General features: G+C 54.3%; 14 protein-coding genes and 1 long non-coding RNA gene across 44 annotated transcripts; 9 read left to right on the top strand and 6 right to left on the bottom strand.

Annotated features, from left to right (window-relative positions):
• Nucleotides 1-39,260: 39,260 nt before the first annotated feature.
• LOC114886850 lies at nt 39,261-43,172 on the top strand. Its single transcript, XR_003791439.1, has 2 exons — nt 39,261-42,543; nt 42,755-43,172. It is a non-coding gene; the product is annotated as an uncharacterized LOC114886850 (long non-coding RNA).
• A 22,687-nt stretch (nt 43,173-65,859) lies between these two features.
• On the top strand, nt 65,860-78,304 carry SCYL1 (SCY1 like pseudokinase 1). Of its 5 annotated transcripts, none has more exons than XM_029208143.1 (18): nt 65,860-66,033; nt 66,386-66,526; nt 66,737-66,859; nt 66,940-67,166; nt 67,616-67,706; nt 67,783-67,938; nt 70,281-70,439; nt 71,725-71,832; nt 72,595-72,708; nt 74,678-74,833; nt 75,413-75,601; nt 75,723-75,798; nt 76,078-76,242; nt 76,474-76,616; nt 77,279-77,350; nt 77,442-77,654; nt 77,747-77,801; nt 77,930-78,191. In XM_029208143.1, exons 1-18 carry the CDS (start codon nt 65,923-65,925, stop codon nt 78,052-78,054), a joined length of 2,424 nt encoding a protein of 807 aa, XP_029063976.1. In that variant the 5' UTR covers nt 65,860-65,922; the 3' UTR covers nt 78,055-78,191. The 5 variants fall into 5 exon arrangements, with proteins under 5 accessions (XP_029063976.1, XP_029063977.1, XP_029063978.1 ...); XM_029208144.1 differs by having other exon boundaries at nt 65,862-66,033; nt 77,282-77,350; nt 77,930-78,304; XM_029208145.1 differs by having other exon boundaries at nt 65,862-66,033; nt 76,525-76,616; nt 77,930-78,304.
• LTBP3 (latent transforming growth factor beta binding protein 3) lies at nt 78,047-95,773 on the bottom strand. Of its 6 annotated transcripts, XM_029208142.1 has the most exons (29): nt 95,594-95,621; nt 94,987-95,069; nt 91,758-92,111; nt 91,433-91,635; nt 91,140-91,245; nt 90,823-90,915; nt 90,526-90,648; nt 89,870-90,028; nt 89,598-89,783; nt 89,035-89,051; nt 88,886-88,958; nt 88,619-88,708; nt 86,675-86,800; nt 86,459-86,590; nt 86,211-86,339; nt 85,849-85,971; nt 85,485-85,607; nt 82,605-82,727; nt 82,237-82,356; nt 81,247-81,375; nt 80,768-80,935; nt 80,496-80,579; nt 80,062-80,190; nt 79,820-79,957; nt 79,578-79,718; nt 79,285-79,446; nt 79,107-79,187; nt 78,894-79,025; nt 78,308-78,727 (listed from the first exon to the last, which is right to left on the bottom strand). In XM_029208142.1, exons 2-29 carry the CDS (start codon nt 95,048-95,050, stop codon nt 78,576-78,578), a joined length of 3,660 nt encoding a protein of 1,219 aa, XP_029063975.1. In that variant the 5' UTR covers nt 95,051-95,069; nt 95,594-95,621; the 3' UTR covers nt 78,308-78,575. The 6 variants fall into 6 exon arrangements, with proteins under 6 accessions (XP_029063969.1, XP_029063974.1, XP_029063975.1 ...); XM_029208136.1 differs by having other exon boundaries at nt 78,047-78,727; nt 91,782-92,111; nt 94,987-95,617; XM_029208139.1 differs by having other exon boundaries at nt 94,987-95,773.
• A 12,700-nt stretch (nt 95,774-108,473) lies between these two features.
• On the top strand, nt 108,474-109,884 carry ZNRD2 (zinc ribbon domain containing 2). Of its 2 annotated transcripts, XM_029209450.1 has the most exons (4): nt 108,474-108,522; nt 108,619-108,770; nt 108,903-108,987; nt 109,384-109,762. In XM_029209450.1, the coding sequence occupies exons 1-4, from the start codon at nt 108,504-108,506 to the stop codon at nt 109,725-109,727; spliced, it is 600 nt and encodes a 199-aa protein (XP_029065283.1). In that variant the 5' UTR covers nt 108,474-108,503; the 3' UTR covers nt 109,728-109,762. The 2 variants fall into 2 exon arrangements, with proteins under 2 accessions (XP_029065283.1, XP_029065282.1); XM_029209449.1 differs by having other exon boundaries at nt 108,504-108,770; nt 109,384-109,884.
• Nucleotides 109,885-110,501: 617 nt separating this feature from the next.
• FAM89B (family with sequence similarity 89 member B) lies at nt 110,502-112,163 on the top strand. Its single transcript, XM_029209451.1, has 2 exons — nt 110,502-110,937; nt 111,333-112,163. Exons 1-2 carry the CDS (start codon nt 110,638-110,640, stop codon nt 111,609-111,611), a joined length of 579 nt encoding a protein of 192 aa, XP_029065284.1. The 5' UTR covers nt 110,502-110,637; the 3' UTR covers nt 111,612-112,163.
• A 1,964-nt stretch (nt 112,164-114,127) lies between these two features.
• EHBP1L1 (EH domain binding protein 1 like 1) lies at nt 114,128-129,953 on the top strand. 5 transcript variants are annotated; one of them, XM_029207993.1, is made up of 20 exons: nt 114,403-114,506; nt 116,930-116,987; nt 117,199-117,294; nt 117,654-117,707; nt 117,787-117,965; nt 118,044-118,186; nt 118,727-118,795; nt 118,883-119,045; nt 119,214-119,958; nt 121,171-121,353; nt 121,812-121,969; nt 122,063-122,111; nt 122,547-123,188; nt 127,365-127,410; nt 127,531-127,586; nt 127,683-127,806; nt 128,095-128,194; nt 129,029-129,102; nt 129,185-129,299; nt 129,434-129,953. In XM_029207993.1, the coding sequence occupies exons 1-20, from the start codon at nt 114,403-114,405 to the stop codon at nt 129,531-129,533; spliced, it is 3,258 nt and encodes a 1,085-aa protein (XP_029063826.1). In that variant the 3' UTR covers nt 129,534-129,953. The 5 variants fall into 5 exon arrangements, with proteins under 5 accessions (XP_029063824.1, XP_029063828.1, XP_029063829.1 ...); XM_029207991.1 differs by having other exon boundaries at nt 114,128-114,506; nt 119,214-121,353; XM_029207995.1 differs by lacking the exon at nt 119,214-119,958 and having other exon boundaries at nt 114,130-114,506; nt 118,883-118,923.
• A 171-nt stretch (nt 129,954-130,124) lies between these two features.
• Nucleotides 130,125-133,188, bottom strand: KCNK7 (potassium two pore domain channel subfamily K member 7). Its single transcript, XM_029207997.1, has 3 exons — nt 132,868-133,188; nt 130,793-131,191; nt 130,125-130,552 (listed from the first exon to the last, which is right to left on the bottom strand). The coding sequence occupies exons 1-3, from the start codon at nt 133,184-133,186 to the stop codon at nt 130,347-130,349; spliced, it is 924 nt and encodes a 307-aa protein (XP_029063830.1). The 5' UTR covers nt 133,187-133,188; the 3' UTR covers nt 130,125-130,346.
• A 1,556-nt stretch (nt 133,189-134,744) lies between these two features.
• MAP3K11 (mitogen-activated protein kinase kinase kinase 11) lies at nt 134,745-150,954 on the bottom strand. The gene is made up of 10 exons (XM_029208628.1): nt 148,937-150,954; nt 144,089-144,269; nt 143,752-143,900; nt 143,470-143,645; nt 143,087-143,330; nt 142,471-142,584; nt 141,651-141,786; nt 141,467-141,558; nt 136,229-136,636; nt 134,745-135,610 (listed from the first exon to the last, which is right to left on the bottom strand). The coding sequence occupies exons 1-10, from the start codon at nt 149,673-149,675 to the stop codon at nt 135,273-135,275; spliced, it is 2,577 nt and encodes an 858-aa protein (XP_029064461.1). The 5' UTR covers nt 149,676-150,954; the 3' UTR covers nt 134,745-135,272.
• A 167-nt stretch (nt 150,955-151,121) lies between these two features.
• Nucleotides 151,122-173,321, top strand: PCNX3 (pecanex 3). Of its 7 annotated transcripts, none has more exons than XM_029207027.1 (35): nt 151,124-152,031; nt 152,403-152,590; nt 152,828-152,927; nt 153,052-153,091; nt 153,193-153,288; nt 153,513-154,640; nt 155,148-155,271; nt 155,354-155,532; nt 155,748-155,838; nt 156,215-156,350; nt 157,609-157,730; nt 158,530-158,683; nt 158,979-159,011; nt 159,288-159,459; nt 159,563-159,673; nt 160,025-160,116; nt 160,278-160,387; nt 160,537-160,642; nt 160,742-160,834; nt 161,004-161,154; nt 162,312-162,456; nt 162,808-162,985; nt 163,735-163,843; nt 164,004-164,133; nt 164,552-164,610; nt 164,711-164,926; nt 165,568-165,821; nt 169,540-169,770; nt 169,937-170,040; nt 170,349-170,496; nt 170,584-170,814; nt 170,889-171,163; nt 172,077-172,210; nt 172,298-172,596; nt 172,673-173,321. In XM_029207027.1, the coding sequence occupies exons 1-35, from the start codon at nt 151,879-151,881 to the stop codon at nt 172,865-172,867; spliced, it is 6,087 nt and encodes a 2,028-aa protein (XP_029062860.1). In that variant the 5' UTR covers nt 151,124-151,878; the 3' UTR covers nt 172,868-173,321. The 7 variants fall into 7 exon arrangements, with proteins under 7 accessions (XP_029062853.1, XP_029062856.1, XP_029062857.1 ...); XM_029207026.1 differs by having other exon boundaries at nt 157,570-157,730; nt 172,673-173,304; XM_029207020.1 differs by having other exon boundaries at nt 151,122-152,031; nt 157,570-157,730; nt 158,979-159,459; nt 172,673-173,304.
• Nucleotides 173,322-173,721: 400 nt separating this feature from the next.
• SIPA1 (signal-induced proliferation-associated 1) lies at nt 173,722-185,809 on the top strand. The gene is made up of 16 exons (XM_029207028.1): nt 173,722-174,066; nt 176,435-177,203; nt 177,849-177,976; nt 178,063-178,239; nt 180,372-180,546; nt 181,272-181,375; nt 181,614-181,771; nt 181,857-182,466; nt 182,789-183,063; nt 184,035-184,253; nt 184,350-184,461; nt 184,557-184,665; nt 184,757-184,858; nt 184,946-185,000; nt 185,211-185,289; nt 185,391-185,809. The coding sequence occupies exons 1-16, from the start codon at nt 173,737-173,739 to the stop codon at nt 185,535-185,537; spliced, it is 3,549 nt and encodes a 1,182-aa protein (XP_029062861.1). The 5' UTR covers nt 173,722-173,736; the 3' UTR covers nt 185,538-185,809.
• A 3,135-nt stretch (nt 185,810-188,944) lies between these two features.
• Nucleotides 188,945-198,422, bottom strand: RELA (RELA proto-oncogene, NF-kB subunit). Of its 2 annotated transcripts, XM_029209003.1 has the most exons (11): nt 198,275-198,422; nt 197,665-197,691; nt 197,411-197,562; nt 197,130-197,278; nt 196,151-196,242; nt 195,664-195,795; nt 194,698-194,802; nt 194,265-194,477; nt 191,298-191,378; nt 191,137-191,211; nt 188,945-190,368 (listed from the first exon to the last, which is right to left on the bottom strand). In XM_029209003.1, exons 1-11 carry the CDS (start codon nt 198,279-198,281, stop codon nt 189,746-189,748), a joined length of 1,656 nt encoding a protein of 551 aa, XP_029064836.1. In that variant the 5' UTR covers nt 198,282-198,422; the 3' UTR covers nt 188,945-189,745. The 2 variants fall into 2 exon arrangements, with proteins under 2 accessions (XP_029064836.1, XP_029064835.1); XM_029209002.1 differs by lacking the exon at nt 198,275-198,422 and having other exon boundaries at nt 188,948-190,368; nt 197,665-197,890.
• A 33,184-nt stretch (nt 198,423-231,606) lies between these two features.
• KAT5 (lysine acetyltransferase 5) lies at nt 231,607-239,189 on the top strand. 5 transcript variants are annotated; one of them, XM_029208928.1, is made up of 14 exons: nt 231,607-231,884; nt 231,984-232,050; nt 232,375-232,443; nt 232,530-232,666; nt 232,957-233,112; nt 233,202-233,276; nt 233,386-233,460; nt 233,811-234,059; nt 234,133-234,222; nt 235,944-236,084; nt 236,165-236,258; nt 238,158-238,317; nt 238,452-238,533; nt 238,627-239,189. In XM_029208928.1, exons 1-14 carry the CDS (start codon nt 231,873-231,875, stop codon nt 238,759-238,761), a joined length of 1,542 nt encoding a protein of 513 aa, XP_029064761.1. In that variant the 5' UTR covers nt 231,607-231,872; the 3' UTR covers nt 238,762-239,189. The 5 variants fall into 5 exon arrangements, with proteins under 5 accessions (XP_029064761.1, XP_029064763.1, XP_029064762.1 ...); XM_029208927.1 differs by having other exon boundaries at nt 231,627-231,884; nt 232,930-233,112; nt 238,627-238,798; XM_029208930.1 differs by lacking the exon at nt 232,957-233,112.
• RNASEH2C (ribonuclease H2 subunit C) lies at nt 236,269-240,510 on the bottom strand. The gene is made up of 5 exons (XM_029208931.1): nt 240,299-240,510; nt 239,913-240,109; nt 239,713-239,832; nt 239,251-239,387; nt 236,269-236,974 (listed from the first exon to the last, which is right to left on the bottom strand). Exons 1-4 carry the CDS (start codon nt 240,468-240,470, stop codon nt 239,361-239,363), a joined length of 516 nt encoding a protein of 171 aa, XP_029064764.1. The 5' UTR covers nt 240,471-240,510; the 3' UTR covers nt 236,269-236,974; nt 239,251-239,360.
• A 2,638-nt stretch (nt 240,511-243,148) lies between these two features.
• AP5B1 (adaptor related protein complex 5 subunit beta 1) lies at nt 243,149-255,840 on the bottom strand. Of its 2 annotated transcripts, none has more exons than XM_029209320.1 (3): nt 255,681-255,840; nt 247,255-247,422; nt 243,149-247,150 (listed from the first exon to the last, which is right to left on the bottom strand). In XM_029209320.1, exons 2-3 carry the CDS (start codon nt 247,402-247,404, stop codon nt 244,667-244,669), a joined length of 2,634 nt encoding a protein of 877 aa, XP_029065153.1. In that variant the 5' UTR covers nt 247,405-247,422; nt 255,681-255,840; the 3' UTR covers nt 243,149-244,666. The 2 variants fall into 2 exon arrangements, with proteins under 2 accessions (XP_029065153.1, XP_029065154.1); XM_029209321.1 differs by lacking the exon at nt 255,681-255,840 and adding an exon at nt 247,816-247,860.
• Nucleotides 255,646-267,024, top strand: OVOL1 (ovo like transcriptional repressor 1). 4 transcript variants are annotated; one of them, XM_029209323.1, is made up of 4 exons: nt 255,646-256,043; nt 262,612-262,829; nt 264,490-264,679; nt 264,867-267,024. In XM_029209323.1, exons 1-4 carry the CDS (start codon nt 255,944-255,946, stop codon nt 265,160-265,162), a joined length of 804 nt encoding a protein of 267 aa, XP_029065156.1. In that variant the 5' UTR covers nt 255,646-255,943; the 3' UTR covers nt 265,163-267,024. The 4 variants fall into 4 exon arrangements, with proteins under 4 accessions (XP_029065156.1, XP_029065157.1, XP_029065158.1 ...); XM_029209324.1 differs by lacking the exon at nt 255,646-256,043 and adding an exon at nt 257,295-257,685; XM_029209325.1 differs by lacking the exon at nt 255,646-256,043 and adding an exon at nt 260,796-261,011.
• The last annotated feature ends 6,270 nt before the right edge of the window (nt 267,025-273,294 follow it).

Here is a 273,294-nt window from a genome sequence, read left to right on the forward strand (position 1 = left end):
ACATTAAATGAAATGCCAAAACAGGCGTCAGGTATCTGTGGTATATTTTAAATGTTCACATTTAACACAAAAATACACTGATGCAGTTTGGAAATGGCAAGAGGAAGGTAGCAAAAATAAGAAAGATGTAAAGATGTGTGTCCCAGGGAGTGTGGCCTTGACCTTCCTCTGGGTGAGGAGGAAGCCGCCTCTACCACCTTATCTTATGCGTAGGACACTGCCTGCTGGAGGCCTCTACCCTCCAGGGCCCCTCAGGGCTGCACCGACTTCCCTCTTCTTTTCTTTTAAATAACTCTTAGTTGAGTTTTCATGTTGTAAAAAGGGTTTATTATTGTAAGGTTTACAAATAAAATTGATATAAACAAAATCCTCAGTAATCTGTTGACAGTTGTTGGCATCTTTGCTTCTAGAGGTTTGTTCCCCTATGCATAGGATATATGCCTTTTTATACAGAAGTGGAATTATACTGTAAATTCTGTTGTGCAACTCTTTTCACTTAATATACAATGAACATCTTTTCCTGGCACTGGAAGCATCTTTTGTAGTGACATAATGTCTATTGTATGCCTCTATCAATTTAATCTCATTTAGATGACATATGAGTTATTTTCCAGTTTTTATTCTCTTAGGAAGTAATGGTGTGATGACCCCTGTAGCTCAAACTTTTATCACATCTGATATTTCTTTGCGATACATGAATACATTTCTACACGCCAATTGCCTATGTCAGACTTCTTAAGACTTTAGGTTCCTATTGCTAAATTGCCCTCCAGGGAGGGATTTTGTAAACTAGCATTCTCACTCTTGAGGTAAACCTAGCTGTCTCCCCTTTTTCTCAGAGTGGGTAGTGTCATACTAAAAACCTTTGCTTCCTGGGTGGATCCAGGCTGCTTTACCAGGGGGTGTGCGCACTGTTAGTGACACTGAATATCTGTGTGTTCATTGGCCACCTGCAGTGTTATTATGTGCGTGCATGTGTGACTTTACACTTCCTAATGGTTCATTTTTCTATCGGTTGTTTTGTAAAAGCACTTACATATTAATACTGCTTCGTATGTTTGATGCAAATATTTTTCCCAGTTTGTATGTTGCCTTTTCATTTGTTTGTTGTGTTTCAAACATACAAAAGTTACAGTTTTTCTGAGGTTGTCACTCTTTATGGTTTCTGTACTCATGTTATGCTTAGATCTCTCCTACCCGGAAAGTATATACATATTAATCTGTATTATTTTGTGACAGTTGTATGGTTTCATTTTTTACATTTAAACATCCAATCCAACCGGAGTTTACTGTGCAGTCTGTTGTGTGTGTGTAGTAGGGGAGGCTTGCTCCCTCCCAGTGCCCACGTCCCTGTGGCCAGATGATGGAGTGGCAGAGAGCGTGCCCTCAGCTGGGAGGCTTGTTGTCACAACGGGACGGTTCACCGAAGACCTGAGGGGCAGGTGGCTGCTGTGTTAACTGCGCCCAGCAGGCAACCCTGGGTGCAGGCGGGGTGCTCAAAAGCAGGTGCAGACAGACAGATGTGGTTCTACTCCTGACTTGGGAGCTTTATGACTGGGAGCACATTACTGAGCCTCGCCGGGCCTGTTTTCCTCACCTGTGAAATGGGGGAAATGGGCGTCTATATTTCAGCCACTCCTCACTGAGCACGTACCGTGATTCCTTCTTGTCCTTCATTGCCCAGCCTCAGATCAATCTGCTTCCTCTGGTTCCCTCTCCTCGTCCTCTAGTTGCCTGCCTTGCTCTGGGCCTTTTATGTAGTGTAATCCGTGTGCGTGTTCTGGACTGTTCTGATATTACACTTAATTTTGTTTGCATCCACATTTCCATATATCAGCAGAGCCCACAAACTCATTGGAAGTGGTTTTTTCTCAGGATTGTTAAATTCTCCCACAGGAATTCCATGGAAGGCTTCTAGAGGTCTGTGAGTGCTCTGAAACTGTGTGTATTTTTCTATGGAAAGCATAAGCTTGCTGAAGGGGGCCATGACCTCAAAAAATATCATTCAGTTGCATCATTTTATCCTATTGTGCTTATGCTCTAGGATGTTGAGCCGGTCTCTTAAGTTGTAAACAGTGTTTTGACAATTTTCGATCGTGCTGCTATGGGCATCTCTGTAAGTTTTGTGAAAATACGTAAATATGTATTGGTACAAGTATATGCATACATTTCTGTTCTCTGGGGTGGCATTGCCTGGTCACTGAGTATGCATGGTTTTCTAACTCTTGCCACAGACTCTCGGATACTCTCCAGAAACCTTACACTTCTCTTGTGAGTTTATCCATTTCCCTTCATAATTGCTAACATCAGGTTTTTCTATGTTATTTATTGCTACTTTCTTAAAAGTGTGGTAAAGTATGCATAACATGAATTTCACCGTCTTAACCATATTCTACTGCCCAGTTCAGTAGTGTTAACTATATTCGCATTGTTGTGAATATAGCCAATCTCCAGAACGTTCTCATCTTGCAGAATTGAAGCTCTGTACCCATTAAACTCCTCATTCATTCCCTTCTCCCCCAGCGCCTGGCCACCACCATTCTACTTCTCTGTTCCTATGAGTGTGACACCGGGTGCCTCATATTAAGTGGAATCACAGTATTTGTCTTTTTGTGACTGGCTTAGTTTACTCCACATAATGTTCTCTAGGCTCATCTATGTTGTAGCATGTGTCAAGATTTTTTTTCCTTTTTAAAAGAGTATTCCATTGTATGTACGTACCGCATCTTGTTTCTCCATTCATCCGTGAACATTTGGGTTGCTTCTGCTTCTAAGTTATTGTGAATCATGCTGTTATGAACATGGGTGTACAGATACCTTTTTGAGACGCTGCTTTCAATTTTTCTGGATACACACCTAGAGGCAGTATTGCTGCATCATGGGGTGTTTCTATTTCTAATTTTGGGGGGAACTGCCATACTCTTCTCCGTAGCAGCTGCACCATTTTACCCTCCCACGGACGGTTTACAAAGTTCCACATCCTCACCAATACTTGCTGTTTTCGTAGCAGCCATGCTGATGGGTGTGAGAGGTCTCTCAGTGTGGTTTTGATTTGCACCTCCCTAGTGATTAGTGGTGTTGAGCATCTTTTCATGTTATTTGGCCATTCGTATATCTTTGGAGAAATGTCTTTTCAAGTCCTTTGCCCATTTAAAAAAATGGTTTATTTTTTTGTTGCCGTTGATTTATGGGAGTTATTTATATATTTTGGATATTAACCCTTTATCAGATATGTGGTTTACAAATATGTTTTTCTGTTCCATAGGTTGCCTTTTCACTGTTGTGTCCTTTGCACAGAAGTTTCTGATTTTGATGTAATTCAATTTATCTATTTTTACTTTTGTTACCTGTGCTTTTGGTGTCACGTCCAAGAAATTGTTGCTAAATCCAATGTTATGAAGTATTTATTGCTACTTTGAAAAGTAGTTTAGTAGTCAGTCTGTACTTCTGTAATTACTGTCTGCTTTACCACCTGATTTACCATCTGCATTCTTCCTCTTGGAGCATTTACCATATAAAATTTCTGTATTGATTTGTATAAAGATCTTGAAGATTTTGCCAGTAGTTGTCAAACTTAATCTCGTTTTTTCCTTTTGTATTTGTGCTCAAAAAGTATCTGTTATACAAAAACTTTTTAAAAATTGTTGTAACGAGTCTAATAATAACAAATGGGGTGTTGGGTTTGCTTCTGCTTACTTTTTCTGTAGTAGCTAAACATGTATGTACTGCCGCATTACGATAAGTGCTTTTCTCCATTTAAGGAGTTATGGATCCAGCCTATCGAGTGTATAATTAATTACACTGATAAAGTTGAACTATCAGACTTTTACTGAGTGAATACTGTCATTGCTCTTTTGTTCCAGGTCTTGTCAATAGCAGCTTCTTGTAATTATCTGCTTGAATCTGGCTCTCAAATTTTTAGTCTCTAGTTTTTGTTGTTTCTAATCAAATGCAATGAATTTTAATGACCGTTACTATTCGTTAGGTTATAAAATCTAGTAACTGGAAGCTATGATACTCCTCTCAAGGCAAGAGTATTCCTTCTCCTTGTTGGAACTTGAGCACACAGAACTGGGTTAATCTTTGGTTCAAGACATAATATGGCTCTCTTTTATTTGGTTCCTTGATGTTTTTAATGTGGCAAGCATTTTTGAATCTTCTGTTCACTGTATAAACAGGACTTTAGACAGTAACTTCCTCTGCTTGTGTGGTCCTGGTCATCTCCCCCATCTCCCTCCCTGCCTCCCTCTAGGCCAAAGTAATCGTCCTCCTCAATGCTAGGTGTATCTTTTACTTGCTTTCTTCTGATATAACTTTGCAAAAAGAAAAAACTTACCTAAATGTGTTTTTTAAACTATAATTTTCATTTCAGTTGTTTCTAATTTTATAGAAAAGGTATTATGTTGTATATAAGCTTATGGAATTATTCTCATTTAATGATTTTAAGATTCATCCTTTACCTTGTGTGTAGTTCATTTGGAGTCTCTATGTGACTCTAACACAATTAATCGATTTTTCCCATTGCTTCTCTTACTCTGGTCAGTGTAATTGGGTAAGCGGTAGGTGGATGCTCTCATGTTATACAGAATGAAAGCCTGACTGACCGGGGCGGCACCACCAATATGCACCGCTGCCCTCACCCTGCCTGCTGCTTTTCCTGCCAGACCTTTTTCTGTATGTTTTTATCCACATCTAATATTCAAAGAACATAGGTGATAAGTGGGAAAATACTGTTTTATACTGTCTATCGTTATCAACGTGCTTTTCTCACTTAGCAGTAGGGCGAGTCACGTGAGTACATGTAGAACCGCCATCATTGTATAAGCTGCTGTGTAGTCTTCCTTCACCTGGACGTCGCACGAGTTATTTAGCCCTTCCGCTGCTGGAGGATATTTACACTCTTTCCAGTCCTTTCGGTTGCTGTGTGATCATCGTCACGCGTGCTCCGTGTGCCCGCACATGAGTGCCCACACGTGAGAGTAGGTATCAAAAAGTGGAATGGCTGGGTCAGACATTTTGCTCCATTCTGCCCTGTCGTCCTCCGGAGTAGGCGTACCTGATCATGAAAGTATCTGTTTGTCCATATCCTCTTGGACACCCTGTATGGCAAGCTTTTAAATTTCTGCCAGTTGCCTTTGATCCGTCATGTATTCACAGTGACCCACTGAGTCTTTGATGGGTACAGGGGACTCTTGGCATCTGTGGACGTAACATCTGTGGGCTTGACGCTGATAGGGGTGCCAGAGTCCAAGGCACATGATCATTTGTGATTTTCTTGAGGTAATTTTTTAAATTGCTCATGTCGTGAGCGTCCCCAGCCAAACGGTCTGTTCCATGTCACACTATGGCTTTGTTCTCCACTTGTCTCTGCATTGCAGCAACTCTCAAAGGGACCAAAACTTTGCAGATTTGGGTAAGTTCATGGCTCATGTTACTATACTATGTACTGTGGTAATGGATGGGACTGTGGAGTGTATGTTTGTGGCAGAATTTATTTTAATCCCTTTATAAATTACTAACCTTGCATTTAAAATTTAAACACTATGGGAAAACAATGTAGAAGATAAAAGCTTCTCTCTAGTTCTTCTCCCAAGAATAATTAGTAATGGCAACTTACTTCATTTATATTCCTTCAGATATTTTCCCTCCATGGACATACAACAGTTTATCCTATTATTATTATGTGCTCTGAAATGGAGACGTACAGTATGTACTGTTCTGCAACTACTTTTTTTCATGACTCTGTAATATTTAATCTTGCACACGTTGGTAGAGTCACTTTAACCATTTTCCTGTTGATGGGCTTTTAAGGTTATCTCTAGGGTTTTCTGGCCATAGCAAACAGTGCTGCAGTGAGCTTCTTATACATACTTCTTCGTGCACATGCTATGCAAGCCCTCAGATCGTGATGCCTGCAGGAAACATGAGCTCCAGACATGCACACCTGCTCCGCACAGCCCCGCACTGCAGCTCTCCCACCCTGGTGCTGTCGGGGCCTGGGGCGCTCAGTCTTGTGAGGTGGGTTGCGAGTTTCTGCTGCCAAAGTAGAATAATGCTGGCCTTCTCCTAATGTGTCGGGGAATTCAGTTGAAACTGCTTGTCCATACCAGGTTTTAGCTTAAGATGGTGTCTGACTTACTTAGCACAAAATAAAAAGACCCAACAAACCTCAAAGTCCACTTCCCAGCCTTCTTCCCCTAAGCACGTTGAAAAACAAACTCTTCTAGGAAAGTAGTTGTGACATTTGCAAAAAGTAGCATTTAATTACGTTATTGTTTGTTTGTTTGGTCTCTTGAAGTCGTTTCACCTGGCATCTCTGTAGGCGTTTCTGGTCCTCGGGAAAGCAGTGCGTTCAGGTGGGGCACAGGCTGCTCCCTCCTGCCTTTCAGCACAGGCTTGGCTGCTAAGTACATGCTCCCTCTCTAAGAGGCCACCACGTGCCAGGAGCACAGGTGTGAACCCGCTCTCTCTGTCACTCACCTCTTAGGATCACGAGGGAACTAGAGGGCACAAGATCTATCCCAGCAGCCTTATTCTCTCCCCTCAGCTTCGGGGGTGATCCGTGCACTGTCCCCCATACCCTTCTGTCGATGAGACAACTGTGTGACCCGCCGTCTGTTTGTCAAATCAAGGCCCTGCCTCTGCCCTGAGCTGACCCCAAGGGCAAAGGCTCTTTTAAGTTGTTTAACTTAAAGGTGTAAAAAATGCTCAAAGTAATACCTGCAAGTGTTAAAGTTCAAACCCTGTAGAAGATACTGTGACGTCTTTCTCTAACCCCTGGCCTCCCTTCCCACAGAGGCAGCTATCGTGGCCAGTTAGTTGCTGGAGTTTCCTTCCAGAGAATTCTTGTACCTGTTTTGCTGTGAGGTCCTGGTATACCACATGCCCTGTCTTGCACTTTGGGTGGTTCAGTTAACAGTGCGTCGAGGAGCCCACTGTGTATCTGTATTCGTGGTCTGCCTTGGCTCTTCAGTGTCTGTGGTAGTGCGTGTTTGAATTATCCATTCCCCTTTTGAGGAACAATTAAGATTGTTTCTAGCAATTTTTGCTGTATATAATGTCTATCCTGAGTATCTGTCTCCATGTGTTTTTATGTACATGGCAACTATGTCTGTGGGGAACGTTTCCTTTGAGGGGAATTCTGGGCCACAGCCCATGTACTTTTCCAAACATGAGGGAGCTACCAGCTTACACTCTAGGGAGGCTGTTCAGGTTGATGGTTCCCTACACCTTGTGTTCTTGAACTAGATTATTTATGTGTATGAAAAGTGAAAGTAGTATTTCATTGTAATTTGATTTGCATTTCTATTGGGATGTGTACTTAGGGATTTTTAAGAGCTCTTAACATATTAAAAAAGTTAACCCTTTGTCATTTGTGCTGCAAATACCCTTTGTCATTGACCTTTAAATTTTATGCTTTAAAATTTTTTGCTGTTCAAGAGTTTTAAACATATTTATACTTATGTTTTCTCTCATGGCTCTGGATTTTATGAGTAGTTCAGAAAGACTAATCCAGCTCAAGATTATTTTTTGTTAAACCTCGTGTTTTGCCCAGTTCTTTTAAGGTGTACGTGGAATGTCTAAGTGGAATCCTGGTCTAGTAACAAGCACCTGACCCTGAACTGCCTTTTTCTCCTGTCCACACCTGATGGACTGTTTACAAAATGTCTCGCTTGCTTTCCTGCTTTGTCAGAGAGATTACACAGACCAGAATTTGCCTTTTCTTTGGCGTCTCAAGGCCGCCATCCACATACCGTCGTCCAGTCCAGCACACGGCTGTGGCTTCAGGGGCTGCTGAGGTGGCCTGTTTGTCCCCTCACTGACTGTCCTCCCCAGCCCGGCCCTTCCTCGGGGTCAGCCCACCCCTCCTGTACTGGGGTCGCGGTGTCTGTACTTAGAGGCGAACCGAAGGTGCCTGGAGGTGAGGCAACAAAGCCTTCCCTTCGTTATTTTACTATTTCACCCGTGTGTCAGTGGTGGCCTCTGTCTCTTCAGAGATGATCCGTATGGGCCTGTTTTTCAACCAAGCACAATTCTGTTTTCTAACCATGATTTTTTCTGATTTACTGTTGGAACTTCACTAGGATGCTTTTTTCTCTGTTTTCTAAGACTGATTTTTTCCTTAAGGGAATTTCTTAACCGTGACATTACTGGCTCAGAGGACTTGGCCAGTGAGAAGGCTTTTGAGTCACGTTGCTAAGTGCCTTCCTCAAAGGCCAGCACAGCTCAGCCTGGCCCTGCCCTGTTTGTTTTTATCTTGGCCGACCGGAAAGTTTAGCAGTGTCTCGGTGTTCTAACGTGCACATTTTGACTCTGTACAGCTGAACGTGCGCTCTTCGTGTTTGCTAGCTGACCCGTGCGTCTGCTTTGTGCTTCACTTTTATTTTCATCGGTTCCTGAGAACTCATTTTTATGTGGAGGGCATTTACCCACAGATACTACGAAATGTTTTGCAAGTTTGTAGTTTACCTTTTAAGTTTACATCTTGGATCTTGCTGATGGTTTCTTGCCGATGGTTTAAAATTTTGTAGCCAAATCTGTCTAATTTTATTATTAGGGTTACGTACTTTGGTGTCATGTCTGGTTCTTTTGTGGTTTCATTTTTGACATTTAACTTTTTACTCCATCTAGAAGTTGTTTTGGTCTACAGTATGAGGTAAGAATCTAATTTAGTTCTTTCAAAATGGTAAACAAATTTTCCCACACTTTTACTGAATTGAAATGATTTGAAATGCTGCTTGTTAATTATGGGCTAAATACTCAAACTGAGTCTGTTTCTAAACTTTTCAGTCTGTTCCACTGGTATGTCTTTCCTCGTGCCAACCCAGTGCTTTAAGTATTTTAGCTTTATAATAACTGCTTTTAATAATATGGTAATACAGCCCCCTGCCATTCTTTTTAAAAGTATTTGGATTTTTATTGGGATTGAATTACATTTATAGATATGTTACTGAGACTGCCCATTTAGGAACTGGTCTCCCTGTTCATTCAGGATAGAATGATTTTCATGTCCCTCAGGAATTTTAGACCTCAAACAATTAAAGCACATTTACAAAGCTTGTTCCTGGAAATGCTGTGTTCTGTATTGTGGTTGAATAAGTTTTTCTATTAAAATTTCTGATTATGGTAGCCTATGGTAAGACTCGTTTTACATATGTATTTTATAAATAAATATGCTGTACTTCATTACCAGAGTCAGTTGAGAGGCAGTAATAGTATCTTGGCTAAGAGTGTAGTCTTTCGAGTCAGATGACCCTGATTTCATGCTGGACCTGCCTCATTTCTGTGTGACCATCTCTCTGCCTCAGTTTCCCCATCTATAAGAGGGGATAATCTTATTATCTACTAAGAAGTGGTTGAGGAGTTCTCTGGCAGTCCAGTGGTTAGGACTCGGTGCTTTTCACTGCTGTGGCCCCGGGTTGAGTCCCTGGTCTGGGAATTAAGATCCTGCAAGCTGAGTGGTGTGGCCCAAAAAAAAAAAAAAGAAAAGTGGGTGGGATAAGGGTTAATGAAGCAATGTAAGCATTGTACTTGGTGCTCTTCAGACATGGAGTGAGCACTGTTCTCTTGAGGTTTCCAAGTAACTAACATCAACTTTTTTAAAATTTAATTTATTATTATTTATTTTTGACTGCATTGGGTCTTCGTTGCTGCGTGTGGGCTTTCTCCATTTGCCGCGAGCGGGGGCTACTCTTTGTTGCCATGTGCAAGCCTCTCACTGCAGTGGCTTCTCTTGTTGTGGAGCACGGGCTCTAGGCACGCAGGCTTCAGTAGGTGTGGCACATGGGCTTCAGTAGTTGTGGCCTGCGGGCTCTAGAGAGCAGGCTCAGTAGTTGTGGCGCACGGGCTTAGTTGCTCCGTGGCATGTGGGATCTTCCCGGACCAGGGCTCGAACCTGTGTCCCCTACATTGGCAGGCGGATTCTTAACCACTGCGCCACCAGGGAAGTCCCAATGATTCTACTTTCCTGATATTGTCCTTTGAAATAAAATAAATTTATATTTTAAAAGTGAGTTGATTTAAGGAAAAAAATAGGACTGCTGAACTCAAAAGTGGCAAAAAAAAAATCTCAAGGTGTTGTGTGAATTAAGGTTTGGGAGAGTGTCTTCTGTGAACCACAGTTGTTTGGAGGCAGAGAAGAGAGTGCAAACCTTAAATCAGAAGCGCATGAGGAGTGCTGTCCCTTTGTGTGTGATGTCAGCTGGCATCACTGCAGACACGCTGGGGTCATTTGTTATTAGATTGTGAGGAAGTTTCTGTTTTATTTTTTAAATTTATTAAAATGTCTTTCCTGAATCTATGGAGATGAGCGTCACGTTTTTGTCCTTTCATCGTCTAATGACTAGTTGGATTGATGGAATATTAAGCCCTCCTGTGACTTCTGAAACAAACCTTTCCGGGACTGGAGCTCTATTTTGTCGACAGAGAAATGAACCAGAGGGTCCACTTTGACTCGGGGCCTTGCCAGGCAGGCAGGTGTCAGGATCTCAGGAGAGGTGGACACAGTCCAGGGCAGCAGCTCTGACCGCTGGTCCCTGTTCCCTGCTCTGCTGCTTATCAGCACATGCCTTTGGCCAAATTCCTTAAATTCTTGAAGCCAGTTTCCTCCGTGGTAAAATGGGGACAAAAACAGTGCTAGCACATCTCTCTCGATCTGTGTGAAGCTGAAATGTGGTGGCGCAGGCTCTGGGAGTGAGTGGGCCTCCACTGTTCCTGCCCCTGTTACGACAGGAACATGTTACGTTTCTGACGGGGCTGGCGGGACCACCGTGGGAATTCAGGATGGGACCCCCGGGGCACCTGAAGGCCTCCTGGCTGTAATTTGGGAAAGAGTTCATTGTCCTTATTTCCTATATGCTTTGCGGTTTCAGTTCTGATGTATAATTTGACCATAGTTATTTAAGAGTATGCTTTAAAATGTCAAAAAAAAAAACTACTTAAAAAGGCAAAAGACTACTGCTTTTTTGAATCAATGTCTCCCTTTCTCCATTGCTTGAAGTGTGATTATTTTCATAAGTGTTCCATGGCAGTCGAGAAGGTATTCTCTGATACGTTCCATATTCTGGATTAGTCCCTTTGCGTGTTTTTTGGTCCAGTCCAAATCCACTGTATCCTTTTGTAGGTGAGAAGTGTGATTACATTCTCAGCACCACTTCTGGTTCTCTCCCCTCCCCCCAAGAGGGCTTGTCAGTTCTGTTCTCTGTCTCGCAGCAGCAGCATTGGAACGTTGAGATTCCGCCTGTGTGGACTGCTTTCTGCTTGGAATTCACTTTGTCTGATACAGGCAGGGCGGACCTGCACCTGCACCCCCCCACCGCCAGCCTGGCCCTGTCTTGTTTGCACTTGACTCACTTGACTGAAGTACCCGTCGAGAGTTATTTTCAACTGAAATTTGAAACTATCTACTTTTACATCTTTCTGCCCATGTATGTGTGTTTATTTTACACGGTTGTGATCGGTAGTTGCTTTGCTTTTTCCACTTCAGGTTATGTTTTGGGCGCGGTTACGCAGCTGAAATCATCCACCCGTTCTGGTTGAGGCCCTCTGGGGCATTCCGGGGTGTGAGCCTGTCACTGCTGCCTTGCAGGCCGAAGCGACCGACAGAGTCACAAACGTCTTGGGGCAAATCCCCTTGTATACCTCATGGCTGCTTCTGGTTTGCATTCCCCACTGGCCAACGGGAAGGGGCAGTTGCTTAGTCCTCCTTGCTCACTGCCCTGTGCCCTCCAGATGGCTCTAAGAAGCCAGCGACACACTTATCTTTGCTCATTGACTATGAGTGTGTGGTGGTTTCTTGAAGCCGTTTAATTTTTACTCTTTTAGCCAGTGCATATTTCCCTATGTAGATAACTCTCTGCGTTTCCCAAGGTAAAAATTGCGAGGGCCTCGTCACTCACATGCTGAAGTGTAATGCTTTGCTCATCTTACAGAGTGTGTTTTGACTACCCCCACTTCTGAGGCCTTTTAATAAGGTCAGAGCTTTGTTGCTTCATCGTCAGGTTGGGACTTAGATGGTCGTGCACATCCCTCTCTCCTGCTGCAATAAGTAAGTGCCCGCCCTTTGTGGTGTGTTTGGGGGACGAAGCTGAAGGGAGGCTGTGAGGGGAGATGGGCTAGAAAGAGGGACAGGGACGTGAGGGAGGTGGGCTGAGGGGGACGGAGGCCGGGCCCACGGGCCTGGCTCTGAGCCCACCTGATGGGCCCCAGACCTTGGGGTCGGGGTGTGTGTGTGAACGGGGCTCCACTCACGTTCCTCAGCCTGGCCTGATTGTTCTGTGTGACCCTGAGCAGGTGTCAGCCCTCTCTGGGCCTCAGCCTCTCATCTGGACCTTGCTGGGAAGAGGCTTCTGAACTCCTCAGGGCTGGCAGGAGGGGTGCAGGAGCGCTCCCGCTGTGAGAGGCCGGGACAGGACTCCTGGACGAGAACTACAGAGCTGGGAGCACGGAGGAGGGTATCCCACTGGACCGTCGTGGGCCCAGGGGAGGCAGAGCCCGGCCCGGAAGCAGTGGGTACTGCGGGCCGTGGGCTGAGAGGGAGGCCTGGGGGCAGGTCCAGGGTGAGCTCCTCTGTAACCTCTCGGGGCCCTGGGGACTGCGACCTGCCCTCCCCAGAACTTCAGACTTCAGACTCCCGCAGAGAGTCGGTGAGAGGAGAGAAGGTGGCGGGGACGTTCCGGCCTCGTTTTCAAGTAACGGCAGTTCCCAGGAGGGGTCCACAGCTGACAGGGATGGAGAGATGGGGGCAGCAGGTGTGGCAGGTGGGCGCGTCTGCATGACCCCATGTGGCCGGGGCACGGCAGACCTGGAGGACCACTGGCATTCAAGCTAGGCCCGAGTGCTCAAGTTTCCCCTAGTTCTCAGAGTTCCTGTTCTAACAAAGAATTTAAGATTTTTGCCTTTAATTATAAAAGTAATTTGCCTAGAGTTAAAAATTTAAGCCATGGAAAAAGTATAAAATGAAAGTAAAATTCCTTCCCCTGCCACCCCATCCCGGCCCTGCTACACAGAGGTGACCTCTCAGTGTCTCAGGATCTTGGAGGTTTCTGTACACATACGCATCTTGTCACTGCTGACACTGTCCTAGAACCAGCAGGACCGTAACTTGCGGTTCAGTCTGCCTGTCTGATTTCATGCGCTCCTGCGGCTGGGCTATGCAGCCAGCACGACAGGAGACGTGTGGCCATGCGGCTGAGGGGCCGTGTGTCCCCCGGCTGTGCCTTTGAAAGGGGCGTCAGGGGAGGGAGGAGTAAGCCTGGGGGGCGGGAGGCACGGAGCCGGCGCAGGTGTTTTTTTTCCTGGACGCGCTGGTGGCTGCGTCCAGGTTTTGCTTTTCACCTTTGAGTCTGTGAGAAAATGAGCAGGAAAAAAGCAAAAGGCACTGGTGGTGGCACGCCTGGTACTGCTGGGCCAGGGTTCAAGTCCCTGCAGTGTCCCTGCTTCCTTCCAGCTCCCTACTCCAGGCACTTCCCACCCCGTCAGGGACATCATCGTCCCCAAGGAGAGAGGTGTCCGGGTGGGGTGCCCATGGCCTCTCTCCCAGGAGCCCTCACCCGCTGGAAGGGGGCCTGGCCGAGATGAGTAGACATGGATGGGGATCTGGGCGCTCAAGGGCTCTTGGGGCTGCAGCCCCGCCCCCCAACCCCTGGGCCACATGTGGCTGGGGGGGATGTGGGAAAGGGAGGACAGCCCGCCTAGAGGCTGTCCTAGAGGCCCCGCCTAGAGGCCACCCTTGTCAGGGTGTGCCCCGCACCCAGCCTTGTCCACCCAGGGCTCCCGGGATCAACTACCGCCCTCCTCTCTGCCTCTGAGGACCAGGAAGGGCTGGGCGGACGAGGTCTAAGAGGAGGAGGCCTGGCTGAACTGGGCAGGTCGTGGAGTGGCCCTGGGGAGCAGAAAGAGAGAGGCCGACAAGCAGGCGCTGGTGCAGGAAGTGTAAGAGGGGCCTGGGTGGCCCTGAGGGTGCTGAGCCTGCACTGTGCAGGTACCTGGGACCTGGAGGAAGGACCGCAGGAGACCCCAGCTCAGGACCCAGCAGGGGCAGCTGTGATCCCAGGCAAGCTGACAGCGGCTGCCTTGTCTCTCAGCCTCTGAGCTTCCTCTGCCCCTCTCCTAGCTGTGGCCGGCCTCCTCCATTCCCCTCTCCCCAGAGGTCAGAGGATCACAAGCCATTTCGCTGGTCCTGATGCTGATAATGTCTGCACCTTGGAACAGGGCTGCTCAGGCTCCAGCCCGTCCCCATGATTCCCCAGGAGCACCTGCCCATCACTGCAATAGTCTTTTCCTTTAACAATCCACATCCCATAAGGAACAGCTGGAAGCAGGAGGGGAGGCGTGCAAAGTTGGCCAGGAGGCAGGGCTCTCAGAGCCCAGTTTGAACACCAGGCCCTGGTAGGTCTTCTCAGCCCAAACTCAAGTCACAGGATGGTACAGGTCCTCCCAGGAGAGCTGGGCTCCCATGGGGTGGAAGGGACACCACACCTGGACAAGCCCTGAGGGAGATGCAGGATGCCAGTCTGAGGGAGGGGAACTAGGAGACAGAAGAGGGCAGCAGCCGGTCAGCCTTGTCAAGAGAACCCCTTAATAAGAGGCGTGGCTTGGGCCTCCTGAATGAGAGCAGTGGCTGCGCTGCCATCAACTGCAGTGCCTGAGCCCCTGGCAAGTTTTGGTGACAGAAAACCACCCTTTGGAGGTGATGTTTCTTGAGGGTGGTGAGAGGAGGCAGTGGAGGCCGTGGTCCCGCGAGCAGACTGTCCCAGCCTGGGTGGTGAAGTCGCGATGTCCACCAAGGTGCCTGTTTATCTGAAGTGCAGCAGCCACAAAGGCAAGAAAGAAGCTGCGGGAATTGCTGTCCTCAGACATGATCAGCCCGCTGGTGGGGGCTGACAGGCTTATGCTCACGCATAAGCAAAGGCACTGAGGCACCGCAGTGCACTACAGAGAGGATCTGACACGTGGCAAAGACAGCAAAGGTCTCTGAGTCCAACCTAGCCTTGTGAGGCTCAGTTTCCCCATCTCTAAAATGCAGTCAGTGATACCTACCTAACAACCTTGCAGGGTTGTTAAGCAAGTCAGGGATAACGTTTATTAGCGTGCACATGGAAGGTATTCAAACATGGTTATGGTGTGAGACATAAAGGAACCCGGGGCTCGGGAAAGGCAGGACCGTGAAGCTGGAAAACTGGGTCGGAGTCGGCTTAGAACAGTTCTCCTTGCAAGGCTGAAGCTGAGGCCATGCGAGCTGCCGAAAGAGTTTAAGCAGGAGAGACGGGGGGTCAGACCCAGGTTTTAGAAGGGTCACCAGCCAGGCCGAGTGGGGAGACGGACCAAAGATCAAAGAGGAAAAAGCCCTTGCAGGAAGAGGGCTGGCTCAGCGTGGGGACAGTGAGGAGGGAGAGGAGGGGAAGGTGCTGGCGTGGGGCTTGGTGTCTGACTGGTACAGACCACGTGGGCAGCTGGAGGCCAATGCCGGCCTCGGTGACCCCTCTTCCATTCTCTGCTGGTTCTTATCCATCCTTTTGATCCTGTGAATCCCAGAACCCCCCTCACCCCCAGCCTTTCCTGCTTCCAGTCCTTGCGAGATTTCATAGTGGAGGCTGAATTTCAGCAGAAGGCATTTTGCTTGGCCATGCAGGGTTTTCTTTTAATGTTTTTTGAAATTTTATTATATCAATAGATACACACACACACACACACACGTATATGTATAACATAAAACTTGTCCTCTAATTTTTTATTTATTTATTTATTTTATTTATTTATTTTTGCTGTAGGCGGGCCTCTCACTGCTGTGGCCTCTCCTGTTGCAGAGCACAGGCTTTGGACACGCAGGCTCAGCGGCCATGGCTCACGGGCCCAGCCGCTCCGCGGCATGTGGGATCTTCCCGGACCGGGGAACAAACCCGTGTCCCCTGCATCGGCAGGCGGACTCTCAACCACTGCGCCACCATGGGAAGCCCTCCTCTAATTTTTTAAATTGAAATATAGGTGATGTACAATGTCAGTTTCAAGTGTGCTATCGATACATAATGATTTGACATTTGCATATATTATGAAAAGATCACCATGATAAGTTTCGTAACCATCAGTCCCCATACAAGGTTATTACAATATTATTGACCATATTCCTTATGCTGTATATTATATCCCCATAATTTATTTGATAATTGGAGGTTTATACTTAATTCACTTCACCTATTTCACCCCCCAGATATTTAATAATTTTTAAGTGTATTATTCAATGGCATTAATTACATTCAACCATCACCACTAATTCCAAAACCCTTTCATCACCCCAAACAGAAACCATATCCATTAAGCAGTTAATCCCATTCCCCCTTCCCTCCAGCTCTAATCTGCTCTATATGAATTTGCCATATTTTTTAATCCATCTATCTATTGACATTTAGGTTGTTGTCGCCTCTTGAACAGTGTGAACAATGCTGCTATCGACATGCACATACAAGCATCTGAGTCCCTAGTTTCAACCCCTTTCAGAAGGAGTGAAATTGCGGGGTCATGTAGCAACTCTATGGTTAACTTTTCGAGGAGCCCCCGCTGTTTCTCCACAGCAGCGCACCATTTTACATTCCCACCAACAGTTTGAGGCTTCCAATTTTTCCACATCCTGACCAACATTTATTTTCCTTTTTTAAAAAGATTATAGCCATCCTAGTAGGTATGAAGTGGTATCTCAGCTTCTTTTTTTTTTTTTTTTTGCTGTACGCGGGCTTCTCACTGTTGTGGCCTCTCCCGTTGCGGAGCACAGGCTCCGGACGCGCAGGCTCAACGGCCATGGCTCACGGGCCCAGCTGTTCCGCGGCATGTGGGATCTTCCCGGACCGGGGCACGAACCCGTGTCCCCTGCATCGGCAGGCGGACTCTCAACCACTGCGCCACCAGGGAAGCCCTCAGCTTCTTATTTTTTAATCTGAAATTTCTGCCATCATTCAGAGACTAGGGGTTTTACTATCCGTAGTGGGATTTGAATCCAGGTCAGTGAGACCCCAAAGCCTGTACTTGATTGCAACCCTCTACTCCCACAGGGGTTCATCTTCAGACCCTGGTAAAGTGTGAAGGCAAAGGGTGGGGAGCTGAAGGCCAGCACCGTCTTACCTGCAGGTTCCCCCTCAGGGCTTGGGTGACTTGTCCCCATCTGCCCAGGAGGGGAAGACAAGAAAAAGGACAGCTTCCTTATAGCTTCACCCAGCCGGAAGAAGGCACCACCTCACCCTGGACTTGAGGTGAGACCAGAGTGGCCATAAAGGAGGACATTCTTGTCCTGGGTCCCCTGGAACTGCTCCCCACCTGCCCTGCATCAGGCATCAGCCCAAGGGCCCTGGGAAATGGGTGGGCACACCATGGCTGGTCTCCCACCCTGGGGCCCTTCCACCCAGGGGCACTGTCCTCCAGGCCCATCTCTGGGCCAGCTCTGTAGGGCCCAACACCACCTGGCTGGGCACAGCGCAGGGGCTGAGCCATACTCACAGGAGATCACGGGGAGAAGGTCCTAGGAGGGAAAGGCCCACCCCCTCCCAGTACCACACCCACTTCCAGAGCTTAAATTTTCCTCCTGCTGGAGCTGGGTTAGGATATATACTCTCACCAGGCAGAAGAGCCAGTGGGCCTGCCCGTGAAGCAGGAGGGAACTGGACACGGGTGCCAGCAGCACCCCTTCTTGGCTGGTCCTGGTGGATCTCTACGAACACCCCTCCCCAAAGGCACCTAGTCACTGACCCCAGCCTGGTCTGCTCTCCTCCACTGTTGATCCCTCTGTGGGTTCCCACCCCCACCCTTTTCAGGGCAGGGCCTGGTCCCAAGGATCAGGCTCAATAGTTGTGGTGCACAGGCTTAGTTGCTCCATGGCATCTGCTTCCCGGACCAGGGATTGAACCCGTGTCCCCTGCATCGGCAGGCAGATTCTTAACCACTGCGCCACCAGGGAAGTCCTGTTTTTTGTCCAGTCCTAATCACTGGACTGCCAGGGAAGTCCCTATGTTCTTTATTATATCCTTTATAATAACGCAGTAAACGTGTTTCCCTGAGTTCTGTGACCCATTCTAGCAAATTATTGAACCTAAGGAGGGGGGTCATGGAAACCCCAACTTACAGCCAATTGGTCAGAAATCTAGGTGACAGCCTAGGACTTGAGATTGACATCCGAAGTGGGCGCAGTCTTATGGGACTAAGCCCTTAACTTGTGGGATCTGGTAACTCCTGGCAGATAGGGCCAGGATTGAATTGAGTTATAGGACACCAGTTGGTGTTGAAGAATCACTTGATGTGTGGAAAACCCTAAAAAACTATTTTTCATTATTGATTTTCCAATCATATGACTAATTGTCCACATTTAAATAAAATTTTTAAAATGAAGTGTCGAACATGAAGTGAAGTGTTGGGTGAGAAAAAAGGAAAACACAGGAGAGTTTTCCCCAGACACAGCCAAATACAGAAAGGCAATAGTGTAGTCATGTAAGATGTTACCATGGGGGAAACTGGGTGAAGGGGACTGACCTCTATTATTTTGGGAACTTCCTGCGTATCTATAATAATTTTATTTCCTGTTCACATAGAATGACAGCCCAAGGTACACGCAGGCTCAGTGGGCATGAGTGGGCTTCTCCTGCACTGTCCTGTCCGCTGGCAGACACTGCCATCCAGCACAGAAGGTCAGGGTCCTGCTGAAGACCTCCTGGTGGCCTCCTTATCACATCTCCCGTGGTCCACAGCCCACATCAGGGCTTTCCCACCACTGGAAGCCAGAAGCTCCCCAGAGTGGCCGGGCTTGAGGAAGCCCTGGTAATTCCAAGGGCTAATTGCAAGGGCTAATTGCAAGGGCTGGTAATTCCAAGGGCTAATTGCAAGGGCTAATTGCAAGGGCTAATTGCAAGGGCTAACCTTGCAGCCTCATCTCCTCCCCACCCCTTATGAGCTGACATTTTGCTTGACACAGGAATGTCCGGGAGCGAGATCCACAGGCTGCAGAGGTTCCTACGACCTGGAAGCAGACCCAGTAGAGGAGTGCATGCTCCAGCACCGACTCCACAACACACCATGAAATGTGTAGAGTCCCTCTAATTGAAAATGCCCAACTCCTGGCAACGCCTGCCCAGGTAACTCTGTCTCCCAATGACATACAGAGGCTAGAAGGGTTCAGGAGCGCAGGAAAAGCTCAGCAGGGCTCATCAGGAAAGAGGAAACACACTAGAACCAGAGATACCATGCAGACACACGAACAGAGCAAGCTGCAGAAAAGCCCGTTAGCCACACACTGGGTCCGCGCGCTGCAAGCCCTCCAGTTACAGAGCGTGGGAAATGAGTCAAGGTCATGCTGTCCCCATCTGTCGTGAGGGCTGAGTTGGGCAGAGAACCTGATTGCTTGCCCTTCCCTCTCTCTTCAGCTCCTGTTTCCTAAACTCACACTGAACTTCAACATCTAGATTTTTGGAGCCTGTCTCTGTCCTTGTCCTCTGTTCCCCCTTTGCATTTCTTCTGGCCTGGTCTGACTCTGTTTTGCTTTGACCTTGACACCAGCTTTTCCCTTCCAGTCTAATGAATCTAGTATTTGGACAACTTTGAAATACCGCCCAATGGTCCCTTCCAGTTGTAGCATTCCACAGCATGAGTAAATCACAGTAAACTGTCAACCTTTTAATCCTTGTTAAACCAGTTTAACAAGCATTTCCTGTTCCTTATGTACAATACAAACCACTTTACCTAAGTGATGTGAGAAGGCTTGTCTGAGAGGAAGCCAACCGGAGGGTAGCAGGGCCTCATGGTGGGGAGCCATGGAGAGAGCTGGGGCCAGCTCTGGGGGAGACGAAGACCACCTTTGCGTTTTTCAATAACATAATACAATAAATATCCTTTTTGCTTAGGTCCTCTTGTGGTGGGGTGGGAGTTTCAGGTGAAACCAAAGGAGGTCTGGTAGACCTTGACCTGGTCCTAGTGCCCTAGTGCTGACTTGCCTTAGCTGTGCAACGACAGGCAACTAATAATGGGATGAGGGCATGTCTCTTGAGGGAAGAAAAAAGACCAGTCCTAGACCCGACCTACTCTGAGGGGCAGGAAATCTGAATTCTAGACTGGCTTCTTTCACTTCCGCACTGAGCCGTCTCTGGGCCTCTGCTTCCCAGTGGCTGTGGAGAGGCTGAGGGGTTGAATGTCCCGCCTCACTCTGGGAGCGGGTGTCTCCTGCCCAGGCTGCCAGCTGTACCACGGGCACCCGCTCCGCCGAGGGCAGTGTGCACTCCTCCACGGCACTCTCAGGGTCAGAACCAGGACTTGTGACTCAGAACAGATATATCCATTGCCAACTGATAAGATGGGAGAGACAGAGGAGGCCGGTGTACCTCCCCTACCAGCTGCCACTGATCTCTACAGCTGCCTGTCCCCAAATGAGTGCCCAGCCCTGGCACAGTGGGAAGGCCCTTCAGGATTCAGACTTCCCCTCCGTGCAGCAAAGAGGGGCTCCTCCGTGGCCCCCACTCTAAGGGGCGCAGGAGGTTCACAGCCTGGACCCTGCTTGTTTCTTGGGCTGGAACTTGAGCCGCAGTCAGGCTCTGGCCACTGCCATGTAGTCTGGCTCCCCCCACCCCGGCCAACAGACACACACCCCGTGCTACTCTCCGTGGGCCTCTGTCTCACCGTTGTCGTGGTTCTGCTATTTAGAAATGATTATCCCCCTCCAGACCAAGTCCCCTGTCTGCAATGATGTCCTGCCCAACCTATCCACCAGCTCATCCTTCCTGGCCTAATTAAAGCACCACCCACTCTCAGAAGCCTCCTCTGAGCTCGTGATGGTGACTGTCTCCCTGACGCAGGTTCTTCCCAGCACCAGGTCCCTCAGCTACAGCGTTTGCAGGCCCACGCACGTCACAGCTATTTATAGATGTCTTCAACTCCCTGGAAGGAGGCTCTGACTCAACCCCCAAAAGCAAGTTCCAGAAATATGCTTAGGAAGGTAAAGAAGCAGCCTGGGAAAAAAACAATGCTGTTGCCATGGGGCGGGGAGGGGGAGGGACACTTTTACTTTTTGCTTCATACATTTCATCACTTATAAAATTTATCAGTATTACAAGGTTGTAAACATTACATTATAACATTACAATGTTATAAAATAACATCTTCAGTAACTTTCTACATAAAATCTCACATATTTCTTTTTCTTTTTTCTTTTTTTCTTTTCCGGTACGCGGGCCTCTTACTGTTGTGGCCTCTCCCGTTGCGTAGCGCAGGCTCCGGATGCGCAGGCTCAGCGGCCATGGCTCACGGGCCCAGCCGCTCCGCGGCATGCGGGATCTTCCCGGACTGGGGAACAAACCCGTGTCCCCTGCGTCGGCAGGCGGACTCTCAACCACTGCGCCACCAGGGAAGCCCTCACATATTTCTTAAATTTATTCCTAGGTATTTTATGGTTTGTGTTGCCACATTAGCACTTAAAAGAATAAGGTAGGTCTTTATGTGCCAAAATAGATCTCTAGCTCTATTTTTGAGAAAAAGCAAGCTGTAAAACAATATCTCCAGTATAATAACTTTTAAAAAAAATTAAGTTATTTATTTATTTATTTTTGGCTGTATTAAGTCTTTGTCATTGGGTCTTTGTTGCTACATGCAGGCTTTCTCTAGTTGCGGCGAGCAGAGGCTACTCTTCGTTGCGGTGCGCAGGCTTCTCACTGCAGTGGCTTCTCTTGTTGCGGAGCACGGGCTCTAGGCGCACGGGCTTCAGCAGTTGTGGTGCGCGGGCTCTAGAGTGCAGCCTCAGTAGTTGTGGCGCACGGGCTTAGTTGCTCTGCGGCATCTGCTTCCCGGACCAGGGCTCGAACCCGTGTCCCCTGTATTGGTAAGCGGATTCTTAACCACTGTGCCACCAGGGAAGTCCCTCCACTATAACACCTTTTATGGAAAAAAATCCCCAGCCACTAAAATGATAGTACATTTGTATATATGTGTATACTATATATACACATAGACCAAATAGTGTGTATATATATTTGTAAACATATACGTATGTATATATGTGTATATGTGTGTGGTGTGTGTATATATATATATATACACACACAGCACATTATTTAATATATCTATGTTTTTGTATAAACATATATAAACTGGAGTATATATATATTCTACACACTGATATATATATCAATTAACAGGATAACAGTAGTCAACTTTAGGACAGGCCTAGGATGGGAAGCGATGGTCCAAGGGACTTTAACAGTGCTGTTTAAATTTTATAACAATAAAGTGTTATTTCTAAATAAATAATAATATAATAAAGACATCACAGGGTGGAATCAGTAAGTCTGAGGTGGGAGAGGCAGTGTTTCAGGTAAGCCCATGAAAACTTCAACAAAGTTTAATTGGCCCTGGCAGCTGAGTCCAATCGGACATCTTGGTGAGACAGTCTCCAGAAGTGTCACAGCATATAATTTTAAAAGCTAAAAGCATGACTCTCAGTATAGGGTATATGTCAAAGATTACTTAGCGCCTTAAGGAAAGTACCAGTATGGTGGAAGAGCTACTTCAAAGAGAACCGGGGAAACAGAAGTATTTAGAGGCACCAAAAAAAAGTGCTGGAATAAGATTGCTGGGTTACATACAAAGTGGCTAATGACCTACAGGGGTCACTATTACCTTGGGGGTCATGCTGTCTACCTGACAGTTATTTACAGCTTATCAATCTTCTTATCACCGAGTTGGGGCTGATAGCCACCCTTTTGCCTTTTCAAATTTCGAAAAATTTTTTCTTAACTGAGGAGTGTTGCTTAACCCCTTCTCCAAATCTTCTCTGCTGATCCCGAGGTTTCGCAGAGCTATTGATCTGAGTTGGGTGGAGAGTGGACTGTCCACACTTGGTGGCAGCGTTCTGAGCTACCCTGGTTCTGGGGCCATTGGTGCTCCTGTCTTGAGGGCTGAGCCGGGCCCCAGGGAGCAGGAATGAGTCTGCTCTCTTCCTAAGGTCAGGGAGCTCTGTGGCAGGACTCTTACTCCCATGTCTTCAAGGAGGCTGCAGGGCTGAGCTGAGACCTAAGGGCAAACTAGATTTCACCAGGATTGGGGACGGCGGTGGCTGGGGTGAGCCAGGAACGCAAGGAGGATAAACCCAGAGGAGGCTGCGTTCACTCAGGGAGGCCTTGGATGGGATAGGACCAAAGACTGGTTTATCACAAGTTTCCTGAAGGCGATGATGTGCGGCTCAGGGCACAACGGAGAGAACGGCGAGAGGCCCTGGCCCGGGGGGAGGCCAGTCATGGGTGCAGGAAAGGGGGAAGTGGAGGAGTCAGAATCAGCAGGAGTTGAGGGCCACGTGAGGAAGCAGGGGATGAAAAGAGAACATCAGGCTGACACAGTGGGGACAGCGGCCCTGCTTCACCCACCTGCATCCCCGGGGCCTTTCCAGACCCCCCAGAATGAGGCCTAGCCACAGGGTCCTTCAACCCCCCTTCGGCCTCACCCCCTGCGGTCCTGCCCAGATCTCATCTCTGTGCCTTCGGGTCAGGGACCACAATACCTGACCCACACTTTGAAAACACCAAGCTAGGGGACTTCCCTGGTGTGGCAGTGGATAAAACTCTACACTCCCAATGCAGGGGGCCCAGGTTCGATCCCTGGTCAGGGAACGAGATCCCACATGCATGCCGCAACCAAGGAGGCCGCCCGCAACTAAGACCCATCACAACCAAATATTAAAAAAAAAAAATCGAGCTGGGCCAATCCGGCAGGAAAAGCAGTTCTCAAAGGCTGACACAAACCCGGGAGTTCCCGCCCAAGGAGCCCCTCCTTTTCGGACGCCGCCCCAGCCTCCGGACATAGGCCACCCACAAGTGACAGACCAGGGAACCGCCCGGGCCGAGACGACCACGCAGTTCCGAGGCGGCCCACCCCGCCCCCGCCTCCCCGAGCCCCGGCGCGCAAGTCATGGGGAGGAGACGGGAGCGGGGAGAGGGAGGGAAGGCGATGGGTTTTGCCGAGCGGCTGTTTACTAGGACAGTCACGTGAGGCGCCTGGCTTACTGAGGCACCAGGAAGGATCTGGCGGGGCGCCAGCCTCCGGGCCTGGCCAACCTGCGGACCGTCTCTCCCGGCCCAGCGGACCCAGTGCGGGGTGGGGTAGGGGGGAGCCCAGGTCCGGTTCTCCTCTTCCCAGCGTCTCTGTCCTGGCCTTACATTTTTGGGAAACCCCAGGAGTTCCAGGCTGGGGAGGGGAATCTGGGGGCAGAAAGGGTATCTAGAAGGAGCCTGGAGTTGTCAGACCACGCCCCTCATAGCTGGGGTGCAGGACAGGTTTGGGGGGTCGTCAGGAGTCAGTGGAGGGAGAAGAGTGTCCCAGGTTTGGAGAAAGGGTGGGGGTAGCATCTTGGGAAGAACACTCTGGGAAAGACCCAGGATCATGCGCCGGAGAGGTGGAGAAGGGGGAATGTGCACCTATACACTCTACCTTCCCACTCACTCCGAGCAGCTTTCAAGCTCTTGCTGTGCCTCAGGGGACTCAGGCCTCGGCCTCTCCCACGTGGCCCTCCTCCCGTCCCATACACCTACAGGGCCAGCAGCCTCCCCTGGCACCCTGCTCCATCCACCGCGTGGCATCAGTCTCTTTCACATCCCAGCCAATGCGCTCTCAGGCCCTACCTTCTGCTCTGCGCACTTGCTTGCCTGTTCGACAGGGGCACTCTTACATGTCTCTGTGCCTTTGCACATGCTGTTCCCTGCACCCGGACTGCCCTGTCCCACAACCCCTCTTCTCTCGCTGGTGAACTCCGGAGCCAGACCCCATACCCACCATATCCAGCTACAGAGTAGTCCCTTCTGGAATGCCTTGTCTAGGAGCGTCTACCACCAGCTCCACTCAGCCCCACTTTTCGGCCTCCCTCAGACCAGGGGCCAAAGCGTGTGCGCGGGGCCTGTCACTTGCAGTGAAAGCGCTTTGAGACTGGGGAACCGCACAGGGCTGAGAGAGTAGTGAGCAGGTCACTCGGCCTCTATGGGAATCAGGTGTCAAGGGACGCTGGGCGGGGTGCAGTGGGGACAGCTTCGGAAGGAAGGAGTGGTGTGGTGCTCCAGGGCTCTCCCAGCCCCAGGTTGGGAGGGGTTGTCCGGAACTGCGTACCATGCTGGTGCCCGCACCCCTCCCTTCCCCTCCTCCCCCAGCCGCCCGGGCGCGGGCGGTGGCCGCGGGCTGAGCTCACTCGGCTGCAGTGACTCGCTAGCTCCAATTGCGGCCCCCGCGGCCCCGCCTCGCCTCCCGGAACCGGAGCCGGCAGAGCACGCTCGCAGCTGCGTCAGCCCCGACGCCTGTCTTCTCCAGCCTGAGCCCCGCGAGCGGTAGACGCAGGGGAGGCCCTCCTCAGGTCTGGGGTTCTAGGAGGCATGACTGCGTGGACCAGGCTGACGGTTGCGGAGGCGCAGAGGGGTCTAGGGTTCAAAGCAGTTAAGCAGACAGTGTCAAGAAGTGTCAGTTGCTTTGTTTGGACTTGACCTCCCCACTCCAGGTTATTCAGAGTTAGCCTCACACCGCCCTGGGATGGAAGGCTCCCCTAGGCCCTCACCACTCCTTAAGGCAGGACCCCAGGCCAGTGGCCATCCAGCAGGTCCTTGGTTCCTCCCAGTAATAAGGAGCTCGCTACTAAGAACGATCTTAACACCCCCTGGCTCATTCATTCATTCAACAGATGTTTACCGGGCACTTACTATGTGGCAGAGACTGGGCACTGGTTTAGATAATGAGGATTTAGCTGTGACAAAACCAAGCCTTTTGGTCAATGTTCCAGGATTCTTCTGAGTGTGTGGATCACTTCCCCCTGGAAGCCCTCCTAGCTCTACCCTCTGAGTTAAGCCCCTCTTCTTTGCTCTAATAGTTCCCAGCCTTCCCCACCACCACCACACCTCCACTTCCTTAACCCAGAGAAGGCAGAGCCTCTTCTGGTTTGGACCTGACCAAGGTGTTTGGTGATGACTGATGCACCAATGCCCAGTGAAAGCTGAATCCTGACCTTTGAGAAATCCCCACGGCTTTCAGCTCTGCCGTCTGGAGCTAGGCGGGTCCGGGGAAAACCTTGCTCCTGCCTTGTGGTACAGCCCCTAGAGCAGGTATCATGGACAAACGTGTGGGGCAGGAAGCCAGGACTCCAGGAGCTGCCCGTCTGAAGTTAAGCCCAAGGGTCAGAAGGCCTGGGGCCCTCACCCACAAAGAAGGACATGGGCATGGTGGTAGTTGAAATCTGGGGGCAGGAAGGCTAGCTGCATGTTTCACACCAAGGGCAGATGGCCATACTGGGAGACTTCCCCATGGTCTGAGGGGAAGGAACCCCCCTCTCCCCACTGGGGAACAGCCCACTTCCCAGAACAACATCTCTGTGACCCTGACTTCCTCTGTCCACTCCTGTTCTTTCTTCTGTCTGGAATCTCCCTATCTCTTCTCAAGGCCAGTTCATTCTCATCCTTCCACTTGCTGCTCAAATGTCACCTTCCTGGTCCACCCTATCTAAAATTCATCCCCTCCTCTGGTTCCCTTTATCCTACCACCTCACCTTCTTCAGAGCACTTACACGGCTGCTATTCACTGGGATTGTTGCCTGGCTTCCTCCACTAGAATACGAGCTCCATGAAGGCAGAAAACTTGCCTTTCACCTGCCTTATTTTTTTTTAATATTTATTTATATATGTGGCTGTACCAGGTCTTAGTTGCAGCATGTGCGATCTAGTTCCCTGGCCGGGGGTTGAACCCAGGCCCCCTGCATTGGGAACACAGAGTCTTAGCCACTGGGCCACCAGGGAAGTCCCTCACCTGCCTTATTTCCACAAGCTGTGCCCTGCGTGGAGGGTGTTTGTTGAATGAATGAAGTTTTGTTCCAGAATCACATAAAGAATGAAGCTAAAAGTCAGGAAAACCAAATCCTGGTCTGCTACTAATTTTTTTTTTTAATAAATTTATTTATTTTTGGCTGCATTGGGTGTTTGTTGCTGCGTGCGGGCTTTCTCTAGTTGCTGAGAGCGGGGGCTACTCTGTGTTGTGGTGCACAGGCTTCTCATTGCGGTGGCTTCTCTTGTTGCGGAGCACGGGCTTTAGGTGCATGGGCTTCAGTAGTTGTGGCACACGGGCTCAGTAGTTGTGGCTCGCAGGCTCTAGAGCACAGGCTCAGTAGCTGTGGCACACGGGCTTAGTTACTCCACGGCATGTGGGATCTTCCCCGACCAGGGCTTGAAGCTGTGTCCCCTGCATTGGCAGGTGGATTCTTAACCACTACGCCACCAGGGAAGTCCCTCTGCTTCTAATTTTTAAATTTATCTCTTTATAGCTACCTTTTACACAAAGGATTGCCGTCAACTTTTAAATATACAGTGAGAGTGAAATAGGTAGGTAGCTAGATAAAAAAATCAGGCAGAGAAAGTTCAGGCAGGTTTAAAAGTAAAGGCCATAGAGTCATTTATCACTGCCAAATTTGTGCCTCCGTTATGGTTTTTAGCTTCCTGGGAGCTAAAGTAAAAGGGAACAGTATTTATTACATGATTCATCTTGTCTGTAAGGAAAAGCATCCCAGTTCCTCAGGGAAAGCAAACTTTTTTGCTGGTAGGTGATGTATAAGACATTTCTCACGTAGGCCTTCATATGGGGATGTGGTGGCTCTTGATAGCAACTCTCCCAACTAAAGGCCTGTGCGCAGAGAACTGCAACATCAGCAGTGAGCAGGATGCCGAGAAGACCTCGGCACGCGCAGCTCTGCAGGGTGAACAAAGGGGTTTTCTGGGGCTCTGGCTAGACCCAGGGGGTGAGGCCTAGAATCAAAGAGGGATGGAGGGACTGAATTCCTTTCAGAGCAGTGTGGCTCCCAGCTTTTGGGTTTACATAGCCAATAATTTTATTTTTAAGTTGGATATTTTCAATACCATCTATAAAATATTCCTGTAAAAAAAAAAAAAAAGGAACCCAAACTGGATCAAGATCTAATCACCTCCTTATAAAAACTGCAGAGGGGGAGAGGGCTTCCCTGGTGGCGCAGTGGTTGAGAGTCCGCCTGCCGATGCAGGGGACATGGGTTCGTGCCCCGGTCCGGGAAGATCCCACATGCCGCGGAGCGGCTGGGCCCGTGAGCCATGGCCGCTGAGCCTGCGCGGCCGGAGCCTGTGCTCCGCAACGGGAGAGGCCACAACAGTGAGAGGCCCGCGTACCTCAAAAAAGAAAAAAAAAGTTGGATATATTGATATAAGGTTAGCCTTTTCTCAATTAGCCAACTTTTCCCAAATAAGAACGTGACAAAAACAACAACAAAAAGAACATGACAACAAAATAGCTACCATCTGCTGTCACCATCATTTCATAAGAAAAAGGACTTTATAACATCAAAGATGCAGTAAGGGCTGCAACTCTGATAAAGGCCAGTCAAAATGGAATGTATTTTGCTTTCTGGAAAAATCACAGCAGACAGTACCGTTGAGCAGTACTGGTGTGTGGGCCCCAGCTTCAAACAATCCTTCCCAAGTCTTGTGTTTTTCAAACACTAGCTGCCAGTCCACCAGGCTTTAAATCTAGACCTTGCCACTTGCTGGCTGTGTGACCTTGGACATTTACCTGACTTCTCAGGGCCTCAGTTTCCACATCTGTAAAATGAGTGGGAGCTGTAATAATGATCCTCACCTTCTAAGGTTGCTGTGAAGATTGAGCTGGTGCGTGGGCGGTACCTGCCGCCTAGACAGTGCTCCGTGTACGGCAGTTGCCTGTATGTTTACCTCCCCTGGGGATGATAAGGTCCACAGAGAGCAGGCAGGCCTTCAACTTAGGTTTATGGAATGTCAGAGCTGGAACGGGCCTTCTGAGATCATCTACAGAGGAATCCTCTTACAGAAAGAGAAAGGGAGTCCTTGGGGGGGGGGGGGCTATGTGAACAGCTGATGGTCCCAGTGACAGAACAGTAAGTGGACTTCAAAGGGGCCCCTGAGTCCTGGGGCTCCGGGCTTTGCTAAACAAGTTGGTAGGGCCCCCAACCCCACCTCATAGGGCCATTCCACTCTACGCTCATGTCAAAGCCGGTCAATTAAAGACACATGGCGAGTGCACAGAGCTTTAGTTTACAGTGAGCCATTGCAAACTTACTCCAGCCCTAGAAGGTAGGGTGTCCTGGAATGAGTATCCCATTTCACAGAAGCCAGGGGTGGATTGGTAACCAAAGCCGTAAGCAGAGGCTCAGAAATTCAAAAGAAGAAGGTTAGGTCAGTATAAAATGGCTGCCACTCCCTCTGCCTTTGGAAAAGTACTTCAACTACAAAGAAGGCAACTACTAACTCCAAGGAGAGCAGAAAGGAAAGCAGTTGCTATGGCAACATCTCTGGCAGCCTATTTTCCATCTTCCTCTGGTTCAAAACAACAGCTTCCAGCAGGTTCTGGCTGGGGGGTAGGGAAGGTCTAACTCCAGCCCAGAAACAGCTCTTGGCCAATCTCCTGCTAGATTTCAGTGGCAAGAGAAGGTGGCAGCCAATGAAGAGGCCTGGAGCTTGTGTCATCGGCCTCTAGCCAGGTTGGAATAAGCAGAAGGCAGGCACACGTGACCGTTTCCATGGTGACCTCAGCAACCCGAATGGTCCTGTTTATGAGCACTGGAAAATTCCACCCAGCCTCTGGCCTGATTTTGTTACCTTCTCTGCCTCCTTCCTGCTCCAAGGCAAGGATGAAGTCACTGCCAATGTTTAACCCCTTCCTAAGATGTGCCTGGCTCCAGTCAGATCTGGGGGTCTGGGAGGCAGCTGCATGCTTAGTATGTGAGGGGGGAGGGAAGGTAGTGACAGACACCATTTACAGGGCACATCATTTGAGCCAGGCACTGTAGTAAGCTCCTGACGGCCTCACAACCTGAGAAGGGGGTACTACACGATTTCATTCCTATTTCCCTGAGGACTAAACTTGATTCAGAGAGGTTAAGTAACTTGCCACCATCACAGGGTACAGCCATTGAGGGAGGAACCAGGCTGAGACCAAGTGTGTGGGACTCTCAAGGCCACTCTCTCCATGACCCCTCTATAAGGGTGGAAGAGTTGAAGAACCAGATGGGGTGGGCGACAGGGACAGGGTGCGGAGGGGGAGAGATCCATGGTCTTCTGGGGAGCTGAGAGAAGGCTGAGTGGAAGAACAAGGAGGAGAGACCTGCTTGGCTCCCGGACACCCACATTGCCAGGCTGGGGCTGACGGCTGGTGGGCAAGGCCAGACAGGCCCCAGGGAAGGCTGTGGCCAGGACCCTGGGCTGAGTCCCCATCATTCATCCTCTCTGGGATCCTGGCTGGGGTGGGGAGAGAAGTCAAGCCTATAACCATTCCTGCCAAACTCCTGCTGGGGAAGTGCCAGCCTGGGCTGGGGATGGATCCTGGGGACCAGCAGCTGGAACCTGGGGTGAGCCTCTTAGCGTCCCCAGCACCAGCTGGAGGTCACACAGGACAGGCTGCGTAGATGCGGAATAAGCTGCGTGCATTGCTGGTCTGAGCCGAGGCGGGGCTGTGGGAAGACTGTGTTTGCAGGGATAAGTGACAACAACAATAAAAGTCATATACCATAGCTCAGGGTAACAACAGGTGAGTCACTGAGCGAAGGGCACGATCACAGGAGTGCTGGTGAGGTCACTGGATGATGACAGCCGCAGGCGACTGTAGGAGGGACGGACCATTCAGCGGGGAGGGCTTCCTGCGAGGGGCCTCGATGTGGCTCCTAAAGAGGGGGCTCCCACTGGCCGGGAGGTTAGCCGTGTCCTTGGGGGATAGGTGGCAGGATATCTCATGAACTAGGGGTCTGAGAGCAAATGAGGCTGGAATAGACGGGACACAGCTGATTGAGGTTTATGGCCCGGGTTCAGGGTGGGGCAGTGGGTGACAAAGATCTGGGAGAACGAGGAAGGGTGACCCTTTGTGACCTGGATGGTTTCTAGCTCCCAGGTCTGTCTCTGCCTTGGGCTCAGCTGAAGCCTTTGCTTTGGCAGAACAGTCATGGAAATTTCCACCCAGGTTCTTTTCCCAGTGCTTTTCTTGTCTCCACCTTCTTCCCAGGCGCTGCTGAATCTAAACTTCTTTGGTTTGTGTGGGCTGCAGCTGAAGAGGCCTGAGGCAGCCTGAGACTGAGTGACACAGAAGGCACTTCTGGCGTGGACACTTCAGAACTTCAGTCATGCTGGGCATTGTGTTGCCATGGGACACGGGGGCTAGCCCCCCAACTGACGGTCCCAGGGGCCCCGGGATTCCTGCACCTGGGGAAGGCAAAGGGGAGGAATGAGAGCTTCTGCCACCATTTCACAATTCTTGAGCCAGGTCACTCTGCTGGGCCTGCTTCCCCGGAGTAAAGAGCAGAGGGGCTGGGAATGCAGGGACCGGAATGAGCTCTGGCCTTAGAGCAACAAGTTACCAAACGGAGCCAAGTGACATCTCTGCGGAGTTCTCACCCTTTGTCCACAGCTGGGACTCACCGCCGGGAGGGTGGCACAGACCCATCTCCAGTCTGTGCAGGAGAGTGAGCCCGAGGCCCCTCTGTCCCCAATTTCAGCCTCCAGCAGTCGCACCCCATCCTCACTGCCGACCAGGCTGCAAACCCTGGAGTTGCCTTAACCCTCCGAAGAGTTAGGGGGACATGTTAATGAACACGTATTCATCCAGGAAAACATAGGCTGTGCTGTGACAGTGAGTAACTGTGGAGTGGTGATACGGGATGACTTTGGAAGTGCTGGGCAGAGAGGCCCTTGGCCCTTTCCCAGGCAGGGTGATGAGAATGAGTGTCATCTGAAGAGTGGGGGAGGTGCATTCCATGCAGATGTGTCATCGAGAGTAAAGAACATGAGTGTGGACTCACAGAGAACAAACTAGTGGTTACCAGTGGGGAGAGGGAAGTGGGGAGGGGCAAGATAGGGGTAGGAAAACAAAGGGTTATTACGGGATTATATGAAATCATGTGTGTTAAACTTTTTTTAATAAATTCATTTGTTTATTCATTTATCTTTGGCTGCATTGGGTCTTCGTTGCTGCACACAGGCTTTCTCTAGTTGCGGCGAGCAGGGGCTACTCTTCGTTGCAGTGCGTGGGCTTCTCATTGCCGTGGCTTCTCTTGTTGTGGAGCATGGGCTCTAGGCACGTGGGCTTCAGTAGTTATGGCTCGCGGGCTCTAGAGTACAGGCTTCAGTAGTTGCGGCTCACGGGCTTAGTTGTTCTGCGGTATGTGGGATCTTCCTGGCCCAGGGATGGAACCTGAGTCCCCTGCATTGGCAGGCGGATTCTTAACTACTGTGCCACCAAGGAAGCCCCGTGAAACTTTTGAAAATTGTAAAACACTATAGAATTTAAAGGACCTTTCTTTTAATAAACATCTATTGAGTGCCTACAAACAAACAAACAAATAAATAAATAAAGATGAACATGAATGCTTAAAAAAAAAAGAAAAGGGGACTTCCCTGGCAGGGTCCAGTGGTTAAGACTCTGCACTTCCACTGCCAGGAGCACAGGTTCCATCCCTGGTCAGGGAACTAAGATCCCGCATGCCGCACAGCATGGCCAAAAGAAAAAAAAAAAAAAAAAAGGAAGAAAGAAAAGAACATGAGTCTGGAAAGGGCTAGGTGCTCAGGAGACAGAGGAAGAGACCAGTGTGGGGAGCCTGGAGAGCCTCAGGCAGACCTCTACCTGTCTTCTTTCTCTTGTGCCATACCACCACCACCACCACCCCCACCACCCCCAAATCCAGGCCTCCACGACCTCTGGCCCGGGCTGTGAAGATGGACTCCAGGGCCCTCCCCTCTGCCGCCTCTCCCAGCTCAGCCACCTTGCAAAGAGCAGCTACACAATGCTTCCCAAAGCCAGGGCCTCTCCCAGCTCAGAAGCCATCCTTCTGTCCAAAGGACAGAGTCCAAACTCCCTCTTCAGGGAACTCCAGTCCTCCCAGACCTCACTCCAGTCTCCGCTGCTTTCTAGTGAGTTCCCATCACCTAAAGAGCTTTCAGGTCTATTCCACCGCAATCACTGCAAGCCTCTACTGTTACATCAGCCCCAGAGAAAGAGCCATAACGCCATGGGCTTCTGTTTCTACCTGGCATGTGCTGAGAAATACGCCTCAGGCAAAGATCCTAGAGCCGGGTGACCTCTACCCCTGTTCCATGAGACTTGTCTCTGTGGGATGTGGGCCACAGCTGGGTTGAGGAAGAATGAACGTGTGTGTGTGTGTGTGTGTGTGTGTGTGTGTGTGTGTGTGTAGGAGGGGGGAAAGGTTTAATGAGCATCATGCTGGGTATGTGGTGCTAACACAAGCATCTGCCCGGGACCTCAGGTGGGTGACTGAACAGATCAGGGTTATAAGACTGTGGATACTGTGGATACGACCCACTGGGAAGCCTCACAGTTCCTTCAGGCTGTTCTGAAAGGTCCACTCACAGGCCCCGCGCAGTGCGGGTGAGACTGGACACAGCACCTCCTGCTTCCCGCGGTGAGGCCTCCAGCAGAGGGGCAGCAAGCCCTGAGTCCTGAGGGTGGGCTCACACCCCTGCGCTCTGGAGGCAGGAGCTCCACGGAGACCCAAGGCAGCCTTCCGGGCCACACCCTTCCCCACCTCTATGGGTCAGTCTGTCCACAAGTTCCGCAGTTTCTTACGCGGTACCGCTCAGTGCGGAGTTTACTCCATCCTGCCGGATGGTCGTGTTTGTGTCACATCTAAAAGCATTTTGTTCCTATCAAAGCACGTCAGCTTGTGCCTCTTCCTCACCACCGCGCTCCGGTACTTACACAGCGCAACACACAGCTGGAAACCTCAGAGAACCACTGAGCTCGCTTTACACAAGTGTCTCTGGACTGGACATTCCAGGATGGGGGACGCATTGTCCTTTCACAGCCCCTCCCGAGCTGGGTTACCAGTCACTCAGTCACTCTGCACTTATGGGGCATCTACTGCATGTGCTCTTTTCACTGTTCTGCCTGGTTTTTTAATTCCAAAAGAGATACTATTCCAATTTAGTCATTTAGTCATGATTCAGTAGGCACATTTTGAGCTCCTAATGTGTGCCAGGCACTAGTGATGCCAAGAGAGACAGCCCGGGCCTCAGTTTCCTCATCTGTCCGAGGGGTTAACAGCAGCACCTCCCTCACAGGGTGGCTGTGAGAACTGAAAAGAGATGGCTCATGGAACGCGTATGGCACAGTGCTCAATAAATGTTACAGAAAATAATGCTGCCACTGGATTTCCTGTCCTGCAGATGCACCAGGCACAATGCAGGGACTGAGGAAAGCGTGGTAGACTCTGTTCTCTGCCGGGGAGGGGGTCAGTAGACCATCTCCACCCCAGGTTAACCAGGACAAGAGGAAAGGCCACAGGGAGGGTGGACGGCCTGGGGAAGGAAGGTCTGGAAATGCTGGGTGAAGCCAGTGAGGGGCCTTGCTGAGCTCTTAAGCTGGGGAGAAAGAGGCTGAGGCAGCTGGTCTGGAGAGCTGCATTCTGCCCCTTGTTGTCATTCTGTCCTCCCACACCCCACAGTGCTACAGCTGGGCTTCCACAGCCAGGCCTTCTGGAAAGATCCACAAACAGGCTGCAGAGCCCAGGGCCAAGGACATTACGTGGCGAATAAACTAAAGAAGGGAACTAGCAGCATGGAGTTCTCGAACTGGGGTTGAGAAATCTCTTTTTCAAGATGCTTTCTCCTGTGTTCTCCCCCAGAAAGAGAATTCTACCAACACAGAATCCTTCTGCTATGTCTTGGAGGAGGGTACACTTAAAAGACGGATGGTCTTCTCAGGAAGACAAGAGGAGAATGTTTCCTTTACTCTTCAGCCTAGAGATGTTCAGTGCCTGAGAGGGAGCGGCCCAGGCTGCCTCTCCCCAACAGCATTTTGGGGAAGGCTGATGACGCCGCTGTTTTTAGTTTCTGTAACTTGTTTTTGCTAGAATTGCCCTCAGCTCTCTGTGAGGTAATGGTGTGTCTGGTGGATTTCAGTGGTTGATTTTTAGACTTTCTCCGAGTACATTTTTAGTTGTCCAAAATCCCCTAGAAAACAATGACTTCTCTTCTGCATAATGGAGCTCTGAGCTGCGTCATCTCTGTGGGTTTTTCCTGCAGTGGGAGTTGGCTGCTGTCTAAGGAGGGAGCTGAGCTTTTGTGCAGTCATTGTTCCAGAGATCAGCTCGGGGAATGTGGGCAGCAGGAGGGGGCTGGGAAATGCAAATTCCTTGAGTCTTTAGAAAACAAGAAAGTTGTTTATTGGGGACTCCCGTTGCCTTTTATTTCTGACCTGCATTTCCAAAACTGTCTCTGGCAATGAAGGATTATCTAAATAGCACAAGGTTAGGTAAAATGCAACAAAAGAGGCCTGGGGGGATGCCAGGTATCGCTGAAGACTCACCCAGACTGGCCTCTGAACCATAGACCGAGAAATGAAGGGCCTCAGAAACTTCTCTTGACTAAGCCTGACTGGCCTTTCTAAAAAGGGAAGGAGGTGGAGCAGATTCTGGCATTCTCTGGAAGTTTCGGGTCTGACGTGATTCAGGAGGGTTAGGTGACAGAAGGTCTGGAGGCCTGATTCTAAATTTTTGCTACTTTAGACCTTTTCAGGGCTCCACCTCCTTGAAGCCAGAGCCAGGAGGCCTAAAATCTTCCATGTTCCCTTCTCATCTCTGTTTACTGCATTTTATAGACTTAGCATCATCACTCCTTCCATCGAATCTCCTCATTTTACACATAAGAAAATGGCCAGTGAGAAGTTATTTGGGTTAGTGCCCAAGGTCACGCGCTGTTTGTCAGGGAAGTGATTGCCAGAAACCAGAACCAAGAGCCCCCTATTTTTAGCCTGGGCTTTTTTGAGGGTGGGGTGTGGGAACATGAGATGACCTACCAGCTGAAATGGATTAGCCCTCCTATACCTGTGCCCTTAGGCCCAAATGAAGACCAGGTTTCAGACTGAGGTAGAGGGGAATACATAGGACATTGAGAGCAGCTGCCTTAGGACGTTATGCAGTTAAAAGGAACATGGATTAGGAAAGGTGCCTTGAAGAAAATTTTGTTTTATGTTAAAGGGAGCCTTAGCTCAAAAGAATTGAGAGAAAGGCTCATAATCAAATGTATTATTTATCTTCTCACCAAAGAACATGGCGATTTTAGGCCATCTTGTTTAAATATATCTTCCAGAAAAAAAGAGACTCACTACATCAAGAAGAGGAGGGAATTAGAATATTTTGGAGACAGCTAGTCAGTTTTGCGAAGCAAAAGCCAAGAGAGATGAAGGCAGTAAACCTTTGGGCCAAAATAGTAAAAAGGGGATTAGTGTCCATAATCTCTAAAATATTTTTTACTTACCAGTTTGGGAAAAAAAGGTAAGAATCTTCTCTCTGGCTTTGGCAAGCCATCTCTCCCACACGAGAGATTCCTGAGTTCTGAGCTTCATTTAAATCTCTTTCCCCAAATTCAGGGAGAATTAGCCAAATACGACGCAGCCATTCTAACAGTATAAGGAAAATGCTACAATCTATGTGTAAGGGAACTGGAAATGACTAGTTAGCTACACCGACAATTATTTAAAGCACTTCAGGGCTCTTAACATTCACTTCGGCGGCTCCAGAATGGGAGAAAGGTCACAGATAAGAGGGGGACCTAGGTCCCCTCCCCGCCCAGCCCTGGAGAAAAGGGCAGTTGAGGAGGCCGACATAAGTACTGGGAGAGAGTGGGGGGAACAAAGGGAGGCACCATGAGGTTGAAATTCGCAGATTCAAGAATAGGTTCTGGTACTAATTATCTGTGTCTGATTTTAGGCAAATCACAAACTCCCCAGGCCCCCAAATCTCCATTTGTAAAATGAGGTGACCCAACTCAGGTTTTCCTCCTTCCAGCGCTAAAATTCTTCTAAAACTTTTCCAGTCCCAGAGCAAACATCAAGACTACGTTTGAAGGGAGCCATCTGCATCTCTGTAATATTCCACTCTTACAGGGAGAGGGAAAGAGTGATTAAACAAGAACAGCTTCACCAGGGTCACTTTAAAGTAGCTGCTCAAACTGGCCCTGCTTTATTGGGGGTGGAGGAGGTGGGAGGGTAGCATAGAAGACAGTACCCTAACTTGCTAGAGCCCCCCAGGCCTGCTCCTTTCACAACCACCGCCATTTATAGGAGCCAGAGGGGTTTTAAAAATACAGACTATGGACTTTTTACAACTCCTATGTCATTATTCAGTTGCCATCCTAACCTGTACCTTGCCAATAAACTCCGTCTTCCCCTCTTGGAATTTACTGCCTAAACACAAGGTATTGCAGAGATTCTAGAATTGAAAACCCTGGAGGTGAGAGGCGGCGAGAGGGTGGGTGTCGCCACCCTGTCCTGGGCTCTAGGCTTGAAACCACCATGTGCCCTGGAACGCTCCACGATCTCATCACCACCACTCCATTCTTTTCAAGGAAAACAACCCCGGCAGCTGCTAGGTCAGTTTCTGAGACCCCTTCCGCTTCGAGCATCCTAGACTAGTAAGATCTGGTGACATACAAACACTCAAGGGATGTTACAATAAACAGAACTAGATGACTACAAGGGGATGACGTGCGAATTTTTAATAAACGGATGACTTTGCGATAATAAGCAATGACAAAGGACGGGGGAAGGGAAGGGAAGGAAAGGCCGACACGGGCTGAGAAGAGAAGGAGGGCAGCAGCCCCTGGAAGGGAAGAGCAACCTAAACGTGGCGAAAGGTTGGAAGGGCGGTCAAACAGCCCCAACCGGCTCAGGGCCAGCTGCCACCCTCCCCCACGCCTTTCTCTTGGACAGGCACCGGCCCTGGGGGCGGGGCGCGCGTGCGCAATGGAACGCTGCGCCAACCGCCACCGCTCCCGGAGGCGGCTGGGACCGGCTGGAGCCGGTTAGAACAGGCGGAACCCGCCCGCGAGCCTACGACTCACAAAGGGAGCCGGCGGCTCACGACCAGCATATCCCTGCGCGAGGCGGGCGTGGGGTGGGGGGTGGGGGTGCGGGTGCGGTGGCCTTCGTGTCGCGCCCCTCCCCCCACTTCCTCAAAGGCCTCAGGCCGCGCCGGCCCGGAAACACACCCCTCCCCCGCCCGGGCAGCCCGAGGGTCCTGGAGGGCCAGCGGCCCCGGCGGGGCGTGCCCAGCCCGCTCGGCCTCTCCTCAGCATTTTCTTGCCGAGACCTCTAGTTGCGTGGAAGCCGGTGTCCGGGAAGTCCCCCCCAACCCCCAAGACTTTTAAAAGTCTCGAGAGTTAAACCGTAGATGACGCAAAATTTGTAAAACAGAAGAACGTGGGAAAGCAAACCCGCAAGTAAAGGTTCACAAAAATTTGAGAACTTGTTCCCTCGCGGAGTGCCTGCCCAAGGTCGCCTTGTCTTTGGAGGTGAAATCACTGACTTTTGTTATTGATACTTTATAAAGAGGACATGTAAACTTGGTTTTGACAACTTTAACGGGAGAGAAGCCTGGAAGCTTAGAAACGCTTCACGTTTGGCAAGAACAAGAAGTTAATCCCGGCTTGATTTAAAATGTCTAAGCAGGCAACCAAAAGTGTAGGGCTCTAGCTGACATTTAGTAAATACAGAATCGACAACAAAAGCATGTAGCATGTCAAGTAACAGGCCCACGCTGATGCCTCGATTTTAGCCTTTGAGATGGGTGGCCAGCACTGTTGCAGAAGACGACAATAAACTGTGGCTGTTGGAGACATTTTCGAGAAGTGGACTTATACATTTAGTAGAATTCTTAAGCAGATAACCTGGACCGATCGGATTTCATGAATAAAAGGGCAAACAGGCCGGTTGCTGTATAAACCTCAGAACCACCTCGCAGGACTTGAGGCCGTTGGGGGAAAAACTGCAACGCTTCGCTTCTAAAATGGCTGCGGTCTGTACTTGTGAGGCTGAAGCTCGGTTACATAATGGAAAGGCAGGCCGTCAGCAAACCTAGTTTAACCTTCCTTCAAAAAGCACTAAGTTGTACCCACTGTACTCCAAGGAAACACGAGAAGTATTTTAAAAGTTGCTAAAACATTCCCAAGTAATGGCTCTGACTTTTTGTAAGCTGGTCTATTTAAATGTGATTTTCATTGTTTTTGCCCAAATTTTCAGCTCAAATCTACTTGTTAATAAGTTTTAAAAATCTGGGTACAGGGCTTGCGATCAAGTTGCACAAACTTAAGAGTCTAGAAAGTCTCGTCAACCAGATAATATTTTTACCCCTCCGGAGGAACTATTTTTGCTTCCCTCACAAAGGCGGCGGAAGGGTATTGAAATTCGGGGGTGTCAGCCGTCCTTCCTCTATAAATATGCCGCAGCGGGCGGGGTGGCAGGTATCGAGGCAGCGAGCGTAGAGGCTGCTGTGAGGGAGGAGGCGCTGCCTGAGGAGACCGCAGATAAGTTTTTCTGCTAAGATAGATAGGATTAGTATAATTCTGTAGGAATTATAAATAGAATACTGAGATACTGCTTTGCATTAAATTCTTAGAGTAACTTTGATAACTTAAGATTATTTTAGGGGAAATATGAAGACTTAAAGAGTAGGTTGGGAAAGGAAGAAAAATAATTTTAGAACATGGCGGAGGTTAGGAGCTGAAACTTCTTCATGGAGTGAAAAAAATAATTTTAAAAAGAATTGCTGAAAGAAATAGGACTGCACAGTACGGAATTTTCTTAAATGAAAGGCAGCCTTTTAGATTAACGTTAAAACGTAGGGTGACATAAACAGAACCTAACCGTCGTTTAAAAAAGTCAAGTTGTAGAGGATTAAAATTCTTTAAAGGCCGTCTTTTAAGAAAATTAACTGAAGGTGATTTAAGAAACATGCCTTCAAATTCATGGCGCAATAAAAATTGCGACATTTGAAGCCTACTTGATTATAAGGGCTTTATTTGCTAAAGCCGACGGAAATAATAATTAGGGATGGTAGGATAAAGATTTTGAGAAAGAAGATAAGAAATTTGAAGTGGAAAACTCGGAAGACAGAAGTACAGGAAGGCGAAGAAAAGACTAGAGAAGATAGGAAAAGTAGAAGATAAAAATATGCCTGTTAGAAGACAGAAAAACTAATTTTAGCCCAGAAGGTAGGAGGCGGAAGAAAAAGTAGACAAAACTAGAAGAGAGAAAGAAGGTTGAACATACGGTCGAGTATTTCAGATAGAAAATGAAAAACAAGCTATTGGACATAAGCATACCAGATAGACGTCAAAAAAAAATTAGAAGATGGGAAAGTTCAAAGCCAAAAAATTGGATAAAGTAAAGGAACAAAAACTAAGGAAAATAATTTTTTATAGTTAAAAGAATTATAAAAGCCCATCAACTTAATTCTGGTGGTGCAGAAGTTAGATTTGAGAAGATGAGGGTTTTTAAACTGCTGTAGGTCAGGACCAACTTAGAAGACTATCCCAAAACTAGAAGGGAAGTCAGTTTAAAATCACAGCAAAAAGCTACTAAAAGGACTGAAGTAATTTAAAAACTAAGAATGTTTTTGGAAGAGTTAAACATTTGAAAGGCTGTAAATACAGTAGCTTAGTTTCCTTTGGAAAATTTAAAGGACTTTGTAACTGAAGGAAATCCAAGAGCAAGAATAACCGTCAAGTTAACATTTTTGCATTGGACTTTGCGCTAAGATGAGTTTTTAAATTCTGAGGACTAGGCGCTAATTAACAGCTGACCTAGGTGCTACACAGAAGTGGATTCAGTGAATCTAGGAAGACAGGAGCCGCAGACAGGATTCCAGGAGCCAGTGTTTGGTGAAACTAGGACTGAGGAGCAAGCGGCAGCTCGTGAATATAGGGAAGAGGAGCCCGGGAGCCAGTGCGATTTGGTGAAGGAAGCTAGGAAGAAGGAAGGAGCCCTAACGATTTGGAGGGGAAGCTAGGAGAGGATCCCAGGAAGGAGGAGGCCAGTGCGATGTGGTGATGAAGCTAGCGTGCGGCTTGGCTTGGCAACCACGCGGAGGAGGCGAGCAGGCGGTGTGGAGGATAGATAGAGGATCCTAGAGCGGCAGCCCAGTGTGCCAGGCCCGCAGGGAGAGCCAGTGGTGTGGTAAAAAAAAATCCGTGAGGTCGTCCGTATCGTGGGTTGTTTTTTTCTCTTTAATTTTTTTTTTTTGTAATTGAGTATGGTAATATCTTTGAATTTCCTAATGGTAATGGGGGAGTTGTGTACCTAAGCATAAAGGGTTTTATGGGGACGTAGGCCGATTTTCGGGTGTCGTAGGTTTCTCTTTTGCAGGCCTATTTTCTCATGCATCTTTTCTGGAGCTTTTGAGGGCAGACTTCCAAGGCCCGGAGGAATGGTAGATGGCAAGTGTTTTTGTTTTTAACCAATATGAGGGAAAACAAATGGATTTGATAGAACGACTTTGAGAGGATTTCAGCAAGTTGTGTAAGCAGGTTTTATATTTAGCTTGGGGTAATGAAGCATTTCAATTTCGTGAATAGAGGACCTATTTTTCTTTCCTCACCCTGTATTCTAAAAGTTTTCTGAATGTGTAGCTTGGGTGTGTAATTCTGGGGGGAAAGTTTTGGGGGGGGGCAAAATATGTTTTGAGTTTTTTTCCCTTTAGGTCTGTCTAGAATTCCAAAGGCAAATGACTCAAGGTAACAGGAAAAAAGAAAATCCAGTATCAGGACTATCAGAACACCACAGGTTTACAGTTTGTAGAAACGAGAGCACAAGCAGCTCTCATTTGAGGTCTGTGGCGGAGCTATCCATTGGAGAAATGGCTGGTAGTTATTCTATTTTTCCACCCCTTAATCAGATACTTTTTAAAGTACGTAACTGGTTATTTTTACTTGAAGTATTTTGGGGAAGAGGGCGGGGGAGAAAATGTTTCTCTGAGATTTTCCACAGATGCTATAGTACTATTGACAAACTGAGGTAGAGAAGGATTGTACTGCTACGCTGTTTGGCGCCAACACCTTCAGGGATTGGAGCAGCTTTTTCCCTGGAAGAGTATCTCTCCCCAGTGAAGCTGAAGGGCACACCAGCACAGTGCAGCTTTGGGTCATATTCAGTCATCTCAGCAGAACTTCAGAAGAGCTTGACTAGGCCAAATGTTGAAGTTAAGTTTTCAAATAATGTAACTTTTAAGATAACTTATTAAAGGGGAGGGGCACATTTTGGCAATTAGTCGGCAGTGGCTTATGGTTGGGATTGGGAGGGTTGGGTTTAGGTAATTGTTTAGTTTATGATTTCAGATAACTCATACCAGAGAACTTAAATACTTAGGATGGAAAACTAAAGAACTCTCAACTTCCAAGGTGGCAAGTAACTCCCAATTTTCTAGTTTCTGTTTTTCCCCAGTGTTTGAATTTGACAGCTGGGAAAGTTCATGAAGATTGACTGGATTTAAAGTGTAGGGCTTGGGGAAGGAAAATGGTGGACTGGGGGTTGGTCTAGCCCACTGGGCTGCCTTAGATTAAAAACTTGGGAATTTTTTAAATGCTTAAGTTGTTTGCATATGGTAGTGTGTGGTTCTCTTTTGGAATTTTTTTCAGGTGGTTTAATAAAACTTAATACTACTGTAGGAGCTTCAGAGCAAAGGAAGTGGCTTAATGATCCTGAAGGGATTTCTTCTGATGGTAGCTTTTATATTATCAAGTAAGATTCTATTTTCAGTTGTATGTAAGCAAGCATATTTTTTTAGTGTAGGAAAAACTTGTGTGTGTGACTGCAAAACAGGATGTTAAGGTATGATTCAAAATTATTGTAAACTGTCTCAAATTTGCATCTAAGTATTTGTAAATTATAACTGATAAGAGGGTGGGCTTTTGTTGATGAGGGAGGGGAAACCCTTTTTTTTTTCCTGTAGACTTTTTTCAGATAACATCTTCTGAGTCATAACCAGCCTGGCAGTATGATGGCCTAGATCGAGAGGGGAACAGCTCCTTGGTGAATGATAAGTAAAGGCAGAAAAGATTATATATCATACCTACATGGGGGAAAAAGCATAACCCTGAGATCCTTAACTACTGATGAACACATTGTCTGCATATGCCAAAAAAAATTAAGCAAATGAAAGTTACCAATTTAAAGTTAATGGAGTCTACCACTTTAAAGTTTGGCTTATCAAGCTGTATCCACAAAAGTAATGATGAGAAATAATGAAATGATGAGAAATACAATGAAGATCAAATGTCCATCTCAATACTGCTTTTACAAAAGCAGAATAAAAAAGCGAAATGAAATGAAAATGCTACACATTAATCCTGGAATAAAAGAAGCTGAAATCATTGAAATGAGTGGGATCAAGTGGATTGAGGAGGAGGCTGTGCTGTTTGCCAATCTTTCGTTTGCCTCAGACAGGTGTCTCATTATCAGAAGAGTTGCTTCATTTCATCTGGGAGCAGAAAACAGCAGGCAGCTGTTAACAGATAAGTTTAACTTGTACCTCTGCAGTATTGCATGATAGGGATAAGTGCTTACCTTTGCTAAGAGCTGTGGAGGTCTTAGGTCCCTTACCTGAGGGATTTTCCTATCCAGCCTTTTAAAATGAGACAGGACTTGGTGTGCCTGTGGGCTTCCATGATGGGTTAGCACACTTCACTCAGAGGCTAGTAATGCCTTAAAGCCTCTTGAGATAAAGGTAATGTGTATAATACTAAGAACATTTGTTTAGCACTGAGTCTCTGAAAAGCCTATTAAAGGGTAGCATAACGTGCTGTTAACCAGAATTCAGATTGTTAATCTTGCTAAAATTTAAATGTTATGATGTGTATTGTGCAGAAAACCGTTAAATTATTCAAAATAAAATACTTTGTAGAGAATGTATGCTTTTAGAAAGCTGTCTCCTTATTTAAATAAAATTGTTTGTCTAGTTAGTGTTGGGCAATCTTGGGGGGATTCTTCTCATCTTTCAGAAACTTTGAACACTCTTTAACGGACAAGATCAGGAGTTGAGCGGAAGAACGAATTTAACTTAAGGCAGGAAAAACAAATTTTATCCTTCGTAAAAGTGATGAGCATTTAATAATTCCAGGCACATGGCAATAGAGGCCCTCTAAATAAGGAATAAATACCTCTTAGACAGGTGGGAGATTATGATCAGGAAAACAGGTAACACCTATGCTGTTTTCAGAAAGTCAGGAGTCCAGTGGTTAAACTAGAGTAATGAGAGATCTTACTGTCCACATTTCCAGTTTGCATGTTAACTTTAAATGCTTAACAGTCGCGTTATCTAGTGGTAGCTGGTGTTTACACTGTTGGCCTTTTATATAGGCACTTGGTGTGGGGGAGGGCATGTGGGTTTTTTAAAGAATTTTCCTTTGCAGAGGCTTCATTTCATCCTTCATGAAGCTGTTCAGGATTTTGACTTGCATATAAGCACTTGGCTCTGCCTTCTGCTCTACTAGTGAGTGTGAGACCTTGCAGTGAGTTTATCAGCATACTCAAGTAAATGTTTCCCCCCTGATTTTGGAGGGAAGGGAGGAGAGGGTGGGGCTTACTTGTTTTAGTTTTTTTTTTGCAGACTACACAGAATGCAGTTGTCTTGATCTCAGGTCTGTCTGTTCTGTTGGCAAGTAATGCAGTACTGTTCTGATCCGCTGCTATTAGAATGCATTGTGAAACAACTGGAGTATGATTAAAAGTTGATAGTGATTGTTGAAGGAAAATCCAGCTGAGTAATAAAAGGCTGAGTGTTGAGGAAATTTCTGCAGCTTTAAGCATTCGTGTTTGTGATTGAAGCAAAGTCCCTTTTGCTGTGCTTTTAGGTAAAATGCTTTTTTGTTCACTTCTGGTAAGGGGGTGGGAGGGCACTGAAGCCTTTAGTCTTTTCCAGATGCAACTTTAAAATCAGTGACAAGAAATAAATTTCAAACGAACAACAGTCGTCACGAAATTTAACTGGCAAGTGGAAATGTTTAACAACAGTTCAGTGGTCTTAGTGCATTGTCTTTGTGCCGGGTTTCTCTCTCCCCTCCCTTGGTCTTAATTCTTATATCCAGGAACATTCAAAACAACAGACGTATGCGAAGGGCCAGAGAAGCCAGACCCAGTAAGGAAAAATAGCTTATTTACTTTTAATAAACAAACCAAACATTGCATTTTAAATGTGGGGATTGGGAACCACTAGTTCTTTCAGATGGTATTCTTCAGACTATAGAAGGAGCTTCCAGTTGAATTCACCAGTGGACAAAATGAGGACAACAGGTGAACAAGCTTTTTCTATATTTACATACCAAGTCAGATCTGTTACGGGTAATTCAGTACTAAATGACCTTCCAGCTTTACGCTGGTGTCAACAGCATGAGCAAGTTGTTTGTTGGCCTGGGGGTGGAGGGGTGAGGTGGGCGCTAAGCCTTTTTTTAAGATTTTTCAGGTAACCCTCACTAAAAGCACCAAAGGCTTAAAGTAGGACAACCACGGAGCCTTCCTGTGGCAAGAGAGACAGCAAAGCGCTATTATACCAAGGTCAATCAGAATGGTGTCGGCCTCTCAACCCCATCTTCTGTTAGGAAATGAGGACTTGCCTCAACGACACCCTTTGCAGACAATGCATTGAGGCTGTCTTTTTGGGGAGTGAAGCATCCAAAGGAATGCTCGAGTACCTTGTATACCCCTGGGCTTGTCCTAACATACAACTCAGCTGTTTTTATAGCAGCTCTTAATAAAGCCCAAACCTCAAGAAGTGATGCTTGAAGGGGAGGGAAAGGGGGAAAGCGGGCAACCACTTTTCCCTAGCTTTTCCAGAAGCCTGTTAAAAAGCAAGGTCTCCCCACAAGTGACTTCTCTGCCACATCGCCAACCCCTGCCTTTGGCCTAGCGCAGACCCTTCACCCCTCACCTCGATGCTGCCGGTAGCTTGGATCCTTGTGGGCATGATCCATAATCGGTCTTAAGGTAATTGGTGCCAAGGTCTTCCGGTGGGTTGCACTACTAGAAATGACCATTAATTTGCCTGCAAATAGTTAATGATATTAAGACCACAACTAAAAAGCTCTAAGATGTTTCAGATGTGTGGCATTATTATCCAGTGATTAAAAGAAACAAACCAGTAAATGGAGAAATAACATTTGAGAACTGTCATGTTGGGTGGGAAGGTATAAACTGAAGTAGACAGGCACTTTAGCAGTTGAGAGGGGCTGTTGGGGGGGGGGGATTGCAAAAATTCTCTGCTAAGACTTTTTCAGGTGAACATAACAGACTTGGCCAAGCTAGCATCTTAGCTGAAGCAGATTCTCCAGTGCTCTTCAGTAGGGTTATTTATAAAGGTTTTTCTTTTCCTGAGAAAACAAAAGGTTTTGTTTTCTCAGGTTTTGCTTTTTGGCCTTTTCCTAGCTTTAAAAAAAAAGCAAAAGATGCTGGTGGTTGGCACTCCTGGTTTCCAGGACGGGGTTCAAGTCCCTGTGGCATCTTTGCTTGACTTTAACTAACTCTGCTCTCAAGACTATGTTTTTCTTCTTTTGCTTCGGGTGCTAGGCTCTAGAGTTAGGGGAGGTGGAAGATAAAAGTAGCTTCAAACTATATGTTTTCATTTGTCAGAAGCCTGAACTGGTTTGTATTTGTATTTACATAGGAACCTAATATAATTGCATTGTCTTTAATTTTCAGGTATTCCTCATGTATCTAGTGTTTGGAGAAGTCTCACTATTGAAAATTTTAATTACATATTAATAAAAATTAAAAAGCTTTTCATTGGTGTGATTCATTTGTGTACAAATCAAACTGGTTTGGGTGGGTGTTTTCGTGGGTGTTCTACCTTGTTCCTGTTTAACTTGTCTAATAAGTTATACTGCAGTATCATGCAGTCTAATCTCCCAAGTAGAGCAGGGACCTGGAGGGGGGAAAGCGGTGCACTGGGTGAGCTGAAGGACCCAGCAACATCCCTACAGAAAAAAATGGACACTTCCTTTAAAGCAGCCTACTTTCTGCTGTTCATCAGTTGGCTCTGAGCTGGGCTGGGATGGAGAAAAACAGCTGGGGGACATGGGGAGGAGCGGTATTACCATTTCTTCTATGAAAGTACTTAAAGCTGGTTAAAAAGCTCTCTGCTGTTCCCGCTGATGTCTTAACTGACTCCGTTTTTTAATCAGTTGTCATTTCCCAAGCTACAAGCTGGTCATGTCACTTGTCCTGTGGAATGGCCTGTAAACCTGCAGATCATCCCTCTTGCTTGTAACTGGAAAACCCTCACGGTCCCACCCATCTTCTAAACCCCTGAGATGTCCTTGCTCCTCCCTGTATTCCCTGAACGAGTAGGAGAGTCTCCTTTCAGGAAACCTGGCCAGTGAAACCCAAGTGTGGGACACAGTTGTGAAGAAGATGCTCACCTAGCACCGGTCTCCCAGCCTGGCTACACCCTCAGCCCAGTGGAGGGGAGGGGCCTCAGCAAACAGCTTTGTCCTACATTACTGAACTCGTTAAGTTGCTCATGTGTTGCGAATGGGGAAGCAAGCTCTGATTGGGTCACTGGCAAGGCAGCAGGGCTGGAATTTGAACCCTGGTCCCCAACACTTGAATTCTCTGTTGCTTTTACTAAAGTGCATGAATGTGCATCAACTGTCCAACTACATAGAAAATAAACAAGGACCTACTGTATAGCACGGGAAACTATATTCAATATCTTGTAATAACCTATAATGGAAAAGAATCTGAAAAATATATATGTAATTATATGTATATTCACCTTGCTGTTCACCTGAAACCCAACGTTGTAAATCAACTATACTTCAATTAAAATAATAAAATCAACTGTCCAGACAGGTCAGCAGCAGACCAGCCCCCAACACAATGGTCCCTGGGCTTAAGTGCCTATTCTGAGTTGATGCCCAGTTTCAGCATCTTTTGGAGAAGTCTCTGTTCTTGCAGAGCTGGAAGACTCCCAGGAAGCGCAAGGACTTCACTGGAGAGCAAAGGAGTAAGAGAGGAGAGGCTGGGGATTCACCAGGGGCTACATGTTTCCTGGTGCTGAGCAGGCTCAAAACTGGCCAGGATTGGAAAATGTCAAGGCCAGGGTCAGCGACAGGAAGGGGCAAAGAAGGAGGCCAGAAGTCATTTCCTCCTTCTGAGCACAAAAAGAGAGAAGGAGGCCACCATAAAATTCCTCTGAAGGTTATGTCCAAGGCAGGGGCCTAGATCTTGATAATATAAACGAACCCCAGGAAAGTCCTTTATTTACTCCTCCAGCTGTACAAAAGACTTTTTCACTCTGGGGTTTTTTTTCTTTTTTTTTGGATTTCATTATTCTGATAATTCCAGTACTGCAGTGGGTGACTAAAACAAACCTGAGTTAAGTGACAGCTCCACCATTTCCCAGCCTCTCCAAACTTGCCCTCAAGTCTCCCAGGCCCAGGGCTAGTTGGTTTGGATTTGGGAAGCAGATTTCTGACTTCAGTAAGGGTGCAACTAGGAAAATGAGAAGACTTGGAGGGAGGGGCAGGGTATTGGGGAAAGTGAGAAGTGGGAGTGTCTAGCAGGGTTTTTTTTTTGGGGGGGGGGCTACGTTCGGTCTTTGTTGATGCGCACGGGCGTTTCTCTAGTTGTGGCGAGCCGGGGCTAGTCTTCGTTGCGGTGCGCGGGCTTCTCATTGTGGTGGCTTCTCTTGTTGTGGAGCAGGGGCTCTAGGCATGCGGGCTTCCGTAGTTGTGGCTCGCGGGCTCTAGAGTGCAGGCTCAGTAGTTGTGGCGCACGGGCTTAGCTGCTCAGCGGCATGTGGGATCTTCCTGGGCCAGGGATTGAATCCGTGTCCCCTGCATTGGCAAGCAGATTCTCAACCACCGCGCCACCAGGGAAGCCCTCTAGCAGGGTTGTTGATTCAGAAGCTCAGAAAATATAGGCGACATAGGTCAGATCCTGGCTCCTGGCTCTGACAAGTCGGCAAATGGAGTGTCACCTGCCCTTTCCAGGACTCTGTTTTTCCTGTTTAAATGGGGATGATGCCCTGTCTGCCTGCTGCAGTGAGAAGAGTAGCCACAGGAGATGCAAATGTATGGAACTGGAAATGAGTAGGCTTTTGACGCCATCTAGTGAACAAATGCAGTATTGCAAACCCTGTCCTTGGAATACTTCATAATACACTTGTTTGTTCAACAAACGTTTATTTTTATTGCTGAGTAGTATTCCATTGCATGGGTATTATGATTTCAGTTACTTCCCATTTTTAGTAATTATGATGCATAGTTTTTAAGAAATTTCCAAGCTATTTCCCCAAGTGGTTGTACCATTTTGCATTCCCACCAACAGTGTATGAGAGTTCCAATTGCTCCATACTCACCATCATTTGGTATGATCATATCTTTATTTTATTTTTAAAAATAAATTTATTTATTTTATTTGTTTTTATTTCTGGCTGTGTTGTGTGTGTCTGTTGCTGTGCACTGGCTTTCTCTAGTTGCGGGGAGCAGGGGTTACTCTTGGTTGCAGTGCACGGACTTCTCATTGCGGTGGCTTATCTTGTTGTGGAGCACGGGCTCTAGGGCTTCAATTGTTGTGGCGTGCGGGCTCAGTAGTTGTGGCTCGCAGGCTATAGAGCTCAGGCTCAGTAGTTGTGGCACATGGGCTTAGTTGCTCCACGGCATGTGGGATCTTCCCGGACCAGGGCTCGAACCCGTGTCCCCTGCATTGGCAGGCGGATTCTTAACCACTGCGCCACCAGGTGATCATATCTTTAAATTTTAGCTATTCTAGTGAATATGTAGTGGTGTCTCATTGTGATTTTAATTTGCATTTCTCTATGACCAGTAGTGCTGAGTATCTTTTCATGTGCTTACTTGCTATTTATATATCTTCTTAGGTGTAGTGTCTATTCAGGTTTTTTTTGGCCAATGTTGTTACTGGGATGTTTATCCTTTTATTGTTGAATTGTAACAGCTTTTTTTTTTTTTTTTTTTTTGCGGTACGCGGGCCTCTCACTGCTGTGGCCTCTCCCGTTGCGGAGCACAGGCTCCGGACGCGCAGACCCAGCGGCCATGGCTCACGGGCCCAGCCGCTCCGCGGCATGTGGGATCTTCCCGGACCGGGGCACGAACCCGTGTCCCCTGCATTGGCAGGCGGACTCTCAACCACTGCGCCACCAGGGAAGTCCAGAAGTTTTAAATCTTGAACAAACCACTGATGTGCACAATAACATGGAGCAATTTCAAAATAATTATGTTGTGAGAAAGAAACCAGTTTTTTTTAAAGTACATACAGGGAATTCCCTGGCGGTCCAGTGGTTAGGACTCTGTGCTTTCACCGCTGAGGGTGCAGGTTCAATCCCTGGTAGGGATTGGGAACTATGGTCCTGCAAGCTGCATGGTGCAGCCAAAAAACAAAAACAAAAAACTACACACTGTCTGGTTCCATTTATGCAAAATTGTCAAAAATAAAAACTAATCTAGGGCTTCCCTGGTGGTGCAGTGGTTGAGAGTCCACCTGCCGATGCAGGGGACACGGGTTCGTGCCCTGGTCCGGGAAGATCCCACATGCCGCGGAGCGGCTGGGCCCGTGAGCCATGGCCGCTGAGCCTGTGCATCCGGAGCCTGTGCTCCGCAACGGGAGCGGCCACAGCAGTGAGAGGCCCACATACCGCAAAAAAAAAAAAAAAAAAAAAACCTAATCTAAAATAACAGCTGACTAGGAGTTACAAAGGGGCACTTGGGGGTGATGATCATGTTCATTGCCTTGATTGTTGGTTTCATGGATGTACACATGTCAACACTCATCAAATTATATACTTCAATTACTTGCAGTTTATTGTACATCGAGAAACTGTAAAATAAAGAATATACACACACATGAACAAGCATCTCTTGCACACTTACTGTGCGCCAAACGCTGGGAAGATGCTGGGGATACAAAGAGAAACAGTGGGCTCTCTTCAGCAGCTCAAGTCTTGAAGCAGAGCCCTACATTCACCTCCCCAAGGCTATGGCGACAGGGTGTCTTCCAGGCCCTTCTCTGCTCCCTGCCCGTCCACCTCCACAGACTGCCTGTTAGGGTTCCTGTGCACACTCTGGCTGTGCCCACCTCACTGGCCTCTATCCAGCCTCTGATACCCACACCCACTTGACCAGCAGTCCCTTCCTTCCCCTACAGGAACCACCCAAACCCCACACACAGCCCCTCCTGTCCCGTCTCTGTCCTTCCCTCGTGCCTTTCCCCCTTGCTGGAATACTCTCTGCCCTCACCCATCTCCAGTGGAAATCCCACTCCTTCAAGGTTCAGCTCAGAAGCTCCCTCAGCCCTTGCCTGGGCCGTCGTGCCTTGAGCCCCCTCCTGCGTGTTCCCCAGCCTCCTGGAACCTGTGTTCTGGTTTCCATCCAAGCCCTGCCTGGGCACTGACCCAGGGTCATGCTCTGGTTCACTCCACTAAAACAGGAGGACCACACCCTCCTGAACAGACATGTGTGTGCACAGCCCTGGTCACAGACCCTGGTGTTGCTACACACTTGCCAACTTTTCACCAGAGCCACTCTTACAAACGTATACCGCTTTTTAGACAGTGATTCCTTTTTTTTTTTTTTTTTTGCGGTACACGGGCCTCTCACTGCTGTGGCCTCTCCCGTTGCGGAGCACAGGCTCCGGACACGCAGGCTCAGCGGCCATGGCTCACGGGCCCAGCCGCTCCGCAGCATGCAGGATCTTCCCGGACCGGAGCACGAACCCGCGTCCCCTGCATCGGCAGGCGGACTCTCAACCACTGCACCGCCAGGGAAGCCCAGTGATTCCTTTTTCAGTACAATTTCTCCCCTTCCCACACCCCTTTTCTTAGTTCCCCGGCAAGGGATCGAACCTGTGCCCCCAGCAGTGGAAGCGCGGAGTACTAACCACTGGACTGCGAGGGAATTCCCCCCCCCCGCTTTCTTTTTTATTTTATTTTTTAAAATTTATTTATTTATTTATTTTTGGCTGCATTGCTGCGCGCAGGCTTTCTTTGGTTGCGGCGAGCAGGGGCTACTTTTCACTGCGGTGCACAGGCTTCTCACTGCAGTGGCTTCTCTTGTTGAGGAGCAAGGGCTCTAGGCACACGGGCTTCAGTAGTTGTGGCACGTGGGCTCAGTAGTTATGGCGCACAGGCTTAGTAGCTCTGTGGCATGTGGGATCTTCCCGGACCAGGGCTCAAACCCGTGTCCCCTGCATTGGCAGGTGGATTCTTAACCACTGTGCCACCAGGAAAGTCCCATCTTTTTTATTTTAATAACCTTTTTATTTTATAATGATTTTAGACTTACAGAAAAGTTGCAAATTGATACAGCAAGTTATAATGACTATTATTTTTTATTTTTTATTTTTTTGGTACGCGGGCCTGTCACTGTTGTGGCCTCTCCCGTTGCGGAGCACAGGCTCCGGACGCACAGGCTCAGAGGCCATGGCTCATTGGCCTAGCCGCTCCGCGGCATGTGGGATCTTCCCAGACCGGGGAACGAACCCGTGTCCCGTGCACCCGCAGGCGGACTCTCAACCACTGTGCCACCAGGGAAGCCCATGACTATTATTTTTTAACCGAGAAATGCACCAGATCAACTCACTATTACATGTGATACTTCAACTTTACGGTTTCAGGCAAAGAAACTCATCACTGAACTCAATGCAACAGTTTGGAACAATCTGGAACAAATGGAATCATGGACCAGATTTAGTAGAAGCCAAAGTGTTTTACTTTGGACAGCAGTCCTGCCAAGCCCGAGAGTGGGCAAAGTGGAAACAGAACAGGTGGCCCTGGCCTCGCAGGCCAAGGTGGGGGGCGTCTGCCTTCACGCGAGTGAAGTGGGAGCTGTCGGAGGGTCTTGAGCAGTGGAGTCCGGTGACCTGCCTTACATTCTGTAAAGATCCCTCTGGTGGATGGAGGACGGGGGGTGCAGGGGAGACCAGTGAGGCAGCTGCTACAGGGGCGCAGCAAGGGAGGCTGGTGGCCTGGCAGCTGGGGGAGGGGCAGCAGAGGTGGTGGTACCAGGTGATTGGAGCCCAGATCACCTGCTGGTGGCCTTCGTGGGACAGGAGAGGAAGCGCTGGGGTGAGCCTGGCTTCTGGCCCGGAAGGGTGGAGTTGCATTTGCTGCCGGGGGAGCCGGAGCCAGTTTGTGGGGGACTGAGAGCTGTCGGAGGGTCCGTTGCCTATCTGGGCTGGGCTCAGGGGATGGTCCCCACTGTGGTGGGGCAATGCAGAGGGCATGTGAAACCCCAGACTCCATGAGATGACCTGGGGTGACTTGCCCTGGCCACACCAGCTGCCCGGCCTTAGACCTCAGCTTCCAAACCCTCCCCGGAAGCCACCCCCGTCCCTAGCCCACCTCAGCGCCTGTGTCCAGGGGTGGGAGCCCCAGAGGCACCACCGGGATTCAGCATCACAGACCTGCAACTGTGACACTGCCAATACCCAGCAAACGGTGTGGCCTCCCTTCCTTTTCCCACCGGGGAGGGAAGCCCATACCCAGCCCTCCTGGCAGCCCAGGTGCCCCCAGAAGGTGGAGTCAAAAGGGAGAGAAGTGAGGTGGTCCTGGCCTCCCCTGAGCCCTGGCCCCTCCCAGCTCCTGCCTGGAGCCTGGAACAATAGCAGAGGGAGTGTAGGGCAGTGGGGGGCCAACAAGCCTGGGAAGGAAGATGTGAGGACGTGGAGCAGGGGGGCAAGGCGGGGCGTGCTCTCACCCCCGCCTGACCTGGGCCACTTGCCCCAGAGAAGTGATTTTGGGGGAGGGAGAGGGGTGGTGGTGGAAGTCGACCGGTTCCCAGGCCAGCCCACCTCAGAGCTGAAATGTTGTCCCTGGGAACCAGACGTTCCTGGGCCCAGGCAACTGACAGACAAACAGGTGGCTCGAGCTGCACCCATTTCTGCCCAGGTGGAGCCAGGCCACTGGGAGACAATGCTGTCCCTTCATCCCTCTGCCTGACCAGACTGTCCCATCCTGCCTCCGCTCGCTCACTCGTAACACTCATCCATGTGCTCCCAGCAGTCACCGGGCTGAGATTTGAATCCAGGAAGCCTGGCACACACCCAACTTACATTCTCAACACACATTCACCAGCCAGCTGTGCCTGGGTCCAGTGACAGAGCAACATGGGCCCTGTACTCAGGGAGCCCACGCCATCAGCCCTGACATGCTCATGAATGCTGGGTGTATTGGCCCTTGTGGTCGGGCCAAGGGCCTCCGGGGCCGGGAGGAGGGTGGGCTTCCTGGAGTAGGAGGCATCTGAGTCGGACCTTGACAAAATGTTGGGACTCACTCATGCGAGGACAGGAGGAAAGTCACCCTAAGGGAGGGAAACAGCGTGAGCCAAGGCAGGAGGCTGGAAGGCTGTTTGTCCATGGGGTTACACCCTCGATTCCGGGAGGTCTCTCTCCCCAGCCTACTCCTGAGCTTTGGGGACACCCCCCCGGGCTCCCCACCCCACTCTCTTCCCCACTAGGGAAGCCCCTGGAGTAAGTTTTAAAATCAGAAAAGAGGGCTTCCTTGGTGGCGCAGTGGTTAAGAATCCGCCTGCCAATGCAGGGGACACGGGTTCGAGCTCTGGTCCGGGAAGATCCCACATGCCGCGGAGCAACTAAGCCCGTGCGCCACAACTACTGAGCCTGCGCTCTAGAGCCTGCGAGCCACAACTACTGAAGCCTGCACATGTAGAGCCCATGCTCCGCAACAAGAGAAGCCACCGCAGTGAGAAGCCCACACACTGCAACAAAGAGTAGCCCCCGCCTGCCTCAACTAGAGAAAGCCCCGCTCGCCACAACTAGAGAAAGCCCGGGCACAGTAACAAAGACCCAACGCAGCCAAAAATAAATAAAAATAAAATAAGTAAATTTATTTTTAAAAAATCGGAAAAGAGTGAGTCCTCCAATTTTGTTCTTTTTCAAGATCGTTTTGGCTACTATGAATCCCTTGCAATTCCGTGTGAATTTTAAAATCAGCTTGTTAATTTCTACAAAGAAGCCAGCTGGAATTCTGATAGGGATTGTGCTCAATCTGTAGATCAATCTGGGGAGTACTGCCATCTTAATAATATTAAGTTTTTGACCCATGAATGTGAGATGCTTTCCCACTGACTTAGATCTACGTTAGTGTTTCAACCATGTTTTTGTAATTTTCAGAGTATAAATTTTGCACTTCTTTAATCAAATTTATTCCCAAATATTTTATTCTTTTGATGCTATTGTAAATGGAATTGTTTTCTTAATTTCATTGCTAATGTATAGGACTTTTTAATATTGATCTTGTATCCTGCAACCTTGCTGAGCTCCTTTATTAATTTTAATAGCTTTTTCATGAACTCCTTAGGATTTTCTGTATAAAATATCATGTCATCTGCAAATAGAGATAGTTTTTTTTTAAAAATTTTTACTGGAGCATGGTTGATTTACAATGTTGTGTTAGTTTCAGGCGTACAGTAAAGAGAATCAGTTATAATATACATATATCCACTCTTCTTTAGATTCTTTTCCCATATAGGCCATTATAGAGTATTGAGTAGAGTTCCCTGTGCTATATAGTAGGTCCTTATTAGTTATATATCTTGTATATAGTAGTGTGTATATGTCAATTCCAATCTTCCGATTTATCTCTACCCCCCCTTACCCCCGGTAACCATAAGTTTGCTTTCTACCTCTGTAAGTTTATTTCTGTTTTGTAGATAAGCTCATTTGTACCTTTTTTTTAGATTCCACATGTAAACACTATCATATGGTATTTGTCTTTCTGGTCTGACTTACTTCACTCAGTATGACAATCTCTAGGTCCACCCATGTTGCTGCAAATGGCATTATTCTGTTCCTATTTTATGGCTGAGTAATATTCCATTGCATATATGTACCACAACTTCTTTATCCATTCTTCTGTTGATGGACATTTAGGTTGCTTCCATGTCAAACAGAGACAGTTTTAATTCTTCCTTTCCAGCCTAGATGCTTTTTGTTTCTTCTTGTCTAATTGCCCTAGCTAGAACCTCCAGTATAATGTTGAATGGAGGTGGTAAGGTGGATATCCTTGTCTTATTCTTGACATTAGGAGAAAAACATCCAGTCTTTCACCATTAAGTATGATGTTAGCTGTGGGTTTTTCATAGCTGCCCTATCAGGTTAAGGATGTTCCATTCTTTTTTTTTTTTTTTAAGATTTTTTGATGTGGACCATTTTTTTTTTCTAAATTTACTTTTTAAAACTTTTCATACTTTTTAATGGCTGAGTATTTATTCCATTATATATATGAATAATAATTATATATAATTTATTCCATTATATATATAATGGATCTTTTAAAAAAATAAATTTATTTATTTATTTTTGGCTGGGTTGGGTCTTTGTTGCTGCGTGTGGGCTTTCTCTACTTGCGGTGAGCCGGGGCAACTCTTCGTGTGGTATGCGTGCTTCTCATTGCGGTGGCTTCTCTTGTTGCAGAGCACAGGCTCGAGGCGCGCGGGCTTCAGCAGTTGTGGCGCACAGGCTCAGTAGTTGTGGCTCAAAGGCTCTAGAGCACAGGCTCCGTAGTTGTGGCGCATGGGCTTAGTTGCTCCACAGCCTGTGGGACCTTCCCGGATCAGGGATAGAAACCATGCCCTCTGCACTGGCAGGCGGATTCTCTTTTTTTTTTCTGGCAGGCGGATTCTTAACCACTGTGCCACCAGGGACGTCCTGATGTGGACCATTTTTAAAGTCTTTATTGAATTTGTTACAATACTGCTTCTGTTTTTATGTTTTGGTTTGTTGGCCCCGAGGTATGTGGGCTTTTACCCCCTGTGTTGGAAGGCAAAGTCTTAACCACTGGACCACCAGGGAAGTCCCAAGGAAGTTCCATTCTATTCCTAGTTTGTTGAGTATTTTTGTCATGAAAGTGTGTTCGATTTTTATCGAATGCTTTTTCTGCATCTATTGAGAGGATCATTTTTTTTTGGTTTGTTTTTTTATTCCATTAATATGGTGCATTACAGTAATTGATTATCAGATGTTAAACCAACTTTTCATTCTTAGGATAAATCCTACTTGATCATGGCATATAATTATATATATAATATATATTTATTATATTATATATATAATATATATATAATATATAATTATATATATAATATATATATAATTATATATATTATATTTATATATAATATATGTTGCTGGATTTGGTTTACTGGTTTGGAGAGTTTTGCATCCATATTCATAAGAGATTTTGGTCTGTAGTTTTCTTGTGATGTTTTTTCCGGTTTGGGTATAGGGTAGTAGTGACTACATAGAATGAGTTGGGAAGTGTTCCCTCTTCTATTTTTTGGAAGCGTTTGTAAAGAATTAACATTCTTTTTAAAATGTTTGGTAGAAGTCACCAGCGAAATCATCTGGGCCTGGACTTTTTTTTTTTTTTTTTTGCGGTACGCGGGCCTCTCACTGTTGTGGCCTCTCCCATTGTGGAGCACAGGCTCCAGACGTGCAGGCTCAGCGGCCGTGGCTCATGGGCCCAGCCTCTCCGCGGCATGTGGGATCTTCCCGGACTGGGGCACGAACCCGTGTCCCCTGCATCGGCAGGCGGACCCTCAACCACTGTGCCACCAGGGAAGCCCTGGACTTTTCTTTGCATGTAGTTTTTTGGGTTTTGTTTGTTTGTTTACTTTTTGGCCACACTGTGCAGCTTGTGGGATCTTAGCTCCCTGACCAGGGATCGAAGCCGCGTCCCCTGCATTGGAAGTATGGAGTCTTAACCACTGGACTACCAGGGAAGTCCCTGGTGTGTAGTTTTTTTTTCTTCCTGTGTGGTGGCTTTTTTATTTATTTATTTTTTGATTGGTTGCTAATTCAATCTCAACTTGTTATAGATCTATTCACATTGTTTCTTTCTTCTTGAGTCAATTTTGGGAGTTTGTATATTTCTAGAAATTTGTCCATTTCATCTAAGTTATCTAGTTTATTGGCATACAATTACTTATAGTGTTCCTTTATAATCCTTTTAATTGCTATGAAGTCATTAGTAAAGTCCCTTCTTTCACCCTGATTCTAGTAATTTGAGTCTTCTCTCATTTATTTTCTCAGTCAACCTAGCTAAAGGTTTGTCAAGTTTACTGATATTTTCAAAGAACTAGATTTTGGTTTCGTTATTTTTTCTCTATTGTTTTTCTATTTCATTAATTTCCACACTTTAAAAAAAATAATTGATTTTTTCCAGTTTTATTGAGAAATAGACTTAATTTTTTAAAGTTTCAGGTGTACAACATAATGATTCAATATTTGTATATATTGCAAAATGATCACCACAATAGTCCAGTTAACATCCATCACCATACATAGTTACAAAACATTATTTTCTTGTAATGAGCACTTTCAAGATCCACTCCCCTAGCTACTTTCAAATATGCAAGACAGTATTAGAAGCTGTAGTCACCATGCTGTACATTAGCTCCCCATGTCTTATTCATTTTATAACTGGAAATTTGTACCTTTCAACCCCCTTCTACCAATTTGCCCACCCCACCCAATTTCCATTCTTAACTTTATTATTTCCTTCCTTCCACTTGCTGCAGGCTTAGTTTTCTCTTCTTTTTCTAGTGTTTTAAGATAGAAGTTTAGGTTATTGATTTGAGATGTTTCTTCTTTTTTAATATAGGCATTTATAGCAATAAATTTCCCTCTAAGCACTGCTTTGGCTGCATCCCATAAGTTTTGGTATGTTTTGTCTTCATTTTTATTTTATTAATTTATTTTTTAGTTTTGGCTGTGTTGGGTCTTTGTTTCTGTGCGAGGGCTTTCTCTAGTTGTGGCAAGTGGGGGCCACTCTTCATCGCGGTGCACGGGCCTCTCACTCTCGCGGCCTCTCTTGTTGCAGAGCACAGGCTCCAGACGCGCAGGCTCAGTAGTTGTGGCTCAAGGGCCTAGTCGCTCTGCGGCATGTGGGATCTTCCCAGACCAGGGCTCGAACCCATGTCCCCTGCATTAGCAGGCAGATTCTCAACTACTGCACCACCAGGGAAGCCCTGTCTTCATTTTTGTTCATCTCAAAATATTTTCTAGTTTCCCTTTTGATTCTTCCTTATTTAGGAGTTTGTTAGTTTTAATTTCCACATATTTAAGTTTCCAAAATTTCTTTCTGTAACTCATTTCTAATTTCATTTGATTGTGTTCAGAGAACACACTTTATTTTTTTTATTTTATTTTTTCAGAGAACACACTTTATATTATTTACATACTTTTAAATTTATCGAGGCTTATTTTTCAGCCTAGCATATACTTTATTCTGAACACTGTGCCATGTATATTTGAGAAGAATATATATTCTGCTGCATTGTATTTCTTTAATTTCAAGGACTCTTGTGATTACACTGGGCCCACCAGGAAAATCTAGCATGATCTATCTTTTTTTTTTTTTTAACATCTTTATTGGGGTATAATTGCTTTACAATGGTGGGTTAGTTTCTGATTTATAGCAAAGTGAATCAGTTATACATATACATATGTTCCCATATCTCTTCCCTCTTGCGTCTCCCTCCCTCCCACCCTCCCTATCCCACCCCTCCAGGCGGTCACAAAACACCGAACCGATATCCCTGTGCCATGCAGCTGCTTCCCACTAGCTATCCACCTTACTAGCATAATCTATCTTAAGGTCAGGTGATTAGTAAGCTTAATTCCATCTACAACCTTAATTCCCCCTTTGTCAAGTAACATATTCACAGGTTTTGAGGATTAGGATATGGACATTTTTAGGGGGTCATTATTCTGCCTGCCACAACAGGCCAGAATCATGAACAGCTTCTTTTTTTAAGGCATTGTATTTACTAAACAAGCAAGCATAAAAACAAAACAAAAACCACAGAACAATTTTTTGAAATGTAATAGTAATGAAGGCAAAGTAACTTTTACCTTAAAGTTATTCTCATACAATTTTGCAGACTTTTAAATTTTTACTTTTTTTTTTTTTTTGACCACATCACGCAGCTTGCAGGATCTTTAGTTCCTCAACCAAGGATTGAACCCCAGCCCATAGCAGTGAAAGCGCCAAGTCCTAACCACTGGACCACCAGGGAATTCCCTAAATGTTTCTTTAATTATCAATTTTTAGACTTAGATTTAATTCTAAAATTAAATTTGGGTAACTGCCACATAAGATCCACCATTGTTTAATAGCAGTTTTTCTGTTTTCATGACTAAATCTCCTAAAATAAGTAGAAAAAACACAACTGATCATTTTATCCTGTGGTAAGTCATCAAGAAACAAAGCATGGACCACTAGCAAGTGGCTTTCAGAATCTTGCAGTGAGTTGAACAAGAAATATTTTCCCCTGAAGTCTTTGGAGCCCTGATAGCTAAACTTAAAGTTTTTATTTTATTGTAGGGAAATATACCTCAACTGGCAAAAGACAGGTGGAGGGGGGATTTTCCAAAGCATTCATACATGCATACATAATATGTACATTTATATTATATATATGTTTTTATAATGAAAAATATATAATTACACACATATAATGAAATTACACATATACATATGTATGTGTGTAAGTATATATATACATATATAGTTTCCTGTTTACAAAAGGAATTCACTTATTGTGAAAACTTCAAACATCACATCAAAGAAATAAATATTATGTTGAACTGTATGAATTTACCAATATTTCGCTATTTTTGACATATAAAGACAGCAATTTCATACTGTTCAATCTAATAATACAGCAAGGAGAACTCCCTGTAATCCCCATGTCCTGGAGGAAACCACTGCCGTTCGGTATGTATTCCTTCACGCTGGAGAGTATGTCTGTGCATATTTATGGTTGGTGGAGTTATTACCACAATGACATAACATGGATAATTTTGCAATCGGCTTTCTAAGCACTTTGTAGAGCAAAGCAAATCCTAGCACTGGTTGTGCTGCTTCCCCTCTACGGAGCCTCAGTTTTCTCACCTGCAAAAGTGAAACTAATGATTCTGTGCCAGTTATTAATTTATTGACTCTCAGCTCCAAATTCATCATGTTTGCCCGCTTTGTGAATATGAATCCGGGCCCTTTAAATAATTTTCCTTTGCCAGATGGCACAATGTTAAATTTTACCAGTAGAGGGCGCTAACAGACACTGCTTGATGAAGGTTTTACTTCCGGGTTTGAAGGCGTTCCTCTCGGCGGGCTTCTGCAGCGCGGCCAATTTCTCGACTCACCTCCCCAGGGCAGCTTTTCTAGCAACGGGTTCCTGCAGTGCAGGTGGCCAGCAGCCCTCAGCCTCCACCCTAGGAGAAGTGGACCGCTTCTAGTGAGTCACTTCCCCATGAACAGCTTTCCCCAGCACCCTAGAGGGTGGTTTTCCAGCAAGTTCCATGGGGTGTGCACAGCACTTGAGCAACTTCTCTACTATCCACTGAGCCCCAGCCATTCCCTCTCCAGCCAAATCTGGATCTCAGACTTGGGGCAGGAGGCGGGCTCTATCTCGGCCCTAGGGTTGGGGGCTGCTCCGTATACTTGTTATTCCTGTATTCTTTAGAGTTCTGTCTCTCTCTCTCTCTCTCTCTCTTTTTTTATACATCTTTTTCTTTTCTTTAAAAAAATTTTTAAAAATTTTTATTTATTTTTATACAGCAGGTTCTTATTCGTTATCTATTTTATACATACTGGTGTATATATGTCAATCCCAATCTCCCAATCTTTTCCTTTTTCTTTTTTTTGTTTTTTCTCTTTTGGCCTCGCCATGGGGCATGCGGGACCTTAGTTCCCTGACCAGGGTTGAAATGCGTGCCCCCTGCAATGGAAGTGCAGAGTCTTAACCACTGGACCACCAGGGAAGTCCCTAGAGTTCTCTGTACTTCTTACTAGCCAATTCCTTGTTATTCCAATCCTGTTACAGTTAATAATTCTTTACATTAGACTTTCCTTGTTCAAATCACTTTGTGGTTTCTCTCTGACTGGCGCAGAGCCCCCATATTGTTATGAAGATCAGACAAGATCCTGTAGGGAGAGCACCTAGCTCAGTGCCTGCCATGCAGGGGGCACTCAGAAAACAGCTGTAGTATCTCTCCCATAATCATCATTTCTCCATGTCAGAACCTGTAGAGAATCCTCTTTCTTACCAACTGTTGTTGTGGTTCCATGGTATGGATGGAATTTTGAATCACTCCATTCCTGATGGACATTTGGATTTTTCTAGTTTTCCATGATTACGAACAGCCCTATGATCCACAGAAGAGATGTCATTTATTGAACACTTGCTGCATCCCATGCACTGAAGCAATTACATATACTAACTCACGAATCCTCACAACATGCCTAGTGTATTAGCTCCTACGGCTGCTCTAACAAATTGCCACAAACTTTGTGGCTTAAAACAACACACATTTATTATCTTACAGTCTGGATGTCAGAAGTCTAAAATGAAGGTGACAGCAGGGCTGTGTCCTTCTGGAGGCTGCAGGGGAGAATCTGTTTCCTTGTCTTTTTCAGCTTCTAGAGGCCACCTGCATTCCTTGGCTCATGACCCCTTCCTCCCATCATTCCACCCTCTTGCTCCCATTGTCCACCTCCTACTACTCACTGTGATCTTCCTGCCTTCCTCTTACAAGGACCCTTGTAACTACGTCAGGCCCATCCAGATAATCCAGGATAATCTCCCCATTTCAAGACCCTTAACTTAATCAAAACAGTAAAGACCCTTTTACTATGTAAGGTAACATATTCACAGGTTCCAGGGATTAGGATGTGGATATCTTTGAGCATACCACACCTATGAACTAGATACTATTATTCCACCCATTTTACAGGTAAGAAAACTGAGGCACAAAGAGAGTAAGTAACTTGCCCAAAGTCACACAGCTCATAAGCAGAGAGCTAGGATACAGGAGGTCTGGCTTGATAATCCAGGCTCTAACAATTACATTGCTTTGTATAAATCTTTGCATACCTGAATGAGGGTTTGTGTAGGATACATTTCTAGAAGTGGAATGACTGGGGGAAACTGCTTAACAGGTAATGCCAACTTGTCCTTCACTACAGCTGTGCCAATTAATTCCCAGCAGCAGTGCCTGAAATCCCAAATTCTTCCTCATCCCAACTCTTGATGCTCTGAGGGCAGAATGTTACGTGAATACAAAGGATTTGTATTCAGAACCAAAGGATTTTTACTGCTTATCAATGTAGGAACTGAAAAATGTTTCTCTTCATGAAATGAGAGGAACATTACTTACCTAATAATAAAAAATTACAGTTGTAATAAAGAGCCATCAGTTTCCTGGAGAAAATAAAATCATTTCATTACCTTAATGTATTGCAAGACTGAAAACACTGGCCTAGCACTGACCGTGATTCCAGCTTCCTTTCCTCACCGAGACTTGTTATCGGAGGCAACACTTCTGAGAGTTTTATTGATATTTTCCACCTCCATGGGTTGTTTTCATCTCCCATGTCATCTCCTGAAGATCTCTGCTTAATAAATCACTTCCATCTTTAAGCCTTTCCAATCACCCTCTCTTCGTCTTGCATCCATGCCACAATTGTTGTTTACAGCTTCCTTTTCAAGGCTTTCCATTTCCCTTCCCAGTGTGCTATTTATATGGGGCCGAATACTTCTACTCACCACAGTGGCAAACACTTACATAGTTACTTTTATAATCTTCATTTTACACATGAGGAAAAGAAGTGAAGTGGCTGGCCCAAGATCTCACAGATATGGGATTCGAACTGAGGCATCTGCCTACAGGTTCTCCTGCTTGACATCCTACTGTATCACCTCTGGAGCAACGGGCCTCCTGATGCACCCGTGAACCCCAGGCCTGCCTGCCCTGGGGCCTCCTAGGGTCATGGCAGGGCTGCAGGGCTGTGTGCGCTCATCCTGGCAGGTGAGGGAAGCAGCCAGCAGCACTCAGGCACTGCCACTTCCTACTGCGTAAGCCTTCAGAGCCTCAGTTTCCTCATCTGTAAGGTGCGAACAACATTGGTCCCCCACATAGGGCAGTGATGAGGAACTGGTATTATCCTCATTTTCTAGTTGATGAAATGGAGGGCTCACAATGTGAGGACAGGCTCAAAGTGAGAACTTGGGAAAGGGATGCTGTTCCTTCCTAGGCTGTTAGCCTCTCTGCGCCAAGCTTTGCTGGAGAAGCAGGGTTACTTAGAGAATCTGGGAGGCAAATCCCTTTCTGGCTCTTCATTTGTAACTATGCTTCCTGGTGTCCTCTGCCCAGTCTGTTTTACCTCCTCGCTGCTCTTCTGTGCACTGGGACTCCAAGATCTCCCCCCAGCCCAGTGGCCCTGCCCTTCCTGCACTGGTTTCCTCTCCAGATGAGGCGCCCTGCATGGCACAGGCCTAACATTTGGCAGGTGCATAGAGAATGTGCCACTAACTAAACACTACCACGTGAACCCTGTGTTCTTAAACCCTCCCCTCCAACTGTGATCTCTACCCCAAAACATCACCCCGCCCCAGCCTGCCATGTTCCATCATTCCACACTCACAAACTCATAGCTCAGCCTTTCGGTAGGGTAAAGTTCCAGACTCTGGGACTTCCCTGGCGGCCCGGGGGTTAAGACTCCACGTTTCCAGTACGGGGGGCACGGGTTCAATCCCTGGTCGGCGAACTAAGATCCCACAGGCCACGTGGTGAGGCCAAAAAGTAAAAAAAAAACAAAAAATCAAACAGTTTCAGACTCTGTATTCTGGCATTCAAGCCCTCTGCTTGCCTCCCTCCCATGACAAGATGCTCCCCACGCTCCAACATTGCAAATTCCATATTCACAGTGTTGTCAGCATCTTCCTAGCGAAGCCGCAGAAGAATCTCTAGTTACTATTTCTATTCGGCCCCGAGCAGCCAACACTGTGTCTGATCCTCCCTCTGAGTGTCCTGCACAGGTACTTGGACAAGAAAAGGGAGACTAAGTCTCCGCTGAGCAGCTGTTTTATGTTAGGTGAGGCACCCCAATTTATAGATGGAGGAACTGAGGCTCCCAGGTAAGGTGAGTTCTCAGAGCTGGTGAGGGGGGCTGGGCTGGGATTCAAACCCAGCTCTACTGACTTTGGCATCCCTGCCCTTGAATCCACTCCCAAAGGCATCCCCACCAGACGTTTCATAATCAGTCCCAGAATCTATCCATGCTCCGTAGGGTGTGGTTGCGGGTCTGTCCCCAACCCTGGGTCCCCTGAGACCTTACCTGCAGAGGAGCCATTGCCAGCCCAGCCGCTTCTGGACAGTGGGCTCTGTCCAGCTGAGGGGCTGGGTCTCCATCAGTATGAATGGCATTTGAGCTTCTGACACCACTTTGCCACAGACAGCCCCTATCTGCACAGGCAACTGGGGGACCTGGAGGAGATTCTGGCCCTGAAGACCAGACAGCCAAGTCTGCTGGGCGCAGGAGAGCAGGGGCCCCTCCTGGCCCCCTGGCTTCTTCTAGACTTGCTGGGCTGTTCCTCCTCTATCCTTCTCCTTTCCTGAGGTCACTGCCTTTTCCCTCCCCCAGGTCCCCTCCCCCATCCCAGGGTTCCTAGACTTTCCCAGGGCCTTTGCTTCACTCTCTGCTCCCCAACCACGCTCATTTTCCGGGGCTCTGCTTCCTTGTGCCTCTCTCCCCTGGTCACTTCCTCATTCCACCAACACGATGCCTCATCGGATCCTGGAGGTGCCCACTGGCTGGTGGGACAGAGAGTCTGGCTTGGGTACAATCGCCCTCCCTAAGCTTTTTCCCCACTGAACACTGCACCCCCTTCATGTCTGTCTGTCGACTTGTCTTCCAGCTGTCTCCCTATCTCTCAGCTTCCTTGCCTCGGTTTCCCCATCCTCAGCCCCTTCTCAAGCTCTAATCCTTATATAACGCTGGGAGGTGGACTCTATTACCACCCACATTTTAGATTTAAGGACACAGAGGCGCTGAGAGTTTGGGTGACCTGCCAGGGCGCCAAACCTGCTAATTGGCGGCTCCCAGCCAGCGCGCTCTATCTAGGCCCGGTGGCCAGCCGAGGGGTGGTCTCCCGGCTCCCCTCCGCCCCTGCTCCGCCCATAGGCTCCGCCCCCACCGACCATAGCCCCGCCCCCGATCCGGCCCCGCCCTCGCCCCGCCCCGCCCCGGCTCGGGCCGCCGGAGGACCAGGAGCTGAGGACCCCGATCCCGCGGCGGCGGCGGGGACGATGTGGTTCTTTGCCCGGGACCCGGTCCGGGATTTCCCGTTTGAGCTCAGCCCGGAACTCCCCGAGGGCGGCCCTCCCGGGCCCTGGGTCCTGCACCGCGGCCGTAAGAAGGTGAGAGCGACCCCGCTCCGCAGGCCGCAGCGGACCTCGGTCTCGCCTAGTCAGCGCCGCCGGCTCCGCCGCGTCGCGCCCGCCTGACGTGGCTGCGGAGCCTCTAGGGCTACGGGCCGGGGGAGGGGGACGGGCAGTGCCGACGTGGCGGGCGGAAGGACCGAGGGACCGACAGGCGGACCCAACCAGGGTTACGTGGGCCCGACTCAGTCCCCAAGGGTTGACTTGGGGAGAGACCAGGCCGGCGGCCCTTCCTTTCCGGCACTGAACCAGCTCCGGGGACCATCTCGGAGGTGGAGTGGTCTACCCAGGACCCGGCCCACACACCTGAGGCCGCTCCGCCCTCCCACAGGCCACAGGCAGCCCGGTGTCCATCTTCGTGTATGACGTGAAGCCCGGCGTCGAAGAGCAGACCCAGGTGGCCAAAGCTGCCTTCAAGCGCCTCAAAACTCTCCGGCACCCCAACATCCTGGCCTACATCGATGGGCTGGAGGTACCTACCTGCTGCTCAGTCTGCCCCGTCTCTGCCCCTCACTTTTTCCCAGTCTCCCACTCCTGGCTTCTGCCTTCCTGCCAGTTTCCAGCCCTTCTGCCCCAGCGCCCCCCAGATTTGACTTCCTCTTCTCCACCCCTCTCCCCATCATGTCTCTCATCTCGCCTTCCTCTCGCCCCATCCCTCCCTGATCCCCCGTGTCCCCTTCAGACAGACAGATGCCTCCACATAGTGACAGAGGCTGTGACCCCGCTGGGAGCGTACCTCAAGGCGCGAGCAGAGGCTGGTGACCTGAGGGAACTGGAGCTCTCCTGGGGGCTACACCAGATTGTGGTGAGGTGGGGGGCAGTGGTGATGAGAGCAGGGATGGGGGGCTGCAGCTACTGGGCTGTGATGGCTCCTTCTGTCCCCAGAAAGCCCTCAGCTTCCTGGTCAACGACTGCAGCCTCATCCACAACAATGTCTGCATGGCCGCTGTGTTCGTGGACCGCGCTGGCGAGTGGAAGCTTGGGGGCCTGGACTACATGTATTCCGCCCAGGGCAATGGCGGGGGACCTCCCCGCAAGGGGATCCCCGAGCTTGAGCAGTACGATCCCCCGGAGTTGGCCGATGGCAGTGGCAGAGCGGTCAGAGAGAAGTGGTGGGTGACTGTGGGGGGGTGGTGGTGGTGGCATGCCCCACCCTGCCCTATTCTGGAAGCCCCTGCAGCCTCAGGACCCCTAGATTAGCTGGTACTCCCCTATCCCCTGCCACCTGACTGAGGAGGAAACTAGGGTCCTCAGGGTGGGGCCCACTCCTTGCTCCCAGGATCCTCAGGGAGGTAGGGCAGGATAAACACAGGCTTTGGGGTCAGGTGGTTCTGAATTTTAAAGTTGTGTGACCTGGGGTGGATGTCCTTGCTCTTCTGAGCCTCAGTTTCCTTATCTGTCAAATGGGGCTAATGAAACGTGCTTCTCGGGGCTGATGGGAGGATTAGCTGAGGAACACAGCCCAGGGTTTGCCATGCAGTGAGTGCCTAGTGCCCAGGGTAGATTGGAGGCCTATGCTGGCAGGTGGCAGGGCCTTGAGCAGCTCTGGTCACTGCCTCAGGTCAGCTGACATGTGGCGCTTGGGCTGCCTCATCTGGGAAGTCTTCAATGGGCCCCTGCCTCGTGCAGCCGCCCTACGAAACCCTGGGAAGGTGAGTGTCTGACCCCACCCGGCCCCTCTCCACCAGCCAGCCAGCCCCTGCCTTGACCCTGACGCTTCTCCCACAGATCCCCAAGTCACTGGTGCCCCATTACTGTGAGCTGGTTGGAGCCAACCCCAAGGTACGTCCCAACCCAGCCCACTTCCTGCAGAACTGCCGGGCACCTGGTGGCTTCATGAACAACCGCTTTGTGGAGACCAACCTCTTCCTGGAAGAGATTCAGGTGAGTCCCCTGCCCCCACCCTGGGCTCTGGCCCTACATTCCACACCCCTGTGTCCCGTCCCCACTTTATAGGCACCCTGACCATTAGACCCCAGGAGACAAGCACAGACTGTGGAGCTAGGCTGTCTGGGTTCAAACCTTGGCTCCAACTGTCATTTATGTGTGACTTATCTTGGCTGAAGTTCAGTCCTAATAACAGCACCTACTTCAAAGGAGCAGGGTGAGGAGTCAGTGAGTTTGACTTGCATAGTGTAGTTCCTGGCACATAGTGGGTGCTTAGTGACTGCTCCTGGCACTCTGTTAACTGGCACTGGCCCTGAATGTTGGGCTGTGGTGTGGGTAGCAGGGTGGGGAGGGAGAGTCAGACCCAGATCCCTGCTCTCAAGGATCTAGTGGGGGGTAAATGGACCAGGCCCCCAGCCTTGGGGACTCTCACTGGGGGAAAGGGACAAAAAACCCATAAATGAGGAAAGCTGTGCTTCCTGGAATGTGGATAAGTGCCGGGAAGGAAAACAGTGAGGGTTGGGTGTTTAGGGAAGGGCTCTCTCAAGGGTGATGTTTGAGCTGTGACCTGAAGGGTGTGAAGGTGGGAGTCATGGGGATGGTAACTGGTGAAGAATGTTCCAGGCAGAAGGAACAGCAAATGGAAAGATGGTAAGGAGGGACCCCTCAGCTTAACCTCATTGAACCTCAGTTTCCATATCTGCCCAGTGAGAATAACTATAGTATCTGCTGACCCATAGCACTGTTGTAGGGAATGAAGGAGGGAGGCTGTACCCTGGACACCCGTTCTGACCCGGCCTTGTGTGGGGCACACAGAGAGGTGACTGAGAATCCGGAATGGGGGAGGAGTGACAGACACTTCCACAGACCTCGATGGTCTGTGGAATCTTGACTCAGATGGGGGCTGGGAGGCCTTCCGAGGATGGGAACATGAGCTGAAGGAGAAGGTGCTGGAAACGCTGAGCCCTGTTGCCTCCTGGGCAGTGTAGGGACAGCAGGAGCTCTGTTACGTGGAGTTCTTCTTCTCACGTGGCTGGCTCTGCCGGGCTGCCCTTCTCTGTAATATGTGCCCCACAGGAAATAGGCTTTCTGGCAGGTCCCGATGAGAGCGTGGGAGGGCAGTGCCCAGTGGCCCCTCTTCCCATCATTGAGCGCAGCGGTGGAGAGATCCCGGCTGTGACTCTCAGTGTGCGACCTTGGATGCGGTTTGGCCTCTCTCTGGGCCTTTGCTCCCCTGAACCCTGTCGTCAGAGCACCAAGCCTGCCTCCCACACTAGATTGAGCTGCTCAAGGGCCAACCAGGTCCTCCCCAACCCCAGTTAGAGATCACCTCTTCTGGCCCAGGCAGCAGCTCTGGCGGTGAGGGTACAGCAGAGAGCACAGGGACTTTGGAAGCGTACAGGACAGGGTTATAATCCATGCCCTACCATTCCTGCCTGGTGACCTTGAGCCTCAGTCTCCTCCTTTGTAAATGGGGGAATGACAGCACTTCTTCACAGCCTGTAGCACAGCAGAGGTGCCACACCACCGGGTCATACCCTTCCTTGACGGCTTCTTAGCTGTGTAACTTTGGACAAGCTCCTTGCCCTCTCTGTGCCTCAGCTTCCTCATTGGATTATTTCATCTGTGTAAAGGTTTTAGCACATAACCTGCCTGGCACGTAGTTTGTGCTCAGGAAGTGTGAGTTGTGCGTATTACAGCCTCGGGGAGGTTAGGAGGACTGAAGGAGACCATCGAGCTGACAGCCTGGCCTGTTCGGGCCCAGTGGGAGGACGAGCTCTGGGGGTAAACTGCACCTCATCCCTGCCTTTCCACAGCCTGCCACGACCTCCACCCACGGAGCTGCAGGTGTGCCCAACCCAGCCAGGCCCAGGGTGCCAGAGTGAGCCCCTTGGCCTCACTAAGCCTGTTTTCTCGTCTGTGCCGTGGGGTTAATGGTACTCACACCTTGTGTTGTCCTGAGGAGCAGAGGCAACGCTGATAAAGGGCTTGATCCCCCTAGTGGCTGCTTTCACAGCAGCAGGCCAGGTGGCAGTGACAATAATGACGGTCACTGAGCGCCTCCAGTGTGCCGGGCAGCTTTCGCGTGCGTTTTCTGGTTGAATCCTCGGCACAGTTCTGTGAGACAGTACAGTTACTACCCCATTTTACAGGCGGGGGAACTCGCCTAAGGTCACACGGCTAATAAATGGGAGAGTTGGGATTTGAACCCAGCCCATCTGGCACCCCAAGCTTAAGTTTACCTTTGGGTTGGAGGTGACCCCCATCCTTGCCCGTGGCTGACAAGACCGTGACCAGGCTGATTTCCCGCTCCCTGCATCCTGTCCATGCTCCCCCAGATCAAAGAGCCAGCCGAGAAGCAAAAGTTCTTCCAAGAGCTGAGCAAGAGCCTAGACTCGTTCCCTGAGGATTTCTGCCGCCACAAGGTGCTGCCCCAGCTGTTGACCGCCTTCGAGTTTGGCAGCGCAGGGGCTGTTGTCCTCACGCCCCTGTTCAAGGTGAGTGGGGCCTGGAGCCTCAGGAACTGTGGGCCTAGAGACTGGCTGAGTAGGTCTGAAGGGCAGAAGAGAGGCCAAGGGCGTGGCCAGCCTCGCTGGTGTCCTGGCAGGGGCAGCCTGGTCAGGGAGATTCAAGCCCACGTGACGGGGAGCTGTTTTTTAATATATGTACTTTTTTTTTTTTTTAATTTTATTTATTTATTTATTTTGGCTGTGTTGGGTCTTTGCTGCTGCGCGCGGGCTCTCTCTAGTTGCGGCGAGCGGGGGCTACTCTTCGTTGCGGTGCGCGGGCTTCTCACTGTGGTGTCTTCTCTTGTTGCAGAGCATGCGCTCTAGGCACACAGGCTTCAGTGGTTGTGGCTCGCGGGCTCTAGAGCGCAGGCTCAGTAGTTGTGGTGCACACGGGCTCTAGAGCGCAGGCTCAGTAGTTGTGGCGCACGGGCTTAGTTGCTCCGCGGTATGTGGGATCCTCCCGGACAGGGCTCGAACCCGTGTCCCCTGTATTGGCAGGCGGATTCTTAACTGCTTCCCACCAGGGAGGTCCGAGGAGGAGCTTTGACATCCAGTGGTTCAGCAAGTCAGGGTCACCTGACCAGCTGTCAGGGAGGTGGTGGGGACTTCTTGTCCCTGGGGAAGGGACACCCTGTGCCTCCAAAATTCTTTTTCCAAACACTCCTTCCTTCAGAGCCTATAGCCCTTCCTCCGTTTCCTCAAGACAGCCTCCCTGGTCTGACCTGGGCACTCTGGTTCCCAGGGCCCAGGGGATCACCTGCTCACCACCTCACTTTCGTTCCTCCTTCCTGACCACTCGGCGCTTAGCTCTCTTGCCTTCTGGGGGCTGGATCCTCTCCCCCTCCTCAGACCCCAGCCCACTGTTACCGGGGCGCCTGCCATTTCCCGCTCGGTGGGAGAACCCTTTCCCCAAAGGAACTTGGCATGCGGGAAGCGGGGAAGACGGCAAGTAAATCTTGTGGAGCTGAGAACCCCCAGAAATTACAGGCAGAATTCTGTGTGCATGTGGTGTCTAGGTGCTTGATTATAGGGAAGGGCACAGAGCTTTTGTGAGCCTCCTAAGAAAGGCCTTGACTCAGAAGGGTTAAGGGCAGCGCTGACTGAGACGTACGGGCAGAGGGGCTGCTGAGGATGTGCCTGTCCCACCCCCCCGCCCTCACCCTGTTCCCACCCTGGGAAATCAGCAGGGAACCTGAGGGAGTTAAATGAGCCCAGTGAAGTCATCTCAGTCCTGTGGACGGAGCTGAGCCCCTCTTCCCGCGCCTTCTCTCAGGTGGGTAAGTTCCTCGGCGCTGTGGAGTATCAGCGGAAGATCATCCCTGTCGTGGTCAAGATGTTCTCATCGACTGACCGGGCCATGCGTATCCGCCTCCTACAACAGGTAGGGGCCACGGCACACCCTGCCTGCTTCCACCCCACCCGGACCCCACCCTGGCTGCACGGGAGGCCCCCTCCTCACCTCCAGCCCCAGGCAGGTAGCTCAAGCCCCTGCGCCGGCTACACAGGGACCCCAGAAACCCCTCCCTGAAACATACACACCAGTGAGGAACCAGCGGGGCTGTGCTCTCAGGAAGTCAAGGTAATCACAGGGCTCATTGGCAGCTTTGGGAATGTCCCGCCCACCCGGGCTGCAGGGCTTAAACGCCTCCCCCTGCGCCGCCCAATCTCCTGGCTCGGTCCCCTCTAGAGTGGGGATAATGTCTCTCTTGCCAACCCCAGGGCAGCTGGGAGCATCATACAGGACTGATGGGATCGAGGGTGGGGGCCACCCGTGCTTCCAGGCAACATTCCCTCTCCGGTGCTCAACACACCAGCCTTCCCCACAGCGCTTCTCTGGGCGGGGTTTGCACTCCTTTTTATAGACAGGCGGTGGAGGCTTTAAGAGGGGGTGTGACCAGTTAGCCTGCTGAGCAGGACCAGAGGCCAGGCCCTCAACCTCCCATTCCCAGGCTCTTCTCAGCACCCTCCTTGCAGCCTCACCAGTCCACATGGGCCTGAGGCCAGATGTGAGGTGGGGGCCTCAGGAGACTCCCCTGGCCAGCCAGTGCCTGCCAGGTGGAGAAACCATGTTAAGGCTGGTCCCATGTCTCTGGTGAGGGGTAGAAGGGCTGACTGCCTTCTCATGCCCCAACCCGGACCACAGATGGAGCAGTTCATCCAGTATCTTGATGAGCCAACAGTCAACACCCAGATCTTTCCCCACGTCGTGCATGGCTTCCTGGATACCAACCCTGCCATCCGGGAGCAGACAGTCAAGGTGGGTGTAACCAGGCCCAGAGGGGCCACCCCTGGTTTTCTGAGGCTTAGAGGGGGCTCATCAGAGGACACACAGGCCTTGGTTTTGGCCTGTGGGTAGAGCAGGTTACAGGAGGGGCAAGCACTGTTCTGCATGTAGGTCCAGGCTGTGGGTACAGCTTGGCAGGTGGTGGGGGCAACAGGATGGGCATGACCAATAGTCCTCCGTTCAGCAGACACTCTTTGTGCCCGGCCCTGTGTCCCGTGCTGGGATGCAGTATGCACAGGCAGACCAAGCTCCCTGCCTTCTTGGAGCTTCTTTTCGAGGAAAGGGGGAGGGGGCTTGGCAGACAATAAACAATTAGAAAAAAGTATATTATGTTAGAAAGCGATGGAGAGTGTGAAGAGTTTGCAGTTCTAAAAACAGTGATCAGGGAAGACCCTGCAGAGGAGATGTTGTTTAAGGAAAAAAGGTGAAAAGGGGTGAAGGAGGAGATTTGGAGGAAATATGTTGCCTGCAGAAGGAACAACATGTGCAAAGGTCCTGAGGCTGGCGTGTACCTGGAGTGTAGGAGTAGCAGCAAGAGGTTCAGCATGGCTGAAGGGGCATGATTGTGGGCAGTGTAGTCTGAGAGGTCATGGTGGGGCCGGGGCCTCGTAGGGCATGGCAGGAACCTGATGCATTCATGGGAGTGAGACAGGAACCCTGCGGGATTGAGCAGAGCACTGACCTCATCTGACCTGTTGCAAAACACTGTGTTGCTGTGTGGAGAACTAACTGTCAGGGCAAGGGTGGAAGCTGGGACACTGTTAAGTGCTATTACAGTGGCCCAAATGAGAGATGACAGTAGCTCAGACCTGAGTGGTAGCAGCAGGTGGAGAGAAGGGGCAGCATTGTGAAGGTTGAGCTGACAGTATTTGGTGATGGGTAGATATGGAGTCAAGGATGGCTCCAAGGTTTCTGGCCTGAGCAACTGGAAGGTTCAGTTGCCATTTACTGAGAAGACTGGGAGGAACAGTTTTTTTGTTTTGTTTCGTTTCGTTTTCTAAAATACTTATTTATTTGGCTGTGTCGGGTCTTAGTTGTAGCATGTGGGATCTTTCGTTGTGGCGCGTGGGCTTCTCTCTAGCTGTGGTGCGCGGGCTCCAGAGTTCACAGGCTCAGTAGTTGTGGCTTTCGGGCTTAGTTGCCCTGTGGCATGTGGGATCTTAGTTCTCTGACCAGTGATGGAACCCGCGTCCCCTGCATTGGAAGGCGGATTCTTAACCACTGGACCACCAGTGAAGTCCCTGGGAGGAACAGTTTTGCGGGAGGAGGTCAGGCCCAGTCTTGGCATGTCTGTTAGCCAGGTGGACATGCACTGGTTATGTGTGTGTGAGGTTTAGGGGAGAAGTCTGGGCTGCAGGTGCGCATCTGGGCACAGTCAGCTAACAAGGGCATTCGAAGCCGTGAGATGGGTGAGCTCGCCTAGGCTGAGGTGTAAAAGATACGAGGCTTGAGGAGTAGCTCTGGGGTGTCTGAACAGTAAGATCTCAGCAAAAGGAGACTGAGAAGCAGCAGTAGGTGAGGTCAGAGAACCAGGAGAGGGCGGTGTCCTGGAAGAACAAGAGACCAAAGTTGCGAGGAGGAGGGAGAATTCGGGGCTGTCAAAGCTGCTGAGGGGTCAAGTTTGGTGAGGATGGAGAATTGGCCTTTGGATTTAGCAACATGGAGATCATTGGTGACCTCAACCCAAGCTAATTGGTAGAGAGTGTATGTGGAGGTGTTTTTGTGAAAGTCTGAACAGAGAGCTGACGGAGAGGGATGGGAGACAGGAGGGCAAAGCAGTGGGGGTCACCTTCCTCAGCATTCTGGGTAGGGGCCAGGACCAGGTTGGGGGTCGGTTGGGGAGGGCTTTGGCGGGCTTTGTCTCCTCAGTGCCCAGGGCCACTGGTGGCCTCCAGAGTATGCCCGCTCCAGCCCACATTTTCCGCCGTCTCCCGCCCTGCAGTCCATGCTGCTCCTGGCCCCGAAGCTGAACGAGACCAACCTCAACGTGGAGCTGATGAAGCACTTCGCGCGGCTGCAGGCTAAGGATGAGCAGGGCCCCATCCGCTGCAACACCACCGTCTGCCTGGGCAAAATCGGCTCCTTCCTCAGTGCCGGTGTGAGTGCCCTGCACAAGTGCCGGGAGCTCTGTCACCGTCACGGGACCACAGCCAGGTCCCCCAGAGCCAGGTCTCCTTGTGTGGGGCCTGTCATCCTCCCAGAGACCTAGGCCCTGGGTGCTCCAGCCCAGTGTCTGAGGGTGGAGTGAGTTGAACCAGGTCACACCGCCAGTAGATGGTGGGTCTGGGAACCAAACCCAGGCCTGCTTGCCTCCACGGCCTTGCATACCCTCCCCTCAGCCAGGGCCTGTGAATGCAGACGCCTGCAGCTCCCAAGCCCTTAAGAGGAATGAATGAGTCGGTCTGCAGTGCAGGTGGGGAGGGAGGCACTGGCCTCAGCCCTGAGGCAGCTGCTGCTCTGGCCCCTGTCACTCTGAGGCATCGTGAGCCCAGTGATTTGGGAGGAGAAGCCAAGATCTAGAGTTTTAAGTAAATTCTCCCCATTTGTTAGTGGTTAACTCACATTTCTTAGACTCTGGAGGCCCCGTGGATGGCATCTGTTCTGGGAAGTAAGGCCTGTCAGTTCTGGGCCCCGTACTGATCCTATACTCAGGAACCCTCTTCCCGCCCCACCCCAGACCAGACACAGGGTCCTCACCTCCGCCTTTAGCCGGGCCACTAAGGACCCGTTTGCACCATCCCGGGTCGCGGGTGTTCTGGGCTTCGCCGCCACCCACAACCTCTACTCAATGAATGATTGCGCCCACAAGATCCTGCCTGTGCTCTGCAGCCTCACCGTGGATCCTGAGAGATCCGTGCGGGACCAGGTAAGGCACAGCTGGGGCTGGGCCCTGGAGCTGGGGCTCTGGGGGATACCTGGGCCCTAGCTGGCCTGGCAGGCTCACGGGAACCTTGGAGGCCCCAGCTCTGCCCCTTGCTACCCCACAGGCCTTCAAGGCCATTCGAAGCTTCCTGTCCAAACTGGAGTCTGTGTCGGAGGACCCCACCCAGCTGGCCGAAGCGGGTGAGTGGCCCACACTCGTGTTCCCTGTGACTCTTGCCACATCCTTAACTGTCACCTGTCATGGCCCCCTTCTACCTCATTGGAGCATCGGAAAGCTGGAAGAACCCTAGAGGACAGACTGTACATCACTCCCCCACCCCCATCTCACAGTTGGGAGAACACAGTACCTGGAGAAGGGGGACGCCCACTGCAGGTTGCTCTGTTTCAGTTCTTGCCCTCCTACCACCCTCCCCATGGAAGCCTGAGGTGTCCATACCTGTCTCTCCTGTCACTGCCCAGAGAAGGACGTCCATGCCGCCTCCAGCCCTGGAATGGGAGGAGCCGCAGCCAGCTGGGCAGGCTGGGCCGTGACAGGGGTCTCCTCACTCACCTCTAAGCTGATCCGTGCACACCCCACGGCTGCCCCAGCTGAGACCAACGTTCCCCAGAGACCCGTGCCTGAGGGTGAGTGTCCCAGATCGGCTGTATCGGTGACTGAGAGGGCTTGGGGTTGCTGGCACCCAGGACCTGTTACTGATCGACTTCCCCCCGGGATGGTGATGGGGACATAGGAGACAGGGTACGGTCTAGTCCCCTTGTGAGCTTCCACTCTACACACCCCCAGCAACCTCGGCCCTGCTCTGAGACCTTCCTGGGGTCCAGTGTGTGGCAACTCAGTGAGCCTCTGCTCCCCAGGACTTCCTGCCCCAGCCCCAACCCCTGTCCCTGCCACACCCACGACCTCAGGCCACTGGGAGACACAAGAGGAGAGCAAGGACGCGGAAGAGGACAGCACTGCTGCCGACAGATGGGATGATGAAGACTGGGGTAGCTTGGAGGTGAGTGGGGCTGAGGAGGCCTACCGGGGGACCCCAGCTTCAAGGTCACAGGCTCCCCTGCCATTCAAGGAACTCATGTGGGCTTGGCTGGAGTCAGACCTGTCCTCACCTGCACAGCATCCTGGGCAAGTAGGTGTCATGGAGCAGCCCTTGCGGGTTAGAGCTGACAGCTGAGCCCCCACTCAACTCCAGAGGCCAGGCTGCTGGTGGTTGGCTCAGCCCACTGACCCTCCTTCCTCTCCTCCACTCCCCGTCCCTCCTATACCTGTTCTAGGGCCCACCCCGCCCTGTGACCAGCAAGGAGAGGTCACTCCCAGGCCTGCAACCAACCAGTCCTCCCTGGGGCTGGGCTCAGCATGGGCTGAGGTTGGAGCGGGGCTGTTCTGAAGGGAATGGGGGCAGAGCTCTGGGTGAGACCCCTGAGGCCACAGGCAGGGGTGTGGAACTCTAGATCTCATTCCCCAGCTTCATGGAGGAGTAACGACAGGCCAGGTTCAGCGTGTCCACTTTACTGAGGGAGACAGGGCCTAAGGAGAAAACGAGAGGGAAGGCAAAAGAAGAAAGGGTGGAGCCCATGGCTGGGCAGGGGCTAGGGGGCTTCCTTGCCCTTTTGGGTGGAGTACAGGGGGCCCTATGGTCATGTTCTCCTCCCCACACTGCAGCAGGAGGCCGAATCTGTGTTGGCCCAGCAGGACAACTGGAGTACTGGGGGCCAAGCCAGCTGGGCTGGGCAGGTGAGCTGGGTGGGACAGGGTACGTGTATGTGGGGTGGGGCCCTGCCCCTCCCTCCCTTTCTCTGGCACTATCTCCTCCTTCTCTTTGCAGACCAGCAACCCTGGCCACAAATCCCAGGAGTCAGACTGGAGCAGCTGGGAAGCCGAGGATGCATGGGAGCAGGGCTGGCAGGAGCCAAGCCCCCCGGAGCCACCCCCTGAGGGCACACGGCTGGCCAGCGAGTATAACTGGGGTGGACCGCAGCCTAGTGACAAAGGCGACCCCTTTGCTGCCCTGTCAGTGCGTCGGGAGGCTGGTGCCCAGGTACTCGGCACCTGTCCAGTGGGAGGGTGCAGGCCTGGGGTGGACCTCAACTGAGAGTAGGCCTCCACTCCAGCCCACGCTTCCCTTTCCAGCCAAGGCGGGACTCGTGGGGTGATGACAACTGGGAGGGCCTGGAGGCCGAGAGCCGTAAGTGCTTCCCCTGGGCTGGCTGGCTGATGGGCTAGGGCTACCCTCCTCTGGGGCAGGCATGGGCTGGGAAGCTGAGACTCAGGTTGTCCTGACGCCGTCAGCCCTCCTCCCCTTCTCGTTCCCAGGACAGGCCAAGGCGGAGCTAGCCCGGAAGAAGCGCGAGGAGCGTAGGCGGGAGATGGAGGCGAAACGCGCTGAGAAAAAGACAGCCAAGGGCCCCATGAAGCTGGGAACCCGGAAGCTGGACTGAACCGCGGGTGTGGGCGCTTCCCAGCCTCGGAGAGCAGGCCCCGCAGATGTATTTATTGTACAAACCCTGGGAGCCCGGCCGGCCTGGCCAGCCACATTTCACATATACATAATCAGAGCCACAATAAATTCTATTTCGCACCCCCTGTGCTGGGCTCAGTCTAGCCCCTCCAAGTAGGCTAGGGTCTGGTGCTGCCCTTCGGAGACTGCGCCCACCACGGACATGAACATCAATTTACTTCGAAAACCCAGAGTAAAGAGGCACGATCTGATTTATCAGTTTCTGGGAAACGCCCTCTGGAAGGAAGGCCGGCAGCGCCAGAGAGACCCAACATCTGCCTATGAACCGGGTGGAGCTGGTATGGGCACCCTTGGAATATGGGGCTCGGGGAAGGGGTCTGCGGGCCCCGAAGGGTCCCTGGGTCCGAGCCCCGAGTCAGGGCACAAGCGAGAGGCGGAGCTCGCCCCAAGTGTCGGTCAGAAACTCCTCGGTGATTGCCGAGGTCCAGACCGAGGGTGGTGTCAGCGGCGGCGCTGGGGCACGCAAGCTCCATGCGGGCGGCTGCGCGCGAAGCCAGCTTTGCAGACGCAGCGGAAGGAACCGCTCGTGTTCACGCAGCGCTCGCTCTTGCATAGTAGCCCGCGCTGGTTCAGCTCTCGGCACTCGTCGATGTCTGGGTGTGGGGGTTAACAGGTGCGGACTTCGCGACGGAGCCGGAGCCGCGCGGCGCGCTGGGCTTCCGGTCCAGGCGGGCTTCTGCAGGGCCCCGCCCCGCCCGCCTGCCGCCCGCCCGCCTCTGGCCCCGCCCCTCCACTGCCCCGCCCCTCGGCCCTGCTCACCGACGCAGCGCGCGCGGGAGGCGTCTAGCTGGAAGCCACCAGGACACTCGCACACTGCGCCGCCCGGCCGAGGCACACAGCGGCCGCTCACGCAGCGGCACTCGTCTGAATCCTCCTCCGAGCTGTCCTCTTCTGCGCCGGGAGAATGCAGACGTCAACACCAATCCCAGCGATGGCCGCGGACCCCGCCTCTGTCCCTCCCTTTACACTCACCTCGCGGAGGCTTTCCCAGCAGCAGGGGACTCGCGTCCCAGAAGGAATTGCTCTCACTTTGCGACGTCGGGCAGTGGGACCCTGAGAGGGCAGGGGGCGGTCAGACGTCTGCGGCGTCGATTCACCCCGGCTCCCGCCCCAAACTCCCTACCGGGCAACCCCTCCCGGGCCGGCTCACCGGCGCCGCGCGGCGGGCACGGGCGGCACTGGGCTCCCCAACCTCGGCCCTGGCGACAGCAGCAGTCGTCGAAGGTGAGGGCGGGACCGGCCAGGGGGCCCGCACACATGCCGTCCTCTCCGCGCTGGCTCCAGCACACGTCCCGCCGCTCCGGGGCACGCTCTGCGGAGGGGGACCCGGCGTCAGGGAGGAGCGCCCTCCCCCGCTCCAACCCACCCTCGGGGGAACCGCGGCTCCGGGTCTCCAGGCGGCGGACAGGGCTCTGGAGAGCCCAAGATGACCCTTGCCCTCACCGGCCGGGCTCTCGGGGAGCTGGCAGTCGCGGCCAGAGGGCCCGGGCACCCAGGGCGGGCGGCACTCGCAGCGGTAGGAGCCCGGCAGGTTGACGCAGCGGCCAGGGCGGCAGGCTGCGGGGTCCTGGCACTCGTCCACGTCTACGGGCAGCGAGGGGATGATGGGTGGGTAGGGGTGGAAGTCACGGCTCGGCTCGGCCAGCCTCCCTCCTGTTTCCCCAGCTGGCCGACCCGAGCCTCACCCATCTCCTCTGGGCTCAGACACTGGCGCTGCGCCGGGCTGTACTCGGCCGGGGGCGTGCAGGCGCAGCGGTAGCCACCGCGCGTGTTCTCACACACTCCATTCCGGCAGTTAGACTCGTCCAAGCACTCGTCCACGTCTGAGGGGAGGAAAAGCGCGAGTGGTAGGAACCGGCCCCGAGTCGGGTGATTGTGCGTGTCTCCCGGCTGCTTTCCCGCGGCCACGGGGGCCGGCTGCACTCACCCACGCATTCCAGGAGGTTCCCGTCGTAGTAGAAGCCTTGCTTGCAATAGCACTCGTAGCCGGGCTGCGTGTTCACGCACTTGCCCTCCTTGCAGATCTCCGCCCCAAACAATATGCATTCGTCGATGTCTGCGGGGTGACAGGCCGTGGGCGCCCTCGCCCTCTACCTGCGGGGCCACTTAGGCCCCGCAGCAGAGAACGTGTGGGTGCGGCTTACGGTGGAAGGGACGAAAACTCTGTACGAGGGGCTTTTCCGAATGCTGACGTAAGAGTGATGGGGCGGGGCTTTGTGGAGGGGCGGGGCAGTCGGTGAGGGAGTGGGCGGGCCTTACCCCAGTACCCGCCACTGACAAGCACTGGCGGGATTGGGGCGGTCCAAACCTCGGCGGGCGGAGCAGGGCATGCCAGGTGGGCGGAGCCGTGTTGGGGCTTACCACGGTGGGTTGGGATGCCATAGTTGACAATGTTGTTGTCCTGGGTGTAGCCCTTCCCGTCCGGGCAAAGGCTGTGGAACTCAGCTACAGCGAGATAGTGGCCGTGGGGAAGGAAGGAGGCAGGATTGAGCGCGTGTGTGCTGGCTGTCGGGCACAGGTCGGAGCTCTCGCCTCATTTCCCACCTACCCAGGGAGGGGCTCTCTCCCCCAGTCCGTTTCCAAATGAAGAAACTGAGGCTCTGAAAAAGGAAAGGGCCTGCCCGGCTCCTGACCTGAGCTGTAGACTGGGCAGGGATAGATCTCGCAGTGGTCTCCCCAGCCAGCCCCCAGGGAGCAGCAGCACTCCTGCTGGGTGACATTGGTGGCCAGTACACTGTCGCAGAACACGGTGTCATCGAAGTTAAGGTAGCACTCCTTCTTGTGGTGGGGCTGCTCCACCTCTGAGGGGAGGGGAGAGCAGCTCAGGTTCCTGCAGAATGTCTTTGCCTGTCCACGCTGCCCACTAACCTCATCCCTCTATTCCCCCACATCCCCTGGCTCCCCTTAGCTGCACTGTGAAAGCCAAGCTCCATCCTCACTGTGGCATTCAGGGCCCTCCTGCGAGGTCTGGCCCCACCGGGCTCTCCCAGGCAAAAAGAGATTTCTTCCTGTTTGCCACATTCCAGAGGGTGGGACCAGGATACAACTCTGAGCCCCAGCTGCAGCTCAAGGGAGTTGTCTAGATTGAGGAGGAAGCCGAGAGGGCACTCACCCTCACAGCCGTGCTGGTCCTGGGTGGGCATGAAGCCTTCATCGCAGATGCAAACGTAGGAGCCCTGCAGGTTCTCACAGGCCCCATGGGGAAGGCACAGACCCGGGTCCTGGCTGCACTCATCTATGTCTTCAGGGAGTGAGGTGAGCAGAAAGAATCACTCAGAGGGAAATGAGCCCCTCTTTGCCCGGGAGTATGCCTCAAGGGCCTCACACAAGATCAGAACCTGAATTTCCACTGTGACTTCAAAGTACACACGACAGGAAATCCACTCGCGTCTGTCTGTGCATGTGGGTAGTTGTGTGCACACTCAATGTATTATTCTTCATAAAACCTAACAGAATGAAGTCCTAACTCTCAGCTCAGCATTTGGGGACTTTCAGTTTGGTCTCCCAATATCTTTAAGTCTCATCACCCTTTACTCTAAACCACCAACACCCTCAGCTCTGTGTTTAGGGCATAGGTGTCTACTCTCCCTTAAAACACAACTAGTTTCTTCCGGATCTCTGTGCTTTGCAAATACTGTTCTTTGGGCCTGGAATACCATCCCATGCTTTTCTCTGCTTAGGGAATCTATTTATGCTTTAGGGAACCCTATTTATGCTTCAAGTTCCAATTCAACTGTTGGAATAAATCACTAGTCCAGACCTCTTTTGGCACCCAGCACCCTGAACTGTAAGAATCAATTTACATGTCAGTCTCCCCCAGCTGGGAGCCCTGGGTCATTGCTCAATATCTAGTATATAGCACAGAACCTGGCAAATATTAGATGCTCAGTAAACTCTTGTTGGATGAATGCATATAGGGGTGATTTGGCACACAGTAATAAGCACCGTTAATTACTGTCATTATCGCTGTTGTTATTTTCAGTGAAAGAGTAGAAGGATGAGTGAGTGGATGGATGGATGGAAAGACAGATCAATAGTGTGTCTAGGAGATTACTGCTGCCTGCCATTGCTCCTCGGGAGCTCTCAGCCAATCCCCCCATACCTTGGCACTTCCGGCCGCCTACCAGCCGATGCCCCTGGGGACAGAGACATCGATAGGAGCCATTGGTGTTGATGCAATCACCCCCAATGCAGGCTGCGGGAAAGTCACACTCATCAATGTCTGTAGGGAATCAAAGAGGGGGAGAATCTCAGGGGCTAAGCCCAATCAAACACAGCCTGAGGCTTCCAAGGCTTCCCAAAGAGCCCTGGGTAGGGCCCACACCCCAGGCCTCATCTTGCATCTGGATGGGGGCTGGCCATGGGAGTGCCTGGCTTGTTTACAGGTAGCCCCTGGGCTTGGGGCCTGGGCAGTGGAGGTCTTGGGATAGGGAGGAACAGGTCAGCCCCCCAGCTCAAGGGCCCCCTCACCCTCACAGTGGCTCCGGTCCCTTGACAGATGGTAGCCAGAGAGGCACTGACACTGGAAGGAGCCTGGCGTGTTGGTGCAGATGCCGTTGTCACACACGTCCCCAGCCTCACACTCATCCACATCTATGGGGCACAGGGGCTGTCAGAGGGCCAGGATGGGATGGTCTTGGGCCTCTGCTACCCTTTTCCCACTCCTGCCCATGGCCTAGAGCACCAGAGCTGAGGTGAGTGGAGCTGGAGAAAAGCATGGGACCCTCACTCTGCTCCTGTGTGGCACACTATGCCCTAACGACCAGACCAGGTGCTGCCAGGAACCCTGGGCACGTATGATTCCAAAGAACTCAGGCCTCCCCATCCTTCATCTGTTCTCACCAAACAATCCCATTCTGCCCTGGGCTTCCTTTTGCCCCAACTGCTCTTACGGCTGCTCTTGCCCTTCTCCCACCTGCCGTGGCTGCCTTCCTTCCCATGTAAATAAGCTCCCCTATATCTTTGGTCTCACAGAATAAACTTGTTCTGCTTGTGCAGTAAAGGGACTTGGCTCTGAGAGCATGCTTCTCTGCAGTCCTTTCTGGTGGAAGCTGGTCGTTGCCCACACCCCAGACCCCTTTCAAACCACACTCTTCCTCTGAGGTGCACTTGGCCCCCACGCCAGCCTCTCTATTGCTGTCAGCACCCACCTTCCTAGCCCCTCTCCCTCTCTCTTCCTCCCCATCCTCGGAGTTTTCAACGTCCATTTGGACAGCCAGGCCCAGCCTCTGACCTTACAGTCCTTCATCCCTCAGTTTCTGTGACCTTCACCTCAATGCCAGCCACTCACTCTCGATACAAGGGGCTGGGATCTGCCCCCTCTTGGACATCTCAGATGCAGCTTCCTTCCCACTGCCTCCGCTGTTCTCAAGCCCCCAACTCTACCTCCTCTAGCAAGGGCCCATGAACACCTCTCCTTCCTCCTCACTGGTCTGGCAAAGTCAGAGCCCCAGCCTGCTTCTCAGGATCCTGGGTGCTGAGCGGAGCTGGAGCCAGCCACCAAGCTGAGCACCCTGGGCCACTCCACTCCCTCTGGCTTCCAGCCCAGCCAGATCCTCAGCATGGCTAGCGCTACCCTCTCCTCCTCCTCTCAAGCCTTGACACTGGAAAGCCCCTAGGTAGCCCCCGTGCTCTTGGGCATTTCCAAACCTCTACTGTGCCCCTCAGCCTACAGCCTACGCCCCACTCTGGTGATCCCAGGTCTCACTCCTCCTCACTTGCTACCTGCATCTTCTGGCCTCCCGTCATGCCACGGAAGCTCCCCTGCCAAGGCCACCAAGGACCTTCTCGTCTCCCCAGCTAGTCCTTATTTTACAAGAAGCTCTCTGTTGCATTTACCTCATCCTCCTCTTCCCTGCATGCCTCCGCTCCCCAGCTTCTCAGCTAGTGCTCCCTGGGCCCTCCCACCACCTCTGCTCCGCCACCTCCTGCTCCGATTCCCCTGCCTTCTACCGACGTGGCAGTATCCACAAGGCTCTGCCAAGGCTCCCCTCACCGGACCCACCATCCTTGACTGCACCCCAAGGCTCCACATGCCCCCAGTTCACACCCCAAGACTCCACAGCTCTCCCCAGTGCCTACCCCGAGGCTCCATACACCCCCAGTGATGCCTCAAGTCTCCACAGCTCCTCCCAGGGCACACCCCCAAGGCTTCACACCCTCCCAGTGACACCCCAAGGATCCACACCCCCACAATACACAGTTCCAGTTGGGTGTGTCTGGCCCAAGGTTTCCAATCAGTATGGCCCACCCTCTGCTGGCATTGCCAGCTGAAAGGCCCACAGGGACCACCCGCTCAACTGTCCAACATGAAACTTAATGTCTTCCTTCTCAAACATGCCCCACCCCAGGGGACCCTATCCCAGTGAGCAGAACCCACTGACTCACCCAAACTGGAAACCTAAGGATCCCTTACTCCCCTCTCTCCTTCACCTTGACATCCAGTTAACAAGCAGCCCAGGTAACGCGTTCTAATATTTCTCTAATATCACATAACCTCATGACCATCCTTAGGCCTCTATTCTCATCAGGTCCACCACTGTCTCTGTCCTGAGTCCCCACCAGACCTCCAGCCACTCTCCACAATGGGCATCAGGGAACTTTCTAAAACAAATGGCCAGTCTTGCCATTCTTCCCCTTAAAATGCTTCAGGTGCCTCCTAATAACCTCAGGGTGAAGCTCAACCTCCTGGGCAGGGCTTAGGTGGGCCCTTCAGGGCGTGGGGACCTGCCCCTCACCGGCCAGCCTCAGCCCCCATCCCCTGCTTACACCTTACATTCCCTGTACACTCCGTGCTGGTGTTTGCCTCTGACTTCGCTGGCGCTGCGCCTGGCATGCTCTTCCCTCTCACCTTTCTTCGCTTGGTTAACTCCTGTTGATCCTTTAAGAGCACTCAGACCTCCCCTTCTCCCAGCCCCGCTGAGGTTTCCCAGGAACACCCAAACTCCATCCAGTCCTACAGCTCTGCGCTCTACAGTTGGTGTCTATTGTTCTCCAGTTTCTCTGAATCCCAGCCCTCAGCCTTCCTCCTGATACATAAGAAACATTAGTGTCGGGGGGACTACTAACATCCCCTTTCTTTTATATCTTTTTTCCCCGCTCAAATTTAAGTAACGTGCTTTGCAAACGCAGCTTCAAGCTTTGCCTCCTAAGATCCTTCCTACGTAGAAATTCTGGTCGCCCCCTCCTCCGCCAGGTCCGCTGACGAAAGTAGTGAGTGGATCAGTGAAGGGGCGGTGTCTGTGAATTAGCTACCTCCTGCCCACCCGTCCGACAGACGGGGTGACCCAGTCCCCAGCTTCGGCGCGTGAATGGGTGGCGGGTGGCAGGGCGGGGAGGGCTGGAGCTCACCCAGGCAACTGCGGCCATCCGGCGCGGGCGCATAGCCCTGGGCGCACGTGCAGCGGAAGGAGCCCGGGAGGTTCTCGCACCAGCCGGGAGAGCAGGGGCTGCCCTCGGCGCACTCGTTCACGTCTGCAGCGGAGAAGGCTCGCCTCGGATTCCGCCCCACCGGATGATGCACTGTGAGGGGGTGGGAGCCCCCTCCGCCCGGGATGGGGGGATTCCTCTACTCCCGGGAAGGACGCCCAGTCTGGAGGTGACTTCCACCGCTATTAGCCCCGCTCCATCACATGGGCGACTCCCGAAGGGCCCCGCCCATTTGCTTTCGAGGCCCCGCCCCCTACCCTACCCCGAACCCACGCCTCGCCCTTACCGCGGCAGGCCCCGCCCCCCTGGCTGCGGTAGCCAGGCAGACAGGCAATGCACTTGAAGCTCCCAGGCTTGTTCTCGCATTTGCCATCTGGGCAGGAGCTAGGGTCTCGGCACTCGTCGATGTCTGCACAGTAGGGAGGAAGACGACTCGTTTGGGGACAACGTGGCCGGCCAGGCGCTCAGCGTCCTCGGCAGGGCCTCCCTTCGTCACAAATCGACAAGGCGAAGCAGGCCCTCTGGGCTCCGGACCGAAACCTCTGAGAGGCCCAGAGCTGGGTTGAGACGGGGGTGAGGCCCTCCGCCCCCACCCCAGGCCAAGGGACCGCTGAGGATCCCCGGCGGTCTGGATGGGGTCTTCCCCACCTTCGCACACGGGCGGTCGAGAGGTTTTGAGCCGGTAACCGGAGTAGCAGTTGCACTTGTAGTGACCGGGAAAGTTGATGCAGAAGCCGCCGTCGCCGCACAGGTGGGGCTTGGCACACTCGTTCAGGTCTGAGCGGGAGGAAGGAGGCGCGAGGGGAGTGCAAGGCGGCGGAGGGGATTACATGCGGTCGGGAGAGCCCCCCGGGTCCACCTAGCCCCAGCGCCACCCCCGGCCCGGCCGTGCTCACCCACGCACGAGCGCCCCCCGGCGCCGACGTGCAGGCGGTAGCCGCGGTTGCAGTGGCAGTTGTAGGAGCCGCCGGTGTTCATGCAGATTCCCCTCCCGGCGCCGCACGGCTCCGCCTCGCACTCGTTCACGTCTGAGAAGGGCGCGCGGGCGGGGAGGCGTCAGAGGTCCGTCGGGAGCCAGGGCCGCCCCCGCGCCACTCACTCGCCACGCTCACCCACGCAGTAGCGGTGCTGCGGATGCGACCGGTAGCCCGGGTTACAATGGCAGGAATAGTCCGAGGGTCCCGGGACGCACTCCCCGTGGCCACAGATGTTCTGGTTCAGTCGGCACTCGTCCGTCTCTGCCGGGGTTGGGGGGTGGGGCGATAGGTCAGGGGTCCAGGCAGGGAGCATTCACTTTCTGCCACGTCCCCAGGGAGGACCTGGATAGCCCATTACTAACGACCCGGATACCTGGGCCGGGCCGCACCCTAAGCTCGGGTGCTCCAATCCTAGGATTCCCTACACCTCCATCACAGATAACCCCAACATCACAACCTCCGGCAGCCCCAAACCATGACCCCAGGTCCCTGACATCCCTATCTCCTCAACTCCAGGAAACCTTGATACTTCTATCCCCACTTATGATACCCTGACCCCAGTAACCTCAATACCTCAAACCCTGCAGCCTCACCCACACAAACATCCTCTAGATCAGTGAACCAACACCCTTTGCCTTAGGGACCTGCCCCCCCCCATTCCAGAACAGTGGTTTTCCTCCCCCTCCCAAGGCAGACAGGAGCTGGTTTCCTGGGAATCCTGGCTCGCACATGGTTGTGCATAAGTGGTCAGATCCAGGAATCCTCCTCACCCTATTTCCTACGATTCCTAGTACTTCGTGCCTCCACCTCTCCCCGTTGTGGTCCCGCCCCTGAGCCCTGCCCCATGCAGCCCAGGCCTTGATGCTGAACTCTACCCTTTCCCAAACACACCTGGCCAGTGGGCTCTTGCAGGCTGTTCTCTTTGAGATGCCTCTCCCTAGGCATCCTTAACACCCCCTCCTCTGAGAAGCCTCAGCATGTGTCTCTTCCTCCACATTCCCACAGCCCCCAGACTGTCCCTGGGTGGTTCCTAGCCTGTGCAGACTTCCAGGGCAGTCACCTTCCACCAGGAGCTCATCTAACCTCCGGTTTTCAACCAGGCTGGTGGCTTCCTTGTGGCTTTGGAGTCCACAGAGACATGGGCTTGAATCTGGCTCAGCTGTGTGACCTGGGACCAGTCCCTGAACCTCCCTTAACCGCAATTTTCTCATCTGGAAAGCGAGGCTAACAGTGCCCACTTCACAGAGTATGAGAAGGGTAAACGGTATTTAGTATGTAAAACTCTTCAGTCAGTGCCTGGCCCAGGGCAACTGTTCAGCCATAGCTAGCAATTATTACGATGCCCAAAACCCTGCAGACACTTCCCACAGCCTTTGGGATCAAACCCAAGCCTCTTAACAAGGCTCCCTGAGCCGGTCCTCCCCTAGTTCAGAAACACTGATCTGTGTGTGTGGTTTCTCCCCGCTCCATGAAACCAGGGTTTCATGTTTCCATGCCTTTGCCCAAACTTCTGCCCAAACTGGAATGTCCTTTTTCCCAACCCGCCCATTTCTTTCCCACTTCTCGTTGTTAATTTCTAACAATCTTTAAAGCCCTGCTCAGAAAGCCTTCTCTCATTGCCACCGTGCATCTTATCACCCCCCACCTCCTCCGCCCAGCCTTCCTTCCTTCTTCTCTATTTTTTTTTCATAGCATTTATGAGACATACCAGATTTAGACTCATTGATCTGTTTGTTGTCTGTCTACTCCACAAGGATAGGGAACTTTTGTCTGTTTTGCTTATTACTGTATCCCCAGCACTTAAACAGTGCCTACACATAGTAGGTGCTCAATAAATAGTTGTAGAATATATGAATAAATGCCTTTGGCCTGGGCTGACCACAATAATACCCCGATCAGTTGAGGGCAGAGTGGGATCTCTGCTGCACACCGAGGCTTCCACAGCGCCCAGCCCAGGGCCTGGCACACAGTAAACCCTGGATGTTTTAGTGCTCGGGAATGATTGAAGGGGGTAAGGGAGGAGGAAAACTGTTAGGGGCGTGGCTTACCTCGGGCGTGGCCTAGGTGGGCGGGTCTTACCTGTGACCTGAGTAGGGGCGATCTCTACCGCACTTCGGGACGGGGGCAAGTCGGGCAGGAACCAGGGTGGCGAGGGCCGGGAGATCAGCTCTGCGGGCAGCAGGGCACGCTCGTCAGCTGGTGAGGAAGCTGGGAGCGCCGCCCCTCTCTCCGCAGGTCACCGGCTGGGAACTTCACACCCAGCTTCACCGCCCCCTGGTGCCTAGACTGTGAACTTCCCTGGCAGTGACAGCCCTTGAGGACTGGTTCCTACGGTGCCCAGCTCACCAGGGTAGGGCCGGGCAGGAGATGTGGTGACAGGCGGGTGGCTCTGCTGCGAGGACTGCTCTTCGATCACTGGCTGCGGGTGACAGCAACATGAGCCCTCTGTGTCTCCTTGGCCTCCCTGCCCCTCCCACCTGGGCTCTCATACTCACTGAGTCTGTGCTCACCCCTAAAAGGGAAGAAGATGGGGCCATTAAGTGTTGGGCTGGGAGAAGGGAGTCAAATCTGGGATTGGCACTTGGGTATTTGTGGTCAGGGTCCCTAAGAGTTCAACGATCATGTCTGGATCAAGCATCAAGGGTTAGATCCTGAGGTCAGGGAGTGTTTCCATCACAGGTCAGTGAAGCAATGGTTGGACAAGGTCCTTGGCTTGGGAGGTTATAGCCAGGGTCAAATCCCTGGGTCAGCGGTCAGAAGGTCAGATCTAGGGGCAGCATTTGAGCTGCATTAGTGCCCTGGTCTGGAAATCAAAGGGGTCCTGGAGTCAGAAGATTGAATCTGGAGGGCAATAAATGGTCAAATTCTGTTGATCAGGGGTTAATTCTGGGGTTAGTTACAACATTGGTTAGGCGTCAGAGTATCAGCTCTGGGGGTCAGTGCTGGTCTGGGACTAGGAGTTAGAGGTTAGACTCAGGTCATATCCGTGGATCAAGGGTCAAGGTGTCAGACCTAGGGGTTCAGCAACTGTCAGGTAACAGGAGGGGTCAGGCCAGACCTCTCTCTTCCTCTGTGTCCTCAGGTGGTGGTGCCCGGCTGGGGCTCTCAGGGAGCTGCTGGGGCTTGGGTGGCCCATCAGGGTGCAGGAAAAGGGAGAAGTCACTTTCGCCCTGAATGGTGAGTGTCTGGTGGGAGGTGAGGATGTGGTACCCCTTCCCAGCTGGACAGATCTCCTTGAAGGCAGCTGCGGCCAGAGCAAGGGGCAGAGAAGTGAGCATTTCCTGGATAGGCACACAGACAGCCCCCCAGCCACAAATGCCCCAGGCTCACCAGTGCCATCAGCTGGGCAGCGCTGGCACCTGGTGCCCCAGGCCTTGCCAACACTGCAGCAGCAGAGTTGGCGGGTGAGGCGCGTGGTCAGCGGGTGCTGGCACTGGTGCTCAGGGCTGACCAGGCGGAAACATAGGCTCTTCTCCTCTGGCTTGTCCGCTGCAGAGGCCAGTGGTGGGCATGGGCATCTGGACCTGAACACTGCCCACATCCCCCTTCCCGTCTGCTCCAGACCTTGCCTCTCTGGCCCAGACAACGCTTAATCCTCATGTGGCCCCTGATCGCACGTGACCCTGAATTCACATGACCCCTGAAACCTGTGTTATTCTGACCTAATGTAACACCTGAAACTTCGGTGACCACTGACCCCATTGACCCCTGATTCTAGCTGCTCTAGACTTTATCCCTCCCACTCATCAAGCCCATGGTCTCATATGACCTTGACTCCATATAATCCCTGACCCCATGCGACCTCTAACCCCAGATCTCATGCAACTCCTGAACCCACTGATCCCTGACCCTATCTGCTCTGGGCCTTGTTTCACCTGCAGTCAACCCTTGACCTCACTCTGACTTCTGTGACCTCTGATCCTTACTGTTTGGAGGCTTAACCTCCCACCCATGCTTTGTGACCTCCAAGGATCCCCCAGTCTCACCAATGCACTGTGTGCGGGAGGGGCCCAAGCTATGGCCAGGTGGGCAGACACAGCGATAGGAGCCAGGGTTGTTGAGGCAGTCACCATGGCGACACATGCCTGGCATCGCGCACTCATTGATGTCTGTGGTAAGTGAGAGTTTGGTCCCTCCAGTCTGGGGCCATAGGGTGACAGCAAGCTGCTCCAAGAACCTCAGGGTTCTGCCCCTGCCCCACCGCCCCCCTTGTCCACCGTAGGACCTCCTCCAGTGACAACGGGCCTACCCCTCCAGCCCACAGAGTCTCCAGCTGGCTGTACCCTGGCAGTGTGTGCTGTTGAGCCTCTTGTAGCCCTGGGGGCAGTCAGTGCCCACCTCCCCACGTACGGGCCCTGGCTTCTGCACCCCTGTGTCTGCAGAGAGAGGAGAGCATGGCAGGAGAGGACCTTGGGGGGCCTGCAGAGAGGGAAGGGAGGGCACTGGAGACAGGCAGGGTGGGACGCTGAGGGGAATTGGGTGGGCAGTGAGAGGCTCAGGCTGCTTGGACTGGAGTCTCCCACTGCAGGGCTGAGAGGGGTGTCGGCGGAACCACCCTGTGAGGAGTGGGAGGGAGGTCTCACTGAGCCGAGGCACTCACACTGCAGCTGGGGGCACTTGTGGCACTTGCTCTGGCCCCAGGCTGTGCCGATGCTTCCACAGCAGTCTTCCTGCTTGGTGAGGCCGGGGAGGGGATTGCTGCCACACTAGGGAGAGGAGTGTGGACAGGGGTTACAGGGTGCCCAGCCCCCACCTGGCCTCCCTCCTGAGGCCCTTTTCCTCCTCCACTCAACCTGCAGGACACCCCCAGTTTTGAGCAATCCGCGTGGGTTGGAACAGGGCAGCCCTGAGAGACTGAAGGGCCGGTCCAGCGGCGACTGTGGATTCACTCACGGGTTGCTTGGGCAGCGTGTCCTGGAAGCAGCGGCCCAGGGGCTTCTGGGTGGGTGGCCGAGGATGCGGGTGCTTGGGGTGCGGCAGCAGGTGCTGGGAGGGGGCCGGGCCCTCGGCGTTGGGCCCTTCGATGCGGTGCACTTGGACGGAGGCCTCGGGCGGGTGGTGGACGCGCACGTTCACCACAGGGGGTGGGGCCTGCACTGGGGGGCGGGGCACAGCGGCTTCAGGGCTGCCCCGCAGGGCAGGTTGGCAGTGTGGAGGTCCTCCAGGGCTGGCTTCCGCCCGGGACCTGCCACCCTACTGCCCACCCGCCTCGGCCTACCAGGGTCTGCCCGTTGCCTGGTACCTTCCGCTGAGATCTGTCCTGGCCCGAGGGGCACCAGGAAGGCTGCATGCTGGGCAGGGGGCCCCTCCCCGGGCCCCGGCGGATCGGCGATCACCTGGACCGCGTAGATGGCGTGCTTGCTGGCCACAGACTCGCCTTCCGGAGCCAGGGGAGGCAGGGCGCCTGTGGACAGGGCCCCAGCCCGACCAAGCCCAGGGCCTGAGCCGCCAGTGCCCCCGCCGGCTCCTCCAGCGGGCACCTGGCAGAAGCGACCGGTGAAGTCCGGGGGACACAGGCACTGGTTTCGGGAGGAGCACTGGCCGCCGTTCATGCAGGGCAGAGGGCACACCACTGGGGAGGAAAGGTGGATCAGGGCCCAGGCAGACCCCTGTCCCAGCCCCCAGGCCCAGTCCCTCACCCACATCCTGTCTCTTCCCCTCCTCCCTGCTTCCTTGGGAAGTTCTGTCCTCCCTGGGAAGCTGGTTTTTGTAACACATCTCACACACACACACACTACCCTGTAAGTCCCCCAACATCCTTATACCCATGGGGCCACTGGAGTCTTAAGTCTTGGACTTAAATCCTAGCTAGGAGGCCATGTGCCAACTGTGTGGCCCTGAGCAACTTACTTCCCCTCTCTGTGCCTCAGTGTCCTCATCTGTAGGACTGGCCTGTCTATTAACTGGGGCAATGCCTGTACAAATGCTTAGCGTAGTGCCCAATACACAGTGGGTCCTTAATAAGTAGTAGCAAATGAGGAGGAGGAGGAGGACGGAATAGCCTTTCCCTCCCTTAGGCCTTTCCTGGAAATCCAATCTCTCTCTGGTGCTTCCTCCTCCTCACCCCTAAATTCTTCCCCTGATTCAGCCCTCTCTGGGCTGTCCCTCCCTCTCTTGGTCTTGCCATCCCAGGGCCCACACCTCACCATTGCCAACTTGAACTATCCCTCTCCGGGACCGCTCTTAAGCACCTCCACCCAGGGGACCCTGTCAGAAATCAGCATCTTGCCTCCCCACCTCCACTTGGCCTTGAACCGCCACTGGGAATCCCCACCTGCCCAGTCACTCATAACTGAGCCTTGATACTCCATCTCTCCTGCTCCCACTCGGGCCAGTTCTGGCCTCTGTAATATCTCATAATCCATCTTCCCTCCTCCCCATGCCCTCTGCCACTCCCCTGCCTGTCAACATCCCAAGCGCCCCCAAAGAAACTTGCTTCAGGCAAAGCTCTGGCACAGTCACACCCCTGCTCACAGCTTGCTTCCTTGCTCTCCGTGGCCCAGAAGGAACCTTCTTTCAGCCCATCCCCCCCTGCTCTTTCCATGTGCACCCTATGCCCCAGGACTCATCTCCCGTCCCCTACAAATGTACCACATCTTCTGCCTCCCTGACTTTAATCATGCCTTTCCCGCCCCCTCAGAGCCTTGTCCCCCATCTCTGCATATTCACATCTTATCCTTCCAGGCTCAGCTCCTCCCCCAGGAAGAGAGCCTTTCCTCAGATCCTACCCACCCTCTGCCTCAGCTCTGGGTGCCAGAGGAGGTGCTGGGGGAATGAATGAAGGAGTGGCTCAGTGAGAGGATGGGATCTCTGTCTTTCTGTCACACACTCATATCTGAAATCCAGCCTTGGGGACCTGAGCTCACACACCAGGCCCAGCCCCTCTCCTGCCTGCCACATAGCTGCCCTCACTTCCCAGGATGGGAAGGTGGGGCTGAGGCTCTCTGGACACCTGAAGGGCCTCAGAGGGATGGCCCACGTGCATGGCCATCGGGGCCTGGCTAAGAGCATCCCAGCCCAGCCCAGCCCATCCTGCCCGGCCTCTTGGGGCCAGTCTCTCAGGGCAGAAGGGGTGTGTCCTGGGCCGGGGGAGGCAGGATCCTCTCCTTCCTGCCTCCCAATGAGTCACCCATAGCGGTGAGGGTGACCTCCCTGTGACACCCGCCCACTGTGGCCTGGGCGCCGAGCCTGGGGGATGTGGGCAGCACGGATGGATGGAGACAGCAGCCTGGGCAGGATGGCCAGGGGGCTTGGGAGGCCGGGCCCACGTATACTCACATGCACAGCCATCTCATCACACACACATGCACAGACTCATTCTGACACCAACACAGGCTTACATAAACACTCCCATAGTGATTGCAGACATGCACCCAAGACAACACAAAGAAACAAGTACTTGATCCCAGTGTGCCACTCCAAAGCCGGGCATACCTCCGTGGGTGTGTCACGTGCAAGCACGCACGTGCACACTCGCACACAGACAGACACACATGCGCGTCTCATGAGAACCCCACATCTGTGGGGTTCCTCAGGTCTGAGTGGGTACATGAGTATAGGAATGTGTAAGAGGGGCTGTTTTGCTGGCGCCATCCTGGGCCTGGCCTAATTACCCTGTCCAGGAGGGCAATTACTGCTGGGACACCTCCCCCAGCCTGGCCCACAGGACCCTGAGGGAGGAGAGCTGAGCCCAGGCCTGGTCCTCTGCAGAGAGATGTTGGGGAAGGGGTGGACTCCAGGTGGAACTGGGAAGTTATCACGGCTTGTTGGGGGGAGACTCTGAGGCAGAGCTGTTAAGATTTATGGGGGAAGCATAGATGGGGCATCAGGAAGAGGAGAGGCTGAGGACCCAAACCAGCCCCTACCTCCAGGCCTGCTCCCCACTTGTTAGGCCTCAACACCCCTCCCCTCTAAGACCTTGCCAGTAACTAATTCCCTCACTCCCAGCCCTGACCTCAGCTCCTCCTCCCAGAGAATGCAGGTGTCTACCACTGGCAGGCCCTACTTCAGACAGTTTTTAAAGACTTTTCCTGTTTCTTCCAGCAAGACTGTTTCTTGGGGGAATACTTATCCCTTCTCTGAGACCTCCTGCCCCCGGCTCACATCCCTCAAAAGCCCCTGCTGCAGGCCCTGGCTCCCTCTCAGGACCCAGCACTTTCCTAGAGGCCTATGTCATCCAGGACCCCAGCATCACCCCACACCTTAGGCCTCAACGCCAACCCAAAGCTGTAAAGTCCAGGCTTCCATGCAGCCCTCCCAACTCTGGCCCCAGCACTCCAGCCTCCCAAGCCCCCTGAAGCCCCTGGGGCCCCAGGCCCTCAGGCTCTGCTCTCTCAACCCACGACCCCCAGGGTCACGTGGCCTACGTGGCTTACGCTGCCATGTACCCCGCATTTGTCCAGGTGCCTGCCTTCCCCGCTCCCCCTGCCCGTGTCCCCGGCCCTCACCCACGCGGAAGCCGGAGCCCGTGAGCGTATCGGTGCTGTGGCCGTTCTCTCCGATGAGCGTCATGTTGGAGCCCTGCTGACAACTGTCCCGACACTGGCCCTTGAGACAGGTTCGCTTGCAGATCACCGGCGCAAAGACCACCTTGAAGCGCTCGCGGGCCAGCGCCCCGCCCCCGCCAGCGCCCCTCTCGCCCGCCGGCCCCCCCTCGGCCCCGCCGCCCGGGCCCAGCAGCAGTAGCAGCAGCAGCAGCAGCAGCAGCGCCAGCAGCCCCGCCGCCCCGGCCCCACGCATCTCAGGGGCCAGGCCGCCAGCAGCCCCACGGGGACCGGGCATCCGGGGCCGCAGAGCCCGGGGGGCGCGCCCGGGCAGGGGCGATGGTCCCGGCGCCCGAGGGGAACAGCAAGCCGGGAGCCCCGGGAGAGGAGTAGAGAGGGCAGCGAGGGAGAGGATGGGAGGAAGCGCGCGGGGAGGGGACAGCAGGCGCGGGCGCGGGCCCAGTGAGAGGCAAAGAGATGGAGGCTGGACTGCGGGGAGCCCAGAAACTTCCACCGCCCCGGGAAGGAGCCCAGCCACGAGCCGGGGCCGACGGCCTGCGGAGGCCCCAACCTGAGGCCGGAGCGAGGAGGCCGGAGCAAGTTGAAGCGGAGAGGAGGAGCGAGGGGAGAGGAAGGCCGGGCGGCCGGCCCGCTCCGCGCCTCCCCCGGCCGGGCTGGGCTCCCGCGGCCGCCGGGAAGCAGGGAGCGCGCGGGGCGGACTCAGGGAGAAGTGAGCAGTTGTTTTCCCTGGCTGGAGCACGGCGCGGCGGCGGCGAGGGGGGCTGGGATGCTGGCCCCGAGCCAGGGAGACAGTTTTTTTCTGTTTAAAGCGTCGTCGCTGCCGCCTGGGGGAGCGAGGGTGTGCGGGCGGGTGGAGGTTGGGGGGCGGTCCCCGCCCCAGATGCCCGCCCCGCCGGAACCCGCCGCCGCCGCCGCGCTGGGCCCGCTCCAGAGAGCCCTCACCTGGGACCGCTGGCCGCCCCGCCGGATTCCTCCGGGCGGGGCTGGAAGGCCCGCGCCCACCTCCGCCCGGCAGCATCAAAGTGGGAAACCGAGGCTGGAGTAGGAAGATGGGCCTTGCCCCAGGGTCGCGCGGATAGCGGGAGCAGGTGGGGCTGGAACCCACGCCCCTCAGCCCTGGCGCAGCCTCCCTTGCACATGTGGGGGTCTCACCACCCCGAAGTCACTTCTTATTAGTACTGGTCCACTCCCCCTGGAGGAGAGGACTCGAGGAGGGGGCACCCCTTAGCCAGGGCCCCAGCGGGGTCCCAGGAAGAAGCCCGCGGGGTCCAGAAAAGGAGCAGATGGAACAAAGCTTGAAATCCAGGTTCCCTGCCAACCCCCCTCTAAATGGCTTCCTGATGCCCACCCTGCCCCCGCCCCTTCGCCTTGTCTGGCCGGGCTGGTGGGGCTGGCTCTGGGCCTCAGACACTCTGGAATCGCCAAGGTCTGAGCTCAGGGCCTGGCCCCCTTCCCAGGCTAACAGCCGGGAGGAGGGGGGTGATGCTTGAGGGCCCCAGGGCTGGGGAGGGGCACAGCAGGGCCCCAGGGCAGGGGTTGGCAGGGGCTGGCGGGGGGCCTTGAGTTTGGTCAGGGCTGGAGAGGAGCCAGGCCTGTCCGCTAGTCTGGAAGGGAGGCCCTTGAGGGCTGCAGTGCCCTGGGGCCCAGACCATATCCCGGGCACCTAGCCAGGAGACCCCAGGATTCGGTCTCTGACTCACAGAATTCAGCAGGGGGTGGGTGTGACCAGGGCGCATCCAGAGTGGGACACAGACAAGTCAGGGTGACACTCTCTCTCCGAGGGGAACGGGGGCTGCAGGCTGACTGAGGGAAAGGGGGTTCAGGGACTTGCCTCCAGGCACACCCGTGCAAGGAACTCATGGTTTTCACTTTGAGGGTGGGCTCATTTGGGGGAACTGAGGGAGACTCTTTGGTGGACCCCTGCCCGAATTGCTCAGTGGGCTCAGACCCTGTTCACATAGACAGGTATTGCAGAGGTAGGATGGGGGCAATCCCATGTCCCCAGTGGGGCTGGGAGGGTGTGTAAGGGCTGCCCGCACACTCCCTCGGGGCTCTGGTCCCACACTGAGGCAGGGGGTAGTACTGAGTGCTCACCACTTGCCACGTGTAGGGCTGAGCATTTTCTAGTCATCTTTCCCCCATGCTCATCTGAACCTGGCCCTTGGAACACAGCATAAACAGACCAGGGTTAGAGTCCTAATCTCTCTGAGTCTCAGTTTTCTCACCTGTAAAATGGGGATCTATTCACTCAACAGACTAGGAACTTTCCGCGTGCTCCTGCTAACAAGTGGAACGAATCTCTGCCCTGCCGGGGCTTCTGTACTAGAGGAGACAGACATCTGACAAATCAATTCATACGTGGCTGAGGCTGGGACAGAGGCCGGTGCTGGGACAGAGACGACTAAGGAGCTGGGAACAAGAGAGGTGGTGGGACCTGGAGGTCCAGGAAGCCCTTCTGACAAAGGGACTTTTTTTTTTTTTTTTTTTGCGGTACGCGGGCCTCTCACTGTTGTGGCCTCTCCTGTTGCAGAGCACAGGCTCCGGACGCGCAGGCTCAGAGGCCATGGCTCACGGGCCCAGCCGCTCCGCGGCATGTGGGATCCTCCCGGACCGTGGCACGAACCCGTGTCCCCTGCATCGGCAGGCGGACTCTCAACCACTGCGCCACCAGGGAAGCCCGAAGGGACTTTTGAGCCAGGAGCTGGAGAAGGAGCAGGAGTTAACAGCCAGGCGGTGGGGAGAGCCTGTAGGACGCCCGAGGAGTCGAGGGGCCTCTGTTGAGGAGACAATTTACACAGGGGCATGCGGGGTGAAGGGTAGGAAAGAGATTCATTTCTTCTAGGAGCTGAGAGAAGGCCAGCGGAGCAACGGGGTGGGGAGGTGGAGAGAGGGCATCCGGAGGCAGAGGCGGGAGGCCACGGTGAGGAATCTGAGTTTTATTTTCATTGCCATGGGGCTGTATCAGAGCAAGGGGGGGTGCTGATGCCATCGTCCCAGGAGAGAGGACTCGGCTTGGACGCAGTGGAGATGTGTTTGGGGAGTGGAATCTAGAGACTAGGTAAAGTGGAGGGTGCACAAGAGGCAGGTGGTGTGAATGGCTCCCAGGTGTTTGGCCTGAGCCCCTGGGTGGGTGAGGAAGGCGGCAGAAGAGAGGGAGACCTGGGGGAGAGTGTGGGGCTCTGTTTGCAACTTGCCAAGTTTGAGATGCTTGTGTCATCCACGTGGAGATGTCTCAATCCAGGGGCCTGGAGCTCAAACAGAATGTCTGCCCTGGAGACACAGACTTGGGGTCCTCCGCCTACAGGGGCATTTATGGCCATGGGAAAGGGTGGGCTCGCCTGGGGAGAGAAGAGGGCCCAAGGCGAACCAGGGAGGTCACGACTCCCAGATGAGAAAGAAGAGGCAGCGTCAGAAGTGACTTAGAAGGAGCAGCTGGAGGGAGCAGAGAGGAAAACCAGGAGTGTGATGCAGGAAGAGCCCAGAGGAGCGATTGGGAGGAGGGCACGGCCAAGGCTGTCTGATGCTGCTGAGAGTGGGATGGGGGGAAGGCAGCCCTTGTTGGGGGGCTGTTGAGGGGACTGAGCCACGGGGAGCCGTGAGGGCAAGCGGCACACAGTGAGTGCTCCATGAGTTTACCTACTGTCGGTGCCAAACTCCTCAGCTCATCAGGAACCCAGCAGTGGGCACCCTCCCGCGGGTGATGAACATTAACCTAAGTCTGCAGCCACCGGAGCTGGAGCCGGAAGGGGGGCTGCCCTGGGGAGCGGCGGCCTTCAGCACAATCCGGTGGGACCTGCCCTCATGCAGCCTGCGGGGAGGGAGCTGCGGAAATAAATATTACCCCCGGTCTCTTCCTGTCCAGCTGGGCCCCCCAGGGGCCGAACCCCAAAGGAAGCCTGTGGGCAGGGGGTGCTGGGGAGGGAACACAGCAGGCAAGGTGAGCCTCGAGGCATGAGGCAGGGCGGACAAGGATGCAGAGTGGATCTGCAGGGCTACTGCGACAGTCCAACGCAGGTAGTGTCCGTGGCCTGTGCAACTTTTCTCTCCGCATCTCCTGTGTCACCACACCCAGCCACCCCATCTTCCTTGAATCGACCAGCATGCCTCCTAGATGTGAGTTCTCCTGCAAGTCCAAGGAGACCATGACCTCTGTGGTCAGTCCAGATCACTTCTGTTGTCTAACGGGTCTCCCCACTGCCATTTCTGCCTGGCCCTGTCCCTCCTCCACCTGGTGCCAGAGTCACCTCTTAAAACCTAATTCCAGGGCTTCCCTGGTGGCGCAGGGGTTAGGAATCCACCTGCCAATGCAGGGGACACGGGTTTGAGCCCTGGTCCGGGAAGATCCCACATGCCGCAGAGCAACTAAGCCCGTGCGCCACAACTACTGAGCCTGCACACCTAGAGCCCGTGCTCCGCAGCAAGAGAAGCCACTGCAATGAGAAACCCGCGCAGCACAACGAAGGGTAGCCCCCGCTCGCTGCAACTAGAGAAAGCCTGCGCGCAGCAACAAAGACCCAATGCAGCCAAAAATAAAAACAAACAAACAAACAACCTCCCCTTAATTCCAGGGACTTCTCTGGTGGGGCAGTGGTTAAGACTCCGCACTCTCAATGCAGGGGGCCTGGGTTCGATCCCTGTTCAGGGAACTAGATTTCACATGCCACAACCAAGGAGCCCACCTGCTGCAACTACGAGCCAGCGCAACCAAATAAATAAATTAATTAATTAATTTTTAAAAAACCAACAAAAACCTAATTCCAACCATGATCCTTCTTGGCTTAAAAAACCTCCAACAATTAATTTAAAAACAAAACAAAACAACAACAACAAAACCGTCCAGCAGCTTCTGTCTGCTCACCTGGGCCTGCAAGGTCCTCGGCGTGGCCTGATCCTTCATGTCTTGGGGTCCTGCCTCCAGAAGGCATTTCTCTAAAACAGCCGTCCCCGGCCCTTTGGGTCACATCCCCGCTTTGTCTCCTGCTGGTCTTCAGCACAGCCTGAAACATTCTTCTTTGTGGGCTTGGTTACTTACGGTGCGTCTCACCGCCCTCTCAGGGAGGTACAACCTTGCCTCCAGATCCTAGTACAGGGCCTGGCAGGCAGAGGGTGCTGAAGTTGGCTGATTGACTGAATGGACTGAGACCACGGAACTCTGAAAGACGGAACAATTAGACTTGCATCATCTGGTGAGTAAGATGTGGGGATTGAACTTAAGCCGGCCTGATCCAAAACCTACACAGTGCTCCTGGGAGGGAGGAATGAGAGGGGTCCCACAAATGTCCTAAAGATAGGAGGGCAATGAAGGGCTTTGCTAGAATGTGGCAAGGAAGAGCCCTGGGACCCCAGCCCCGGGGAATGATCAGACTGCTTAAATGTTAGGGAAGGGTTCCTTTGTGCAGAGGGGTTCTTGAGGCTCAGAGATGGCAAGGGACTTGGCCAAGGTTTCATGGCTGGTTAACGGCAGAGCCAGAACCCAAACCCAGGGCTCCCAATGCCTCCTTAGGGGAACTGGCTGGACGAGGCAGCGGCAGCCTGCGTAAGGGAAGTTTCATTTCAGGAGGCAGCATAACACGGTGGTGGTTTTCTGGCATTCGATCTTCCTGCACCAGCTGTGTGCATTGGGGAAATTCTTCATCTCCCCTAGGCCTCCTTTCCTCATTTTTAGACAACGAAGCAAAGGAGCTGACATTCATGAAGCCTTGTTGGATGCTGGGCACATGGTAAGTCCTCAGTATATGTTAGCTCTTTTCATCATTATCTGGGTCTGGGGTCCACAGTGGGCTGTGGGTGGGAGCTGGCTGCCTGGGGGGAGGGGGAGAATAACATTGAAAGAGGGCTGACCATGCGCCAGGCTCTGTGTCACCTCTCTGAGTTCTGAATGTCTTTGGGAAGCTTCTAGACTCTGAAGAAAGAAATGGCTCTAAGGGTTGTAGGTTCTAAAGATGACGGTTGGAAGTTTCAGAAGCCTGGAGGGGACCATTCTGCCCTGAAGCATGTCTCTCCAAAGACAATTTACTGAAAGTGACTGTCACTGAGCCCCTCTGTTGTGCCCCTGCTGTGATGAAGGGCACTGAGAGATGGGATTGGAAAACACAATGAACCAGTCTTCATGCTTGATCAGTCAGAGAGGATCTTCAGCCCTGCCCCTCGTCTCCACCTTCCAAACCCAGGAAGAGTCCACTGGTGAGAATCCAGCTCTGGACGTGCGCTGACCAGATGGGGTCACAGCCCTGCCACATCCCAGCAGGGTGACTGTGACTAAATCTCTTAACCTGTCCAGGCTTCAGCTTCTCCATCTGCACATTGGGAGACATAACTCACAGACTTGTCCTGAGGATTAAAGGAGATAATTCAAGCTCTTAGTATAGTGCCCGGCCCCAAGAAAAAATACACCAAAAGTTGAGTATTATTATTTTTTTGTTGCTGTTTCTTTTTTTTTTTTTTTTTTGCGGTACGCGGGCCTCTCACTGTTGTGGCCTCTCCCGTTGCGGAGCAACAGGCTCCGGACGCGCAGGCTCAGCGGCCGTGGCTCACGGGCACAGCCGCTCCGCGGCATGTGGGATCTTCCCGGACCGGGGCACGAACCCGTGTCCCCTGCATCGGCAGGCGGACTCTCAACCACTGCGCCACCAGGGAAGCCCGAGTATTATTATTTTTGCTACTGTATCATCTAGTCCTTTCTTGTTTCCCAGAAACGTCAGGTCAATTCACATTGCAGTGAAAGACAAGAAGAAAAGTCGACCCCTTCTGGAGGCCTGTTGCCGTGATGATAAAATAATGCCAGTTACGATTTTCAGAGCCTCGGCTACACAGCATAGGCCACTCGTTGTCATGTGAACCTGACCCACCAGATGAGGCAGTCAAGTGGGACCTGTAACTGAGCTGTGTGTGAATATGCTGCTGTGGGGTGTGCTGTTACTCAGGGACAGGCCTAACTACTGCCACATCCACTGTGCCACAGGTAGGGACAGATGTTGGGCTGGCTCACATGAGGGTAGGGAAGGGTCTCACACTTCCCAAACAGCTAGTCTACCCACCATTACTGGTCTGAATGGGCTTTACCACCAGCACTTCTGAGACCTTCTATGTGCTTGCTCCCTTGTCAAGGACTATGATGGATCTGAGGTTTCTTTGTTTAATTTTTTATATATTTATTTTATTTATTTGGTTGCGCCAGGTCTTAGTTGCAGCAGGCAGGCTCCTTAGTTGTGGCTTGTGGGCTCCTTAGTTGCAGCATGGGAACTCTTAGTTGCAACATGCATGTGGGATCTAGTTCCCCGACCAGCGATCGAACCCGGGCCCCCTGCATTAGGAGTGTGGAGTCTTTTTTTTTTTTTTTAATTTATTTATTTTGGCTGCGTTGGATCTTCGTTGCTGTGCACGGGCTTTCTCAGTTGCGGCAAGCGGGGACTACTCTTCGTTGCGGTGCGCTGACTTCTCATTGCAGTGGCTTCTCTTTGTTGCGGAGCACAGGCTCTAGGCACATAGGCTTCAGTAGTTGAGGCATACGGGCTCAGTAGTTGTGGCGCAGGGGCTTAGCTGCTCCGCGGCATGTGGGATCTTCCTGGACCAGGGCTCGAACCTGTATCCCCTGCATTGACAGGTGGATTCTTAACCACTGCGCCACCAGGGAAGTCCCGGGTCTGAGGTTTTACCTTACTTGCAAACACAAGTGAGCCTGCCACAGGTTCGTGCATGCTGGCAGAAGACAGGAGATTCCTAGGTCAGAGACAAAGGACCATTATTCATGGCACAGTAAATAGCATGATCATCAACATATTAACATCAGTCCTCTTGTCCCCAGGTCCCGTGGGGGTGGCACCAATGACCTAGATAGACTCCTGCACACAGTGGACTGTGGTATGGGAGAGGACGCTAAACTTAAGAACGCAAGTCTTTTCTAATGACTGCCCTTTGCACTGGAGGGAGATTCTGTCTCGATATTCCATGGCTATTCACTGTACCAATATCCTTGAGAAGAGAGTCCAGGACAAAGGCAGTCACTTGCCTCGCTTGCAAAATGCGCAGAAACTCAAGAGATCCCTGGAGAATTGTCTTACAGTAATATCCACCCCTCATTTCTACACTGTCTTGGCTTTGGGCGAATTTTCCCATGAGTTCACCACTCTGTTGGCAAATCTGATCGACAGAGGCTAGGACCAAATCTGTTCAATTTGTGTCATACAGCATTTAATTAAAGCTACTACCAACAGAACTACAAGCAGCAGGATGAAGCCAACTTGCAGTCCTGACCTCATCCATGCCTCCCAGATGAACAAATCCATAAAGCATCATATCTACCTTAGAAAGCCAGGTGGCTCGCTCCTTAGTTCTCTGCATCAACCTTTCCACCTTGGCCCAGAAGGCATTCAGGAGAGCCTCAATTCACTGACCAAGGTTGCTATGGATGATGGATTTCTCCTGTACTTCTTCCTTGCAGACTAGAGTCTGTGCAATCAATATATCTGCTGTACCTGGATTAATGCTTCCAGCCATGAGTAAGAAGGTCCTTTTTCTCTGACCCAGGAGTCTCCTATCTTCTGCCAGCATGCATGAACCTGTGGCAGGCTAATGTGTTAGTTTGCAAGTAGGCTAAAGTCAAGGATAAATTTCAAGTCACTCTGTTTTCTGGAGAGAGACAAGTTAATGTGTGACTTCCACGTCAATCATGCAGTCTCAAGGGTACTAGTGGTGCTTCTGGGAAAAAACATGGCGCCCCCAAGTGGGACTTACATCAGCTAGAGGGGGCCCAGGTTGACAGTGCCTCCCTTCAAGTCCATAGGCCTTAGGGCTTCCAGCCCAATCCAAATAATTAAGTCTAGTCCTTGTTTTTGGAGGGCTTGGCTAAGGGCAGTTAGTCCTGTTTGCCCATGTCACCAGCCAGATGCCATTCATCTACTCCATGGCATGATTGAGTGGTGATAGCTCCAGGATTGGGCCTGGGATCTGTATCTGGAGGTGATGTTGTTGACAGGTATTTTATGTAGGAGGTACAGGAGCTGAGGCTACCCGCTGCTGCTTCCAATCTCTTGGTAAGGTTAAGCAGAATGGCAATCAAATCCAGGTCAGAACTGTCTAGTGGAGCATGGCAGACTCAGCAGTCAGTTAAATTTAAGTCACTTGAAACAGTTTGGGCGAGCTGGACCAAGATGTTGTCCTCAGTGAAGAAGGCTCCAAGTGGTTTGGAAAGACAAAGACTGTAAGTGTCTTTCTTTCCCCCATTTCTCCCAGGGTCTGAGGTGTCCCCTCCCCAAGTGCCAAGGTTGTTATTCTCCCTCCAGTGTCACAAAATCGATGTGTTCTATTCTAGTAGTTAGAACTTCACCTTTTTTCCAATCACCTCCTACTTACACTTTTCATCTGGAAGGGTCAGGTGCAAGAAGGACAAGGACATTTTTATAAAACATACAGGAGCCCACTATGTCCCCCACTCTACATGTAGGCCACTGTTCGGGGACTCAGAGAGAGAGGTGTGCGTGCCAAGCACTCCAGGTATTCTCATGATCTAGGACCGTGTCAGTCAAATAAGAGAATCCAGGTGGTTGAGAATCCCCTAGGCCCCTTTCTGACTGGGCTATCTCCCGGAGTTGCACCAATCAGGCTGACCTGGGGTTGCTGTTAAGGGAAAGAGAGAAGCATTATGTCCAGGAATGGTGAACGTGGAACCCTAAATTTTCAAAACTGGTCTATATAAACCCCACCCCTCTCATCTCAATCATTATGAAGGACATGGCCTAGATGAGATGGTCCCATCCTGGGGACAGCCACATTCAGTTATTGAACTGCTGTACTAAGGTGTGTGGACCAGGAGGGAGAGCCAGAAATCTCTTTGAGCTAATTTTTGAGGAGCTATTTCAGTGCTCAACAGTACCACATGCTTGTGGATGACAGGGAGGATAGAAGGATCACCAAATACCTAGACTATCAGCCCATTGTTGAGTGGCCTGAGATGAAAGGTGCACCATTGTTAGACTTCAATTGGTCCAGAAAGCCAAAAACAATTACACAGATTCGTCTCAAGAACCACAATGGGGTGACCAAAGTTGGCTGATTGGCCTGAAACAGTACCACTGTAACCTGAAAAAGTGTGAGACACCATCCATAGCCCCAGGAAGGAGTCAAAGGTCCCATGCATTCAATCTCTCAGGAGTGGGCGGGGCAATGCCACATACACTGTAGCCTCCTCTTCACAGGACAAACAGATGAACTTTTGACCGGGATCACAAATCTGGCATGGAGTGGTGGCTTCTGCATCGGCAGCATAGAGTCCTTCACTTTGTGCCCACTCTGTGATGGTGGACATGTTGCCATATCTGGTATCATGATGGGTCCAGGCAGAAATGGAGACAATCTGGGCAGTGCAGGCTCGAACAACAGCTTGATTCATGTCGGTCTCATCAGAGAATGGGCCTTTAGCATGGGCATCTGCATAAGTGATCTAGAGAGTTTGATCAGCCACGATTTGTTTCCAGTTAGCTGAGAACATTGCCGTCCAAAGCCCTCTATTAGGCGGCAGGGTCCTGACATTATCTATCTCACATTTGGGGACTCCTTGACTCAGCAACCACAGCAACATTGCTTTCCAGCTGGAGCGGCAAGGTTCACACCCTTTGGCTGACCTGGGCTTGAGTTGGTCAGTCTTGCTAATGGTTTGGCAATTTTGTTGATCTTCTAAAGAACTAACTTTAAGGTGAGTTGATTTTCTCTAATCTATTCTAGTCTTCCTTCTGCTTGCTTTGGGTTTAGTTTGCTCTTTTTTCTAGTTTCTTAAGGTGGAAGATTAGGTTACTGAATCGAGACTTTTTTTTTTCTTTTAAATATAAGAATATACAACTATAAATTGCCCTCTAAGCACTGCTTTGGCTGTATCTCATAAGTTTTGTTATGCTGTGTTTTCATTAATCTCCAAGCAGTTTCTAATTTCCCATGTGTTTTCTTCTATGACCCATTAGTTATTTAAGAGGGTGTTGTCTAATTTCCACATATTTGTGAATTTCCCAAATTTTCTTCTTTTACTGATTGCTAATTTCATTCCACTGTGATCTGAGAACATACTTTGTATTATTTCAACCCTTTTAAGTGTATTGAGACTTGCTTTATGGTCTAACATATGGTCTGTCCTGGAGCATGTATATTTGAGAAGAATATGACCTGCTGTTTTTGGGTGGAGCGTTCTATAGATGTCTGTCAGGACTTGGGCTTGACTTGCACAGCCGTGACTTTTATTAAAAGGAGACTACCTTGATAGAGGGTATTTCTGTCCCCCTGTCATAATAATGTCTCATTTTCGCCTTGTTTTAACAGAAGGGCTAGGAGTGTTTTCTAGGGCAGTGGAGCTGATCACAAGAATTTATCTAGATTTCTTTGGGGCACCTGTAGCAGTACTGTAAACCTAAAGTAAGACAATAGGAGCCCAAAGAGTAATAAATGCCTCATCTATGGTTTCCTATGGGAGTTTGTCTCAAGGAAATTTCCCGGAAGAGGGATAAAGCTCCCTTATAGCAGCCAAGACCCATTAGGGGGGAAAAGCTGAGACCTTTTACTGTCATCTCAGAATAGATATAAGATTCGCATGATAGCCTGTAGAAAGGGCTGAGCTGTAAGATGACCCAGCTGTTGCCATTCTTCCTTACCAAGCATCACATGCCCTGCCCCTCCTCTCCCAAGTGAGCCAGCAAAGTTCTAATGATTCATCTATTTTTTTGTCCATAGCAGTAATGAATTTCCCTCCATTCATGTTTAATATGTGTGTGCATCTCTGTAAATACTGCCTGAAAGGAGGTGGAAACTTCTGTACTCCCAGAATGAGTCTTTTTCTTTTTTCTTTTTTTGGCTGCATTGGGTCTTTGTTGCTGCACGTCAGGATGAGTCATTGGTTGTTACAATGGGGCAGACCTGGACTGTGAGGCGCTACCTTTCCACTCCCAAACCCCACCCAGAAGAGAGTAGTTGTCATGAGGAATAAATGAAAGGGAGTAAATGGGAGGATGAGTGTAAGGATCTTAGTTGGTGTCAGACAGGATAAGCTGCTGAGTGGATATGGGCCATTATGATGACACAGAAGGGTGCATCGAGGAATTCGGTGGGGGGTGGGGCGTGCTGGGAGCTGAAGATAGTAAGGACCCGAAGGATCTGTGCATATAGGCTAGAGGCCAAGGGTGCCTAGTCATTTTGGCAGAACTGACCTGGTGTCAGGCCCTGAGTCAGGTACACTGCTGCCCAAGAGGCTGCTGGTAGATGGACAGAGTGACGTGGGGCACAGGGCTCTCCAAGGAAGCAGGAGGCAGGAAGAGTCAGAAAATGTAAGTTCCAGGGAGTCTATGTAGGAGGAAGATGGGGCAGAAGGAGGGTACTCTATCTTCAGGTAAAACTGAAAGCATGTGCTGCCAGTCAGAGAAGGAGATTGCCGATGAGATCACGGGAGTCTAAGTCCTAGCTCCTTCTCCACTGACCTGGTGTACTGCCTTGAGGCACTGCAGGCTGCACATCTGGGGACTGCTGCCTGCTCCACCTGGCTTCTTCAAACCTACAAAGAGAAGAGGTGTATGGAAAAAGAACAAAGAGGAAAAAAAAAAAACCCACCAAGGCCAATGGTCAGGGAGCACTAGTAATTTTAATAGCAACGCACTCGAGAAGAGCATAACGGTCACAGGCATGTGTAATAAACCCCTCATCCCCACCCTCCAGCATGTATCACTCAGTTGCGGCTGGAACCGAAACTGCGCATGCCCAGCACAGCGATTTCCACCCCCCCCCACCCGCGGTCAGCTGGCTTTCGAGGGTTCAAACTTCAACAAAACAAAATGTCTTCTTAGGGGCTGACTTTGAATCAGTCCCAGGCCTTTGGGTGGGGAAGATAGGGGGTGGGCAGACTGTAACACCGAACGTGCAGAAGGGGAGGGGTCTTGAAATAAGCTAAAAGGCAGCGAGAACGATCGCCGCCTGGCCTGCCTTGCCAGTTGAAGTGAGAAGGGAAGGACTGAGGCCCGAGGAGGCTCCACGCACGCGTAAAGGGCCGTTTGTTATCAAGGGTGTTGTGATGTTGCCACTGCCCCGCCTGTCCCGGGTCCTGCCAGTGCGGAAAGGGAAACTCCAGGGGAGGCGGAGGCCAGCGGAGATTTCTCAAGCCAACCAGTCCCCTCCCTCCGCGGCGGGCAGGAAGAGCGACTCTGCGCAGCCACTTCCGGGCCCTGCGACTTTGAGCTGTATGATCACGGAGACGCCCCTCCTCAGGCCCGGCCAGTCGAAAGTTCTTGTCCACAGGCTCCCACCGAGGGGCACACCAATGGGACAGGGTCTAGTCTGCGGCAGACACGCCCCACTCTGGGCATCGCGACGTCGGAGCACACAGAGCGTCATTTCCGCCCTCATCCTCGGCCCCACACGGAGGGGGCGGAGCCAAGCGGAAGGCGCGCGGCTTGTGCGTCACTTCCGGTGAGTCTAGCGGCGACAACGGCAACATGGCCCTGAACGGCTCTGGTGAGGACTTGGGCTGCGGGGGTTTGTGGCTGCGGGTTGCGGGATGCAGCCTTCTTCGGCAAGACCCCCCGGCCCCTTGTGCCTCTCTTCCCCCAGAAGTCGACGACTTTTCCTGGGAGCCCCCGACCGAAGCGGAGACGAAGGTGCTGCAAGCGCGGCGGGAGCGGCAGGATCGCATCTCCCGGCTCATGGGCGACTACCTGCTGCGTGGTTACCGCATGCTGGGCGAGACGTGCGCGGACTGCGGGGTGAGGAGAGACTCGGGACGTGGGATCCAAGATGGGGCCGCGGACCAGGCCACACGGCCCTTGACCTGCGCTCCCCTCTGGACCCCATCGCCCGGCGTCTCACCCCTGCCCCGTGTGCTTTCTGGCCCCTAGACGATCCTCCTCCAAGACAAACAGCGGAAAATCTACTGCGTGGCTTGCCAGGAGCTCGACTCAGACGTGGACAAAGATAATCCGGGTGAGGTGTCGAGTGTGCTTGGTGAAGAAGTGTGGTGAGAGAGGCTCAGGAACAGTAGGTGGGAGGTGACAGTGGTATTTGTGGGTGAGGCGGGGGTGAGTTGCTTTTTCCTTTCAGCTCTGGAAAGGACCATTCATTCAGTAAGAGCACCAAGCACCTACCGTGTGCCAGAGATCATGGAGAGTCTGAGCTTATTAGGCATAGTTCTGATGAGAGAGATGAAGCAAGGGCATAAATAACTCTGATACAAAGAAGAAAATGGATAAATTGCCTTATACTGGGGCAGGGAAAACATCTCAACTAGAGAGAGAGCAGAACAGTAAAGAGTAGGGAAGTGGCTCAGGGCTGAGGTGAGCCAGGTATCCTGACCATTCCACCGGCTTTTTCCTCTTTTAGCTCTGAATGCCCAGGCTGCCCTCTCCCAAGCTCGGGAGCACCAGCTCGCCTCTGCTTCGGAGCCCCCCTTGGGCTCTCGGCCTGCCCCTCAGCCCCCAGTACCCCGTCCAGAGCACTGTGAGGGAGCTGCAGCAGGGCTCAAGGCAGTCCAGGGGCCGCCCCCTCCTGCTGTGCCTCCAAATGCAGATGTCGTGGTCTGCACACAAGAGGCTCTCCTGCAGAAACTGACCTGGGCCTCAGCTGAGCTGGGCTCTAGCACCTCCCTGGAGACTAGCATCCAGCTGTGTAGCCTTATCCGGGCTTGTGCTGAAGCTCTGCACAGCCTGCAGCAGCTGCAACACTAAAGAACCCCTCCTGAGAAAATCCCTGTAGAAAAACAGCTGTTCCTCTTGTGTGATTTTTTCTTTTCTTGGTTCTGAGTGTGCATGTAAGCCCCAGCTCTGCTCATCTTTTTCCTACTTTTGGCCTCTCATGCTATCACAGTCTGGTCTCCTTGATGCCCTGAGAGATGAGTTGGGCTTGTTTCTGCTCAGTTTCCCCACTCAAAGGATGAGGCGGGAGAGGACTACGTGATACTTTTATTCTGATGAGGAGGCCACAGCCTCCTCAAAAGCAGAAACAGGCGTCGATCTCTAAAGGAACCCTGCAACCTCCTCAGCCATCCAGTGCTCATTCCCCACCCTTGAGTGAGATTTGGGGTTCCAGTCCCCTTGGTAGCTTCCCCTCCTTACCCCGAGCATCCCGACGCCATCATCCTATCCCACCTCAGGCCCAGACCAGGTACTCAGATACTGACAGGGTGTCAGTCAATTAGGGATCAATTATGGACTTATCCTCAGTCTCCTGACCACCCCCCCCTTTTAAGATCCTTGAGAGTTATAATAAGGCAGAATAAATAATTAAAGTGTTGTGTGTGGGGGTGGAGAACCGCGAAAGAACCGCACGCTCCGCTTTTGCCCTCTTCCCTCACCCCTTTTTCCTGCTCCCCTTCTACTGGTGGCCAATTGCCTGTTCTCTGCTCTCTGCGACCTGGGGCAACGTGGGCGCATCAGCCGTTGCCCTTTTAAGAGAGGCCCTGCCCACACGGAGGGGTGGGCAGGGGGCGGAGTCGGAGGAATCGGGTAGGAACAAAGCACTCCCTGCGGGCGGCGGCTGGGCTCGGCTGGCGGGGCCGCGGGGTGCGGGGCCTGCGGGCGGCGGCCCGGGCGGAGCGTTGGAGGGAAGGAGGCGGCATCCTCCTCTGCCGGTCCGGCCATGAATGGGCTGCCTTCGGCCGAGGCGCCAGGCGGCGCGGGCTGCGCCCTGACCGGTCTTCCGCCGTTACCGCGCGGCCTCAGCGGTCTTCTCAACGCGAGCGGAGGCTCGTGGAGGGAGCTGGAGCGCGTCTACAGCCAGCGCAGCCGCATCCACGATGAGCTGAGCCGGGCCGCCCGCGTACCGGACGGGCCCCGTAACGCCGCCGGCGCCGCCAACGCGGGAACTGCCGCGGGTCCCCCCGGCCCGCGTCGCCCTGTTAACCTCGACTCGGCGCTAGCGGCGCTGCGCAAGGAGATGGTGAGTAGCCTTGCCTCGGTCAGCTGGGCGTTGCGGGGTGATGGGGGCTGCCGCCGAGCTTGAGGGTCCTGGGGCGGGGCGGAGTACATAAGGCAGCGCGCTATCTGGGTCTAGAGGATTGGCAGAAGCCGGTTGGGTTAGAGGGGATATGGTAACAATAATTAGTTACCGTTTATGGTAATAGTTACTATGTATTTTTAAATGCCTTACTAGTGTTATTTCATTCTATTCTGCTAGATAAATGTTGTCCCCATCTTGCAGATAAGGGTCAGTGGCTTGCCTAAAGATTCAAAGCTTGTAGATGGCATCTGATGTCCACAAAAGCCTGTGCTTGGGAAGACTGGCTAGGGGGGTGGCTTCGACCCCAACCCCAGCCCACTCTCAGTCTTTTGCAGGTGGGCCTGCGGCAGCTGGACATGTCCCTGCTGTGCCAGCTGTGGGGCCTGTATGAGTCGATCCAGGACTATAAGCACCTGTGCCAAGACTTGAGCCTGTGCCAGGACCTGTCATCCTCCCTGCATTCAGACAGTTCCTACCCACCTGATGCTGGCCTATCTGATGATGACGAGCCTCCTGATGCTAGCCTGCCCCCAGACCCGCCACCCCTCACTGTGCCCCAGACGCACAATGCCCGAGACCAGTGGCTGCAGGATGCCTTCCACATCAGCCTCTGAAGAGCTAGGGTGGTAGGGGGCATGTACCCATGCAAAAGGCTCAGAAACTCACCCCTCAGCAAGTATTCAGACTATAGTGCCTGCTTTCCCCCATACCACCTCACCTCACAGGAGGAGGGCAAGGCCTGGGCCCCTTGGGAGCAAAACGGCCTACCTTCTCTCTCCTGTCTTGGGTTAGCTGGCACTGGGGCAGGTACCTGGGCTACAGCCTCTGCCCATGGCACTGGACCTTCACTTCTCCCACATGTGTGTACTCCAGCTTGGCCGACCTTCAGTCTGGCGGTGGGGTCCAAAGCATCTAGCACTCCCCTTGGCATCTCTGTGACTGAGATGAGTGCCTGGCTCCTATCTCTTCACCTTTTGCTGCTATTGGCAGCTGCTGGCTCAGGGGCATCCCACCTCTGGTCCCTGGGTTCCACGGCCCTAGACAAGGGCTCTCCAGGACCCATTCCTGCACCACCCACGGCCGGGAGGGCCAAGGCTCCGCGCTGGATATTTAAGTTTAGGGGCCAGCCTCCTGGGCGCATAGATAAATAAATAACTGTCTCAGCATTGTTGTGTTCTGACTGCCTGGCTCAGGGGCGGGAAGATAAGCGGTGATTCTGTAAAGTGCTGCCCCGCGCTCCGCCAGCAGGTGGTGCCCGAGACCCCGAGTTGGAAGACGCTCGGCGGTGCCAGGGTGCGAACCCTCGCTCCCCGGGCAGAGTCGCCGATCTGCCGATCGTTCCAAGCTGCCCCAGCTTGGTCCCGTGGTTGGTTGTGTGAGTGCGGGCGAGTCACTTCCCCTCTCTGGCCGGAGGCCTGGAGCTCAACGCCCCTCCCCACTCGCTTTGGGCTTTCCTGGCCGGCCGGGAAGGAAAGAGAAGGAGCCGCCCTTCTCGAGGAGAGAAACTTTCCACCCCGAGTGGGGGCGGGGTTGGGGCGGCACAGGAAATGGGTGGGCCTGGGCTGGCGGGCAGGGCCGAGGGGCCCTAGGCGAGAGAGGGGAGGGCGCCTCCTGGAAGGGCCTGGGACGAATGAGTGACCTATAGGCGGGAGAAAAGAGTTGCAGAGGCAGAAGGGGCGTGAAGTCGCAGTGCTCCAGGCCTCCCCAGAGGCCAGACAAGCCCCGGAGGGGAGATGGGGGCAAGCCTCTGGGCTTGGATGCATGAGACTCCCAGCGGCGTCAACACCCGCATTCTATGCCTGGCTTCACCTCAACAGCACCTGGGACCTTCAGGGTTGTATGTAAAAGGCTTTCTCTTACAGAGGAAACGGAGAACCGCGATGCTGGGTCTAGGAGCTAAACCCGGTGTCAGGTTCCCTTCCCTCCCCCAAAGAAGCCTGAACATTTGCGAATGGTGGGTGCTAAGGCTTCCACACACACGCACAATACCCCACAGCTTCCTGAAACGAAGAGAAGAGGAGAGGACCTCAAAGTTGCGCACTTAGGCTTACCGGCTGCTCATCCCCATGCCTCCTGGACACAACTCAACTGACACTCCTGGCAGATCAGACGTCCTGTTCAAACCGAGTATTTATCAAGGACCAGGCTTCTGTCCATTCGCAAACCTAGCAGAGCGTTCACACTGGCAGACGGAACAGGCTGATGTGCTGCCCTATGGCAGTTCTTGTAGCTCTGCGCCTGACACCTGCAGCGGCTCATTACCAAGCAGGCAGCCGGGCGGGCTGGCGATAAGGGCTCTAATCTAGGTGTGAACAGAGCGGTTAACGCCCCGGGGCAGGCTTCCCAGGGGAGGGAGAGTAAACACACACACTCCCGTCCATGATAACGGATTTCATTTAATAAAACCGGCAAAATCAGCCAGGTTCTACACTAATGCTTTCCAAGGTTTCATTCTCAATGATGTTGTAAAAGATGGAACTATAATTATCCCTATTTCACTGAGGTGAAAACTGAGGCTCAGAGCGTTAGTACTTTGCCCAAGGTCACACGCTTGTTGGAAGTCATCTGCTTGTGGGATGTTGGGACCACCTTCCCACTTGACAGCTGGAGAGTCAGGTTCTGAAACTGGCAAGTGGGTGCTGCCCACAGGTAGGGCTACCCGGGTTGGCCGCTGACCCTGCTCCTTCCTGCTCTGGTTAATTCGTGGGTGGCAGCAGGAGTCTGCCTCTCCCCACTGTTGAGGCCAGTTGGCTCTGGCTCAGCGCACTGTGATCCTTCACGTTTCTTCTCCTTTCTGGGTCTCTCCCCAGCCTGTGAAATGGGGCCACCAGTACGTACCTACCAGGGCTGCGGTCAGGAAGGGAGGCGGCCGGGGCAGCGCTCGCGAGGGCGGTACCAATTGCTGGTGGCTCCCTGCCCCGGCCCGCGCGCCCCCCACTCGGCCCGCGCCTCCACACCGCCTCGGCGCGCAACAAGCGGGCGCTGCGGTCCAGGCGCCCCCCTCGCCCCAGGCGCCCCCCTCGCCCCTCGCTCTCCCTCCCGCGCGAGGCCCCGGAAGCCGGGCCGCCCCGCCCCCGCTCTCTCGCCCCGGCCCCCGCCCCCCGCCGGAGCCCCGCCCGCCTTCCGACGGGGGTGCAGCTCCAGGAAACGGCGCGCTCGCCGCTCAGCGCTCCAGCGACACGACGCGCCCCGGACGACCCCGCCGACGCAGCCAGACCACCCAGCGGGCCCCAGCGGCGGCGGCGGCAAGAGCGGCTCCGGGTCCCGCGCCTCGGACCCCTCCCCACGGACGGGGCGGGCGGTGCCGATAGGAGCCCGGAGGCCATGGGGACCTGGGCCAGGCCAGCGATCGCGGGCCAGCGGGAGCCCCGGGTCTGAGGAACGGGCGGCGGAGGCGGCAGGGCCATGACCTCGGTGTGGAAGCGCTTGCAGCGCGTGGGCAAGCGGGCCGCCAAGTTCCAGTTTGTGGCCTGTTACCACGAGCTGGTGGTGGAGTGCACCAAGAAATGGTGAGTGGGAGGGAGGCCTGGGGCACTCCCCAGACTGGCTGGGACCCCATCCGGCCTTGGGGGCCTGAGAATCCTGCCCCCAGTCCAGTGACCAAAGGCGCCGCCTACCCCAGCCTCGGCCCTGGTGACCCGGGCACAGAGAAGTGCCACTGCAGGTTGTGGTATCCCCGGAGCTGAGGGTGTGGGCAGCCTTTGGGGAGCGGAGGGCAGGACTTGCGACCTGAGAATCTGTCTGGGCCCACACTTGCCTCAACTGCACTCAAGGCTGGGGGAAGGGAGGCCTCCTGGTTTTGGCCAGAGGGATGGTTCAAGGTGGCATCAGAAAAGGGAGCAAGTTTTGCCGGTCTTCGGGTGGAGGGGCTGGGACGGCAAACACCATGGCCCTAGTCCAGCTCAGAACAAGGATGTTGCCCCTTCCTCCGCTGCCCATTTGTTGAACCAGAGGAACCACCCGCCCCTTCAGCCGGAGTGGGCGCTGGGAGGCTGGATCCGTCTCCACAATATCCTTAAAAGGGGAAACTGAGCGCTGGGAGGGATGAGGAGGGAGGCGGGGAGCAGCTTAAAAGGGCCTGAGGACTTAGGAGGTTGTGGGTCGTGGAGGAGAGAGCCTGGGGAAGGCAAGGTGGTGGGGTGCAGGGAGATAGGTAAGGGGGTGCAGGACCCCCCAGCCCAGACTGCCAAAGGACCCGGGGCATCTCGTTCACATTCCCCCACCCGCAGCTGCCTGGGCCCCTGCGTCACACCCTAAATATACGTGCTTGCTAGTGTCAGCTTCCCCTGGCTGGATTAGGGCACAGCTGTGGGGGCCTCAGCCGCCAGGCGGGGCTAAATTTAGGCTCCCAAGTGAAAGCACAGGAAGGGACCAGGGGGTCCACAGGGAGGAGAGTGAGCAGGAGGCCTGGGGTCCTTTGGGCAGCTGTCATATCCCTGATGTTGCCTGGGCCAGCCAGAGGGTGGTTCACACCACTCAGCAAGGCCCAGAAAGGACGGGCTGGCTGGGGTAACACAGCACAGGGCTGGAACTTGAACTCTGGCCTATGGCTTCTGCCTTCTGCCACAGCATCCTGGGTGAAGACAGGGGGACGCTGGGCACGGTCCGGAGAGCTGGCTGAGGGTGTGGGCACTGTCAACGTGTCTGAGTCACAGGCAGCAGGCAGGGCCTCCTGAGCTTTTTCGCCTGGAGCCCCAGCTAGGAAGCTGCCTCTGCCCAGGTCACGGCTCCCCAGGAGGGCGTGCCCAGCCTGAGTCAGGCTGCCTAGCCAGGCCCTGCCCTCCCTAGGCTCTCACTGTCTTCTTCCCCTTTCTGGGAAGTCCCCATGGCTGCCCTTAGCCATCGCCTGCAGTCTGGGGTCCAGGAGAGGCACTTGGCTCCAGGCTGGAGGGCTCTAGGCTCAGCTGTGTGCCCTTGCCTGGCCCCTAACCTCTCTGGGTCTCGGCATCCTCAGGGGCTGACAGGAGAGCCAGTTATCCTGGCTCAGCCTCCAGAGGGGCAGTGAGCTGGGTGAACCTGAGCGTCCTGGCAAGGGACAGGGTACAGGCAAGGAGGGCTCTTATGTTGCCATCTGCCTGATGATCCTCTAACCATCCCCACCCTCCTGGGCAGCAGTTGGCCCCTCCAACGCAAAGGGGCCCTCTCCCTTCCAGGCCCAGCCACGTGTCTGGGACTCGGCCCCGCGCAGCTGACACTCTCCTCTCGCTTTGTCTCTGTCTCCCCACATCTCTGCCTCTCCTCTGAGTCTGCCCTGGCATATGCTGTTTCGGCTTAGATGCCACCTTCTAGAAGTCTTCCCTGGTGCCCCTTGCGGGAATCGGGGGCCCTGCAAAGCAAAGGGCTGGGCATGGAAGGTCCTGGGAGGGTATCGAATGACAAGCTGACCCTATGCCTCTCTGCCTACTTCCCAACCTCTGCCTTCCCCTCCCGACCTTACACACACACCCCCATCCTGGGACCCTGGCACTTGCCATCCTCTCTGCCTGGAGCCTTCCTTCTCCAGACCCTCCTGACATGACCCATTCCCTGCCCCAGAAAGGTCTTGCCTCTCCTTTGCTTGGCTCTGCCCCCAAATTGGGCTATGCACTCTACAAATATTTGTGAGTGAATGGGCTTCTTTTACTCTGAGGCTGTCTCTCTGTGTCTCTGAGTCTGTGTTTCTTGCAGGGTACTTGTGTTTCTGTCTGTCTCTGTGTGTGCCTGTCTCTCTGTATGACTTTCTTCATACTTCCTGCTGACCCACAGGCCTTTGCCCTCTGGCCCAGGCCTCACCCTGCCTCAGCAACCCCACCCTACTCCCTGTGGCCCCAGATAAGGGGCTGTCTGGGCCCTGTCCTGGGGGAGGGGGATGTGGGCAGAAGGGAGACTGGAGGAGATAGAAAGGCCGGGTGGGCCTGACTGAGTAGCCCCCTCTCCCCGCTCCGCCTCTCAGGCAACCGGATAAGCTGGTGGTAGTGTGGACCCGGCGGAACCGACGCATCTGCTCCAAGGTGAGGGAGGATGTCAGCTGGGGGTCCGGGTTGGGGGTGGGGCCAATTGGGGGGGGTAAGTGGGTCAGGGCTGAGGGGTGAGTGGAGTCAGGTTCAGGTTCAGATCAGAATCCATAGAAGGGAGAGAAAGATGGGGTCAAGGTTGGAGATAAGGGCAAGGGGTGAGGGGGAGGGTTAGGATTGGGGGGAGGACTCAGACTGCTCATTGTAGGCCCACAGCTGGCAGCCGGGCATCCAGAACCCATACCGGGGCACCGTGTTGTGGATGGTACCTGAGAATGTGGACATCTCTGTGACCCTATACAGGGTAAGTCTCTAGCCCTCCTGCACAGATGGGAATGAGCCGGTGATTGCAACCCTGGGCAGCCACAGGAGGCCCCTGGTGCGTTATCCATCCAAATAGAAAAGAACAGAGGGGTGAGACCAAGAATCATGGCAGGGGGCCTATTCAGTGTGAGTGGCCCAGGAGGTCTCCTTGGAGGAGGTAGCATTTAGCCACCACATGAAGAGAGCTGGGATCAGGAGAAGCCGGGGAGCATACCTGCCAGGAGGGCTCAACATGTGTGAAGGCCCCACACAATCACCTCCTGAGCCAGCACAGGCTCTTCTCCCTGCCCTTTCCCCACCGCAGCAGCCTCTGTACTCACCGGTGCCCCCTTTTCCCAGGACCCACACGTGGACCAGTATGAGGCCAAAGAGTGGACGTTTGTTATTGAGAATGTGAGTGGCTGGGGCGGGCTGGAACCTGGGGTCTTGGGGACTCTGGGGCAGCACTGATGCTCCTCCTTCCTGCCCCCAGGAGTCCAAGGGGCAGCGGAAGGTGCTGGCCACAGCCGAGGTGGACCTGGCCCGCCATGCAGGGCCTGTGCCTACCCAAGCCTCACTGCGGCTGCGGCTGAAGCCCAAGTCGGTGAAGGTGGTGCAGGCCGAGCTGAGCCTCACTCTCTCTGGGGTGCTGCTGCGGGAGGGCCGCGCCACGTGAGTGTCCAACTGCCCTCCTGGGCCCTAGTCTATAACCTCTGACCGTAGCCCTCACCCCTGATCTCTGACCCCCAGGGATGATGACATGCAGAGTCTTGCGAGCCTCATGAGCATGAAGCCTAGTGACGTGGGCAACTTGGAAGACTTTGCCGAGAGTGATGAGGAGGACGCTAATGGTCCAGGGGGCCCGGAGGCGAGGGTTCGTGTCCTTCAGCCAGGTGGGCTCACAGCTGTGGACTGAGATCGCCAAGACCTAGGGAGGGTGGAGGATGACCCGGGCCAAAATCCACTTGCTCTTTTGGGGCAGGGCCAGCTTGTGCACGCCCAGTGGTCAGAGCGCACTATTGCCAGGTGGTCCCAGCCTGCCCAGCAGCCCTGATTGTCCTGCAGAATGGGTTTCCAGTACCTCCCTGTGCCCCTGGCCCTCTCCTCACCCCCTGAGTACCTGCCTGCCCACGTACCTGCCCCGAGACAGCTGGGCCAAAAGCGCAGAGGGGGGCTGCAGTCCAGGCTTGCCACCCCTCACTACCCAATCTCGTCCCTCCCTTTTGCTTGTTAAGGCTTTTTTTCCCATCTGTCCTTGTTGGTCCTGTCTCTCTTTTCCTCTGCACCTGTGGGCCTGTCTCTTCTCGTAGGCCGGGGCGGTTCCCTGAGGCTGGGGCGTTTCCCAGGTAGGCCCAGCATTCTAGTTGTGGGGAGGGGGTCAGACCTGCAGGGCCCTTCCCTGGGCTGACCTGCCCCCAACGCCCCACCCCCAGATACTTCTCGGGAGCTGAAGACACTCTGTGAGGAGGAGGAAGAGGGCCGATTTCGGCCCCGGCAGGCAGGTGAGGCCCAGGCTGGGGTTGGGACGGTGGCGACTGGACCTCCAGTCACAGGGACCAGGCCTCAGCATCCCCCTTCCTTCCCCCCAGCTGCCAGCCCTTCTAGTGCCGAGGATACCAGCCCAGCCCCTGTGAGTGCCCCTGCGCCCCCAGCCAGGGCCTGCCGGGGCCAGGGGTCAGAACCTGCTCCTGTAGCAGGGGGCCAGGTGGGGCCCAAGGCCCCAAGGCCCCCCGGAACCCCACCAGAGACAAGGTGAGCTGTGGAGTCAGCCCCAGCCCCCCCTCCCCTGTCTACTCTTAAGAAGTTGCACACCCCTTGCCAACCTGCCTTTCCAGGGTCCCAGCAATCTGAGAGGTGGGGGGCGCTGAGAGCGGGGGGCCAAACGAGCCCCTGCAACGCACCGTCCTGCTCTCTCCTCAGGTCCTCAAGACAGCCAGGCCAGGACGCGGCCCCCAGCCTGGCCCCTCGGCTCCGGAAAGGCTCTGATGCCCCCTGGCCCCCAGTCCCCCAAGGGGGAGATGAGGCCCCCAACGCCTCAGGGGCTCCCCCAGCAGGCGTGAATTCTGCTGTGGAGACCCAGGCCTGGGCAAGCCCTCAGAAAGGGACAGAGGCCCAGGGAACCGGGCTGGGCCCAGGCATTGAGGACAGAGATTCCAGCAACTCTTTGGAAGGGCAGAAACCCAAGGTTGAGGAGGGGGGCATTGGGGACAGGCCAGAGGCTAGTGGGGTGGACATTGAGCATGGGTCAGGAGTCAGAGAGGTGAACAGTAAGAGGTCAGAGGTCAGAGCTGGGGAGGCTGAAGAGAGTTTAGAAGTTGGTCAGGTGGATGCTGAGCAGAGGTCAAAGCTGAGACATGTGGACACTAAGGGACCAGAGGCTACAGGGGTGACATCTGAGGCAAGATTCAAGGGAACTCCTGAGGCTCCTCCAAGGGGCTCTCAGGGGAGGACAGGGGTCAGGACCAGGGAAGAGGCTCCCACCATCCTGAGCCCACCCCCAGCAGAGCCGGCAGGGCAATCCAGGCATCTCAGTGACCTCAAGGGGGCCAGGGCTGCTGCGGGCCAGGAGAGAGAGGGTGCAGAGGTGAGGGGTGGAGCCCCTGGTGTTGGGGGGACAGGCCTGGAGCAGGGCCCCTCTGCTGGAGCAGCAAGCGCCAGGCCCCAGGTGAGCCAGTACCAGGGGGCCCCACCAGCAGCTGACCAGGGGGTGATGTCCAGGGATATGAGGGTCTGGGAAGTAGAAACTGGGGATTTGAGGGATCTGGGAACAGAAGCTGGTGTGACAGAATCAGAGTTATCGGGGACCCAGAGAACAGAAGTGGGTGGGTCAGGGTTCCCCGAGATAGAGACTGAGACAGCAGAAGTGGAGATATTGGGGACCCAGGAGACAGAGGCAGTGAGATCAGGGGTCCTGGAGTCAGAGGCTGCTGAGATGGCAGAGTCTGAGGAACTAGGGACCCAGAAAACAGAAGTCAGCGTTTTAGTGAGATCAGGGGTCCCAGGGGCAGAGGCCGGGATGGCAGAATGTGAGGTACTGGGGACCCAGGAAACAGAGGCTGTGGGTACAGGAGTTCTGGGGACGAAGACTAGGATATCAGAGATTGAGATACTAGGGATCCAGGAGATATCTGGGGGTTCACGGGTACTGAAGATAGAAGCTGATACAGCAGAATCTGAAATATTGGGGGCCCAGGAGACAGAGATGGGGTGTTCAGGGGTCTCAGAGATAAAATTTAAGATAACAGGGATGCAGGAGACAGAGTTACGGGGTTCTGAGGTCCCAGGGATCGAGACTGAGACGGCAGAAGCTGAGATACTGGAGACCCAGGAGATGGCAGCTGGGGGTTCACGGGTCCCAGGGATGGAGACTGAGACACTGGGGACCCAGGAGACAGAGGTTGGGGGTTCAGGGGCCCCAGGGACAGAGACTAAGACATTGGGGACCCAGGAGACAGAGGTAGGGGGTTCAGGGGCCCCAGGGACAGAGACTGAGACATTGGGGACCCAGGAGACAGAGGTGGAAGATTCACAGTTCTCAGGGCCAGAGGCTAGAATGGCAAAGGCTCAGGGTCTGGGGACTCAACAGACAGAAATTACAGTTTTAGAGGCTGAGAAGGCAAAGGCTCAGACTTCTGGGGCCCAGAGGGCAGAGACTGGACTCTGGGAGACCCTCAAATATGAGGCTTTAGGGGCCCCAGTCACAAAGCATGGAATTTTAGGGTCCCAGGGAGCAGAGGCAGAAACTACAGTTTTGAGGGGCCAGGAGGTGGAGGCTGTGACTTTGGGAGTTTCAGAGGCCATGTCTGGGGTTTGGGGGGCCGAGGAAGCAGAGACAGAGGTTTCAGGGGCTTCAGAGAACCAATCTGGTATTTTTGAGGCCCAGGAAGCAGAGGCTGGGGTCTCAGGAACCGAGAAGGGAAAAGAAGCTGAGGGAAACCTCCCAGAGGCCAGCCTGATGGAGGCGCAGGTGGCCAGTGGGGCAGGGGCTGGGGTGCCCAGGCCCTCGGGGGCCTCTTCCCCAGAGGAGCCTGAAGAGGACAGGAGGCTGCCGGGCAGCCAGGTAGGGATGGGGGCCGCCAAGGGCCCAGTCTGCTGCTTCCCACTAACCTGGGCTGAGCTAACGGCGGCTCTGCATGGACCCACCTGGCCGACTGGGGTGGGGTGGGACAGGAGCTCAGCTTCAAGGAGCCCCTCACCCCCTCCCCTCTGAGGGTGCCCTGGCTCCCCCGCCCTGTCTTCCCTGGGTTGCATGGAGCGGGATGCCCCGAAAGCTGATTTTCTGGGCTGACCTTGAGGTGTGGCTGCTGGGGGCCTCTGATCTTGCCTGGGGGCCACTGACCTTTTAGGTGACCTTGGTAGATAACACTGGAGCTGGAAACCCTTTTGCCTGACCCTAAGGCCCTGGCCAGTGGTCCGTGGTGACTCCTGCAAACCCAGAGCTGGAGCTGTTTTGTGCCCAAGGGGCAGAGGGCACAAGTCCCACATCCACATTCCCTAAGCCCATCCCTGTGTCCCCAGGCACCACCCACCCCGGTCAGCTTCAGTCAGTCCCTGCTGGAGTGGTGCCAGGAAGTCACCGCCGGCTACCGTGGCGTCCGCATCACCAACTTCACGACATCCTGGCGCAACGGCTTGGCCTTCTGTGCCATCCTGCACCGATTCTACCCGGACAAGATGTGAGCTGCCAGAGGGAGTGGAAATGAATGGGGGAGGCTGCCAGGAGGGGAGGGTGGTGTGAATCCAGCCTCTGATCAGCGCTCTCTCTGCAGCGACTTTGCCTCCCTGGACCCACTCAACATCAAACAGAACAACAAGCAGGTGAGACAGGGTGGGAGTGGTGCCTGGAGGGAAGGAGGATCCAGAGCCAGGCCTAAGCTAAGATTTAGGTTCCTTGTCCGTCTGTGTGTAGGAGAGGAATCTGTGGGCTTCATGGCCCCAGCTGTGGCTTTTGGAAGTTCTGCCACTTAGTTACCCTTTTGGTCTTTATATTTTTCGTTTTCCTGAGTTTAGCTTTGTTTTTTTTAAGCATATTTCCACCAGATGGTTTTTCCCCAAAGCACCCCGTTTGGTGTGCAGTTGCTGGGTAACGCAAGGGCGGGCCATGTTGCTAGATTTTCCCCAATAGGAAGGTGAAGGCGTTGTTGGCAAACCCAGGCGTGCCAGTCGCAGGGACCTCCTCGTTGTTCCGGGGCGGGGTGGCAGGGTCGCTGGCTGACCCACCGCCGATGACCCGAACGAACGCACCGTCCCTAGGCCTTTGATGGCTTCGCGGCCCTAGGCGTGTCGCGGCTTCTGGAGCCGGCGGACATGGTGCTGCTGTCGGTGCCCGACAAGCTCATCGTCATGACGTACCTGTGCCAGATCCGCGCCTTCTGCACGGGGCAGGAGCTGCAGCTGGTGCAGCTGGAGGGCGGCGGCGGCGCCGGCACGTACCGCGTGGCCAGCTCCCAGTCGAGCCCGCCCGACGAACTGGACACCGGCGGCCTGGCGCAGCGGCTGCGCGAGCACTGGGCCCAGGAGCCCCAGGAGGCCGCGACCCGCGCGGACGGGACGGCCCCCGAGGCGGCCTCCAAGGACAGCGGGGCCGAGGCCGCCCAGGAGGCGCGCTCCGTGGAGGCCCCGGCAGACGGCCCTGGAGCCCGGGCATCCGTGCCCCCGACAGAGGGGCTGGTGAACGGGATGGAGGCGCCGGGCGCCGCGGGCGGCGTGAGGCTGCGGCGGCCGTCGGTCAACGCGGAGGCCGGGCCCGTGCCCCCGCCCCGCGCGCACGGCTCCTTCTCCCACGTGCGCGATGCTGACTTGCTGAAGAAGAGGCGCTCGCGGCTGCGGAACAGCAGCTCCTTCTCGGGGGACGACCCGGACTCGGGAGCCGCGGGAGCTGCCGGAGCGGCGGCGGTGAGTGCCCTCCAGCGGCGCGGGGGTCGGGGGAGCAGGGCAGAGCAGGGGCGGGTCTTGAGGGACCCCAAGGGCAGGGCTGGCGCGGGGCGGGGGGCGGTGGCTTCAGGGCGGCCGGCCTCTGCAAGATGCGGGGAGGCGTCTGATTTGAGGCACCGGTGCTGCGGCAGTCCCTCTCGAGGACGAGGTGGCTCCGCCAACTCCTCAGCGGGGGCGCCAGTGCCCAGGCCGGCGGCCCGGCGCCAATTTTTTTTTTTTTAATGAATTTATCTATTTATTTATTTTTGGCTGAGTTGGGTCTTTGTTGCTGCGCGTGGGAGCAGTGCGCGGGCTTCTCATTGCGGTGGCTTCTCTTGCTGCGGAGCACGGGCTTCAGTAGTTGTGGCTCGCGCGCTCTAGAGCGCAGGCTCAGTAGTTGTGGCGCACGGGCTTAGTTGCTACGTGGCACGTGGGATCTTCCTGGACCTGGGCTCGAACCTGTGTGCCCTACCTTGGCAGGCGGATTCTTAACCACTGCGCCACCAGGGAAGTCCTGCCGCTGGCTTTTGCTGCCAGGCTTGGCCAAGATGCAGGCTAGTGATTTTTAACGCTCGGCAACCAGTTAGTGGAATCAGGCTGTAGCAGGAAGTTCCCAGAAGGTTCCGTGTAGTCAGCGCTCTTCATGGACTGTTACGTGGGTTGGGGCGTTTCTTTCCCTGCTGGTGGCGCGGGGTCTACCGGCAGCCACCACTTCCCTGTAAGCTGGGAACAGGGTTTCTATACTCAAGGGAGCTCTCCAGGGCCTTCCAACCCCAAGATACTCTGACTTGGATCCTTAACTCCAGACACTGGAAACCAGTTTCCTCTCTTCTCTGATAATGTAAAGTTGGAGATGGGAGACTCTGCTGGGTGCCCATGTTCCCCCATCCCTTGCAGGTCTCAGGTCAGCCTCCCAGGGTGTCTCATGGTCAATACACTAAAGAGGAGATGGTTCCAGAGAGGGCAGGGATTTGCTCAAGGACTCACAGCCACTGAAGTCCCGGCCATGGGCTTTCCAGCAGCACCGTCCTGGACAGCAGGGGCAGCTCTGTCAGGCTGCTTCAAGCCTTCAGCTGTCCAGGCATGACCCCTAAGTTCTAAGGAAAAGAGGGAATAAATTGGGAGAGGCTTTTTGGAAGAAGCAGCCACTTGAGCCAGGCTGATAAGACGGGCAGCTTTTCCCAGGTGAAGAATCGGAGGGCTGGTTCTCAAGAGGTGGGACCTCACAAGTAAAAATGTGGCAGCAGGAAAGCTCAGGTCTCATTTAGGGAACTGCCAGCCACCTCCCTTAAGGTCCACAGGCGGTGATGAGGCTGGCCTGGAGAGCAGGACAGGGTCACAGGTGCAGCACTGAGCCTATGAATGAGAAACAGGAAGGGCATTAGAGGCACCCATAGGAACTGTGCTATCCTGGCCTGTGTTGGCCTCTGGCCAAAGCTGCCTTAATGTGTCTCAATGGCTCTTTATATCTTAAAACAGGAGGCTCCATCTTTCTGGGCCCAAGTCCCAGTGTCTGGTCCTTCCAAGCCAGGCCCCCCTCCAACCCTTGTCCCACAGGAGATATATGACCCATGGGGCTGGAGGGGATGCTTCCTCATTGGCCACTCCCATCCACCATCCTCCATGCGTACAGTAGGAGGACGTAGGGCCTGCCCCTGGCCTGCGAGCTCCCAGAGACCTGGATGGGGTGAAGTCAGTCGCCTTGAAGCTGGGGCAGGGCTGAAGCAATGCCATGAGGAGGGCAGGGTGCCTCTGCTGTGGCCCAGCAAGGCTTCCTGGAGGAGGGGCCACACATGAGGGTGTAGAAAGGGGAATTTGGGTCAGACATGAGGAAGCGTTGGAATTCCCATCAAGGCTGCCATGAGTAAGCTTAGTTGCTGCTGAGGTTGGGGCTTCTCCACTCCTGCATCTGCCTGCCCTATTGGTTGAGCACTTGCTTCATGCCTGGTCTGCCCCCTCAACCCCTCAGCAACTGCTCCTTCTAGGAAGGAACAGTTACCCCCTTTTGCAGGTGGGAATGTTGAGGCTCAGGGATATGAAAAGATAAAGGGAGTTGATACTGGTGTGAACCCCGGTTCTGACACTGAACTCTAAAATGGCGCCCTCTACTGGGCCCAGCACTATGAACTGGCTGTGTGACCTTGGACGAGCCACTTAAACTCTCTGTGCTCTTTTCCTGAGGATGAGAAGTAAAGACATGAAAGCTTTTTGCAAAGTGGCATTGAGGTACTCCTGCAGGGTGTTGTCAAAAGAGGGGAACTGTGAGGGACTTCCCTGGCAGTCCAGTGGTTAAGAATCCGCACTTCCACTGCAGGGGGCCCGGGTTCGATCCCTGATTGGGGAACTAAGATCCCACATGCCGCACGGTGCAGCCGAAACAAACAGACAAACAAACAAGCAAACAACAAAAAAGAGGGGTACCCCAACCTGAGTGTACTCTGTTAAAAAATTTTCTTTTCAAAAGGGGGGGACTGTGTTTTTCCCCAGATATCTTTCTGGAGCCCTGCAACCCCCAGGGGCTTGTATGTCCTTTACGTACAAGGACACAGGCCCAGTGGGTGTGACTGGGCCAGAGGCAAACAGCAAATTGGTGGCCAAGCTTGGGAACAAACTTTTGGATTAGACAGCCCTAGGCCTGGGCCGGCCCTGTTTGAGTGTCATTTCTGACCCTCTGTTTCCTCATCCATAAAGTGGGGATGGTAACCTTCCCCGCCTCACAGTGTTCTTGGGAAAACTAAATGAGTCGATGCACATACAGCACCCAACACACAAATAGATGCTTAATGCATATCAGCCATTACAGTTAACCGATGCGCCCTGAGCGCATTCTCTGGACCCCAACCTGTCTGCAGGGGCTGCTGCTGCTTAGGGAGACAGGCGTAACCAACAGCTGTGACGAGGGAGGCCCTGGGGGCTAGGGTGGGAGTCGGGGAGGCTTCAGGAGGCCTGAAAGTTAGGGAGGGAGGAAGAAAGCCCTGTGAAGGGGCCCCTGGAGGAGGTGGGGCCAAGCTGGGTCAGGAAGGTCGAGTTGGCGTCCAGCTGCCCAAGACAGAGGCCGCTCCAGGCTGAGGAAACAATTTGGGGAAGCGAAAGTCCACCACTGGGGCTGGAGGGTGGCATCTGGGTGGGGCCTGGGGCAGTAGGAGTTGAGGCTGGGTCTGCCACCAGGCCGTGGCAGTGAGGCTGGGGGCTGAGAGGGGGCGTGAAGGGAGTGACACCATCGGGGGCGAAGGTTTAGGGAGACCCTTCAGTTGTGGCTTGAAGGTAAAGTCAGCAGGCAGGGCATGGGGGGAGGCTGGTGAAGAGGCTGCCAGCTACCCAGGCCAGAGAGGAGGGCCCCTGAGTAGGGGACGTCCAGGGCTGCCTCTCAGAGTTGCAGGGTGGGGTGGACTCAACACTTTCAGAGTTGCAGGGTGGGGGTGGCTCAACACTTTCTCCCCACCTCGTGACCTGGAAAGGTGGCCAGAGCAGGAGCCATCAAGGGGGCCTGGCTATTAGCTGAGCTGAAACTTGGGGGCCCCAGGGCTGACAGTGCCAGCAAGTTGCCAGGGGCGGGGCACATGAGGGGCCAGCGCTGCCCTTCCCGGCTGAAATTGGTAGGTGCAGCTGCCTGTTCTGTTCCAAGCGTTATTCGGCGAGCACAGCATTCTCTAGGTGTGGGGACTGAGAAGTGGGAGGGTGCCCCGTTTGGCCAGGAGACGGAGGTACTGGTTGCCACGCCAGCTCAGCTCAGTGTCACTGTGCAGGGCCCTGGCCATGATGGAGATGCTAGCACTAGGTAACAGAGTCTGAGGTGACCTGAGGGAGATTCATGGGGGAGAGGGCAGAAGGGGGAAGGAGAGGTCCCAGCTGGGCCCCTCACAGCCTTTCACCCCCGACTCACAAAAGCCCTGTGAGGCCCCAGGAACGAGGACTGCGAGGCTCGGCCAGTGGGAGGGGACTGGCCCAGGACCACAGGGCCAGGGGTGGTGAAGGCCTTTGCTCTAGGAGGTGCTTCCCCAGAAGGGATGGGGGTGGAGTTCTGTGCGTGCAGGACCTCGAAGCTGCAGGGCCTGGAACTGAGGTCCCCCCCTCCCCTGTGTGAGTGGGGCTCCGGCTGGCCCCAGGGCGGGCTGTTGGGGAGCCCCTCCAAGCCCTTACTGGCCTCCTCCTCCACAGGAAGTCGTGAGCCCTGACCCCAGCTCTGCCCCACAGCAGGCCCCTGGTGAGTAGTTTTGAAGGGGTGGCGACTCAGCTGAACTCAGGCTGCTCACAGATCCTGAGCTGGGGACCTTCTGGGGACAGATGTCAGTTGGGGGTGCCTTAGCCTGGTATCTGTCCACAGGTGGGAGTCCCCCATCGGAGGAGCCACCCCCAAGCCCAGCGGAGGAGGCTGGGCTGGTAAGGAGGGCTGAGGTGGGAGGAGTGATGGGTTGGCTTCCTAGGCAGGGCTTGGGCTCAGCCCACCCTGTCCCTTGCCCCCGCTTTCCACCCCAGCAACGGTTCCAGGACACAAGTCAGTATGTGTGCGCGGAGCTACAGGCCCTGGAGCAGGAACAGAGGCAGATAGATGGGCGGGCGGCCGAGGTGGAGACGCAGCTGAGGAGCCTCATGGAATCAGGTGGGGCGGGCATCTGGAGTCCACACCCCAGCACGTGCCACCACGGCTACCCCACCCTGCAGCTCTTTCTGACCCTGGGAGGAGTGGGAGGAGACAAGCCTGGGGTCATCTCCCCACTTACAGCCAGGCACCCTGAGGCCCCCCGGCCGGGAAGCAGCTTGCTGGAGGCGCACAGCTCAGGTTTCTGAGATGCCACAAGGGAGCAGACACCATCCCCCCACCCCCAGCCCCCCTGCTGCTGACACAGGGGTCAGTGGCAGGCCTGGTGACTGCCCTGGCCCGATTCAGGTGCCAACAGGCTGCAGGAGGAGGTACTGATCCAGGAGTGGTTCACGCTGGTCAACAAGAAGAACGCTCTCATCCGGAGGCAGGACCAGCTGCTGCTGCTGTGAGTCCTGTGCTTCCCTGTCCGGGCCCCACCCCTGCCCAGCCAGGGCCGGCAGAGCGGATGGAACCTTAACCACTCTAATTACAACTGTTCACTGCTCTCTTCTTTCTCTGAATTTTCTTTTTTGAAGAAATTGCTCAACCATCTTAATTTTTCTCCTAATTTCCTGTATAAAGTGTATACTTCTTAAATTGATACTATTTTTATGAATGAGAAAATCGAGGCCCAAAGAAAAATGTGGCAGGTCAGTGCTGAGTGCCCCAGTTGGACCCTGTTCCTTTACAGGAAGGAACACTGAGCCTGAGAGACAGCTGAGCTGCTTTCCTGAGTGGGCTCAGGAGCAATTCTGGGCTTCATGGCCTTTATAGCCCTGCATGGTGGAGGTGGTTTTGCCTCCCTTTTACATCCTGGGTCATTTTTCAGAATAATTTTAGTCCAATACTTGCTGCTTATGAATAATATCCATCTGAATAATCCTTCTGGGTTGTTTCTTATTTGTTAAAAAGGGGGTGGGATGAGGGGAGGAGACAATATAAACCCCCAGCAGCTGGGGAACAGTTGAAACAAGAGGGACTTCCCTAGCGGTCCAGTGGTTAGGACTCCGTGCTTCCACTGCAGCGGGCCGGGCCGGGGTCTGATCCCGCATGCTGCCCCAAAACCAAAAACAGAAGAGATGATTCCAAGCTGGGACTAGGGTATAGCTCTGACCTCCGTCCAGCCATCTATGGGAACTGGCGGTGAGGTGGGGGGCGGGGGTGCCAGGGAGCAGTCCGAACCCTGGACGCTCCCTGCCATTCCTCTCTCCCTGACCTGGCACCGCCCCGCCCCCCCCAGCATCGAAGAGCAGGACTTGGAGCGGAGGTTCGAGCTGCTGAGCCGGGAGCTACGGGCCATGTTGGCCATTGAAGGTGGGAGATGGGGCCCGGAGGCTGGGGACCAGGACCGGTCAGGGGCTGGCGCCTCCTGATCCTCAGCCTCCTCTGCCCTCAGACTGGTTGAAAACGGCCGCGCAGCAGCACCGAGAGCAGCTCCTGCTGGAGGAGCTGGTGTCGCTGGTGAACCAGCGCGACGAGCTGGTCCGGAACCTGGACCAGAAGGAGCGGACGTGAGTGGGGCCGGGATGCGCTGGGAGCTGGGAGGCTCCAGAGGGGCTCTCGGAGGCGTGCTCTGTCTGGACCCCGGGGGCGGCCTGCCTGTGGGGCCCGACGCTGGGGCTGACTTGAACCCGTTCCCTCCCAGCGCCCTGGAGGAGGACGAGCGCCTGGAGCGCGGCCTGGAGCAGCGGCGCCGCAAGCTGAGCCGGCAGCTGAGCCGGCGCGAACGCTGTGTGCTGAGCTGAGGCCGCGAGGGCCCGGACGTTTTCGCCCCTCCCGGTCCGTCCAGACCGCAGCTTTTCTCCCCGTCGCGCCCGGTCGCCGCTTCGGGCCTGCGCTCCGGAGGACCGGACCCTCCCCGATGCCGCGCGTGGCCGGTAGGGGCCGTCGTCACCCTTTACCAGGAGCGGACGCGCGGCCCTTCAGTCCCCGACGGACAGGGGCGGCTGGGCGGCCGTGACGCCCGGGCGTATTTATTAGTCCGTTTGAGTGTGTGTGCGTGTGCTCGTGGTGGGCTGGGGGGTCCCAGGCACGCCCCCCAGAACCCCTCCCCGAGGGCAGGACCCGGCCGGCCAGCACCGAGGGAGAGGGACGGCTCTTGAACTGCCGCATCCCCGCCCTCCCCCTTCTTCCTGTTCCTCGCGAGCAATAAAGTTAGAAAAGGCCAAGCCAGTGCTCCGGGGCTTTCTCAGGACGACTGGGGCTTTCAATAGACGGAAGGGGGTGGGGTCTCGGCGGATAAGATTGTCTGCGATCCTTACTGGGGCTGTGTGGAGTTGAGGCTCTCAGATGCCGGCGGAGGCGAGACCAGAGGCTTGAACTCTGCCTTCGAAGGATGATGGGGTTTGGGTTGTTGATCGCTGTAGGGAAGTCCCATTTCGAAAGGAGACGAAAATAGTCGGCGGTGTTGCCCGTTTTATTTTTTATTAACACATTCCCTGAGGTCCTCACATCCATCCCTTCCCCTCCCACCCCCAGAGGCTTCCCCAGCCACTCCCGATGGCTTCCTCCTCAGGCTTCTCCACCTGAAAGGAGCTCAACTCCATCACTGACATCTGTCAGCAAGCTGGGGCCCGTTCTGGGGCTGCTGCTGAGGGTGGCAGGGTGCTCAGAGCCAGTTCATCCTGGCCTAGGATGCCACCTTCGTCCTCAGCGTTCAGAGGGCCCCCGGACCTGAAGAACTTCACCATGGCACGGACCTGGGGCAGCTCCAAGAACGTCTCCACGGTCAGCAGCATGGCCAGGAGCCCCAGGAGCAAGTACCCTGGGGAGGAGAGGTTACTAGGGCAGCGCTCAGGGTGCTGACGCTCCCCACTCCCTTCCCAGCAAGTGACCAGCCCTCACAATTCTCTTAGCACTTCGGACTAAACCTCCCACACCCTGCCCTGGGGCAGGGTCCTTCCAACCCGTGAGGCTCAGCCTCCCCAGTGGCTTATGGGAGTTGTAGTCCAGGCTCCTCTTCCCTCCTCTCCTCCCTGTCACGCTCCTTGGCAGCTGGACTCACCCAGAAGTGCGAACTGGCCAAGGTAGTAAAGCACTGGATGCGGGCCATGGTCGTGGCCAGGCAGCAGGTCCCCCAGGCCGATGGTGCTGAGTGAGCTGAAGCAGAAGTAGATGGCCTCCAGCAGGCTGCAGTCGCCCTGCAGACCCCACAGCACCAGTGCTGGCAGCAGCACAAAGATTCCAGCCACTAGCAGGCCCAGTCCAGATGCCTGCAGTAGCGCAGCCGTGGCCGGCGTCAGCTGCCAATGGGTGGCTGCCCAGGCACCCGGGTGGCTGAGCAGAGGCAGCAGGCAGTGGCGCAGTGCAGCCACAAGTGCTAAGGAGGCTGGCAGCCCCAGGGCCGTGTAGACCACACAGAAGGCCTTTCCACCTGCCGTTAGTGGGGCCATGTGGCCATAACCTGGAGAGGAGAGAGACAAGGGTAATGAGCACCTGAGTGGGATGCCTGCCGGGTACCCACTTCCTCCAGCCTCCCTCCGGTAGAAGGCTGCCCTCTGGTGGCCGAGATTGCTGGAACTGTTCAGGCAGGGGCTCTGTCTGGCTCTGCTCTTCATTCACTTGGGGTCTTACTCAAGTCCCTTAACCTCTCCGGGCCACTCTTTTATTTTCTGGAACAAGAAAGGATTAAAAGAGACAGTCCCCTCAGGCCTCTTGTAGCTGGGACAGTTCTGAGAGCTGCTGTCCTACCCCAAGGCAGCCTGGCTTCCTGAGAGATTCCTCAGCTCTGCCCTTGACTCCCACTTCCAAACCCACCAGGTGAAATGTTACCCCTTCCTTCATTCCCCAAAGGTATATCAAGTTATCCTGGGTGCCAGGCCTTGTGCTGGAATCAGAGTCTGCCCAGGCTCCAGTGGGGAAGGCAGGCAGGAAAAACAGTCAGGACACCTGACACGAAGGGCTGCAAAAGAGGCAGCGCACATGAGAGAAGGCATTCAAGGCTGGAAAAGTGTGTGCAAAGGCAGGGAGAGGTGAAAGAGCAGGGCATGCTGGGGGAACAGGGTCGGCTGGTCCAGGGCTGTAAACACAAATACCTAGAGGAGTCAGAAGTAAGACAAAAGGGAGTGGTGGGGACTGGGGTGGGCTGGAGAGCATGTGCTCTGTCCCCAAGGCAGGCCCTGTTCTACTCCACAAGGATTCTGGCTCAGTGCAAATAGGTTTCCAAATTTTTCCAAAAGAAGATAGAAAATGGGGCTTCCCTGGTGGCTCAATGGTTAAGAGTCCTCCTGCCAATGCAGGGGACACAGGTTTGAGCCCTGGCCTGGGAAGATCCCACATGCTGCGGAGCAACTAAGCCCATGCACCACAACTACTGAGCCTGTGCTCTAGAGCCCGTGAGCCACAACTACTGAAGCCCACGTGCCACAACTACTGAAGCTCACACACCTAGAGCCCGTGCTCTGCAGCAAGAGAAGCCACCGCAATGAGAAGCCTGCGCACCCCACTTGCTGCAATTAGAGAAAGCCTGCGCACGGCCAACGAAGATCCAACGCAGCCAAAAATAAATAAATTTTTTAAAAAGATGGAAAATGGCCTTTAAAAAATATTTAGACACTTTGCAGGACAAATCCCCCCAGGGCTGTGGGTCCCATTGCTTTATTCCTCTGGGCCTTCACACATGCTGTTCCCTCTGCCAGGAATTCCTTCGTGTCTATCTCTGTGCCCTCTTGCCTTGGCTACCATCTCATGGGGACTTCCTCCCCCGGGAGCCTTCCCTCACACTCCTTCTGGGATGGTGGTCCTGTATTCCCTGGGTTCACTCCATTTCCCTCCATCCAAGAATCCATCCCATAATTCATGTTCCCAGTCTTGCCTCAGGCCCGCAGGGTCTGGGCACCTCTCCTGGGTCTCAAAGGGTGCCTGGGGGTGGGACTGAGGAGCCCACACCCCTCCTGGCAGTTGAAGTTGAGGCACTAGTTGGGGTGTGTTGGTGTGGGGAGCCCCAGCTGTGATGACAGGCCTAATAAGGCCTGGGCTCTGTCTAGCACTTTGGGGCTGGGGGAAGGGCTGCACCCCCAGGGACCCCAGGTAGCAATGGCCTCAAGTGCCCCTTCTTGCCCGGCCTCCTGGCGGCCTTACCTGTGGTGGTGAGGAGGCTGGCAGTGAAGAGTAGGGCTGAGGGCAGATCCCAGTTCCTGGCCTGGGAGCCATTGCCCAGGCTGGAAACCCCGTAGGCCTGGGCTGCCAGGGCGGTGCCCAGCAGCTCTTCCAGTGCCCTGGGTGGCAGGCAGGCCCTGTACTCCGCCTGGAAAGTGGCCAGCTCGGCCCTGAGGTTGGCCTGGAGCTGGAGTGCTGGAGGCCCCTCCAGGGCCTGGAGCACTGCAGCCCCAAGCCCCAGGGCTAGCAGGTGGGCCACAACCAGTAGCCCGTATCGGGCCCAGGGCCTCAGAGCCCCCATGGTGTGCCGCCCAGAGTCCATCAGAGGTGCCCTGGGAGCCGACTGCTCCACCACAGGCACCTGGGAGGGGCCGGGCAGGGTGGGGCTGGGAGGAGGTGCAGCGTGGGTGGCTGGCGAGGGAGGGAAGCCTGGGACAGCAGCTGGGGTGAGTAGGGCTGGCAGGGTGAGGCAAGGAGGTGAGCTGGATAACTCCTCCCCATTTCTGGGGCAAGAAGTTTTTTGCCCAGTTCGCCAAAGCTGGGTGGGGGGTGATGGGTGGTCCGGGGCGGGATGGAGGAAGGCGAGACCCCGAGAGGTAACTTGACCGGCTCCCAGTCACACTGTGGTTGTTTATTCAGGGATGAGCTCACTCAGTCACAGACCCCATTCACCTGCTCAGCAGGTGCCCGGACCCAGAGGACGTTAGGGGAGAGGACAGACCGGGTCCCTGCCTCCTGGTGTTCCCACAAGAAGCCTGTTAGCAAGGACGCAGGACAAGCTCACATCATCACAAGCTCCCCGAAGGAAACGCCCCGGGTGATGGGGGAGAGTTCCGGGGGAGCATCACCTGGAAAGCTCCTCTGAGGAGCGGCACTTCAGCTGGGGAAGAGAAGAGGCCAGGCCAGGTGGGAAAGAGCTAGGGTGGTGAGAAAAACAGGGGCCTGCTGGGGTGGGGCGGAGTTGGGGGTCAGGACACAGGGCCTTGAGGACATGTGGCTCAGGGGACCTATGGAGGGGGCTAGTGCAGGCATCCCGGATGGAAAGGTGGCGGCCTGGGCTGTGGAGTAGGAGAGGGCAGGTGGGGCAGGGCGGCGAGGCGAGGACAGGAGTGGAGGATGCCCGGAGCTCCCCGGACAGATGATGCTCCCTCCACTCTCAGTGCTTCCTGAGAACCCTTCACACCCAGCCCTCCTGAGTCCCCACCCTGGTGAACACTGGAGTCACAGTAGGTCTGGCTGCCATGGAGTGCGCAGGGGACGGGAGAGGGAGCCTGGACCCCGCCTCCCATAAACCATGGAGGGGCTGAGCCCAGGGTCCCCTGCCCTACGGCGTGGTGTGGGAGGGGTAGTCCGCAGAACCCCATGGCATTAAGAGAAGCCTGAGTGGAGCCAGGTGTCAGGGTGGGGGCCCCCTCTTGTATCCAGACCACGGGATAGAAACAAACCCAGGACAAACCACCAAGATGCCACCCAGAGGGCTGTGGGCTCCTGAGTTCAGCGAGCTGCCTGGGGTGGGAGCAGCATGGCCGGGAGGGCATCCCAGGGGAGGTGATGTTGTTGCTGGGCCTTAAGGATGAGCCGGGACCACCCAGCAACAGGAAGAGTCAGAGCAAACACAGTTGCTTGAAATGGTGGGAAAGGCTTAGTGAGGGTGGGAGAAGATGGGTGAGGCCCGAGCGTGTGGGTGCCAGGGAGGCTGAGAAGGGCCTTGAATGCCTGGTGATGAAGCGGACTTGATCCCAGGAGAGGGATGTGGTGCAGAGCATCCCAGCCTAGGCCCATGCTGAGGGCATGAGGTCCCCAGGGTCATGTGATGGTTTGGATCCCCTAGTTACCTCCAAGAAAGTGACAGGCTGTGCTTGGGGAGACAGCTTGGGGAGTTTATTTGGCTTCATTGGATCCCGAGGCCATGGCCCCAACCCTGGCCGGGGCAGCAGGAAGGCACCCAGAGAGCCCCGGCCCCAAATGGCCCCCGGGGCAGGGGGGCCCAGGCACGAAGCCCTGGGGCAGGGGCCACAGTAGCAGGACTTGGTCAAAAGTGCTGGTGACAGCTAAGGCCGGCCCCTCTCCCCTGCACCTCCCCTCCTCCCTGCACCACCCCCGGGGGCAATTCCCTGAGTCAGGCTCTGGTCCTCCCAACCAGCTGGGCACAGTGCTGGGCCCCAGTGGGGCAGGTAAGTCGGGGGACCTGCGCATTGCGGGTGTGGGGGGTGCAGGCCCCCCGTCCAGTGTGAAGGCTTCCTGTGCAGTGTAGTGTTCCTGACCCCCAGAGGGGGCGGGGTCCCTGGGCGAGACCAAGGCAGCCACAGAGGCATGACCGGCTCCTATTCCAGTGTATGCTGAGGCTCCTGGAGGGCGGTGGGCACGTGGGGAGCAGCCCGGCCCACTCAGGGCCCTGCCTCTGGCGCCCACGGGGCCTGGGCACCCACGTCTTTGGTCTGTGCCCTGCAGTCCTGAGGGCCCCCTCGGAAGGGGTTGGCGGGTGGAGAGTCCCAGAAGGGGTCTGAGTCTGGGAACAAGGTCCAGGGTGCCCGGCGGGGTGCAGGCTGTGGTGAGGGCAGGGGTGAAGGCCGTGGCCCGGCTGACACAAAGCTCCACGGGTCGATGCGGCTGCGAAGGGGTGAGGGCCGAGGTCGACTGATGAGGCCCAGAGGCGGCGAGCGTGGGGTACCTGGGGTGCCAGGAGCGGAGCGTGATATCCCTGGTGGGGGCGAGACGGCGCTTCCTATGAAGGGATGGGGAGAGGGCCGAGGTCAGGCAGTCACCAACTCCTGGGTGTCCCCAGGAGGCACTGCCCTACTCTGGGCCTCAGTTTCCTCATCTGTACAGTGAGTTACGGGACTCATAGCTTCCATGGCCCTTCATGCTTGGTGGCGCATCCGTTTACTATGTAGCAGTTAAGAGTGAGGAGCCCTCTGGAGCAGAGGGGCCTGGGCTTGGACCCCAGCTCGGCCACTTACTAGTGGGAGCCTGGAGTCCCTTGATATTTCATCTGAAAAATAGGTATAACCAGAGTACCTGGTTCACAGCCTTGTTTCCATAACTGAATGAGGCAACCTCTGTAAAGCACTAGGAACAGTGCCCGGCACAAGTAAGCAACCTGTAGGAGTTCGCTAGCGTCATCACCTTCATTATTTCTATTATCTCACAACTGGCCTGGCCTGGCCCCTGCCCACCCCCCCGCAATGGATGGCTGAACGGGGAACTCAGTTCCCTATGGTGCATTCTCATCGCCCTGAGGGGGCGGTCTGGGGTCCAGCAGACAGCTGTGGCCCCGGCTGTACTGCCCTGCACGTCCCCACCAGCCCCTCCTCCCCTCTGTCACCAGGCAGAGGCCACTCACCGCGCCTCTCCTCTTCGCGCCGGGGACTCTTGGCTGATGGCTGGCCGGCGGGGACACCCAGTTCCAGCAGCAGGGGCGCGGGGGAGGGCGAGCCGGGGGCGTCGGGGCTCAGCGGGGAGGCCTGGGCGTCCGGCATCTCGGGGGAGAAGCGGATGAGCGGGGAGGTGGGCGGCTCGGCGGAGGACGGCGTGGGCAGCGGGGCGCGGGGCGTTGGCGGGGGCTCCCCGCGCTCGCGGCCCGGTCCCCCCGGGGGCTGCAGGTCGCGGCCGAGGCCCAGCGAGGCGAGCAGGGCGGTGCCGCGCAGCAACGCGCGCTGGATCAGCTTGGGCGTCCCGGAGCCGCTGCCGCGCTCCGCCGGGCCCGGCCGCCGCGGCTCCTCGGGCTCCGGGCTTGGCCGCGGGGGGTTACCTGGTGCCGGGTACACAGGTTAGGCCGACTTCGGGGGTACCCCTCGGCGGCCCTGGAGCAAGGACTGGCTTCTGCTCCCCTCTGACAGCCAGCCCAACTCCTCCCAGGCCGCCGCGCCTCCCCCAGCAGACACACTTTCTGGCCTTTCAGAAGGGGCGGGGCGGGGCAGGGTGGGGTGGGCATCGCAGTCTGAGGAACCAGCAGGAGCAAAGCCTGGGAGGCAACCAGGTGCCCTGGAGCCCAGAGATGGAGGGTGGGCTGGAGGGCAGGCAGGGGATCCACCAGCAAGCAAGCTGAGGCCAGATCGGGGCCTCAGTGGCCTCAGTGGATATCCGGAGGGGTCCGGGGACAGGTCTGGGACCCGTGCTCTGTGCCCACCTCCTTCCTGGCTGGGCAGCCCTGGTCCTTCTGCTCGCCCACCCCCCTCCAGCGGTAGCACACAGGTCAATTCCAATGTACACAACAGCCCTGAGAGGCACGCATCACTGTCCCTATTCCAGAAATGAGGAAGTTGAGGCTCAGAGAGATGAGCTGTTTGCGTCAGGCCTGAGCTGAATGATTTAGGGGCATTATGTTGTCTGATCCTCATGGCCCAGGCTTGGAGAGGTTAAGGGCTCAGCTAAGCCTGAACTGCCCTGGATTTCAGGATATCTCTGTCCTAACCTGTGGGCCTAGGGTTGGCCCGACTCCACGGGTGGGTCTGGGGAACCTGTCATTGAGGACGTAGGGCAGTCTGTGATGGCCTCCCACAAACCCCAATTTTGTCAGGTCCTCCTTAGCTCTAGAACCTGCCATGGCTTTCCACTGCCACTAGAAGAAAGTCTAAGCTCCTTGTCTGGGTTTCAAAACCTTCTCTCTCTTCCTTGGGCCTGCCTGGAGTGGAGCGCTGGGCTGGGTGTCCAGAGGAAGAAATGCAAAGCTGGGAAAAGTGAGTTTCTGCTATGAACCAGGACTTAGCTTGGGGTCCCTGTCCTCAGCCACAACCCTTACCCCATCTTTCTCTTTTTTTTTGGCCACACCATGCGGTTTGCGGGATCTTAGTTCCCTAACCAGGGACTGAACCCGCGCCCTTGCCAGTGAGAGCACAGGGGTCCTAACCACTGGACCGCCAGGGAATTCCCCCCATCTCTCTGACTCTTATCCCCCCACCCCACCCCACCCCTGCAGTGACCACTGCCTTCTAAAATGCAAATCTGCTAAAGACACGTCTGCTTCAAAAGTCCCCCATCAATTTCCAGGCCCTTCCTGAACTGGCTCCTGCCTGCCTTTCCAGCTTCACTCATTCATTCAACAAACATCTGCTGGCCCATGTGCTGGGGCTGCACTGGGCTCCACAGACCGAGGGAATGCAGGCCTGAACCCCACTTGCTGCTTCAGGCCTGTGAGTCCCTGGCTCTCAACTCTCCCTCTGAGTTCCAACCAGGATTCCTCTTACTCAGGTGTGGTGGGCCCCACGGCTGTACACACACTATTCCCTCCGCTCAGCACACCTTCCCCACCTCGGCTCTCAGTGATCCCTTATTTACCATTCAAGACCCAGCTGAGATGTCACATCCTCTGTGAAGCTGTGACATTCTGATTTATAAAAAAGTATATATTTTGTCTTCATCTCATACCTGGTACAGAACTCCCCAAACCCTTGGAACTTCCTAAGTGTTAGAATGATAAAGGCGAAAGGAGCGCCTTTTGTTATTCATAAGGAGCTCTTTTAACCACATCTGAGTTCATATTGATGCAGTCATTTTTGGAAAGCTCCTAAGGATGGGGTCTGGTTGCCAAGGGAACGAACTACATGATTAGAAGGTTGGAACTTTCAGCCTCCACCTGCACTGGGGAGGGGAGGAGCTGGAGATTGAATCCCATCACCAATGGCCAAGAATTTAAGCAATCAATCAGGTCCATGTAATGAAGCCTCCATAAAAACCCAGCCAAAGGGTTCCAAGAACTTCTGGGTTGGTGAACCAGTGGAGGTGCTGGGAAAGTAGCGTGCCTGGAGAGGGCGTGGAAACTCTGTGTCCTCCCACATACTCTGCCCTACACATCTCTTCCATCTGGTTGTTCTTGACCTGTAACCTTTTCAATAAACTGGTAATCTAGTAAGTAAATGGCTTTCCTGAGCTTTGTGAGCTGTTCTAGCAAATTATCAGATCTGAGGAGGGGGTCGTGGGGATCTCTGATTTATAGCTGGTTGGTGGGGAGCACAGGTGACAACCCGAACTTACAACTGGTGTCTGAAGTGGGGAGGAGCAGTCCTGTGAGCCTGAACCCTTAACCTGTGGGGTCTGACACAAACTAACTCCAGGTAGGCAGTGTTAGAATTGGATTGGATTGTAGGACCCCCAGCTGGTGTCCCAGAACTGGTTGGTGTGGGGAAAACCCCCAGGCATCTGGTGTCAGAAGTGAAGTGAGTAGAATGGAGAGGAAAACAGGAGGTTTCTCCTCGTTTAGAAGCTTTGCCAGAATCCCCTGTAACCTGTGCGGTTCTTACTCACGTTATGCCTTGTACAGCCCTCGCCCCACCACGTACTACTCCCTACTGTCCTTGTTTATTTCTGAGTCTGCTTTTCCACCAGACTAGGCCCTCCCCAAGGTCAGGGCAGTGTTGATCTCTAGCACATTGATGCCTGGCTCATAATATATGTCAATACATGTTTGATGGAAGAGTCCATTCTTACAATCCTTGTGACAACCATGTAAGGTGACTGCTGTTACGCTACTTTACAGGTGAGGAAACTGATCATTTACAGTGAGTTTAAACAGAACAGGGGAAAAACATGTTTAAAACAGGCAAGAAAAATGGAACGAAGTGAAGTGAAGCTGGAGGTCAGCACACAAACTAAGAATGGAAAGAAGTTCCTGAGGCTGATATTCTGAGAAACCGAGGTTCCCAAAAGTAAGCGACTTGCCCCAGGTAACTCGGCAAGGATTTTAATTTGCCTCTAAGCTCCCTGGCAGTAAGAGTTGGCAACCCTGTTGTTAAGGAGAAAGAGAAAAAACATGCTTGACCCCGAGATGAAGGTGAATCGCTTCTGTGGGGCCTCACAGAGAGGACACGGGCCACGTGGTAGTTAGCGGCTCCAGGGCAACAAGCTTCATGCGGCAGTTGCTGTCAGTGCAGGCTGACGGCGCCCACCAATCTGCCCCTCATTGCAACCAGTTCCCCAGGGGCCAGAACACCCAGGTGCGGACAAGGGGTGGGAGCTGGGGCTCCCCGGTGGTGTGGCTAATGCCTGGGACAATCTCACAGGGTCTTTGATTCTTAGCCAGGTTTTTCACTCTGTGGGTGGTTGGGAGGTCAAGGTCATGCACTCGTGGGTGGGCCCAAGATGGCTGGAGGGTGGGCTTGCACGAGGGGAACCAAGTGCTCAGCCAGCAGCTGGGCTGGGACAGGTGATATCCTTTTAGGTAAGAGGGCAAGCCAGAGAAAGATGGGGTCCAGGCCATTGTGTCCCTGCTCCTGGGAGCTCAGGGAGAGTAAGGCCAAATGGATCTGCAGAATATGGTCAGGGGCTCCTCCAGACTACACACCCAGGTTGACAGGACCTCAAGTTCTCCATTGACCCTTCTGGCCTGGGGCGTTCTAGAGCAGGTGACTACAAGCAGCCCCCTTGGCCTTCCAATTCTCAGTTCAGTGCCTGCAGCACAGCTAGCTTGAGGCAATGCAACTGCTGGAGCAGAAAATGGTGTGGCAGACGGGGCTCCAGGGCCCTGCCTCTGGAGTCAGACCTGGGCTCAAATCCCTGTTCTGCTGTATGCCCTATTTCAAACCACTTAACCTCTCTGTGCCTCAGTTTCCTCCTCTATAAAATGGCACATAGGAAGGACCCAATAAACGTTTGCTGTTATTGTTACTGTGAAATGTAGCTCAGGTAATGGTGGAGGTGACATGCTGGGTGGGGTGAGAGGAGTGAGTCTAACTTGTTTGCTGAATAGGACCCTGGTCTGATAACAGTTAAGCCAGGTCCTATATTCTGGCTGCGAGAAGCAGGTACAGCTGGGGGCTCTAAAGGGACCCACGGGCAAGGGAGGCTGCAACTTTCTAGTCCCTGCCAATGCTGGGCAGTGCTGAGCTGAGCCCTTGTCCCTCTGACACAGGAGTCCCAGTTTCTGCTAACCTCCTAGCTTCCCAAGTAGTTTGTATGTGAGAAACCCTTTCTTCAAGTGAAAGTTTCTGGGAAAGCTCACTACGGGCATGAGAGTCAAAGTCTCCCTGGGTTCATATCCTTAGCTGGGGGATTTAGGCAGATTACTTTACCTCGCAGAGCCTCTGTTTTCTCATCTCTCAAATGGGTATAATAATCCCTCATGAGATTGTTGCTTGGATGGAATGCCTGACACACAGTAAGTGCTATTGCCATTATGGAAAACAGAAAAGTCCAGAACTGCCCCAGATGCAGTGAGTCGGCCCTAGATCCCCACCCGTTCAGATTTCTTATCCTCTTCTCCACCTACAGGCTCCCCAGAAGGGACTCTGAGAAGCACAGTGTGGCAGCCACTTTTCTAGCTCCACTCCACATGCACAGTTTCCTTCTCTTCTCTCGGCCCAGCTTCCCCTGGGTCCCAAATGCGGGGCACCGTTCCTTGTTTTCCTGTCTTCCCTAGAGCTTGCTGAGGGCACAGCAGCTGCCACAGGGCCAGGGGAGAGCCCTCTTGCAGGCCAGCCCTGAATAGGGTCCCTGAGGCCTAGGCTGGATCCAGCTCAGCTGTGGGCTGATGGGTCAGACCTGGGTTCTAGGAATGGCCTGCCTTGCAGGCTGGCTTCTTGTAGCCTGCCCACAGGACCAAAAGGAGTGCAGCAACAGTCTGCTGGGGGGAGACAAGGCCACTCACCATTGAGCATGGGGGGTGTGGAAGGAGATCCTAAGGGGGATGAGTCATCTGAATCCAGGTACCACGTGGCTTCGTCCATGCGGGACCTTCTCCTGGTGAGGGGACGAGAGGGGAGTTGTGCTTTGTGAATCTCAGGACTGTTGGGAGGCAGAAGACACTCGGTGGGTGGCACTCAGGCACTCACCTCCCGTTCTGGGCTTCTCCGGGCTTGGGGGAACTGGGCCCCCAGGCCCAGCATGCTCGCCGCTCTCCATTGCTTGAATCCTCTAGACGTCTTGGGGACTGTCGGCCCCATGCCTGGCCTGGTTCTGCAGGCTCCACTGTGGCGGGCAGGGGGAGGGGGGAATGGAAGGAGTCTGAGCTGAGGTCAAGAACCCTGATCCTTGTCCTCCCATCATGAGAATCAAGCTCCAGGGGCAACTTCTTGCAGGATTGGGGTGGGGTGTGGGTCAGGCTGGGCCCCATCCCATTCCCAGGGTGAGCTTTGGGCCACAGAGAATCTGAACAGAACTGGGGTAGGTGGGTGTGGGGTCCTGGGACTGGCAGTGAGGCATCTCATCTAGTCCTTCTTCACCCGGCATTTGCTGCCTAGTAGCTAGTACAGCCACTACAGCAAACTGCGTGGGTTTGAATTCTGACTCTGCCACTTGCTAGCTGTGCAACGTTAGGCAGTTACTTTTCTCACTTTTCTCATCAGTAAAACTTATATAATAACAAGGACATCTACCTCACAGGGTCTTCGTGAGAAATTAATATTAGCAAAGTGTTTAGGAAAATGAATGGGACATAGTGTCATACAATTGCTAGACTGAAAAAAGTTGTAAAATGCATGCTGCTTGGGGAACTTAGAGGTACCAGTTTAGACAGATAGGGGAGGGCGCCTGGGAGCAGGGGGGAAGAGGAGGAGACAGTGTGTGGGATCTACTTCCAAGGATAAGGTTTGACTGACAAAAGGATAAGGTCCGGGGGTAAGGGCATGGGCAAGGGGAGGCGAAGTTTCTTACACTGGATGGCCCGGAACCGGGGGAAGGTGGGCGAGTCCCCAGCCCCGACCTCGAAGACGTTTCTCCTCCTGTCCAGGCCGGGAGAGGCCTGCACGGTGATGCGGTGTTTGAAGTCTGGGGTTGGGGGGGAAGCAGGGCGCAGGTTTGTGGTGAAGGAGAGACTGGATCCTAACCCGCAGGGCCCCTCGGCAGTTCCCAGGCCACGCAGGCAGTGCTGGAACAGGGCCTGGCACAGTGGCTGGGTGACTGGGGTCGGCCTCACTGCCTTCCTGGGCCCCAGGCTCTCCGTAAGGAAAGCAGACCTCTTACGCGGAGAAGCGCAGCGGAGTCGGAGATTCCCAGGAGGCGGCCCACCCCACTCCCTCTGCTTTCTCAGAACTTTCATGAGCCCCGCCCCTTCCCGGCCGTAGCCATTCCCAGGCCGACATGCAAATATTCCCGCCAAAACCCGCCCACAAACGAAAACACACTCCTGGCCCCTCCCCTTCCAGCCTCGTCTTACAGGCCCACCCACCAACGCCCTAGACCAATCCCGGTGTGGCCAGCACACCCGCCTGACCCCACCCCTCCGCCCACGAAGCCAATGGCGGGCGGCGTGCTGGGGCCCGCCCCTTACCGAGAGGCATGCTGATGCGCTCGCCGCCGTCGCGCGCTCGGAGTTTGCTGCGCTTGAAGGTTCCGCGGCGGCGGCGAACGTGTGGCCGTTCGCGATCAACTTGCTGCAATAGAAGTGTCAACTCGCGCTCGAACACCTCCAGCTCCCACTGGGCCAGCAGGTGCTCGCGCCGCCGCAGCTGCTCTGCCTGTGACCGCTGCTCACGCGCCGCGCGGGTCAGTTCCTCCTCGCGGCTCAGTAGTTCCTGTGCCCGGGACAATGGAGGCGGTGGAGTCAGTCGGGTACGGTCTCAGACGCTCACCCCCACCTTCTGCCCCATGGAAACCGGGGAGACATTCCTTCCCGGCGTCCCCTTCCAACCCTGGGACCCCGACTCCTCCCACCTTTTCTTTGGCCCGCAGCTCGTCAAAGAGGCCTTGGATCTCGCGCTTCCAGCCTTCCTGCATGGAATGGAAGGAGTCCCGAGGCATTTCCCGCAGGACCTGCGCCTCTAGTGCCTCCAACTGCTGAAGGATGGAGGCGAAGTCGGGCCTGCGGTGGGGATCCTGCGCCCAGCAATCTGGGGAAACGGAGTGGGGGGGGGGACAGGATAAGAAGGGGTCTGTGAGTGGATATGTCCTGGGCCAAGGAGCTCTGCCCCTCACCCTCCTGCCCCATCCCCTTACCGGCCATGAGCTGTGCGAAGGGCTCGGGGCAGGTGGATGGGATGGGCAGTGTGAGCTTGTTAACGGCCACTCCATAGGCTACAGCAAGGCAGTCGATGCCACGGTAGGGCACCTCCCCAGTCAGCAGTTCCCACAGGAGCACCCCAAAACTGTGGGTGAGACAAAGGGTCTATGTCCCCTCCTCTACTTATTCGTTGCCATTTCATCCCAAGGCAACCAAGAGCTCAGTGGTCTGTGTCCCTCCCTCTGGGCTCTGCTTGTCTGCCCAGCCCTGGATTTTGGCAGCCACCTCTGCCCTCTGCAGCCCCATATCTGTCCAGCCTCCGCCCAGCCGCACCTCCAGACATCGCTGCCCTTAGAGAAGGTGGAGGCCTTGATAACCTCAGGAGCCATCCAGGCATAGGTGCCTGCAGCACTCATTTGCGTGGTTTTGTGCCACTCGCGGGCCAGGCCGAAGTCAGTGATCTTCAGGGTCTTGTGCTCCATGTCGTCACCTTCAATGGGCTGCAGCAGCAGAACTGGGGAAGAGAGGAAGGGCTGTGGTGCTCCAGGCTCAGGTGGTGGGGACAAGGGAGGAGCTGGGAGCAAACTGTCATCTGACAGACATCCTGGCTGGGTACTGGGGGCACCGAGGTGAACTGGTCTCAATCTTGCCCTGCAGAGCTCATAGCTGGGGTTGGGGTAGAATCAGACAATAAGCACAAGGCTGGGAAACATTTACCAAGGGGTTACCAGAGGCCAGGCGTTTTACACTCAGCATTAGCACTCACAAAAAAAAAAAGTCTATGAGGTAGACATCATTATCCCCATTTTGCAGAAAAGGAAACTGAGCAATAATTTGATTTAACCTAGGGCATATGCAAATAAAGCAGATGCCACGACCTGGTCTGTGTGCTTCCAAAGCCAGTGCTCTAACTTTCTCCTAACACTGCACGGAATAGAAATGGGCAATATGGGGACCTTCCTGGTGGTCCAGTGGTTAAGACTCCACGCTTCCACTGCAGAAGGCACGGTTCAATCCCTGGTTGGGGAACTAATATCCCGCATGCCACGGTGTGGCCAAAAAAAAAAAAAAGAAAGAAAGAAGTGGGCAATATGGCAGCCTCTCAGCATTTGTAACTTTGATTTCAAGAGAAACCTGTGTCTTGTCATTTTGCTGAGGCAGGAGTGTGAATCAGAACCTGCCTCGGGGTGGGGAGCAGGAGGGAACCCCCTCGCGAGAAAGGAAGCCCAGCAGGCACTACAGACCCCTGGTGTCCATGTCCCATTGTGGCTAGCGCAGCCGCCCCCAGGGGAAAGATTCCAAAAGATATCCACTGATGCAGCTGGATGTGAAGAGAGAGAAAGGGGTCTAAGAAAGTGGTGGTTCTTGGCTAGAAAGGAGTTTGGGACAAATGTAGTAGTGGATAGACGTGGCAAGGGCTGATGGCTTTGTCCCAAATGGGGCCACCATACTCTGTACAGAGAGGAGAAGCAGCAGCTTGCAAATCTCTCACCAGGAAAAGCATGGCTCAAAGGAGAGAAGTTTTAGAGGAATAAAAAGAGGACAAAATTATAGAATTTTCAAGGTTCTGAAGAGGCCTCTCTACTTTTCTGGTTATAGCCAACTGCATTGTAGAGAAGTGACATCCAAGCCAATGACATTTCTGAACACACGTCCTTTCAGGGCACACCTCTCAGCAATCCTGCCCAGAGTGACAGCACCATAGTGGGGGCAGAGGACACGGGCACCTAATACAGCCCGGCGAGTCAGGGAAGACTTCTCAGAGGAGGTGACAGAAGCAGGGTATTCGCTTTTCTAGGTCTAAAGCCACAACTCCTGATCCTGCTGCTGGCCGAGCTCTCTGGGCCTCCTGGGGGCATCTGGCACTGCTGCTCAACCCCTCCCTGCTGTCCTTGGCTCCCAGGACCTCTGGCTGCTTTGGCTGTTTCCTTCAGGGCCTCCCCACCCTTAGCCTTTTCAATGCTGGCGTTCCTCAGAGCCTGGCTTCCCCTTGACCTTGGCCCACTGCCCCCAGGCTGTCCTGGACTCTCCCAGGTGCCAGCTGCCCCCTCCTCACTGGCATCTCCCACATTGGGAGCTCCAGTTCAGAAGTCGATCCAGCTGCCTATCAGCTGCCCTACTTGATGTCTTTATACCCTCAACAACCATCTTCATCCTTCCACCGTGCCTGGCAAATCTTCCCACAATTTCTCAAAATTCAGAGAATGATCCTGCAATCTACCTTCTCCTCTTAGCCAAACTGGGGCTGAGTACTGAACAGTTAAAGCTAGGCATGACGACAAAACCCACCTCAGAGGGTCATCATGAGTATTAAACAAGATCACCTTTTTTTTTTTTTTTTTGGCGGCACCAAGCGGCATGTGGGAACCTAGTTCCCCAGCCAGGGATGGAACCCGTGCCACCTGTAGAGAGGAAGCGCAGAGTCTTAACCACTGAGCCGCCAGGCAAGTCCAGCGAGATCACGCTTCTTAAAGCTGTAGCGCAGGATCTGACAGTTGTCCTAAAGATTCTGCTGCTAATCTCTCTCAGATTGACTTTCTCCTCCAACCTCTAACATCTTACTCCCAGCTTCACAACAGCCTCTGGCCCGGCTGCTGAAGACTCAGAACTGGACCATTCAGTAAGCTCTGCGAGAGTTCATTCCAGAGGAGAGCTGCAGCAGGCTGGGGCAGGCAGCTGGAGAGGGACCAGGCAAAGGGATCCATGTACTGGGGCTGGGGGGAGGGACTCCCGCCTCCTCTGGTGCCAGGACCCACCCATCCTCTTGACGGCTGCTTCTCAGTCGGGTCTCTAGCCACTTGTGGTACCTCACAGACGGATGAACCACCTTCTGCGCCAGTATCTCAAGCTGGAAGGCCAGCCTCCCTTTTTTGGTCAGGTAATCTGAAGTCCAGAGAGGGGCAGCAACTCACTCAAAGTCTCAGGACTTCTATTGGTGGCCTTTCTGCCGCCTCCTACCCCCCAGCTTGACCTGACACCTGTGAAGCCTTATCCTCACCTCCGTGTCCCCTGCTTTTCTCCAAGTGCCTTGAATTTGTTCCAACCCAAGTTGCTCTTCTGGTGTCTGATGTAGACCTTGGGGATGGGGCGGTCAGGGGTCACTCAGAGGAGAAGGGGCTAGAGATCCCCCTCCCAGCATCCCCTTAGGGCTCCCTGGCCTCTGAAAGGGACCTGGCCCCCAGCCCCCTTCCTGGGCTGCCTCTGTGAAGCTTGGGAGTGGCCTAGGCAGCTTACGCCTCTTCCGCTTCCCTCCCATGGTCCCTACTTCTCCTTTCTGGGAGGCCTGGCTCAGGTCTCCAATGGGGGCGGGGGTCCTTTGGTGGAGAATTGGGAGAGGTCAGGCCCAGGCTGGGCTGGCTGGTCAGTCCTGTGACTCGTGGGCCTAGAGAATTCCCCCTCCTCTCCCTGCCAGGCTTCCTCACAAGGCCCCCATTGTCCAGGAAAATCACGCCATTGTTTCCTGCCTGCGCCCCCCCCATCCCAGGGACTCCCCCCGCCAATGCCGCAGACAGCAGCCTGGGCCTAGAACTGGGGTCTGCGAGGTGGGAGGCCAGGCTCAGCAAGGCTAAGGGCACCCTGCCTGCCTTTCACCACCACCCAGACTCTGGGAGGGAACTGGGGGGGAGTAGGGGCGCAATCCCTGGCTCCTTCCTCTCCCACAAACCCCCTACCCCCAGCTCTTTCCTCCCCTGCAGGCAGCTGGGCTGGGGAGAGAGCAGAGGCTGGAGCAGGGGCAGGAAGCCAGCCCAGGGGCACCAGGAAACGCAGGAAGCGGTGGGGAGGGTGGGGAGCAGGAGCCTGGGCTATTGTTCCATTTTTTCTGGAAAGAAAACTGGAGGAAAAACAGAAGACGGGAGTCCCCTCCCCCCAGGCCTTCGGGGAATCCCCCTCAGGCTGGGGCAGGGAGTGGGGGTCCCTAGATGGCTAGGGCCCAGGAGCGAGGCTGAGAGGTGGGATCTGCCCCCTTCTGTGGACGAGAGGAGTGGGTGGGGTCGCTGGCAGGCCTCCCCAGGCCCCTCTGGCCCTGGCAAGGACTTGGATATCACTGGGCCCTGGTGTTCTGCTCCCCACAAGCCGCTTATCCATGCTCAGCCCAGGCCAGGGGGCTCAAAATATCCATGCTCACCCCTCCAAGAGCCACCCGTGCCTCTCCAGTGACCTCACCGGCCCTTCCTTTTGCTCTACAGCTGCACCTCAGCCCCCAGCAGGCCCAGCCCAGGTACCCACTACCGTGCTGCGGCCTGCCTCCTTGCCTTTGCTCTTGTCAGGCCCTGCATCCAACTGGGTACCTTTCTGAACACTCCCTGCTTTGGGCTTGGTGTGAAGCTCGTCTGCTTCAGAAAGCCCTCCAAACCTGCCACTTGCTTGTCTTGGGCCCAGGCTGGGCAGTGTGTAGGACCTGAAATGGCTGGAGATGGAGTGCCTTACCGCTTGAGTCTTTCTTAGCCCCGCCACGCCCACTCCCAAGTGCTGATTCCAGGCAAAGCCCTCTTGGTGATCCAGCCTTCAAACATCCACACCCGTGGCTGAGGACCCACTGTGTGCCGGGCATCGGATGCCCAGCCTGTTAAGCCGTTTCACCCTCCCGATCACTCCCTTTTTACAGAATCTGAAATCGAGGTTCTGAGTTGAAATAACCAGCTAGAGATCATGCAGCCAGGGGGGAAGGGGTGGGGCCAGAATTCCATCCCTGGCCCCAGCTTTGACCACCACGGGGCAGAGGAAGAGGGTGGTTTTTCCCCCTTTGAGATTTCTTTTCTGGAGGAGCTGCCCACCACAAGTGGAGGGGGGAGGAGGCACCAACAGGACAACGGTGAACTTCAGGGGAGTTCCCTGAAGATGAGGGGGTGCCAGCATCCAGCACTCCTCCTTCCTTGAGGTAGTGGCCACGGTTAGGCAAGCTGCTTATGGTCCACGTGAGAGGTTCCAATTTTTTTAACTTGGCAGCTGTGAGCTGGGATCAAGGACTCTTTTTGGGGATGGGGCATGAAGGACTCTGTTGGGCGCCTGGAACTCCTGCTTTGGGGCTAGTGTGAGCCCACGGGCACCCCTGGTCAACTCAGATTCCCCTAGGGGAGGAACTCCTGCCTCCAGTAGATCCCCAGGTAGGCTCAGCTAAGCGTTGTTAGTAGGTGTGTACTTGGGCCATGCCAACCTCCACCCATGCTCCCCAAAACTCACTGTTGTTGGACTTGAGGTCTCGGTGGATGACAGGCACCAGGGCCTCGCAGTGCAGGTAGTGCATCCCACGAGCAATTTGCACGGCCCAGTTGACGAGCACATGGGGGGGCACACGCCGCCCAGCCAGGGCACGGCTGAGGGGCCCGCCGGCAGCATACTCCATCACCAGGCACAGGTTGGGCTCCTCCAGGCACACGGCCTTGAGGGCAATGATGTTGGGGTGTGCCAGCATGGCGAAAAGCCGGGCCTCCTGTCGCACGCTCTCAGCTGTCACGCTGATGTCTTCATCGGGGTCCTGGCGAGCTGCCTTCACAGCCACCAGCTCGCCGCGCCAGCTGCCGCGGTAGACCTTGCCGAAGCCACCGATGCCGATCACCTCCTCCAGCCGCAGCTCCTGGAAGCTGGCCATCTCGCAGGGGGGCGGACCGCCGCCCCGAGACACATAGTTGGACGGAAAGATGCCCACCTGGCCTCCCACCTGGCCCGCCCACCAGCCCTCATCGCCTGAGATAGCTGCATCCCGGGACAGCACCTCCACACGGTCGCCCTTCCGCAGGGCCAGCTCGTCCTGCCCATTGGGCTCGTAGTCAAACAGGGCTGTCCACACAGGGTTGGCATAAGCTGCCGCCTTCGGGGATCCCTCTGGCCAACCTCCGCCGCCGCCCCCACTGCCCCCACTGCCACCGCTGTTCCATGACCCCAGCGGGCTCTTGAGGAAGAGGTTCTTCAAGGGCTCCATGGCTGGGAGCTGGCGTTGGTGGGTGTGGGGGACCTTCCCTGGGTGCCCCTGGTCCCCACCCTTGCTGACTGCCGAGGCCCTAGTCCCGGAACCTGGGCATCCGGGCCCTGGCCCTCAGCCCCAGACCCACGCCTCTCTGGGGAGCCAGGAGTGTCGCCTCCCGGCCCCCCGCATCTCGGGCTTCCGGGGGAAGGCGACCTAGGGCAGTGTGGTCAGGCTCGGGGGGTGGGCCCCCGGGGCCTCCGGCGTCTCACCATGGCTGGCACAGAGGGGCCCGGGCGTCCCTCAGTCTGGAGCAGTCCTGGGAGTCTGGCTCCGGCACCCGCCAAGTGTAAGGTGGGGCCAGCAAGGGGCAGCGCCTGGACTCCGGTTGGGTCTCTTTGCGCAGGGGGTGGCTGGAGTGCCTCTAGCTGGGCTAAGCTGCCTCTTCCCGGCTGGGCTCTCTCAACCCGATGGCTCCAACCCCGTTCCCTTCTTCCTCCTCCCTTTGTACTTTGGCCCCGGGGGCGGGAGGCAGAGGTGGAGGGTGGAGTTTCACTTTTTTCCGCTGTTCTCCCTCCTGCAGGAAACAGCATCAGATGACGCGGGCGGGTAGCACCGCTCCCCTCCCAGAGGCTGCGGGGCGACTGGGCCTGGGAGTTCCCGGGTAGGCGGGCAATGAGAGGCAGAAGGTGGGGAAGGGTGGCCCCGATCCCTCATGACAGCAGGTTTAGGGTCCAAGTTGGTTTCTGCTAAGGACGGGCCATCCCCACTCTCTACATCCGCATCAGCAAAATTGGGGCAAAGAACCGGGCTTGGGAGAGGGGCAAACCCGAGTTTGGTCTTCGCTCCGAAGTTGCAGGGCTGTGTGACCCATCCTCTCTGCGCCTCATTCTCTTCGTATGTGAAACTGGGGCCTGAAGCTCAGCTTTGCAGAGCTAGTGGGATGGGGGTGCGTAAGACAAGGAGGACGGAACTGGCTGCACCTCGAGCTCTTGGAACGAGTTGTCTAAGGCTCTCCTCTTTCCCTCACCTGGGAAACAATCCACTTATTCATGCCTCTTCCCCATGAAGGGGCGGAAACCTGAAACTGCGGTCAAGAAATTTGCTCAGTGATTGGATTCAGAATAGCTAAACCGCCCTCGTAACTGCTGGATTGACCCCAATTGCCTTGAGCCTGTCACTTTAAGAAAAACGACGCTATCCTACTTCGACTATTCCTGCCTGTTCTTGGAGGATCGCTCTCTACAATCTTAAGTCTGAGCTCTGACCTGGAAGTAGAGGTAGCACGTGAGGTTTCAGGTCCATCGCTAAAAAGGGCGGGCTTAGAGGGGCGTGCTCCCGTAGCGAACTGTCGCTTTAGCCAAGGGAGATCCGCGCCTCCATCCTTTTCCCCGCCTCTTGTAACTCACTGGGAGAATTTTGCGCCAGTTAACTCCGCCGTTACTCGGTGGCCCCTCAACTATCCCTTGGGTTCCGCCCAGTGGTCTCCGCTAGATTGGCAACGTTTAGGTGTGCGCATGCGCACAAGCGCTTCTGCCTTTCGGACCGTCCCTTCCCTTAGACCTGAACTTTGCGCACGCCCAAAGGACTCTCCCGCTTCTTAGCGCTCCACCACTTCCCTGCGCTTGCGCATTCAAGCCGCCAGATTTTCCTTTTCCGGGTCCCAACTGGGCTCGTTGGGCGCATGCGCCACCGCAGGTTGGCGGCTCGCGGCTCCTTTTTCCGGCCTCCCCCTTGGGCCGGCTCCCGCAGAAGCGGGGCGAGCGCGGAGCCCAAAACGAGTGACCTGTGACCCCGGAAGTGGACCTCAGGGTACCAGGGCTTTCCCCGGGCCGGAACCGAGGGAGCCGTCGCCTGCACCCCCAGAGCATCCACCCCACGCCCACCTCTGGATGCCGCCGACGGGTGCCCGGCCCGTGCCCTGCGCCTGCCTGCCGGCCCGGCCCTTGGGAGCAGATCTGGGCCGGGGGTGGGGGCCCGGACCCCGCCTCTGATGCGTCGTGGTCCACCCCCGCGCCTGGGTCTCGCACCGCTGACTGCCCGGGCCGGCCCCGCCCCCTGCTCGCACCCTAGCCCCACCGACCTCTCTCCTCCGCTGGGGGAGGCCATGGCGTGAGCGCGAGGCCGGGCCCCGGGGCCCTCGGGCGCCACGCGGGGCATGGGCCGGGGGCCGCCCCCATGAGGGTCCCGGGAGGAGGGCGCGCGCAGCAGCGGCGGGGCCATGGGGTCGCAGGTATTGCAGATCCTGCGCCAGGGGGTGTGGGCTTCGCTCACCGGCGGTTGGTTCTTCGACCCGCACCAGAGCACCTTCTCCAACTGCTTCCACCTCTATGTCTGGATATTCCTGCTCACCTTTCCTTTCTTGCTGTACATGGTGAGACGCTGCCGCCACCTGTAACTCCCACCGGGGAAAGGGAGGGCAGATGTCACGGAGGGGTGCAACCTGGCTGGGATTCTGGGCTGTGGCTTGGGCACTAGGATGTAGGAAGAGGACTCAGTGCAAAGTTTGGAGTGTGTGGAGGAGAGGCCAAAATTTTCTGGCCTGGGTGACCTTGAGACCCTCACTTCGTTTCTCTCCAGTTAGAAAGAAGACAGGGCCCTCCGCCAGGGCCTTCTTACTAGTTGTATGCAGGGGCGATGAAGTCCTGTTGTGAATTTGTGAATCCTAGCTTTGAGTGTGGCGTTAGGTCCACCCCACGGGGGCAGGGCTGTGTGAAGAGGGACCTGACTTGCTGCCACCTCCAGGTCCTGCCCCCCAGCTTGATGGTGGCTGGTGTGTACTGCCTTGTGGTGGCTGTCATCTTCGCTGCCATCAAGACTGTGAACTATCGGCTGCATGCTATGTTCGACCAGGGCGAGATTGTGGAGAAGCGCAGCTCTACCGTGGGGGAACCAGAGGAAGAGCCTGCCCAGGGGGACGGCAGTCTGCCCAGGTGGGGCGAGGCAGGGCCTGTGTTGGAAATGGAGGGTCCTTGGTGCCTGGGCCTGAGCGCTGGAGGATGGAGAAGGGGCTTAGGGAACATTGGGTCCAAGAACGGTTGAATGTTCTATGGTTGGCCCTGGATTTATCAGGGGGATCTGTGCGGAGAGTAGAGTGATGGGGATGTTGGGAGAAGTACTATATGAAGAGAGAGGGTTAGCTGAAAGCTACTGTTCTTTTCCACTGCTAGGGATTCTGGAGTGGAGATGACAGTATTTCGAAAAGTGAGTTCCACACCCCCCGTACGCTGTAGTTCTCAGCATTCCGTGTTTGGCTTCAACCAGGTCTCGGTGAGTGGTCCTGGCCCTCTCCCTTCCCCACTCCTCTCCTGAGAGCGTGTCCCCAACATGGGTATGTCCTGAACCTACTTTTTGCCCTGTTTGCTCCTTCGTACTTTTTTTTTCTATTGCTCAGGAGTTGCTGCCCCGGATGGAGGACTCTGGGCCCCTCAGAGGTAGGTGGCTGCTGTTCAGAGCTGAAGGTGGTGGTGTGGAGTAGGGGATGGCGCGTGGAGGCCTTGAGGTCCTGCTGACGCCTCTGGGGCTGTGGTTGCAGACATCAAGGAGCTGGTGCGGGAGCAGGGCAGCAACAACGTGATCATGACCTCTGCCGATCGAGAGATGCTGAAGCTAAGCTCACAGGAGAAGCTGAGTGAGTGGGCATGTTGGCAAGAGCCTGGGGAGAAGACTAGCTGTCTTGTCTTTGAGTCACCCCAACTTTTACTTCCCTGGGCTCTCTGTGTTCTCTCAGATTGGACCTCCTCTGTGTCCTGCCCCACCGGGTTCTCAGAAAGTGGGGCCATAGGACCCCCTCAGCCACCAGTCTCTTTTGTAGAATGCCATTCTGTCGTCTTCTGTCTTCTTGTGTTCTGATAGTTGGAGACCTCCCCCAGACGCCTCCAGGGGCTGCCCCAGACCCATCTCTCCCCAGCACGGACTCCTCAGAACGTTCTCCCCTGGCTGGAGATGGCGCCCCCTGGAGTGGGAGCAGCGTGGCTGACACTCCCATGAGCCCCCTGCTGAAGGGGAGCCTCAGCCAGGAGCTGAGCAAGAGCTTCCTGACGCTGACCCGGCCTGACCGGGCCCTGGTAAGGACCAGCAGTCGACGGGAACACCGCCGCGGAGCGAGCGGCTACCAGCCCCTGGACCGGCGGGGCTCGGGTGAGCCCACACCCCAGAAAGCCGGCTCCTCAGATTCCTGCTTCAGTGGCACTGACAGGGAAACGTTGAGCAGCTTCAAGAGCGAGAAGACCAACTCGACCCACCTGGACAGCCCCCCCGGTGGGCAAGCCCCCGAGGGCAGCGACACAGACCCACCCTCGGAGGCAGAGCTGCCCGCTTCACCAGATGCTGGGGTCCCGTCAGATGACACACTGCGTTCCTTTGACACAGTCGTAGGAGCAGGGACGCCTCCGGGCCCGGCTGAGCCGCTCCTGGTTGTACGGCCCAAGGACTTGGCCCTGCTGCGGCCTAGCAAACGGCGGCCACCTGTGAGAAGACACTCCCCCGCTGGCCGTGCCCCTCGGCGGCCGCTGCTGGAAGGCGGGGGCTTCTTCGAGGACGATGACACCAGCGAGGGCAGTGAACTGAGCCCGGCCTCCAGCCTCCGGTCCCAGCGCCGCTACAGCACCGACAGCTCCTCGTCCACTTCCTGCTATTCCCCTGAGAGTTCTCGGGGTGCGGCGGGGGGGCCCCGGAAACGACGGGCCCCGCACGGGGCTGAGGAGGGGACGGCTGTGCCTCCCAAGCGGCCCTATGGGACCCAGCGGACGCCTAGTACCGCCAGCGCCAAAACGCACGCCCGCGTGCTGAGCATGGACGGGGCAGGGGGTGATGGCCTGAGGGGCCCCCTGGCTGGCTCCAAGGCTGAGCTGGAGGTCCAGGCGGGGGTGGAGCTGGCAGCTGGTGAGCCCGCTGTGCTGCCCGCCGAGGCCCGCCGGGGACCTGCGGCCAACCAGCCTGGCTGGCGGGGGGAGCTGCAGGAGGATGGTGCTGTGGGGGGAGGTGAGTGCCGGCTCCAGAGCTGGGGGGAGGCGAGCTCGGTAGGGACGTGGGTTTGGGCCAGGGGCAGCTGGAGTGGACCTGGTCAGCCTCTGTCTCAGGCAGCAGATGGACAAGGACGCAGCGACCTAGTGACGTTGGCTGCCAGGCGTCTCAGATGAGCAAGGCTGGAGTGGTGAGGAGACCGAGGCAGAGACCTCAGGCACCTGGCTCCAGGTCCTGCAGGTAGCACCTGGGCCTCTGCTCTTTGAGGACTCTGAGTAGCCACGCTCATCCTCCTGGGTCGCCAGTGGGGCAGAGCAGATCACGTCCTTGTTTCCACATGTGGAAACTGAGGCCCACGTGGTTAGGTGACCTGGCTGGGCCACAGAGGCGGGATACGGTTGGACTAGGCCTGACCTTTAGCTCCATCCATGCAGGGGCATCTGTCTCCCCCCCTCCCCCAACCCTCCCTCAGGCTCTGTCCAAGCCTCTGTCACTTAAGCTCGGGGGGCCTCTCTCTCTGGTCAGCTGCCGAGGAGACTGGCAAGCGGGACCGCTCAAGCAGCGTGAGGCGGGCACAGGCCATCCGGAGGCGTCACAATGCCGGCAGCAACCCTACCCCCCCCGCCTCGCTCATGGGCTCGCCGCCCAGGTGAGCACCTGCCGGCTGCTTGGACGGGAGTGGGGGCCGGCTGGCTCTAAGGGGTGCTGACCATGAGCCGACCCCTCCCCAGCAGCCTGCAGGAAGCTCAGCGGGGCCGGGCTGCCTCCCATTCCCGGGCGCTGACGCTGCCCTCTGCCCTGCACTTCGCCTCCTCGCTGCTGCTCACTCGGGCCGGTGCCAACGTGCACGAGGCCTGCACCTTTGACGACACTTCCGAGGGTGCCGTGCACTACTTCTATGACGAGAGCGGTGAGCCCCTCCCCCGGTCCTTGGCCAAGCCTCTTTCTCTCCCGCTGAGGGTCGTGGTCCCAGCAGCTGTGCTCTTGGTGCCCAGGGGCTGGGCTGCCATCCAGGGGAACCCAGCAGAGGGTTTTCCTCACTTGATGGCCCTGGTGCCCACGTGGGTTGGGCCTCGGTGCTCCTGTCCCTGACAGGCTGCCTTGTGTCCCACACTTGTGCCCCAGGTGTGCGGCGTTCCTACACCTTTGGCCTGGCTGGAGGCGGCTACGAGAACCCTGTAGGGCAGCAGGGGGAGCAGGCAGCCAATGGTGCCTGGTGAGTCTCCAAGCTTGGGCTCTCCCGACCCAGCAGCCGATGGGGAATTTTCTGTCTTCCTTCTTTGGGCTGGGCAGGGGCAGCTCAGACCTCTAGGAGGAGAGGAGGGTGGGTGGCGGTGAAGGGTGGACCTGCAGGGATCCCTTAGGTCTCTGGTTCCGCGGCATTTCCAAGCAGGAGGCTTCCAGGGTCTTCCAGGAGGCCCAGGACCTGGGAGGGAGGCACTTCTGCCACCTGACTCCTCTGGACACCCCTGTGCTCCTGGGTATTGGAGCAGCTCCCTTGGGCCCCCAGTCATGGCCTGGCCTTGGCCCCGACCCCATTCCTTTCCCAGCCTCACCCACAGCCCCGACCCTCACGGCTGCTGTTCCCACAGGGACCGCCACTCGCATTCCTCCAGCTTCCACTCGGCTGATGTCCCAGAGGCGACAGGTGGCTTGAACCTGCTACAGCCGCGGCCCGTGGTCCTGCAGGGCATGCAGGTGCGCCGAGTGCCCCTGGAGATCCCAGAGGTGAGGAGCCAGCATCGGGGAAGGAGCTGCAGGGGGTGGGGTGCAGACCACCAAGCATCCACCCAGGCACCAGGAGGGACATGTCACCCTGAGTGAGGGCTCCAGGGGCCTTGAGATAGCTGTCTTGACCTTTGATGGCAGGGTGCACAGGTCCTGGACCTGAATGGCTCAAGGAGTCGCTTATTTATTTACTCGTTCAACGAACATGTCTGGAATAGTTTTGTTTGCCCTGGAGGGGCCACAGTTAGTGGGGATGGTGGGTGTTAGCAGTGGCACTTGGAGAAGGGGCAGTTGAGCTCGCCTGGCAGTGGCAGTGCTGCCTCCTGTGCTGGGCGCCTGACGTGGGGTGTCTTGAGGCATGCTGTTCGAGCTTGTCCGTCTCAGCAGAGCTAGCAAGAGCGCCACCTTTCGTTCCTGAAAGCGTCCTGACGTGGGCAATAACTGATGTGGTTGGCCAGGGAATAACAGAAGTACTAGGGACGTATGAGACACAGACTCAGAGTTAAACGACAGTCGTGAAAGTAGCACCCACACACCCAGGGCCACAGAGAGGCCACGGGCAGCGCCCAGAAGCCCCACGTGCCCCTTCCTGACGCGATTATTCTCTTGACGGTCACGTGGGATAGCAGTGTTATCCTTCCACAGCCGAGGGTCTCCACCAGAGGCAGGGGCTGTGCTGCTGGGCTCTCCAGAGCCCAGCACAGGGACAGGCTCGTAGTTGTATCCCGTAAACACTTGTTGAATTAAAGACACGAGAAGCCCAAAGAGATTAAGTAGTTGGTCCAGGGCCTCGCAGTGCTGGCATCGGCACCGAGGCCCGTCCTCAGGGCTGGCGCTCCGTGTGCTCCAGGGTAGGGGGGTCTGAGTGACCCTGAGGGCTCTGTCTGGGAGGAAGGTAGTGTTTGTGCTGGCTCCTGAAGGATAAGGTGGATTTCTCTGAGCCCAGGAAGAGACGGGAGATGCTGCCTGAGTGGGGAAGACAGACGCAGGAGCTAGTAATCCTGGCGTCCAGCAGCCCTGGAAGCCCCCACGGCCACTGAGCCCCGTCCTGGGAAGCTGGAGGAAGGAGTAGGCCCTTGGATGAAGGGTCAGGGCAGGCCGCGGGGCTGCTACATGGTGGGGACTTTCTGTGTTGACCAGCCAGTGTGTGCTGGGGGGTGGCAGTGGACCACGGGGGCGGGGGGTGCGGGGCTGATGGCCGCGGCCGTGGGGACCGCAGTTTGACCTGCTGGACCAGGACTCCCTGCACGAATCCCAGGAGCAGACACTGATGGAGGAGGCGCCGCCCCGGGCCCAGCACAGCTACAAGTACTGGCTTCTTCCCGGCCGCTGGACCTCTGTGCGCTACGAGCGGCTCGCCCTGCTGGCCCTGCTGGACCGGTGAGCACCCACCCCCTCATCCCCCAGTCCTTGATCGTCCCTGGCCCCTGGCCTTCCAGACTCTGAACGTGTGGAGGCTGTCATGGCAACAGAGAACCTACCTGCTGGGGTCGCTGAGGGTGCGTGGAGAGCTGGAGTCTGCAGTGGGGTTTCTTCAGGTGCTTCTGGGTGCAGAGGGGCGGCCAAGGGGGTGGTGCTCTGGTCACTCCTCTCCCAGAGCTTTGCTGGAGACGTTGTTCCTGTTCAGTGTGTTGTTTTTTATTTGCTTCTGGGTGAGTGTCAAGTAAATTGAATCCTGTACCCTGAAAAAGCTAACGAACCATCTGTCTTAGCTTTCCGTGTTTTCGGGAGGAAACTGAGGCCCATAAAGTGAGAGAGATCAGATGACGTTTGTTGTCGGGGTGAATGATTTGGGCCTGGAACCTGTGTCCTGCCTTCCTGTGTTCTGGATTTCTCCCGGCGCTGTGACCGGTGTTTTGGGGGCATTGTCTGTGTGCGTAGCATAGCGAGTGGGAGCCGGAGATGGGCAGATGCCAGAGTGGTGGCACCTGAGGCCTCAGGGTCTAGAGGGGGCAAAGACTGGGATCGGGATGCAGGGTAGCAGTGGAGTGGCTTCCTGGAGCGGGTGCCACCTGGCCCTGGTCCTGAGAGGGCATAGCTTCACATAGGATGACGGTTGGCGTGGACACCGGCCTGGACATGGGCCTTTGTGGCTAGCTCCTGTTTCCCCCATCCCCTAACCCCTTGCCCCACTAGCAGGTGAGGAGGTGGGTGTGCTCTGACCCTGCTCTCTCTCCAGGACACGGGGGCTGGTGGAGAACATTCTCGGTGTCGGCCTGAGCAGCCTCGTCGCCTTCCTGGGCTACTTACTTTTGCTCAAGGGCTTCTTCACCGACATCTGGGTCTTCCAGTTCTGCCTGGTCATCGCCTCCTGCCAGTACTCCCTGCTGAAGGTCAGGCTTGGCTTCCTGGGTCTCTTCCCTCCCGTCTCTTCCCAGATGCACCCCCCTTCCCAGGACCCCTCTTGAGCGGGTTGAGCTCGAAACCCGCTCGAAAGCAGTTAAGATGCTTCAGATCCCCTGTAGCCACCCCCCATCCTACAAATGAGAGAACTGAAGCTCAGGACAATTCAGGGGCCTGCCCTGCTCATTCATAAGGGCCCAGAAGTGGAATCAAACAGATCCTGGGGCCTCTGACCCTCCCGTGGGTGCTGGCTCTCATCACCAGTGTAGCTCTTGTCTCTTCCAGAGTGTCCAGCCTGATGCAGCATCCCCCATGCACGTGAGTACCAGCAGAGCAGCACCTTTCCCCGCGAGACTCAGGCCTGGGTCCCGGGCAGGACTGAGACCAGGTGGGGAAGGGGTCGGATGGGGGAGAGGCAGGGCTCCCTCAACCACCCCCATCACCCCTAGCTCCTTGGTCCTTCTGTCCCCAGCATGCCAAGCTTTCTATCTTGGACCCAGGGCCAGGCACGGGACATGTGAGCGTGTGTGTGTGCACGTACAAGTAGGGTGTTCAGTAGGGGAGGCCTGGCTCCTCACAGGCCCCCCTCCCCAGGGCCACAACTGGGTGATCGCATACAGCCGGCCTGTCTACTTCTGTATCTGCTGTCTGCTCATCTGGCTGCTGGACGCCCTGGGCTCAGCTCAGCCTTTCCCGCCTGTCTCCCTCTACGGCCTCACGCTCTTCTCCGCCTCCTTTTTCTTCTGCGCCCGTGATGTAGCCACTGGTAAGGCCGGGCAGGGTTGAGGTTGCCCAGGGAGCGAGGCCCCAAGGGTGGGCCGAGGGGCAGCCTGCAGGCTGACCGGGCCTCCGCTTCCCCTCCCCGCCAGTGTTCACCTTGTGCTTCCCGTTCGTATTCCTCCTGGGCCTCCTGCCCCAGGTGAACACCTGTCTCATGTACCTGCTGGAGCAGATAGATATGCACGGCTTTGGGGGCACAGGTATGGGGCCCACGGGTGGCTCGGGGGTGTGGGGGCCGTGCGGGGCCCAGGAGGGGCTGTGGGTTATGGCTGCGGCTCTGGCTGCTCACTGAGCCTTCTCCCGCGGCGACATGGTGGATTCTGAGAGCCCATCTCTTCCCCTCCCCTCCCTTCCCCTCCTGTCTCCTCCGCAGGCAAGTGGTTTAAACCCAAGAATGCCAGGGGTTCCGAAGGCCTCTCCGGGCTGGGGGGAGCCGAGAACAGTGGGCTGGGGACGGGGTCTGGGGGAGTTGAGAGGCAGTGGGGGGCGGTGGGGTGGGCGGCCGGCAGGTGGGAGCTGGGCTTTACTAAAGGCTGTCGCTCACCTCGCAGCCGCCACCAGCCCACTCACTGCGGTCTTCAGCCTCTCGCGCAGCTTGCTGGCTGCTGCCCTGCTCTACGGCTTCTGCCTCGGAGCCATCAAGGTAGGGATGACCTGTCGGTGGCGGGCATACTGAAGCCCAGGGGGTTGTTGGGACAGGGCTGTGAATTGGGCTCAGCAGTGGCTTCTCCCACGGTTGGGGGACCGCCCCCCGCCGCCATGCTTATCCTCATCCCCTCTGACCAGCATGGGTTCTCTCCCCAGACTCCTTGGCCAGAACAGCACGTCCCCGTCCTTTTCTCTGTCTTCTGTGGCCTCCTGGTGGCGCTGTCCTACCACCTAAGCCGGCAGAGCAGTGACCCCACCGTGCTCTGGTGGGTGCCCGCATGTACCTGTCCGTGTGCGCACGTGTATACGTGTTTGCGTGTGTCACCACCTGACATGGCAGGGGTTGGGGGGGTGTCTGTGGGAGGAGGGGCAGCCTCCCCAGACCCAGGCCCCTGACTCTTCTCATGCCCGCCAGGTCTCTGATCCGGAGCAGGCTCTTCCCTGAGCTGGAGGAGCGGAGCTTGGAGACGGCCCGCGCCGAGCCCCCAGACCCACTGCCAGACAAGATGCGTCAGTCAGTGGTGAGGACCGGCAGTGTCAGGGTCTAGTCTTGGGGTGCAGGGGTGTGGTCAGCCACTGGGTGGCGGGGACACCCAAGCTGGTGTTTCCTGACCCTGCAGCGCGAGGTCCTGCACTCTGACCTGGTGATGTGTGTGGTGATTGCTGTGCTCACCTTTGCCATCAGTGCCAGCACCGTCTTCATTGCCCTGAAGGTTCGTGTGGCGCAGGCCACCCCTCCCCCTCCCCCCACCTCAGTTTCCGCCGGAGCCCGATTGCCATGGCCTCACGTCCTTCTCTGCCCCTGGCTGACCTGTACCAGGTGGCTCCGTGGCCCTGTGGCCTGTGTCCCTTGGCTGAGCCTCCCGCCTCTCCCTCTTGCAGTCCGTGCTGGGTTTTGTGTTGTATGCGCTGGCTGGGGCCGTGGGCTTCTTCACCCATTACCTGCTGCCGCAACTCCGCAAACAGCTGCCCTGGTTCTGCCTGTCACAGCCCGTGCTGAAGCCGCTGGAGTACAGCCAGTATGAAGTGCGCGGTGAGTGCCCCCCGCCCCGGGCTGGGACCCCTCCACCCCTCCTGCCCTGATTTCCAAGCGGACCTGCAGCCTGATGGGAGCACAGGCCTCGCAGCTCAGAGTGCCAGCAGGGGGCAGCCTCTGCCCACACCTCCCCGTCCGCTCTGGCACTGGCCCTGCGGCCCCTTCACTGCCCTCTGTACCCGCTCCTGTGCCCGCTTCAGCCCATGCCTCACTTTCACCCTGCCTGCGTTGCCCTTTTCCTACCTGCCTCGCAGTCTCTGAGGAGATGGGAGAAGTAGAACTCCAGGACCTTAAAGGGACGCGTTGTCGAGAATTACAAGTTGGCTACCAACGAACTACATCAGCCTGGCATGCGTTTTTACTTGGATTCTGCAACACAAACACCCCTGAGCCTATATTTAAACACCTGGATTTGTTTACTCTTTTCTTTTTTTCTTTAATATTTATTTGTTTATTATTTTGGCTGCTCCGGGTCTTAGTTGCGGCGCACAGGATCTTCATTGCGGCTTGTGGGATCTTTAGTTGCAGCATGCAGACTCTTAGTTGCGGCATGCATGTGGGATCTAGTTACCCGACCAGGGATCAAACCTGGGCCCTCTGCATTGGGAGCGCAGAGTCTTACCCACTGGACCGACAGGGAAGGCCATAAACATCTGGATTTGTTATGCAAAGGTCCACATGCCTTTGTTTTCATAGACAATGAAGGATTTTGCCCACTGGGCCAGCATCTCCATGTGGCTGAAGTCAGCTCGAGCCAAGTGGCAGGGGCCCCTTCAGAAGGGCCCTGAGGCTGAGGATCACTGTGTACTTGGGCCTCACCCTGCCCGCCCTGGCTCCGGCGGGCACCTGGGGTGTTGTCATCAGCCTTTATTTCACAGACAGCCGACTGGGCAGAACACCTGCCCTAATCCCCCAACACACCCGACCTGGGCCTCATCGGCCTCATTGCCCTCATCTGGGCTGTCAGAGATCAACCACCTGCCCCGCAACCGCTCAGAGTCTCTAGGGACCCAGAATGCCACATCCCCACGTCCTGGGGTTTGCCGTCTGTCCAGGTTCCTTTGGAGAGCACACCTATCCTGCCCCGTGGTTGGAGGGGAATGCGGAGGACCCGGTGCTAGACAGCAGTCCCACCTTTCCACCTTTCGTTGCAGGTGCTGCCCAGGTGATGTGGTTTGAGAAGCTGTACGCCGGCCTGCAGTGTGCGGAGAAGTACCTCATCTACCCTGCTGTGGTGCTCAACGCCCTCACAGTGGACGCCCACACGGTCGTCAGCCACCCGGACAAGTTCTGTCTCTAGTGAGGACCGACAGCCCCCTGCCATCCCACCGTCTACATCTCCGTGTGACACAGGGGGAAACTGAGGCCCAGAGAGGGAAGGACACCTGCCTCAGTTGCCCAGCAAGCTTAAGTAGGCCCCCAGCTCCTGACACCCTTTCCGGTGCAGCAGCTGTCCCTTCAAGAGCAGACGTGTCTCTCCAGTGTGCCTGAAGGGGGTGACCTCTTTAGAGAGCAGAGACGAAGAGGCACCGGGCCAGAAGAGCAGGGGCCTGCCCAGCAGAGCCCAGGCCAGGGCCAGCAAGGGATGGGCACCCACACCCACTGTGCCGAGTCTCCGCCCAGTGCCTAACTCCCACCCCTCGCCCACAGCTGCCGGGCGCTGCTGATGACCGTGGCTGGGCTGAAGCTGCTGCGCTCGGCTTTCTGCTGCCCACCCCAGCAGTACCTGACCCTGGCCTTCACCGTCCTGCTGTTCCACTTCGACTACCCGCGCCTCTCCCAGGGCTTCCTGCTCGACTACTTCCTCATGTCCCTGCTCTGCAGCAAGGTGAGACTGTGCAGGAAGACTCCAGGCTGTGCAGCGGGAGCAGGCCTCTCGTGCCTTGGTGCGGGAGACCTTCCCCAGTCCACGTTAGCCACACTGGGGGCCTTCGCAGCGGCTCCTGGCGGGGCAGCGAGCATGCTGAGGTTTAAAGTGGGTAAGTGATTTGCCTCAGGTCTCCTGGAGCATTGGTGATCAGCTGGGATTTGAAAAGGACCGTTCCCCGGCTCTGTGCTGGAGTCTGCAGTGGTGCCTGCAGGGCGACCCCAGTGCAGGCCTGAGCTTTCAGCTCACTCATGTGGGCATTCTAGCCTGGTTTCTGGCCTGGCCCAGGATGGTGGCGATCCAGACTGTGTCCCCCTCTGAGGGCAGGGCCTGTGACTGTCTCTTAACTCTTGGTACCACAGTTGAGGCCCAGCCTCATCACTGAGAGTGGCATGGCCTGAGCAAGTCTGCTCTATCTTCTCGAACTTCAGTTTTCCCATCTGAGAAATGGGACAGCAGTAGGAGGCTCCCGGAGTGGTTCTACGAATTAAATGGCTAACGCCCCCTTGGTTGCTTTGTCTGGAGCTGCTGATGGTATCGGGGGCTTCGAGGCAGGTCCAGAGTGTAAGAGCTGGGAGTGATCTTGAGCTTGACTCCCATGTAGGCAGCAAGTGGCGTAGCCCCAAGGCTCTGAGTGGGTACTTGGTGGACCCCCCCCTCTCTGTGAGTGATCTGCGTATCTTTTACCTTCCCCCCTTCCAACCCTGCAGCTGTGGGACCTGCTGTACAAGCTGCGTTTTGTGCTGACCTACATCGCGCCCTGGCAGATCACGTGGGGCTCGGCTTTCCACGCTTTTGCCCAGCCATTCGCCGTGCCACGTACCCAGCCTGCCGCCTGCTGCCTGGGCGCGGGTGTGCAGGGAGGACCGTGGCCTGGATGGGGCTGGGGGCCGCCAGGCGGGTTGGCACGGGGTGGGGGGCTAGTGAGGGAGGCCGGGGAGGGTCCTGCGTGCCTGCCACCTCCTTGACTCGTGCCCAGACTCGGCCATGCTGTTCGTTCAGGCCCTGCTCTCCGCGCTCTTCTCCACGCCGCTCAACCCCCTGCTGGGTAGCGCCGTCTTCATCATGTCCTACGCGCGGCCCCTCAAGTTCTGGGAGCGCGACTACAAGTGAGTCTCGTGGGACACAGAAGCAAGTTCCGGGGGCGTCCCTGAGAGGGACTTGGCAGAGGAGCGGGATGGCTGCACCGGGGGGCAGGTTGCGGGGAGACGGGAAGGAGTTTGGAGCCCAGGCTGGGTGGGGCGCTGTGGGCTTCGGTGAGGTGGCTGACCCAAACGAGGCAAAACTCGAGCCAGGCCGAGGCCTCGGCTCACACCCTGGGCTTCCTGGCTGTGTGGTCCCGGGTGAGTCCCCTCATGTCCCTGAGCCTCAGCCTCCCCCTCTGTCACGGGGCTGTTGTGGCGTCTGCCTCAGAGTGCAGGGGTGCGGGTTCGGAGGGGAGGTGCTTGGGGCTGGCGGGAGCAGTCGTTAAGCCCTGGGCAGCGTTGCCCTCTTGGCCACCTGTGTTGTCGCTCTCTCTCTGAACAGCACTAAACGTGTGGATCATTCCAACACCCGCCTGGTCACACAGCTGGACCGGAACCCTGGTGTGTACCCGGCCATCGGGGGCTTTTGGGTGGGGCCTTTCTGGAGGGAGCCTTGCTCACGTGTCACGTTGTCCATCTGTCCGTCCATCCTGGGTTCCAGGAGCTGATGACAACAACCTCAACTCGATCTTCTACGAGCACTTGACTCGCTCACTGCAGCACACGCTGTGTGGGGACCTGGTGCTGGGCCGCTGGGGCAACTATGGCCCCGGCGACTGCTTTGTTCTGGCCTCCGACTACCTCAACGCCCTGGTGCACCTCATCGAGGTCGGCAATGGCCTCGTCACCTTCCAGCTGCGTGGCCTCGAGTTCCGGGGTGAGTCGCGGGGCCGAGTTTGACGGTGTGTCGGGGCTGGACTCTAGCCCTGCTCTGCTCCGGTTTGCTGGGGCCCTTGAGCAAGGGGCTCTGTCTGCCAGGCCTGGGTTTCCTAGTCCGAGCAGTGAGGCGGCAGGCTCTCTCCAGCCCAGCCCCGTCCCTGCCCTGACTGCGGCAGGTCTGTAGCGACCAGGCTGCTCTGATGAAAGCTCGGACCTGGAGCTTCCGCTGGCCTGCTCTGCGGTCTCAGGCCAGGACCAGGTGGGCGGCCACACATAAGCCCTGGTGAGTGAGCCGTTTCCTTGCCCTCAGGAAGCTGTGCCTGGAAGATGCCAGCTTCAGAGGGGCTCACAGATGCACAGGGGCTCTAGGCACAGCTCGGGAGCAGCACGAGCCTGAGCTTCAGTCTTTGCGTCTATAGATGAGGGACCAGACCCTGTCCCCTCCCCCCAACCCTCAACGACCCAGTTACACCCATCGCGGCCACTGGGAGTCGGGAGAAAGGGGCTTGTTTGTTAATCGGTTCACTTAATAATGGTTACTTGCGTCGCATCTCGGGGAGGTGCCTGGGCACTGTCTGGGGAGGAGGTAGGCTGGGGTGTCCCTGTGGCCCCCTGACTGGAGCCCCCCCTTCCCCGCAGGTACGTACTGCCAGCAGCGTGAGGTGGAGGCCATCACAGAGGGTGTGGAGGAGGATGAGGGCTGCTGCTGCTGCGAGCCTGGCCACCTGCCGAGGGTCCTGTCCTTCAATGCCGCCTTCGGGCAGCGCTGGCTGGCCTGGGAAGTGACAGCCAGCAAGTACGTGCTGGAGGGCTACAGCATCAGTGACAACAACGCTGCCTCCATGCTGCAGGTCTTCGACCTCCGCAAGATCCTCATCACCTACTACGTCAGGGTATGAGGGGCAGGTGGCTGGGGGCAGGGGTCCCCGCCGGTGACTGCTCACTGGCCAGGAGCATCCCGAAGGCCATCCTCTGGATCCTTGGGGGCCTGTTTTGCCCAAGGGAAGCAGAGGCCTCAGAGAGTTTAATCAGCCTCCAAAGTGTCAGTGTTGGACAGCGGGCCTCAGAGGCCCATGTGACTCTCTGATGGTGGGGAGCCCGGGGCGGCGGGCTCCCTGTCACCCTCCTCCAGGAGGCTCACGTGGGGTGGTGAGTCCTGGGGGCCGGTGGGCAGCACGTGCACAGATCCTCTCTCTGGGAGGGGCGTTGCTGATACCAGCCTTCTAGACCACCAGCCCCGCCCCACGACCCCCCAGTACAGAGTGACGGTAATAGGAACAGTGGTGGCAGGAACGACAGTCTTAGGAGCAGCTGCCAAGCAGCGGTGCTCGCTGAGGGCTGGGCTCTGCCAGGTACCCCTCCTGAGCTGGGTGAAGCCCCGCCACACCTTCCAGGAGAGGTCCCGCTGCCTCAGATGCGGACAGTGACTTGCCCGAGGCCCTAGAATCAGGAGAAGTGCCAGAGCTAGGCTTAGCCCAGGCCTGGTCCTCACTGTCTCAGCCTGGGCATGCCAAGCCAGGCCCGAGGGTGTCGAGGCCTATGGTGATGTGGCAGGGGGTTGGTGAGGCACGGTGTGGGGTCCGAAGGGAGCTGTGGATTGGGTTCTGGGAAGCTTAAGGTATCGCCTTCTTTGCTGTGCCTGTCAACCCCCTTGAGAAGTGGGGATTCTCGCAGTTCTGTAAGGTGGCAGGGATGATGAGGGCGTACAGGAGCGGGGTGAGTAGGGGCTCACAGGTCCCCTCACGCTCTCTTAGCATCTTCCCTGGGGCTTGTCGTGGGCCCAGAAGGGATGGCCTGTTGGAGTCCAGGTGAGCCTGCCCACCTGAGGTTCTCTCTAGGGCAGTCCTGTGCATCCCCTAGCTGACCTTCACTGCCAGTGGGCACCCCATCTGTGTCGCTTGTCAGAGAAACTGCACTTTCTCTGCTGTGGATGTTTCCACCCGTCCCCTCCTAGGGAAGGGCTTGTGAGCCTGCCCCATACTTATCGTCACCAAGAAAGAGGCTGTGGTCCAGAAAAAGGCATTCCCAGCCGCAGGTCACCCAGGGGTTACGGTCCTGTCCACCTTCCTCTCCCCGTCTCCTGAGAGGTGCTCCTGCCCAGGTCTCCCCACTTCCTCCCTCTCGGCCAGTGTAGGCTTCTCGTGGCGGCGTAGCAGACCCCAGCCAGGCCCCCGGCTAGCAGGCTGAGATGAGCTCCGTCCCTGTCCAGCTTCTTGAGGGGAAGCTGACTTGCCACAGCTGCCTCAAAGGCTGGGCAGAATCACGGCCGTGTGGAGGCGCCTGGAGGACCCAGGGAAGGCTCTGCCCAGGATGGAGTGTGGGCTGAAGTTTGGAAGGATGAATGGGGGCTGCTGAGGCGGGCCCTGGGGGGAGGCAGGTGTGCAGGGCAGCCCCACAAGCCTGGGGCAGTTCAGGGATGTGTCCCATCCAGCCCTGGGCTTGGCAGACCAGGCGGAGCCTTCCTGTGCAGATTTAGCCCCCCTTGGCGCCTCCTACCCCTTGTCCTTCGTGGAAGTCACTGAGTGCAGTTGCTTGAGAGATTCAGTGCAACTCTCGTGGCCACGGAGACACTGGCCCTCACATCCACCTGCAGCCAAGCCTTGGGGTGCTCTTAGCATTTCCAAGCTCAGGCACATTCATTCTGCTGTTTGATTCTTTTTTTTTTTTTTTTTTTTGCGGTACGCGGGCCTCTCACTGTTGTGGCCTCTCCCGTTGCGGAGCACAGGCTCCAGACGCACAGGCTCAGCGACCATGGCTCACGGGCCCAGCCGCTCCGCGGCATGTGGGATCTTCCCGGACCGGGGCATGAACCCGTGTCCCCTGCATCGGCAGGCGGACTCCCAACCACTGCGCCACCAGGGAAGCCCCTGTTTGATTCTTTTAGTAACTCTTGGAAGAGGCAAGGTCAGTGTAATAGGCCCCTTTCACAGTTGAGAAAACTGAGACTCACAGACCCGTCCTTGCAGTTAGGTGGGATGAAGGCACAAAAGGTGCCGCAGTAGTGATGCTTATGAGGATTCAGTGAGCTGCCCCACGTGAAACACGGAGCAGAGCCACTGAGCTGCCAGCAAGTGCTTGCAGGCGGGCGCTGTTACTCCTGAGAACCACTCTCAGGGCTGGGCCCCAGGATTGCTGGTTCCGTAGAACACCATGTGGTTGTGCAAGTTAATGGAGCACTTCTGTGTGCCAGGCCAGCTCCTCCCCCAGTCCCCAAAGTTTTTTTTTCTGGTTCTTCTTGGGGGCTGCGGAGATGCCCTCTGAGCAAGAAGGTCAGTCTGGAGCCAGTCTGCCTGGAGCCCAAGCTGCCCCACAGCCCTCCTGCCCCCATTCACCCCATTAGGCTCCTGGTGCCCCTTCCTCTTGGTAAGGGGGCCACCCAGCCTTCCCCAGACTGCCCACTCACCTGCCACAGCCGAGGCAATGCTGGGGCCAGGCTCCCAGCTACCAGGCAAGCTGCTGTATGCCGGGAACCGAACTGACGAGGCTCCACCTATAGCCATGGCCTCCAGGCGTCCCCACCATCACCACCCAGGGAGCTAGCTGAGGCCCTTGGCTCTTCCTGGCTTGTACTGTGGCCATTTTGCCCAGGCTCTTAGCCTTTCCACGTCCTACCAGAGCCACCCTGCTGGACTCCCCTACTGCCTAGGTGCCCTCTGTTCATGGCCAGCTGCGCCAGCGTCCCCAGCTCTGGACTTCCCACCCTTTCCCCAGGCAGAAGCCCATCTCGTTGGCTTCATCCCAGGGCAGCACACAGAATCCCAGTAACCTCACTGGCTGCCAGCTGCCGGCCTCACACTGCCCATCCATGCTGGCTGTGTCAGCTGCCTACTTCCAAGAGCTCCTCTGCATTTGCCCAAACCCCTGCTTAGAAGCCAGCAGAATCCCTTAAAGGGTCCAGGAGCCCCGGACTTTGGGCACAGATGCCGTGCCTCTGGCTTTTTTCTGAGGGGAAGCCCTGTGGCCGTCACACTTCAGCTGCCTCAAGGGGCCCAAGACCTAGGGGCACTTAGGCCCCACTGGCCTGCAGGCAGCCCCACGACCTTAGTCTGACCTTTTGGGGCCTCTGAGGTCTGGATGCCACAGCATCGTGGTATTGTGGTGCTGGCCAGCTCACCCTGCCCTGCTGTGTAATTGCGGGCAAGTCTGTCGTCTGTCTGGGCCTCAGTTCCCCTTACAAACAGGGCAGGAGGGAAGGGCAAGCGTCCGAGCACTTGCCACAGTGCACCACCCTCCAGGGGATGCTCCGTGAGGAGGACTGCTTCCTGTCAGCTTTCCCCTTCCCCCTCCCTGGCCGAGAGAAGGGCAGCAGACTTGCCTGTGGGTCTTCAGGGAGCTGAGATGGGACACATGATGGGCGTCCCGGGAAGCTGACTTCAGCTCAGTCTGAGGGAGAAACCTCTTTTTTTTTTTTGGCCACTCCGCATGCCTTCTGGGGTCCTGATTCCCTGACCCGAGATCGAACCCCTGGCTTTGGCAGCAAAAGCATGGAGCCCTAATCACTGGACTGCCAGGGAATTCCCACGGAGAAGCCTCTTCACCCTGACGCTGTCTCCTTCAGTGGCCAGGGCAAGGGCGCTCCCCCAGTCACTGACCCCAGCCCTCTCCTCCCAGAGCATCATCTACTATGTGAGCCGCTCTCCAAAGCTGGAGGCCTGGCTGAGCCACGAGGGCATCGCAACAGCCCTGCGTCCTGTGCGGGCACCTGGCTATGCTGACTCAGACCCCACCTTCTCGCTGAGTGTGGATGAGGACTACGACCTTCGCCTCTCTGGCCTCTCGCTGCCCTCCTTCTGCGCCGTGCACCTGGAGTGGATCCAGTACTGCGCTTCCCGGCGCGGCCAGGTCCGGCCACCGCTACCCTGGGGCTGCCTTCTCCCTTCGGCCTACCCTCTCCCCGTGCAGGTTCTTCTCACCCTCAGCCTCCCTTGGCCTGGGCCCCAGCCCCCACCCCAAGTTCCCTGTCCCAGGTCTGAGCTGGGCTCTGGGGACGGGGGTCCTTGTGCCGCAGCCTGTGGACCAGGATTGGAACTCGCCGCTGGTCACGCTGTGTTTTGGCCTGTGTGTGCTGGGCCGCCGGGCCCTGGGGACAGCTTCGCACAGCATGTCGGCCAGGTGAGTGCCCGCAAGTCCAGCCGGGCCTGTCACTCTCCCCTCCTCTACCTCCATGAAGAGCTCTGGGCCTCTGGCCTCAGCCCCCAGGGGCCGCGTCAGTCCTTCCTTCAGTGGCTCTTTTACCCATGGTGACTTCGCCTGCTCCTCACCGCCCTGTGAGGGACATGGGCAGAGGTTGACCTCGTCAAGATGGCAAAACCAAGGCCCAGCATAAAGAGCCGTCTCCGCTCTGACCACTGCACATAGAGGCAGAGCTCAGGAAGCCAGGAGCCCCCTGTGCATTCACCTCCCCCCCTCCTCTTCCCCAGCCTGGAGCCCTTCCTCTATGGCCTGCACGCCCTGTTTAAGGGGGACTTCCGTATCACCTCCCCGCGCGACGAGTGGGTCTTTGCCGACATGGACCTGCTTCACCGCGTGGTGGCACCTGGGGTTCGCATGGCCCTCAAGCTTCACCAGGTAGGGAGAGGTGTGCCCAGGCAGGGTGGGGTGAGGTCTCTGCCCAGGCCAGGGGCCGCCAGCCTCAGCCCTCCGTCCTTCCCGCAGGACCACTTCACGTCCCCAGATGAGTATGAGGAGCCGGCCGCTCTGTATGACGCCATCGCAGCCAACGAGGAGCGGCTGGTCATCTCACACGAAGGCGACCCGGCCTGGCGCAGCGCCATCCTCAGCAACACGCCCTCGCTCTTGGCGCTGCGGCACGTCTTGGACGACGCCTCCGACGAATACAAGATCATCATGCTCAACCGGCGCCACCTCAGCTTCCGTGTCATCAAGGTGGGGACGGCCGCTCGCCCGACCCGGCCCCCTTCCTGGCGCGGCCTCCTGACCCCCGCGTGTGGCCTCCGCAGGTGAACCGCGAGTGCGTGCGCGGCCTGTGGGCTGGGCAGCAGCAGGAGCTGGTGTTCCTGCGCAACCGCAACCCCGAGCGAGGCAGCATCCAGAACGCCAAGCAGGCGCTCCGCAACATGATCAACTCCTCCTGTGACCAGCCGCTGGGCTACCCCATCTACGTGTCGCCCCTCACCACCTCGCTGGCCGGCAGCCACCCCCAGCTGCGGGCATTGTGGGGCGGCCCCATCAGCCTGGGCGCCATCGCCCGCTGGCTTTTGCGCAGCTGGGAGAGGTGAGCTCCGACCCCCCGCCTCTAGCCCTCAAGGCTGGGGTCACGGGGCAGGAAGCCGGGGCTCGGAGAGAGGAAGCGGCTCTCTCCGGGGTCTGACTGAGGAAGTGCTGGAGCCAGGATTGAGCCCCGAGAGCTGACCCCTTCCCCGAGCTGACCCCTTCCCTGAGCTGACCCAACCGCATACCCCGCCCCCTCAGCCACAGCTGAATGTGGCCTTTAGCCTGAAGCACCATTGATGATGCTTCCCTTTTTTTTTTTTTTTAAGGTTTATTATTTATTTTATTTGTCTTTGGCTGTGTCGGGTCTTAGTTGTGGCACGTGCGATCTTCGTTGAGGAATGCGGGATCTTTTGTTGCAGCGTGTGGGCTTCTCTCTAGTTGTGACGAGCGGGTTTTCTTCTCTAGTTATGGCGCGCAGGCTCGGGGCCCATGGGCTCTGTAGTTTGCGGCACTCGGGCTCTAGTTGAGGCGCGCGAGCTCAGTAGTTGTGGCACATGGGCTTAGTCGCCCTGCGGCATGTGGGATCTTAGTTCCCTGACCAGGGATCAAACCCGTGTCCCCTGCGTTGTAAGGTGGAATCTTTACTACTGGACCACCAGGGGAGTCCCCGATAAGCCCTCCCTTAAAAGCCCTGTAGGGACTTCCCTGGTGGTTCAGTGGTTAAGACTCTGTGCTTCCGCTGCAGGCGGTGCGGGTTTGATCCCTGGTCAGGGAATTAAGATCCCACATGCCACGCAGTACGGCCTTAAGGGGAAAAAAAAAAAGCCCTGTAAAGTAGATGGCAAAAACCTTTTAGAAATAGGACTCTGGGTTCTGATATGGTAGGTGACCTGTCTTGGGTTGGGGACTTGTGCTTGTGAGGTCTTTGTATCTCCCACCCCCTACCAACCTCTTGTCCGCCTCCCATCCCCCAGGCTTCATAAGGGCTGTGGTGCCGGCTGCAACAGCGGCGGGAACGTGGATGACTCGGACTGTGGTGGAGGCGGAGGCTTGACCTCCCTCAGCAATAACCCCCCCTTGGCACACCCCACACCTGAGAACACAGCAGGTGAGCAGGCAGGGCCGCGCTGAACCGCTGAGTGGAGAGGGCAGCCTAGCCGACTGAAGTCTCTGCCCTCTTATCTGTCTCCCACAGGCGGTGGTGACCAGCCCCTCCCACCAGGCCCTGCCTGGGGCCCGAGGCCCTCCCTGAGTGGCTCTGGTGATGGGCGCCCCCCTCCTCTGCTGCAGTGGCCACCCCCTCGGCTCCCTGGACCATCCCCCGCTTCTCCTGCCCCCACTGAGGGTCCCAGGCCCTCAAGGCCCCCTGGCCCTGGCCTCCTTAGTTCTGAGGGTCCCAGTGGGAAGTGGAGCCTGGGGGGTCGGAAGGGGCTAGGGGGATCCGAGGGGGAGCCAGCCTCAGGGAGCCCTAAAGGAAGCACCCCCAAATCTCAGGTAAGGTTCTTATGGGAAGGTCGGGTCCTGGGCAGCTCAGGTCTGCTCTCCTACCAACCTATCTCCCCTCCCTCAGGTGCCCCTAGACCTCAGCCTCAGCCCGGACATCAGCACCGATGCCTCGCCCCCCAGAGCAGTGCAGGATATTCCGTGCTTGGACAGCAGTGCTCCTGAGAGTGGCACGCCCACTGGGGCCCTGGGCGACTGGCCTGCCCCCGCTGAAGAGCGTGAGAGCCCAGCTGCCCAGCCCCTGCTGGAGCATCAGTACTGAGTGGCCTGGTGCCCTCTGGGTCCCAGCCCAGGATTCAGAAACTTGGACCCCCAGCCTTTGGCCCTTTCTGCTGGACCACAGAACTGAGTGGCTTTGGCTCCCACATGTGAACCCTGACCTCTGGCTGCCTTAGCCAGAGCACCAGAACTGAGTATCCCAGACCTCTGACCTTGGCCCCTGATCTCTCATCCTAATTCAGGGCCTGGGCTCCCCCAAACTGAGGCAGGCAGCCTCCCAGCTGGGCCCTAAGAGCCAAACCCGTGGGCTGGTCCTGCTTCAAGCCCATGGCCAGAACTGACTTGGCCCCTCGGCCTGCACTGCCTGCTGGGGTAGCCCCTTGGCCTTGGACTTGGGGCTGAAATGTGGGGAGGGGGGTTTCTTTTTCTTTTTTTTTTTTTTTTTTTTTTTTCGTGCTTCGGAGACACCAGAATTAATAACACTATTTTTGATTTTGGTTGGTAGTTTCTTCTTCCATCTGGGGGTGTTTGGGTGGAGGGTAGATGAGCACAGAGAGGGGAATGGGCTATGATGAAGATCAAGGTTAGACCAGGGTGGGGTTCAAGTAGGACTGGATCCTCTTCCTCACAAGCCTGTTGCCTTTTCTAGCCTTGATCTGAGGTTTGCAGTTGTTCCGTTTCTCACACCCAAGTGTTCAAAGACTTCTAGCTCCAGTGGCAGGTTCCTACAATTGTTAGCCTTGACCTTGGCCAAAGCCTTTCTCTGAACCTCAGTTTCTCCAGTTATAAGTAAGAGATACCTGTCTAAGGTGTTTTAAGAATACACGAGAGCGTGTGTAGGGCAGGGCCCAGTGCTTACGAGCAGAGTGCTTGTAAATAGCGGCACTTCCTGAGCACTTGCTCTGTTCCGGGATGGAGCTGAACACTAGTTGTCCCGGTCTAGCCCTCCCAGTTGGTTTGGAAGGCAGGTACATTTGTTCCTGTTTCTCAGCCAAGGACTGGAGGCCCGACAGTTTACTGGGCTGGGCCGGGCCTGTCGTGGGGCAGCCGTTCAGACTGCCCGCCGCCAGGCTTCCAGTCCCCGCCCGCTGCGCTTCCCGCCGACGGAGACTCCCGGGCCGGCCACGCCCCCTCCGCTGCAGTTCCGCCCCCGGCATGGCCCCGCCCCCAGGCGGAGCCGGCGCCCAGAGCTGTAGCGGGAGAGCAGGCAGCTGGACCCCATCGCGGGAGGAGGCAGCAGAGGTACCGGCGGGAGAGGGGGCAGCGGAGGCACCGCGGTCGGGCGGAACAGGGAAGAAAGTGGCCTGGCGTGGGCCCGGGTGGTGTGTGGGTGGGAGGGGTCCTCGCCGCGTTCGCCGTCTGCACGCTCCCAACCTCCCGTTGGGCTTCAATCTCAAGTCAGCACGTCCAGTCCCCTGCCTCTGGCCGGTGCTGACCCCTACCTCCTTTGCGGGACGGCCTGGCCCGCCCGGTGTGCGGGTGAGCGGATGCGGTGCCTCCCGACTCCTCTCAGCAGCACTGGCGACTGCCCTTCTGCCTGTCGGCTGTGTGCTCCCCTTATTCTGGGTCTCCCCTTCTCCCTGGGCGGCCTCCAACCCAGCCTTTGCACACCGCCCCCTGGTCCCGGGCCTGGCCTGGGAGGAAACATCTGTCGCGCCCCCTGGCAGCAGAAACGGGGTCATGACCTCCAGATGTGCTGGGAAGCGTCCAGCGCCTCCTCCTGGGGCAGCCAGGCCTTCCGGATCTGTGGGAGCGGGCCGGCCCCCTCCTCCCCAGTGACACAGGCCGTGAGGAATGTCCCGGCCTCAATGGACCCTGTGTGAAGCTGCCGGGTGGGGGGCAGAGCCCAAGAACATCCCCCAAGGCAGGCCAGAGCCCGGCACTGGGCCAGAGCAAGAGGCAGCCCATGGGCTGTGCACGCACAGATACACAGAGCTCAACCCACACGGAGCAGGGGTCTGCGCAGACCCCTTCCCTCATGTCCCCTGTCACCCCCATCACACACACTTCACACACACCACAGCCGAGGCCCTGGAGCTTGGCACATGGAGCCAGGGCCTGCATCTGACACCACACACTTAACACAAGGCCAGCTTCGCTGGCTTCACCTTCCTTTCGGTCTTCCAGCAGTGTTGGGAGGGGACAGGGATGGTTAACCCCATTTTAGAGATGAGAGAACAGAGACTCAGGGTCAGTGTCACGAACTTGTCCTAGGAGAAACCAAGGGAGGAGGCACTCTGAGCCTTATTTGGTCCTGGAGCTTTAGCTGAGGGGTGCAGAGCCTCTCTGCCTCCATCCCCTCCTAGCCCAGCCCTACACAGTGTCACTGGATGATGCACAAAGACTCACCAGCAGGTGCCTGCACCCCTAGTGGGTCACACACATCCCTGTCCCAGCCACCCACTCCATCCTGGGTTCACCTGAGGGTGACTCCCCCTCACGTTCTCATACCACCCTTTGCACCTGCCCCTGGTCTCGACACATTTTTCGCACTTAAGCAGGTCCCTGGGGCCTTGGGTGTCTCACTCTTAACATCCTGTGAGACCTCGAGCCTTAGCCCAACCCCCCACCTGCCCCACACCTACTCACACAGTGTTAGGAGTGGGGAGGTACAGCACTGTTTAGGCCCTGGAGATTGGCAGGCCCAGGTTCAAATCCTAGCTGATATGGAACTGCTTCAGTCAAGAGCATCCCCTTATCTGGACCTCGGTTTGTTTGTCATATGGGGTTCAGATTCTCCTCTCAGCATCAGTGAGGCCAGGTAGGCAGAAGTCCCCATGGGTCCCAGTTCCAGCAAAGTCCCCATGGGTCCCAGTTCCAGCAAAGGGGCCTGGTCAGCATGACTCCCTCCCGTACCCCCAGGTATGGCTACAGAGGCCTGCAAGAGGGTGAGCCCAGGCCTGTCCTTCAGGTTAGGTTGACTTAGGTCCCATGACTGAGCTAATGTGATCCCAGCACCTTCCTCAGGATGTGGGGCCGGGCAGGGGGCTGGGCCCAGAGTTGGGGCCACTTCCCGTGCTGAAGGACATGCTCTTGCTGTTCCTGCTGCCCCGCCAGTTCTCCCTGGGAACCCCTGTGTCCTTGAGGTACTGAGGCCGTGAGGGCCAGGGCATTGAGACCCAGCCTCTGGGTGCTCAGCTCCTCTGGGATCCTGGAGGAAGTGGGAGGAGCAGGGAGGAAGGTCTCTGGGGACAGGACGTCCTCCCTTTGTCAAGTGGACAGGACCCAGACACCAGTAGCCCCATGGGTTTTCCGTCGGAGTGGAGACAAACCATCTGTCCGGTTGGGCCAGGTCTTGGTGGGGACTGTCACTCTGGGCCCAGACCAAAGCCAAGGTGTGTGAGTGGGGACTGGGGAGCCCTGGCAGTCCCAGGGCCGCCCAGGCTCCAAGACCCTCAGGGCCAAGGCCCCGACAGCCCTGCCCAGCACTAAGCTGGAGGAGGGGGCTGGAAACTTCAGCCCCAGGCAGACGAGGAAGTGGCCAGGAAAGCGGAAGCGGCTTTGATGGTCGTGGAGGGGGCCGGAAGTCAACCCGCATGGTGGACCAGGCTGGGGGCCCGGGTTCCTGTTTTCTCCCCAGGCTCCTCTGAGCAGACCCCTCCTCCCTCAGGGCAGGAACCGGCCTGCCGGCTGGGCACCAACCACCCGTGCCTGCCAATGCGGCCCGGCACCCGGAGAGCCAAGTCCCCAGGTCCGAGGCACGCCCATGTGGGCCGGCGGCGTGGGGAGTCCTCGGCGGGGCCCAGCCCCTGAGCCCACCGATGACCTCTTCGCCCGCAAGCTGCGCCAGCCGGCACGGCCCCCGCTGACGCCACACACCTTCGAGCCCAGGCCAGCCCGCAGCCCGCTCCTGCGCAGCGGCAGCGATGCGGGCGAGGCCCGGCCCCCGACACCGGCCAGCCCTCGCGCCCGCGCCCACAGCCACGAGGAGACCAGCCGCCCTGCCGCGTCCCCCGCCCGCTTCTTCTCCGACCCGCTGGCGCTGCTGGGGCTGCCGGTCGAGGAGCCGGAGCCCGAGTTCCCGCCCGTGCCCGAGCCCCGCTGGTTTGCCCACTATGACGTGCAGAGCCTGCTCTTTGACTGGGCTCCGAGGCCCCGGGGGACGGGGGGCCACGCAGAGGCGGGCTCTGGGACCCCCGCCTCGTCTCAGGACCAGACTGCCCGCTCCGACCTGCTGCTTGAGGCGCCTGGCTTCGTGAGTGAGCTCGGGGGTGAGGGCGAGCTGGGACTGGGTGGACTGGTGTCTCCACCTGTGCCCCCCTCACTGCCCAACGCGGCCGTGTCCGTCCTGGAGGAGCCACAGAACCGAACCTCGGCCTACAACCTGGAGCATGCAGACCTGGGCGCTGGCTACTACCGCAAGTACTTCTACGGCAAAGGTGAGGGGAGGGCCGCTGGGGAGGGGCCAAGGTCCCTGTCACCTGTGGTGAGCTGTCCTTTCCCTGTCAAGTCCCTGGCCACGTGAAGGGTCAGGCTCTGTCTCTGGGCCGAGGCTGCCCAGCTTTAACCACCTCCCTAAGACCAAGCCCAGCCTCCACCCAGCCAGGCATGCTCCACTGCCCCCATCTGGTTCATCCTTTTGCTTCTCCCGGCTGGGGAGAGATTTCCTATGGACATTTCTGTGAGGTGAAAACTGAACCCCTGCACCCGGGAACCTTGTTCTCATCAGTGCCCACAAGGGAGGGCCCCAGACATCCTGGGGAAGAATATGGGCATGGTGGGCGAGGCCATGCAGGATCTAGGTTTTGGAGCAGGCAGGCATGGCCCCCCTGGGTCTGGGGCAAGATATATCATCGGTGAGGCTGCAGAAGGGGTGAGGCCTAGGGCCAAGTGTATAGGTGCCGACAGGAGTCAGGATCTGGGTTGGTAGAACGTGGGCAGGGCTGACGAGGGGACTGGACTTAATCTAGGATCTGAACTAGTGTTGTGGTGGGACCTGGAGCGGGGACTTTGGTGGACGTGGTCGAGCGAGGGTGGGACTGCTCAGGGGGCGGATCTGGTCATCCACCGCCTGCTTCCCCCAGAACACCAGAACTTCTTCGGACTGGATGAGGTGCTGGGCCCGGTGGCAGTGAGCCTGCGGCGGGAGGAGAAGGAGAGCAGCGGAGGGGGCACTCTGCACAGCTACCGCATCATCGTGCGGACCACGCAGGTAGGCCGAGGTCATGGGAATTAGACCGTAGATTGCCTTCTGAACGGCCTGCACATATCCTGAGCGCCCCTATATCCCCTCCTTAGCTCCGGACCCTCCGCGGCACCATCTCGGAGGACGCGCTGCCGCCAGGGCCCCCGAGAGGCCTGTCCCCAAGGAAGCTTCTAGAGCACGTGGCATCGCGGCTGAGCCCGACCTGCCTGCGCCTGGGCTCAGCTTCACCGAAGGTGCCCCGCACGCTGCTTACGCTGGACGAGCAAGTGGTAAGTGGGTGGGACAGCCCTGCCCTACGGCTAGACCTGGTCTGAACCCAGCCTGCCCAGCTCCTAGCCACCTAGCCTTGACCCTGATCCTGGGCTGGACGGGGACCCCAGGAGAGCTGCCTTTTCAAAAGGAGGGCATCAGAGGTCATCTGGAGCCTTGCCTCTCAAAGTAAGGTCTGTAGACCAGCAACGTCCGTATCATCTGGGAGCTTGTTAGAAATGCAGATTCTCGGGCTCCACCCCAGACCTACTGAATCTCAGAGACCACACTTTAAGAAGATCCCAAGGTAATTCCTATGTGCATTTCAGCTGAGGAGCGCTGATCTGACTGCCACCCCCTCTTCCTGCAAGTCCCTCTCCTTCCCTGTCAGTTTTCCCTGCAACGCCCTGCTTGGTCTCCTGCCAGTCTGGGGTGCTCACTCCTTCCTGGGGCTGCCCATTCCACTGTGGGACCACTCAAGCCCGCTGAAGGTCCTTCCCTACCCTGTGCTGAAAGCTGCCTATTGGCCCCGATTCTCCTCCTCTGTCATTCAGTCTGTTAGTCATTCAACAAACATTTCCTCATACCTCGGTACCACGCCCCAGACTGGATGCTGGAGACCTGTCTAGACCAGATGCTGTCCTTGAGTAGCTCACAGACAGGTGTGGGAGAGAGACTGCAGAGAATCATGGATAATGATGGAGCGGGATAACAGGGACAGGGCAATGTTGAGAGCTCTATGGGGCACCAAGGTAGGGCTGACAGCCCTTCCTTGGTTCAGCATCATGGAGGAAATGCAAGAGCCCAAACCAGGAAGAGCAGGCATTTTCTGGACAGAAGGAACAACTTGGGTGAAGCTTAGAGACTAAAAACTGTCACGTCAGGGTCCTGTGGGCAGTTCAGCATGACTGGAGTAGGACTTGGGGGGAAGGGGTGGGAAAGGCTGGCCTTTGGTCCTGAGGGCACCGTGGAGCTGTGGAAGATCTGAGAGGTTGAGCAGCCCTCTGGCTGCAGTGTGGGGGCTAGACTGGAGGCCAGGCTGAAGTCTGTCGCAGTGATCCCAGCCAGACGTGGTGGTGACGATGGCAGAGGTGAAGAGGAGGTGACAGTCCAGGGACAGAGTGGATAGCCTTCGTGGCCGACTGGAACGGTGGGGGTGTTGTGAGATTGCCCTGCTTCTCGGCCGCTGGGAGCGGTAGTTTATGGAGGCAGGGACCCTGGAGGACGATTGGTGTGGGGGGGGAGTCATAGTGAGGAGGTGAGGTGCCAGGGGCTGGAAGGACATCTGGGCAGCTGGAGCTCGGGAGAGGGGTCTGGGCTGGAGGCAGAGTTGGGGGTATCATTCCATGGAGATGGCTGCTGTGGCCACTGAAGGTGAAGAGCGTGGGTGGGGAAGAGGCCCAGACATGAGAGGGTGAGGTCCCTGGGGTCTCAGGCAGAGTGAAGTTCCAGTTGTCCCAAGTGCCAACTAAGGTGAGAGGGTGCCAGGATGAGGCCGTGCCCGTGGCCGTAAGAGGGGCTTGGGGTTTAGGAGCTGGGGTGGAAGTGGGGCTGTAGTGTGAGGAGGGACGAAATGAAAGTGGGGACTCTGGGTGTAGACGCGCTTAGCAGGAAGACGGGAGGCCAGAGCTGGAGGGGCCCTGGGCTTGTTTGCGTGGTGTCAGAGCGCCCTGAGCTGTGCACAGTTAACCCCAGATGCAAAGGAGCCACAGGAGCCGGGGGCAGAGAGTAAGCAGAGGTGGTGCAGGGCTCCAGGCCTCCAGAGGCTGGGCTCAGGGTGCCTGGCATTTGAGGGAGGGGAGGACAGGCTGGCCTTGAGATAAGGAGGATGACAATGTGGCCATTAATTGGGATCGAGCGCACTCTGTGCAGGGTCCTTTCCGTGAATCACGTTCTCTATGGTCATATGACAACCAGCCCCCTCCCGGTTCCTTCTCACCTTGGTCTCCTCTGCCCTCCTGAGCGCTGGGAGCAGGAGAGACAGAACCCGCTTGATAAGCGAGGACACAGAAGTGGCTTAGAGAGGGCAGGGCTCAGGCCACACACGGAGGCAGTTCTGCCCCCAGGCCAGTGTCCAGGTCCATTCCCCAAGGCCCAGGGGTGCTGCTGGGCGACTGAGGCCTGTGCCTTCTGCCTGTGCCCTCCCCCGCAGCTGAGCTTCCAGCGCAAGGTGGGCATCCTGTACTGCCGGGCGGGCCAGGGCTCGGAGGAGGAGATGTACAACAACCAGGACGCAGGACCCTCCTTCATGCAGTTCCTCACCCTGCTGGGCGATGTGGTGCGGCTCAAAGGCTTTGAGAGCTACAGGGCCCAGCTGGACACCAAAAGTGAGGCCCAGGGGGCCCAGGGTGGGGGCAGACCCATGCTGAGGGGCAGGCTGCCTTGGTGAAAACCAGCTGCCTGCTCACTTTTCTGTCCCATCTTGTCCTGGGTCTGGGGCCGGGGGTGGAGAGTTCTTTGGGTAGGCTGAGAACGTGGGTCTGGGGCTGCAAAGGCCAAGCCATGGCTGGGAGGAGGGGCTGGGACTATCCCCCAAGGCCCCGGTGCCCTACTGCCTAAGCTGGGTCAAGGGGGTTTGTAGGCACCACCCTCGCCATCAAACACACATATTCCACCAGCCCAGACCCTGCCTCCCTGGTTGGAAAGGTCCCAGGGTCCCTGGAAGGTGTTTTTATCCAGCACCTCCTGCCTGCCTTCCACTCTCTCAGCTGCTCCACACATGCTGGTGCCTGGGCCAACATCTGTCTTCTCCTGGGACATCCGCCCCCGACTCCCTGTTAGCAGGCCATTTCTCATTTCTGTCTTCATTCTATCTCAGCATCCCCCCGTCCCAGTCCCAGGCTGGAGGCTGGATTCTGTGGGGGGAGGGGAAGGGGAGCAGCCAAGGCTGAGGCCCTTGGACCTCATGGCCTGGACCTTGGCTGGTGGCGGAAAGGGGTTGTCCACCTGCTGGCTGGGGGTACAGAGGCTCCAGACTGCAAGCAGGATGGCAGGTTCAAGCCGTCCAGATTTCCCTTGCTCTCCCTCGGTGTCCCCAATTAACTGGCCACAGCGGATTCCACGGGCACGCACTCTCTCTACACCACGTACCAGGACCATGAGATCATGTTCCACGTGTCCACGATGCTGCCTTACACCCCCAATAACCAGCAGCAGGTGTGAGGGGGCCCTGGGGATGGGGGCTGGCTATGGGCTTCTGGGGACCATGGAGGGGTGCTTTGTGGGTGGCAGTGTTTGAACCTTGGTCTGAACTCTGCTGACCCCTAACTACTCTCAAGGCTAGTGTACCTCCCCAAAGACAAACACCCCAGGCCTTCACCAGGGGCAGGTGGGGGGAGCCACTGGTGCCCAGGCTCTTAGGTCTCACTCACATCCCCCACCTTCTAACCCCCAGCTCCTGCGGAAGCGCCACATTGGCAACAACATTGTGACCATAGTGTTCCAGGAACCCGGCAGCAAGCCCTTCTGCCCCACCACCATACGCTCGCACTTCCAGCACGTATTCCTAGTCGTGCGGGCCCACGCGCCCTGCACTCCGCACACCTCCTACAGGTGGGCGCCCGGAGTTCCAGTTCTGCCAAGGGTAGGTCTTCCTGGGCCCTCCCTTTGCCCCTGACTACCGCCTCCTTCCCCATAGGGTGGCTGTGAGCCGCACCCAGGACACCCCGGCCTTTGGGCCAGCTCTGCCCCCTGGCGGAGGTCCCTTTGCGGCCAACGCCGACTTCCGGGCCCTCCTGTTGGCCAAGGCGCTCAATGGCGAGCAGGCGGCGGGCCACGCACGCCAGTTCCACGCCATGGCCACGCGTACGCGCCAGCAGTATCTGCAGGACCTGGCCACCAACGAGGTGACCACCACGTCGCTGGACTCGGCTTCCCGTTTCGGCCTGCCTTCCCTGGGCGGGAGGCGGCGGGCGTCCCCCCGGGGCCCGGGCGCTGAGCTGCAGGCGGCAGGGGCGCTGGTGTGGGGCGTACGCGCGGCGCCCGGGGCGCGGGGCGCGACCGGAGCCGAGGAGGGCGGCCCTGACGGCGCAGAGGTGCCATGCCTGCTGGGCATCTCGGCCGAGGCGCTGGTACTGGTGGCGCCGCGCGACGGCCGTGTAGTCTTCAACTGCGCCTGTCGCGACGTGCTGGCCTGGACCTTCTCCGAGCAGCAGCTCGACCTGTACCACGGCCGCGGGGAGGCGATCATGCTGCGGTTCGACGGGCCCCCCGGCCAAGCTGTTGGCGAGGTCGTGACGCGCCTGCAGGTGAGGCGCGGGAGTAAGGTTGGGGTGCAAGGTCCCTGCGCGTGCGCGCGCAGCGGGGAAGGAGCCTGCTTTGGAACCCCTCGTTCCCGCCGCCTCTCCTGCGAAAGGGGAGGTCGGGGTGGTGGGGCACACCGGGAGCCTCGCAGGGATGGAACTGGGCGTCCCCAGGCCCTCTTTTGCGGGGTGGGTGGCTAATACCCTCCTTGGGCGTGTGGAAGGGCCCATGTGACCTGGGACGGTCCCCGGGGCTGGCGCTGGGGCGGCCCCTTCTCCGTTAGCCCACCCCCCGGCTCACTCCCCGCCCCGCCCCGCCCCGCCCCAGCTGGTGAGCCGCGGCTGCGAGACCCGCGAGCTGGCGCTGCCCCGCGACGGCCAAGGCCGCCTGGGCTTCGAGGTGGATGCCGAGGGCTTCGTCACGCACGTGGAGCGCTTCACGTTCGCGGAGACGACGGGGCTGCGGCCCGGGGCGCGCCTGCTGCGCGTGTGCGGTCAGACGCTGCCCAGTCTCGGCCCCGAGGCCGCTGCCCAGCTGCTGCGCTCGGCGCCCAAGGTCTGCGTCACCGTCCTGACCCCCGACGAGAGCGGCCGGCCCCGCAGGTCAGGACGTTGGGACGCAGGGAGGTGGGAGGACCGGGCAGCTGGCCACCGCCTAGCCCGTGCCTCCCGTGTGGCCATTAGCGACAGGAACCTCGCGGGGAGGCCTTTCCTTCTTGAGAGAAACCCGCGTCTCTTTTTTTTTTTTTTTTTTTAACCCGCGTTTCTTAATCTCTCTGAACTGCACTATCCTTATGGGTAGAATGAAGACTATTAAGTTCGCGTCTTCACCGCCCAAAAGATCCAAGAGCAGCCCCTGTTGTATTTCTCACAGACACCCAATACACACTATTGGTTACTTACTGCATTAAACCAGGGATATGCGGACTTTTTATGTAAAGAGCCAGAGAGTAAATATTTCAGGTTTTCTGGGCTATCTGGCTATCTGGTCTCTGATGCAGCCACTCGGCTCCGTCACGGTAGCACAAGAGCATCCAGAGGTGACATTTAAATGATGAGTATGGCCTCGTGCCATGAAAACTAGTTATGGACCCTGCAACGTGAAGTTTATGTGACTTTCACATGTCATAAAATAGTCTTTTTATTTCTTTCAACTGTTTAAGACTGTAAAAGCCAACCTTAGCTTTCAGTAGTACAAAAACAGGCACATCTGCTAAAAAAGAAGACAAAGGCAGAGGCTGGATTTGCCCCCAGGCAGTACTTTTTGGATCTCTATGCTAAGTGGTTTTCCCACGTTATTTAAATCCTCACGGCAAACTAGGAGATCAGTACTATTATCCCCATTTCACAGATGGAGAAACTGACATTCAGTGTGATTTGCTTAGGATTCACAAGGGCAGCACTGCGATTTGAACTGAGGTCTGGACAAATGGCCAGTAGCCAAGCAAATATTTTTCAGTGTTGTCAGAGAGTTTGGAGAGCTCTCCTCCTCCTGGAAGCGAGCCTCGGGCACAGCTGGGAGTGGGGCTGGTGATGCTGGTGTTCCTGCCTGACCTACTCCTTCCTCCCCACAGGAGCTTTTCGGAGCTGTACATGCTGTCTCTGCAGGAGCCCAGCCGGCGGGGGGCTCCCGAGCCAGTGCAGGATGAGGCCCCAGCAGTGGCCCTACTGGCCACCACGAAGCAGCTGTTGCAAGTGTGCCTGAACGATGGCAGTGGTCCTCCAGGGCCCGGGGGCCTGGCCGAGGAGAGAACCGAGTTCCTGCACAGCCAGAACCCTCCATCACCCTGCAGGTGCGCCCTCTCAGCCTTCCCTCTCCTCTGGCCTCTGCAAGCAGGGTCCACGGGTGGGGGCAGCTTGCAGTGCTGAGCCGTCCCTGCTCTCCCCAGCTCCCTGTCCGACGAGGCCCCAATCCTGCCCAACACCACCCCGGACCTCCTCCTTGCCACCACAGCCAAGCCGGCAGCACCCGGTGCTGGCAGGGAGACACCCCCCACCCAGGTGAGCAGAAGCAACGCTCTGGAGCCCAACGAGCAGGGGTGGGCACCGTGGTGATGGTGGGCATCACTGCATCTATACCCACTTCTGCCCCCCAGGACGGGCCAGGCAGCCCCAGTGGCTGTGAGGACAGGGGTGACCCAGCCCCGGAACTGAGGGCCTCCTTCTTGCCACGAACCTTGTCTCTGAGGAACTCCATCAGCAAAAGTGAGTCTGGAGCAAGGTGGGGGTCTAGGAGCGGGGCAGGAGGAGGCCTGGCCTGCGCTTCCCTAGCTGAGCCCAGCTCCGGTGCCCACAGTCATGTCAGAGGCGGGCAGCGAGACCCTGGAAGATGAGTGGCAGTCCATCTCAGAGATCGCCTCCACCTGCAACACCATCCTGGAGTCGCTCTCCCGGGAGGGTGAGGCCACCAGGGCGCTGCGGGCGGAGCCAGGGTGGGGCTTTCTCCCTTTACCTCCCTGCCCAGACGGTCCCTCTGTCCCCACAGGGCCACCCATCCCAGAGAGCAGAGATGCCAAGGGAACTCCAAAATCTGACGCTGAGTAAGCCTCACATCCGATCTACCCCTTCACCCCATGCCCAGTGTTCGTGCCCACCCATTGGAGTGAAGCTCTGTCCCAGGGCTCTGCTGTAATGTACACCCAAGTCAGAAGACAGGGGTTGGGCCCCTCTCAGGCAGGTGGGTCTGGGAACCAGCCCATGGTGCCGTCCCCTGCCCTGGTCTCACTGAGTTCTGAATCCCATGTTCTCAGGCCAGAACCCGGGAGCCTGTCTGAGAAGGTCTCTCACCTGGAGTCTATGCTCAGGAAGCTGCAGGATGACCTGCAGAAGGTGACACGGTGGCTGCGGGTCATGGGGAGTCACAGGGCTGCCCCAGGAGAGGGGCCAGGGGCTGGCCACGCTGACTCCCGCCTCGCTCCACCTCCCCCCAGGAGAAGGCAGACAGGGCGGCCCTGGAGGAGGAGGTGCGGAGCCTGCGACACAACAACCGGCGGCTGCAGGCCGAGTCCGAGAGCGCGGCCACCCGCCTGCTCCTGGCCTCCAAGCAGCTGGGCTCCCCCACCAGCGACCTGGCCTGAAGCTGTCGGGTCCAGCCTCAGCCTGGCTGCGGACCTGCTGGAACTGCCCGGTCGCTCGCTCGGGGCACCTGGGCCATACCAGGCCCTGGGCCCTCCTCAGGGACTATCCCTGCGCGAGGCGCATCTTAGCACTGCCCCCGCTCCCCGGCCCATTATTTGGTGGCATTTTGGTGGCGAAGTTGCTCCTCTACCCCATCCCCGTTTGTAAATATTCTGTGGAGAAAAGGGGACTTCAGGGAATAAAGAAGCCACCGTTATTTGTGTCCACACAGGTGTTCATGACGTGATGGGGGAAGGGGCTTTGCCCCCTCAGGCCCCGGCCAAGCTCCCGGGACAGTGGCTCAGGGTTGGGTTGGCACAAACTGAGGGGTTCTCTGAGGCTAGGCCACCCTTGGCTTCTGTCCCACAAACATTGGTTTGGTCTGTTGGGAAGCAGGTGGCCACACCCTGTACCTATTCTGCTTAATCGTTGGAGCCAGGCCCCTGCCCTAGAACCAGACCTGCGGGGCTGAGATCAGAGGCAGAGCCCCTCTGGGCAGGAGAGGAAAGGCGCTTAGGGGCCAAGGGGCACCTGCCCATGCCCTCTTTAAAGGCCCTGTCCCCAGTGCAGGCCCCGTTCTCCTCTCTGTAGACACTGAGCCCCCAAGCCTGGCACTCCCTCAGTCACCTGGCCAGATCTGGCAGGCCCCAATTCCAGAGGTAGTAGCTTCTCTGCCTTAGTTGCCTGAGAGATGTTTCCATGTCCCAGAGGAAATCAGCCCTTGATCCACTTCTCTCCTCACCAGCCCATGACCCCTTGTTCCTCAGCAGGCTGGGCCCTTTCCTGTGAGTGGCATCAGCAGGTCCAAACTTGAATCGTGTCTAAACTGTTTTCTGGATCTGAGGCCCAGACAGGGCACTGACTTGCCCAGCATCACATGCCTAGTTCAGCCCTGCTGAGACTCAGGCCCTGGGGTCCATAAACTCAGGCTTTGGCAGGATGAGCTTGGCTCTGAGAAACAGAGCTTCAGGGGCTCAAGCTTCATGGAGGAGGTAATGTGAGGGCTCTTTTGTTTTTTATGTATTTGTCTGCCTTGGGTCTTAGTTGAGGCACGCGGGATCTTCATTGTGGTGTGTGGGATCTTTAGTTGCGGCATGCAGGATCTCGTTCCCTGACCAGGGATCGAACCCGGGCCCCCTGCATTGGGAACATGGAGTTTTAAACCACTGGACCACCAGTGAAGTCCTGGGGCTGAGTTTTAAAGGTTCAATGTGGGGACATTCGATCCCTGGTCAGGGAACTAAGATCCCATGTGCCGCAAGGTGTGGCCAAAATGTAAAAATAAAATCAAGGCTCAGTGTCCTGTTCACCAGGTAGAGAAGGCAAAGGGATCCTGGGTAGAACCAGTCTGGGGGGCCTGTTGGACTGGAGTCAGCCTACGTAGGGACCCAGGGTCAAGGAGGCTGGAGCTGAATCAGAAAGGGCTGTGAATGGGTGCACTAGAGCTCCTGGACTAGCAGTTCCCAGCACCGTGTCCCAGCTTTCACCTGGTGGACTGTAGTGAGGAGCCCTCACAGTGCAGGGTGGAAGGCTCTGGTGTGATAGATGTTCAAAGGGAGGGTGATGTGATTTGGGTGTCAGAGCCCTTCGGCTACAGGGAAGGCCAGGCCAGGGAGGAGGCTGTAGTAGCAGGCCCAGTGGAAGAGGTGGTGGTTGAAACTAGGTGACAGCAGTGGAGATGGGGAGAACTGGGCACATTTGCCAGGACCCAGTGAGGAGGTGGACTCGAGTTGCTAGGGGAGAAGATGCAGAATCCACGGTGGTGGCCAGGTTTCTGGCTGGAGCCCCTGAAGGATGGTAAGGCCATGGCTGAGATGGGGAGGGGGAAGGGCAGCCTGGGGCTGGCTGGAACACGGAGAGTTTGAGAGGCCTGAGGGATGTCAGTGTGAGATGTCCAGTGTGCTGGCGCACTGGAGAGAGAAGTCTGGGCTGGAGACAAGGATTTGGGACTGGTGAGCCATGAGCATGATGAGGTCACTCAGGGAGTGTGGGAAGGACCGTGAGAGGGCTTCTGGGGGTCACGGGATGTCACTTCAGGACACTGGGAAAGCCAAGAGCGAGGCACAGCCTGGGCTGGAGGACCTGGGCTCGCTCATTCCCCTCTGGGTCTCAGGTTGGCCACACTGCGGGCAGCTCTGCCATCAGTTTCCTCTGGTTAGCCTTCTCACCCTGCTAGGTCCCTCCTGGCGCTCGCCCTCGCCCCATTTACAGCGCCGTTGCTCCATCAAGCCCCACCTCCCCAAGCACCGCCCACCCCACCCCCCACCCCCCCGGCAGGTTCGCCGGGGTCCTGACCTGGCCACCATGCTCGGGTTCCGCCCCTCGCGCTTAAGTACAGCTTGGCCTGGTCCCAGAGTGGTCCACCTGCTTCAGACCCTGCCCCCCGACCAAGAGCCTGGAGCGAAGCACGATTCGCTCGATGCTTTCCGGTTCGTCAACATTCCGCCGCCAGCTGGCATCTTTCCTCGTAGACACCGTCCATCGGAGTCTGCACCCTGGGCCTACTGTGTTCCCAGGGGACTCGGTAGATTTGCAGCACGTCCCACTGAAACCCGGTTGCTCCTGCCTTCACCCTCCCGCAAAACCCTGCGACGCCACCGGCCTCAGGATGGGTTTTCCTGAAGCGCATTAGCCGGCACCCCTATTGTAGACTGCTATCCTTGCGCATGCGCACTAGCGACGGCGGGCCCTAGCGGGCCACGGCCTCTGGCGACCCAGCTTTACTGCGCGTGCGTCGGGCCAAGCCGGAAGTACGTCCAGTTCTAGTCCCTCTGGAAGTCGATTTGTTTTTGTTGAGGACTCCTGGGCGCGCGCGGTGGTGGAACGGCGGCTTCGGATTTAAGATTTCCTCGGTGCTCCCAGGGCAGGGTGTCAAAGCATAGACCTTTACCTGGCACCTCCCCTTCCCCAACACATGCAAACACTCCCTCATCCATTTAAGGGATGAAATCCAAACCTCCTAGCCCCGCGTTCTTGATCTTTCACAGACTGACCCCATCGAAACTTTCAACGTCGTCTCTCTTACCCCGCTCACCTACAAACGCTGGCTAGTCCCTCTGCGAAATCCACCCTCCTCTGTTGATGTAAGACCTGAAGCTAGCGTGGCCTCTGTGAAACCCTTCCTGAAAATGCTCCATCCCCACAGCTGCTGGGCCCTACCGGGCTCTCACTAGGCTGGGACCTCCACCCACTCCCACCCCCTGGCTGACTGCTCTCATCCACCGGCTGGTATCCAGGGGTTTCCACAGGCATCCTCGGACTGCAGGCTCCCGGATGGCAACGTATTCTTCCAACTCTGTATCACCAACGTCCAGCCTGAAATGACCAGCAAAGAGTGTGCTGTTTGCTGAAAGAAGGCAAATCTCTGGCCAGCTTGGCAATGAATTTATTAGTTCAGAGTAGAAAAAGCAATAGTCTATAAACGCTTTGATTCTTCACTAAAAACTGAGCCTTTTGACTGGAGAGCAGTCAGCCTGCTCTCCCCCTGACCCTCCAAACAACTTGCCCTACTACTAAGGCACTTGAGAAAAGGGGGAACAGAGCAGTCTCAGAGAGAACCTCCTTGGATCCTGGAGAAGGCCAGTGCTATCCCACCAGTTCCCTTCAACCACAGCCCAGCAAGGAAAGAGCTGGCAGAGCCCTGTGCAGGGTAGGAAGGCCAGCCCCTCAAATGCTGGTGGTTAGGCACAAAGAATGCCAGCACCACACAGGGGCTGGTAACAGGGGCATTATTTTGGCTCAAGATGTAAGTGAACCCACGATTTGAGGCAGACACTTGGTAATAAGGCTTTGTGGCCTCAAAGGCCATAGCTCCAGCCTGTCCCTCTCTCTAGGAGAGTACTAGAAGCTGGAGGGTGGGGTTGAGGGACCCCAGAATTCCCTATAGAGACTGGAGCTGAATATCAGGATAAGGGAAGGAAGAGTTTGTTTTCCCAGCTCTCCCCTTTCCAGAGAAGTTAATGCTTCTGCTTAAGCACCTCCAAAAAGAGAGAGATAGCTACTGCCAATGGAAGAATAAAATGCACCCCCCTCCCCAGAAAGACATCACCCAAAGAAGTAGGGGGCAGCTGGACAACCCCCCCCCCCCCCCCCCCAGAATCCGTAAGTGCTTGCTTTGGGAGGGCTTGCAACCCAGTGCTCCGGGCAGGGCAGGGCAGGTCCCTGCCCTTTAGGAGCTGATCTGACTCAGAAGGGCTGAGAAGTCCATGTCCGCAATGGAGGAGAAGTCTTCATCCCCTGAGAGGAGGCCGTTGGTGAGGCCAGAGGCTCCCAGGGGAGTGGGAGCTGGGTCAGGGGGCCTCTGGGACCCTGTCACCAGACGAGTTATAGCCTCAGGGTACTCCATCAGCATGGGCTCAGCTGTATGGGGGGCCAGGGGCACACCCTGGTTCAGCAGCTGCTGGAACTCAGAGTTGTCGACGGATGCCAGGTCCGTGAACACGGCTGGATCTGTGCTACTGCCGAGCAGGGCCCCCAGGTCTTCATCAGCATCAAACTGCAGCTGCAGCAGAGCCTCTGTCAGCGTCCCTTCCCCAGCTGGGTTAGTCTTGGGGGCAGGTGGGGTCACAGCCTGAGCAAGGCCTGGGGCTAGGACTGGGCCAGGGGCTGGGGCCTGGGCCAGGGCTGATGCCATGGCTGGGGCAGGGGCTGGGGCCTGGGCCAGGACTAGGGCAGGGGCCGGTGCCAAGGCCGAGGTCTGGCTTGGGATCTGCCCAGAAGGAAAGACCATGGGGGAGAACTCCTCAAAGTTGATGGTGCTGAGAGATGGTGTAAAGGGATAGGGCTGGGGAGCTGGAAAGAGAAACAGAGAGGCAGGGGTCACAGAAAGCCTCAGAGGCCCACCCCAGCCTCTGGACCCCAGCTGCTGTCAAGACTGCTTAGGATCAGTCCTTCTCTGTGCGGTCATGGCCAGCACCCTAGCACCCTCCTCCTAATCGAATCTGACCTCGCCTGTAAGGTCCAGTTCTAGCCTCAACTCCTTGGAGCGTTCCCTGTCTACCCTAGCCCACAAAACTCTCACAGCCTTTCAGAGGAAGAGACGCTTTCAGAGCTGGCGAAACCTCATCATACAGCTGAAAGACCAAGCACTAAGTGGGCCTGGGCCCAAGCAACACCCAGTAAGCAGGGGGTCGTCATTCTTCTTTGAGCCACGTTTTGCTACTTCAGAGGTGATTTTTTTTGTTGCCCCACTTCAATGGAGAGCTGAGGGCAGAGACTGTGCATTTTTGAAACTTCTGTATCTCAAGGTCTCCTGGGGTTTAACTGGCATAGGGGTTCTCATCCCCAAGAGGTTGCTGGTTCCTGGGCCACACCTCCAGAGCCTCTGATTCCACAGGTCTGTTAGGGGCCCAGGAATCTGCATCTTCACTGCTTCCCTGATGGCTGTGACACAGGCAACTAGGCCTCAGGCCCTGAGAAACAGGAGCCCAACAGAGAGCAGCCTTCAGACGTCTGCTGCTGAGACTGACTGCTCATCTCCCTCCCAGAATGGGTCTAAACCACGCACTGAACAGATTTGAGCCTATAGTTCTGGTGGGGCAACCTTAAGGAAATCCTTACGTGGCTTGGGGACGGAAGTTGAGCTGCGGGAAGGCACAGCGATGCGCCGGGTCGGAGGCCGGTGGTCGGTGGGTCCTGTGAGGCGAAGCCTGGGTCAGTTCATGGCGCCCAAGGTCCCCCTTCCCCCGCCTTCTCTCTAATTCTCCCACTGCCCCTCTTACCATTGAAAGGGCTCTTTTTCATGATGCTCTTAAAGGTCTCATATGTCCTTTTGCGTTTCTCCTCAATCCGGTGACGATCATCTGGGAAAGTAATGGAGAAAAGCGGGTCTTACTCTCCCCAGCTGGACCCCCAAAGCTCTCAAAGGACCCTTGGGAGGTAGGTGACGGGACAAACTTCCCGAAGACCCTTTCTCCAAACCTTCTCAGCCAATGAGAAGAGCTGTGTGACTCTGTGACACTCAACAATTATAAGAATGGGGACTTCCCTGGAGGCGCAGTGGTTAAGAACCCGCCTGCCAATGCAGGGGACACGGGTTTGATCCCAGGTCCGGGAAGATCCCACGTGCTGCGGAGCAACTAAGTGCGTGCCCCACAACTACTGAGCCTGCGCTCTAGAGCCCGTAAGCCACAACTACTGAACCCATGTGCCACAACTACTGAAGCCAGCGTGCTGCCTAGAGCCTGTGCTCCGCAACAAGAGAAGCCACCACAGTGAGAAGCCTGCGCACCGCAATGAAGAGTAGCCCCGGGCTTCCCTGGTGGCGCAGTGGTTGAGTCCGCCTGCTGATGCAGGGGATGCGGGTTCGTGCCCTGGTCCGGGAAGATCCCACACAGGAAGATCCCACATGCCGTGGAGCGGCTGGGCCCATGAGCCATGGCCACTGAGGCTGCACGTCTGGAGCCTGTGCTCCGCAACGGGAGAGACCACAACAGTGAGAGGCCTGCGTACCGCAAAAAAAAAAGCAAAAAAAAAGAGTAGCCCCTGCTCGCTGCAACTAGAGAAAGCCCGCGCGCAGCAACGAAGACCCAATGCCGCCAAAACAAAACAAAACAATTTTAAGAATGCCATGGCTTTGTGAGAAGACCTCTGTTAGCTCAATCTGCCCTCTGAAGGCCACACAGGTACTCCCAAGTCAGGGGCACAGCTGACATCCCTGTTACCCTCCAGCCTTGATCAGGCCTGGCACTGTGCCCTCTGCTCTCTGGGGCAGCCCAGGCATGACAGACCAGCTTAAGACTTCAACAGACTCTTAATCTTCTCTCTGATGGTTTCAGAGTTCAGTCTGGAGCTTTCAGAACTTTCTAACTACTGCTGCACTTGGATAACCCCAAAGGACTCGACGCCAACAGTCCAAAGCCAACCTCACCATCTCACCTCAAACACCTGGTTCTGGTTCTTTCTCCTTCCGTGTTCCCTCCCTACCTCTCTGCCCTGTCCCCAAACCTTGGACACATCCTCAGCATCTTCCTCTTTCTCACTCCCTACCATTCAGCCCCTAGACACATATTTACCAAGCACCTACGGCGTGCCAGCCTCCGTTTGAGCCACTGGGATATGGCCCTGAGTAAGCAGACAAGGTTCCTGCTCCCAAAGTTGACATCCTGATGACAGAGGGGCGAAGACACAACCACATACAAGTGATAGGAGCTCTGAGGGAGAGGCACAGGGTGATGTAACACCACCAGAAGATCAAGGAATCTAGTTTAAAGGTGTCCAGGGAAGCACTGGTGTGAGCCCATCGCGTGAAGATCTGGGGGCTGAGCATTCCAAGCAGAGGCAACAGCTAGAACACTGGTCCTGAGGGGGACGGGGCTTGCTGTGTGTTGTACGCAAAGGGCCCGTGGGGCTGAGAGTCCCCGAGGAGGCCAGCAGTAGGTGAGATCATCTCGCTTTGCACTCCCTCTGCAAGGTTCATATGGCACCTCCTCTCCCAGGATGACCAAAACATCTTCCAAAATGGCCTCCCCACCCCGAGTCTCCCCATCTCAGATCCTCTGCACGCTGCTGCCAAAGCGAGCTTCCAGATCTGCTCATGTCACTTCTCTGCTCAGAAACCTTTGGTGGCTCCCCACTGCCTTAGGATGCAACCGTGGATGAATGCCTAGAGTCTAACCTTCAAGGCCCTTCTGGGGCTTCCCTGGCAATCCAGTGGTTAAGACTCTGCACCTCCACTGCAGGGGGCGAGGGTTTGATCCCTGGTCGGGAACTAAGATCCCACATGCCACGTGGCACAGCCAAAAACAAAACAAAACAAACAAAGAAAACCAGCCCTCCTGCCGGGGCCTGCTCACCGCCCACATCAGCTCCCACCTCGAAGCTGTCCCCAGACGTGCTGTGCCGGGCACCCTCCAACACCCATGCCCTTCCAGATGCTGCGCCACCTGCCTAGAAAATGCACTTCTGGGTCTTTCTCCAACTCAAATGGCAACTCCTCCACGCAGCCGGCTCCAGCTCCCACGGTATTTTGCACACACCTCCATTTCGCACGTTACTCTGTAACTTAAGGCTCTGTTTTGCACGTGTGTCCTCCTCATGTGCCTGAGCTTCCAAAGAGCAGGGCACATGTCTTATTCATTTTTGTATTCAGATTACCTGGCACAGGCCCTGGCACCAAGTGGACACTCAGTGATTATGTGTGGAATGAACTGATGGCCGTTTTGGGGGTTGTTTTCTAGACTCTATTAGACAGTTCCCAGGGCAGGAAACACTCTCAGGCTGGATGACGGACTTTGAATAAAGGATCACTCCGGCTATTCCTATTTGATCAGATACCCGAAAGCCTTGACCAAACCATGGCTGTGTGGTAGTGATAAGAGAGATCCGGTGTGGCAACAGGACCCTGGAGCCAGATGGCTTGGGTTCAAATGAGGTCTGGGTCTGCCGACTCACTGAGTATGTGACCTCAGGCAGGTTAGATGCTTACTCCCACCTCAAAAGGTTCATTAGAGAATAAAATCAGGTAATTCGCTGATATGCCTGGAATAGGGCCATGCCTATAATAAGAGCTCAGTAAGTCTTGGGTATCGTTACTATTAAATGAGGCAAGAAAGATAATCTGATTACTGTGTAAATCCCCGCCCGACTCCAGCTTCTGACCCTCACCTACAGCTGCCACATCCAGGCCTGGCCTCACTCCCATTGGCTGGAGCCCAACAGCCCTGCTGCTACCCTCCCCAGCTGGGTACCTGTGTCTGGCAAGTACTGGAATTCCATGGGTTCGCTGAGCTCCCGATCGGAAGGCCGCCGCAGCTGCATGGAGACGCGCACGGGGGCCTGCAGGCTGGGGTCCGCGTAGGGGGGCGTCCGGAACACAATGGCCACTTGCCGGTGCACATCAGCTTGTGAAAAGGAGCCTCGGGCCTCCCAGCCTGGTCCCGTGAAATACACCTCGATATCCTCTGCCAGAGATGGGGTGGCTTCGTGGGTCACCGTGCTCAGCTCACCCAGCCCACCACCCCCTACAACTGCTGCTACTTATCTCTGGACATACATCGCCCTACTGTCCCCAAGGTGTTGGGGGAGTGTCTACACCAGTTCCCTGACACTCACCCCATGTCTGCTCAGCCCTGCCCTTCACCTGCTGATCCAAAGAGCACAGCCCTCCTCCCAGGTATGTACCTTTCTGCACCTTGTCACACAGCAGGAAGATCTCATCCCCCCCAAGGCAGCTCCCAGAGTTCCGATTCACTCGGCAGATCTTGAGCTCGGCAGTGTTGGGGGCGCCTGAGGGTGTGGGAATAAGGACGGAAGCCCTGAACCACCGGAGGTCTCCTGGGCTGACCTGCAGGAAATGCAAGGCTCCTGCCCAGCCCAGAGCCAAGGCTGTCCAGAGCTTGCTGACTGTACCTCTGCAGCCAAGGTCCGACCATTCCCACTGGCTCCTCACCCCAACCAATTTAGCAACTGTTTATCTACTAGCACCTACTCTGTCCCCTGCTCTGTTCTAGGCCTGAAGAATATAACCACGCACAAAACCTAAACGTCTCTGCCCTCACGGAGCTCACAGTCCAATGTGAACCAAGGGGATCACAACTCCTCTTTCTCCACCTGACCCAAGTAATCTTCAAGGCCCATTCATACCCACCCTGGCAATGAACCCTTCCCTCCTGACCCCCCGGTTCATCCTGGTTTCCGGGCCTCGGGGCTCCAAAGGCCTTTTATTTTCACTCATCCTGCTGGCTACTTAATTAAAGACTGCAGTTGATCTACGTCGGCCCAATTCATCTGTGAACTTCCTGTGAGCTTTCATCATTGAATTATTACTCTCTAACATTATCTCATTTCTGGGAGTTCATTTCCTGGAGTCATTAGTACAGTTCTGGGCATACCACCCTCTCATCACGTATTGGAAATGCCTGTCTCCCATCTGACTCCCTGCCAGCCTGGAAGCTGCACCTCGAGGGCAGCTCTGGGTCTTCTTTGCCTCGTCTCTCCAGCCAGCACAGTTCTGGGCACAGAGGAGATGACGAATCCGCTGGATGACTGGACGAAGCCAGAGCAACTTTTGCAGGCCCCCGTGCCCGCCCCCACTTCCTCCTCACAGGTCCACCCCTCCTCCCTGCCTGCAGCTCCCTGGCCACTCACGGTTGTCAAAGATGGGATGAGAGAGGGCAGGCGACAGGCGTAGGGGCCTGCCTGCCGGGTCCCGCACTGTCACCTGGAAGCAGAGCCGGACAGCATTCAGGTCGTAGTCCCCACGCTGCTCTTCTACGGGAACTGCCAGAAAAAGAGATGGTCAGGCGAGCCTGGCAGGGGATGGAGCGGGACGTGTGTGTGTGCAGGGGTGAGCTCTGGGTTGGGAGGGCTGTTTGAGGGCATGTGAAATGGTAGGAGCCCTAGAAGAGGAGGAAGAGAAGGTTCTAGACCCATCACTGACTCCACTTGTGACCCTGGATGCCACGTTCCCTATGTCCCCTCTCTGGGTCTCTTTCCCCAGTGGTAAACAGCAAGATTCCATCTGTACTGTGGGTCTTGGCCAGCGAGGGACAGATGAGGGGAAGGTGGCCTCAGGGGGCGACAGAGGCTGGAGGTGCTCCAGGCAGGCCCAGGCCTTTGCCGCCGCCGCCCTCACCTTGGAAGGGGTTGTTGTTGGTCTGGATGCGCTGACTGATGGCCTGCTCCAGGTCCCGCTTCTTTACACACTGGATCCCCAGGTTCTGGAAGCTGAGGCCCCCCCCGGGCATCAGTCCCACTGTCTCCAGAAGAGCATGGGCCCTCCTGCCTTGCCCACTCTGCCCGTTCTCCCCCACCCACTCGCCAGGTGAGCACTTCGTGCTTAAGCCCCTTGAATGGTCCCCAACCATATGCCACCGTGAAAGCCACTCCCTACTCTGGCTGACAAGGCCCTGTGCCCTGGCACCTGGCCCCAGCTGCAGTCCCTGCCGGCTCCCTACCCTCTGCCACAGGGAATTCTTTCCCTTCTCCAAACACATGAAACTCATTCCCACTTCAAAGGCTTTTGCACCCGTTCATTCTGCTGGGCGTGTTCCTTCGGTGCTTCTCTGCTTTCCCACATTTAGGTCTTACCTGCGAGAGGCCCTTCTGACCTCCCAATCCAAAGGAATGAGACTGGCTCCTTCGCCTCCCCCACCTCAGGCTCTTCTTCCAAACTATTACTGCTTTATTTTCATCACTGAAATGGTGACTCCCTAACAGTATCTTGTTTAGTTATTTGTATATTTATTTATGGCCTGCCTCTGTCAACTAGTATGTAAGCTTCAGGGGAGACTGGTGGTTCAGTGGTTTTCTTTCTCGCTATGAGAGATGTGACACTGAGCGACTCGCCTTTCCAGCCACAGGGGTTAGGGGTTCAGAGGTGAGCAGGGACCCATTCCTTTTCCATGGAGCTCACAAGGAGCTCCTCTCCGCTTGAGAGAGGAGACACAGACAATTTCAAGACAAAGGAATCTGCTTGCAGAGCTGGGGACAGAGCAAGGAGTGAGGAATTCTGCCCTCCCGCCAGAAAGGAGTAACACTGTAACAGCTACACAACTGCCCCGCCTCTCCGCCTTCCGTCTCACCACCACCCCTGCCACCCATGACAAGCTCACCTGTGGATGCAGCGGTCCGGGCAGAGCTCAGCCTCATAGAAGCCATCCCGGCAGTCTTTCCCCACAAGCTCATGGGGGTGAGGCCGGTGAGGGGGGTCCTTGGTCACCAGGGAAATGCGGACTGTCCCTGGCCCCGTGTAACCATTGATCTGTCCAAAGTACAGAGAGAACCCTAGAGGCTCAGAAATTCCAGACTCATCTCCCAGACACAGACTGTGTGGGCCTGAACGCAAGTCCCTCCCATACTGACTCTATGTCCCCCACCCGGGCGCTGTGCTGACCTTGATGGTAGGGTGGGTCTTGGTGGTATCTGTGCTCCTCTCGCCTGGGATACTGCCTGCTGAGCGGCCCTCACACTTGTAGCGAAAGCGCATGCCCCGCTGCTTGGGCTGCTCGATGATCTCCACGTAGGGGCCGGAGGCCTGGGCCGGCTCTGTGGGGGACACGTGGGCCAACCCCCATCAGATGGCTGACCCCATTGCCCCTGGCCCTGGGGAGCTCGTCCCAACCCACTGAGAAAGGATGGCCCACTTACCCGCGGGGAAGATGAGGGGGAAGAGGTCTGAAAGGAGAAGGAGACAAGGGTCAGCACAAGCCCACATCCTGTCCTCACCAGAGAAGGTCTGCTTCCCCACAGCGAGGAGATGGAGCCAGGCCCCTTCCCAGGGACACGGAGTCGGGGCCTGACACCTGGAACCTGCAGGGAAACTAAGGGGCAGGGGTAAAGGAGCCAGAAGCACCTGCTTCCTGAGGGAAGCCGGGGTTGGGGGCCTCCCTCCACCAGGGGAAACTGAGTCAGGGTCTTTTCTATTTTCATAAGTTAAACCAAGGGAGGGCACTCTCACCCCCCATCCCGAGAGGAAACTGAGTCAGATACATTCCCCCCTAACGAGGAAACTAAGTCGGAACTGCCCCCCCGGACCCCGGGGGGAAACCGAGTCAACGCTCCCCCCACACCCCACACCCAGAGGGGAAACTGAGTCAGACCCCCGAACACCCAACCCCGCCCCGCGCCACCATCCGGCCGGCCGCTCCCTGCGCAGCGCCCATCGGCGTAGGAAGGGTCGGAAGACGACGCAGGGGCTCCCGCCGCGGTCCCGGCGGCCCCAGCGCCGCCACCCCACGGGGTCAGAGGTCGCCCTCACCGTCCATGGCCGGGGTCCCGGGGGCGGGGCCGGGGTCGCAGCTGGGCCCGCGGCGCGCGCTACAGCAGAGCCATTCGCCAGAGGCGGAAATGCGCTGCGCGCGCCCGCCGCCGCGTCACTGCCGGGAATCCGACCGCGCTTGCGCGCTGGGTCGCCGCCGCCGCCGCCGCCCCCGCCGCCACTGGCGAGGGTAAGGGGCGAGTGAGCGCCACGCGGAGGCCCGGGAGGCCGTGCGTGCCGGCGCTGTTGTGGACCGGGAGCCAGTGCGCGCTGCGCGGGGCACCGAGAGGCTGCTTGCTTGGGGGCCGCTCCCGGGGCTGGCGGGGCGGCTGGGCTCGTCCCCGAGTTCGGGCCCCGCCTGGAGGGCGGGGCCGGCGATTACTCACAATGTTTTTAGGGGATTTCGGGGCCCCCTTCCTCCGATCCGAGGAGTTTGGTGATGTCACCCCGAGCCGGGTCTGGAGTAAAGCCAGGGCTGCCGGGCTTCGACCGCCCGCCTTGCGCAGGGAAGGTCTCGGGCCTGCTTTGCCCTCAAAGGCCAGGTGGCTGAACTCCTCGCGGTTTCCTAGTCGATAAAAGTGCTGCTCGGTGCTTCTCGGTGGTTGTTGCCGCAGAAGCACTTTTTAATTTCCCGTCCTCCCCAATCTGGCTGCAAGGAGGGGAAGGGGAAATGCCCGGACCTCTCCACCTGGCAGTGCTTGGATCGTGGGCTTCGCGGAGCCTGCTGCACGCTAGGGTGGCCCGAGGCTCGCGCCGCGTCCGCCCCCACAGGCGAGCCGGGCCCAGGCTCATCTGTTTAAGATCATCCACACTGCCGGCCCTCGGGGGCAATGGGAGGGCAGGGGGCACCCAGAGGTAAATCTCTGGAGCGTCGTCTCTGCAACCTGCCGCCTCTGTTTTAGAAGGTCCGGGACCCCCAGGGGCCGCTTGAACCCGCAGGGTCACGTCCCCCCCCCCCCCGTCTCCCCAGGGCTTCCTCCTGGGGTCCAGCCGTCTCCCAAAGCATTCCCACTAATTAAACGTCCTGTAACTCCTCGCCAGGGGTGCAGCGGTCCGGGCAGAGCTCAGCCTCCCCCAAGGCCAAGCCCAAGGCACGTTCGAGCGGGGTGACGGTGGGCCTGGAACACCGCGCCCCCCCAACCCCCAAGGCGGCTTCCTCATCCCAGAATGAGGATGCTCCATGGCAGGCGGCAGAGTCTTCCCCAGATGGAGGAAGCCTTTTTATTTTCTCTAAGTTCGTTCTAAATTAGGGAATCATGTGGGAATTGGAAAAGATTGGAAATTCTGACTTTCTTTCCCAGGCTCTAAAAAAACAGGAAGAGAAAAGTGAAAACAGTTACCACCCCTCCCACTCATTTCAGTTTCTCATGTGGCTGCCCGGATTAGAAAAGTCACCTTACTTTTTATGAGGAGGCAGACGTCAGGACGACAGAATGGATTAATTATAATCCTTTTAAAATTATTTATTTATTTATTTATTTTTGGCTGCGCTGGGTCTTCCGTTGCTGCGCGGGCTTTCTCTAGTTGCGGCTAGCAGGGGCTACTCTTTGTTGCGGTGCTCAGGCTTCTCATTGCAGTGGCTTCTCTTGTTGCAGAGCACAGGCTCTAGGTGCGAGGCTTCAGTAGTTGCAGCACTTGGGCTCAGTAGTTGTGGCTCTTGGGCTCTAGAGCGCAGGCTCAGTAGTTGTGGCACACGGGCTTAGTTGCTCCAGGGCATGTGGGATCTTCCCGGACGAGGGTTCGAACCCTTGTCACCTGCATTAGCAGGTGGATTCTTAACCACTGTGCCACCAGGGAAACCTATAACCTCTGATTAATGATCATTGATCATTGATCAATGATCATTGATCCTGGCATGATCCTCTTTTAAAAATTTATACATGTATAACTTTTAAATTAATATGTTGAATTCCAGTGTACCCACTGCAAAACTCAAGAGGCTGGATAGAGCACCAACAAGACTTAACATCTACCCACGTGCTCCTCACCTGTTCATCCCCTCCTTATCCCTGTGTCTAGCATGCCATCATCCAGAATTCTATATTTGTTATTCCTTTGATTTTTCTAAAGAAAAAAAAAATTTAAGAAAAACATTGTACTCACGTATACATGCCTACACAATGTCATGTTTGGTTTTGCTTAGTTTTGAACTTCCATGAAGAGAGTATCATGTTATTTGTTGTCCTTTGTTATTTGCATATTTCACTCAACACCTTACTAATATTTGTCTGTTTCATAGTTTATTCAGTTTTTTACTGCTGTATACTATTCTGTAAATGTACCACAGTTTTTTATTTATTCATTCTGAGGATGGTCATTTGGGTTTCCAGTTTGTTGCTATTATAAACAGTGTTGTTAAGAACGTTCCTGTGAATGTCTCCTGTTACACATGTATCCAGAATTTTCTTGGATATATACCTAAAAATGATTTTTTTAGAGTATAGAATTTCTCTTTATCAGTTTTCAGAATAATGCCTTGGTTCTTTAGCATCCTCTAAAATTGATTAGTAAGCATTTAAAAAATATCTTAATGAATGCATGGATTTAAGCGTATTTGATGTGCTTTAATCTATTACAATTTTTATTGAACTTCAGATTGTTCCATCTTTGGCCAGAATACATAAATAATTCCTAAAATTCAACAATCAGAAAAACCAAACAACCCAATTTAAAAAATGAGCAATGGGACTTCCCTGGTGACGCAGTGGTTAAGAATCCGCCTGCCAATGCAGGGGACACAGGCTTGAGCCCTGGTCTGGGAAGATCCCACATGCCGAGGAGCAACTAAGCCTGTGCATTACTGAGTCTGTCTGCACTCTAGAGCCAGCGAGCCACAACTACTGAAGCCCGCGTGCCTAGAGCCCCTGGTCCGAAACAAGAGAAGCCACTGCAATGAGAAGCCCGCCCACCACAACGAAGAGTAGCCCCTGCCCGCCGCAACTAGAGAAAGCCCGCACGCAGCAACGAACACCCAACGCAGCCAAAATAAATTTATAAAAAATAAAAAATGAACAATGGACTTGAATGGACATTTCTTCAAAGAAGATGTAAAATGGCGAATAAGCACATGAAAAGATGCTCAACATAATAGCTATCAGGGAAATGCAAAGAAAAGTCACACTGAAATCCTACTTCATACTCATTAGGATGGCTATTATCAGAAAAACAAAACAACAAGTGTTGGTGACGATGTGGAGAAAGTGGTTTCTTTGTACATCACTGATGGGAATGAAAAATGGTGCAGCTGCTGTGGAAAAGAGTAATCCTCAAGAAATTAAACAGAATTACCATATGACCCAGCAATTCCACTTCTGGTATATATACAAAACAATTGAAAAGAGGAACTCAGTGTTCATAGCAGCATTATTCACAATAGCCAAAAGGTAGAAGCAACCCAGATGTCCTTGGACAGATGAACAGAGAAACAAAATGTGGTATATACATACAGTGGCATATCATTCAGCCTTAAAAAAGAATGAACAGCAGAAACTAACACAACATTGTTAGTGAATATACTTAGTGCCACTGAACTGTACACTTAATCATGGTTAAAATGGTAAATCTTATATTACGTATATTTTACTACAATAAAAACAAATCTCTCAGTGATACCAGACAATTACTCATTTGGTCTGTCTCATACTATACACAAAACACTCAGAATAATGATACCAACTCTACCACCAATAATGTGATTAAATACAGAGTATATTTTTACAGTTCTTGTCCTTAGGTTACATTCAGTTCTGTTTTTGTTTTGTTTGTTGTTTGTTTTGGTACATATCTATTACCAAGTTAAGGACGCTCCTTTCTAGCTCTAGTTTACTGCATTTATGATAAATGGTGTTAATTTTTTTTTTTTTTTTGGCTGCACCGTGAGGCTTGCAAGATCTTATTTCCACTACCAGGGATTGAAACTGGCCCCAGCAGTGAAAGAGCTGAGTCCCAACCACTGGCCTGCCAGGGAATTCCCTGGGTGTTGATTTTTTATCAAATGCTTTTCCTGTATTTATGGAGAAGATTCTTCTTTATCTGTTAATGCCGAGTATGACATAGATTTCCTAATAGTAAACCATCCTGTATTCTTGGGATAAACCTAACTTGGTCACAGTGTGTTACATTGTAGAATTTGATTCACTGATATTTTAGGAGGAAATTTTACAACTGTATTTGTAAATAAAATGGCTGTAGTTTTCCTTTTCTTCCCCGTCCCCCTGGCCTTGCCTAATTTTGGTATGAAAGTTGTACCAGCCTCATAGAATGACTTGAGGAAAAATCCCCCCTTTTCTATTCCCCAGAAGAGTCTATGTAAATTTGGAATGATATATTACTTGCAGGATTGGTAAAACTCACCAGTAAAATTGACTGTGGCTGTTGTTTTCTCTGCAAAAGATTTTATTTATTTATTTTAACCTTTCATTATGAACATTTTCAGACACAATATTAGAGAGAATGGTGTAATTAACCCTCATATAGCCATCGTTCAGCTTACATAAGTTATCAGCTTTGCTATTTTTGTTTCATCTCTCTCCCATTTTTTGGGGGGTGGGAGAGTATTTTAAAACAATCATTATATTGACTCATAAATACAGAATTACATATATCTCCATATAAGGATTTCTTTAAAAAATAACTTCTTTGTGGGAAAATTTTAAACTACTATTTCAGTTTCTTTAATATATTGGAATATTTCGTATTCATAGGACTATTCCACTTTTCCGGAGTTAATTTTGAAAAGTTGTGTTTTTCTTGGAATTTATTTTACCTAAGTTTTCAAACCTATTGGCATGAAGTTGATGACAGTTTTCTTATCTTTTTCATATGTTCTGTAACTATAGTTATGTGTCCCTTTTCATTCATTATGCTATTTATTTGTACTTTCTATTTCTCTGTAGAAGTCTTACCAGAGGTTTTTCGAGAATCTTTTCATATGCTTATTTGCTATCCATATATCTTATCTAGTGAAGCATTATTCAGATGTTTGCCTTTTTTAAAAAATTGGGTTGTACGTGGTTTTCTATAGTCTAAATACAAGTCCTTTGTTGAGTGTACGCTTTGCAAATATTTTCTCCCAGTCTGTGTCTTGCCTTTTCATTTTCAAAATAGTATTAGTTGCAGAATAAAACATTTTCATTTTGCTGAAGTCCATTTTTTTTTCTTTTGTACTTCTTACCTTTTGTGTCATGTTTAAGAAATCTGAGCCCATCTAGAGATGAATGGATAAAGATGTGACATATAATGGAATATTACTCAGCCATAAAAAAGAATGAAATCTTACTATTTGCAACAACATTGATGGACCTGGAGGGTATTATGCTTAGCGAAATAGGTCAGACAAAGACAAATACTGTATGTTTTCACTTATATGTAGAATCTAAAAAATAGAACAAATGAATAAATATGACAAAACAGAAACAGATTTACAGATACAGAGAACAAACCCAGTGGCTACTAGAGGGGAGAGTGGTGGGAAGAGGGTCAAAATAGGTGAAGGGGATTAAGAAGTACAAACTGGCAGTTATAAAATAAATAAGACACAAGGCTGTAATGTACAGCGCAGAAAATAGTCAACATTTTATAATAACTTTGTATAATGTGTATTCTATAAAAATATCAAATCACTATGTTGTACACCTGAAACTAATATAATATTGTATGCTAATACACTTCAATGAATTTTTTTGAAAAAGAAAGAAATCTTTGTCAAACCCAAGGCCACTGTAATTTTCTCCAATTTTTTTTTCTAGAAGCTTTACAGTTTTAGCTCTTACCTTTAGGTCTATCCATTTCTTTTTATTTTTTGGCTGCCCTGCGCAGCATGTGGCATCTTAGTTCCACGAACAGGGATGGAACCGATGCCCCCTGTTTTGGAAGTGCAGAGTCTTAACCAATGGACCGCCAGGAAAGTCCCATTTTTTTTTTTTTTTTTATAATCCATTTTGAGTTAACTTTTGTAGATAGTATGAAGTACGGGAATGCTTCTTTCTTTTTCTTTTTTCCCTGTTTTTCATACAGTTATTGAATTGTTTCAACACCACTTGTTGAAAAAATTATCCTTTCTCCATTGAATTACTTTGACAGCTTGGTTGAAAACCAACTGACCATATATACATGGGTATACTTCTAGACTCTTTATTCTGTTGCATGTATCTATATGTTTATCTTTACGCCAATACCACAAAGTCTCAATTACTGTAGCATTAAAATATATCTTGAAATCAGGTACTGTAATCCTTCAACTTTCCCCTTCTTTTTTTTTTTCAATCCTTTCCATTTTCTTATAAATGTTAAGATACAGCTTGTTAGTTTCTACAATTGGGGGAGCATTGACATCTTAATATCAAGTCTCTCCGTCCATGATCTCAGGTATATCTCTACCCTTATTTAGGTTTTCTTTAATTTCTTTATGCATTTTGTTTTGTAGTTTTCAGTGTATAGGTCTTGCACATCTTTTGTCAAATTTATCCCTAAGTATTCAATATGTTATGGTATTTTAAATGTTTTTAAATTTATGATTGTTGCCAGTATATAGAGATATAATTTATTGTTGAATATTGCATCCTGCAACCTTGCCAAACTCCCATTTTAGTTCTTGTAGCTTTTTTTTTTTTTTTGAGTGGAGGGTAAATTTCTTCGGATTTTCTGCATAGATGATCATGTTGTTTATAATAAAGGCAGCTTTGCTTTTTGCTTTCCAATTCAGATAGCTGGATACGTTTTAATTTCTTTTCTTTTTTCTTTTTTTTTTTACTTTATTGCACTGGCTGGAACTTCCATTACGAGTTTGATTTAAAGTGGTAGCAATGGACACCCTCGCCTTTTTTCCAGATCTTGGGAGGAAAGCATTCTTTCACTATTAGTATCATGTTTGCTGCAGGTTTTTCCTCTAGATGCCTTTAATCAGGTTGAAGAAGTTCCTTTCTATTCCTACTTTTCTGAGAGTTTTTATCACGCTGATCAAATTTTTTTTAATTTATTTTATTTATTTTTGGCTGCGTTGGGTCTTCGTTGCTGCGCGCAGGCTTTCTCTAGTTGCGGCAAGCGGGGGCTACTCCGTTGTGGTGCATGGGCTTCACATTGTGGTGGCTTCTCTTGTTGCAGAGCACAGGCTCTAGGTGCACCGGCTTCAGTAGTTGCGGCACGTGGGCTCAGTAGCTGTGGCACACGGGCTTAGTTGCTCCATGGCATGTGGGATCTTCCCGGACCAGGGCTCAAACCCGTGTCCCCTGCATTGGCAGGCAGATTCTTAACCACTGTGCCACCAGGGAAGCCCAGGGGTTCTTTATCTATTCTGGATATAAGTAGTTTTTCAGGTATTTGTCTTGCAAGTATTTTTCCTTGTGGTTTATCTAATCATTTTATGAATAAGTCACAGAAAGAACATATGGAAAGCATGGAGGAGAGGTAATATATTAAGAGATAATGGGGGCTTCCCTGGTGGCAGAAGTAACAAAATCCACACTGGCAGAAGTAACAAAGTCTGATTATAATGAGGAGGTAGGATTCTGTTTCACAAGGAGGACAGCAGAAATATATCTGGAAATCAAGAGATTCACTGACAATGCCTATTGATAAGTATGTATGGGCAATTGCAGCAGCCACAGGATGACAAGGCTGAGGACTGGGTTAACCCACTGGGCTAACAACCAGGTTCATGGATTGGATGATTCAATATTGTTAAGACATCAGTTCTCCCCAGATTTCTCTACAGATTCAGTACATTCTCAATTAAAATACTGGCAGAATCTACAAAAGATTCTACAAGTTGATTCTATAATGTATATGGAAATGCAAAGGACCTATAATAGACAAAACATCTTTGAAAAAGAACAAAGTTGGAGGAATTACATTACTTGATTTCACATTTTATTTTAAAGCTAAATATTGGAATTTGATTAAAGAAGGTTTTTTGTTTTTGTTTTTTGGACTTCCCTGGTGGCGCAGTGGTTAAGAATCTGCCTGCCAAGGCAGGGGACACGGGTTCAGTCCCTGGTCCGGGAAGATCCTACATGCCGCAGAGCAACTAAGCCCGTGCGTCACAACTACTGAGCCTGCACTCTAGAACCTGCGTGTCACAACTACTGAGCCCGCATGCCACAACTACTGAAGCTCACGGACCTAGAGCCTGCATTCCGCAACAAGAGAAGCCACCGCCATAAGAAGCCCACGCACTGCAATGAAGAGTAGCCCCCGCTCACAGCAACTAGAGAAAGCCTGGGTGCAACAATGAAGACCCAACGCAGCCAAAAATAAAATAAATAAGTAAATAAATTTTTTTAAAAATAGGAGGGTTTTTTGGAAGGACTTCCTTGATGGTCCAGTGGTTGAGAGCCTGAGCTTCCACTGCAGGGGGCGTGGGTTTGATCCCTGGTAGGTGAACTAAGATCCTGCATGCTGCGTGGTTCAGCCAAAAAAAAAAAGAAAAAGAAGGGTTTTTTTGAAGTAAAAAAAAAGAAAATGCTGCAGTAACCAAGAAAGTGGGATATTAGTATAAAAATATAGATAATGATATAAAGATATAGGTAAATGAAGCTAATTAGAGAGAACAGAAAGGGACCTACATATACATGGTCAATTGATTTTTGATAAGGGTACCAAGAAAATTCAATGTGGAAAGGTGAATCTTTTCAAAAAATGGTGCTGGAACAATAGGGAGGGAGAAACAAAACTGAATCCTTACCTCACACCATATACCATAAGTGGTTTCTTATTTCTGCTGATATTCACTCACAGTAGTTTACTTTCATGTGTTTGGTGGTGGTTGTGAGATCAAACAATCCTGTAGGCTTACTTGGAAAATCTTCCCTCCATGGAGGGTTTGTTTCTGCTTCTGCTGTTAGTTCAGTGGGGGTGGGAGCCATAGGAGCATTAAGTTCATTTTAGGACTAATTCAGCCTCTCTTGTGGGTTTAGCTCCAAGTGGGAGTCTCCAAATCAGTGTTTTAACCTTGTTCTTGTCCTGAGAATTTTTAAATGTTGGTCTAATGTTAATTATGTTTGCTAACTATTTTAAAACTACAACTTTATTGTCATTGTTGATAAAATTTCTGTTTCTACAGATGATTCCCTTTGTATTAACATAGATTTTAATAAAAACCATTTAAATATTGTCTACAAAACAATCTAAATATTTCTTTTGTTGGATCCGGTTGTTCTAACAGAGGATAAAACTAGTGCCTGAAACTCCCTGCTTAGGTAAAGCACTTAGAACCAAGTTATCTGTCCGTTCTCTGACATGTATGAGAAATCTCTGCACGAGTTATGGACTTAGTATCTGTTTCTATAACTCTTCTAAAATGACACCTTCCTTACCTCTGAATATTGTCCTTCCAGTGATAACTTTAGTGTATGAATCGAAATTCTATCGAACTAGAAAAGTGCACTCAGATATTTAATGAAGGTACCGTCAGACACTTTTCTGGCCACCCACCAGTTGATTTACTTTACATGTGTTCTGTCCTAGTTCACTGGGCCCTGGGCACCAGCTCCCCCTCACCCCACCCCCCCATCTCCAGCACAGTAACAATAGCTAATGTTTGCTGAGCATTGGCTGTGTGCCAGATGTTGAGCTAAATGCTGTATATGGCTGATCCTTTGAATCTAATGCTTATAGCCAGCCTTTGAGGTGAGTGTTTTATCACTAGGATCTCCATATTACAGATTTGGTAATAGGTTCTGAGACATTGGGTAACCTGCCCAAGGTCACACAGCTTAATGGAGGGGCCAGGATTTAAATCCAATTCTGTCTGACTCAAGAGCTGACATCTTGTTGCAGGAACCTACCGCAACGTGACTCGGGAGCCAAGTCCTAGGTGCAGTGGCTGGAAAGACCCACAGGGGCCCTTCAGTTCTGCCTTGAAGCAAGTCATCTTCCCTTCAGGCCCACCTCTGGCCTCAACGTGGTCACTTCAGGCAACGGTATGCTCACAGCAGCTCTGTTTTTTCAAGGTCCTTTGTGATGTAGGGTCAAAATCTGTCTCCCTTTGGTTTCCATGAGATGGTCAGCCATCTGCCCATGGAGCCATACAGAAGACACTAGCCTGCTCCCCACCCTAGGAAATCCCCTCAGACCCAATCCCCTTGACTCAAGCAAGGTATTTACTGTGGACCCACAATGTGCCTGGGACAGAGCAGTGAGAAAGACAAAGTTCTAGCCCTGGTGGAATTGACATTTTAAAGGGAGAAATAAAAAGTTCCATTTTGACAGTGACACACTCACCCACCCACCCCTTCTAGCCTTTCTGGATCATTGCAGATTTCCAGATTCGAGACCCTTTGGAAATGTGGTCCTTGGTGAGGTAGCCACACAAGGGACAGGGCCATGGGGCTGGCTGTGCTGATCCGGCATGAGATGCCCTGACTTGGGGCTTGGAGTGGCCATAGGTCCAGGGTAATCCCAGAGCTTCACTCTGTTCAAATCTTGGCAAAGGAGGAAAGAAAATCCTGCTGCTTCACTGCCATTCACCAAACAAGCAGGCAGCGAGACAGGCTCGATCCACTGCCCTCCCTACCCTCCCCAAACTCCGAGTTCCCCTTTCCCACCCCTGCCAATGTCTCCTGCACCTGCCCCACCTTCCTTAGCTAGAACCCACAGGCACTTGTGACTAAACTCATGTTCTGCCCTTCTCCAGCCCAAAGTGTGCTTGCCTATTCTCACTGCTCTGGCTCCCCCCCGTCCCCACCCCCAACTTCTCAGTTCCTCCCCCACATTCTGGCCTCTTCTACTTCCAAAATCTCTCTACAGTCCAGCCATGACCCAAAACCAAGTGTTAGTGCCATTCCCTCGGACTGCACCCTTCCTCCTCATAACTATTTGGAATAGGTGAGCACTTAAGAGAGCATCACAGGTCAAACACACACACACACACACACACACACACACACTTCCTTCTATCCGGTGACACTCCCTCTCTAGTCACAGACTCAGGACACAGTGGAACAGAAGTGCTGGTGCTGGTTTCCGGGTCATAAACAATAGAGGCGGAAGGACGAATGCTCAGCTATTGAGCCCATCAACATACCACCCTCCCCAAGGGAGATAATGAAAGGAGAGGAGAAGAGAGGAATAGCAGAGGCTTCAGAAAGGAGCGGAAAAGTAGGGGTGTCCCCAGGAAAAGCCTGTGTCCTAGTCCCCACTGGCCTGCACCCTGGCTGAGGTGTAGAAACAAAAAGAGAACCCTGAGAGATTGGGTTGTTCACAGCCCTGACGCCTGTGCTGTGCTTCTGGGATGGAACCAGGGTCAAGGGTGTTCTCAAGGCTGATGGCCAATGGGAGGCCAAGAGTCAGTCTGAGGGGCTTCAAAGAGTCGCTCGGCATCAGCAGGGATTGGGGCACGAGAGATGGGTTCCCCTGGCCACCAAGAGTTGTGTGATCTTGGCATCAAGAGCTGGTCCTACTGGACCAGCTGGAGTGGTCCTGCTCTCAGGGTAACGGAGGCCAAGATGCAATTGAAGGGAACAACTGGGGTTTCCATAGGTGCCAGCAGGGACTGGATGGCTCTCCCTCAGTAATATTATCTCGCCTTTGTGGAGTGCTCACAACATGACCCTTCATGTGAATGAATCTCATTTAAATCTCTCAAAACAACCCCGTGAGATACTATGATTCCCATTTTACAGTTGAGTGAATTGAGGTACAGAGAAGGGAAGATACCCATTCGAAGACACAGGACAGAAGTGGCAGGGCAGGTATTTTCAGTTTTTTTTTAAAGTCAATTTTATTAAGATATATTTGCCTACAATAAATGCATATGTTTTGAGTGTACAGTTCAATGAGTTTTGTTTTTTGGGTTTTTTTTTTTTTTTTTGGCCGTGCTGCAAGGCTTGAGGGATCTTAGTTCCCTGACCAGGGATCGAACCCAGGCCCTGAGCAGTGAAAGCACTGAGTCCTACTTTAGATGAATGTAGGCTGGTTCTTCAAATGTGTGGTATGGTGGAGGGCATCCATTTAGTCACTCTAGATTTGTGGTAGTAAGGTCTACTGATAATACTTCTCATTTGGACGTGAATGCTTCTCAGATAATGAAGATTATCAATATGACTGCTGTTAATGAGATGAATGACCCTATTGATGAAATAGTATTTCACGTTGTGTAGGCGTCTGGATAGTTGGAGTATCGTCGAGGCATGCCGGATGAGCCTAGGAAATGTTGTGGGAAGAAGGTTAGGTTGACACCCACGAATATAATCACAGTGAATTTTTGCTCATGTTGAGTTGAGTGTATATCCTGAGAATAGTGGAAATCAGTGTACAAACCCCCCTATAATAGCGAAAACAGCTCCCATTGAGAGCACGTAGTTAAAGTGTACGACTACATAGTAGGTAACATGAAGGACAATGTCTAATGACGAATTGGCTAGGACAATACCTGTCAGTCCACCGACTGTGAAAAGGAAGATGAAACCTAAGGCTCACATCAGGGCTGGTGATCATTTAATATTGCCTCCGTGAAGTGTTGTCAGTCAGCTAAATACTTTTACTCCTGTAGGGATAGCAATAATTATAGTGGCTGATGTAAAGCATGCTCGCGGGTCAACGTCCATACCTACTGTGAATATATGGTGAGCTCATACGATAAAACCTAAGAGCCCGATTGATACCATAGCTCATACCATACCTATATATCTGAAAGGTTCTTTTTTTCCTGAGTAGTAAGTTACAATGTGTGAAATTATCCCAAACCCAGGTAGGATTCAAATGTATACTTTGGGATGTCCAAAGAATCAAAATAAGTGTTGATATAGGACTGGGTCTCCTCCTCCTGCCAGATCAAAGAAAGTTGTATTCAAGTTTCGGTCGGTTAACAGCATGGTAATCCTGGATGCTAGGACAGGTAAGGACAATAGAAGTAATAGTGCTGTGACTAGGACTGATCATACAAAGAGTGGTGTTTGGTATTAGGTTATGGCGGGTGGTTTTATGTTGATAATAGTAGTAATAAAATTAATGGCCTGGGCTTCTCTGGTGGCGCCAGTGGTTGAGAGTCCGCCCGCCTGCCGATGCAAGGGACGCGGGTTCGTGCCCCGGTCCGGGAAGGTCCCACATGCCGCGGAGCGGCTGGGCCGGTGAGCCATGGTTGCTGAGCCTGCGCGCCCGGGAGAGGCCACAGCAGTGAGAGGCCCGCGTACCGCAAAAAAATAAAAATTAAATTAAATTAAATTAATGGCCCCGAGAATTGAGGATACACCAGCTAGGTGCAGAGAGAAGATGGTGAGGTCAACTGAAGCTCCTGCATGTGCTAGGTTTCCGGCTAAGGGAGGGTACACAGTTCAGCCTGTACCTGCGCCGGCTTCAACTATTGACGATGCTAGTAGTAATAGGAACGAAGGAGGGAGCAATCAGAAACTTATGTTGTTTATACGGGGGAAAGATATATCGGGTGCCCCAATTATTAAGGGCACTAGTCAGTTTCCAAATCCGCCAATTAAAATGGGTATGACTATAAAGGAAATTATTACAAACGCGTGGGCTGTTACTAGTACGTTGTAGATTTGGTCGTCTCCGAGCAGTGTGCCGGGTTGGCCCAGTTCAGCGCGAATTAATAAGCTTAGGTCAGTGCCCACTATTCCTGCTCAGGTGCCAAATAGTAGGTATAAGATGACAATGTCTTTGTGGTTGGTTGAAAATAATCAGCGATTTATGAACGTAGGTAAAATGACCGAGCAGGCATTAGACTGTAAATCTAAAGACAGAGGTTGAACCCTCTTTTTGCCAAGTCCCCTGGTGAATGATCATTTTGAATTGCAAATGCAGGGAAGCAGCTTCAACCCTGCCGGGACTTCTCCCGCCTTTTTTTTTTTTTTTTTAAAGGTAATCAAAATTTTTATTGATTAACTTTTCTTCTTACCTGAAAGATTAACACATGCATGTGATGAAAAATTTAAGTAGTACCAGAAGAGTCACAGTGAAAAGAAATCTTCTTCCCACGTATGATCCCCAGGGTGCTAGTTTATCTCCCCAAAGGCAACTGTGCCATATTCTAGAGTATTATCCTCAAATTAATCTATAGATACACACATATATGTATCTTCTATATTGCATATCTTTTACACAAATAGATACCTGTTATACATGCTGTAGTGCATTTTGCTTAAAATGTGATTTCTTTTTAACATCTTTATTGGGGTATAATTGCTTTACAATGGTGTGTTAGTTTCTGCTTTATAACAAAGTGAATCAGTTATACATATACATATGTTCCCATATCTCTTCCCTCTTGCGTCTCCCTCCCTCCCACCCTCCCTATCCCACCCCTCCAGGCGGTCACAAAGCACTGAGCTGATATCCCTGTGCCATGCAGCTGCTTCCCACTAGCTATCTACCTTACGTTTGTTAGTGTATATATGTCCATGCCTCTCTCTCGCCCTCTCACAGCTCACCCTTCCCCCTCCCCATATCCTCAAGTCCGTTCTCCAGTAGGTCTGTGTCTTTATTCCTGTCTTACCCCTAGGTTCTTCATGACATTTTTTTTTCTTAAATTCCATATATATGTGTTAGCATATGGTATTTGTCTTTTTCTCCCGCCTTTTTTTTTTTCTCGTGGCGGGAGAAGTAGATTGAAGCCAGTTGATTAGGGTATTTAGCTGTTAACTAAAAATTCGTGGGAACTGCATCCCTCCAATCTAGTGAGGATTTAGCTTAATTAAAGTGTTTGATTTGCATTCAACTGATGTAAGATATAGTCTTGCAGTCCTTATTGGGCAGGAATTAAGTAAATTGTACTTGCTTAGGGCTTTGAAGGTCCTTGGTGTGGTCTAACCTAAATTCCTATTCTAGGATTGACAGTATTGCTGTGAGAGGTAGAAGTATTGTGGATATTACGACTATAGTTGGCAGAAGGGTTATTTGTTTCGTGGAGTCAAGTTGTCATTTTATTTTCATGTTGCTTGTCGAGGGGAATAAAGTCAGTGCTGTGGAGTAAGTGAGCCGTATGTAGAAATACAGGTGTGACGGCCATGGGTGTGGGTAGAATAATGGCATTGTTTTTTGTTATTTCTTGAATAGTCATTCATTCAAGCATGAATCCTGATAGCGGTGGGAGCCCTCCTACTGACAGTAGAGTGAGTATGGTGAGGGTTGTGGTAACAGGTGTTTTGTTTCATGTCTGTGGTAGTGATAGTGTGGTGGTGGTTGAGTTTTGAATAAATAGCATGAATATAGTGAGGATTGTTATGGTGTAGATTAATAGGTTTAGAATGGTTATGGTTGGGTTATACAGTAAGATGGCCGTTATTCGCCCCATGTGCACGATTGACGAGTAGGCCATGATTTTTCAGAGCTGTGTTTGGTTTAATCCACCTCAACCTCCGACTAGGATAGAGAGTATGGATATGGTTAATATTAGGTATAGATTAACTGATGGGGAGATTTGATAACGGATTGACAGGGGTGCAAGTTTTTGTCATGATAGTAGGATTAGACCTGCGGTTAAGGGGATGCCTTGTGTTACTTCGGACACTCAGAGGTGGAAGGGGGATAGTCCTAGTTTAATAGCTAGTGCTATTGTTATTGTTATGGATGCTGTTGGGTTGAATCGCTTTGTGATGGTTCCTTGGCCAGAGTGCAGTAGATTAATGATGACTGCTATTATGAGTAATACGGATGCGGCGGCCTGTGTTAGAAACTATTTAGTGGAGGCTTCTATAGCTCGCGGGCTAAAGTTTTTTTATTATGATGGGGATGATAGCTATTATGTTTATTTCGAACCCAATTCAGGCTAGCAATCAGTGAGAGCTAGTAATTACGATTGTAGTCCCTAAAATGACGGTTGTTAAGATAATAATAAAGATAACGGGGTTTATTAGTACGGGAAGGATATAAACCAACATTTTCGGGGTACGGGCCCCATAGGTTGTTTAGCTGAACTCACTGTAGATTGTAGTGTAACGTGGTAGCACGAAGAGCTTTGAATTCTTAAGGGTAGGTTCAATTCCTATGACTCTAGAAATAAGAGGGCTTAAACCTCTATTATTTACTCTATCAAAGTAACTCTTTTATCAGACATATTTCTTATGTTTGTGGAGGGATACTTGCTGTTATGATGGGTAGTGAGACATGTCATATACACAAGGCTAGTGTCAGAGGTAGGAAGTATTTTCAGAGTAAGTGTATTAGTTGATCGTATCGGAATCGAGGGTAGGATGCTCGAATCCATAGGAAAGATGTTGCTAGTAATAGTGTCTTAACAATGACATTTGCTGTATAGAGTTCTGGTGTGTGGGGGCTGTGGAATGCTCCCAGGAATAGACTAGTTGTGAATATATTTATTATAAGGATGTTGGCGTATTCCGCTAAGAAGAATATGGCGAAAGGGCCTGCTGAGTGTTCTACATTGAAGCTGGATACGAGTTCTGATCTGATTCTCCTTCTGTTAAATCAGATGGGGCTCGGTTGGTTTCTGCTAGGGTAGAGATGAATCATATCATAGCTAACGGTCGTGATGGGCAGAATAGCCATCGTTGTTCTTGTGCTGTAGTTAGTGTTGAGAGGGTAAAGGATCCATTTATTAAGAGTGCTCATAGGAGGAGGATCGCTAGTGTCACCTCATATGAAATTGTTTGTGCTACTGCTCACAGAGCTCCAATTAATGCGTATTTTGAGTTGGAGGCCCAGCTGGATCATAGAATGGAATATACGGCTAGGCTTGATATTGCTAGTATGAATAATACTCCTACGTTTATGTTGATGAGGGGGTATGGTACGGGCAGAGAGTCACACTGTGAGGGCCAGGGTCAGGGCTAGGATAGGTGCAATGATGAATATAGTGGTGGAGGACGTGGCTGGTCGCAGGGGTTCCTTAGTGAACAGCTTGATTGCGTCGGCAAAGGGTTGGAGCAGGCCATGAGGGCCTACAATGTTTGGTCCTTTTCGGAGTTGCAAGTAGCCTAGGATCTTACGTTCTACTAGTGTCAGGAATGCTACGGCTACGAGGAGAGGGATGGTGGGCATTAAAATGTTAATAATAAACGTTTTGTTGGGGAGAGGGTTTGAACCTCTGAGTATAAAGGTTTAAGTTTTACACAATTGCCGGCCTCTGCCACCCCAACAAAACCCTGGTCTCGGGTAAATTAGTTTGTGCTTGCTTGTTAAGTTGAGATTAGAATCATTAATTGCTTTGAAGGCACTTATTTAAAGTGGGCCTTATTTCTCTTGTCCTTTCGTACTGGGAGAAATGCATGATAGATAGAAACCGACCTGGATTGCTCCAGTCTGAACTCAGATCACGTAGGACTTTAATCGTTGAACAAACGAACCCTTAATAGCGGTTACACCATTAGGATGTCCTGATCCAACATCAAGGTCGTAAACCCTATTGTCGATATGGACTCTAGAATAGGATTGTGCTGTTATCCCTAGGGTAACTTGTTCCGTTGATCAATTTTTTTTTTTTTTTGGTACGCGGGCCTCTCACTGTTGTGGCCTCTTCCATTGCGGGGCACAGCCTCAGGACGTGCAGGCTCAGCGGCCATGGCTCACAGGCCCAGCTGCTCCGCGGCATGTGGGATCTTCCCGGACCGGGGCACGAACCCGTGTCTCCTGCATCGTCAGGCGGACTCTCAACCACTGCGCCACCAGGGAAGCCCCCGTTGATCAATTTTTTTGATCAATAAGTGATACTATGCTTTGGCTAGTAGGTCTAGGCATTAATCATTCCCACCAGGGAATTCCCTACTCAATGAGTTTTGACAAACATATACAAACAGCCATGTATACATCCCCACAATCAAGATAAAGAACATTTCCACCACCCCAAAATGCTCTGTTGTGCCTTTTCCCAGTCAATCCCACACCCACCCCATGCCCCAGGCAATCAGTGGTCTGCTTTCTGACACTATATTCCTTATTATTTTTTATTTATTTATTTATTTTTTGGCCGAGTGGGGTCTTAGTTGCGGCACACGGGATCTTCGTTGAGGTATGCGGGATCTTTCGTTACGGCACGCCGTCTCTTCATTGCAGCGCTCGGGCTTCTCTCTTGTTGTGCGTGGGCTCCAGGGTGCACGGGCTCTGTAGTTTGCGGCACGTGGGTTCTCCAGTTGAGGTCCTCAGTAGCTGTGGCACGCGGGCTTAGTTGCCCCGCAGCATGTGGGATCTTAGTTCCTCGACCAAGGATGGAACCCGCATCCCGTGCACTGGAAGGTGGATTCTTTACCACTGGACCACCAGGGAAGTCCCCTCTGACACTGAGTATAATTGCTTTACAATGGTGTGTTAGTTTCTGCTTTATAACAAAGAGAATCAGCTATACATATACATATATCCCCATATCGCCTCCCTCTTGCGCCCTCTGACACTATTAATTACATTCTTCTTTCCTAGAATTTCATAAAAATGGAATCATACAATATGTACTCTTTTGTGTCTGGCTTCATATGTCATCTATTGTGAAGTTTCCATTCAAATGTTTTGCTCTTCTTTTTTGTCTTGTTATTGAGTTTTTTGAGTTCTTTATACATTTGGATACCAGTCTTTGACTTTGCAATATGTGTATTGCAAATATTTTTTCTCAGTTTGTGGCTTGCCTTTTCATTTTGCTAATGATGTCTAAGAGTAGATTTTAATTTATTTCATCACTTTTTTCTTTTATGTTTCATGCTCCTTCTGTCCTGTTAAAGAGATCTCTGCTCATCCTAAAGACACAAAAATTTTCTCCTGCGTTTTCATCTAGAGAACTTTATAGTTTTATAGTTATAGTTTAATAGTTTTAGTTCTACATTTAGGTCTATGATCTATTTTTTTAATTAATTAATTAATTAATTAATTTTTGTCTGTGTTGGGTCTGCGTTGCGGTGCACGGGCTTCTCACTGCCATGGCTTCTCTGGTTGTGGAGCACAGGCTCTAGGTGTGAGGGCTTCAGTAGTTGTGGCACACGGGCTTAGTTGCTCCAAGGCATGTGGGATCTTCCCAGATCAGGGCTCGAGCCCGTGTCCCCTGCACTGGCAGGCGGATTCATAACCACTGCACCACCAGGGAAGTCCCTATGATCTATTTTGAATTAGTTTTTGTGTGGGGTATGAAGTAAGGATCAAAACCCATTTTTTTCCCAAATGGATGTCCAGCTGTCCCAGCTTCATTTGCCTAAAAGGCTATCCTTTTCTCATTGAATTCTCTTGACCCCTTTGTCACAAGTCAATTGACTATATATATGCGGATCTATTTCTGGGCCCTATTCTGTTCCATAGATCTATGTTTTGACATATGTTTCTATTCTTTTTTTTTTTTTTTGCGGTACGCGGGTCTCTCACTGTTGTGGCCTCTCCCGCTGCGAAGCACAGGCTCCGGACGCACAGGCTCAGCGGCCATGGCTCACGGGCCCAGCCGCTCCGCGGCATGTGGGATCTTCCAGGACCAGGGCACGAACCCGTGTCCCCTGCATCGGCAGGCGGACTCTCAACCACTGCGCCACCAGGGAAGCCCCTATGTTTCTATTCTAATGCTAATATGATCCTGTCTTGTAAGTCCTCTGATCTCATTCTTCTTTTTCAAAATTGTATTGGCTATTCCAGGTTGTGCTGGTGAGGCTATGGAGAAATTGGAACACTTGTGCACTGTTGATGATACCAGGGTAACACCAATCACTTTACAAAGTGAGTTGGGAAGTGTCCCCTCTTCTGTCTTCTCTCACCACATTAAAGATGTTGCTTCATGTCTTCTTGCTTGCATTGTTACCAGCAAGAAATCTGTTGTCATCCTTATCTTTATTTCTCTGTATGTAACATATCTATTTTTTTTTCCTGACTGCTTCTAAGCTTTTCTTTTTACCACTGGTTTTGAACAATATGATAATGACGGGCTTTGATTTTTTTTCATATTTTTTGTGCTTGAGGTAGGTTGAACTTCTTAGATCTGAGGGTTTATAGTTTTCATCAAATTTAGAAAAGTTTTTTGTTGTTGGTGGTGATAGTGGTGGGTATTTTTTTAAATAAATTTATTTATTTTATTTATTTATTTTTGGCTGATTGGGTCTTCGTTGCTGCGCGTGGGCTTTCTCTAGTTGCTGCGAGCAGGGGCTACTCTTCGTTGCGGTGCACGGGCTTCTCATTGTGGTGGCTTCTCTTGTTGCGGAGCATGGGCTCTAGGGCACGCGGGCTTCAGTAGTTGTGGCACTCAGGCTCAGTAGTTGTGACACACAGGCTCTAGAGCGCAGGGTCAGTAGTTGTGGCTCACGGGCTTAGTTGCTCCGAGGCATGTAGGATCTTCCCAGACCAGGCCTCGAACCCGTGTCCCCTGCATTGGCAGGCAGATTCTTAACCACTAAGCCACCAGGGAAGACCCCTCCTTTTTTTTTGGCCTCATTGTGCGGCTTGCGGGATCCCCGACAAGGGATCCAACCCATGGCCCCTGCAGTGGAAGCTCGGAGTCCTAACCACTGGACCACCAGGGAATTCCCAGCATCTTTTTTTTTTTTTTTTTTGCGGTACGCGGGCCTCTCACTGTTGTGGCCTCTCCCGGTGCGGAGCACAGGCTCCGGACGCGCAGGCTCAGCGGCCATGGCTCACGGGCCCAGCCGCTCCGCGGCATGTGGGATCTTCCTGGACCAGGGCACGAACCCGTGTCCCCTGCATCGGCAGGTGGACTCTCAACCACTGCGCCACCAGGAAAGCCCCCCAGCATCTTTTTTCTTGACTTCTAAACCACTCTTTCCAGAATGCTCTCAGATTCTCTTGCACACCCTCTTCCAGGCAGGTTTTCCATACTCTGCCCAGCAAAAATCCCTACTCTCTCCTTGATCTCTCCGTCTGCTGAGGACCTCAGAAGTCCCATGGCTGTCACAAGGAAGAAAATTTGCATCCTGATCTCGGCCCATCCCTTGGGCAGCTCCCTTTCTGGTCCCCATTATCAGCTATTCCAAACATGAACCTCCATTTTAAAGCCTCTACATCCATCCACACCCTCAACAGAGCACCTGATCTCCTGCTTCCCCAAAAAATAGAGACCAAGGAAGAGGTTCTCAAACCTCAGGAGACCTCAGCAGTGCCAAAGCCCCATGACATCGTAGGATAAACTTGCAGTCTTTGATTCAATAAAATGTATTTTAGTGACTATTTATTGTATACTTACTCTGCTGGGCCCTTTATGTTCAATAGTTATTTATTTCTCACAAACACCAATTAAAAGAGTTGTTGTTATTCGCATTTTATAGATCAGGGAACTGAGATCGAGAGAAGTTAAATTACTTGCCCAATCATATAGCTAGTAAGTGGCAGAGTAAGGATGTTTTCTGGAGCATTAGTTTTATTCAGTAGTATGTTAAAACATTTTTAAGACAGACATAATTTCTTTAAACTTAAAAAATAAAGAAAAGTAAAGAAATAGCAATGTAAAATAAATTCTACTTATAAAGCAATATTGAAAGCATTGAAAGTATATCATTCGTTACACTAAATGTGAGGGACTGGATACTTGCAATAAAAGGTAAACTGCCAGATATGGTTAAAAACACCAAAGCAGCCTAAAAATATTAGATTATAACCATCAGACTTGCTAAGAGAACTTAATGATTCCAGCCACCAAAAAGAGAGGATAATTATGTAACCTGATAGAGGTACTAACTATCGCTACAATGGCAATCATATTATACTACATAAAATTATCAAATTAACATGTTGCACACCTTAAATTTCCACAGTGTTACATGTCAAATATATTTCTTTTTTGGTAGATTTTAATTTAATTTTATTTTAAAATTTTTATTGGAGTATAATTGATTTACAGTGCTGTGTTAGCTTCAGGTAAATATATTTCAATTAAAAAAAAAAAAGACCTGCCAAAAACACTGTGATATTGCCATAACAACAGATATATGGACTAGTGGAATAGAATCGAGACCCCAGAAATAAACCCTCACATTTTGTTTTTGTTTTTGTTTTTTTTGCGGTACGCGGGCCTCTCACTGCTGTGGCCTCTCGCGCCGCGGAGCACAGGCTCGGGACGCGCAGGTTCAGCGGCCATGGCTCACGGGCCCAGCCGCTCCGTGGCACGCGGGATCTTCCCGGACCGGGGCACGAACCCGCGTCCCCTGCGTCGGCAGGCGGACTCCCAACCACTGCGCCACCAGGGAAGCCCAAACCCTCACATTTATGGTTAACGGATTTTAGACAGGAGTGCCAAGACCATTCGATGGGGAAAGGACAGTCTTTCAACAAATGGTACTGGGAAAACTGTATATTCACATGCAAAAGAATGAAGTTGGACCTTTACCTTACACCAGACACAAAAATTAACTCAAAATGATCAAAGATAAATCTAAATTTATCAAGAAAAGCACAGATCAATATGAACAATCATATTCTCAACATCATATTGAAAGATATTTTTAAAAATGGAACAAATAGAAAGCTATCCCAGGTTTTGGATGGTTAGACATGATAGCATAAAATGGTCCCTTGTCCCAAAATTAGTATATACATTTAATGCAATTTGAATTAGCATTCTAATAAGTTTTCTCTTTTAATTTGTTTAAATGATCGTAATGCCTATCTCAAGTAATACAAGTCTAGGAATAGTCAAAATATATGAAACAGAATAATGAGGGGGGCCTTGCCTTCCAAGAAAGGAACCATTATAAGCACACTGTAATCAAATCAACATGGTATTGGCAAAGAATTAGTTAAACAGATTCATGAATCCAAATTAAGAATATAAAGCTGGGTCCCAGTCCATTTTAGGATTTCATATATAACACATGTGGAATGTTGATTTAGCAGAAAAGGAGGGCCTTATTACCTAATGAGAGGTGTCAGCACACAGCTCACTACCCATCCAAAAGAAAATACAGTTGGGCCTGTTTCTTACACCAGTCTCCAGAATAAATTCCAGAAGGATCAAATTCTTAAATGTAACGAATAACATAATAACAATCTTGCAAGAAAATTTAAAAGATGAGAAGAGGCCTGTGAGCCATGGCCGCTGAGCCTGCGTGTCCAGAGCCTCTGCTCCACAACGGGAGAGGCCACAACAGTGAGAGGCCCACGTACCGCAAAAAAAAAAAATGAGAAGACCCTCTTAACCAAGACTGGAAACCCAGAAGTTATGACAGGAAGGATAGGCATATTTGACTAAATAAAAAACTTAAATGTATGTATGCCAAAAGATGCTAGAGAATAGATTTAGTAAAAAATATTTACAAAGCAGAAGACAATAACAGGTTAATATTGCTCTACAAATCAAGGTGGAACAAAGAACACAACAGAAAAATGAACTAAGCATATAAAGAGGCAGTTCACAGAAGGAAAATTCCAAATGGCAAACAAAGGAAAGGATGCTTAAACTGACTGAAAGGTTGGGAAATGCACATTAAAATTGTAATGCTATGCCACTTTACTCACTGGTCTGGCAAAAATTTTAAAAGACTTTAGCATCTGTTGGCTGGAGAAGATACAGGGAAACAGGAATTTCCAAGCATTTTTTGTGGAAATGAGATATGTTACTTAAAAAAAAAAACAACACTCAACTGATATTCAGCAAAATAGAAAATTCTTGTATCTTTCAACACAGCAATCCCACTCATGGGACTCCAACCCTTAGATCCTATAAGAGACTCACTGTAGCAATATTCATGTTGGCATACAACCGAGACCAAAGCAAAGACCCACAGCTGAATTCCACTTGTAGAATATTATAGCCATTAAAAAAGAGTGAATTAAAGCTGTAACAGTTGACTTGATGAGAGTCCCACGAGATATTGCTGAGAGAGAAAAGAAAAGTGCATCTGGTACAGCACTTCTAGTAACTAGAAAACCAAACAAAACCCACATCCTGTGTATGTACATTTGCACATATTTACAATTATATGTAGGTTTATTCTTGATTATAAGAGTATTGGTAAAATACGGGAGATTACATAGCAGGGTGTTAATCTGCGTTATGGGGGGTATTGGTGGTAAACATGGGTGAAGGGAGGGAGAGGTCAAGCAAAAAGGACAAAGGAAAATTAGACTGCATAAAAAACATGTATTATGACCATGTATTCATCAGGTTCTCCAGAACCAATAGGGGATATAGATATATATTTACATATATTTTATTATATGTGTGTCTCTTCCTCCCTTTCTCTCTCTCTATTATAAGAAATTGGCTCACATGATTAGGGTGGCTGGGATGTCCCATCGTCTGCCATCTGCAAGCTGGAGGCCCAGGAAAGCTGGTGGTATAGTTCCAGTCCAAACATGAAGGTCTGAGAACCAGAAGAGCAAATGGTGAAAGTTCCAGTCTGAGGCCGAAGACTGATGTTCCAGCTCACACAGTCAGTCAGAGAGCAAATTCTCCTCCTCTGCCTTTTTGTTCTATTCTGGCCCAACAGATTGAATGATGCCCACCCACAGTGGGGAGAGCCAACTTCTTTACTAGGTCTATTGATTCAAATGCTAATCTCATCCAAAAACACCTTCACAGACACACCCAGAAATAATGTTTCATCAAATATCTAGGTGCCCTGGGACTTCCCTGGTGGTGCAGTGGTTAAGAATCTGCCTGCCAATGCAGGGGACACGGGTTCGAGCCCTGGTCTGGGAAGATCCCACATGCCGCGTAGCAACTAAGCCCATGAACCACAAATACTGAGCCTGTGCTCTAGAGCTCGTGAGCCACAACTACAGAAGCCCGCAGGCCTAGAGCCCGTGCTCCGCAACAAGAGAAGCCCCGGCAATGAGAAGCTTACGCACCGCAACGAAGAGTAGCCCCCGCTTGCCGCAACTAGAGAAAGCCCTCACGCAGCAACAAAGACCCAAGACAGCCAAAAATAAATAAATAAAATTAAAAAAAAAAAGACTAGTAAGTATCTGAAAAAGAATTTACTGCTGGCTCTCTGTAAGTGAATCAAGTGGATGTACAGCAGCAAGTAACACAGCATTGAAAATCAGCTACACACCATTATAAAAATAAATTACAACAACAACAAAAAGACAGTGAGAGAGAGAGAAATTCTTACAGAATTCCTTCAGAGGCTGTGATGCAACCTGGACTGACCACATCTAGACCCACAGCTGGATGGGGCCTAAGGCTGGACACTCGTGGGGCTGAGAGGCTTGGTGAGGATGGGCCAGCAAATGCAGCCCCTTTAGAGTAATACTGCCTGGTCCCCATTCCATGGGTCCCAAATCTCCAGGTGCAAGGGACCCTTCCTAGAGCTAAAACATGCATGGGACACCCAGAGGATGGTACACCGTCTGATCGGGAAGAGTTTGGAAAAGGCACCTCATCTCCTCATCTCCTGGCCATTGGGTTCCCCCCTCCAGCCTCTTTCCTAACAATCTCCCCACTTGGGGAAGTCAGCACCTTCAACATCCTGTTTCACACAGTTTGGAATTTGTCCGGATGATGAAGCGGAAGTGGGGGAACCAATGAGAGACTAGCCCTAGGTGTTTGGACAGGCACATGCCACTCTAATTTCCAATCAGGAAGAGGAATTGACCAAAGGCTCAGCTTGCCCCGGAACCAGAATAGGGCTTGAAGTAATCCTGCTGTTTTGTGGCCAGTTCCCAAAAAAGCAAGTTGAAAAATGTAGCTTGGGGGCACTGCAATTCACAAATCTGCAGGGTTGTAAATGATACCTATCCTCGAAAAATGTCTTGAGGTAAGTCATCGAAAAGGACTTGTAAGCAAGGCAGAATTGCAGGAAAGGGATTTCAAGAGGTAGCTTGGACTCGCCCTTAAAGTACATGATAAGCGGGTGAGCTTCCCCAAGGATGCAGTTGGCCAAAAAGGGCGTATGCGTTTTTCCTGAATATATTCAGGAAAATATATTTGGCCAACCAAACAGGCGAACAATGCAAATCAACACTACAAAGAGGTGTCACTTCACATCAAAAAAGTGAAGAAGGGCTTCCCTGGTGGCGCAGTGGTTGAGAGTCCACCTGCCGATGCAGGGGACACGGGTTCGTGCCCCGGTCCGGGAGGATCCCACATGCCGCGGAGCGGCTGGGCCCGTGAGCCATGGCCGCTGAGCCTGCGCGTCCAGAGCCCGTGCTCCGCAAAGGGAGAGGCCAGCGTACCGCAAAAAAAAAAAAAAAAAAAAGAAGGAATATTTAATATTTAGAAGTTATCATTCTTAAAATGACAATGTAAAACATACAAAGCTTTCATTGCCCTGATACTCTTGATAACTGTTTCATAACTAGACCAGATGTAAAAACCTTCGTTTCAGTTTGCATTTACCTTGGTCAAAATGGTGTCCACAAACATCTTCAACAATTTGGGTGTATATGTTCCTTTGTAAAAGCTCATCTCCTCATCTTCTTTTTTTTTTTTTTTTTTTTGGCCATGCAGTCTGCGGGATCTTAGTTCCCCGACAACCAGGGATCGAACCCCTGCTCCCTGCAGTGGAAGCTCGGAGCCCTAACCACTGGACCGCTGGGGAAGTCCCTCATCTGCTTTCTTAATGAGGAAAATATTTTATCTGCTAGTCCTGATTTTGGTCTTGCTGTTGAAATCAATACTGTTAATTCAGATTTCAGATCAGTTTCTGGTTTCCTGTTGGAGTATTACATAACTTTCACAACTTTTTTTTTTCTCCTCTTAAAGCAGGGGTCCCCAACTTTTTGGCACCAGGGACCGGTTTCGTGGAAGACAGTTTTTCCACAGATGCGGGGGGAGGGTGGTTTCAGGAAGATTCAAGCACATTACAACTATGGTGCATTTTATTTCTATTATTATTACATTGTAATGTATAATGAAATAATTATACGACTCACCATAATGCAGAATCATTATGGGAGCCCATAAGTAGAGCCCAATCACTGGGAGCCCTGAGCTTGTTTTCCTGCAACTAGATGGTTCCATCTGAGGGTGATGGGAGACAGTGACACCCGAAGTGCATTGCTTATGTCCAATCTACTCTGTAAGATGCAGCTTGTCACTTGCCACTCACTGATAGGGTTTTGATATGAGTCTGCAAGCAATTGATTTATTATGGTCTCTGTGCAGTCAAACCTCTCTGCTAATGATAATCTGTATTTGCAGCCGCTCCCCAGTGCTAGCATCAATGCCTCAGCTCCACTTCAGATCACCAGGCATTAGATTCTCATAAGGAGCGCACAACCTAGATCCCTCGCATGCGCAGTTCACCGTAGGGTTCGCGCTCCTATGAGAATCTAATGCCGCAGCTGATCTGACAGGAGGCGGAACTCAGGCGGTAATGCCAGTGATGGGGAGCTGCTGTAAATACAGTGAAGCTTTGTTGACTTGCCCGCCACTCATCTCCTGCTGTGTGGCCTGTTTCCTAGCAGGCCACGGACTGGTACTGGTCCATGGCCCAGGGGTTGAGGACCCCTGTCTTAAAGTATTCACAAAGAACTGTAGCCTATAGTGAATATTTAAAATACTGGAATACTCCTGTGAACATTATTGGGTCGTATTTGAATAAAGTAACATTTGAATCTTCCAGCAAGATTAGCAGTACTACACAGAATCCCTTGGTGAAATGACCAATTTAAGAACTTATTTTACTTCCAAAAGGCGTTATTTCTTGAACACCATTCACAAACTTTGTATAAAGAATACTTGTATATAAATTTATTAATTTATATTTTAGTTGCCAGAATGACTCATTGATGTGGTATATCCATGCAACGGAATATTATTCAACCTAAAAAGGGAATGAAATTCTGATACATTCTACAACATGGACAAATCTTAAAAACATTATTCTAAGTGAAATAAGCCATATGCAAAAAGACAGATTTGTATGATCCTATTTGTATGAGGTACCTAAAGCAGTGAAATTCTTAGAGAGAGAAAGTGGAATAGCGGCTCCCATGGTCTGGGAGGGCGGGGTGGGGAGTTAGTGTTTTAACAGGTACAGAGTTTATGTTGGGGATGGTGTAAAGATTTGGAGATGGATAGTGGAGATGATTGCACAACACAGTGAATGTACTTACTGCCACTAAACTGTACACTCAAAAATGGTTAAAATGGTAAATTTTATGTTATGTATATTTTACCATAACTTAAAAAAAAAAAGACTGACTCACTGTTATCAGGGCCACAAACCTACACTTACAAAATGGTAACAGCTGCAAGAAGCAAGACTAATTTCATCACGATGACTTCTGGCTTTCACAGTCCTATTTCTGCTTTTGCTTTTAACCTGACATCAGTGAGTTCTTTTGAAGCAGTAACGTCTCCACGTGGATTGCTAAGCCTTAACTGTTGAGGGAGAATTATAATCCTTTTTTTCTTGATTTTTTTCAGGGTCAGGTCCAGCCATGAAACTTGTGGGGCCTGGTGCAAAATGCATATGCGGGGCCCCGTGTTCAAAAATTAAGAATTTTTAAGATGTCAACAATGGAGCATTAAACTAAGTGCAGGATCCTTCTAAGCTCTGGGCCCTGTGCAACTGCGCTGGTCTTACACCCATGAAATCAGCCCTGCTCAGGATTCAGCAAAACACAAATTTCCTGAGAAATGCCAAGAAGGCGTTTATGCCTGGTAACAGGAGGTGTGAAAGCAGAAGCATGTGGCCCAGCGGCTGCAGCAGGCACTGGGCCACCCTAAGGGGAATCCCCTTGAAAACAAAGCCAACGGACTGAGCTGGTGGATAAAGGTGCCATCTTTGAGCCACAGAGTTGACCAGCTTTGGAGCTGCTCCAGCTCCAGGGAGGTAAGAACTCCAGTTTATTCGGAGTTTATTCTTTGTTTTCTGTTATTTACAACCAAGAATGTCCAACTGATGCACGTCTTATAGAAACGTCCTTCCTCATCCTTGCAGCCCCCTCTGGTTCCCCTCCAATCACTCTTCTTAAAAAAAAAAAAAAAAAAGCTTCCCTGGTGGCGCAGTGGTTGAGAGTCTGCCTGCCGATGCAGGGGACACGGGTTCGTGCCCCGGTCTGGGAAGATCCCACATGCCGAGGAGCGGCTGGGCCCGTGAGCCATGGCCACTGAGCCTGCGTGTCCGGAGCCTCTGCTCCACAACGGGAGAGGCCACAACAGTGAGAGGCCCGCTTACCGAAAAAAAAAAAAAAAAAAGGTGGAATTCCCTGGAGGTCTAGTGGTTAGGACATGGCGCTTCCACTGCAGCGGTCTGAGTTCAATCCCTCATCTGAGAACTAGGATCCCAGGAGCTGCGAGGTGTGGCCCCCCAAAAAAAAGCTAAAAAAATTTTGTTTTCATTTTAACTTTTTTTTCTTTTTTTAACATCTTTATTAGAGTATAACTGCTTTACAGTGGTGTGTTAGTTTCTACTTTATAACAAAGTGAATCAGTTATACATATACATATATCCCCATATCTCCTCCCTCGTGCGTCTCCCTCCCACCCTCCCTATCCCACCCCTCTAGGTGGTCACAAAGCACCGAGCTGATCTCCCTGTGCTATGTGGCTGCTTCCCACTAGCTATCTATTTTACGTTTGGTAGTGTATATATGTCCATGCCACTCTCTCACTTTGTCCCAGCTTACCCTTCCCCCTCCCCGTGTCCTCAAGTCCATTCTCTAGTAGGTCTGCATCTTTATTCCCGCCTTGCCCCTAGGTTCTTCATGACCATTTTTTTGTTTTGTTTTTTAGATTCCATATGTATGTGTTAGGATACAGTATTTGTTTTTCTCTTTCTAACTTACTTCACTCTGCGTGACAGACTCTAGGTCCATCCACCTCACTACAAATAATTCAGTTTCGTTCCTTTTTATGGCTGAGTAATATTCCATTGTATGTATGTGCCACATCTTCTTTATCCATTCATCTGTCGATGGACACTTAGGTTGCTTCCATGTCCTGGCTATTGTAAATAGAGCTGCAATGAACATTATGGTTTTCTCAGGGTGTATGCCCAGTAGTGGGATTGCTGGGTCGTATGGTGGTTCTAATTTTAGTTTTTTAAGGAACCTCCATACTGTTCTCCATAGTGGCTGTAACAATTTACATTCCCACCAACAGTGCAAGAGGGTTCCCTTTTCTCCACACCCTCTCCAGCATTTATTGTTTGTAGATTTTTTGATGATGGCCATTCTGACCGGTGTGAGATGATATCTCATTGTAGTTTCGATTTGCATTTCTCTAATGATTAATGATGTTGAGCATTCTTTCATGTGTTTGTTGGCAATCTGTATCTCTTCTTTGGAGAAATGTCTATTTAGGTCTTCTGCCCATTTTTGGATTGGGCTGTTTGTTTTTTGATATTGAGCTGCATGAGCTGCTTGTAAATTTTGGAGATTAATCCTTTGCCAGTTGCTTCATTTGCAAATATTTTCTCCCATTCTGAGGGTTGTCTTTTCATCTTGTTTATGGTTTCCTTTGCTGTGCAAAAGCTTTTAAGTTTCATTAGATCCCATTTGTTTATTTTTGTTTTTATTTCCATTTTTCTAGGAGATGGGTCAAAAAGGATTTTGCTGTGATTTATGTCATAGAGTGTTCTGCCTATGTTTTCCTCTAAGAGTCATTTTAACTTTTCACGCAAACTCAAACTACCCTAAAGAATTGTGTATTTGTGCTGCTTCCAGTCCCTCGAGCCCTACAGAGTCTGGCTTTCTCTCACCCCCACCTCTGTGAAAGTGCCCCCTGAAGTCTGGGAGGGCCAGCCAAGTACCTAGCCCAGCGGGCATTTTCTTGCCCTTGCTGCCATCCATGCTGAGGATTCCCAGACCTGGGCCTGCAGCCTTGGACTCTCTGCCAAGCAGTCTTTACCCCCACTTTGATTTTTTGGTTTTTTTAAAAAAATTAATTCATTTATTTATTTTTGGCTGTGTTGGGTCTTCGTTTCTGTGCGAGGGCTTTCTCTAGTTGTGGCGAGCTGGGGCCACTCTTCATCGTGGTGCACGGGATTCTCACTGTCGTGGCCTCTCTTTTTGCAGAGCACAGGCTCCAGACACACAGGCTCAGTAGTTGTGGCTCACGGGCCTAGTTGCTCCGTGGCATGTGGGATCCTCCCAGACCAGGGCTCGAACCCATGTTCCCTGCATTGGCAGGAGACTCTCAACCACTGCGCCACCAGGGAAGCCCTTGGGTTTTTTTTTTTAACACAAATAATTTTTTTATTTTTAAAGTTACAACCTACCGAGAAATTAACACCTTGTCAATCCAGAACAACACCGGCAACCATTCCTCATGCACTTCTCTTAGAATAGAAGTCCCCTCGGCTGGTAGGATGAGCCTTACGCTATGGAACCTTCTCTCCCACAGCCACGACCCCCTTCTATGACAGGCCCCTGCTACCCTTGTTCCCCCCACATCCCCACAACAGCATTCACCTGTCCCACCCCAGAAAGTGCCGCTCATGGTAACCGTTTGTAGAAAATGATTTTAATGGGTACAGCAAATACACTTTTTAGAAAGTCCTCTCTGAAAACCAGAGATGATGAAAATGAATTGTGTTCTTGAATTGTTTTTTTTTTAAGCCTTCACTGGGCCGAAAAGGTGTCATTCTGAATATTTGACTTTTGTCTTGGGTACTTGTTTTCCTTTAGATCCCCTGAGATATAAAGGAGAGCACAAGTCCGTTTTCCCAAATGAGTGAGCTGTTGAGCCCAGCGGGGCTCAGCTTCCGGCCCCTTTCCTGGCTCGGGGTCTTTCCTGGGAACCAGTTATTGCTTCCACGACACTGTGACAGGGAATGTTCCACAAAGGTCATGGGCCTGGTCACAGCCCACCTGCAATGACAACCCTGCGCTGAAAAACACACCAGCCCGAGAGCTCTTACCCAGAAGAAACATCTTCAGCCCGCAAGGTCACGGACACATCATTAGTGCAGTTTAGAGGAAATGCTTGTTTACTCCCACCTTGAATTCAGCCAGCATTTTGATGGATCTGGATCTTTTAAGCACAAACATAGCACATACATTTGGAAAACAGAAGTCCATGTTCCTTCCTTCTTCTTTTTTAAAAATATTTATTTATTTATTTGGCCGCATTGCGGCATGCAGGATCTTTCCTTGCGGTGCACAGGCTTCTCTCTAGTTGTGGCATGCAGGGTTTTTTTCTCTTCTCTAGTTGTCGTGCGCAGGTTCCAGAGCACATGGACTCTTGTTTGCAGCTCGCAGGCTCTAGTTGAGGCACGCAAACTCAGTAGTTGTGGCATGAGGGCTTAGTTTCCCCACAGCACGTGGGATCTTTGTTCCCTGACCAGCAATCGAACCCGCATCCCCTGCATTGTGAGGCAGATTCTTTACCACTGGACCACCAGGGGAGTCCCAGTTATCCATTTTATTTATTTGTTTGTTTTTTTATGGTTCCATATGGTTATTATGGACCATATGGTTATTTATGGTCTTCGTTGCTGCACGCAGGCTTTCTCTAGTTGCGGCAAGTGGGGGCTACGCGCAGCCTTCTCATTGCGGTGGCTTCTCTTGTTGCAGATCACGGGCTCTAGGTGCGTGGGCTCTAGAGTGCAGGCTCAGTAGTTGTGGCGCACGGGCTTAGTTGTTCCGAGGCACGTGGGACCCTCCCGGACCAGGGCTGGAACCCATGTCCCCTGCGTTGACAGGCGGCTTCTTAACCACTGCGCCACCAGGGAAGTTCCAATTATTCAGTTTTAATGTGGATGGAGTCATAGACAAAACGTCAATGAATGAGTGTGGCTATGCTCCAACAAAACATTGTTTACAGACCCTGAAATTTGAATTTCATAATTTTCATGTGTCATAAAATATTCTTTTGATATTTCCCCAAGCTTTAAAAAATATAAAAAACCATTCTTAGCCCACTGGCTGTAGGAAAACTAGCAGAGGGTTGGATTTGGCCTGCACGCCACAGTTTGCCTACCTGCCCATTTCCTTCACCTTGCAGGGTTTTTTTTTTTTTTTTTTTTTTTAGTTTCCGACGCGCAGGCCCAGCCGCTCCGCGGAATGTGGGATCCTCCCGGACCGGGGCACGAACCCGCGTCCCCTGCATCGGCAGGCGGACTCCCAACCACTGCGCCATCAGGGAAGCCCATCACTCTTTAATAGACTAGATAATTTATTTTTAAAATATATTTACTGTTTGTTATCTATACTCCTCTTTTTTTCTTCCCAACCTCCAAGAATGCAAGCTCCAGGAGGAGGAGATTATTTTATTCACTGATGTATTCCAGGCTCCTGGAATAGGGCCTGGCACATGGTAGGCGGTAACTAAGCACTTGTTGAATGTATAAATGAAAAATGTTGTAATTACTCTTATAATTAGCAACCTATTATACAAAACAACAAACCCATAAATCTTCCGTGACTCCCAGCCCTAAGGAATGAAGTCCACAACTTAGCGACGCGTTGAGTCTTTCAAGTCCCGGCCACTTCTCCAGACCCGCCCCCCAACTCCCGGCCGAGCACGCGCAGTTCACTCCCCGCGACGCATCGTTACGCCAGTAGGAGACGCCCCAGCCCGGCCTCCCTCAAAGCACTAACACCAGTCCCACGTGACCGGCGTCGCACCCAGTGAGCGTCACGTGACGGACTCAGTTTTCCTCCAATCGTTGTGCACGTTGTGGGGATTCCACCCAGGACCTGGCCTGAGATTTAAAACACACCATTCCCCCAGCAGCCAAACGGGCCGGCTCCGTCAGCAAGCTGGGCGGCGATGTCTCGCAAGTGTCCTCTCGTAAAGCCGCTTCGGGGAGGCCCGGGCCTACAACGTGTTCAGTCCCGGAAGTGACGTCTCCCAGAGGGGCCGGAAGTGGCAGTGGAGGGAGGGAAGATGGCGGAGGTGGTGAGTCCGGTGCCCGGGGCGGGGCGGAGGGAGCCAGGGGAGGTGGGTAGAGCCCGAGGCCCCCCAGTAGCCGACCCTGGCGCCGCGCTGTCTCCCCAGGGGGAGATAATCGAGGGCTGCCGCCTGCCCGTGCTGCGGCGGAACCAAGACAACGAAGATGAGTGGCGTGAGTGACGTCGGGGGGCGGGGCTAAGGAACGGGGGGGGGGGGGGGGGGGAAGAGCCAACCGACCCCGGGGGGGGGGGGGGGGCTTCTAGAATCCTGGAGCGGGCGGGGCGCAGATACTCGGGAGGGGCGTGGCTTTTAGCCGTTTGTGAGGGACCGGGCAGGGCTTGGAGAGGGGATGGCACTTGGTGACTAACGGGGGCTTGAGCGAGCAGTTCCAAGTGCTGGGGCTTAGGAATCGGGCCTCGTTGTGGAGTTCAGGTCGTAGGAGGGTGGAGCCTCATGGCCTGGTCTGTCTAAGGCCCTTGCCTCTGCTGTCCCACAGCCCTGGCTGAGATACTGAGTGTGAAGGACATCAGTGGCCGGAAGCTTTTCTACGTCCATTACATTGACTGTGAGTTCTGGGCCGGGATGAGGTGGGGCCGCAGGGTTGCGGGGCAGCCTCTGGCACTCCTTCCTGAGCCATCCCCACTGCTGCAGTCAACAAACGCCTGGATGAATGGGTGACCCACGAGCGGCTGGACCTAAAGAAGATCCAGTTCCCCAAGAAAGAGGCCAAGACCCCCACCAAGAACGGACTTCCTGGGTCCCGCCCCGGCTCTCCAGAGAGAGAGGTGGTGAGTAGGTCCCCTGCTTCACCTCCTCTCTCCTGCCTCCTACTTTTCAAATCTCTTGGCCTCAGTGGCTCCTGGATGGGCTGGAGGCTGTGCCCTCCCACCCTGGCTTCAGCTTGTGAAGGATGGGGGCCAAATTGCAGATGTAGCTTCCAGAGTCCAGTGGCTGTTCCTGTGTCCTTGAAAGGGCAGAGGGTGGGGTTTGATCACTCCATGCTGAGGCGGCCCTACTCCCCTTCCTGATCCCACCACCAACCCCGCCCCAGAGGAAGACCCTGGACCTATCTCTACAGCCGGCCTCCGCCCAGGCCAGCGGGAAGACCTTGCCAATCCCGGTCCAGATCACACTCCGCTTCAACCTGCCCAAGGAGCGGGAGGCCATTCCCGGCGGCGAGCCCGACCAGCCGCTCTCCTCCAGCTCCTGCCTGCAGCCCAACCACCGCTCAACGGTACCCTCAGCAATTCCAGGGACCTTGCTTTCCTCTCAGGTCCCACCTTCTCTACCTTCTGACCCACCTGTCCTGGTTTCTTTCTGCAGAAACGGAAGGTGGAGGTGGTTTCACCAGCGACCCCAGTGCCCAGCGAGACAGCCCCAGCCTCAGTTTTTCCCCAGGTGAATCCCCCAAACCATCTCTTCTTCCCTCCCCTTCTTCTAACCTCTGGTAGCCCCTTTTGGGCTCATTTCACAGCTATGTTTTCTATTCCTACTTTCTCATCTGCAGAATGGATCAGCCCGTAGGGCAGTGGCAGCTCAGCCAGGGCGGAAGCGAAAATCGAATTGCTTGGGCACTGATGAGGTAGGTCTGAGGAAGAGGGAAGCTGGGTGAAAAGGAGGGGACATAGGCAGGGCGGAGACTTTAGTGACTAGTTTAAAAATGAACAAGGGGTGCTGAGCAGAGATGGCGTTGGTGGGACTGGGAGTGAGGTGGAGCTGGTTCAGATCAGGCATTGGGTGATTTTTTCTACATTCCAAATGAAAACTTTCCAAGTCTTGGTTTCTTTAACTGGAAAGTGGGGATTTTAGTACCTCCCCCAATAGGTTTGCTGTTAGGTTTGAACAAGGAAACCTGTGGAAAGGCTGTGAGCTGTAAAGTGCCCTGCTTGAATTGTCTCCTGTAACCTGGTGTCTTCCACCGGCCTTGGGCAGGACTCGCAGGACAGCTCAGATGGAATACCGTCAGCTCCTCGCATGACTGGGAGCCTGGTGTCTGACCGGAGCCACGACGACATTGTCACCCGGATGAAGAACATCGAGTGCATCGAGCTGGGCCGGCACCGCCTCAAGCCCTGGTACTTCTCTCCATACCCACAGGAGCTCACCACGCTGCCCGTCCTCTACCTCTGCGAGTTCTGCCTCAAGTATGGCCGAAGCCTCAAGTGTCTGCAGCGTCACTTGGTATGAGGGGTCCCAGGAGGCCATCCTCCTAGCAACCCCCCACCCCTGCCCCTAATTCTCCTCTCTTCCTCAGACCAAGTGTGACCTGCGACATCCTCCAGGCAACGAGATTTACCGAAAGGGCACCATCTCCTTCTTTGAGATCGATGGACGTAAGAACAAGGTCAGTGGCTGAGGGGCAGTGGGGAGTCCTTGTCGCCGGGAGTCTGAGGGAGTCGAGTGAGCAGCTTCTTTCAGCTCAGGAAAACACTGACCATTGTGGCTAACAGATCTGTTCACCCCATTTACTGCATTCCTGCTGTAGGGCAGGTGGTGGGAGATATTGTACAAGGTGAATTGGACAAAATCTCTGCTGAGAGCTCACAGGGGAAAACAGACATGCTAATGGCTGCATAGATCCCAGTGTGATACGTGTCATGAAACACAAAGGGTGGGTTATCAGGATCCAGAAGAGGTGGACAGCAAAGCTTCACAGAGGAGGTAACCTTTGAGCCATGACACAGGCAGTGGGTTCTGAAGGGCAGGAATGGATGCTGACTCCAGAGATACTGCGGGTTCAGTTTCAGACCACCACAATCAGGTGAACATCGAAATAAAGCGGTCACACAATATTTTTGGCTTCCCTGAGCATATCAAAGGTACATGTATGCTGTGCTGTAGTCCGTTAAGCGCGCAGTAGCATTGTGTCTAAAAAAACAATTGCAGTGGTAACATTGAGAATCACGGGTCACCATAACAAATATAATAAGGAAAAAGTTTGTAATATTATTGCAAGAATTATAAAAATGTGACACAGATATGAAGTGAGCACATGCTTTTGGAAAAATGGCAGTGATAGACTCAATGCAGGGTTGCCACAAACCTTCAATTTGTAAAAAAAATGCGTTATCTGTGAAATGCAAAAAAATGTGCAGAGACAGTGTAAAAGGCGAAGATCCTTTCTTCTGGCTGGAAGGCAGACAGGATGAGGCAAGGCTGTCTTACATGGGACAGAGCTCAGGTGGTGGGATTGAGGTCAGCTGGGAAGTGGGGACACTACAGGTTTGGGGCTTCAAACCTGCCTTAGTCTGGCTGTGGGGAGGAAGAAGGGCATAACCTGGAGGGACTTTAAAAGTGAAATGCCTCCATTCTTGGGGCCTGGAGGGCGGGGAGGGAGAGGCAGTCACCTAGACTGCCAGGGGACAGCTCTTGCTTGGGTGCTGGGGGGACTTGAGAGGAAGATGCTGCTTTAACCACTGTTAACTGTGTTAAGTGTGTGGGCTTGGGTATCCAAATGGCCGTGTCCAGCAGGTGCTTAAAAAGCCAAATCTGAAATGCAGGAAAGTTGTGAGAATAGAAGTAAAGTAGCAAGATTAATAATTTTGCTGGGGCAGCCCTTGAGGCAGTTATTTTGTCAAATTCCGGAATTCTTTACCCCTGTTGTAGAAGAGCAGATCAGTTCTCAAGAGACGTGACTGGGGGTTGCAGAGTGTTGTTTTTTTGACAACCAGTTTCCTAAGACTGTCACACAGGCAGAGCTTTTCTCATAATCCTTGGTCAGTCTTTCTTTGCGGGGACACATCAGTTTGTTGACTGGTAACTGTGGCAGAGGGCAGTAGAGGCTTCCAGGCCAGAGTTAGATGGGGTATGGAGAGCACGAGTAGACCTGCCCAGCTCACCGGGGGGCGGGTGCTTGAACACCATCACACAGCTGAAACGTGGGCTCCTGGACACTAAGAATGGCCCGTGCGCCGGACACACTGACCAATGGACTGGGTCAGGCCCCAGGGAGGAAGGTTCCTCACCTATCAGCCTGGGGGACAAAGAAGCTTCAGGCTGACCCTGGCCCAACGGCCATGCTCAAGGCTGGGTACCCAGGGTGGTGACAGACCTTTTCGTTTGCAGAGTTATTCCCAGAACCTGTGTCTTCTGGCTAAGTGTTTCCTCGACCACAAGACGCTGTACTATGACACAGACCCTTTCCTCTTCTACGTCATGACGGAGTATGACTGCAAGGGCTTCCACATCGTGGGCTACTTCTCCAAGGTGAGTGCTCTTCCAGGCTGTCCTCAGTCCTGCCCTGAGCTAGGTCCCTTCCCTCACACTCACCTGCCCCTCTTTTCCAGGAAAAGGAATCCACAGAAGACTACAACGTGGCCTGCATCCTGACCCTGCCTCCCTACCAGCGCCGGGGCTACGGCAAGCTGTTGATCGAGTTCAGTGAGTACCTGTGCTGCTGGCCGGGGGCTGGGGGCAGGTCCTGGGCGGCCCAGGCCCCATCGCTGTCTCACGCACAGATGCTGCACACAGACATGTCGGGTTGCTGTGTTCTCAGCCCTGGCTGTGCAGTCCAGTCACCAGGGGAACTGGCTAGAAATAAAGATGAGACCCTCCCAAGGTTCTCTCCATACTGGGGTGACTGCCCTGTTCATCTGGACTAGGTTTTCAGCCCCTCATAGTTCCTCGGCCAGGGTTCTAAGTACCACTCAACTTTTCCCAAATCTGACTTGTCTGCTCCTGCCCAGGGCACGGGCAGAAGCCGAGTGAGCCACTCCTGCTCAGCTGTCTGGTCCTGTGTGGTTATACACGTTCCTGGGCAAGGACCTGTGGTTTATTTCCCTACTTGTTCTCTGAGCCTTGGGGACAGCAGGTGTCACGTCAAACGTGACTCACAGGGATCTGGCCTCTGCCCCTCATCAGACATGAACTCTTCATTAGCCCCCAAGGCCCCCTCTTGCTTCCCAGCCTCTTACCGTCATTCCATTCAACTCACCACTCACTGCACCCTTGGGATAACCAAGCTCTGACCCGGGAGATGAGGGAGGCTTAGCTGTCTGGTGAAGACTTGGAGGCTTGACTTGATCACTGACATGTTCTGAGAAATTTTATTGGTATAGAAAGATGCCAAGATGTGGTCACATCCTCGGGAAACCTGCCTGAAGAGCAGAAGGTTGCTGAAAGTCAGTCTAGCCTTGGAGCTCAGCCCTCAGTGGAGATGGGATGTGTGCGGGGCCACCAAGGAAATGTGCTCAGTTGTGCCCGGCAGGAGCAGACAGGGCACTAGAAGCACCATTCCAGGCAGCTCCAGAGGGTGGGCCGGTTGTTGACTGGGAGGGGCTGGGAGCTCCTGCAGCTGAGGAGGCAAGTGTGGCCTCCAGTTGATCTGTCAGGACTCTGCATGCACTCCCCCCAAAGTTGAGTAAGAACTCAAGTGTGCCCCTTCCCTCTTCCATGCTTCCTTCCTCCAAAGCACAAGTCTCTCTGTCCTCCCCACCGGGCTGCTTGGTGAAAGTCACAGGAAGTTGGGCAAGAGGGTCAGACTGGCTGATAAAGATGAATCAAGGGGGAAAGGAGAAAGGGCTACGATCCAACACAAGGCTCGTTATGACTGAGGATAAAGAAGGGCTTCTAGAAGTAGTGGAGACATCTCAGGGCCCTGATGGGGAAATGAATACTGTCCAAGAGATGTGAAACCGCTCAGGGTTTTGCATGGCCTGAGGGTCTCACCAGGAACTGCCTGCCAGTGCCCAGTGGTCAGCAGGGTAGAGGAGGGCACAGCAGTCAGAATGGGAGGGAGAGAGCCACTGGAGAGGTAGCTACTGCTGAGGAGTGGCCTCCCTCTGACTTGGGAAGTGCTTTGGCACCCTTCTTGCTTCCTCCCAGCCATCCGTTCAGGCCAGCCTGGTCTTAGAGCCGCTGATGCGTCTCAAGTCACAGCCGAGGAACTGATTTGACTGAGAACGCAAGCATCCTCAGGCCTGGACCAGAGGTGGGGTCTTCCCCTCTTCTCTCCTCACATATCCAGGCGCAGAGAGTCTGGTATGACTGAGGCAAGTTGGAGGCACTTACTTTCCACAAACCATTTTCTCTGCACTCCCCGCATCCCACCTGTAAGCCCTCACTGGCTTCTAGTTGATTGTAGCTACTTCTCTCAGTGCCCTCAGCACACAGGTGAACAGTACGCTCACTAGTCCTTTACAAGGAAACTGAGGCACAGAACTACCACATGGCAGGCCCAGGATGGAAGCCATGCAGTCTACCTCTGCAACCTGCATTCCTAAACGATGGTCGCATAACGCTGTGATTGCTTACCCACCCCCTCCTGCTCCATTGCTTTAGGCTATGAACTCTCCAAAGTGGAAGGGAAAACGGGGACCCCTGAGAAGCCCCTCTCGGATCTTGGCCTCCTATCCTACCGAAGCTACTGGTCCCAGACCATTCTGGAGATCTTGATGGGGCTGAAGTCAGAGAGCGGGGAGAGGCCGCAGATCACCATCAAGTGAGCCTGGCCCTGCCTGCCCGGGGGTGCATGGCATGACCTGTCTGTTCCCGGGCTTTCTCACTCTTCGGGCTACTGGGGGCCTGGGGTGGAGATGTAGGCCCCCAGGGGACCTGATCTTTGCCCTCCCACAGTGAGATCAGTGAAATTACCAGCATCAAGAAGGAGGATGTCATCTCCACTCTACAGTACCTCAACCTCATCAACTACTACAAGGTAGGGAGGCAGGCAGGGGGAGACAGGTGTGTGTAGGGGTGCAGAGAGCAGGCCCCACGTGGGCTGACCTGCCTGGCCCCGTCTCCTGTCCAGGGCCAGTATATCCTCACACTGTCGGAGGACATCGTGGATGGGCACGAACGGGCTATGCTCAAGCGGCTTCTTCGGATCGACTCCAAGTGTCTGCACTTCACTCCCAAGGACTGGAGCAAGAGGGGAAAATGGTGACCAGGCACTGCCCGTGGCAGTGCCAGCAAAGCCAGCAGAACTGGGGCTGACGGCCCATCCCTCCCCCACTGGGGTCTCCAAGAGGCGCGCCAAGGGAGAGAGGGCAGAGGACAACTCCACAAGGAGAGGACAGGCCTGGTAAAGGCCTGCTGGCGCCTAGCACCAGGGCGAGCTCAGGGCTCAGGTCAACTCCAAGGTCGGCTGGCCGCAGGCCCAGGCCTGCTGTGAACCAGGGACCAGAGGGAGCCAGGCAGCTGTGTACAGTGAGATGGGGGGTGCGGGTGGCTTGTATAGAGGACTGGTGGCTGTACAAATTTCTTTTGTAAAGTAGGAGCTGGGGTGGGGTGGGGTGGGGTGGGAACTGGCTGCAGAATTCTGGCCTCTCTTGCCCCACTGCCCCCGGCAATAAACTGTTTCTATAGGTCAGAGCTGTGAAAGGTCCTTGTGGGAAAATGGGCAGTGCTGGATCCAAGGTGCTGGCGAACTTACAGGTGTTCTGTGAAGAGCTCCTTTATTGGGGTGATGGAATCAGGCTCCAAAGTGAAGAAGGGTTTACTGGGGTGAAGGGATCGGTGGCTTTCAGTTTCAAGCTCTGGTTCTCAGTCCTCGGGTACCTGTGCGTGAATCTGCAACAGGAATCACCTCTACTATTGGATTTCTGCAGTATAGTGACTGGGTGGCCCAGATCCTCAGGGGAGAGACCCAGCTGCTCAAAATCATAGCCCTTCTAGAAGGCCAGAGAAGAGTGGTGGGTAAGCCATGCTGCCCCTACCCAGTCTAATCCTCCAGTCAGACCCAGGTTCCATCTGCCCCATTGTTCTCCCCAGCCCCGAAGCCCCCAGATTCACTCAGGGACAAGATTCTGGAACACTTAGGAAACCACCTTGAAGGGGTGGGGGGGTGGGGGGTTGGATGGGGTCTGGGAGGGAGGGGGCCCATCCATGTACTCACCGCTGCAGCGAGGCTGGGCCAGGTCAGGGCCCCACGCACTTTGGCATCGGGACCGGGGATAGTCTCCAGGCCCCACAGGGTGAAGCTGCTGAAACTGGCTGTGGCTCCAATAAAGCGGTCCTGGGGAAGGGGCCCCGGCTCAGCATCGAGGCCGCCGCTCCCACCCGCGCTCCCTTGCAACCCTATACCCCCGTGCTCACGAAGTCGCGCTCCAGCGCCTCCGGGGGCTCCACCAGTTCCCGCTCCTCTTGCTCGTCATCCTCCAAACCCTCCGAGAAGTCCTGCTTCCCCAGCAACACCTCTCCCTTCTCTTCTGTCATCACATATCCCACGAGGCCGGGCGGCACCACCACCTCCTCGCCGCGTAGACTGCGGCCCCGGAACGACACTTCCAGTCCTGGAGGAGGCAGGCGAAGGGCCCCAGTGAGGGTCTGATCCAGGCCTACCGGAGCAAGGCCGGTAGCCGCCCTCCCGCCACCTTCGGCGGACCACGATCCCCGGGAGCCCTCGCGCCGCTCCTCGCGGAGGAGAGCGCGGCGCCGGCGCGGGGGCTGCCGGGAGTCGTAGTCCAGCCGAGAGCGCTCACCGTCGGGACCCTGGCGGATGGCCGGGGTGAAGAAGAGCCCCACGGGGGCGGGCCGGTTAACCAGAACCTCGCAGGGCATAAGGTGCAGCAAGATGAGGGCGGGATCGCGCAGCGTAACAGGGCGCAGGTGGACGCGGCGCTTGTCGACGGCTTCTCCGTCGCTGCTTTCCATTGTCCGTCGCGACGCCGTTGCTCGCAGGCTAAGGCCAAAGCTGGCGCGTAAAGCGCGCGGAGCCTGTCGGGAGGCCTGGGGCAGTCAGCGCAGAGCCTCCTGGGAAGCGTAGAATTCTCTGACGCTCCTCTGCAATACCGCCTGTGTTCGAGCCCCAGATTTTTTTCTTGAAAATTTTTTTCCAATAGTATATTTTTATTGTAAAACATCAACACGATCCCTAAGAGTTCACTTTTTATATATTGACTGGTAGAGAGTGTTTTGTTTTGTCTTGTGTGTGTGTTTAACTAGGGATATCAACCCTTCCTCAAATGTGTTGAAGATACTTTACCCGAGTTTGTCTTACAAACTTCTGTATTGGTCATTTTTATTACAGAGAAGACTTTTGTTTTTTGTAGTTAAATATATAAGCCTTTTCGTTTCATGTCTAGCTTTCGCAGTACTTTCCCTTTTGATTTCTTAACTCTTCTTTAATGTTTATTTGTCCTGATACCCAACTTAAATAGATTTTGGCAAGTACTCTCATAAAACGAACCCATACATAACTGGTAATTAACATTAAAATTGCATTTAATTTATAGATTTGAGAAAGAGAAAAGCATCCTCGGACATCCAGGAGCTGGCCTTGGTGTTCTGTTGAACATGAACAATTTCACAGAACATAGACATCAGACAAGGTCACTCTGTGATGTGAAGGATCAAAACAAAAACAAGATCATTCTGTAATCATGTGAACACTGACAAAGACACAAATATTGTCCAACACACAAAAATAATGAAAATCCCTCTATCTTGGATAATATGTTTCTGTTGCTACTTTACCAATTGCAGCTTTAGCCTCCGTATAGTTAAGATCTGTTAACATATCCCATCATAGAAATACTCCCACTTGCTGACAGCATCCAATCCAGAGAAAAGTCCTACTTCTTTAAACCCTCCCTCATATCCCCAACACAAGCCCAAATCCTAGAAATCCTTCCTAATCCCTTCTTACTGAGATACCCCACACTGCAAAACTAATAACTACAGATGTGTGCCTGGTGGTCTTTGGCTGGAGGGTATTGACAGATTGAATAGAATTTTGCTTTCATTTTCTACCAATCATAAGATACATAATACCATTTATTTATGTCTCCTTTTATGTCTTATCCGTACGGTTGTGAGGTTTTCTTCTTTTATACATATTTTAAAGTTTATTCCTAGATAGCTTATATTGTTTCTATTACAAACAAGGTCCTTTTTTTCTGTTTTTCCTTTTACATTCTGATTATTATTTATCTATAGCAGAGGTTGGTGAACCTCACATTTGTTCTCTGACACAAGTACTCAGCTTTGTCATTGTAGCCATAGAGGGCTTCCCTGGTGGCACAGTGGTTTAGAGTCTGCCTGCCGATGCCAGGGGACACGGGTTCGTGCCCCGGTCCGGGAAGATCCCACATGCCGCGGAGTGGCTGGGCCCGTGAGCCATGGCCGCCGAGCCTGTGTGTCCGGAGCCTGTGCTCCGCAGCGGGAGAGGCCACAACAGTGAGAGGCCCGCATACTGCAAAAAAAAAAAACAAAAAACAAACAAACAAAAAACATAGACAATATGTAAATAAATAAGCATGGCTGTGTTCCAATATAACTTTATTTGCAAAAACACAGTGGGCTGAAAAAAAAAAAAAAGTGGACTGGATTTGGCCTGTAGGCCATAGTTTTCAGGAAAGCTATTGATTCTTATTTATGGCTGTACTGGGTCTTCGTTTCTGTGCGAGGGCTTTCTATAGTTGCGATGAGCGGGGGCCACTCTTCATCGCGGTGCGCGTGCCTCTCACTGTCGCGGCCTCTCTTGTTGCGGAGCACAGGCTCCAGACGCGCAGGCTCAGTAATTGTGGCTCACGGGCCCAGTTGCTCCGCGGCATGTGGGATCCTCCCAGACCAGGGCTTAGAACCCGTGTCCCCTGAACTGGCAAGCAGACTCACAACCACTGCGCCACCAGGGAAGCCCTAAAAGATTTACTTTTACTTTATGTGATTATTTACGTTTCCAAAATCAAACTACAAAGTAAGATCTATTTAGAGAAACCTAGTGTCTATTCCTGTTCCTTGCAAACAGTTCTCTCCTGCCCTATGTGATCTTTTAAATATTTTAGTTCATCTTTCCATTGTTTACTCTTTTAAAGTGTTAGCATACATTTATGTATATTAGATTCAATTTCCTAATATTTTTTTGTGGAGGATTTTTGCACCTATGTTCATGAGTGACATTGATCTGTAGTTTCCTTTCTCGTGATGTCTTTATCTGGTGTTGGTATTAGGATAATGCTGGTCTCATAGAATGAATTAGGAAGTGTTCCCTCTGCTTCTATTTTCTGGAAGAGATTGTAAGGAATTGTTATTCTTTCTGAAATGTTTTTTCACAAGAAGAATTCACCAGGGAACCATCTCGGCCTGTTGCTTTTTTTTTTTTTTTTTAGGAGATTTTCACTAATTTTTGTTGTTCATTTTAAGAAATTTTTTTTTCAGCTTTACTGAGGTATAACTGACAAATAAAATTGTTAAGATATTTAAAGTGTACATCATGATGATTTGATATATGTGTCACCTCACATACCTATTATTATGTTAACAATATACAGTATTAACCATTATAACTATTAATTATTGATTCACTTTCTCGAGATATAGCTCTATTCAGATTATCTATTTTCCTTTGTGTAAGTTTTGTTACTTTGTGTCGTTCAAGGAATTGGTCCATTTCATTTATCAGATTGTGGGCATAGAATTGTTCATAATATTTATTATCCCTTTAATGTCCATGGGCTCAGTAGTGATGACCCCTCTTTTATTTCTGGTATTAATAATTTGTGCTCTTTTTTTCTTAGTTAGCCTAGCTAGAGGCTTATCAATTTTACTGATATTTTCATAGAACCAGCTTTTGGTTTTGTCGATTTTCTCTGAATTCCTCCTTTCGATTTCACTGATTTCTGCTTTAATTTTTACTTATCTTCCTCTACTTGCTGTAGGCTCACATTACTCTTCTTTCTCTAGTAACCTAAAGTAAAAGGTTAGATTATTGATTTTTATATTTTCTTCTTTTCTAATATATTCATTTAATGCCACAAACCTCACTCCAAGTATTGCTTTCACTGAATCACACAGATTTTGACAAGTTGTATTTTCATTTGCATTTAGTTCAGGATATTTAAAAATTTCTCATGGGGCTTCTTTGACCTGTGTGTTATACAGAAGTATGTTGCTTAATCTCCAAATATTTGGGAATTTTCCAGCTGTCATTCTGTCATGATTTCTACTTTAATTCCATTGTGGTCCAAAAGCAGACTCCTGTTCTTTTAAATTTGTTAAGGTGTGTTTTATGGCCCAAAATGTGGTCTGTCGCAGTGGATGTTCCATGTGCACTTGAGAACATGTATTCTTCTCTTATTGGATACAATATTCTATAATCTTTTTTTTTTTTTAATGAGTAATGTTCTTTATTTATTGGCTGCGCTGGGTCTTTGTTGCTGCGCGGGCTTTCTCTAGTTGCGATGAGCGGGGGCTACTCTTCATTGTGATGTGTGGGTTTCTCATCGCGGTGGCTTCTCTTGTTGCAGAACGCCAGGCTTCAGCAGTTGTGGCACGTGGGCTCGGTAGTTGTGGCTCACGGGCTCTAGAGGAAGGGGCCACCAGGCCACTGCAGCCTCCTCTGTTTCTGCCCATTGGTCCCTCGTCCTATCTAGCCTGAGCTCCCTGTGCAGAGACCCTGCAAACCTCTGGAGTTGAAAAGCACTGGCTCACAGGTCAGGAGGCCCAAGTCCAGCTTCACTCTCATTCCTAAATTGCTGGGTGGCTTTGAGCAAGGCTTTTCCCTCTCTGGGAAGCAAAGATGTGGATATTTTTTCTCCTGCCTTTTGGGCAGGGATTCTAGAGAATCCTAGTATATCCGGGCAGGAAGGAACTTTTATGCCCTGCAGTCTGCGGGTTCCTAGCTTGGAAGCTTTCCTGGAGCCTCTGACCCCCATCCCACTGTGCCTTCCCCCAACCAGGGCCCCAAAGAAAACAAACCAGTGAGGATTGTTATCAAATATAGGGGGCTTTGTTTTGTTTTGTTTTTACAGAAAGGAGCTACGGGGCTGTATCCTGGCTCTCAGCAGCCCTTCTTGGGCAAGAGCCTGCAAAGGCCGCAGTCCTGCTCCTACCTGTGCCAGCCCTGGGGCTCAGCCAGCCGCTGACAGCCCCCGGAGGTAGTCCCCCACCAGAGGCAGCACGGCCCAGTCATCAGTCCGCAGGGCCACAGGCACTCCGTCTGCCTGGGCTGCTTCCAGCCGCAGCAGCAACCGCGAGTCTGGGGGCAGACGGATGGCTATAAGGTAGCTGGTCGGGGGTTGGGCCACCACCACAAAGGGCTCCAGGTGGCGGGACACCAAGGCCTCCAGCCCATGTGGCCCTAGAGGGCACCACAAGCGACTCTCGGTGCCCTTTGGCAGGCAGGAGTCCCAGAGCTCCTCAAAGAAGCCCAGCTTGGCCCCCTCGGGGGGCTGGGGGAAAGGCAGAAAGAGGTCAGCGAAGTTCACAAGCAGGGGTGGCAGGTGAGCATGGCAGGTGAGGCCGCTGGGTGTGGTGTACAGGGCGCGCACAGCCAGCCTCGCGGGAGCCGGGCGTCGGGGCTGCAGAGGCAGCAGCAGAGGGCGGGTGGGGCGGCCGGGGCACAGGCACGGCACGTGCACAGCCCCCAAGGGTGCATAGAGCTGTCTTTCCACACGGAAGCGCAGTTCCAGAGAATACACCTGCTCCAGCACCTCCACCTGGAGCTGCAGCACTGGGACCGGGCCCTTGGCTCTGTGGGGACCCATGCTTAGCCGAATCGGGGCCGGGGCCTCCTGCACCATCAGCGCTGCAGCAAAGCCCTGGTTCTCGGCCACCAGTGAAGAGGCCAGTGCAGGTGCGGCAAGGGAGGGGCCCAAGGCCACCCCCAGCTTGGGCTCTTCCAGGTGGGCCAGGAGGATGTAGTAGAGGCGCGCGTGGTCCCGCCCATCAGGGTCCTCCAGCTGCCTGGCCAGGGCCTGCAGCAAGTCCGCCAGGCCTCCTCCAACACCTGCCCGCAGCAGGGCCCGGCAGACCTGCAGGAGGGCCTGCTGGAGGCCCCAGTCCGTGCAGCGAGCAGCTGCAACCTGCAGGAAGCCAAGGGTGGCACTCTGGGCATCCCCATCTGCCACCCTTGCCAGCATCTGCAGGTGCCAACGAAGGGCCTCATCCCTGCCTGGCCTGGACACCACCTCCTGCCGCAAGACCACCTTTAAGGGTTCCCCCAGCTCAGGGCCCACCCGATCCAAGAGATCCACGAAATGGGGAGCCAGTGCAGGCCGGGCTCGGTACAGCTGGGCCAGTCCGTGGGTCAAGGGTGTCAGCACCACAGGGTGCCCGGCCAGGCAGCGAGCAACGAGGTAGGAGGCCTGGAAGCAGAGAGTGGCTAAGGCCCGGGGGCCACCATCCAGGGCTGCCCTCTGCCGCAGGCCAGCCAGTAGCTCCTCCAGGTACTGCCGGGGGCTCTGATCCTGGCCCTTTTCCTCCTTTTCTTCATCTTCCACACAGAGGAGGCACAGCAGATGCAGGCGGGCCAGCAGGGCCATCGGGTCATGCAGGAGACTGGGCAGGAGGCCACGGCATAGCTGGGATCCCAGCAATAGCGGGGCAGCCTCCTCGCCTGCGGGGCCCAGCGGCCAGTTCTCAGGGAAGTTCAAGAGGCAGTGCAGGTAGAAGAGATGGGCAGGCAGGGGCAGGGCCGGGTGCTGGGCAGCCAAGATGAGCCGGCGAAGCAGCAAGGCCTCATCCTGGGCTGTGAACAGTGCCTCACCAAAGGCCGCCTTCAGAGCCAGAACGGCGTGCAGCAGCGTCAGCTGTGCTGTGCCCAGCAGCCGTACCAGCTGTGGCTTGAAGAGCACTGGTGGCTGTCCCCGAAGACCCCGCAGGGCCCAGCCCAGCAGCCACAGAAGCTGGGCCTGGGCCACAGGAGTGAGCAGGTAGGAGATGTCCAGAAGCTGGGCCACGGCAGCCCGCAGCTCCCGGGCCTCCTCAGGACTGAGCTCCAGCGTGGCAAGGCAACACTCCCCCTCCTCAGCTGCTGGCCAGCTGGGTGCCTGGGGCTGAAGGTGGGCATCACCCTCCTCAGCTAGCATCCAGTTCCAGGGACCACCCTCGGTGGGACAGTCCCCAGCCACAAGCAGGCCCTGCAGGCCAGCCCTGGCCCTGGCCTGTATCACCAAGGCGTTTCGCAGGGCAAGTGCCAGCAGCAGGCTGAGTGGCTGTACAGCGGCCTCCTGCCCCAGCAGGCCCCGAAGTAGCCCCAGACAGCCCCCCAGCAGCCCAGGCTTGCAGCTCTCCAGCTCCCGCAGGCACTCCCACGCTGTGGCCTGCAGGGGGCGCTGTTCCGAGGCAGGGCCGAAGCTTCTCCCCAAATCGCGGCCCGAGGCCAAGCCCAGCAGCAGGGGCAAGAGCCGGCGGGAGGCTCTCGAAGTGGGGCCCAACGCACCTCCTGCCGCCAAGGCTGTGGTGGCCGCCAGCAGAAGGGGCCGCCGCAGAGCCGAGGGCCGCGGGGGTAGAAGGACCAGGGTATCCAGCAAGGAGGTGGCGGCTACTTCGGCTGCAGGAGCGTCCGGCCACAGCTGCGCTGGGTACTCCAAGCTCAGAGCCACCAAGGAAACCTGGGGATAGGGGATTCTGGGTGGGAATCACGAAGCTGAGGTTCCCGGCACGGCCGGCTGAAGGGACCACGTGGGCCAGGACACAGGTCACCCGCAGGGCCTACCTTAGTTGGCTCGCTCAGCTTCTCACTCCTCAGGTCGCTCAGCAGGTGACGACCCAGATCCTCACCCTCAGGACCTGCCATGAAGGTGGACGGGCTGGCCCGGAAGGTGCCCAGGCGCTGGGCCCAGGTTTCCCGGCTCGTGGGCCCCATGGTCAGGCACGCAAGTCCCTGCAGAAGAGCGAGGGAGGATCAGACGTGCGGCCTGGAGACGCGCGGGGCCCCAGGGCCGCCAGAGGGCGCGCGAGCCCCTGCGCCAACCCCGAAGGGCCACTGTCACCCCAGGGCCGCCTAGCAGATCCCAACCGCCCTCGGCCACGCGCAGAGGCCAGCGGGGACCCCGCACCCGGGTCCCGAGATGAAACCCAGAGGTTTCGGGGGTGACGCTAGGGCGGGCCGCCAGGGTCCCCGGGGTGAGGAGGGCTGGCGAGCAGGGGCGGGGGTGCCGGGCAGGCAGCTAGCGCAGGGGTGCGTGCCGAGAGCTCATTAGGCCGCCTGCCTGCAGCCGGTACCGAAGCCACAGCACCGCCCCGGCGCCCGCGGTAACGGGTTGACCGCTCTCACCCTGCCTGACCCAGCGGCCGCTGGCGACCTGGCCGGCCGGCTACTTCCGGGCTGGCGGCGCTGGGCGGGGTGGGGCGGGGCGCGCGGCGCGTGGGCGGTCGAACCGAGGCGGGTCCCTCTCGGGGGCGGGGCCGTAACGGGGCCACCGCCTCCCCCGCCCTCCGGGCCACCGCCCCCCCGCCCTCCCTGCTGGCAGGTGAAGACCTGTTGGTTTCGCTGGGGCTAACTGTCCCGCTGTGCGCAGGCCCCCCTTCCCCGGAACCGCCGCAGGCCCAGGCGGAGGCGGTGGAGTTGGGTGGGCCTGGGCTCGCGGATGCCAGGGTCCCCACTGCGTGCGGACTGCAATCTCAGGGCGCTCCGGCGGACAGCGGCCCGGGCCCCGCCCGCGCCTGCCAGACTGCTGAGGATGGCAACCAGCGCGCCCCGCGCCGGCGCCCGGGCGCGGCGCACCCTGGGCCAGCCGCCCGCGGCCCCTGGGGGTGACGCGGATTGGAGTCCTTGGGGCTCCCCTTGTGGCCGCTGGGGGGTGTACAAGGTGCGGTCCCCGGGCGCCCGCAGGAACTGCGCGCCGTGGGCCCGGCTAAACCGGCCGGGCGGGCGCCGCAGGGCTTGGCTTCGCTTCCCCGACGCCGGCCCCGGTTCCCCACCCGCTCGGCTTGGGGTCGCTGAGCCGGCGCCGGGGTCGGGGCAGGCGGAAGCTGCTGACCTTTGGCGGAGGCCGCGCCGACGGTCGGCTAGGGTCGCGGCAGCCAGACCAGGGTAAAGCTGGCGGGGCCAAGTCCCAAGCTGCGATGAAGCCGGAAAACAACGGGATGCAGACGTGAGGACTGGCAGGGTCTGTCCGGTCACGGGGCTCACAGCACGCTTAGCACGGACCGGGAAACTGAGGCCTTGCCGCCGCAGGAGATCTGGGGTCTGCAGTGCCCGAGCCCAGCACACTTGACTTCCAGAGGGATGGAGCAGGGCTGTTTGGGGACACTCAGAGGGCTGGGCCTGGGGCTCAGCTAGCAGCCCCTCCTGGGTCTAGGGTCCAGGCTGCAGACGCCCCACTGATCGCAGATTTCCAGGGCACAGAACCGCGGGCGTCCAGACCCCACACCCACAGCCCGCCGATCTGAGTAACGCCTCTGGCTCTCATTAGCCCGCTCTGAAGATGAAACAGGCCTGAGCCCCCATGCCAGCGCTGCCAACTAGTTTCTCACCTTTCCCCGGGCTTGGCAGGCCCCTCCCCACCCCCTCCTGCTGCCCTCCAAATGGGAGGTGGTAGGGAGTGGTGAGGTAGAGAGAGCTGGAAAAGAGGCTCTCTGGGTGCCCAGGGTGCCAAGGGGATGGAGACAGGGATCCACCCCAAGGGACAAGTCCAGCTGGAAAACCCAGTCCCAGCTCCTCTGGGCCCTGGCTCAACAGTTGACTCACAGGCGGCAATCCCAAACTACTTCCCTCTAGGTGCCTCAGTTTCCCCACCTATAAAATGGGAGTGATGACTTCGGCCGGAAAGGCTGTGGAGTGGGGCTGCCTGGCTAATTAAATCTAGGATGAAAGAGGCCAGGATGACAGCAGCCCTGGGAGGGAAGGCAGCTTGGAGGTAACAGGAGCCTGTCTGGTTTCCCTGTCTGAGGCCCAGAGGGTGCTGATAACTGCACATCCCCAGCCCTTATCACTTACGGGGAGGGAGGAATGATTATTAAACCCCTTTTACAGTTGAGGAGACAGGCTTCAAAGGGTCAGAAACTACAATGCTGGCTCCGGCCCCTGTTCAGCCTCTGACAGCCGCCAGCCTTTCTGAGCCTTTGCTCCTTGGGGCCCAGGGCCTGGAGGGAGGGAACCCACGTGTAGTTCTCGATGCTGTGGTGGGAGCATCCACATGGATTCACTGAGGCTTACAGCACCCTGAGGTACCTGAGGATGGGTACCATTCACAGAGAAGGAAAGGGAGGCCCAGCGGGGTGCAGTCACTTGCTCACAGTCACAGAGCTCCTAAAAGGTGGAGCCTGGGCTTCAGGCCACAACCCGTTGCTATCCCTGACTTGGCCCTCCACTCACACAGCTACCCTCAGCCTTCACCTGCCTGCCCAGATGTCTGCTCCCCTGTGGGAGGGTGGTGCTGGTACTGTCCCTGGCACAGGCCAGGCATAACATTGAACTCAGACCACCAGCACTGAATCTGCAGTCAGCAAGCCCACCCGCAAGAGTGACCTCCCAGCCGAGAGGGCCCAGGTGTGGGCTGCAGCAAGTGGCTGAGCAGGGAACTCCCCACTCAATGCCCACAACTCATTTCTTCTCTTTCTGCTGAGTTTCCATCCTCCCCAGGGCATCCCAGTTCTGTGGAGACACTAGGCACACTGAAAAAAGGGAAAGTCAGTTTCCTGAGGAGCCATGAGTCTCAGTTTTCTCATCTGTAAAATGGGAGATACCCATCCTCACAGCACTAGGCACTGGGGATACAGAGATGCTTTAAAAAGAACACATCAATATGCAAATCCATAGAGAGCAGAATAGTGGGTTCCAGGAACCGGGGGTTGGGAGGAATGGGGAGTGACTGCTAACGGGTACGGTCTTTCTTTTGGGGTGATGAAAATGTTATGGAAGACAGTGGTGGTGGTTGCACAGCTCTGTGAAGATACTAAAAACCACTGAATTGGGAATTCCCTGGCAGTCCAGTGGTTAGGTCTCCATGTTTTCACTGCTGAGGGCGCAGGTTCAATCCCTGGTCAGGGAACTAAGGTCCCACAAGCTGCACAGCACAGCCCAAAACAGAAAAACCAAAAACCAAAAACCAAACCAAAACAGAACACTGAACTGTACACTTTAAAAGGGTGAGTTTTATGGTATGTGAACTATATCTAAATAAAGTACTAAAAATGATGTTAAAAGAGGTCCCTTATGTACAGAACTTACACTGGGGGAGAAAGGAACAAACAAGACAAATCAAAATTTCATGGAATAAGAGATTCTGCAGGGACTTCCCTGGCGGCGCAGTGGATAAAACTCTGCGTTCCCAATGCAAGGGGTCCGGGTTCGATCCCTGGTTGGGGAACTATATCCCACATGCATGCCACAACGAAGAGTTTGCATGCCACAACTAAGGAGCCCGCGTGCCACAACTAAGGAGCAGACGAGCCACAACTAAGGAGCCCTGGAGCAGCAACTCAGGAGCCAGCCTGCTGCAACTAAGACCCAGTGCAACCAAATAAATAATAAATAAATAAATATTTTTTTTAAAAGAGAGATGCTGCAAAAAAGAATAAGAAAATAGGGTAATGGGACAGAAGTGACTGGGGGGACAACGATTTAGCTAGGGCAGTCAGAGAGGACTCTTGGAAGAGGGCACATCTGGCTGAAACCTGAGTAACGAGAGAGCCAGTCATCAAGTGGGGAAAAGCCTTCCGGGCAGAGGGAGCAGCAGAGGAGAGGCGTGAGCTGGGAACAGGATTTGGCCAGTTCAGTGGACAGAGGGCCAGCAGTGTGGCGGGCACACACATAATCAGTGAGAAGGAAGAAGCACGGGGGTCAGGCCAGCTGGGGCCAGAGCACGCTGGGCCCCAAGGACTTTATTCAGTTGCGAAGGATCAGGGTGGTAAACATGGAGACGGAGGTGTGGGAAGATTCCAGATGCTTTGGGAGCTGACAGGACAGAACTCAGCAAGAGATGGAGGTGTCAGTGTCACCCACAGCACGTCACAGTTTGTCAGGGGCTTTGCAGCCTCCACGGGGCTACTGTCAAACAGAGCTGGAAAGGCCACTACTTGAGCCAAGCAGAGGCCTCGGTGGCCAGGGGCACTGTCGGCCTGCTTTAAGGCTGAGTCCATTTTCAAGGGCTGCTAGGTTTCTGGGCAAAAGTGAATCAACAGCATCTCTTGACAGCTCTGAGGAGCAGAGCTGGAACTCAGAGCCCCCCGTACAGACGGGGCTTAGCCCAAGTCCCTGGAGACTAAGAGTCTGGGGCAGCCTGACTCTAGGTCCAGTGCTCTGTTCTGCTTGTCCTCTCAGCACAGCTCCCAAAAGCCTTTCTGCCCCGAGCCGCCATGCTTCTAAGCCCCTGCCCCACCCAACCTCATCCCGGCTCTCCCCAGAAGCCTTCTCTGAGAACAGGAAGGGGTTGTTCCAAAACCTCTCCATCCGACTCCTGCCCTAGCTCTCCCTGGGCTACTTGGGATGGGAGCCGAGCTCTAAAGGCGGCTGCCAGCCACCAACCTTCAGGGGACATGGGCCTTGTTTGCCTGCTAGGGTTCTGCTTCCTTCACACCCCTGTCCACTGTACCAGCGGCATGGCTACTATGTCACCTGGAATTAGCACTCATGGCTCTGCCTGCAGCTGGCCCAGGCCACCATCCCCTCCTTCTTGGACTATGACGGTAGCCTCCTCACTGGTCTCCCTACTGCCACCCTCAGCACCCCTCCCCTGGTGACACACTCCTCTCCCCATAGCAGATCCAAGGCTTCCCACCACACTGAGCCTCACATGACATGACCGACCTGCCTCTCCAGGGTCAGTTCCTACACCTTCCCATCCCCTCATGATCCAGCCCCCTCGCCTTTCGGTTCATCACAAACACACACACACACGCAGGCGCTGCTCACTCCTGCTCTGGGGCCTTGGGGCCACCTGATCCATTTACGGATCAGCCTCTTCCCTGCCCTGCGCAGCTGGCTCCTACCTCTCATTCAGATCTCAGCGCCCCTCTCACCATCCCATCACTAGTTAAATGTCCTGCAACACACTAGTCATTTCCTTATTCTTCGTTTGCCTTGCGTCACAGGATACCCAGTGCTAGCATACAGTAGGTGTTCAATGAATATTTGTTGACTGCATTAAGGAAGGAGAGAACGATATCGAACTGGCACTGCGTGAACAGAGCAGAAGGTGCCTGCCCTTATGGAGCTCACAGTTCAGCTCAGTGTTTACCCAAGTTCACACACATTGTCTGGTTCATGAACCACAGGCCACGCACTGGCAGCCCACGGGTCAAATCTGTCACACGAATGTATTTTATTTGACTCATTCCATGTTTTAAAAAAGCTAAGTCAACATTTAAAAACTGGTAGATTTCGGAGAATTCCCTGGTGGTCCAGTGGTTAGGACTCTGTGCTCTCACTGCTGAGGGCCCGGGTTTGATGCCTGGTCAGGGAACTAAGATCCTGCAAGCTGTGCAGTGTGGCCAATAAATAAATAAATTAATGAATTAATTAAAAATTGGTAGATTTCACACATAAATCTGGATTTCTGGTTTCCAAATGGACAAAAGTGGCAACGTTGGGTTTCTGTGCTTGGATGACATGCTTGTCACTGGTCCTTTAGATAGTCACATTCTCCATGCCCCAGCCCCCATCTCTGAGAGTTGCCCTTTATCACACTGAACTTGCAGTATAGCTTTCCTCATAAGAAAGAAATTTGCTTTGTATTTATGCCTCTAGCAAATTTGGAGCATAAAAGGCTGAATGGGTCACATGAGTCAAGAAACATAGGATATTCATTCATTCAACAAATATTTGACAACCCACTATGTGCCAGGCACAGCTGGAGATACAGCAGTGGACAGCGTGGACGAATATCCCTCCCTCCTGGGGCCTCGATCTGTACACTGTGTAACTTTCTTTCCACAAGTGGAGACATCTGAGTTGTTCCCCCGATGAGAAAGACTGCCTGTGTCCAGCATCATCTACGAAACTTCATCAGAGTTTCCACGAAGCCCCTACTGTGTCCCAGCCCCTGTCAGGGTCTGGTACAACCAAAGTGCTCAATAAATATTTGTTGGGTGAATGAACTAAATTCACCTCTCTCCCAGGCAGTGTTAGTCAAACTTATTTGCCCAGAATATATTCAAAAGACAAGCAAGGGGCTTCCCTGGTGGCGCAGTGGTTGAGAGTCCGCCTGCCGATGCAGGGGACACGGGTTCGTGCCCCGGTCCGGGAAGATCCCACATGCCGCGGAGTGGCTGGGCCCCGTGAGCCATGGCTGCTGAGCCTGCGCGTCCGGAGCCTGTGCTCCGCAACGGGAGAGGCCACAACAGTGAGAGGCCCGCGTACCCCCCAAAAAAAAAAGACAAGCAAGTAGCAGGTGCTCGCTTAATGTCAACTGAACAGAAGGGTCCAGGGTAAGAGTGGAGGGTTGACAAGGGAAGCAGAGCCTGGAAAAGGAAGGGGAAGGGGGCAAACATTAGTGCCCCTGCCAGAGCTCACACCATCCTCACCGTGGACCCAAGAGGTAGATGATGGGATTCTCAGGTGACAGACGAGGATACAGCCTGGAAAGGAAAGCCCCTTGGCCAGACTCACAGGTTCCAGGAAGGAGTAGAGAAGGAGGCCCATCTGCCCCCAAAGTCCACACCTTCCCCACCCACCCAGGGAGTGCTCTACAGAAGTCCAGTGGGGGCATGTAAAGGGCCTCTGGAAGCCTCCCCCTTGAAAAACTACCTTCTTCCACTAGACGCCTGAAAGTCCACCATAAGCAGGCTGCTCCCTTCTGACTCCTGACTTTTGAACTGTGTGAATTCACTTATCAGATTCATTTCCTCCTAATCTGTTCCAGCAAACATTTAATATGTGAGAAAGGTGTATGTGTGGTAGGGACTCTGAAATATTATTTTGTTTTACACAGGGGAAGGGGGAGAGCTAAAAAGAGGAAGGGGTCCCATGCCTGCCCTTACTAGCTCAGCTGGTAAGAGAAGCCCAGTGGCCGAAGTGGCACAGTTACTGTGCCTCATGGAGGCCACCAAGTGCTCCTCAGCTTCTGAGGAGGATGGGGCCTCCCTCCAGGAGGCGGGTCCTGGGTCTGGGCAGAGCGTGATGAATGGCTGGAGTGAGGGGTCCCGGGCTGCGCCTCAGCCAGGGCTGGGCTCTGGGGCCAAGACATGAGCTCCCTGACTGCCGTGGCTGCGGCCAGGCAAAGTAAGTTGGTCCTCTGCCCTCGGCTCACCTCCAGTCTTGCTGCACCAGAACTCCGGCCATTTGGGACAAAGATGAGGGAGGGCTCGCGGGGGGCGCGGGGGGCGGCGGTGTAAGCCCCAGTGACTAGGCGCTGGGGTCTTTCGGGGTCACGGTGGACTCGGAACGGCGTAAACGCCCCTTCCTCTACGAAACCTTCCACACTTGCCCGGCCAGAAGGCGGGCTCTCCGCTTTGTATTACGGCCCGGAGAGGCCCGGCCTGCCCGCCCACCGGCCCGCGCGTTCCTGCGGCCCCGCGTGCCTTTCCGAACGGTGCCGGCGACCAGCAAATACCTCCCTCTGGGCTGAACCACGAATTGCTCAGCCAGGCGTTTGGGACCCGGGGCCGCCTGGGCCCGGGCCCGGTTCAACAAGTGTGGGCCGGGCCGCCCAGTCCCGCCCGACGGCTTCACGCCTCCCCAGGCGCCCGGGGCGCGCCGGGCCGGGCCCAGTCGGGCGAGTTTCACTTCATCGCCCTTAGAGCGTGCGAGCGCCGAATAACATTGCCCCTTCCCCTCCCTCCCCTCCTCTGCTCCCTTCGAAACTCCGAAACTCCGGTTGGCGAACGCTAGCACTCCGGCTGGGAGGTCCCCGGCGGGCAGCGGCTGGGCCGGCTGGGCAGCCGTGTGCTGGGGGCCCTGCGCCCGCCCCCTCCCGGCCACCCCGCCCAGCCCGCGAGGCCACCTCACCGGCAGCGGAATAGAAACCGGTTCGACAGGTAACAAATAGGTGGGTTGTCACCGTTATTTCCCAACGCATGCGCCGTCGCTCCCCGGGCCACTCCAAGCTAATTAGCTCAGATCAGCTCCCCCCCCTCCCCGCCCCAGCCACCAACACACGCCGCTGCGAGCCAATAAAGCGTGAACCCGTCCGTCCTGCTCGCACTTTAAGACTTCCCGAGCGGACGCGAGGGACGCCAGTCGCGCCGGGAGGAGCATACCTGCCGCTTCCCCCACCGCCCGGTGCATCTGGCTGAAGGGGACCTCGTTCAGACGGAGGACGGCGACAGCTCCGCGGAGTTGAAACGGGCGCGCGCCGTCCCGGGCACGGCCTCCCGGCGCAACGCGGGACGCTTTGGCGACTTCTTCTCCGACCTGCTCCCCCACCCCCACCCCCGCCCGCCTCCAGCCCGGCCAGGGAAAGGTGGGACGGCTCCGGCTCTAGTTACGGAAGCGGCCGGTACCCGGCGAGGAGGGTTCGAAAATGCCTCGTGCGTTTCTAGTGAAGAAGACGTGCGTCTCCACGTGCAGGAGGAACTGGAGCGAGCTCCCCGACGAGGAGCGCGGAGAGATCTATGTGCCAGGTGAGGCGCCCAGTCCGCGCGCCCCGAACCCCGCGCCGCCGAGAGGGCGGCGGGGCCCCGTCGAGCGGCCGGCGTGCGGGGCGCAGTGGCGCGGAGCCCGGCGGCCGGCGCAGCTGGGGCGCCCGATTTAATGTTTAAGCGGCCGCTGCCCCGTTAGCCCGCGGCGCGGCCGACCCCGGGCGCGGGGGGAGGGGAGGGCAGGGCCGGCGGAAGGAGCGGCCAGGCGGGGGCGGGGGTGGGCGCGGGGGCTGCCAGGTGGGGGCGGACAGCCGTTCCCAGGACCCCGGCGGGGCGGGGGGCAGGCCTGTCCGAGGCGCGCGGGCCCGCGCGGTGCCGCTCTGCCTTCCACCGGTCCGAGCCGCGGCGCAGGGGAGGCAACGGGGTGTGTCACCGCTCAGGCAACCCTCCACTCTCGTGCAGTAAATCCCGAAAGCCGGGACTTTTATGAGGCGGGAGGAGGGCACTGGAGCGGTGCCACTTAGGGGGGCAGGGAGCGAGCTGGAGTTTCTGCTGAGATTTGTGTAAATGTAAGAGAAGACCCAGAGTTGAAGCCACCTTCATTGATCTCTCCCTCTCACCCACAACACTGGCTGCCAGAAGGTCCCCGTGAGGGTCGGGCAGGCAGGAGCTCCGAGCCGTGGGGAGCGCGAGACTGTGGGGAAGGCGCCGAGCTGCACCCCACTAGCCCGGAAGACAAAGGTGGGATCAGCTCTCACCTCTGTTAGAAACGCGCCTCCTTCGACCTTGCAGAGGACGCCACTGAGCTGAGAGGGGTTTTAAGGAGCCCGCCCCGCAGCCAGGGAGCAGCCCCGGGGGAAGCTGGGGCACCCAGTTTATTTTCGGAAGACGCCTTGACAGCGTGGGAGTCAACTTTGGATGAGTAACCCCAGTTGTTTCTTCCTCCAGGGGCATCTTCCACGTTAGCCCCGAGACCTCTTCTGCGCCTTCGGTCCTCCCCCACCCCTAACAGAATCTTTGGTCGGGAGCCAGTTTCCTTCGGAACTCCCCTTCCCCAAGCCTTGGGGGTGGGGCGCGGGATGCGCTGAACACCCTGCCCAGCGCCTCCAACGGGGGAGAGGTTGTAATTAACCAACCGACTTTGACCTTTGATCTGCAGGTTCCCCTGCATCGCCCCGGGCCCTGTAGGAGAGTGGTGAAATAAGGGCGGTGAGGGGCCCTGTGAGGGCTCTTGCCTCGGTTTCTGTCCTGAATAAATTGTTGGAGACTGTGGGTGTAGTGGTGGCCTGACAACCGTCAGGATCCTATGGCCTACAGGGCTGGTGGGGTGTTTCACAGCTTAGCCTTATCTCAAGTGCCGAGGCCCCTACCTACAGCCTCCTTAAAAGGTCGGAATGCACCAGTAGTCCTGATGACCCCAATGGGGAAACTGAGACAGAAAGGGAAGTGCGCTGCCTCCACACCTGGAGGCGGATCAGGGTGTGGGCCCAGGATTCTGTGTATAGTTTCTTGCTTCTCCAAGTTCCCTGGGGAGTTGGTCGGTGTTCCACCTCCAGAAGGGCCATGTGAGGGGGTGAGGGACGCGAGCCCCCTTCCTTGCTCCTGCCTCCTCCCTCACCTGTGTCTGACTTGCTGCTTAGCTGCTCCTTGGGATCTGATAAACCGAACTTGGACTGTGTTAAAGGTGAGCGGAGCCTTGCTCGAGACTAGTGTGCTGTTATTTTTAGTTTTATTTCACATCCCAATCAGTAACAGATCATGTGTTGACTTTTACAAAGGACAAAGGAATTCCGTTTGTTCAAATCATTGACTTCCTTGCATCCTAGTGATTTTCCCCAGCACAGTTCTGGTGGCCATAGTGGGAGTGGCGGGGGAGACCTGCACCCAGGGGCTGTCCCATTAGGTGCACAGGATGGTCTGTACCGCCTGCCGCTGCTGTCCAGGTGAGGGGAGCCGCTCACTCTGCAGGATCATCCCGGATGTAGGATGGGGTCTAACCTGGAGGTGCAGGTGACAGTTTGCCAGGGAGAGTCCTGTGGGCTCAAGCAAACAGTAGAAGTCAGAGAGCTTACTTTTGCCTCTCAAAGCCATGTGGCCCACTAGAGAGTTTTCCCACAGTTTTTGGAAATGAGAAAGGGAATGTTCTCGGGCCACGCTCAGGTGCCTCAGATGGCTAGAGGGTGGGAAGTGTGTTTTGTGGTGGCCTGTCCCCTGACTGGGCCATTCCATCACCAGCCGACCGTGACCCTAAGAGCCGGCTGGGCACGTTTCCTTCACCCCACCTCACAGACTCAGCACGTTGTGACCAAGTAAGCATTGACCCCATCCGGTCCCACTGGGAGAGGCACCGGGAGGGCTGGGGAATGAAGCGTTTGAGGTCTGACCTTCCCGCCAGGGCCCTCTGAGACCCTTAGAGCAGCAAAGAATGCCTGGAAAGAAAGTGTTTACAGACTGAAGACCCTGGGCCCCGGCCTGGCAGCTCTGACTCCAGGGCCCCAGTCTGACCAGCACTCCAGCCTCTTCTCTGAGGCACAATTCTAGAGGTTTCCCACCCTCAGTCCCCTGGGCCTCACTCTCCTCCCAAAGCTGAGGGAAAAGCCCAGAAGTGGGTACAGGGCCTGGAAGGCTGCAGGGGTGGGCAACAGCACCACTCACGCCGGGAGCACTGAAAGGGTTCATGGTTAAGTTGCCACCTGTTTGGCCCTCGAGCCCCTGCCCTCCATCTCCCCTGGCATTTCTCCTTCGTTGTGTCATTATTGACTGTGGAGTGCAGGGACTGATGCTGGTTTCTTGACAATGAACCCAGGCCCCTGTACCCAGGGGCTAAATTCCATCTCCTGGACCTAAGGGGAAGCTCCAGGAACGGGGATGAAGTGGGGTTCTCCAGGCCCCTGCTGAGAGGAATCTCAAAAGGCCAGGAAGGCACTGGAGGGCAGACCAGGCCTGGAAGCTGAATGACATGCTCCAGCCATGAGCATCCTGGGGCCTCTTCCCTACCCCCCCACCAAAACCGCCCCCCCACCTCCCCACTTCAGACGGAGCGTCTGCAGTCCGTTCTGCCAGTTCAGCAGCGCATGCCTACCCCAGGGGGGCAGCCAGGCTGAGGTGCGCGGGACTGGAGCGTCCTCAGCCTGGCTCTGACTAGGCAGTGTGGGCACCTGGGCAGCTCTTTCTGGGCCGAGTTAGAAAGGCTGAGAAAGTCAGCTTTGGGCCCCAGAGTACACATGTAGGGGCGCGAGAGAGTGGAGTTGGGGAGAGATTATGCCTCTGACGGTGATCATTCTGATTCCTGGGAAGTGCTGGCAGTGAGGGACACGTCTGCCAAGCTCTCCGGGGCAGCAAGGCTGGGAGGGTAGACAGCCAGCCCACGGATGGGTACGGTGGGCTAGATGGGACTCCTAGCTGTCCCACAGGGTGCCGTCACCCAAGCTGCCAGGCTGTTTGTCCCTAGCTTGGGTGACCTGAGGCAGAATCCTGCCAGACTGTTTGTCCCAGAAAGAGAGCAGGTGAGGCCGAGTCCTCTGGGCACAGGGAGGACGGGAGCAAAGCACGGCCATTGTTGATGTCAGGCTTCTTCTTTAGCTCTCTTCATGCTCAGCAAGTATCGTGTGGCGTCCCACAGGGGTGCCAGCCCCGTGCTGCACGGGAGGGAGGGAAGGAAGGACGCAAACACAGTACGGTCCCGCCGGTTGCAGCGTCCACCCTGGTGTGAGGCTGAGGTGCACGGGGTTGGTTAACTTCACTGTGGACGCGGTATGAGGAACGGTTGGGAAAGGGGGGAAAGATCCTGCCTGAGAGAAAAACTTGGCATTCACAGAATGGAAACGACAGGCTGAGAGATGGGCCCATTGTGTTTCCAGGGCTGCCCAGCTCTGCCAGTTGGCTGGCACTGGCTCCCTTTCAGGCCCCTGCTAGCTGACCTGGGGGCCGGAGGAGACGGGCACAGGGGACCCTGCCCTTCCCGATAAGGGTGCAAGACCGCCTAACGCCAGCCTGGGCTGTGCTGACACACTGGGCTCCCCCACCGCCCCCCTGCTGCTTCCAGGTCGGCAGCAGCCCCAGCCCGTGGCTAGGTGTCCTCACGTCTGCTTCACCTGCTCTCCCCAGAGAGCCTAGGGCCAGGCCTCGTGCCCAGCCCTGGCCTGAGGCCTTGGATAGGGTAGGACCTGGCACCCTGTCTGGTATTTGGGCCACGAGCTTTCAATGCAAGAGAGAGGGGACTTGCTGAAGGCCTCGGGTGGGAAGCTGCTCTTGGCCCAATGCCCACAATGTCATCCAGGTGGAGGCATGTTGAGCCGACAGAAAGGGAACCCGTGCAGCCCCTGAGGGGGTAGGGAGAGGGCCTTGCCACACTCCTCAGCTGTGGGCGGGCGATGAGTAGCCACAGCGGCCGCCACCTTGCCGGAAACATCTAATTAGGGGACAGAGAGTAGCACAAGCAGGGCCCAGCCAGTTCTGCTCGCTGCCGCTCGGTGCCGCCCAGTGATAGGCGCGGCGGCAGGACCACGCTCCGGGGGTGGCAGGAAGACGGGTTTGGCGGGGCTGGTGGGATGAGGCAACCGTCCCCACCCTGACGGCCTCACCTGCCCCTCGCTCGGGAAAAGCGGCACAGGGGCAGAGCAGGTAGGCCCGCTCCCTGTCCCCGGTTCCCCAGCACTGTCATCTCAGGGCTTCTGCGGAACGGGAGAGGCAGGCCTGTGAAACAGTTCTCCCCCTAAACCTGCTTAGATCCTCAGAACCCTCACCATGGACCCCACTCTCGTGGAGGCAGGGAGCCAAGGGTGACAACTCGTTTGAGCGCAAACCGGTTAACCCTCAGCTGTTGTCACTCCTCTCTCTGCTGCTCCGTGTGCAGGCTCTGAGGCCCAGCTCCAGCTTTTGGGAGCCTTGATCTCGCTCTCTGATACTGAAAGACAGAAGAGGGTAGAGGTTCCTGTTTGTCTCTACCTGGATTGAGAAATGGAAATTGTCGTCCAGTTTTGAATTCTCAGCCAAGATCTCCAATAGCTGGTAATCTGGCATAAATTGAAGCTGCCAACACTCTGACACGCCCACCCTCTGGCAGCCCCCATCCCTGTACACAGACGGCTGTCACTGTGGGAGGATGGGGGGCGGGGGGGGGGCCTCCGAGAGCTCCGGCCTGACGTCCAGCCGTCCAGGGCTTGGAGAGAGGCCAGGCCAGGGCCAGGTGCTGGTGAATCAACTCCCGGAATGAGGTGGCACATTAGAGTCCCTGGACGGACAGACAGACGGCGCCAGTGCCAGCAGAACGGGTTTGGGTGGCGGGCAGGCGCATTCTTCCCGTCAGAACTTTGTTGTGTTTGAAGGGGGCGAGAGCGGGGGCCTCTCCCGAAACTTGGGTGCCTTCATATTCGCCCATATTCGCCCTTCCTCCATTGGTGTGTCCTCTGCTTCCAGCCTTGCCCGCTGCATCCTGCCGGGGGCCGCCCCTCCCTTGCCCACTGTCTCACCGGCCGGGGGCTGCAGGCGCAGGGGGCCGCCTTCATGGTTCTGAGACCCTAAGTCAACCTGCTAAGTCCCTCTCCCTGAAGCCCACTCATCCTTTCCTTCCTGTGCCCCTCTTGATTTTTCCTTCTGAGGCTTGGAAAATGTTCCTAGCTTAGCCTCTTCAGGAGAAAAATACTGACCAAACTGTAACATTAGATTGTTTGCCTCAGCTCTGGGGGTTTGAGACTTGTCTCCTCTGTGTCACTCGGGAGAGCTCCCCTCCTGTCTAGTCAGGACGAGGGCCAAGCCTCTCCGGCCCTGTTTAGCGTGAGGTGTCTGCCGTGGGGAGCAGCGTGTTAAAGGGCTGCCGGTATTGCTGGTATCGCTGCAGCTGCCGTGCGAAGGGCGGGAGCCCAGCCCTCAAAGCGCCACAGCGACCAAGCAAGTGAGCGGTTCCTGCTCTGGGGGAGGCTTGCGTAACAGCTGGGCAGGCTGCCCAGGAGACTGTTAGGCTGCATCCACCTGCTGCTCCCTGACCTCCTCCCTGCCCTGCCCCACCCGGCCTGCTCACCTGCTAAGCTGGGCCAGCGGGAGTGGGGAGCCTGGAGCCCCAATGAGCTGCAACGTCAGGGACAGACCACCCGGAAGGAGAGAGGGGTTAGGACCACCTGTTCCCCACGGCCAGCAGCTAAATCTGCCTGGAAGAGAGGCTCGGAGTGGTGCAGACCACTGGGACCCTTCTGGGGCAGGGATGAGTCCCTGGGTCCAGGGCCTCCAGTGGCGCCCTTTGTCCCTGCAGGAGCGTGGATGAGGCCTGGAATCCAGAGGGACTGGCCCAGGTGGGGCAGGCAGACAGCTCGGGAAGAATAATTGGCAGGGCAGCTTTGGTCCTCCCAGTTCCGCTAAGACACAAATTACTCAGCGGGCAGGCCTGTGGGCCGTGGAGCTTGGCTGGCGTCACCTGTAATTACCTTAATGGGGTGGGGGGAGAGAGGTGCGGCATGCAGTGGGCTGGGGGCAGCCCTGCTCTGCCACATGCCTGCAAGGGGTGGGGCAGCGGCTCCACGTTCCAGCCAGCTAACCGCCAGGGAACCTTCCGGAAATCCCGCGCAATCCCCTTTTCTCCACCAAGCCCCTCACTTGGCTGTTCTTCTCTTCCCAGTCAGCCTAGGCTTCTGCCCACCACAGCCCTACAGGGAGCCAGAGCCATCAGTGGCCGAACCCCCTTCTTGCCCCCTGGCTTTGGACATGAGCCTTCAGGACCCCAGCTATAGTGTGACCCCAGGACCCTGCGTGGTGGCCCAGCTGCCCTCCGAAGACACGAGCCGCCTGGCAGACCCACAGAGCAGGGACCATGGCTTCCTGCGCACCAAGATGAAGGTACTGACCCTCACGTTGTCTCCAACGACCAGGGGCACGTGTATCCTCCTGGGTCCAGCCCACGAGACGTGGCACAAATGAGACTTAAGCAGAGATTGGCCTTGGATCTGGGTCTAGGTTTCTGCAGAGAAGTGAACCTCACTGGAGCACGGACAGGGGTGGGAAAGAAGAGAAGTGGGTCGGAAGTGAGAATGCCCATGCGCTGGGAAGAAGCAGTGAGGTTCCAAAGACGCTTAACCCTTTGGAGTCCTCTCTGGGGGTTGTTTAGCTTCATTTCTGGTCTTGAGGGGAGGCACCTCTTTACACAGAAGTCCTAGGAGAAGTGAGGAAGCGTGAGCCTGGCTCTGCAAGCTGGCCTGGGCCTGCGTCTCCGCCGCCTGAGAGTGAGGTCTGGAGTCTGCTCGGTGGTCGACTCCCTGCGCAGGTGCCCGGCGGCAGTCTCCGCCTCGCCCAAGCGTGTGCTTCCATCCCGGAGCCTTGCGTCTGGGGCGGGGCCTGGTGAGCGCCCCCTGCTCAGCAGCAGAGGCAGGAAGGAGCTCACAGGAATGCCCCTGCTTTCCAGCATGCAGCGTCCAGGCTGTCTCTGGCTGGGCCTGCATTCCTGAAAGCTCCGGGATCTGGAAGCAGTCATCTAGAGGGAGGGCTCCCGTGGAGCTTTCCTATGAGCCAAAAGACTGAAGAAAACTGGCCGTGCAATGCTGTTCCCACCTCTCTTAACTGCGGAGGCCACATGTTGTAACCAGAGGGGAATCGCCAAGACATGTGCTGGGCGGTTGGCCGGGGAGCTGACACAGTGCCCCTGATCCCCGAGGGCCCTTCCTCCCACCCCTTAATCCCAGTGGCTAGGGAGCGCGTGGAGAGAGAGAGCAGGGGGCACAGGACAGCAGATGTGCCAGAGGAGCGAGTCCTGACCCCAAAGGGCTTGCTTAGCTAGCAGCAAGGCATTTACCCGGTGCCCGAAGGCATGGGGTGATGGGGTGCGCCCGGTGCCCAGGGAGCTCGGGAGGAGTGGCCAGCGACAAGGCCACCACAAAGCACAAGTAACCTCTGAACATTCACAGAGGTAGGGCGTTGAGGCCACGTCTCCACTTCTGAACAGCTGTTCCATAATTACAAAGAAAATGAAAAAAGTTTATAAGCAAGAGAGTCATCAGGGTGGCAAAGGGACTCAGACCGGACCACGTCAGGCTCAAGGAAGGCCAGGGGCGGGGCTGGCCTGTGAGGGGGCTCCGGGCTCCTAGCGGTGGCCTCAGCCTGGGAAGGCTGCACGGAGACCGCGTCGTGGGCATTCTTCCCTGTCCTAAGGCTTAGAATGGGGACAGAGGGCAGAAACTACAGAGAAAGATTTGGGCTCAGTGAAGGGAGGACTTTCTAACAGGTAGAGTTACTGAATCGGGCTGTTTCTGTGGGGAGATGGCCACAGATGGTAAGGAAGGGGCTGGGTGGCGGCCCTGCACAGAGACTCAGGAGCCCAACAGGAGGCGGACCTTCCTTCCAGCTCCACCACCAGACCTCTGGGAGCCAGCGGCACAGAGGTGTGGCCTCTGGGGTGGGCACCGCCCTCCTCACGTGGCTGGGGGCTGGTGTGTGTGTCCTCGCAGTCTGCCACCTGCAGCCCCAACTCCTGGGTATCCGTCACAAACCCCATCCTCGCCCACAGGTGACGCTGGGGGACACTCCCAGTGGAGGCCTCTTCCCCTGCCACATCTGCCGGAAGGCCTTCGCGTACCAGCGCATGCTGAATCGCCACATGAAGTGTCACAACGACGTCAAGAGGCACCTCTGCACCTACTGCGGGAAGGGCTTCAACGACACCTTTGACCTGAAGAGGCACGTGCGCACCCACACTGGTAAGAGGAGCCCACCCGGCGGAGGCCACGGCCGCGGCCGCCGTGCTGCTGTCCTGGGCCCTGGGGGGCCTGGGAGCTCTGGGCAGACGTCCTCCGCGGTTTGCTGGGGAGCTGGAGTCGGGCGGGCCTCTGGGCGCTCCTCTGCTGCGGAGTCGGGTCCCTGACGCCGGCACTGCCCTCCCCGCAGGTGTGCGGCCCTACAAATGCAGCCTGTGTGACAAGGCCTTCACACAGCGCTGCTCTCTGGAGTCTCATCTCAAGAAGATCCACGGCGTGCAGCAGAAGTACGCATACAAGGAGCGGCGGGCCAAGCTGTACGTGTGCGAGGAGTGCGGCTGCACGTCTGAGAGCCAGGAGGGCCACGTCCTGCACCTGAAGGAGCGCCACCCTGACAGCCCGCTGCTGCGCAAGACCTCCAAGAAGGTGGCCGTGGCCTTGCAGGACACCGTCACCTCCCTGCTGCAGAGCAGTCACCACCTCTGAGCAGTGGTGCCCTGGCTTGGGCAGCCCCGAGAAGGCGAGGGCCACCTCCCTGCCGCCCGGCCAGCCCGCCCTCTGCGGCCTCCTGCCGGAGCGCCGGTGACCCGGCGTGGAGCCCGTGGGCACGCGTGCTCGCTCGGGCCGGTGCTGACCTCTGCTCGCATTTGCGTCGGTGTTTGGGGGGCAGAGGCCACTCTGAGCCCGGGCAGACATGTGTAACTGTGGGACGGGGCGGGGCGGGCCAGGGCTGCCTTCGATTTGAAGCAGCTTGGGTCCAGAGACAGGACTTCCTTCCCAGAGGAGGTACATGAGGGCGATCCTGTTGTCCTCTGCTTCTGGAGCAGCGGGTGGATGGGGGGCTGCTGGTCCCCCGTGGACGGCAAAGTCAGGCGCCCCGGCAGAGGGCACCCCTGCAAACAACAGCCGTACAGGAGCTGGCGGCAGCCCGCCCGGCCATGTTCCTCGCGCTCAGGGCTGCAGGGGCGCTGCGGGGCGCTGCTCTTCGACAGGGAGATGCACGCGTGTGCACAGCCGTGGACGTGTGCGCACGCGGAAGGCCTTGCCATATATCACCTCATTTTTAAGAAATCAACTACAAGGTGCCAAGGAGGTTTTATTTCCTTTTTTAAAAGATGACATATGTACAGATAGTAATATATTTTTGGTGCCGATGGCGACTGTTTTAAGAGAGGGTGGAGCTGGCTTTTCTCCTCCCCACGCAGTTCTATTTATCCTGGACGTTTCACGCCTCCTCTGCGCCTTGGCTCTGGGGTGGCTGCCCTGACCCACCCCTCATACCTCCTGAGATATTTAACCTAAGACTTTCCTCCAGCCCTGTCTGGAGGAGGCTGTACTGCTCTCTGTTCTCCCTCTTCTGCCGGGACAGCCGTCACATCTTCTGCTCTTCCCTCCCCGTGTCTCTCCCTCCCTCCCACATCCTTTCAAGGCAAGTCTCAGGGTGACCGAGAGCCTCCTGATAACAGACTTTTTGCGGAACAACTCACCATTCCGGAGATCCGGGGTGGGGGGTGTCCAGCTGCGGCTGCAGGGGTAAGCCGGTTGGGGTGATGAGTCTGTGATGCGCCCAGAGTCCACTGCCTGAAGTAACAGCAAGAGTGCGGGGCCAGGCTGCGAGGCCTGCTCTCTTCCTGGGAGAGTCAAAAACCCTAGGACGGGAACAAAAAAATTGGGACAGAATAATAACCAGACATATCAGAAACTTCTAGAGGGAGGACAGTATTAGATGGTTAACAAGTTACATTTGTAGCCTTTTTTCTGAATGTTTGGCAAATGGCGAGGCTGGGTCTTGCGCACCTAAGGAGGGAGCCACCCCTGGGCTGGTTGGCTCCACCTGAGGGACTCTGCCAGGCTCCCTTGGCTTGGCTGGGCTTCCTGCTAAGAACACGAAAGGGGTGTGGGTCAAAAGGGAAAGACAGGCAGGGGCTGGAGCCAGCCTGCCGAAGAGCGAGAAGGCAAACTCGAAAGAGAACACAGAACAGAGCAGGTGAAGCCGCCCCGTGAAGCCAAAGCCCAGGCGGAACCAGCCTTGGCCTCTCCTGCCCGGAAAGAGCAGCAACCACACAGTCCCCGGATGCAGGGAAGGAGCCTTCTCTGACCTCCCTCAGAATGTGTATGGATTGTTCTGGAAGGCTCTCGTTTTAGTTTACTTTAGAGTCTGTGGGAGCTGCTGTATTCTGGAAGGTGTATAGCATAAACTAACATTCTCTGGAAGCCTTGTCTTGTTTACATTTCTGTATCCCTGTGTTCATTGCCTGTTCATTGTTCATCTCTGTGTTCATTGCCTATCTGAGGCAGTCACAAAGCTCTGTGCTGTCTGTTTTATAACTTTCCCCTCAACTATCAAAATAAAGAACTATCATTTTCTGTGTTTCTGCTTTTTTGTTTAATAGACCTCGTTTTTCCACCTGCAGGGAAATTAATCAAAACAATTGATGCATTCTAGTCAAAGCTTTACCCTTTTACAAGTAGCGATGGCCCTGGTCAAGACAAGAGCCTGCTAGATCAAGTGGCCTGCCCATGGTCTGGGCAGTCAGTGCCTGCTGACCCCAAGGCCACATGTTCTGCTCTTCACGGTGGCATCAGGCCCTCCCCTGGCTCCTGCAGCCTGACTGACTCGTGGCTCTCCTCCAGCAGGTGCAGTTACTTGGGGTCCAGTCTCTTCCCCACACCCTGCCAGGACCACAGGAGGAAGAGCCACATTCCTAACTAGTAGGGCGCAAAATTCCCGTCACTTCTGGGTCAGACACCTAGCTGTAGGGATGGTCACACCTGCACAGCACTTGTTCTGGGCCAGGCACACTCGTGTTTCATGCATATTAGCTCCCTTGACCTTCCAGCCACCCTACGAGATGGGGGCTGCTCCCCACACCCGGCAGAGAGGTTACGCAGCTGGCCCCAAGTCTCATGACTAACTAGTAGTGGACTGGGCTAGAAACCAGACAGCCTGGCTCAGGGTCTGTGCTCAGAAGCATGCGCACGCTGCCGACGGAGAGGCCGGCAGATGGCCTCGCACCTCTAGGCAACTCAAAGTAGAGGGAAACTTAGAGATTACCTGGCCGTGCCCATCACCTACCCAGGATTGCTTGGGGAGACCTGATTACTCTGGGGACCCTGGTCCCCAAGTCCCAGTTCAGCGTTTTTCCATCACGCCCCCGCCAGGGATGGAGGAGGGGGCTGCCAGGCCTGGGCCCTTGGCAGATGTCCCGGGAGGCGTGAGAAGAGTTGGTAGTCCTGTTGCTGCGAGGAGAAAGGAAAACATTGATCTGACCTCTAAGGCTCCCTGTGTGAAGCCCAGAGGACTGGAAAGGGCCCCTACCCCTCCCTATGTCTCTTTAAATAGCCAGGCGCAGAGGATTTCTCTTTATCTCTAGAAGCCTCCCAATGTGAAAGGCAAACCAAATCCTATTTTTACATGTCCCAAGATGGGCAGAGCCCATTGTTGGGAACCCAGACGATTAACTGCTATGCAAACTTTAGGGGGAGCAAGCTTTCCAGGAAGCCAGGGATGGGGGTGGGGAGAGCGTCCCCGGGGCTCCCTCTAAGCCACTCCTCAGAAGGGCTCAAGGACGGGACACCACTCAGACAGGGTCAGGCCAGCAGTCACATTCTGAGGGCCCATAATGATCTCAGGACTCTGCAGGATGGGTGCCATGAGGGAAACGAGAACGGCGTGGGTGCCCTCCGCTGCCTGGGAAATAGGCGGCAGCCCCGCAGAGGAAAGAGATTAGCGCAAGTCAGTGGATAACTAAGGGTAAGTAAGTGGTGTGGCCAGACTACGAAGGCTGTGGAACCCAAAAAGGAGCCTTCTGCATTTGAAAGAACGAAGACTTCTTGGAAGAGGTGGGATTCAGCTGGGCTGGAAAAATGGGAGAGTCTGAATAGAACAAAAGAGGAGGGGAGGGCTTCCCTGGTGGCGCAGTGGTTGAGAGTCCGCCTGCTGATGCAGGGGACACGGGTTCGTGCCCCGGTTCGGGAAGATCACACATGCCGCGGAGCGGCTGCGCCCATGAGCCATGGCCGCTGAGCCTGCGCGTCCGGAGCCTGTGCTCCGCAACGGGAGAGGCCACAACAGTGAGAGGCCCACGTACCGCAAAAAAAAAAAAAAAAAAAAAGAGGAGGGGAGGTGTTTCAGGGAGGGAAAGAGGAGGATCCGACCCAGAAGAGAGGAGGTGTGGGCTCTGGGGCCACAGGGGGCCTCACCCGTCCCACCAACGATCCGACAATCCGGATGTTGTCATTCGTTCAGCCACACCACTGTGTCTTTTTGAGCCCTGCCCAGGTGCCAACAAGAACTGGTAACAAAACAAAATTCTGAGAGACATGAGAGCTGGCTGGGACCTAGCAAGACATCCGGCCTAATGGAGGATGGAAGGAGAGTCCTATTTATACAGCTAAAGGCAAAGCAACCAAGTGCACGGTGGGGGGAAATTTACAGCATCAGGAAGTGCTGTGAAGGTTTATACTTTATATTTTTATGAATTTTCTAATGTTTCTACAATGAGCATATATAATTTTTACAATCAGAAGAAAATCGAGTTATAAAACAATTCAGGGCTTTTAGTCAACTTGAAGTTCAACACGTCACTGGGGATGGGGCAGCCCAAAGAAGCACTAGTGTGACCCCGGATGACACCAGAAGCGTGGCGTCAACAGCCGAGACTGCCCTCTGCCTGCCTGGGCCCGTCACCAGTTGGTGGGTGGCAGGAAAAGAGCGGTGACAGGGCTTGAGGCACTGCCCTGTCTGGGGCCATCTGTGTGGCCCTGGGCAAGTGACCTAACTCCTCAGTTTCCTCGTGTATAAAATGAGGTGGGTTCCCAAGTTCAAAGGCCCTTTCTGTTCTAAAGGCTTCATGTCTCTACGCCCCCATCTCAATAACACCCTTGAAGAAACTCACTGACAAACTGCAGCGGAGATGAGGAAGTGTAGAAGGCTGAGAAGGTGGCTGAGTGAGTGGGGAGCACCAACCACACGGCTGCTGGCTTGAAGCAGGGAGAGAGGCTCATTCCGGTGGACCCAGCGGGCAGAACCTGGGCGAAGAGGTGAGCATCAGAGGGGCACAGCCTCCACTGCAGGGAGCCCTGGCACAGCTTAACGTGGGGCAGTGGCTTGGGAGGGAGGCGCCCGGGGCATTGTCCCTGGGGGCTGCTGGCTGGGGCTGGGAAGCCATTCGTTAGGAATTTCTACAGGGACTCAGTAGGGGGGCTGAAGGCTGGACAAAATACAAGACTTTCCAGCCATGAAATTCTAAGGGGTCAGGCAGTGGCCGTGACTTCCAGGCCTAATCCCCATTCCCAAGAAGGCAGAGCCTAGGTGAAAATGCTAGTGAAGAGAATGGAATGGAAAAGAAAACCCTGGAAGGGGTGGACCAGTTGGGAGGCTGGGTTTGGGTGGTGAAGACCTGGTCTTGGAAGGGCTCCCCTGGCCCGTCCTCTGGGGCCACCCAGGACGAGTCCACTCCCTCAGGCGGTGGTGGTCTCGCCTCACCCAGGATGCTCCGCCCTCTTCATGTCCAAGACCAATCTGCCCTCCGCTCCTCATGCCAGCCCCCTTCCCGAGTTTCTAGAGTCTGTTTTGATCTTCCATCCCTCACCCCGCAGGCTAACAGCTCCCAGCTTTCTGGTTCCTGTAACCCATCAGTCAGGCCCTCTCAGTCCTCCTCTGGGACGGCCCTCCTTGCCTGGCAGCCCCACCCCCTGGGTGGCAGGCTCGCTGACACGTGGGGACTCAGGTCCGACACCAGCAGGTGTGGAGATTCTGGTTCTGGGCAAGGGTGGTACATTGAGAATTATAATGTGTCTTCCAGGTGCTGTTTCCTGAACGTAAGAGCTCCGTAACAAGGGACCGATTTCCTTTGTTCCTCACTTGTTCTCTCTACATAAAATGAGAATACTTCTACCCTATCAAGCTTTCAAAGTAGAACACAAAGCAGGCGTCTAAAAATGTGTTCAGAGATGTGAGGGGTGGGGAGCCAGCTGCACTGTGTAACCGGCCTAAATCTCAAGCAGGAGTACCCGCCTGTCCTCAGAATTCGCCTGTGACTTAACGCTTGAGGGCGGCTGGCACGACCCCTTCTCCCACCCTCTCCCACCGCCGCGGAGAGGAAGCCGGGGCAGGGCTGCTCAGGGCAGAGAGCAAGTGAGCTCTGCGTCCAGGCTGCGGGGCCACACGGCCTGTTAGGTGACAGCAGCACGGGCTCGTTCCACAGAGTAAAGGGACCACGGCATTCAGGGTGGGAGACCAAACCGAGAGAGGCTCAGGGCAGTGAGAGATGCCAGGGTCATTTACTGCTAAGCCCCGTGCTCCTGGAGTCGCGTCACTGGCCCTTTATATTATTTATTTATTTTTTAACGTCTTTATTGGAGTATAATTGCTTTACAATGGTGTGTTAGTTTCTGCTGTATAACAAAGTGAATCAGCTATACATACACATATATCCCCATATCTCCTCCCTCTTGCGTATCCCTCCCTCCCACCCTCCCTAGCCCACCCCTCTAGATGGTCACAAAGCACCGAGCTGATCTCCCTGTGCTATGTAGCTGCTTCCCACTAGCTATCTATTTTACGTTTGGTAGTGTATATATGTCCATGCCACTCTCTCACTTCCTCACAGCTTACCCTTCCCCCTCCCCGTGTCCTCAAGTCCATACTCTACGTCTGTGTCTTTATTCCTGTCCTGCCCCTAGACACCGGCCCTTTAATAGCAGCTAATCACCGCTTGCATTTATTGAGCTTCTACTACTTGTGGTGGGCAGGCACCAAGCTGCGCTTCCCTCTGACATCACTAACCCCCACAACCACCCTGGGAAGTAGCTATTATTGTTCTTGTTTTTAGACAAAGAAATTGAGGCTCAGGGAGATTAAATGTCTTGCTCAAGGTCACACAGGCTCCAGTCTGAGGACTCTCAGGCTGGGGCTTCCGTGTCTCAACCCTCCATGATCATGAGATAGGAGAGCCTTTCCCTTCATGAGCACCTACTCTGTGCCAAGCCCCGTGCTGAGGCGTTGGGGATGCAGAGACGAACAAGGTCCCTGCGCTCCGGGGTTTACCTTGCGGTGGGGGAACTGCACTAGTGGGTGAGAGCCGAGGAAGCAGGAAGGGGCCCAGGCTGCCCTGAGCTCTGCCCTTGAGCAGAGATCTCTGAAGCTCCCAAACGACCGACCCCACGTCCGCAGAGTTGAGGAAAGAGAAAGGAGGGAGAAACCCTGACACGGACGAGCCTCCACTACCATCTGTCTGGTGACTTGTGCGCTAGCCCCGAGGTCTAGACTCTCCAGATGAGGAAGCGAAGCCTAGACAGGTTAACAAGAGGCCAAGGCCATCGCGGCCACCTGGCAGAGCAACCACTGCACAGGCACCCGACTGGAGCTCCCCAGGCTCTCACTGACGGGTATCACATGGTCTTCGTGGGAAATGTGTGAAAATACAAGAAAAGAGGGTTCTGGAAACTCCAAAACTCCTCCGCGAGAGACCAAGGGGGCCAAAGGTGTTGGGGTCTAGCTCCTGCCACAGAAATGTTTGTGCCTGTTACTGTCCCAGCCACAGCCAGCTTCCAAACATTCCAAACCTGGAGAAAGGGCGGGAGGGGAGATGCGTGGGGCATGGAGGGTGGACCAGGACGTTCCAAACCCACAGGAACTCGGAAGTGAACTCCCAGCGTCCGCCCCGTGCCCCCCGCCCTTCTCCCTGCAGTCCCAGCTTTCCCAGGAAGTGATCTTGCTGCTAAGAAACTCAGCCTGTCCAGTCCAGCCGGCTCCTGCCTGGCCCCTCCGGGCCTCTACCGCCTCTGGGGGGACTCCAGGTAACAGGCCCAGGGAACCTCCCCCTCCCCACACACAGCGGTTAGTTGGTAAAGGAGGCCAGGGGAACTGGTGGGACTGGCGACCCTTCTGCCAGCGGTAATAACAGGGCAACTGAGACTCAGGAAGAGGAGGGAAGGCTGGCGGCAGAGAGCCCTGCATTAGGGTCTTGCTCAGAAGCAAGAGGGGCCCTTGGAGAGTGGGGTTCTCTGTTCCTGCTGTGACAGACCCAACCAGTACTTCCTGCCCTACCTGACAAGACAGTCTCCGCTGATGCTAAGACCCCTACATGGTCTCCTCCCCCATCCTCCCAGGGGTTCTTTTTTGTTTGTTTTAATTACTTAATTTTTTTTTGGCTGCGTTGGGTCTTCGTTGCTGCATGCGGTTTTTCTCTAGCTGCAGCGAGCGGGGCTACTCTTCGTTGCTGTGCGCGGGCTTCTCATTGCGGTTGCTTCTCTTGTTGCGGAGCACAGGTTCTATGTGCGCGGGCTCAGTAGTCGTGGCTCGTGGGCTCTAGAGCACAGGATCAGTAGTTGGGGCGCACGGGTTTAGTTGCTCCACGGCATGTGGGACCTTCCCAGACCAGGGCTCGAACCCGTGTCCCCTGCATTGGCAGGCAGATTCTTAACCACTGTGCCACCAGGGAAGTCCCTCCCAGGGCTTCTGAGAAGTTCACATTAGGGTTTTCTGATGGAACCTCTGGGAGGCCCACCATCACTCCCAGGGCAGTGGCCTGTGTAAGGGGAGCGGGTGATGAGGTCCTGGAAGTTGAGGTGGAGGGATGGGGGGCTTGGTGCCCAGGGGGAGAGGAATGACA

Source organism: Monodon monoceros, unplaced genomic scaffold, assembly GCF_005190385.1.
Source record: "Monodon monoceros isolate NGI ecotype Baffin Bay Population unplaced genomic scaffold, NGI_Narwhal_1 Super_Scaffold_7, whole genome shotgun sequence".
Taxonomy (NCBI): Eukaryota; Metazoa; Chordata; class Mammalia; order Artiodactyla; family Monodontidae; genus Monodon; species Monodon monoceros.

Bases quoted from the DNA above. Each gene is read 5' to 3' on its own strand.
- SCYL1 (XM_029208143.1), top strand. From the start codon at position 65,923: ATGTGGTTCTTTGCCCGGGACCCGGTCCGGGATTTCCCGTTTGAGCTC. The intron at 66,860-66,939 runs GTGAGGTGGGGG...TTCTGTCCCCAG, and splicing joins GGGGGCTACACCAGATTGTG to AAAGCCCTCAGCTTCCTGGT. The intron at 67,167-67,615 runs GTGGGTGACTGT...TCACTGCCTCAG, and splicing joins AGAGCGGTCAGAGAGAAGTG to GTCAGCTGACATGTGGCGCT.
- LTBP3 (XM_029208139.1), bottom strand. From the start codon at position 95,320: ATGCCCGGTCCCCGTGGGGCTGCTGGCGGCCTGGCCCCTGAGATGCGT. The intron at 89,784-89,869 runs GTGAGCCTGGGG...CTCTGGCCGCAG, and splicing joins CTGCCCAGCTGATGGCACTG to CTGCCTTCAAGGAGATCTGT. The intron at 79,447-79,577 runs GTGAGGGCAAGG...CCCCCTCCGCAG, and splicing joins GCTCCCCGAGAGCCCGGCCG to AGCGTGCCCCGGAGCGGCGG.
- ZNRD2 (XM_029209449.1), top strand. From the start codon at position 108,504: ATGGCCCTGAACGGCTCTGGTGAGGACTTGGGCTGCGGGGGTTTGTGG. The intron at 108,771-108,902 runs GTGAGGAGAGAC...TCTGGCCCCTAG, and splicing joins AGACGTGCGCGGACTGCGGG to ACGATCCTCCTCCAAGACAA. The intron at 108,988-109,383 runs GTGAGGTGTCGA...TTCCTCTTTTAG, and splicing joins CGTGGACAAAGATAATCCGG to CTCTGAATGCCCAGGCTGCC.
- FAM89B (XM_029209451.1), top strand. From the start codon at position 110,638: ATGAATGGGCTGCCTTCGGCCGAGGCGCCAGGCGGCGCGGGCTGCGCC. The intron at 110,938-111,332 runs GTGAGTAGCCTT...AGTCTTTTGCAG, and splicing joins CGGCGCTGCGCAAGGAGATG to GTGGGCCTGCGGCAGCTGGA.
- EHBP1L1 (XM_029207991.1), top strand. From the start codon at position 114,403: ATGACCTCGGTGTGGAAGCGCTTGCAGCGCGTGGGCAAGCGGGCCGCC. The intron at 114,507-116,929 runs GTGAGTGGGAGG...TCCGCCTCTCAG, and splicing joins GTGGAGTGCACCAAGAAATG to GCAACCGGATAAGCTGGTGG. The intron at 119,046-119,213 runs GTGAGCTGTGGA...CTCTCTCCTCAG, and splicing joins GGAACCCCACCAGAGACAAG to GTCCTCAAGACAGCCAGGCC.
- KCNK7 (XM_029207997.1), bottom strand. From the start codon at position 133,186: ATGGGGGCTCTGAGGCCCTGGGCCCGATACGGGCTACTGGTTGTGGCC. The intron at 131,192-132,867 runs GTAAGGCCGCCA...TCTCCTCTCCAG, and splicing joins CAGCCTCCTCACCACCACAG to GTTATGGCCACATGGCCCCA. The intron at 130,553-130,792 runs GTGAGTCCAGCT...TCTCCTCCCCAG, and splicing joins TGGCCAGTTCGCACTTCTGG to GGTACTTGCTCCTGGGGCTC.
- MAP3K11 (XM_029208628.1), bottom strand. From the start codon at position 149,675: ATGGAGCCCTTGAAGAACCTCTTCCTCAAGAGCCCGCTGGGGTCATGG. The intron at 143,901-144,088 runs GTGCGGCTGGGC...TCTCACCCACAG, and splicing joins AAGGGCAGCGATGTCTGGAG to TTTTGGGGTGCTCCTGTGGG. The intron at 141,559-141,650 runs GTGAGTGCCTGA...TCCCCTCACCAG, and splicing joins GGAGAAGCCCAGAACGGGAG to GAGAAGGTCCCGCATGGACG.
- PCNX3 (XM_029207020.1), top strand. From the start codon at position 151,879: ATGGGGTCGCAGGTATTGCAGATCCTGCGCCAGGGGGTGTGGGCTTCG. The intron at 152,591-152,827 runs GTGGGGCGAGGC...TTCCACTGCTAG, and splicing joins GGGGACGGCAGTCTGCCCAG to GGATTCTGGAGTGGAGATGA. The intron at 161,155-162,311 runs GTGAGTGCCCCC...CTTTCGTTGCAG, and splicing joins CAGCCAGTATGAAGTGCGCG to GTGCTGCCCAGGTGATGTGG.
- SIPA1 (XM_029207028.1), top strand. From the start codon at position 173,737: ATGGAGCTGAACACTAGTTGTCCCGGTCTAGCCCTCCCAGTTGGTTTG. The intron at 184,666-184,756 runs GTGAGTCTGGAG...CGGTGCCCACAG, and splicing joins GAGGAACTCCATCAGCAAAA to TCATGTCAGAGGCGGGCAGC. The intron at 185,290-185,390 runs GTGACACGGTGG...ACCTCCCCCCAG, and splicing joins TGCAGGATGACCTGCAGAAG to GAGAAGGCAGACAGGGCGGC.
- RELA (XM_029209002.1), bottom strand. From the start codon at position 197,731: ATGTGGGCTTGTGCTGACCCTTGTCTCCTTCTCCTTTCAGACCTCTTC. The intron at 196,243-197,129 runs GTGAGCTTGTCA...GGGGGGCCTCAG, and splicing joins CCGGACCGCTGCATCCACAG to CTTCCAGAACCTGGGGATCC. The intron at 191,379-194,264 runs GTACCCAGCTGG...TTACTTTCCCAG, and splicing joins CCAGTACTTGCCAGACACAG to ATGATCGTCACCGGATTGAG.
- KAT5 (XM_029208926.1), top strand. From the start codon at position 231,873: ATGGCGGAGGTGGTGAGTCCGGTGCCCGGGGCGGGGCGGAGGGAGCCA. The intron at 233,277-233,385 runs GTGAATCCCCCA...TCTCATCTGCAG, and splicing joins CAGCCTCAGTTTTTCCCCAG to AATGGATCAGCCCGTAGGGC. The intron at 234,060-234,132 runs GTATGAGGGGTC...TCTCTTCCTCAG, and splicing joins AGTGTCTGCAGCGTCACTTG to ACCAAGTGTGACCTGCGACA.
- RNASEH2C (XM_029208931.1), bottom strand. From the start codon at position 240,470: ATGGAAAGCAGCGACGGAGAAGCCGTCGACAAGCGCCGCGTCCACCTG. The intron at 240,110-240,298 runs GTGAGCGCTCTC...TGCCTCCTCCAG, and splicing joins CATCCGCCAGGGTCCCGACG to GACTGGAAGTGTCGTTCCGG. The intron at 239,388-239,712 runs GTGAGTACATGG...TTCCTGTTGCAG, and splicing joins GGCCCAGCCTCGCTGCAGCG to ATTCACGCACAGGTACCCGA.
- AP5B1 (XM_029209320.1), bottom strand. From the start codon at position 247,404: ATGGGGCCCACGAGCCGGGAAACCTGGGCCCAGCGCCTGGGCACCTTC. The intron at 247,151-247,254 runs GTAGGCCCTGCG...CCCTATCCCCAG, and splicing joins AGCTGAGCGAGCCAACTAAG to GTTTCCTTGGTGGCTCTGAG.
- OVOL1 (XM_029209322.1), top strand. From the start codon at position 262,425: ATGGGGTGGGGGGAGAGAGGTGCGGCATGCAGTGGGCTGGGGGCAGCC. The intron at 262,830-264,489 runs GTACTGACCCTC...CCTCGCCCACAG, and splicing joins TCCTGCGCACCAAGATGAAG to GTGACGCTGGGGGACACTCC. The intron at 264,680-264,866 runs GTAAGAGGAGCC...CCCTCCCCGCAG, and splicing joins GCACGTGCGCACCCACACTG to GTGTGCGGCCCTACAAATGC.